The sequence below is a fragment of the Anas acuta genome, chromosome 3 (assembly GCF_963932015.1).
Source record: "Anas acuta chromosome 3, bAnaAcu1.1, whole genome shotgun sequence".
NCBI classification, from domain to species: Eukaryota; Metazoa; Chordata; class Aves; order Anseriformes; family Anatidae; genus Anas; species Anas acuta.
In genome coordinates, this window is record NC_088981.1 from 8,646,998 (window position 1) to 8,877,455 (window position 230,458).

General features: G+C 47.1%; 4 protein-coding genes and 1 long non-coding RNA gene across 26 annotated transcripts; 3 read left to right on the forward strand and 2 right to left on the reverse strand.

Annotated features, from left to right (window-relative positions):
• Window positions 1-19,213: 19,213 nt before the first annotated feature.
• Window positions 19,214-88,505, reverse strand: LOC137853344 (uncharacterized). Of its 19 annotated transcripts, none has more exons than XM_068675619.1 (24): window positions 88,278-88,505; window positions 87,666-87,984; window positions 86,290-86,365; window positions 54,376-58,269; window positions 53,091-53,317; window positions 49,797-50,832; window positions 48,329-48,518; window positions 47,936-48,054; window positions 46,382-46,533; window positions 43,541-43,850; window positions 39,928-40,007; window positions 36,575-36,660; window positions 35,707-35,936; window positions 35,009-35,198; window positions 32,851-32,920; window positions 30,755-30,844; window positions 30,379-30,495; window positions 28,524-28,635; window positions 27,732-27,876; window positions 26,574-26,687; window positions 25,818-25,962; window positions 24,397-24,545; window positions 23,682-23,821; window positions 20,712-22,182 (listed from the first exon to the last, which is right to left on the reverse strand). In XM_068675619.1, the coding sequence occupies exons 18-24, from the start codon at window positions 28,627-28,629 to the stop codon at window positions 22,061-22,063; spliced, it is 921 nt and encodes a 306-aa protein (XP_068531720.1). In that variant the 5' UTR covers window positions 28,630-28,635; window positions 30,379-30,495; window positions 30,755-30,844; window positions 32,851-32,920; window positions 35,009-35,198; window positions 35,707-35,936; window positions 36,575-36,660; window positions 39,928-40,007; window positions 43,541-43,850; window positions 46,382-46,533; window positions 47,936-48,054; window positions 48,329-48,518; window positions 49,797-50,832; window positions 53,091-53,317; window positions 54,376-58,269; window positions 86,290-86,365; window positions 87,666-87,984; window positions 88,278-88,505; the 3' UTR covers window positions 20,712-22,060. The 19 variants fall into 19 exon arrangements, with proteins under 19 accessions (XP_068531719.1, XP_068531720.1, XP_068531716.1 ...); XM_068675615.1 differs by having other exon boundaries at window positions 54,376-56,398; window positions 56,492-58,269; window positions 87,666-88,340; XM_068675614.1 differs by adding an exon at window positions 33,895-34,023 and having other exon boundaries at window positions 87,666-88,340.
• LGALSL (galectin like) lies at window positions 58,280-67,888 on the forward strand. The gene is made up of 5 exons (XM_068675635.1): window positions 58,280-58,882; window positions 59,079-59,150; window positions 59,284-59,372; window positions 59,802-59,979; window positions 62,686-67,888. Exons 1-5 carry the CDS (start codon window positions 58,850-58,852, stop codon window positions 62,827-62,829), a joined length of 516 nt encoding a protein of 171 aa, XP_068531736.1. The 5' UTR covers window positions 58,280-58,849; the 3' UTR covers window positions 62,830-67,888.
• A 35-nt stretch (window positions 88,506-88,540) lies between the features above and the next one.
• AFTPH (aftiphilin) lies at window positions 88,541-135,601 on the forward strand. 3 transcript variants are annotated; one of them, XM_068675595.1, is made up of 10 exons: window positions 88,541-88,698; window positions 100,314-102,123; window positions 112,741-112,892; window positions 113,400-113,526; window positions 113,853-113,909; window positions 116,191-116,313; window positions 122,933-122,993; window positions 124,708-124,791; window positions 128,807-128,930; window positions 134,388-135,601. In XM_068675595.1, the coding sequence occupies exons 2-10, from the start codon at window positions 100,345-100,347 to the stop codon at window positions 134,530-134,532; spliced, it is 2,652 nt and encodes an 883-aa protein (XP_068531696.1). In that variant the 5' UTR covers window positions 88,541-88,698; window positions 100,314-100,344; the 3' UTR covers window positions 134,533-135,601. The 3 variants fall into 3 exon arrangements, 2 of the variants coding, with proteins under 2 accessions (XP_068531696.1, XP_068531697.1); XM_068675596.1 differs by lacking the exon at window positions 124,708-124,791; XR_011094401.1 differs by lacking the exons at window positions 122,933-122,993; window positions 124,708-124,791 and having other exon boundaries at window positions 134,388-134,594.
• An 11,565-nt stretch (window positions 135,602-147,166) lies between these two features.
• LOC137853351 (uncharacterized) lies at window positions 147,167-155,223 on the forward strand. Its single transcript, XR_011094409.1, has 2 exons — window positions 147,167-149,544; window positions 152,545-155,223. It is a non-coding gene; the product is annotated as an uncharacterized lncRNA (long non-coding RNA).
• On the reverse strand, window positions 150,915-229,839 carry SERTAD2 (SERTA domain containing 2). Of its 2 annotated transcripts, none has more exons than XM_068675611.1 (2): window positions 229,358-229,839; window positions 150,915-156,209 (listed from the first exon to the last, which is right to left on the reverse strand). In XM_068675611.1, the coding sequence occupies exon 2, from the start codon at window positions 156,203-156,205 to the stop codon at window positions 155,255-155,257; it is 951 nt and encodes a 316-aa protein (XP_068531712.1). In that variant the 5' UTR covers window positions 156,206-156,209; window positions 229,358-229,839; the 3' UTR covers window positions 150,915-155,254. The 2 variants fall into 2 exon arrangements, with proteins under 2 accessions (XP_068531712.1, XP_068531711.1); XM_068675610.1 differs by lacking the exon at window positions 229,358-229,839 and adding an exon at window positions 171,106-171,401.
• Window positions 229,840-230,458: the final 619 nt, after the last annotated feature.

Genomic DNA, 230,458 nt, shown 5'->3' on the forward strand with positions numbered 1-230,458 from the left:
ATAATATAATATAATATAATATAATATAATATAATATAATATAATATTGTGTTATATTGTATTATGTTATTCTAACATTCAAATATTCTGATATTCTATTATTCTATTTTTTATTATTCTGTTATTATTTCTATTATACTCCTGCTTCTACTCTTACTATTACTACTATTATTATTATTGTTATGGACATGGTGCTTGGGGACATGGTTTAGCGGGTGACATTGGTCACAGGGGGATGCTTGGACCAAATGATCTGGGAGGGCTTTTCCAACCCTAATGATTCTGGGATTCTATTATTAATATTACTACTACTACTACTACTATTACCACTTCTAATATTACTACTAATACTATTAGTGTTGTTGTCATTATTTACATTATATATTTTACATGATTATTATATTACTACTAGCACTGCTTCTAATATTTCTACCAATACTATTATTGGTGGTGTTGTTATCTACGTTATATATTTTACATTTTATTTTTATTATATTACTACTATTACCACTTCTGATATTACTACTAATACTACGATTGGTGGTGTTATTGCCATATTGCTACGATTACCATTTCTATTATTACTACCAATACTATTACTGTTGCCATTACCACAGCACACAAATGGGCCCCCAAGGCTCCGGGCTGGGGGTGGTGGGGGCTCCATTTGGGGCCAAGCACATCCCGGTGTGACAAAGCAGCGAGCGCTGCCTCCGCCTCCCAGATCAGTGCCCGAATCCCACAGAAATCAGGAGGGTTTGAGCAGAATTACCCCTTTATCTACCCAAAGCTGGCTGTGCTGGGCTTGTATGGGGCAGAGCTGAAGGGTCGGGGTGACACCTGGGCATTACAAAGCAGAGAACATCCCAGCTCCCTCTCTGCTCCCTTCCCCGGGGGGAGGAAGAGGAGGGAGAGGCAGGAGATGCTGTGGTGGAGGGCGAGCACGAGGCAGCTCGTGGTGCTGCGTGCGGTGCATCGCTCACCCCATCGAGACGGCGTGGACAGGTCTCATTACATCCCATAATAGATCTCGTTACCGTCCGATAATAGGTCTCATCACCGTCCAATTTACTCGGGGAAACTGAGGCACGCAGCGGTGAATGCTGCACCTCGGGCAGAGGCTCAGCCGGGTTTCGGGTCCCGTGCTCGCCTTACTAAGCCACGTCGGCACTATTGGGGTGGAGCTGGCAGCAGCAGCACCCACGGGGGATGATGAAGAAAGCCCTGGGGGGAGAGGACGGGCTCAGAGCTGGGGAGCCAAAACGAGCAGATAGTGACCCAAAAACATGCGTACCTGGCTGGGGAACAGAGGGGTTCCCCCTTTCGTGCCCGCTCCCCCCCAGGCAGAGCATCCCCTCTGCCGACCCGCCTTGCCGCAGCCGATTTTTCCCCTCCCAGCCCTGAAACCTGGAGCAGCTCTGAGATCATCTCTGATCTTTAAACAACTGTTTTCTGTTTTCTGCCAGCCACGCGCTGTTCCAGCCTTCGTGTCGAACAGGTTTTCTGAGTCATGCGCAAACGACACCGACACATGGTCCCCTCCAATGTTCCCGTCAGAGCACGGATGGTCCTGTGATCCCTCTGCGGCGGTGGAGGAAGAAGCAGTAAAGGCTCTCGGCCAGGTTTTTGTGATGCTGCATATGGCTTCGACGGTGACAGCTCATCCTCACCACGCTGGGGAAGGGAGATGTTCCTGGAGCCACCTCTGCCATGCTCGGCATCTCCTTGTGCTCTTGCAACAAGGGGGCTGCGGTGAAAATGGGGGCAAAGAGACCTCGGTGGGCTTCCTTACAGCGGAGGGGAGATCCAGCTAACAGCTCAGGGATCCCTCATGGATCTCCTGATCCAGACTGGCTGTTCGAGGTGATTCAGAAGGACACCTGCACCACCTCTGTCAGCAGCCAGCGCTGCCGAGACCGTGGGCACGATGCGCTGCGGTACGTGCCCGCGGCTGTAATCACCACGGGGCCGCGGTCTGTCATTAAGTCCTGAGTCAGCCGCCAGCCACAGGAACATTTTCTCGATTGTGAGTCAAAGCCGAGTTCCTCGCGGGAAGGGTTAAGAGACTTGGTGCTGGCCGGCGGGTCGGAGTAGGTAAAATATAAGACGCAGCGACAAAACCACCCAACGCGGGGGTTTTAGAGCACAGCGTGCGCTTTCCTCTGCCTGGATGCAAACTCAGAGAGGACCCCACATCGAGTCCCAGCACAAACCCAAAACACCCCGAGGCTGGCAGCCGGTCCCCCCTTTGCCATGCCCAGCGATGGGGACGCTGCTCACGCCTGTGCCGTGGCGGTGCAAGCGCTGCCCATCCGTCAGGCCCGCCGTCTGCGCAGATTAAATTACGCCCTTCCACCAGTTCTTTAAAATTTCATTTTCTTTAAGTTAATAAGCCAACCCCCTCTAAGCACAACTGCTGAAATGTGAGGTCGTGGAGTGCTCCGTGCCGGGGAGAGGCGGAGAGGAGAGGAGGGATGGAGCCGAGGTGCGCAGCGGGTTGCCAGAGGGCGAGCATCACTTCAGCCCCACTGATGCAGGGTAATTAAAGGCTGGGGACAGGAGGATCCCCGGTCCCTACAAAGAGAGGGCTTCCCTCTGAGGATGACCACGAAAGAAGACCTCAAGCAGCATGTGGAGCCTCCTGCTGAGGGCCGATGGCACCCGATGGCACACTCTGGTGTGCACCTCGTTGCTTTTATCACACCTGGGTCCAGAAGGAAACTTTGTTCAGCGCTGGCACCGATGCCCCTGCCCCTTTCTTGTGCTTCCCCAAAACCCAACCTGCATCTGCCGGACAGACGGACACTGGCAGCTGGAAAACAGATATAAGGGGCAGAGGAAAAATTAAGCCTCTTTGCCCAGAACGTCTTCTGCAAGCACCAGGCTGTGGCACCACGGGGACAGATCCTCGCCCTCCGCAGCAAGCCAGTGCTGCTGATTTACCACGGACACATCGGCCCATGCCACGTGCAACCACGGGTTAGTCGAAGAAACAAAGCAGCTTTTGAGTCCTGTAATCCCATGAAAACACACAAAACCACAGATGTCTATATATTTTTGTTTGCTTTCAATATAAGCAGCCAGAGCTCGTTTTTCTTTCTTTCTTTTTTTTTTTTTTCTTTTCTTTTCTTTTTTTTTTTTTTCTCTGCATGTTATGGAAAAAATCCTGTGCTTTCTGTCCGGGAGCTCACGTGCCAGAAGGCTTGTTACAGCTATGATGTAAGCCACATGAGCTGAGCTGGCTGCGTGGTAACAGAGCACTAGCCCTTCCTTGGCTTTCCCCTTTGAAAAATACGCTTCATGTGGTGTCCTCTGGCCGGCAGACACACGGAGAGGATAAAGGCAAGGAGACCACTCTGGGCTCTGGCAAAACAAGGCTTGTTTGGTGGGTCCTCAAGGGAGATTTTCACCTAGCACCTGACCAAAAGCTCCCCAAATTGCATTGTCCCAGCACGGCCACCGCTCCCAGTGCTTCCACCCGCTTGGAGGATGCCAGCAGCGAGACCCCTGCTGGGGCTGGACCCACCAGGTCTCCCCTTCCGCAGCCCCTCACCATTTTATGGCTTTACTCCTCACCTGGTACTGAGCAAAGGGGAGGAGAAATTGAAGCACCACTCGGTTGTGTACCCCGTGAGTCACTCAGATACTGAGGTGTGGTATCACCGCCCGCCGCTGGGGCAGCTCCACCCTGGCTTCTCTGCCTCTGCAGTGGGAACCAGGCAGCTTTTTGGGGCTGGCTGCTGGAGCTGTGTCTGGGTAGGGATGATCACGCGAGGGAGAGGGGCTGCCCATCCAAAAATATCACTTGGGATGCTTTGGGATGGAGCACACGGAGCCACCTGATGGTGCGCATACAGAAGCTGCAGAAGTAACACGAGCAAAGTGTTGGAGAAGCCCAAACGAGGATTTTTTTTCTGGCTCCGTGCTCGTAGCACAGCCAGGCTGTGACCTCTGCGAGGGCAGGGAACGGAGGCGCGGCATCCACGCCTGGATCCGGATTTTCCCCACGTAGCAACAGTTGTTATGTAGTGATAATACTCGGCAATTTTCCAGGCACTTGAGAAGTATTAATTAATCCGCACAGCAGCCTGGTCAGGTAGGCAGCTAGAGAGCTTCACCTGTGCTTTACGGCTTGGGGAGACGAGACGAAGAACCGCAGCGACTCGTCCAAGGACTGGGAGGCAGAGGAGGGATGCGAGATAGGGACGGCAAGGCCAAATCGATGGAAACCTCTCTGGAGAGGAGGCGTGTGGCGATGTTTTTGCACTCCAGAAGCTGTACGGAGCTGGGAGGCTTTTCCTAGCTGGGGATTGAGTTTGGTGGTGCAGGCTGCAGGGCTGAAGATGGGCTTTATGCTTGCTCTTCTGCACCGTGCTGCTGCATCTTGCGGCTCGGTTTAATTAGGCTAATCACTTCAACGACGGCTCCTGACATTCACCTTCATTAGCCACCGACAGCCACGCTCAGCTGCCTTGACTTCAGAGCTATCGGTGTCTGCTTTAAATAACCCACGTGTAAAATCAGTGGGGAGACAGCGTGTCTGGGCTCTCCTCTGGCACAGCCTGCACGGGGCTGGCTGGGAATGCAGGGCCAACGCCAAAAATGCAGCTTAGCCCGGACAGAGGGTGGGCATGTCCTTCTTGGGGGCATCTCGGGGATGGGAGAGCTTCTCTTGGGTGCTGAAGGTGGGCAACTTGGAAGCAGGGTGCACGAGAGCTGGGAGGGAAAAGGGCAAGGCAGGAGGATGAGTGGTGCCACAGCCTGTTCCCAAAGCTGCGTGGCTGCAGTTTGTCCCTCTGCATCTCAGGCATCCCCGTTATGACCCCAGAGGAACTGGAGGCAGTGACGGTTTCAGACCCGTAGCGAGCAATTCTTGCCCCAGTGCTGACAGTGCTCCAAAAGCCTTTCTTTGCAATATTTCTTTACAAAGGCATCCGCTTGCAAATGAACGCCTGCAATAAGTCTGCCCCTGCGGATTGTATTAGTGACTTTTTACCAGTCCCTCATTAACCATTATGGCACGTGACGCTGATTTTAAAATAGAGGAAGACACGCGTTTATAACTAAGAGTAAATAAAAATAATCCGGGGGTTAGGTAACTCATTGCATCTTTTGGATGCTGCGATCCGATGATTGATTCTTTAACAAAGTGAACCTCAGGAAGAAGGGAAACATCCGACTCTTATGAATGATGTGACTGAAGTATTCCTGCGCTCCACTCAGTTTGCTGTTCAGCATTTTCCTGAATACTGAGCCATTCTGTGCCATTTTCCTGAATCCTGAGCCATTCTGTGCCATTTTCCTGAATCCTGAGCCATTCTGTGCCGGTGCATGGGAAAGCCTAGCACAGCTGTGTTCCTGGTGGCAGAGGTGGCCAGGAACAGGACCTGAGCACTTATCTCTGCCTTCAAACTCATGGCTTTGCATCGAGTTAAATTCTTCCACGTTGGCTCTGGCACGCTGTAGCTCTTGTTCTCGCTGGCTGTGCATCGAGAACACAGCTCCCTCTGCTCCAAAGCGACCTCGGGTTGCACCAGGATGCTGTTGGTGACCGCGAGGGAGGGCAAAAGCCACTCTAGAAAGGGAGACGGGACCCAGCATGGCAAACCAAGGAGGTGCTCTGGTCCTTCTTCAGAGCACAGCCAACCTCCTGGTAAATGCCAGCTCAACGGCAAGAGAAAACCCCCTCAAACCCTAAATGCTCCCTACAGCCCTATTGCCAGCGCCCTGCCCACCCCGCTGCAGTGATGGGCAGGGCTGCACCCACCCGTGCTGCGGGATGCGCCGTGTACCCCGTGTGCTCAAGCCTTTAGGGCAAAACCAGTAAAAACCAGCAGCCATACTGGTTTTGCAGCTGCAGAGGCGGTGGCGAGCAGCGGGCACGTGCAGCATTGCTCGCTCCTGGGCTCGGCTCCAGCACCCTCGTCCCCGTCCCCTTCCAGAAAGCGGGGAAAGGGGCAAAAAGGCGACAGATGCTGACAAACCCCTGGTTTCTGTACGTCTGCCCGAATATGTCTGCGGGTTTTGATACAACGGACACACTATTTTTAGTTTCCTTTGGGGTGTGTTTGGGAGCAAGCCCTTAACTGTTGCTGTGCTGCTATAGAAACCGTATCCATGTACACGGACGTGTTTACAATGGCTTTAAACGCCATAAACTTCCAAGGGCAAAGTCGAGCAGCTTATTTCCATTAAAGTCACTGCCCTGCTGTGGCTTTCTCTTACTATCGCGTTTATTAATTTGGGACCCTCCTCGGCTTTGAGCCGGTCCCATAAAGCTTTCATTGTGGGAAAGGCTCACCAGCAGCGGCCTAATTATAAAAATAAAATTAAAGAAAACAAACAAGAGATTTTAGTTTAGGTTTCAGGAAGGGAAAAGGCTTTTCTTTCTTTTTTTTTTCTTATTTTAAGACTTCCTAAAGTTAACCTTCCCCGTCCTTGTTTAGTGACCCGCCCCCAGAAGCACACAGGGGGGTGAGCTGGACCTTCTGGAGCACCAGCTCTATGCTGCTGCCTTTGCTGGAGCAGCACAAAGCTCTGCAAGTGCTTCATTAGCACTAAGCCAGGCTTCCCTGAATTAGCCCAAATCTATAGGAATGAGGCTGGCACAGAAGGGAAGGAAACAAACGGGGTTTCACGTTAGGAGCTTGCTCCTAACTTGATTTAATACCTCAAATGTAGGCACCGCCTACTTTCTCTCCTCCTTTTGCAAGTCTGCCTATGCTTACCTGGTTATTATTTGTAATTTTGCCCCTGCCAGCATCGCTTGTTTATGTTTACCAGGTCATGCAACGTGGAGCAAAGTTGACAACCAGATAAGCAGCATCTGCAGTTACACCCAAGCAGGTGAGCAGAGGCCAGCGCTGGGTGGCCGTGCTAGCAGGAGGCCCTGGATGCTGTCCTCACGGTGCTGTTCACGGGGCAGAGGCAGTCACGACTGTGATTCTCTGGTTGAAAAAAACAGAAGCCAAAATGCAGATCTCAGTGCCCACCAACACAGACTCCTCATCACCTACCCGGACACAGAACTATCCAGCTGCTGCGGCGTGAACGAGTTGGGTGCTCGTGCACAAAATGATTCGGTACTCATGCACAAATTAATCAGCTTACTCTAAGTATTGGCCCAGGAGTGGATGATTTGGGTGCTGATGCAGGTGCTGGCTGGGGCACCTGATTGAAGTAATTGGGTGCTTGTGCATGCTCTGACAGGGCGCTCATGCACCCACTGCTCACTTCCCTGTGTGTTATTGGGTGCTCACATGTGAAGCAGTCAGTGAGAGCTGCCATCCCTGAGGTTTGTGCCCAGTCCATGACTTTCCATGCCAAAGCTTGTCCTCATGAGCTGTTTGAACCCCCAGGCTGCAGGGGTTAATGTGATAATGATCTGAATGCAATACTTATGATGAACTTCATACCTTCTTCCTGCGAATCACACAGCCAGATGAACATATATTGCCTGTGACCATCCTACAATCAGCGCCTTAGGTCATGCTGCTGGTGTTTCTCCAGCTGCTTCTGGTCCCTGAAGCTCCTGTGACCCTCATGGGCAGGTGAGGGAGAGGCAAGAGGGGGTTGAGGCATCAGATCTCGAGGGATGTTTTCCATGGGCACATGACTTCAGTAAAAACCACCATACATTTATAGTCAAATACAGAGACTTGTCGATGCCAGGGCCAGCTCTGGATCCCTTTAGTCACGCTAGTTAGCACCTCGCTTGGCAGATACCAGTGCTGACACACGCAGAGTCACGCCGTGTTGCCTCATTGGAAAGGCGGAGGTGCTGAAGCAATGTCAAGAAGCTGGAAGGGGCCGGGCGCTGGGTACGTCCACTTTGGACCAGACAGCTCACGCGCCGCTTCCTTCTGGAGCTCGTCTTCCAGCCTGGACCTCGGCCAACACTTGGGTCTGAGGGGCTCGATACCCGAGCTGCCACCAGTGTGACCTGAGGACACCAACCCCGGGTGGCTCCTCAGCTGTCCCTGGCTGAGGGCAGACGCTGTGGTGGCACCCAGCAGCATTGGGGCATGGGGTGTGCCAGGCTCGAGTCGCTGCTGGCCTTCAAAGCCCCACAGCCCTAAGCTCAGAAACCATCCTACTGACCTAAAGACATCCCCAGTCGTCCAGACCTGGTCTAGGAGGTCGAGAGGCCTTGAGACTTGGCTGTTATGGAGAAGCTTCCAGAAGGTCGGGTGGGACGGCCTACAGCAAGCGGCCATCGGTGCCACGCAGAGTTAGGGTGTGAGGGTGGAAACCCCTCGAGGTTTCGTGGTGCCAAACAATGCAGCAGCCGATTCCCTTAAGCCCAGCGAGAGGAGCATGAGCTGAACCCTTCTCTGGGTAGTGCCTGGTCGTCGTCGTCGCAGGGGGAAGCAGCCACCTGTGTGATGCAGCCTAGGGGTTTGTGCATCCTGAGGAGAGGAACCGGCCTGCCCTACCACGGGCACGAACACGGGGCCTGCATCTGAAAAACAGAATTATTGCAAAGCCGGAATCACAGAGCACAGCAGGAACGTGAAATTATCACCATGGAGAAGTAGCCTTCGGCACAGAGCATCCCAAAATAACTTGCTCTGTGGCTCTGAAAGCAGTTTGGGGAAGCCGTAAACACGCCTCATACACACGCTCTCATGGCAGGGTTGCCCTACCGAGCGGTGAGCTCCTCGCTGCGTGGCTTCCTCAGGGTGCTGCATGTCCTCAGCTCTCAGCAGCATCTACAAAACATGCAGGAAGAGCATTCAGGTGTGCTCCTGAGAGACGCCACCGGGATCTTGTCCCCAATTTCACCCATTTCAGCACGGTGGGATTGAAATCTCCACTGGGTGTCTTGCACGAGCCACCCCATGACCCCGTGGAGCCATCAGCTGGAGCTGGGGGGCTGAGGACCACCCAGGTCCATGGCAGGATGCAGCTCATCCCACATCCTCGTCCCGTGCCGAATGTGAAGCTCAAGCTGCTGCAATGGGTGGAAACGGGCTTAAGTACTCCAAATACTCGCACAAAAATAAAGATTATCGCTCCCGGCTTCCTCGGCTCTACCCGTCATTTCTCTGTGGAGGGGCCATGGTTGGTTTTTGTCCTTTCCCTTAGAGACAGAATCCAAATGCACTTTGCAGTTGCTCTTAAACCTCGATTCATCCCATTAATTTATTTTGGTTTTGACCAACCTGGAGGCAGCAGGGGGAGGCGATGTGCCAGGCTCCTGCAGTGGGGAGAGCACCCACCACCCGCACTGGGGCAACAAATGGGAGCTCAAACACAGCAAAACGAGCAGAAAATCCTGCTGAGGCATTATGCCTTTCTCCCCCCTCCACACTCAGGACCTTGCCACAGAAGAGGCAAGCAGTCCGCGTGCACCCACTGACCCAAACCTGCTTTTCCTTGACTTGAGGGGCCGAAGCCACCCGAGCGATGCTGACGGAGGCGATGGAGGGAACATGGCTGGCAGGTGCCAACGCCATCCCTCTGCTCCCAGCACAATAACGTGCTGTCCTCGGGCTGCTTCAGGAATGCACTTAAGCACTTGTTAAACCTCCGGCGTATGCTTAAATCCCCGGGGTTTTCTTTCCTTAAGCCCCGTGCGCTTTCTCCACGTGCTGAGCCGGGTCGCTCGTGCGTGCAGCAAGATAACCTTGCTGCCACCACCATCCCTCACTGGAGATCGGGCTGCAGCAGGACGGATGCCATGCTATTTATTAGAGCAGGCTACGGATCTGAGGTGCAGGGTCAAGGAGAGGGGGAGCAGAAGGTAAAGAAGGTACAAATATCATATTTCCTAGCTACCGGAATAAAGGGGTGTGAGGAGCAGACAGACCTCGTGGAGAATACATGCCTACAGGGGAGTCATCAGCTCTTTTTTCTAAGTGCTTTCCTATTTCCTGATGAAGGATGGGAACCCTTTGGTATACTACATTATTCAGAAATTCATTTAGGGTGTCAGAGCACACCTAACCCACATTTCCCCACTGCCAGCCCCCAGCATCCCCTCAGACCAAGGCTCAGTGGCCGAGCTGTGGATGTACCCTAGGAAATTACCTATATCTTTTGGTGCTTCTTTTTTTCTGACCACGAAAGCCAATCCTAAAAGGCCACGGTCCAAGCAAGCCACCCACCTCATGCACCTATTTCCCCTGCCCCGAGATGCTGGGACTCATCTAAAGCCAAGCAAGCACTGAAGCACTGCTGGACCCAGGCCCAAATTTGCCAGGCACTGAGGTGAAATCAGGTAGCACATTTTTTAGAGTTTTTAGATGCAGTAGCAGGATGGGTGGTGTGAAAACCCTGCTAATGTGGTTCAAGAACAAGGGGAAAGCAGCTCCAGGGGCACGGCTGCTGTGGCCGTGGTTCACCTGGTGAGCTGGAGAAATAGGCCACTGGGTTGAGGTAGGGGAAAAAAAAAAGCAGCAATGCAGGGGAAAAGCAAAACTGGGAGGTCTTGGTGTAAGGTTTCAAACAGCAGCAGTAGCTTTATAGGACACATCTACGGTGGTAATGTGAATATTTTGGCTGTAAGGAGCTGAGCGGGGAAACACGGCTGTATCTTTAAAGCAATCTGTGTCTGTTTAAAGAGGGAGAGAAAAAAAAGGGCTTTGAAATCAGAGACTCGGAAAGTATAAGAAAAAAATAAAACAACTTCAAAACCACTGTGCTGTTTATGGGCATTGCGTTGAACCTGGATTAAGGATGCTTTGTGGAAACAAACTCATCCCCATACCTTCGTGTCCCCCCTTTACAGAGCAGGTACTGGGGGCTGAGCAGAGGCTGTCCCTCGGTGTCACCGCAGCCAGGATGCTGCAGAGTGCTCCCTGCTCGCCACGGGGAGGCTTTCATCCTTGTTTTGCTACCTTTTCAGGGCTGGGCTTTTTTTAGTGTAATAGCTCATTTATTCATGTGTTCCTCATACATTTATTAATGACTGAGGAATCGGTTGTGCCATCCGCCGTAATTAAACGTATCAAATCAAATCTTGGCTGTTATTACAGATGAGGCAGGCAAGCTTTTCCTTTTCCTTTTTTTTTTTTTTTTTTTTTTTTTGCATCGAGCGTCGAAGAAATAACTATATTAAGATCTACTCCCAGCGAGATGCAAGAGGAGCACTCCTGAAACCGAAAGTTGCACTGCAGAAATACTTGGGAGATCAAAGGTTTTCTACCTTCCTTGAAGCTGTGCTGAAAACAAGCAGCTTTTTTCTTCTTCTTCTTCTTTTTTTTTTTTTTTTTTTTTTACAAAATCCTGCATTTTATTTCAAGATCAGTGGGAGCTGATGCCTCGTGTGTCTGTTCTCATTTGCTGGAGACTCAAATGAGTTTTTCTTAACCCTTTCTCAGTCTCTTCTGGGAAAACCCTTGAGGGGTGGGAGCCGTGGGCTCATCCTGCCCGAGATGGCCCCGAGGTGCTGGTGGAAGCTGTGGTGATGTGACCCACGTGGATGCAATCCCTCCCCACACTGAGACCACGACAGTGGATGAGGGTTTTGGTGAGGAACCCCGTAAAGCACCATGACATCTGTTGTACCCATGGGCGACCCCAAATCTAACCTAGAACAAGTGAAATCAGGCATTCATTCACCATTACACACGGGCAGAGCTGGCATCGGGCACCCATTAAAGTCATAAAACCCAACACCCTCCAAGTCTCTGTCTGCCTCTCTACTTTCATTTGTCATTATTTCCTTCCAAACCAAGCTCTGGCTGTGTCAGAACCACGCCACAGCCTCCAGGTGGGTGCAATGAGGGAAAAAACATGTTAAAAGGGAGGGCCGTCCCCCGTCCCCATCCACCCAGGCTCCCCCTGGGACGGCTGCCCCCCAAAAACAGGCGGGGGGATTTGGTGTGTGGTGGTGGAACCCATTTTACATGAAGCAGGTGTAGGAGAGGGGATAAATAAATGAAAGTTTTGTCCCGTACAAGCAAGCAGGGTGAGTCACATCGTGCTGGTGCTTTCATCGAGGCAGCTACAAGAGAGGAGAAGCTGTAGGTGCAGGTCCCAGCCCTGTCTAGACTCCGTAACACCTCCACAAAAGGAGGAGAACAGGCAAAGGAAGTGAAAGGACAGGCTCCTCTCCCTCTGAGACAGGAATAGCGTCCCAGTAATTAAAACCTAATCAGGGACATCATTAAGTCGCAGTGCCCCAGCGCCTAAAAGCCGAGCCAGCACCTCCTGTTGACCTGCCTGGGTGGGAAGCAGCACTCCCCTTTGGTCTACATGGGGCACAGCCAAAAGGTTTTCTTGGGGCTCTGCTAAAAGCAGGAGGCACCAAACAACCCCACGGGAATGGTCCCAGGTGTCACCCAGGTCAGCACCAAGGTCCCACGAATTTCAGCGCAGGGGCTAAAGTGCCTGCGGGAACCTCCTGGAGAAGGTGGTGGTCTCAGACATGGCAGCGAGAAAAAGAAGACGAGAACTAGAAATGGGGTGAAAGTCCCTGTTTTAGCAACGCTGCCTAAAGTCAAGGAGAAAGCCAAGAACAACTCGGTGTGGTTTGGTAGGAGCAGCAGCTGTTCCTGCTTGCACCACCAGAGCATCCGTGTCACCCACACCCAGCCGGCTGCACCAGTACAGGTCCTCTGAACCGGGGCTGTCTCCTGGATTTTTTCTCCTCATCTGCCCTGAAATAAAGGGTTTCTTTGAAAAAAGTCAACCCAAGCTTCCACTCTGGGTTTTGTTGTACTGCATGCCCTGAGGATGGCCTGGGCACCATAGGGGTGCTGTGGCAGCCCCTTGTGGGGGTAAGGCAGAGAGGTAAGGTCCTGAAAATGTAGAGATACACATTGCTGCTTCAGATCATGACGCAGTGCAAAAATCAATCATTTTTCCTCCAGCCTCAGCATGGTGAGGCTCTGTCTCAGCAGGACTTCCTCTGCGTAAAGCAGGGAGCCACTTTGACCCGAGGGACTCGGCTTCCGACAGCGGAAACCAAGAAGGGGCAAAGTTCACCCAGGTCCAAACAAGCCTCTTGTCGAGCTTGCGTGGCTTCCCTGCAAAAGGCCACGAGTGCCTGAATAACAGGGGAACAAGTGGTGGTGTTTTTTTTTTCCTCCCAGAGGAGAGGGAGCTTGCAAGCTGAGCAAATTTGCACATCAAGGTGGGGATGCTGCGGCCCCGCCAGCCCGTGGCTGGGACGGAAAATGGGTGTTGTGGCGTGAAGGCACGAGCAGAGCTAGGAGAGGGCTGGCTTCCTAAAGTGCTGCGTCACTTTGGGTGACTTCTGCATCATCTGGGCTGCGTGCTCGGGAGTGACTCACCCGAGCGGGGCCGGAGGGATGCTGAGGAAAACAGCGGGGCAGCTCCGGTTCTGGTGAAGCTCCGGTTCTGGTGAAGCTCAGCTTCTAGTGAAGCTCAGTTTCCCTGGCTAAATGAATTTAGCACCCAAGGAGCAGCCAGCAGTACTTAATAACCACATCATGCTCTAAGGGACCAGACCCAGGGACGCAGTGCCATGGTGGATGACAGAGGAGATGCCAGCAGGCACTCGTGCTGGGTCCCCTTTGCTCCAACATGGGCACGACTTCTTCCCTCGTGGGTGCGGTGCCGGGACACAAAGGGAATTTCAGACTTGGGAAAGAAGTGACGAGGAGCCCTCACCGTTCCCTTCCTCTTCCCACGGGGAGGCGGCGGGTCAGGAGGAGGTGACAGCGGAGGCAGGGTGCAGGGACAGGCTGTCCCCCCCCCCCTGGAAGTGCTCCATCATCCCACCGCGTGCTCCGTGACGTGGGGACGTCGATGTGCCGGGAGCTGGTGGCGTTTTCCTTTGCTTCCTTCAGAGGGTGGGAAGAGGAGGGAGGGGGGAAGGGGACAGCTCGGTCTGTAGAAGAAAAAATAAAGAAAAGTGGAAGATGCGGAGCGCTTGGCAGAGACCCAAGGCGCGAGAGCACAGAGACCGTGAGAAAAATGTCTGCCTGCTGCCCAAGTGGATGGAAATCAGATGTCACGGCAGGGCTGGTGAGGGCAGGAAAGGAGGGAAGGCCCAGACAGGGCCTCGATCCTGATGGAGTTATCCATGGGGATTGCTCCCACCAGCACCACGAGCCTCCCACCACCGAGTAAATCAGGTGGGATTTGATGCCGTGGGCAGCTGAGGAGGAGAAGGGAGGTGTGGGGATGGGGAGGAAGCCATTCTGCGGCTTGCTGGAAGCAGATAAGGACAAGTGGCACCGAGTGACGTCTGCCGTGTCCCTGAGAGGCTGGGCGAGGTGCTCTTCAGCAGAAGGGCCAGCAGCAGCCCATCCCTGTGCCACACACACCTGCTGAGGGACGAGAGGCACAGGGTGGGAGCCAGGATCTCATCCCCTGACGGGCTTTAGGGCATCTCTGCTCCACATGAGGGTCCCGTAGGGAAATCCCCTACTGGCATACCTGAAGAAGGAGCTGGTGGCCCTCTCCAGAGGTGTGGATGCTCAGGACACGCAGGAGGAGCCAGCAAGCACGCCTGCATTCAGTGGGGACATTAAGGCAGGGAGGAACCTTAAAAAGAAAAAAGAAAAAAATTGAAAAAAAAAAAAAGAAAGCCACCCCACCAAAACACAATTCCTATATCTCTACGCCCACACAGCACCTCTGTCGCCTTGCAGGGCCTGAGCCGGGGATGTTTGGGATCAGGGCTCCCTCTAGAGGGTTTTGAACAGCTGGAGACTGTCCCCAACCCTACGGGGCAGCTCCTCACCGGCCTGTCTGCCCCCAGCTGGGGGTGGTGGCAGTGATTTACCACTCGCAACATGTCCCCAGCTAACAACTTTGTGACAGCACAGACTGCCCAAAACAATGAGAGACTTCAAACACGTCCATTAAGAAAAAAAAAAATAAAAATAAAAAAAGGAAAGAAATGGAGATGTTAACTCATCCTCAAGGCTTTAATTAGAGCGCTGGCAGGGGGCAGGTAGATGGCTCGGCAGCATCTCACGGGCTTTGCGAGGGGGATCGCAGCTCTCCAGCTGCTCGGGCTGAAGTTGCAGGTAGAGAGGTCACGCCTCAGAAGAGAAGAGAGAGGAAAAAAAAGGTTGTAATGTTGATTTAGCTGCCTGCTTCCCACCGGGGGGGGCGGGAGAAAGCTGGAAAAAAGCAGCCACGAAGCTGCGCTCCGCTCCGATTGCCATCAGCTTTGCAGCTGGGACCGAGTTTCTCCACACTGGAGGAGGAAGAGCAGGACACAGCAGGCACCAGCAGCTCCTCAGGGGGTTGCAGATGATGGTTTCCTCATGGACCTTCACTAGATGGTGCTCTACACCATCCCTTCAAAGCCCCTTTGCAGCCTGAGAAGGTTTCCGTGCTGCATTTTCAGCTGCAATCCCAAACGGGAGGAAAAAAAGGGCTCTTTGGGGAGGCGATTCCTGCAGGGGCAATGCTGCGGGGTGGTGGTGGTGGTGGGGCTTGGAGGAGAAACCATCCAGCAGCTCCCTGCTACGCCGAACCTCAGGGAAATGCTGAGAGGAAGAGGAGCTCAGCTGGAACAAAGGCTACATGTAGGGTCTGCAGCTCCTTCCCAAAGCGTCCCAGCACCTCCAGCACCTCCAGTCCTGGCAGGAGCCACGAGGCCGGACCTCGTGGTGCCTCCTCCTTCCTCCCTTCAAAGTCCCGGTGCTGCCTCTGCCGCAGGGCGCTGGGCTCGGGGGCTGAATTATGGCTCTGTGCTGCGGGGTGGATGCTCTCCAGCAGCCTCCTGAAGCCTGGCGAGCTCGCTGCGCCGAGGCAGAGCTCCTTCCAGCTTAGCAAATTGAGCTTTTAAGCCGAGCTCGTCAGCCAGGAGATAAACACACTTGAAGTGTGTTTATTGCCCTTTGATAGGGAATACGATGCGTGGTTTTATACAGCGTGGGAGAGGAGAGGCTCCAGGGTGGCTCTCTGGCTGTGCAGGAGCTTTCCAGCAATGGAGATGGGGCTGCTTCAGACAGAAAAAGGCTTTCAAGGCTTCAGCTCCATCCCCTTGCCTGCTTGCCATCTCCTCTGCCTCCTTTGCTTTCCTTTGGGGGTTCTTCACATTAGAGCCTCCGTGCCGTGGGTATTTTCAGCACGCACAGCATAAGATGTTTACCTTGAGAAGCCATCGAGAGCATTCGAGAGGCTCTTCAGAGCTTCCTGGGCCCTGGCAGAGCAGATCTGCCAGAGCCTGAGCAAGCAGATCGGCTCTGTGAGAATGAGGAGCCAGTCTCCTGCTCAGATGTTGGGGCTGGGGAACTGCCCCCCCCCCCCCAGCTTTCAATAAAATAATTGGGCCCAGCCTGAAGGCATCTCAAGAAGGATCTTTAGCAGGCATCGCTGCTACAGGCAATGAAGTTGTTTCTGCGTGGATTCAGGTAGGGCTTTCTTCCAAGGCAATAGATTTGATTATTATTTTTTTTCTGGGTTTGCCACAATCTTCTTCAAGTCTTCCTTCAGGCCTTGGCACCATCCAGGTCTCCTGAAAAGTCATTCCCTGCACAGCTCTAAGCAGTCCTCTTGCTGAGGAAAGGTGATGCTGGGGCTCCATCGCACGCTCTCCTCCCACTGCGCCCTCACCTGCTTTGTCTTCGGTGTCTCAGTCCTCTCCTGGTGGGCTCTGCCAACAAAACCATCCGTCCGGGATGCCCCTTCCAGCTCTGCACGGCTACACCTACCCCAGCTCTGCAGAAAGCAGATGGACATCTGCCACTTCTCCTGGTTTGAGTTTGCTGCAGGGTCAGGCAGAAACTGCTGCCTGCCTTTGCTGTCCCCATCGCCACGGCAGGCTGGAGCTGCTCCAGCATCAGGGACACCTCGCTCTGATGCCAGCTGCGAGTCCAAATTCCCCAGAGCTGCAGTGCAGAAGCACTGATGGAGCCCTTGCTATGACGCCGCGCGCATATGCTTTGTGGTAAGGCCGTGATAACTATCAAATGCTTCTTTTCCCACTTTCCCAGCAGGGCACCGGCGTTGTTGCCATCGCCCCGTCTCCTCGTCTCTTCAGGAGCGCCCTCGAGGACCGGCTTTGCATTTGGCTGAACGAGATGTTCTCGTTTGAGGAAGTGCAGCAGGGTTTCTCCTTGTTTTTTTCCACCCGTCCTCACAAACCACACCAGCCGGGTGAGGCAGGCAGCTTTTCCTCCTGCTGCTCTGAGCAGGGTGCATCCCAGAGCAGGTTGGGTGGTGTCCTCCTCCCGAGCAGACGTCTTGGGACGCCTCTTGGGTAGGGGGAGAAATTCCCACAGCGTCCCAGCACCGCCCCATGCAATGCCTCGTGTGGCCCTCAGCCAGTCTGGTCATCGTGGGTCGTACTGGGCACAAACAACGGGGTTTGCAGCGCTCACGTGGGAGCTCGATTAGTTCAGGTGTGATTGCCAAAATAGTCTGTGCACGGGCACCCAGTTAATTCATGCACGCGTGCCCCATTAATTTATGCACAGGAGCTCAAATCGTTCATGCATAAGCACCAAATTAATTCATGCGAGAATCCCCAATTAATTCGTGCATGAGGACCCAATTAGCTGATGCATGAGCGCCCAATTAATTTATGGATGAGCCCAATTACTTCATGCATGAGCACCCAAAATGCTCAAGCATGAGCAAGCAAAGAATTCACGCATGGGCTCTGGAGGAGTTGATGCGTTAGCATCAACTTTTTAGCATCAACCCAACCTTTGCTCGTGCATGAGCACCCAATTAATTCATGCACAGCGCCTGACCAGCTCGTGCACGAGCACACGGTTAATTTACATGTGTGTTCCTATTAGATTTACCTGTGTGCACTTCATCATTTCACAGCCAAGCACCCAATCCACGTGTGAGCACCCAATTCATGCAGGTGAGGTGCACGGGGCCCCTTCACTCTGACACCTGCAGCTACGCGGTGACCCCTTTCTGCCAGACCAGGAGGTGCCCACAAAATCCACTACGCCAACCCATCAGGAACATCTGTGGGGAGCAAGGTGTCCCCAAAAGAGCAGCGGGGTGGCTGAGAGGGTGCACTTGGCAGGGAGGGCAGCCCCAGAGTCCCACCAGTGGGCTTAAGCTTTCCCCGGTTTGATTTTAATGGGATTAAGATAGAGCCTGGGGGTGAGGGAGCCCAACCAGCTGTTTCGTAGCTCTTGGACATTTTTGCTCAGCCACCCTGCTCCTCTCAAAGCCCTGGGGGCTTACAATAGCAAGCTGTTCCTTCAGTCTGCTCCTGGAAAATACACGTTGATGCTGGGGAAGGCAGTAGCAGCGTTTTCCAGCTCTCAGCATGCCGATGTCGTGCTCACCAGCCCTGCCTGCGGAGCCAGGGGATGCTCTGCTCTCCAGTTCACACCCACGCACATGGGCACAGGCACAAACACTGGGGTTTTTGTCTCTTGGATGAAAATAATTCATGTTATGGGTCACTGAAGCCAAATTCTTTCCAGCACCGCCCAGTTTTTAAAGCTATTAGAACAACATCAAGACAAATCGAGTTACCAAGTAGTGTCACCACCACCTCCAATGCTCCCTGGCCCCTATCAGTCCCATCCCAAGCGAGCTGCGTCTTCTCTCAGTGCCTTAAACATAACCGAGGGCTTTTGAGCTCCTTTCTTCCCCAAGAGGCAAGAAAAAACACAGCTTTCTGGTGTGGACACTCAGGGTTTTGAGGCAAAGTTTCCAGCTCCCGAGGCTGATGTGTGCCCCTGCAGGCTCTGCTGGGAGCAGGGTCAGGATCTTGCGCTCATCCAGCATTTTTTCCCACGTGTTCATGCCCGATCCTGTGACTCCTCGCCGAGATGTCTTTGACAGAGGGAGCTGAGCTAATCTCCCAACACAGGGCTGTCCCGACTCCGTGCAGATAAAATAAATATTTAGCTTTAAAGCATCTAACAGCTTTCAAAGGGCCCGGGATGGCCCGTGCATGTTTAGACTGTGCGCACAGCAAAGGGTGCGCATCCCTTTAATCATCGCCGGTCGTCTTTGGCGCTTTTATCTGCAGATCTTCGCTGTCCTCTACGCAGAGGCTGCTCCTGTTCCTCTCGGCTTTGCAGATAAGGCAGTGGAGGCACAGCCAGGGTTTGCCCCAAGCCCAGAGGATGAGCTCCTCATGGGAGGAGCACCAAATAGCAGAGCAGGACCACCACAGGAGGAGCACCAAGCTCCACACACGGCCAGGACCATCACGGGAGGAGCACCATGCTCTGAGCTGTGGATTCCAGCAACTCCTCCGTTCTAGGGGTCACCAAAGAGGAACGAGATGAGTCCTAATCTGAGAAATGAGCCATGTTTTTCTCTGGAAGTCTCAGACTTTAATGAGAGCCTGACCCAGGACCTTACAGCCTTTTTATTATTATTTTTTTTAATTCCTTTTGAATTAACATATTTGCTCACTCGGTTCAAATGCATATTTCCCCTGACCCACAGCTACTTTGATGCAAAGTTCTTCCAAATCAGATTTCCCCAGGAATTTTTACTGAACACGACTGTCTCCCAGCTGTGGTAACATCCAGCCCTCAGGAGCAAACAGCGCTAAACTGATGGACAATCCCTTACCTTCCTCGGATAGAGGCTGCTGTGCACAGAGGATGAGGAAGGACGAGCTGGGGCCAGCCCCAGCCAGCAGAAGGAGGCACCCCAGGCTCAGCACTGGGTTGCCTACCTGGTGGTGGCTTGGCTGATCCTCATTTTTCCCTACAAGGAACCCCACGGTGTCCAGCTCCACCAGCTCCACACATCTTCCAGCTCCAGTCATCCTCCAGGTGGCTCCAACCTCCAGCCCCACGGGGAGGCAAGGCAATCGGGGGATTCAGGTTTCATCCTAGACTGGGCTAGGAGAGACATACAGGCAGTTAACAGGGCCCTGAATTACATTTTTCAGTTAAAAAGAAAAAAGAAAAAAGAAAAAAGAAAAAAGAAAAAAGAAAAAAAAGAGAGAGAGAGAAGAAACAACAACAAACTCTTTTTTTTTTTTTTTAAAGGTTTTGTACTCCTAATGCCACCAGCTTTCCAAGAAATTTTAAATCCAGTAAAATTCACCCAAATCCGATAATCGCTCATGAAAACAAAGGCTGGGCAGATTATTTTTGCAAAAATGTTGGCAGGCTCGGGGCTTCGTGAAACGCAGCTTTGTTGAATGATCCGCTGTGGGGAAAAACGCACATCATTGGTATTTCTGGTTTTGGAAAACAACTGGAAACGAGGCATTTCAGAAGGAACGGCCTTTAAAAATAGCATGCTGCGAACTAGAAGGGGAAGGTTCACACTGTTAGTTTTCAACCCTGTTTTCCCCCCAGCTAAAAGGAAAGGGGTGGGAGGGGGGGTGCTGATATTTTTAGGCTCCTGTTCGTGCCACTGATGCAAGGAAAGCTGCTTTTCCCAGAGCTGGCAGGGGCTCACTGTGGCAGGACGGCTGTGGGAACGTCTGCCTGCCCCAGCTCTGGGGAAACGAGGCTGGAAGGAGGTTTGGGGGCCAGGAGCTTAGTTGTGGGTGGCCAGGGTAGGGGCTCACCCAGCCCTAGCATTTTGGGGCCATTGCCAGGGGATTTCTTGCAGGGAGGTCTGCACAAGATGAACGTGGCGCTGCTGCAGCTCCTCAGCAGTGCTCAGAAACAGGCCTCTGAGGAGCTCTTTGCAGCTTGTTTTGGGGTGGTGAGGGTGGGATTAGGAGCAGCAATGCTCCTGCACAGCCCCACAAGGAGGGGAAGCTCCAGCAAGGCAGAGGGGTCCCTGCAGAAGACAGGGCATGAACAACGTAGGAGCCAGGAGCTCTGTTTTAGGCATGTGTAGGGTTTGCAGAAGTGATGTGCTTGCATATTAACACAGAACACTGGCATTAGCAACTTTATTTAAAAATAAAATGCAAGAGAGGGACAAGAATTGCATAACATAGGTTGTGTTTGTTAAATGTAAAAAAGAGCCTATTTTAGGAGAATTCACCTTCGTAATAACACTGCAAGGTATTCAGCATGTGAAAGCAGCAGCAATTTGGGAAAACTTTCCCAACACCACCCAGGAAAGAGAGGCAGTGGTCTGACAATGCAATCAATTTGTCCTCAGCCTTCCTAATACCAAGTCCACAGTGGCAGAGCCATGTGACCAAGCACTCAGCTAGGATGAACTCACTCTACCTTGTCCAAAAAAAAAAGAGTTTAATTTTTAAATGGGCACCCTTTGAAGGAACAGGCTTCAACTTAAATCAGGCATCATCTTGTTGTTATGGTCTGACGTGCCAGAGCAGCTACAAGCTGTTCTCCAGCAGGAGGCAGGCAGCCAGCACAAGTCGTGCACTGCACAGCTCAGGGAAAAGCAACCCACTGCTCCCACCTGACCCAGATCTCATTTGTCTTGCAGGTGGAGCAGGAGAGGCACAGATCCCTGTTATTGCAGGTCCACAGATGGAGTCACTGACACAGTAACAAACTTAGCTGAGAAAGTCAGGAAAAAACACGGCAGAGGCCCAGAGACCATAATACCTGCTGAAAAGTGAACGCATCTTCAATTTTTAGTCATCGGAGCTACAATAACCTGAAATACGTTGAAGACTTGCAGTTGTGCCACCCCTCCACCCTGCTCTTGCACATCATACATTAGAATTAACACCTCAAGAGTCAATCTCTAGATTTGCAGCATCTGTTCTCATTGTGACAAACAGAAGCAGGAAAGGGAGGGCTGAGGCTTGCAGATGCCCAGTGCTGGATGGCCGCTGGCCAAAGTCAGCAAGAAATGAAGCCTCCCACTGCCCACCACAGCTCCCAGGGACGGCTCACCCAGAGATGCACTTTAACATAACAAAATCTCAGGGAAAGAATGTGGGCAACTGTCTGTGCAAGCCTGCCAGGCATCTCTTGACAGCCTTCATCACACTGGAAGGAGCAGAGCCCCAGCTTAGTCATCAGGAAGGTTTTCAGAGCTGCTCAGCTGCAGGACCTCTTCCTCCACTGATGCAGAGTTGAAACAAATGAAGGAGGGTGCAGATTCAAGGTGGGGCTGTGCCTAGCTGATCTGAGAGAACATGGGAGGAGAGCCGATTTGTAGACACAAGCCATAATAATTCAGAACAAAGAAAGAGGAGAAAAAAAGGCAATTGATACTAGAAGGAAGGAGCAGTGGATACAGGATGCCCAATTCTCATTTCTCCCTCTGAAGTATCTGCCACAACATCACCATGTCAGAGATCTCAGGCCACTGTGCCTGATGGATGTGGGGTTCTTGGTGCTTCCAGTGGTCTCTTACAGTGCCTCCAGATGACTAATCCCAGGCGAACAGCAAAGATAAAACAAGTCACTGCCAGCAGTGTAACTGGAAGAGAAACACAAATACATTAGCAGAGGAGAGAAAGTCAGTGCTCCTTGTCACGCTCTAGCTCCCAATACAGCAGGCATTCAGGGAAAGTGGTTAGCACAAAAACAAAGAATGCTATAGAGGAGCCAATACCCCCATCAGAAACGTCCATGAGGGAGTTGCTGTGGGGCAAGGCACAGATTTCAAAGCTTCACTGCTCTCCAGTAAAGCTAGCCCAATGCTTCCCAGTCAAGGGATGTGTAAAAGGGGTAGATCTTACGGACACAGGCATAAAAATGCATTACATGAACCAAACAATCCAAGAATAGTTGAACTATATAAAGAAACATGCACTAGTTTGGGAAAAGCACATTCTTGTCCTACCAGCCAAACAAGCTGAACCACTAAGAATGAAGTTTTGCTGGTATAAAAGCAGTGGAAGCACCTCCTGCAGGAACACAGCTGTCTGCCAGAGATTACACACCTTCACATTCCTGCTGGCCATAACTATTAGGACAGGAGCCACCTGTGGCCTCGTGGCTTTAGCAGACAAGCTCTGCTAAATCCTGCTGTCTGCTTTTAGGCAAGGTCTGGCTCCCAGCTGCCCACCCTGCCCTTACTGCAGAAGGAGAACATGTATTGAAGTGGCTTTGATGATGGTAGTGGTGCAAGTCTAGGCTTTAACCACTGGTATGTGGCACTGGGAAGGCTGTAGGGTGGCACTACACTCCCTTCTGCTGATCCTGTGGTGGGAATAGGAATCCCAAATTGCTACAGCAGGGTTGAGAGTCTGTGCGTCTCAGTACCTTTCATGCCAGCATAAAACTACTCATGGTGGCATAGCTTTTACCAGGCTGTTGACTGTACAGGATTTATACAGCTTAAGCCCTTTTACAATGTATGACTACATCCAGCTCAGCTACAGTGGCCTGCAGCAACCAAATAATCCTGGCAAAACTTGTCAAGGCTAGCCTGGGCTCTATGTAGGAGGGGAACATGTGCAGGGCTCTGCATTGTGGAATTCAGATACAGCTTCTCCTTGGGTCAGAAATTAAAGCCCTGCCCTTTATCCCAGGTGATACAAGGCCAAGTCCACAGTCTCTATCCCAGCCCTGCTCTTCTGTTGGCCTGCCGTGGGTCAGAGGGCAGGGAGCTACCAGCAGAGGACCCAAAAGCTCCCAGAACTGGCAAACTTCTCTGAAACAGCACAGGTGGACAATTGTAGGGCAAATTTAATGCACCTGGAAGTGAATTGGAGGCAACATAAAGTTTGATTCCAAGCCTAAGGGCTCATGAGCAATAATTTCAATTGCAAAGGGAAGCACCCTGCTCCACTCTTTAGTTTGCAAAGTGAAATGCCTTCTAACAAATCTCTAGCTCTGTTTTTTATTTTTAAATTCTATTATTCAAAAGGAAAGTCTGTCTTTCTGCTCCTAATACACAGGAGAGAAGTAGATAAGAAGAAGGCCAGTAAACAGTTCTTTTATAAGAACTGGAAACAGTCCAAAAAGATTCACCTATAAAAATGCCGTTGGTGGTTGGGGATGAGAGTGAGAAGTTCTTGCACGCGCTGCCAGCCAGAGCCACTATGACCACTGGGTAGATAGTGAGGTTATAACGGACGTACTTGTCAAGAAAGAAGTTTTCTTGATAAAACCTGTGAAGAAAGAAGTGACATGTGTCCAAGCTATAAGTTTTATAGGGGGCGGGGGGGGGAAATGTAAGAAAAGAATCAGACTTGGAATGTTTTGCTACAGGTCAATGTGGAGCATAGAGCAGGGTCCAAGAATCTTTCATTTACTAAAATTGATAAGATTAAATGAAAAGTTATTGATGTTAAATTTAAGGACAAAATAAAATCCTATTTGATACAAATTTTCCACAACTGGAGGGTTGTTAAGGTGAAGGTTAAATTCAATACACCCAAAAACTTTCTTGCTTCATTCAAAGTAGGGGCAGCACCATGGAGAATGGGTGCTTACTGCTTGATGTAACACCCCATGGGGGGCATTACGTTGAGGTGACAAAATTGCTTTTGAGGGGAGGTTTTTATTCATTGAGAGGAGAAATAAATAGTGAAGAAGTGAGCTATGAATTGCAGAGGCCATCGTACTCAGTGTCAGTACAGGGACAGATATTATTAATGAATTGGGGCAGATGATCCAATCTGTTGGTGATGTTAGAGGTAGAAGGGCTCCTTCAAGCCAGGCGGGAAGCCAAGAGGTTGCTTACCATATTAGTAGGAGGAGAGTAAGGATGCTCAGAGAGGTAGTCGTTGCTATCTCGTTGGACACATTCCACTTGTAGATCAACACAACAGCAAAATTCAGCAGAGAGGCAATGGTGGTCCAGGTGGCATACAGCGCCAGCCCGTTCTGGACCTGCCACACAGCAAGAAGACAAACGGGGATAAAATAGCAATTAATGGTGTCATTTCTTTCTTGTTTTGCTGAGGCTTTGGAGTCGCCAAAATACCCACAAGATCCACCCCAGTGGCAACTGCAGGATTCCCCGTATGAAGCCCTGCAGCCTCAGTGGTTATGTCACACATACACCCCAAAGTACACAGTCTGCCTGGCTGCTCAGCCCTGTTGTTGCAGGCTGCCTTAAGTGGCAGAGAGAAAACAGGTTTTGAATCTCAAAAACCTCCCAGCAAGCACATTTGCTATGTGGAACCTGCCGCAGGCAATATTGAGAGCTGGAGTCACTCTGGAGCAAGGACAGGGAGCCCAGCTACTCCCAATTCCCCGTGTTACTCTTGTCTTGTGTCTCAGGAACCAAAATGCAAGGGTACACAAAAAAATGCCTGCTCCCAATTTGTGCCAAGAGACCTAGAAACATTCCAGCAGGGTGGATAGGAACCTTTACGTATGGACTCCCAGCTTTGGAGACTCCCCCTCTGCTGACAACCCTCCTGGCTCCTTGGATGTGCTTTTTCAGCTGACCCAGTTTCTCACTGAGCAACACCAACGTCAAGCGAAGGAACCAAAGGCAGTTAAAGCACACACAGCAGCCAGGAGAAGATCTGTAGTGTGAGGGCTCCTGGGTGGGGGAGGAAGGATTTGGGGTAGCAGATCTGAGGAGGGCACAGGGAGGGATCAAGGCGTGATGGTGTACGTTTATTTTATTCTTTCTGTGCAGTTTGCTGAATATGTACACCCACTCTCTTCAGGGATGGCAGAAAAGTCATTTTCCACCAGAATTTGGCAAAACTCGGGAAGGTTGAAACCCTAACCCCCTTATATAATACATTTTTTACTAGTCAGATGCTGAGGACATCTCTATCTGCCACAATAACAGAAGTCACCCTTAGGGATTGTGATTCCCCCACTTCTGCGAGAAGTGTTCCTCTCCCCACCAGATCTGGGCTAAAATGCTTCACTGAAAACTTCACTCTGCAGCAGCTAGAGAAGTGAGGGGGATATAACTGGCTCTGATTCATTCCCATCATGTCTGATCAGAAACTGAGCTACAATTAAGCCTATGTGCTCCTGCAAATTAAAGTCAGGGCAGAAATCCCCCCTTACCTATCTCCTGCCCTTGAATCTTTCATTCTCAATACCTTTAGCACTACACAGAGGTGTGGGTTGTTTTTTCCCTGTTTGTTTGTTTTGAGCACTTACTAACTGTGCAATTTCCTAAATGCCACCTACTAGGATCCGGATGAGCCAGAGTTCAGCTTTGTGACCCTTCACAAACCACGAGGAATGGATACTCAAGGCTCTGTGTGAGATGAAGAGAGCGGCATACGTGGTAAGAGTGAGGGCTACCAGGATCACCAGGGCTGGGAGGAGGTATCTAGGACAAAGAATACACACATACACATGGCATACAGTGCATTTTTAGTGGTGTCACAATACCTTAATTCGTAGTTTTACTGTTTGGCCTTTACTGACTTTAAGCTAATCAAGCCTTTATTAAAGGTAATCACTATGTGTAGCCCTCATTTTGACACGCTGTTTTACTCTTTATGATTAAGTCATTATTTTCCTGACTGCGGCTGATTTCTTCACCTCTTGACAGTGGTGCTATTATAAGCCCTTCGTGTGAGCATGATTATGAAAACAATCCAAGGCAAGGAGCTTAACTGCATTTATGAAGGGTGTCATATCTTGTCTTATCTGTGGGATAAAAAACACTGAAGAACTGCAGCTTTGAGGAGATGTTAGGCTTCAACAACCAATCCACTTCATGGACAAGATGAAAACATTGTGTAAAACCCTTAACATTTTTTTTATGAATGCTACTTTTCACTAAAGACCTGCCATAGTGTTTCATGCAGGTGTGATTAAGCATTCACACACAGGGGAAAATGGTTAAAATTAAGCACAAATGGTTAAAATTAAGCTCAAAATTAAGCAGTCCCATCATGAGGGTTAGAAAGCCTGTACAAAGAAAACATGACTTACTCTCGGTCCCACAGAAATAGCCATCCAACGTTGAGTCCATTATTTAGAATCCATGCCACGTAAAAAGGTATTGGCAACAAGTCTGGCTTTATGTATACACATCCAAGTTCATTCCTGTCAGGAAAAAGTGGGTATGGAAAAAGAAAAACAAGGCCTGCATTGAACAGCCAAGCACTCCTGGCCTCATTATCCTCATGCTAACAGGAAATTCATGTTTCAGTTGGGCACTTCAGCTCAAATCAGACTATTTTACTTCCATATCCTTTTCAGAGATAAAATATAATCCCTGTGGCTTTCTCCATCAAAACAATGTCTTGTGGTACAGAACTCCTTGCTGGTCTCTGCACCACCACTGCAGTTATCACAGATTTAGTGGGTGCTAGAGACTGACTGCTCCACAGGTGCTCCAAAGTTTATGCCATTGGTGGTGGCAGCAATGGTCATGGGGATTTTTGCCCAGTTCCTGGGGAAAAAAGGCTTACAGGATCATAGTGTGGGTGTATATCTGTGTATGTGTGTACACACATACATGGACTTGATCAATCTCAAACACTCCATTTTTCTTTCAGCATTGGCCACTGTCAACTAAGACTTCTTATATGCCATGTAAAAACAGTAAATACACAAGACTCAAACTAAGTAATCCATGGTCCCCCTTGAAAACCTATCAGGAATTACCACATAATGTTACAGATAACTCATGAGGCAGTTATTGAACTCATAGCCCCGGGAAAAGCTTCAAATCCAATTCAGTGACCTGAGAGACTTGTCAGTGTTGATTCTCTGACCTCTGCCAGAGAATAAACTCAAAGGATTAGCTTTGTCATTCAGAAATTTTGCCCCTGTGGATTTTCATTATCTAGTAGCCACTGAGCAGCTGTATCAGATCACGTGAATCAGCAGAAGCCAGGCATCACAGAACAGTTTAACAGAACAGTTTACTTTGTAACCTGCCCACATACTAGAGCATACACCTTCAAACTGCTTTCCAGCTTTGGATTGAGCCTAAAAGAAGCTCCAGAGCTTCAGCCTCTTAAGTCAAAAGGAATGGCAGTGATTTTACTCTACCTTTTTACCCCAGGAAAGTGGGGTAACAGGCCAAACCGCGGCAGGGAAGAGCCACCCCCCCATCATTTGCACCATGAGTGTGGAAAATACCTTCGACAGATCCCTGACAAGGCGTACAGGAGCCAGGCAAGCTGCCAGGCATAGATGACATTCCAGATGAGGAAAGTCCAGCCAGCTGGTGTGAAGTCAGTGTTGTACTTATCCGAGATGTTTCCAGGGGTTGTCCGGAACAGACCTACAGTGGTGAATGTTATTGCAGACTAATGTGTTACTACATACGGAGGATGGGGAAAGACTGTTGGTTTTCTCACCCTGCAATCTTCCTCAAGGCTTAGTCCACACCTCAATAGATCTGAGGGAGATGAGAGGATGCCCTTGTTGAAAACAAACCACATGCTGCAATTGCCTTGCCTTTAAAAACCCATTATGGGATCACTATCCCTTGTGGGGAACCCTGAGCATCTTCTTCTTGCACAGAACCAGAAAAGCCAGTTACATGTAAGAGCCAGAGAGAAGCACAGCATCCACTTGTGACACTCAGCTGGATAGTGTTCAAACCAAGAACCACTGCCCTCTATAAACAGGGCCTGAACAGCTTCAGCCAGGGATACAAGTGCAATATATGTCAAAATTGCTTTTCACCCACAGCTAGATCCAGGTTCACCAGGGACAAGACTACTTCAATTTAAAAGGACTGGAAAGGGCTCAGGCACCTGTCTGTAACACCTGGAGGATGCACTAACTGCTTCCTCCTTGCTCTGATAAGGGTGTATTTGGAGAAGGGAAATAGAGCGCACCTAAGGCACCATTATACCATAAAGTGATATGATACACAAGATCTACCTCTCTAAACAATGACTACTAAACAATTGCTTGCATTACCTTTGAATAATCCAGTGGCATTTCCAGCATTCAGTATCACCATGACTGTGAAAGTAGCAACAGATAAAAGCATCACAAAAATCTTCAGCTTGTATATAGAGTCCATTTTATCCTGCAACAGATTAGAAATATTGTTTGTCTATCCTAATTTATGCCTAGGTTTGTTTCACATCCCAGAGACCATTTTAGAAAAAAGAAATGTTGTAAATACTCCAGTTTTAGCTGCTATTAGCTGTATTTTATTTTATTTTTGATGAATCTGTTAACCATTTTAATTGCAGAGGAAAGCTTCACAACTCAAAGATGGAAAGGAGAGGGAAGAATCCCATATGTGCTTAAGAACAAGAGAGGCCTTACACTGACTAGGTGGATGTTTGAGCCAGCATCCTCTGGGAGCAGTCCAAAACAGGGCAAACAACTGATACTTCCCTGGGTTACTCACCAGACAACTCAGAGATTTCTAATAGTAGCATCTTAAATAGTCTCTCATGAGTTTAAAAAAAACAACAACAACAAACACAACTCTCTAGATCCATAAATTGATCTAATGGTCTGGTGAAAAAGCTGTCTCACAGCATCCATGAGAGGCTGTTAACTCCCTCTGCCACCCCCCAAACTGTAATGGCTGGAGACCCCATACTAGTTTCAGATGGAGAGCATGTGCTTACAAACACTTGGGAAGGAAGGCTGCCTTGTTTCTGGACAAACTTGAACCACAAAAGAAAAAACCCTTGCTAGATTTCAGAAGCCAAATAGCAATCCACGAGTACCCAGCAATTAGTCCACTGTCACCACCCATCCCTTACTGGTATAGTGCAGGGCAAATGCTATAGCTCAGGTTTGCCTGGGGATGTATTGCAGGGGGGTTGCAGTCTAAATAGTTAACAAGCAAGTGTAAAAGATGGGTCCCAGCTTATGCTATAGCACTGCTGCATTTATACCCAAGCCAACAGGCCTAGCACTTCCTCTACTTTTGAAAAGAAATATGAAATATTAAAGTCTGCCTTTGCAGCTGAATGCCTTTTAGTTCAGGATAGCTTTCCACATTTACGTCTCTAATCCCATAACTACTACAAAATAATCACTTCCTTTCATGGGGGTATTACCACCTCCTACTGACTGCAAATACGATTTAAATGCTTTAGCATGTCTTATGAACTCCATAGACTGTAAAAATCTATATACTACATTTTTCAAGGTTTCTAAGTAGTCACTTGAGCTCTCCACATGATCTCCACTAGTAAATCATTGTTATATCAAGAAAAAGTTCTGTTCCATCTGTAGAAGCAAGCATACATGCATCCACCCTATGGGCAATAACTATTTCCCTTCACAGCCCAGCACTTCAACTGTCGTTTCTATACAGAGACACTTCAGTGTCTTCTAGGGTCAGCAGGAACAATAGCAGTTGTTCCAAGCTGCTCAGCATTTAACTAATAAATTCCAGTTCCCACTTTAGTGGATAGTTTTTACAGTTCCGGGCTTTGTTCAGGGGTTTAGCTACATCCAGATACATCACAAGGAAGTGGGATAGGAAACTGTTTTGTGCTAAATTTGTGCAAGCCTTTTGTTTTCAGTTCCATTTAAAAGGAAAGCTATCCATTTATTTTCATGAAAATCTTGCGTAAAACTCAATTAACTAAAGATATCAAATTCTGATGAGACTTCCTGATGAGATTTGTCAGTCAATCCCCAAACAACTTGTGTCCTCAGAAATATACTGAGCCAGCGAATTCTGAAAAGAAAAATCCACAAGTACTACTAAAAATATGTTTTCTGACTCCAGAAAAAGACTGCTCTGCAGAATTCTGAAAACCAGGAAAACACGGTAGAAGAAATATCACTGTGTGCTTACCTTAGTCTTTAATTTTTTTCCTTGAATATAGATTGTTGGCCACTCTGAGCCAGTATACGTGGCTAGATGGTCCTTTGATCTCACTTGTCTGGCCAAATCTACGTTGTCCTGACAGTCCTGTAATTGAATTCAATACCACACTTTTTTTATTAGCATATTTGGAATAGACTTGATTACCCAGCTTCAGAGAAATGCATACTTGCTTACGGAAGTCTAGGAGGAAAGCATTACTTTAAGGCCAGTCAATAGTTTCACTGCCTGTCTCTCACCTCTGGTCTCCCTCTAATTTATTGCTGGCAATGAGAGCCTGCAATATTTCCCTGCCTGCAGTAATCAGCCACAAACACCCTTTAGAAGGATCAGAAATATTACTCACAACGATCCGCACAGTTCAGAGTTTTTTTGGCAGTCTTACAGCTGTAGTTCAGCTACCATCGGCGCTGACGTCTCCGCTGCTCAGGCTTATCTATAGAGATTTTACAGAACTTTCAGCAGATTAATACTTGTGCATTATTTAAAAACAAATCACTGTAGTTAGAACTGCTCTCTGTCCGTGAGCTGCAGCCTCTGATTGGCCAAAGCCTTCCGAAAGCAAACACTTATGCAAGAGAAATATGATTACTTAACAAGGGCCTTTTATAACAGCCCGAGCAATGCACGTTCCCAACTTGCTGACAGACAAAAGCTAATGAGAGCCTGCTCCCGGGCTCTCTCCTGCTTTGTATTTCCACCCTTCTGCCACCAGGAGGGAATAAGAATACCATAGGTCAAAAATCGCAGCCAAGGCAGCACTCCTGGGTGGGAGAAGGGATACTTGCAGGGGTGGCTGAAACAAAGGAAAGACAAAATAGCCTGCATTTGGGGTTTGGAAAGCTGGACATGTAGCAAGCTCTAGATCCTGGAGCTGAAAGTTGAGCTCCTGTCAGGACTTGGCACTCTGGGAACATTTTATAGCATTAAACACTGTATAAGTATGAATAACTTTTCTAATACAGCAAGCATGTGTAGTAGTCCTGTATTTTCATGCTTCACATCTATTCCTTGCAGAGCATTCCTACACAGACTGTTGAAAATCCCTACAAAGGGCCTTGATAGTGGTCTTTTTGAGGAGTAATTCCCAGATTTCATGGACTCTGGAAACCCCTGGGAGAGTCTTTCCAATGTCAGAAACAGAAAGAAATGAAAGGTCCAAATCCTGAAGTCCTAAATGGACTTTTCCTATTTTTTTTTTCTTAAGAGATTGGTTTCGAGTATATTCCACTTGTACATTTGTTTGCGAACATAGAAAAGGCTCCCACTACAAGTCAGTCCCACAGAAACAGAGCAAGCCATGTTGGTTGATCAGTCTCCACCTCCTACAGGACTGCAGTCACCTCACATCCACTTGTTCCCCTCAAATTTAAACTAGTATTGTCAATGGAAAAAGGTGCCTTGGCATTGAAATATCATTACTCTTGTGCAGCTACAGCATCTACCAGGCAGGCAGTCTACCCATGGGCTCCCCAGGGCCAGCTAATAAGAGCAGTGAATAAACCTGGGATCAAAGGACATTCCTACCCATTAGAAGCAACACCATGGGGTTGGGAATTAATTCTGTTTGGGATCACTTGGTTTTTTAGATGGCAGAGGAAAATAAAAATAAATGCATGAAGAAGGATTTTCATTGAGCCAGCTGTGGGGAAGGGCAGGGCATCCAGCCAGCACTGATGTTCCCTAACTTATCAGCATAGGTCTGAGGTCCACCCTTGGAAGGTATTCTGATGGGGAAACCAGTGGCTTAATTATGATTCGTGTCAGAATACATTACATTCTACACACTGGATCAGAAAACAACATTTTTCTGTATATATGTGCACTTTCACTCCTCATATAGTCCAAACTACCCCAGCACAATTTCAGACACTCCACTTTCTTCCAGTGGACAGGTGATCAGAAGTGCTTAATACAGACAACTTTCTTAAATGTGCCTGCTAAGGCACAGCTAGTCAGCCAAATCCATATTAATATAAAGCCAGGGCAACTTCCATGTGCAGAAAACATCAACCAATCAGGAGAACCAACAAAATTTGCTGTCCCATGTAATAACCAGCAAGAACATCATACAACTATTGTGTCTTAGTGACAACTGGAAATGATGCCATCATAGCAGTGGCCTTGTGCCTAGCTTAGTGTGGCAAAAGGACAAGTTTTAGACCTGCATTCCAGGTTTCAAAGAGTTATTTCTTCAGAAGAATTGCAACATAGGCCTTTGATAAAATATTCAGTTACTTAGCATACAGCTCTACAGCCATCCCCCAAAGTATGTTGTTAAAGTGCAGAGGAATGTGCTTAGTGCTTATAAGTGCATGTGATAAAACTGAACAACTCTTGCTTCACTGGGCTGCACAGCATTCCCCGAAGTGGGAATTCTCAATACAGCTCTAAGATACTCCATTGTCAAACTGAAAGGAAACCTTCATGGAAAGGCCCTACCTTTCTGGTGTATCTTCACTGGAAGGCCTGTTAGATTTCCATCATCCACAGGGGTTTCAGCTGATGAACCCTGTTGAGGAAGAATGATATCGCCAGATAAATGACAAAGTTACACACATTTCAGCTAAGAAATAGTTGCTTGTGTTCACATTCACAGACAAAAGGAAGCATGATACAACCAACGTATTTATAAGAAAATGTCTTTAAATACAGGTAGTCAGCAACAATTCAGAATAAGATCACTGGAACTAAACCCAGGACACGTCTATTGCTCGGTACTTTTCAATACAAACTATTCTGAAGCAGACTTAAGTTTGCAATTACTTGAATCACAACAGAGAAAAGCTGCTTCCAAGCTAACAGTTACTGTACTATCACAGCAGTTTACCCCTGGAAAACAAAAATATACATATTCCCTTCCTATATTACTAAAAATCTTTTACAAAATGAACCATCTTTAAGATCCTTCATCTGTAGCTTCCTGGAGGAAAAAAAAAATAAGGAAAAAAGAGGTGCTTTTCAACAAGGAAGGGGATCTATCATGCCCATCCTTCCCCCATGCAGCACCTTGGTGTATTGCACCAGTGTCAGTGCACCTCAGATGCCAGTTCACAGGGAATACTGGGAATGGTAATACTGGGACCACAGCTCAGCTGTCAGTCCCCCATGCACCTGGAAGTGGTGTAAGCATTTACAGGGTGCTGAGCTAGTATGAGCAGACTTTGCATTTGAACTAATACCTGCTGACAAGAGAAAGATCCTTTTTTAAAATGAATCCTCTTGCTAGTAGCTGAAATAAGACATTATGAGCACGGACAGCTTGAGTCCCAGTGCAGAGCACAGGAAGTAGAAGCAAAGCATTTTCTGACTAAGGGTACCACTGTGGAAACCCTGCCCTTAAAGTACATTCATATTGCATTGTGCAGGAACTGGGACAAGTTCATTTGTGGGCAGCTCACCCACTTAATGGTACAGTATCATTAGCAGGGAGCTCCAGAAAGCAAAGCACCTGAAAAAGGCAATTTAAGAGTCATTTTTCCTCACCATGGATGACTGTCGTTTAGGACAGTGATATTCATCTCTTACGTGGAGACCAGTACAACGGTCCAACAAAACTAGTGCCAAGGGAGCAGTTACATTTGATTCCAGCCAAGCAACTCAAAGTTGTCTAGCCTATGAAAAGGAGAAGCTCACACAGAAGAAGCACATGGGCAGGAAAGTGTTGGCCTGCAAAGCAGCTCTGGGCATTGATTTCCAAATGCAGATATGAGATGACATACAGGTCAGTGTCTCAATGCCACCAGAAGACACCTCTGGGTCAAGTCAGAAAATCTCCTTCCCCCATCCCATGCCAAATCACAAGACAGCTGTCGTTGCTACCCTGAACACCTCTGCAGCAAGGCAGCAGCTCGGTAGCACTGCACTGCCAAAGCCTTTTGGCTCTATCAGCAGTGATGAGCTTAAACCCAAAATGCATTCTGTGCACTCCCTGCTCCAGTTTAATCTTTACAGCTTCTTGCTTTAAATCCAGACTTTCCTGAACTGCCATGCTGACCCCAGAGTCAGCGACCTCGTTGGAAATCATTTTCAGGAAAAGTTCAGCAAATATTGAGAACCAAATATACTAATCTTCCTACAACAGCTCAAGCATCCTAATCCCGCAGTGGGTTAATCTGGGTGTCTTCACTGCCAGGGATTAGCCCTTCTGTACTGCTAGAAGGGATGGGATTTGACTGGGAGCAGTAGGATGGGCACACAGCGAAGAGGATCTGTGTTAGCAATCCCCTTTGGGTATTTTAAGAAGGAAAATCATCTGCTTTTTATTGTTGCAGAACAAAACAGATCCACCCTTTGGCAGCAGGGGATCTCAGAAGGCTTGAGGGAATACGAACAGTAACAGGAATCCACTGTCTACTTATTTTCAAACAGATTTTAAGACAGAGGCCATGCTAAAATTCATTGTCTGACCTCCATCAGATCCTTTGCTTGAACTCCAGTTTAAGAATGTTGCTGTAAACATTTAAGTAACTCAAAACTAACCCCTGACCCATTCTTGTGAGAGAAGGAGAGAGAAGAAAAAATGATGCACTACTGTCTTTAAGCTAAACTTCATGAAGACAAACAACAGAAAATATTTTCCCCAGATGTTTTCACTTACTGGGTAAGTGTTGGTAAGTTTGCCTACTTCAAGGCCAGCCCAAGAGTCTGCAGCAGCGTCTGGCAGGCAGCGTCTACAGCATCAGACTGGGAGTGCAGCAGCATGCACCTCTTTCTGGAGCTGGCAGGCAGAGCACAGGTATGAGAAACAAGAAACCTGCTTGTGTGACCCTCCTCTTGAAACAGCCCAGCTGTGAAGAGAAAATATACAGTGAAAAAAACATACAATGGAAAACAGCCAAATGAAGCAGGGATGAACAAGGGCACATTTATAATGCTGGATATCTTCCTTTTATGAACTTTTTATTTTGTTCAATCACACGGCTGCTCGCTGGATCCCCCACCCCCATGCCCTCTATGTCACTCACATGCAATAAACCATTCAATATTTTGCTTGGCCAGCAACAGTGCTGGACCCCTTGCTGATTTTAGGAACAAAATGCAGACGTTAGCCTCCTGGTTAGCTCTGCCTTCGCCACTGCCTTAACTGAAGGCTTCACAAGCATTTTGTTATTTCTTTTTTCCACAGCTCCATGACAAAGAGCATAAGGAACCCATGAAGCAAGTCCCTTGCATGAGCAGCAGCACAACAGATACAAATACATACCCAGTGATGGCTTACAGGCACTGCAGAGCCCATTTGCTATCCCAGCATGGTCAGGAGCAAGGAGGGATGGGATAGTAGGAGAGAAAACACACCTGGACTGCAGTTTTGTGTTGTTTAAACTTCTGTGCCTTCGTTTTATAGCTGCAGCATCCAGGTCATCAAGAACCTTTTATATGGAAAGCCTGCTTTGTCACTCTGGTGGCCTGATTTTTCTTATAGCATTTTTGTGGCACTTTATATGCTTCAACTCTGTAGAGTCAACGATAATCGGCAGCTTTCAATGCATTTCCCAATCAGGCAACAGGCATCTTAAGCTGAGCATCTAGAAAATGAGGAGCACAGCAAACATTTTGATTGAAGCAGCCTTCCTTACAAGAGGGCAGCGTGAAGCTTGAACAGACAACCTCAAATTGCAGCAGTTGAGTGTCTTGACTTTGGCATTAGTATTCCCTTCAAATAGCAATTCTGTAAGCTAATTATCTAGACTTTTTTTTAAAGGCAACTGAAATATATATATAAAATGCCATCACATGGATATATACCACCTCCTACGTGAATCATTAGCAGAACTGGAACATTCAGTTCCACCACCACAGGAAATTAAAGTAATAAAAATTCATTGAAAGACCTTACAGACAGGAAAGGCAATTTTTATTTACACTAAGTAAATAAAACCAGTACGTTGGTTCTACCCAATTCCGCCTTCCCATCAACATACTCACATGCACTGAGCTGTGTGCACCTAAGAGGTCTGGACAGGATCACTCGCGTGCAGCAAGAAGCACGTGGGGCAACACATTTGTGCCCTCACTGCTTTTCTTGATCTGACTGGTAACTACAAACTCATTTTTGATGCATCTTTTGAACCTTTCAACAGTGGATATTGTTATCTTGAGCCACCCTGTCTTGTCTCACCACTCTACAGTTTCAGGTAAAGTTCTTGGGTGGTGTTATCCTTACCTGGGTGTTTCATGACTCCAGCACTGCTCCTCCTCACTTTTGTCACCTTACCTCTAAGGCTTGTTTGTCCTTTGTCATCTGGTTATCTGCGTGAAACACAAATGGGGTGCTGTGTAGCAATTAATACGTGCCACTCCTCTAATCCTTCGTCTGCTGTTTTTCTTCTCTCGTGCATATCTATTCACACCCCTGTTAGCATTTCTGTTAAAAAAAAAAAACTTTACGTGAGGCAGGTATTAACCGTGTGAGATCCTGGCAGAGCTAAGGCAAGGTGAAAGCTGTTCACTTTCTGTTTATCAGGACAGGAGATAAAAGCCTTGTCCACAAATAACAGCTTCTGGCTGGCCGTACAGAATTACAGAGGGAGAAAAATTCTGCATCCTGTAGCAAATTTTAGACAGCAGTCCCTATGAAAAGTTTTCTTACTTACATGCTATCATGCAATTTCAATCCATCTTTCCCACATCCCTCATCCTTGCTTGTGCGTCCACTCCCCCATCTCACTTCTCATCATTCCACACCATTGCCCCATTCCTTTCCTCTTAAGGAAAACACCATTTCCAAAGGCTGTTTCTACCAGCCTCTACCCTCTCCTCTCCCACAACAAGAATGTGAACGGGGACTTTCACAGCCTGTAACTTCACAGAATTATCCGGCAGCTCTTCACAAAGGCAAAAAGAAGAACACACCCTTTGCTCCAGGTTGACCTCTCAGCCAAATTTCCAGGCTGCGTTTTAGAACATGAAAGTGTTAAAATAATAAAGCAGCTATTTCAGTCAGAAATTTAAGACATCGGTTTCCTCCTAAATTTTGTCAAATCCAGACCTTTTGTACTAGTGCTTCTCAGAAAAGGAACTAAGCCTGAGGTGAACAAGCAACGATGGAAAATGGCAGCAACAGGGGAAAACTGCAATCAAAGAAGAAAGTTTGGGTAAGTGAGAAGTGAAGAAGCAGAGCTCTAGCAGGAAGCACAGGGCAGCCTTAACTAAAGACAACATTGTTATTTTTGCCTACAGTTAATGCATTTGTTAATGAAGACACACAGATGCACACCCACGTATCTGTGTCCTCTGAGAGCACTTTGCAGCCTTTCCAGGGCCACACAACAGCCTGTTTTTCTCATTCAAATTCCAGACCAAGTATGCCCATGGGAAGCCAGCTGTACACAGGGGGTCTACATCTCAGGGGAGGTGAAATCCAGCTTCTCACAGAAGGTTTTTTCAGCCTGCAAAGGTCCCCGGCCCCACCACACATCACTTGAGACCTGCCCACTCCTGCAGGCACAGATGAGGCATTGATTTGGGGTACCTCCGTTTTGGACTAGAGATGCCTTAGAATAGGCTTGTCCTTTGGAGGGACTGGAATTTCCTCCGCAGTAACACTGGAAGATGCCTAAAGAACAGGCTCTAGAAAGGACAGCAGCAAGACCAGCAACCTTTTGAAAACTCCTACCAGCAGGCTGATGATGACTGAACTCCCATGGTGTCAGAAAACACACGTCACTTGTTCGTTAAGCACTGTGCAACTTGGCAAGGCAGCATTGAGCCTGCAACATCAGCTTCTCTATATATTTTTGCACTGAAGACCAAATCTATGTTGTCGTTGTCCAAATACCCTTTAGGGTTACCGTGATGTTACTTTTTGCAACTCAATCTTCAAAGCAGTGCCTGCCCTTCCTCCTTTTCTTCCTCCCTACTAATTAATTTTTAGTGAAACTTATGGTGTTAGCAGTTTTGATCAGGCCTCGTTTATTTTGTTGAGGCTTGTCTACAGTCAAACTCCACAGTGCCATCCCTGCAAGCTTTTTCTCACACCTGGGAAGCCAGCTGAGCTGTCAACTCTCTGGATAATCTGACAACGTCCTTTTCTTCCTTCATTGCAGCTTCCAAACATCTTCTGGCCCAACACGCCATCAGCACACAGCTGTGGTAGTCTCACAGCCTAAGCCATGTTACTGGCTTGTAATATAGGCCATGTATCATACAGGCTGGCCATTCAGTCCTGGCACCTCTTTTATCAGCTTTAGGAGCTCAGACTTCCACACAAGTTTAGATGTATTGTGACTTATTTGGTTTCAAAGCCCATGGAAATGATGGAGTCAAATCGTGTTGACCCACATGGGATCATTCCCACCTATTATATATTAAACAGGGACAGAAAGGTTATTACTGCAGAACAGATTATTTACAGGCTGCATAATCTGTCAACATACCACGTGGCCCCACAAAGCTCCCAGGTTAAAAACACCAGCAGATCTAGGACCCACGTTGAAATCTACCAGTAAGCAATTGAGAATCGTAGAGAACAGAATCTGGGTTAGTATTAATTATGAAAAGAGTTGCTCTGACCACAGGTGCTGTCTCTAAGAGATCTCACCAGCACCGTGAGAAGGAGAACACATGACTTTCCACCTTTAAATTTAGGAAATGCACACTGAAAAGTGTAAAGCCAACAGTTGTTTTTTTTTCCTGCAGTGTAAAATAGTCTGCACCTGACGTGCAAGACAGCTGTTCTTTCTCCTGAAGTGACTTTGAACCATTACAAGGCCAGTGCTTTCTTTCCAGCTTACCGTATTCATCCTTTGCAATAAACACAGGTCAGAATTAGCTGCTACAGTAATAAAACAAAACAGTAACAACTACATTCATCATTCATTATGATGAAAGGTATGTCTATCATGGCTGGATTACATTGTATCAATGCAGGCTATAAATCACCTCTGATTTTAGTCACCATAAAGAGAGAGCTCGCCCAGTCAGAAAGAGCTATTGAGCCAGAGCAACGCTCTCGAGCCATGTAAGCATTTTCCAAGAACACATTTCTCCACTTGGCAGGACTCATATGAAAGGAGAGCCCTGGGTGATATGGCATGGTAATGAAAACCTTCTTTTGCAACATACTGTACAAGAGAAAATGGAAGCGTTTGAAGGAAGAGAATTTCAGTTTTGCTGGAGGAATAGGCCTCTCTAATTAGGATTGTTTCACAAAACCCTTAATATTAAGTCATTACATTATGGGTTCACACCCTACACACACCAAACTGAACAAGCTCCGTTTCCAAAGGCTGTTCACCTGCCAGATACATCTTTTATCCCTCAAACTCTACAGTCAGCCAACAGAAAAGGAAGTTAATATTTAAACACAAGCACAATCCCTCAAAGCTTCAGCAGAACACTGCTACCTACCAGCAGGAGAACAGCCAGAGATGCCAGCATACCTCTGAAGGTACCGATAGCTTGCTGAGATGCTGCAGTATGTAAACTCCTGGATACACAGCACAAAAATAGCCCTGTTACATTTCGATCCTCTCAGCTACCAGTGGAAATCAAGTCTATGCTCAAAATGGCACTAACCTTGTAAAGAAAGAGCTTGGAGAAGAGCTCAGGTTATACCATAAGGGTCCTCCAGGTGTAAAACTGAAGGGTCTTTGTACCTTGGACAGAGAAAGAGTTTGTCAGTAAAAAAATCATGACAGTCACGAACAGCAAGACTTCATCATCAATCGATAGCTTCTCTGAAACATCTCTGTGAATTTTACCTCATTCAGAGAACTTTAAAAAAAAAAAAGAAAGAAAGATTTTTATAACAATTTCTGAGAACAGAATAGGAATACAGGCATTAAGAACTCATGGGCTTGATATTCCTCAACTGACTGAAAGCACATGTACTAACAGCCAGCAAGGATTGGAACTACCACAGGAACCCCCTTGTAAGCCATGGAGAGTCTCAAAAGGCCTTGGACAGATGGTGGAACGATAGGTGTCTATCTTCTTCTTAGGAGAACATAAATCAGTTTACAAGCTTGAATCTAGCCCTGTTCCTCAGAGGAAAATATTAAATGAGGTTGCTTCTGAGACAAATTCAAGCATGAAAGAGATGTACGTACATGTGACAGGAGGAACCTCTGTTGGAAAACCCTGGAGGAGATAATTACCTGAGGGACAAGAACTGGAAGAGCAGCAAGAGTTTTTGCCTACCTCAGAGAGCAAGGGAGACCCCAGCACAAGCAGCACCTTTGAGCACAATCCCACAGAACCCGAGCAGAGCTGGGTGCTGGTAGCAGGGCCCACCGGCAGCAAAGGGATCGACCAAGTCCAAAGTTCACCCAGGGGTTACAATCAGTGAAGCAGGGAGTAGAAATGAGCAACATCTACCCAAAGGGCCAAGCCAGGCAACAGAACTAAAGACAAAGGTGCCTGCAAGGTAGCCCAAGGCTGAGCTTAAATAGGGCTGCTGGGCAGGAGGTGTGGGTGGAGGCTGCTCAGAGCAATTATGGCCCACGGGTGCGCTGGGAGCCTCTCAGTGGGTTTTCTGCTGAAACACCAGAGCTGCAGCAGGCCCACACCGAGATGCTGGAGGATGGGCTGGGTTGTATTCTTTAAGCAGTTGTAACTGGGAGGTTTCTTCTCATTACATACAGCAAAGCCACGCAGAGGTCCAGTGTGGCCCTTGCTGTCTTCTCTCAGTGCCCAAGCTGTGTCAGTGAGGACAACTGCCTGCTCCTTTGTTCTTTTTTTTTTTTTTTCTGTCTGTCATGACTGTCAGGAATTATAACCATCAGTACTACAGTTTTTGGTGTCGGTGCCAAAAGACAAAGCATTTGGAAGCTGGGCCTCCTCCTCCCTTCTGATTTAAAATGCTGCATCCCCAAAGGAAAGCTTTTTCTTTATGCCACGTAGAGCCCAGTGCATACTGAAAAAGAAGAAATCGTGGGCTTAAATGCTCTGTCTCTTGAAAGGCTTTTTGAAGTGGTGCTTGATGGGTATAAAATGCCCTTTCTGCCTAAACTGTAGTAGGGAAGACCTTCAGCTTGTTCCTCACCAGTGCCTGAAGACATTTTCTCCTTTTTTTTTTTTCCTCTTCTTTCTTTCATCCGCCTCCTTTTCACAGCACTTCTTTTGGTATCCCCTTTCCCAACTGCAAGGAAAAATCCCTCCCTTACATAACGGGGTTTCTCACAGAGCCCCAGGGCAGCTTCCCTCTCAGAAAAACAAAACAAAACAAAAACAAATAAACAAACAAAAAACCAGGCAGGACATTCACCAAAAAGGACTGGGAAAGCCAAGCTTGTCTCTTCACTTCCAGGCTTGGGATGCCCTCGACACGCTGCCAAACTGCTCATCTTGAAGAGTTAATAAGGAAAATGCCAGTAGGTGGTGTCCAAGAATAGCTGCTGGATTCTGCAGTGCCAGTGAAACCTGTGCTGCACCACGGAGTGCTCTGTACAGCTGCTGGCACCTGCTCTGCATGGTGGGTGTGGGTATGAGGGAGCTGTGGCAGCATCTCCATTTACAGCTGCTGCTTCCCTCCAGTCTTCAGGCTCTTTGCAGTCTCCTTTCCACAAATCAGCACCCTCACGGGACGTTATTCCTAAAGCACCTCCCTTCTGAGATTCCTCCTTGACAGAAGGTAGCTGGGGTTGATCAGGCTACCGCTGAGACAAGGAGCCAGAGTCTCCATGTGCACCCAGCCCACACCTCTCCTGGGACAGGGATCCACGCGGTGCATCTCCCCACGCACGTGGCTCAGAGGGGCTGGCAGCAGCCCGCAGGAAGGAGTTAATCAGATCAAAGCAAGGGAAACCACAGCACAGCCCAGGTAAGGACTGTGGCTGTGCAAGCAGGGCCAACACCAGGCCTGGGTGCTGAAATGCAGGCATCAGGACTATCCCTGGCAGGTTTCTGGGTATGGTCTGGGAAGGAGCAAAAGCCAGAGAGAGCTCCCAGGAGGCAGTGTGGAGGCAGCCACCACCTTCTGACAGCAAAAGAGTTTAATATTATGCACATGAGCTCTGCCAGCTGGCATCAGCACCAAGGAAGGGGCCTGGCTGTGCTAACTTACCAGTAAAGATGTGGCCTCAGAGAACTTCCTTTCTAACCCGAGCCTCAGCTCCAGACTTCCTCTGTCTTTTTTCTAACTTGCTACAGGCAGCCAATTCCCCTTTTTTATACCATGTCTCCTAAAGACATCTGTCTGTCCTCCATGACAGCACGTCTTTATTTTCTGCCCTCATGTTATTGTGCTCCTGACGGTCCCTTTCTCCCATCCTGTGTTTCTCCCATGGAAGCCTTTCCACAGAACAGTGCCTGGCACTCTGGAGCCCCATCCCCACTTGCTCTTCAGCTTTAGTGGGGTAAAAAAAGATGACTACATTGTCCTACAGTGAGCTGAGCAAACGATAAACTGGTCATCAGCTTGTGGCTGGAAACAAAACCCATGGTTCATATTTACTCTGCCATCGGTCACCCCTTGCCACAGCTGTAACTGCTTCATTCTCAGCAAAAGCAGGTACTGACCAGGGTGTGAGCAGCAAACTACCTGCTGACTGTGCTGAAACGTGTTATTTCAGCCAGGGGTAGAAATGCCTTCGTGTTTTGAAAGCCTCACTTTGCTGCAATGTGATGAGCCGTCAGTAAACGCGAGAAAAATCTCATCCTGAGAATCCTAACTTGATTTGCTTCCTCAAGGTAGATAAATGACTGCAGACATATGCTACTGTGCTCGGGGAAACACAGGGAGAGGAGTCTGTCTGCTGCAAAAGCTCAAGGTTACTTTTTGACCCCAAACAGGAAAAGGATGTCACCCATTCGGCAATGAATTCTCCTGATTTGCTGAGACAATTTCTATCACAGCTGTACAAAAAGAGATGGTAAGTAAGATGGGTGGAGAGACCTCCAGAGAGCCCGTGGAGATGCCAGGAGCACCTTGATTGCCAGAGCTTTTATGTTAGCTGGTAAGTGCACAGGAAGGAAACAGCTCAGGGTAGCTCTGCACCCAGGCTGTGTAAGCACTGAGAAAACAGAGTTTGAATATACCTGGCCCGGAGTCAGTGAGAGGGGTGAAAAAAATATCCTTTCCTCCACCTTGACACCATTTATTCAGAACAGCACATTTGAAGGCCATCCTTCTCTGCTCTCAGCCTTTTGAGAGAACAGCAGCTAAACGCTGCCTTTGAAGGATCAGTACCTTGCTTATCTCATCTCTGCACCTCTTCACACAGCCTCTTCTCTCAGGCGCGTGGCGCTGCTTCCAGGAACGAGGAATTGCTCTGTGCAGGTCTTGATGGCCACAAGTGCTGTGCAGTGGGTTCCTGTGGCAAGGCTTTGGTAGCGGGGAGGCCATCGGGGTGGGTTCTGCGAGAAGAATCCCGAAGCTGCCCCATGTTAGGGAAGGGCCTTGCTGCTGGCCAGAGCTGGGCCAAGAAGCGCTGTCGTCTGTGCCTCTGGGAGAGCAGGCTGAAGAAAGGAAAAACAAAACAACTGCTGTGGAACAGCAGCTGGGAGAGAGAGAGGAGTGAGAAACAGCTTTGCAGACGCCAAGGTCAGTACAGAAGGAAGGGGAGAGGTGCTCCAGGTGCCAGAGCAGAAGTCCCCTTGGGCCTGTGGTGAGGAGCACGGTGAAGCAGGATGTCCCCCTGCTGCCCATGGCGTACCACGGGGGAGAGGGGATCCACGCTGCAGAGCACGGTGGAGCAGGGGCAGAGAGGGACCGAGAAAGAGCAGCGGAGCCAAAGTGCTCCAGAGCAGCTGGACAGGCGGTACGGTGCCAGCAGTCCTTTTGGCAAGCAAACTTCAGCATTAACACAAAGACAAAGTATGAGGAACAAACTGGTGTCTAGCACATACAGCATGCAAGTTCCCAGTGCCAGTCCAGGCTCATTAAATGCCAGACAGAAGGCTACAGGTGTACCTCAGAGCCATTTTAGCTGGGCATGGGGCTGTCTCAGTATTTTTAGGGCTAACCGAGCTTTGCCCCACTGGGACTTTTTGTCTCGTTAACCCCACTGCGGTGGCTGCCTGATAGAGATGGCACCAGGATCCGGTGACTAGGGCACAAAGAGGAGTTGGGAAAACTGGTTTGTGTTCCCATCTCTGCTACTGATTTGCTGTATATCCATGAGCAGTTAATTAAGTTCAGTATGCCTAAGCTTTCCCCACTTTAGAACTGTGATAATTACATTTATCTCTCTTTGTGAAGAACAAGGGCTTGGAGACATTTGGATAAAAGCCCTCAAAGAGCCAAGTGTTGTTATAGTTAGTTATAATAAAACTCATGGCCCTCCCTGAATTTATACAAGTTGTCCTGTTCCAGTGGCTGTTTCATAGACAAGGCAGAAAAACCAGGAGGGTAATTACGGAGTGACTCCATACCCTGCTGCAGGCTCCTCGCATTGCATTTATTTAGGTAAACCCAGCTCACCTACAGCCTCCTAGTTCCTTTGCTCAGGTTCTAAGGGAGCTGTGGGTATTGCAATGATATGAGTGTCACTGCAAAGCAACTATGTTTTTGTCACAGTGTGCTGTGATTAAAAAGCACCGGAATAGCTTTTAATTTCTGAAATAACAGTGCAAAGTGCTAAGTTACAGGGAATTCTGGTGTTGCATAAATGATGTTTTTCAGAACAAGGAAAAAACATAACATATTGCTCTTCAAAGGTGTTTAGCCCCCTGATTCCTCCTTAGGTGCATAAATTTTGAGTGAGAGCTCTACAAAGCAAATAGTTCAAGTACGACTGATGTTGACGGTGATGAGCCACTCTAAGTTTCATGGCAGACTTCACTTACAGGGCCAGCAGGGAAATGCTACCCCTTATACTATGTATGAGCTTGTATCACAGACTGCAAGGACCATGCTTAATTTTCTATGTAAGTAATGGTCCCGAGGGCTTAAAGTTTGAGGCAGAACTCACTGCTTTTGCTGCTAATAGATATTCAAATGTGAGCAAGCTATAACCTCTATATCAACAACAATACTTGCACCTACGCTAATAAATTAAACAATGCTGGGGAACAATCCTGGCCCCTGGGAACAGCTCTGTACTGTTTTATTCTTTTGAGAAGTGCCTGATCTGGTTTGGCTCAGGCCAGCCAGCATTCTCCAAGGCCAAGCCTTTTCAAACTGTAGGAGTTAGCACAGGGCACAGGCCTTCTTCAGAGTACTGCGTGTCCCTGCTCTGCGTTGAAAGCTTAGGGAGACCAATCAACCAACCAAAAAAGTCACTGGGGCAACAGGACGGGTCCTGCAGATCTCAAAAGCTGTGTTGTGTTTTTGGGCACAAATAAAGGAGACACGTAGCAGAAAGGGTTGATTGCACAGGTCAGATGGGTCTTGCTCCAGAAACAGGGAGCAACTTAAAAGCTCCAAAGGAAGAAGAGGGAAGTGTCTGCATTTGCAAATGATGTGTGTGAGTCTCTGTGGGTGTGAGTGCATACATGCACATGCAGGGGAAAAAACCTTCCAAGAAAATCACAGAATATCCACCACCAGATTACAAGGAAAAGAGATGCCAAGATCTTTGAATTAATTATTCTCAGTGAATCATTCGTACAGTTAAAAGCCATACCAGCATTTCCAGAAAAACTTTCAGTTCTGTATACGTAAACAAATGTAAAGAAAACAAACAAACAGCCAAGAAAATTTGAAGATAAAAGACTTGAGATAATAAGATTAAAGATGTTAATTGGAACCATTTGCAGAAGCTGCACCTCTACCGACTTTGACATTCGTGGCTGAGTTGCTACAAAATACTTTAGCTCTGACCTGATGGCTTCAGTCAGTTTAAGCCTAGAGACCAGAAATATTCTTACCTGAACCCATTTAGTTGTGCAGACTCTATGTGAGGAAAGCACAGAGGTACAGGTTTAGGTGACTCTGTGTTTTACTTTTTTTGCAGGTATTTCACTGCTTTGGGTCTCGGTTTAAATACATAATTAGAGGCAAGTACCTGCATAAGTACTTTGAACTCGGGCAGCGATTCCCAAACTGTGTTTCCCCCCAGCTTACTTTCCAGCTCACTTCATTCCTCACCAAGGACATGAACATCTCCTTTCCCACCCCTGCTTCTTATCAAGACCTCAATCTCCTCTGTGTGCAAAAGATCACAGCATGCCATATTTGCTCCTCATTCGTAGACAGTGATTTTGAAGTCTTGAACAAGCTTTCCAAAATAGATGAATAGCCTGAAGAATAGGTGGGAAGAAACAGGGAAAAAAAAAAAATGTCTTGTTTATTTTACTTTACACCCTAGATTTACAGCTGATAAACACTATTGTCCTTACTATGGCTGAATGAATAGCTTTACCTGAGAAGGTAACTAATGGATTAAAGCACTTGATCTTAATTATCCCATAGTTCTCAGTGTTATTCAGGTGGTGACAGAAAATGCCCATCAGTTTTAAGCCTCTGTTTTCCCGGAAACCTCATTGCAAGTGTGTCTACAAGACAAGCACACTCACAGGACAGGCAATTAACACATCAGGGCACTGCTCAGCCTGTCAGAGGGATTCTTCCTACTAAAAGCAATCCTGATTTTCTACTTTCCTACTGCTATTGCAATACTGCCTCTGTAAAAGATTGTCAGCCAGAATACTAAGCCAAGAAGCACATTAAATCACTAAGATTTCCTCTAACAAGTTTTTATTCAGACCCACTCCAAATGCTGACAAAGATTAAAGATTCTTCGAAAAGAGTTCACAGCTTCAGATATGGCCAAAACAGATGAGGGGAAAAGGAAAAGTGTGTGCAATAATAGACACAGGCTAATGCATTTCAAGAAAAACATTTCAGCCTGAGAAGTTGCTACTAAGATCGTTGGCTGCCAGAGGGGCAAGGTGCCAAAACACTTCTGAAATGCAACTGCGGTTGTTGATGACCAGTAAGAAAATATCTTGCATGTCAGTGCAAACTTCTGTTATCCCAAGACAAAACAAAGAGGGGAATGCAAATGAAAGCCTTGCGTAGCTAGCTGGAAGATGAACCCTCATTCCCTGACCCTGGCTGCAACCTAGTGAAGTGTGAGACGGAAATACACTCATTCTCCAACTTAAAAATAGCAAAAATCCTGTGTTTGAGTTCTTCTGAAACTGTTGCAACAAAACCAAAACTCTGGCTGCGTTACATAAGACTCTGCTGTGTCAGACCAGCCTCAGATGAAGCAGGACATGCCAGTGCCTCTGGCTGGGATGCCAGGGGTTTAAATACCGGCTTTGCCGCTGACGTCCTGGGCAACCTCGTTCAAGTCATGATGTCAGCTGCTAGATCTGTTTCAAGGCTGTAAAAGTAAGCCGAGTGCTTCCTGTCCTCCACCCCTTTTCCTGCCCATGTGGACTCTACGCCTCCCTGGGCAGAGCTGCTCTCCCACCAGATGTATATGTACAATGCTAAGCACAAAGGGAAAGGGCTGAAATAAAATCCCCACTAGAGAATGCTAAATGCTTGTTGTTCTTTTTTCCCTCCTCCCTTGGTTTCACATTTTTCCCTCGTACTTCCCACACTGCCTTATCCTTGAAGACATCTGTAACTGGAGCCCACATCAGCCCACACTGATGCTTTGTCCGAAGGGGAAAGGAATCACACACCTACCAAGGCAGAGTTTTTCTGGCTTTCCTGGCCCATTTTCTGCTTGCCATCTGTTTACAGGAAAATGTCTTCAGGGCAGAAGCCTTCTGCGTTGCCGGTTATATTGTGCATTCTGTTGGTATCTATCAAACAATAAAGTTGTTTTTAATTAAGACAGGCTGAGCAGGGACTGGTGCCTTTACCTCCAGTGGGAACTGTGCCCAGGTGAGTGGGAGGTGAGACTGGCAGTCTGGAGACATCCTGAGGATCTCAGGGGTCAAATGGGGAATTTATCTAACCTATACTGGAAGTTTATACTCTGACAGAGCTCCTCCCCAGTGCTCCTTTTGCACTCAGCAGAAACAGATTTTTCCAGTGCATGGTTCTCATCCCCTCCGAAATAGGTGGTGAAAATACCTGCGATTCTCGACTTTGTAGCAATTTTTATCTTTACAAAGGGAGTCTCCACTATCGACCTGTTGGTGCCTGAGCTGGACAGATGAGATGAGATATCTTGAGATGAGTCTGACTCTGATTCACTTGGCCCCTTACAGCTGCTATTTCTGTGTCGGTACGGCAGTGGTGACAATGAATGTGAACTGGGGGCCTGTGGATGAAAAACAGTGCCAGGGTGGTTTTATTTACAGTTATATTCAATTACAGCACCAGCTTTCCCAACATGTAAAGAAAAAAAACATGTTCTTTTTAGCATATTTTACACTGGTTCCCAGAACCACACAAACACAAGCGTTTTTACGCCAGTATAACCACATGTACCTCTGCAATGCAGGGACTTTAACATGTAAACATCACAGAAGGGTCATTAGAGACAACTCTTTCCCTGTGCAGCACTGCTCTACAAAGCATTTCCAAAGGAGCTGCACCCTAGGCAAAGAGGACAAGATATACATCCCTATCAGACCACATGGAAGAAACACGCACCAGCATTTTGCTGCTGCTTTCATGCTGTAGGACGCCTGCCAGGTTAGGAAATGGATTTACACATTTAAAAAAAACAAAAAAAAAACAAAAAAACAACTATCTAGCTATTCTGTGGCACAATGTTGTGCAGATCAATGTGATAGAGCTGCTCTGATGGAAAAAAAGCTTAGTGCAGCACCGCCGTTATTGTATATTGACCCAGCGTCCACGGGGTCAGTCCATTTCACACATTCTGCTGCTTTCAGAACGGGTTTTGGTGTGTCCCATCACGAGGCATTTCTGCCTCTGGAAAGCCCTGATGGATTGACTGAATTGTTTTTCGCGAGGGTGCTGATATCACCGCAGCCGCTGAAAGAAGGGAAAGGAAACAGGGCCATTCCAGGACCAGACACTCTCACAGGACACCAACTTGCTATTTAGGTCACAGACTCCGGGGAAAATGTGGCAACCTTGGCTTTGAAGGGGAAATGGAAAGATCAGCTCTCCAGCAGAAGGTTTGGTCAGTAAATTGGGAACAGTTTCCCTTGCCCTCCAGCACAGCTAGGTTAAAAGGCACAGTGTTTCCTTAGGAATGGGGCATGCCAGCAAGGAGTGGCTGGCGACCTCGATATTTAACTAACTATTAAATACAATCATTGCAAAACAGGGCAAAAACATCACTTTTTGACATGGATGGCTCTGGGAAGGATGTTGTACTGCTCAGGACATTGAAGTCGTCTTGAGGAAAGCCCTCTTCAGCTGAACATAATGCTGGGAGCTGCCCGCCAGAACTGAAACTGCAGGAGGAAGCCACAGAGAAAAGATGGGGAGATTAGGAAAAGGGAGTGATGTGGGGAAGCTGGAAGGAGCTGGAAGAGACTTGGAGGAAGGAACAGCTGGAAAGTCTGCTTTATTTATTCAGTGGACAAACAAAGCAGCTCCTCCATCAATAACAATTACTCACCTTTGACGCTCAGGCCCCAGATTGGCAAAGGGCTCAGGTGTGGTAACAGCAACTCCCACACGTCCCTTCAAGGTGCCTGGCTCCAGAAGTGGAATTCCCAAATCCCATCTACCCACCTACACCTCCAGCATGAGCCACTGGCAGAAACAGTCACTCAGAACATTTGTTTGGTGCTTCAACCAAGGGGACAAGGACACACATCAAAGGCAAAGGAGATGTGGAAGTGCCATCTGCAGCCTAACAGAGATCAAGACAACGTCTCCTTTCAAAGCACTCATGTCGGCTGGAGAGAGGGAAGTATTCCCCAACTCGTCTTGACACCAGGCCACTGGGCAGCAAGGAATGTGAAGTTCATGAATCAGAAAGGATGTGGCACCATGAGTACATAGCCCAGCAGAAGGATATTCTCCTGGTAAAGTGTGAAGAAGAGGGACCTTCAAGCAGTTGTCCCTCCTCCACCACCATTTGTGATGAGGATTCTGTGATTCTACGATTTATGTATTTTTTCAAAATAGCTGGTTTTGAACAGCAGTCTACAAAGCCTTGCAAGTCGGAGGAACATACTGGTAACCTGCAGAAAGACTTGGTGTTAAGAGAAGAATATTAGCGAGGCACTTGGGGTTGTAAAACCTTAAGTAGCCAATCAGTAGAACAGAAGTCATTGCTAATGAGTGAGGGCTTTCTCCTCCAGTTAAAACATCTCTTCAGCAGTAACCAGACACACAGGGAACGCACCCACTGCAGTGCTTAGTGGAAGTGTCACTCGTAGCACACAGGAGGAGAAAAAAAAAATCTGTTTAGCAAACTCACTTTCACTTGCAAACTCTGTGTTGAGGTCCTGTAATTTACAGCCTTTGGTTCTTTTGAAAACAGTTTCCCAGTGCTTGGAGAGATGGCATGTGAGAGGTAGGAGACCCAGTTTCTACACCACTGGCTCAGAGTTTCTTGCTTGGAAAATGGGCCTCGGTTTTCCTATCTGGAAAACTGAAGTGCTACCAGGTCTTTGAGGTCTCCCCATAAATAATGCCTCTGGGCCCTGTAACAACAAAAATATGAAGAGATGTTCTAATAACAGAGATGCTGAGCAGTATTATCATAGGTTGCATGATACAGTGTGCCGTGATATTTAAAATATAAAGAAAGAAAGTCTGTTCAGCTGATGTATTACATCTGAGATTAGTAATCTGAGCCGCAAATGTATTCAGGTCTGCCGGTAGACACCACAGAGGAGACACATAAAGTAAAGAACCTGCGGGCTTTCTAGTAACATTAATCTGCATTTATATAGCGCATTTCACTCGACAATCTTGAGAAGTTTATTATGAAAACTCTCACAACACTCCTGTGGGCTAAGAACACAACGCAGCCTCTCTTTAATTGATGGGTAACTTGGACTTCATCAAGAAAAAAGGAGCTGAAGGTCAAAGAGGGTGAATGACAAAGCCAGACAACCTCCCCCTCCTACCCAGCTTTTGTAGCACTCATCTGAAGAAGCAGAAAGCAGGCAGGGATGCACTGCTCATCAGAAGATGAACTCAGAAGGTTACACTGCAAGCCATCTCAAAGAAGCTATCATGAACTGCTTAGAGATGGATAATCCCTCAAATTATGTCTGCTTTTCCTAGGCAGACCCCTCCGTGAAAAACACTGCAAGATCTTCAGTTAACTGAGGGCCACATCGCTCCATGAAATTCCATGCGGGGAAGACCTGCAGCATCCTGCAGCATCCATGGCCTACTTGCAATGGATCCATCAAAGCTAAGAAAACCAACCTCGCATCAGTAGGCTTCAGTTTACAGACAAGGAGGTTGAGCAGCCACCTAAGGTGTTTTCAGAGCTCACAGAGAAGGAAGGCTTGAAAATCTCTACTTCAGAATTTCCTACCAAAATGCTCATTCAAGCTCTCCCTCTCCGGGTTACAAGATGTGACAGGACCATGCCTCAAGGCAGCATGGCTGCAGGCGTAAAAGAAGTCTTCTCACCAGGAGGTATGGTTCATCAGATGAATGACTTAAATGAGTCTGACTTCACAGAGAGCCTCTGAGGGCTCAAAGAGGATGCGTCTCGAGTTGGAAGTCCAATTTGGAGGCTTTTTGTTTCTTCCCTTGAAAAGCATTTTCTAGTAAGACAGAACAACAGTGGCTACTGAATCAACATAACGAACGTCCTTGCTCTACCACCTCTTATCTTTCAGACCTCTTCAGAGAAAACATATTTAAAACCATGGATCCACCACATAAAAATGCTGACTGATCACACAGTTCCATAAGGTAAAACGTCCCCTACGCTGCAATGCCCAGACATCTGCCTGTGTGCCCGCGCGTGGGTGTGTGCATGCGAACACGTGTTAGATGTGACTCACTGGCTGACGGTGCTCACGCCTGACAGAAAGGCACAAAAATTCTCCAGTACCTAAAACTTTCGGGAAAAGAGACAGCCAAGCTGGGGAGCCAGACTCCGTCAGTGCCCTTGGTGATGGAAAGGCTGCAGTGGCACCTCATGATTGCACCATCAAAGGGCAACATCAGAGAACCCCCGGCCTGCTCTTAAGACACAAAACAGCAGGAAACCAGGCTTCACTGGCTCCACGGCTTGTGGCATGATTTGCTGCTCTCCCTGCAGTGTCACCGTGCCTTCATTGCACCTGGGACCTGAGCCGTCCTGATTAAGCGAGGACAGGTTTGTTCTCCTGTGTGCCCTCCTCTCCGCCTGCACTACAGGCTCGGGAGACTCTCGCCCCGCTTTGCCACTGACCTGCTAAGCCAGCCACTTTCCCTCTCAGCACCTCTGCTTCCTCATCTTTGAAATGAGAATTATGACCTCTGCAAGGCACTTTGATGTCCACAGATTAAGTGCTCTGTGGCACACATACATCTTCTCTCTATTTTAAATGCCAGGTAATATGTTGTCATGCTTTTTTTTTTCTTCTTCTTCTTCTTTTGTTTATTCACCTTTATTATTAAAAATGGAAATCATTGAACCAACTTGAAAAAAAATAATAAAAAAACCCAACACTTTGGATCAGCCTCCTCTTGTGAAGGTAATTATGGGAGAGAAAACAATTTTGAAACAATGGATGGCAAAATGCAACACTTAGAAACTACAGAGCATGGTGTATTTGTCCAAGCCTACCACGGAAATCTACCCTGCAGTTGGCTGTTGCAATATTCCTTGTTCTCTTCCATTTTCTAAGCCATGTACGAAACTTGCTTCCAAAATAAATTATTTAGCTTCTAACTGCTGCAATGCACAGCAGGACGCCTGTCAGAGCAAAGTGTTACTAATGGAGGATACCTCACATGATCCAAAAGGGAAGATGAGTTCAGACCGCAGAAGAGCCTTGGTGAGAACACAGCTCCTGAAGCTGATGTGCAAAGGCAGCGAAACCCTTACTCGATCCAGAGACACAGCAAAGCGGCGCTGCTCCAAAGCAGAGTGTCCGTCTGTCCGTGCCTCCACACGAATGGCCTCGTTGCCTGCCTGGGCAGATGTGTCAGCTGAACCGGGGTTGTTCGAAGGCTCTGTTGGAGGAGGGACAGTCATCAGGCTTGTGTATTCATTCAGTGATGCAGGTTTAAGACTCAGGTGCTAACTCTGCTCGTAATGTGCCAAAAGCAGCAGCCTGGTTTGGACCACGCAGTTATCCCCAGCAAAGCCACGGGGGCACCGCATTGCCCAACGTAATCTAGTGCTGAATTTGCTCTGCGTAACATTTCAACTGCTGGGGTTAGCAGTTAAAATGTAAAGATGTGATTCTCGCATTCCAGGTTTCATTTGCAGAAAGTATCATAAAAACAGGAATAAGGAGATGGGTCTTTTAACTTATAAATGAAGAATATTTTCTGGGGAGCTTCTAAAAATAGTAAACAGCTCCCACCCTGTCCTGCAGACCGTGCAAAGTAACAGGAAGCCTATTCTAGATAGAGCAGTCACTAAAATTTTTAAATGTACACAGAAAGACCTCTTGACATGCTGATAGCTGTGGGTAAAAGCCCTTTAGCAGTCTTATTCTGCATCCTCTGGCAGATGTGATGCACACATGATGCATAATGCATCATGACCATGACCCCCCTCCCATTTAAATTCATGAGTTGGCCTGAAAATCACAACATTTTTAAATACATATAGAACAGTCCTTTTTCCCACTAGATTTCCGTTCTTCAGAAAGTAGACACATTCCCAAATTGCTCTCCATGTTCAAAAGCTAGAAACTGCCTCATAAAAAAAAAAAAAAAGAAATGTATGAATAATACAAAACGTTTGTGAAACGACAAAGAACTCAAAACTGAAACTAAAAGAAAAAAGAGCCAACGTCATGAGATTCCTGATAAAATTGTTGTCCACGGATAATAGGAAGGAAGCTCCAAATAAGCCACAGTAGGGAAGACCAGCCTCCGAGCCATAAAAACACAGTCTGCCCCTGGGGATGCCTCCAGCTCCTGCCATGACTTCGCAGTTTGCGCCATGCGTTTGGACATTTATTCCCCGTGGAAGGGACTGGAAGAGATGAAAACTCCTGAACGCGAACAACCTTCAACCCACAACCAATGTCTTATCTGACATTGTTTTATGTACATACCCTTGGTTCCCAGTGCAGACTCCAGTAAACAACCTGCAAGACAAATACTGCTGATGGACGCACGCGCTGCACCAGGCGTGCAGCAGTGGTGTGCGATCAAATGACTCACTCGGGCCAATCTCCTTAAACACCGGTTTACCCAATCTGTTACTGAGGGCCCCAGAAAAAATGAGTTCCCCACCGGACTCGTGCACAGTAAGAGGCTTGAAACCCTTAGGGCAAGACTCCGACCAGAATAAATCAGGAAGCAATGAGATGCGAGGAAGCCACTTTAAATAAATGTCAAGTTTGAACTTGAAGCTCTGATCTGTATAAAACTCAGACACTACGGAAAGCCTTCGGAAGAGGGGGTGCTGCTTCTGGTCCTGGATTCCTTCTTCTGTCGATGAAGATGAGGCAGCATTAACTTGTGAAAACGCACGGGCACGTTGGACACCCTCCCTGCGCTGTCCGTACTGCTAACTGTCATCTCTGATTCCCGTGGGTGGGTGTGGGAGGGCAGGGCCGTGAATATTTCTGCGGGTACGTGGTACCTTGCCCTTTAGTCTCGGTACACAGTGCCAAGGGAATCTCCTTCTTCGGGCTCTTTGAAGCCGCATGGCAAGAGAAGTCCATGTCTCTGACTTGGTTCTTCAGCCCGTTGCTGACTTCCACCCAGCCCTACATGCCGCCAGCACTACCCTCTCCAAACCTCTGCCTTGGGCCCCTGTGCAGGGCAAATTTACATGAGGTCGGGTCTGCTCTCCTAGACGTTTGCCCAATGATTTGCAGTGGCAAAGCCAACAAAGTCTAAGAAAAGAAGCCGGTTGTTTATCAGCACCTCAGTAATTCTGATAGGAGAAACTCCTCTGAACTATTTTGCGCTTGGCTCTAGCCACTGAATTGAATTTATTGCCAGACTTTCTCCTTTATCATATTATTCAACTCTTTCAGTCCTACGGGAATGAGGACTTGAGTGCCATACCACCCAGAAACCAAAGGAAGCTTCCACGAAACCAGCAAACACCTCCCATCTTCTCACCAACGTCATTAAAAAAGCAAAACAAACCCGAGAGGTTGTACAAGTCAGCCTATAAAGCCAGGCGTGAGGAGAGCAGTGTCAGTGGTAATGGGGCAAGAAAGGCAGGGTAATTATACCACACCAAAATTGCGATCGTGCTGCATTCCTTCTCGGTGAAGGCCAGCTACGAATTAGATACACCTCTTTAAATCATCAAAGGGAGTGGCTGCAAGATACAAGGTGCTGGGATTAAGATGAAGTTCTGGGTTTGCCAGTTCTCAGCAATGGCTTTGGTGGCTGGGCTGGGCACATCATTAACTGTTCCCAAATGGTGTTCACACCGGGCCACTTCTTTTTAATCTTTTTCCAATTCTCAGTATTTCAGGAGTCCCAGGCTCCACCAAGCAAAGAGCTGTACGAGCCCAGAACTGGATGAGGGTACCGATCCACAAGGGGCTTTGTGCTTGGCCAACCAGTCAAGTTCAGAGACGTAGATATTGGCATTATTTCAGTGGAGTGCAAATATTTGTCATGTTGCTCCAGCTTCCACCACCAGACCTACAAGCTCAGACCCTCAAGCATGAAACAAGACCTTCCCCATTGAGAAGGTTGGTGCAAATATTGCATGGGACCCATGCTGTGCAGATGGTTTAACAGGACTGCACAGGTGAGGGAACAGATTTGGCTCAGACCTCTCCTTTTGGAAAAGAATGAGTGCAGTAGCTTAGATGGTGGCACGCACCCCACGGCCCTTTGCAGAGGAAAACCTGTGGGCAAAGTGGGTTTCAAGGAAGCTCCCCCATGGATGGGAGGCACAGTGCTGCCCAGAAACGTAGCCCTACTCCCCTGACTGCTGATCTATGCAGAGGTAGGCAGTCCTCTTCTGCTGGAGAACACCTCCCTAGAAGAAACCACAGGAGCAGCCGTCACACAGGCAGGACAGTGGCACAAGGGGGCAAAGCTGCTCTGGCTGCCTCGCCTTGCCCGTGGTGCAAACAGGATTTTCAGTGTCTTCCTGGGTTGCTGTAGGGTGAGAAGAGAACATTGCATAGAAGCAGAAATGCACAGACCAGCCTCAAAAACATGGGAACATCCTCCCCCATCATAGCTTCATACCACAGGTTGTTCCAGTCACTCCTGCCACGGCCAACAGAACAAACGTTGTATTTGTGCTCGTTTTTGGAAAACACGCCAAAGAAGACAAACACAAGGCAAAGCAGCTGGCCAAATGGCCGAGTCTTGCTATTTAATTATTCCAAAATGAGAAAGTTCAATTAAAAACAGCTACAGAACAGAGCCATAATAATGACCTCTCTCCTCACAGGAACTCCAGCTTTGGCACAAAGTACTGGCTGGCCTGATTTTATGTCCAATAAATTTAATCTGATTCAATAAAGCAGCTCCCCGTGCAGCAGAGGAAAAGATGATGTGTTATGAAAAGAGCTCTCTGGGCATCCTGTAACACTGTACCTCCAAATAAAAATGCAAAACCTTCGGGTGACTCCCCTTCTCTCTTAGGCCAGCACAAAAAAGCACAATGGCATCAGCATCGGTGAGGGCAGAGGTGAGCAGCGCACCAGAGCTGAACGAACCATCAGACTCCCTCCGGATCCTCTTTGTGGTGAAGTTGTGAGGGCACTCGGCTCACCGCTCGCAAGCCGGCCATTTCCCATGCACAACAGTTTCATGTTACCACGCTGTTTATGGATTCAGTATTCGAGGAAGGTGCTTTTCCATGTGGTGAGGGCTGACACCCAATGTTTTGGCACGATGAAAACAGTCCAGTGGTTTTTCAAGACCAAAATCAGGGCCACAGGGATCCCCACTGCCTTCGTGCCTAATTGTGCTGGTACAGCTGCAGAAGACACGGCTTCTGTACGTGACTTCCAGCAGAGCTATACGCACTAACGTGAGCTTTGATGAGCCATTTCCACTGGGCATCCAACGATGAAAACATCGCCAAATTAGTGGACGCTACTGAAAAAGTAGCCAAGCATCTAAACACTTGCACAATCTTTCCTTGCTCTCAGTAGCTCTTGATTTCTCGAATGGCATCACCTAGTGATTGGGAAGCGTTTCCCAACAGACGTGCACCGTCATATTGAAAGCCTAAACACTGCAATGACTTAGCTTCTTCCACACCACTTTACACAGCGTGAGTAATTAATCCTCAGAGCGCCGTGGCGGAGGAAGGCGACGTTCATCCACCCAGCCCAACGCATGGGTTAAGTGGAGGCACAGGGAAGCCAGCTGACACGTGCAAGGTCCCGTGTCACGTTGCTGGAGGGATGTTTATGCCACCACATCGTAGTTGTGAGGAAGTGACAACTCTCCAAATCCCCCCCTGGACCCTAAATTCATCAACTGCATCATTACAGCATGCTTGCTGGGACAGGTCACTTGTGCTATGGTGAAGGCAGGGGATTCCTAGCATCCCAAGCAGAGCTGGTGGCCTCGGCCCGAGGCAGCTTTGCAGGTCTGTCCGTGAGGATTTGGGGAGTCCTTGGGAGCCCCCTGCTCACACAGTTGGGAGCAGGGACATCCCGGTACGCCATCACGTTGTGCAACCACGGGACGTGCATGTCAATAGGAGCTCCCCCCTCCGTAATGAGCAATCGATAGCCGGCCGACTTATACAATTAGCTTATGTCATTAAGAAGTTTGCGGCGAGGATTTCAAAGCAGCCGCGCCGCATGACTTGGCCGAGAGGCTGCAATTCGCCCAACAACACGCAGCCCTAAACACAGCCTCGCTGCCTGATGCCACGGGCCACGCTGCCACCCACAGCGGCCCCACCAACGCTGGGCTTCCTTTGGGACTCGGCCTCGGCCAGCTCACGAGGGACAGTTACCCAAATCGCCTGCTCCAGCCTCCTGCGGGGGGGTACTCGGGATCTGAGGAAAAGGAAAATACAAAGAATTGAGCTCATCAAAACGCAGGGCCCTCTCTCAGCCTCCCCCAGCCCTTCTCCCGGCCCCACAGCCCCCTTTCCCCGGGGGACCCCATCCCCTCCCTGCCTCCTCGGAGGGGTCGAGCCCTCCCTAGGGCCGGGGTCCCCGCGTCCCCCCTGCTGCCGGGGGGAGCCCGGGGCAGAGCTGCGGAGCCGAGGAAGCCGCCGCAGCCCCCGCCCTGCCCGGCTCCCCCCAGGCCAAGGGGCTGGGCTCTCCTCGCTCCCCGCCGGGCGAGGCAGCGCCGGCCACCTCCCCTTCTGCTCTTCCTCCTCCTCCTCCTCCTCCTCCTCCTCCTCCTCCTCCTCCTCCTCCTCCTCCTCCTCGCCTTCCTACTTCTGTCACCGGCTCCTCTCCGGCTCTGCCGCTGCCCCCCCCGGAGCCGCCGGGGCTGCGGATCCCGGATCCCCCCCGCTCCCCCCCGATCCTCCCCGCTCCCCCCCGCTCCCCTCCCTTTACCCCGTTGCCCCCTCCCCGTCCCCGTCCCCGTCCCCGTCCCCGTCCCCGTCGCCGCCGCTCGCACAAGATGGCGGGGACCGTGGCCGAGCGGGACGCGCTGGTGAGTGCCACCGGCACCGGGATGGGGACGGGCAGCGGGGCTCCGGGAGGGGGGACCCGGGGGGGGGAGCCGCAGCCTCAGCCCCTCCCGGCCGCCACCTGCGGCGGGGGAGCCCCGGGGGGAGCCGCCCCGGTGCCGCCGGGGGGTGAGCACCTGCGGCCGGGAGGGGCCTCAGCGCTCTCCTTTCTACCTGCAGAAAATCGAGGACGGGCATTTAAACAACTCGCTGGGATCCCCGGTGCAAGCTGATGTGTACTTCCCTCGCCTGGTAAATCGCTTTTTTTATTTTCCGTTTGATTTTGAGCCTTCTTCACCCCCCCACCCCCCCTAAAAATCCCCCCCCCCCCCGGGTTTTGGCCACTCGATGCCGAGTGACCCCGCCGCCCCCTTGTCCTTTGCAGATCGTCCCCTTCTGCGGGCACATCAAGGGAGGCATGAGGCCGGGAAAGAAGATCTTGGTCATGGGCATCGTGGACCTCAACCCCGAAAGGTAAAAACCCAGCGAGAGCCCGGGCAGGGGGCGAGGAGGGTCCCCCAACCCCGGTCCCCCAACCCCGGTCCCCCCCCTTTTTTTCTTATTTTTATCATCTTAAATACAGCGTGCTGGTTTCTCCCTTGACCCATAGAGGGGGCATTTCTGTATGGGATCCTGTTTCCCACGATTTCACTGGGGGTAGAGGACTGGCCTGGGATCAGATCTGTGCTTATCGATGCAGCACACGCACCTCTACGTGTGCCATGGCCGTGTCCTTGTCCCCGCCGCGCTTTCAAGGCATTCCCCGGATGAGCTGAGCTGTCCCCCCCCCCCCGTGCTGCGATGCTGATGGTTTTAATATGCCGAGCAATCAGCCCGGCTGTGTTTTTGGGGTTCGTGTGCTTGGTTTCTGGCCGAATGCGAGCAGCTCTGTGTGTCTTGCAGCTTTGGCATCAGCCTGACCTGCGGGGAGTCGGAAGATCCTCCCGCGGACGTAGCCATCGAGCTGAAGGCTGTGTTCACTGACAGGCAGTTTGTCAGGAACTCGTGCGTGGCTGGAGAATGGGGGGAAGAGCAGTCATCGATTCCCTACTTTCCCTTTATCCCGGACCAGCCTTTTAGGGTGAGTACTCCGGTCGCAGCACCCGGGCACGCACCGTCTCCCATCCGCTGTAATTTGAGCGGCGTTGCGGCAGGACGCGGCTTGCCTCTCGTGAAATCTCGGGGGAGGTTTTGGCTCGTCTCTGGCCGGCTTGCTGGGATCAATCAGGAGTTGTGCAGGGCCCGCTCCTGCGGCCGCTCGCGTCCGCAGGCGGATCCGACGGGGCTATAAACACGTCGCGGGGTGCTGTGACAAGGCGGAGGTTGTAACGCCGGGTGATGAAGCGCGCTTCCTGAGCTTAGTTTTATAGCTATAAATTAAAAAGTGCCTCTATGTTATTACTGCAGCTCAAGTTATTACTGGAGAATGTAAATACTCCGTGGGACTGCCGCGTGTTTTGATGGTTTCCGTAATGGACGTAGTGTTTGCAGTTTAGCGCTGCTAATGAGGCTCGTGTTCATCCTTTTTCTCCGGGGATGTTACACCGAGGTTGGCTCTAGCCCTTTGTGTTAGCAGATTAAATAGCTAAGCAACGGAGGTATTCTTTTCTGGACCTTGGGATTAAATCTCCTGGCAAATTTAAGCTGGTAGTCACTTGAACACGGTGCGTGTGGCAATCCTGCGCCGCGAGGATGGACTGGGTTGACCTAGAAGCAGATTCCCATCTGTAGTGTTTGTGGTTATGTGGAGCTGTCTGTGCAAATCAGCACTAACAAAGTGTGCAGCTGCAGAGGGCTTCTTCTCTCGCAGCGGTTTGGCTACGTTGAGGAAAAAGGCTGCTCGCCTTCTCCGTGCGGCTGACCCAGAAAAGCCCTCCTCCTCCCCGCCCCTCTTATGAAACCTTGCCGCCCCTCTGCTGAATGCCAGCGCTCTGACCAGCTGCCCAACTCTCTTAATCCACCTCGCCCCCAAGATAATCTCCCCCAGCCCCAAAAGCTCACTGTCTCCCCAGACGCTTGGGTTTCGCGAGGGTGTCGCTGCCTGGCTTTGCTGTGGATGGGTTGCGTTCCACTTCCCTCTGCAAACTCTCCTCTCCGAGCTGGCAACACCCTTTGGCGCACGTGGGAAACGCACTTGAAAGGGCTTGGAGGCTGGGTCTCGCTCTGGCTGCGAGGGTTACGCTACCTGCTGCCACGGGTGGTGGCTGGGCCCTCCGACAAGCAGGACAAACGATCCAGAGCTTGTTTTGTGGCTGTCCCACTAATGACAGCTAACGTCAGAGGGCAGCGATATTTAGTGTGAGATACTGCAGGAGGGGAGTTGTTTTTGTGTTTTTTCTTCTTTTTTCCCCAAATGCACAAGCAGAATTTAGACTCCTGGATGACTTTGCACCTTTGACGGTCTCCCTCACAATGACTAAATTAAGCAGGACCATTAAGTGTTCTTGACAATTACTTGTCATCCAGTTCAATTATCGTTCTGGCGTGGCCCAGGGTGATCTGTAAAAATGGATCGTAAGCAGTGTTGAGGCTAACCATATCTTTTACATAACGAGGCCTAAGGCTGGATGCACCTGCTGCAGTGACACAAGAGCTACGCGGCAGCGCGGGCTCTTCCCTGTTAGGTGGCGTGCTACCAGCTCCCCATGGGGCAGTGTTTTTTTGGGCAGTCCACCGCCACTTCTTCCAGCGTGATGTGCCCTCAATCAGTCGGGCTAATTAGGCTTGGTCAGTTTATCATTAGCCCTCATTCTCGTTTTTATTTGTTGTAATATTTCTGCCTGAAAGCTGCGCTTCATTCCAGGCTAGCGGCCTCTAGAAACGACTGAGGATTTACACATGACTTCCCTGCAGATTTTCTTCTCAGCCTGTCCAGAGCTGGAGGTCTCCAAGGGCCTGTACAACAAATGCACATTTTGTGCCTTCACATCTCAGCTTCCTGGCAGGGCAGCTCCAGCAAAGCTTAAGTGTAAGACATCCTCTCAAGCCGCCCCCAATATCAGGAATCTCCGGATCTGTCCGAAATGGGTGGTCCAGCACCAGTCTTTGTGGCTTTTCCAGAGCATTTCTCCAGGGCTGTAGGAGGAGAGCTGAGCTGTGTCCTTCCCTGGTCTGGTTTGTGCCTCGTGTGAACTCTCTGGCTGAATTCAAGCCGTCCTGCATCTCCCTGGCTGCAGCCCCTAGTCCAACAGGCAGTCCTAGGCTGTGTGCAGCCACCATGGTGCAGGCTTTTTAGTTTTGCAGCAGCTGTGTGAGTATGTGCAGTTCTAGCGTGTGGGAGGGGAGGGCAAACTGAGCCCTCCTCTCATGTTCGCTCCCTTCCAGTGAATTAACTGAAGTGTGGAAGGCATTGCAGAGGGAACTGCCCCCTCATTCTGTAGCAAAAAAAAAAATAAATCTGTAGCAAGGAGTGCAAGATTTGGGTTGGAGATACAGTTTCTTCCCCCCGTAATTAGCAGTTTGGATTTGTTTCTGGCATTCTTCTGAGAGGCAAAACCTCCCTGGTGGGACTGAAATCTGCAGAGTGGTGGGACTGGGCTCCAGGGTCCTCCCTTCTGGGACAGTGTGAGACTGGCTTAACGCTCCTGTGAGGTGTGAGCAGATCCATCCTAGTGTGACTGGGGTCAGGGGGGCAAGTTGGTCTCAGGCCTCTCATTGCACAGCATGTAAGCAGCAAGATATGTAACCGTACCAACACTACTTAAAGGCTAATCCGCAGCTTTTTGAGTCCTGTGAAATAACTTCCCAGTTACGTTGTGAACACGGTTCATTATTTTATTTTTTCCAGGTTGAGATACTTTGTGAGCATCCCCGTTTTAGGATATTTGTGGATGGACATCAGCTCTTTGATTTTTACCACCGTATTGAAACACTGTCAGCAATTGACACAATAAAGATAAACGGAGACCTTCAGCTTACAAAACTTGGCTGAACTTGTTAGGACTGTAGATTCCAAACCGGCTCAGGTGCCATCGTCCATTCGGAGAAGTGACAGCCGGCTCTGGACACAACTATAGTAGGAAGGCTGCCCCGTTCCTTTTCCATGTGCAGTTCTTCACTCCCGTGCTGACGAACTGGGCTGTTGTTTATCCTAACGAAGAACTCTGTTGGTTAATAGACATTGAGCCATTTTTTCTTGGATCAAAATAGCCCACCTGTGCTGGATAATCAAATCGGAATGGCTTCAGAAAGACTTGCAGTCTCCTTTCAAATCTCCCAGAAAGGCAATTTCTGAAACGCTGTACTAAAAGCGGTTACTGAACAGCAGTGACAACACCGACGAAAAGTTTTTCTTTTGCAAATATTGTTTCTGCACTGAAGTGGAGTAGTGTAGCACAACGTAGGGCCACATGCTGACGTCCTCACCCAGGGCCTGAGCCTGGTTCCACGGAAATCAATGGCAGCTCTCCTATCCACTTTCCTGGGGTACAATCAAACTGCTTAGTCCTTAGTCAAGCACAACTCCCATTGATTTCTGTGGGATTTTTGCACACCCCTGGGGGTGAGATCTTCTGCTGGTGTTAATCAGCTAACCTCCATGGCCTGGGATGGAATCCCGCTGATTGCTGCCAGCTGCTGATTTGGTCCAAGGACTGTGCAAAAACTGAATGAGGGTGTCAGGACACAAGCCTGTATATTTTAGTCAGGGTATTTGCCTAGAATGTAGATTGTTACAAGTTTTTGCACAATGTACTGTTAATACAATTTTTAAAGCTTATCTGTAGTTTATTTATTTATAATCATTGTATGTATTGGTAAAAATGAACAATCTTACTGATCGTTAAGAACAGCAAAATGTAAACATTTTGAATGTACAAAATGTCTTAGGTTCTTTGGGCAAGCTCTACGTATTATTCTTGAAAAATCATGTTTCCTATTGAACGTTTAGTTACATTTTAATGGAGCCCTCTAGGCCCTGGGAAAATGCGGGCATGGTAGTTGGTGGGGGGAGCTCTGCATATTCACTAAAAACTGTTTTTCAGGGCTTACTAACTTTGCTGCACAGGATAGGTTTGAGTTAAAGTCAATCTGTTTTTAAAGTTTAAACAACCGATTTGTAGTTTTAGCCATGCTTTTATAACTTGAGAAGAAACATTTGGCAGTCTCTTAGCTCAGCAAGAGAACCAGCCTCTTTCCAGGGGAGATGGGAGATTTTTTTTGCACTCGTTTAAGAACATATTCGGCCTTTGATATGACAATTAAAACTTGTCTAGACAGCCAAGTTATTAATGCTTGAAAATCAGCTACTGCACATGAATAATAACTTTTCAAGTAGCTTTTTAAATAGTAGGTATAGCTGTATAAACACAGTCATTGCGCTACACTATAAATGAACACAACCACTTTTCTTGACGTCTTTAGGACTAAATACACTTTTTCCTTGGCTGCTCACAGTAGACTATAGCAGGTCTTTCTGAGTAGTTATAATCATGATATAAACATATATTTAGGCAGTTTTGAAAACATGTAATATAGGGACACAGAATACAAAAACATCCTTTGTAGCACTGTATTTAAAAAAAAAAAAATAAGAGAGATAAAAAAATATCTCACAAACAGAACTATATGAAACTTGCAATAAAGAAGGGTTTTAAGGCAACCAGAACTGGAATATCCAAAGTGAAGGGTAGAATGCCAGTTGCAAAGCCTCATTTTGCGCTAATTTGGCCTGCAGTTAAGAAGCCTTAGACTGCAAGCTGAAATTCCAACTGTGGCTCTAGTCCAAAGCCTGTTGAGGTCAATCAGAGTCCTCCGAGCACAAAGGCATAGAAGCCTGATTCTTACTTCATGCAAGTGCAAATCTCTTCGTAAAGCCAGGGGGATGGTGCTGGTGTGAGTGAGTTAAGAATCAGGCTGCCACCTACAAAACGAGGGGTAAAAATTAAAATTTTAGCCTTAACATGGAAGTCTCCTGACTTTTTTTCCAAATTAAGTGAGAATCTATTGTTTTCCAGATGATCTTTTTATCTGGTGTGTGACTTTTAAGTTGTGCATCAGATTCTGTTTGTACTCCAGACTGAACCTTGGTATGAAATGTTGTCTTGCTCTGTTTTTACTCTTTTACATGATTCATGATGACTGTGTCATTTTCCATTGTATAAAGAATGCTGACAGTGTTTTGGTACAAAATATATTCTTAAAAATGATGATAATAAAAATCCAAGGGAAAGGTGCTTCTACATGAGCTGTTTGGATTTTTCTCCAGCTGTGACATGGTTTGCAGTTTCCAAAGCAGACGCAGGCAGAAGATGAATTCTGTTTGGAGAGATGTTTAGTGCCGACCGTGCCTATTGCTGTCTCCAGCTGTATAGGTAACGCCAGGTTTCCTCATGCAGTGGCGCTGCCTGAGGCTGTCCTGCTAGTTCAGAGGGCCAAAAAATAAGAGGCTGGAGAGATTTGCACCCTGACCCTGCTGCAGCACAAAACCAAAAGAGACAGCACAAAGCCAAGAGAGATTCTGCCTCCGTGCCCTTACTGTAGCCCATAATAAGGGGGTTGGCAGACTTGAACTTTCAGCCACTGGGGATTCCTGGTAGCTGCGGTAGGTTAGTGCAGCCCGAGGACTAATCCTGTCCTGCGGGGGCTTGGCACAGGACAAAGCACAGGCCAGGGATGCTGAGATGAACTCTACACAGGTCCCTGTCAGCAGCAAGGGCCTGGTGGTACCACCGTGCCTGGGGTCCCACATGCTGTCCTGGTCCTGCGCCAGGAGCAGGAGAGGGCAGAAAGTCACAGTTAGGGTTTCCATGTCTATTTGTCTGTTTAACAGAAATTTGGAAGCCTTTTTCTTTTTCTCTTGGGCAGTACCAGGCTATGGCAGGAAGGAGGATGCCTGTGAAGCCAAGGGCTGTTCCACGCTTGGTTTACGCTGGCGAACTGCATTCAGAAGCTCCGGCTGAACGCTTCTGTGTGCAGTGTAAGTCAGAGAAAACTGGGGCCTTAAATTTTTTTGTTCGGTTAGACTTTAAGCCACATCAAAATGGCTAAGATGGGAGACTGTGCTGCAAAATTTGTGTCTGAATTCTTCTGTTTCCAGAATTTAGGGATTATTCAGATGTTCATGTTGCATATAAGCCCTACCAGACCTGAAATCAGACTGTTTTCAAACTGGGACAGGTTTTCAAAATGTTTTTCAGTAGACACAAATGTTTCACAGTAGACAACTTTTGAAAATCTTATGTTAGAATTTATTAGTTGAATACTTCCTTGGTTTCCTCAGAATAAGGAAATTAGTTCTGAAGTGAAACAAGTCTCAAATAGGTAAAACCTGTGGGGAGTAAAATCCTTCAATTTAGCATAGCTTTAAAAACCACCAAATTACTTAGTTATGTCTGTAATTGGCTGTGATTAAACTGATGTCATATTTTTTTAAGAAATATTGAGCTTCTTGCCTACTCAGAAAGAGCCTTGAATACTTCAGGGTGATGTGAGGTAGTCTGTGTCTAAACATATTCCACTTATATGCTTTTTCACAGCCAAGTTGTTGAAAATGTTACCAAATACCTTCTTTTTGTGTCACAACTAGAAATGTTTGCCCCACCTTGAAAGAACATTTTGTACTAAATATTCATGTGTTGTCTATGTGAACTTGCACTAACATACATTATATTCTCCTTCCCCTCCTTGCCTAGCTTGGGAAAAAATAGGCGTAATATTGCTAAACCGGTTGAATGTAACATCTGCTCGAGGCATAGCATCTTTCTCAAGGGCTGTTTTGAGTAAACAGCCTGAAAACCAAAGAGAGAGCCTGATTCACCATTCTGCTGTGCCAGCTTTCCACCCTTGTCACTCTCCTGAAGTGAGGCTGAGACCGAAGCCCTGAGATTTTCCTGTTCGAGAACAGCACCGAGATTTTATCTGCCGGGATTTAAAAACATGCAGCATGGAGGAAATGAGAGCAGAGTAGCCACAGCGCTCCCAGGTTTGCTAGTAGGGTTGTGGCAGTGTGATGTGCTGGAGTCCTAATGGAGCACGAGTTTAGAGAGAGGTCGTGGGCACTTCAGAGCCAGACAAGAGGAGCTGTGGAGCTGTGTGAGGGTTTCCCCAGGCTGAGTGTTGGACACATTGTTAGCCACAAGCTCCTGCAACCCCAGAGCGGGACACGCAGCAAAAGTCAGCATTGCTGACAGGTTTGGAAGGCAGGAGCAGGCTCATGTCCCTACCTGCCTTATTTGAAAGAGGCTCCTAAATAAGCTCTTTGTATGGCCACCCAAGTCTAGGAACAATTAGTGACCTGGTGAGATTTTTTTTGCCGGGTTTTGTTCTGATTTTCTCACAGGGACCGGGAAGTGAACAGGGAAGAAGTTGCTTTGCAATGAGTGGTGTGTGGGGTTAGAAGGAAGGCCAACCCAAACGGGGAGAAAAAAAATGAGCTGCTGACGCTTTTATCTGGCTTTGATACACCCTCCCAGCTCCTCCCAGCAATCACTGCTGTTACCAACATGCACAATTACTACAACGAGGAGATTCAGTAGCATGTGCAAGATCAAAATAATAAACTCACGCTTTGCCACAGGTCCTCCCCAGATTCTGTTGCTACGTCTTTCCATCTGCCTGTCAACAGATAGCTAAATCCTGCTGCCTTTAGAGTCCGTGGCAAAATGCCTTTTGACTTCCATGCAGAAAGGTCTGGCAAAAAGGGGTATTTCCAGCCTTCCCTCTCCAGTTATTTTCAGCTTGGGCATACTCTAAAAATCTGTTATTTTCATTCTCCTTAATTTATTTTTAAGTATGAATAGAGGACTATTTCTGCCTGCATTATCTCTTTGAGTAGAGTCAACAGAGAGCCCAGTCTCTCCCTGCTGCAGTCACACTGGTTTCACAGCTGATGAAATGTTTTATATTTATTACTGTCTGATTTTAAGAAGTGAGGGTGTGCACGAAATGACCTGGCAATAATAGTAACGTGTATCATTCACCACAGATCTATTTTTATGTGTTGTGCCAATTTCATAATTAACTTTTAATAACAATAAAATGTGAAATCTTCACCGTGTTTGTTTTTTGTCTTTTATATTAATTATTAATGCTCATTATGCACCCTACTTATTAATTTTCAGATTCTTTCACAGAATCACAGAATCACAGAATTTCTAGGTTGGAAGAGACCTCAAGATCATCGAGTCCAACCTCTAACCTAACACTAACAGTCCCCACTAAACCATATCCCTAAGCTCTACATCTAAACGTCTTTTGAAGACTTCCAGGGATGGTGACTCCACCACCTTCCTGGGCAGCCCGTTCCAATGCCTCACAACCCTTTCAGTAAAGAAATTCTTCCTAACATCTAACCTAAAACTCCCCTGGCGTAACTTTAGCCCATTCCCCCTCGTCCTGTCACCAGGCACATGGGAGAACAGGCCAACCCCCACCTCGCTACAGCCTCCTTTAATGTACTTATACAGAGCAATAAGGTCACCCCTGAGCCTCCTCTTCTCTAGGCTGAACAAGCCCAGCTCCCTCAGCCGCTCCTCGTAGGACTTGCTCTCCAGGCCCCTCACCAGCTTCGTCGCCCTTCTCTGGACCCGCTCAAGCACCTCGATGTCCTTCTTGTAGCGAGGGGCCCAAAACTGAACACAGTACTCGAGGTGCGGCCTCACCAGAGCCGAGTACAGGGGGACGATCACCTCTCTAGCCCTGCTGGTCACAGTGTTTCTGATACAAGCCAGGATGCCGTTGGCCTTCTTGGCCACCTGAGCACACTGCTGGCTCATATTCAGCCGACTGTCCACCATCACTCCCAGGTCCTTCTCTGCCTGGCAGCTCTCCAACCACTCATCTCCCAGCCTGTAGTTCTGCTTGGGGTTATTGCGCCCCAGGTGCAGGACCCGGCACTTGGCCTTGTTGAACTTCATACAGTTGACCTCAGCCCATCTTGCAGCCTATCCAGATCCTCCTGCAGAGCCTTCCTACCCTCGAGCAGATCGACACGCGCACCTAGCTTGGTGTCATCTGCAAACTTACTGAGGGTGCACTCAATGCCGTCATCCAGATCATTGATGAAGATGTTAAAGAGGACCGGCCCCAGCACCGAGCCCTGGGGGACGCCACTAGTGACTGGCCTCCAACTGGACTTGGCTCCATTCACCACAACTCTTTGGGCCCGGCTATCCAGCCAGTTTCTAACCCAACGAAGCGTGCGCCAGTCCAAGCCAAGAGCAGCCAGTTTCTTGAGGAGAATGCTGTGGGAGACGGTGTCAAAAGCCTTGCTGAAGTCAAGGTAGACCACATCCACAGCCTTTCCCTTGTCCACCCAGCGCGTCACTTTGTCGTAGAAGGAGATCAGGTTCGTCAAGCAGGACCTGCCTTCCATAAACCCATGCTGGCTGGGCCTGATCGCCTGCTTGCCCTTCAAGTGCCGCATGATGACTCCCAAGAGGATCTGCTCCATGAGCTTCCCTGGTACTGAGGTCAAACTGACCGGCCTGTAGTTCCCCGGGTCTGCCCTCCGGCCCTTCTTGTAGATGGGCGTCACATTTGCTAGCCGCCAGTCAGCTGGGACCTCCCCCGATAGCCAGGACTGCTGATAAATGATGGATAGGGGCTTGGCCAGCTCCTCTGCCAGTTCTCTCAGTACCCTTGGGTGGATCCCATCCGGCCCCATCGATTTGTGGACATCCAAGTGCCGTAGCAGGTCACCAACCAGTTCTTCGTGGATGGTGAGGGCCACTGTTTCTACTGTTTTTCAGACACAGCTAACTCTTTCCCTCATAAAACTGTAGTGTGAGATTTCAGAATGAAAAATATATCACAGCTTGTGTAAAACTCCTTGCAAACTGAAACGCTCTGTGCAGAACTGAACAGTCAACTTTTTAGAGGAAAGAATAACTTGCCAGCCTCCCACTGACATCACCGGGCAGTGTAAACCTCAAGAGTTTACAGGCACAACTCAGGCCTTACAGCCGGGACAGGAGATGCAGATGGCTGATGATTTTTGCATAGGATAAAAGAGTTCACTCTGGTGGGACTGGGTTCGTGGGTAGTGGTTATGTGGTAAGGGAAACCACGAGATCAGCTCCAGACATGATATTATGGGATCCAAGGTTTTACCTGTTGGCATGATCCTAGCTAAAGTTCACGTTGACCTGAGTAAGTGCAAGAGGAAGCTTCAAGGTCTCAGCTTCTTCCAGTCAAGGCTATTTGAAAAATTCTGTATGACCCTAACGGGAAAAGATGGTGCTCCCCATCCAGTTGTAAGAAATGAGCACGGTTTCTGAGTGAAACCTCAAAATCCAAACAGCACTGAAGTAGCAGATGAATGGGATTTGACTAGAGCCAGCTCTGCCTTTTTTCTTCCAATAAAATGAAAAAGAACCAGGTGCTCCCCACAAGCATGGATCTGTGGCCATCCCTGCTCACAGCCTAATATTTGGCCCTTTGCTTACTACACACAGTCCCAAAAGGGGATACGTGAAGACATCTAGAGATTCCAAGATAAAAACAGTATTAGGTGATGTCCATACAAACCAGAAATAGGGAGGACAGATAGGAATGCACCCAACAGCCAGAAATTTGTATCGCATCAAATGGAAACACCAACTTGGTCCTGAGTCAGCGGGAGTTTCCCAGTAACCATGATGGACTTTAGATGAGACTTCACGTTCACAGGTGCTTCCAAATGCCCCAGCACAGAGTCTGGGCAGAGGAGCCAAGTACAGCCTCTCAAGGAAGGAGCTTTGCCACTGTGCAGACAGCTGGCTCAGTCTCAATAGCTCCTTCAGAGGAGTGGAGGTAGTGAGGTCGCAGAGGTGCAAATTCACCTTGCCTTCCCTTGTGTCTGGAGCTTTGGCCGGATCTGTGCTCTGTGACCCCAGGAGTGCTCTGAATTTTCTTTCTGCACACAACTTCCAGCTGAACGGGAGAAAACCCGATCCACTATGGTCTTTTGATAATGCCTCCAGCAGCCAAAGAACTCCCTGGTAAAATTTACGTGTGTTACACTCACCGTGGACAAAGAAGTTGCATGTATGGATGCACACAAACCATCTGAGGGGTGCAGTTCTCCTTCGAATAAATCTTGGTTGCTGTTTCTGGGGGTCGGATTTTTACATTTGGCACTCAGTTGGAGCTGGAAGACATATAACATCATATCCCCGTTCAGAAATACTCTGAATTTTGTCCTGTTTCAGACGAGATCCAGTGCAAGTTTCCCTTACGAGGCATGTCTCAAAGGGCTCTGGCATACCTAGATAGGTTGAATGTGAGCCCCAAACCTCTCTCGGTGCATCAGTTCACGCCCATTTGATGTCTTCAGGCAAGGGCATGTTAGAAAGGCCTCTGCACAAGATTCAAAGCCTGGTTATACCTTGGCAGAGCATCCGCCTTGTGCAAAGGCAGCACCTAGTCCCCACCTGACAGCAGAACAGGAGCAGCTAAGTGCCTGGGGGGATTTTCAAAACAGGGAATACATACACCCAACTTCATTGCTGGCATGGACCAACTCTTACAGAGGCCCCTGAAAAGCTCTCCTCTTGACCTGTAATAGCAAGGAAACCACAGGGGTGAGCTTTGGGCACCTGTGTAACAAGTGCCACGTGCACTTCTCTCCCATTCAGATCGGCAGTGGGCACACGTCACAGCTGGGCCTTAGTCTGGTGAAGTGTTTCTGATCTTGAAGTCAAGCCAATCCGTGCTGAGGGATTTACTCACAGGAATACCACAAATACGACTCTTTGCTAGCACTGCAGTGGATCTTATTTTTAAACGATGACTTTCACCGCTCTTCTAAGAATAGAGGCTGGCTCTGAAACATCACGTCGGCTCCTGCATTCTCCAAGGGTTACGCATTTCTCATCCTGAGGCTTCAGTTTCCACGCTGGTGCCTTGCGAGACCAGGGCTGTTATGCCGAGGGGTCATTCTGTGAAAGACCCCGAGAAGGAGGTGTCTTTGAGCAGCTCCCTGCGCAGCTGAAGGAGATGTGCAAGTCACTCCTGGCACTCAGAAGTGACAGCGAAACAGAGCCACGTTGACTCCTGGGGCTTGCAGAACAGGGCTTCCTCCTGACTCTCAAGGATAGGAACAAAAGCCTGGTAAATTAGAAGCTGGACAGCAAATCTTGGTGGCTGAGAAAAGGAGGATTTTAGTACTAGACAAGCTGATATTAGCAGCAAAGAGATGCTCCCTTGATGCCCAGGGGCTGTGGGCAGGTGTTGCTCTAGCTGAGCTGAGGCTCTGCAGCAGAACAGGCTGTCACCGAGTGCTGGTGGAGACGCCGGAGGTTTTCAAGTCATGCTCAGTGGCAATGCTTTCGTCTGGTTCCTTGTGCAGGGAGAAAAGCCAACGCTGACATTGTTGTAATGTATGACAAGCTACAGTAGCAGCTCTGGCACCGCATGCTCCAAGAGGCAAAGAGGATTCTTTCCTAGCTGCTCTCTAAGAAATTTTCTGTGTAATGGGGAAGATAATCACTGCCTAGAAGAGATCCAGACCAGAAGTAAGGACAGAATAGGGCCATTGCTAGAAGAAACATTACTGAGAAAGTGATAGATTAATTGCAGTCTCCTAAGGAAAACAAAATATTTGAATTTGGAAGTACAATGGCCACATGGAGGCCACCCCAGCTTTGTAAGAGAGATACGGAGAACTTCAACAGCTAAAACACAGACCCCAAGAGGCAAGGCTGTGAGGAACTCTGTATTATTGAGTGGATACAGAACAGAGCTTCTACATCCATTCCTGGTCCTTCCCACTGCCTTTTCTCAGAGGTCCTCTCCATGAGAAAGAAATATTACCGCAAACCCCCCAGCCAGAGGATGGGGCTGTGGCTCCTGGCTGCAGAGCGTTACGTGTCCTTTACCGACATCAGCCAAGGGATACTCTACTTAGCACCACTCACTGAAGAACTTCAAAGCACTGACAAACCTTACAATTCGTGTTAATTCCCAAATGCTCCTTGCCTTCTCTAGTATTACTGCTCTTATTCTTTGGGCAGAGAGAGGGAAGCCCAGAGGCGTAACAAGAGCTTCTCAGAGATCGCTGCTGTAACTTGGAAGGCACTGATCTGCACACACCTCATGTCACAGTGCTAGGACTTTTGGCTACAACAGGGAAGTTCAGGCTTCCAGGTCCCCCCTTCACTCCTCAGGCAGACATTATTTGGGCCAGAATATCTGACAATAAGGTTGAGAAATGCCATGCACATCCTCTGAGCTAAGATGGACTATTCATATTTCAAAATCCTTACAAAATATGATTTTTTAAATGGCGAAACTTGAATGGCATTACATTATTTTTTGCAGCCTCCACTGCCTCACAGCGCTTTTGCCTGCAATTTAAATAATGCAGAAGAGAGGCTGCAACATGGAAGATCAGGTTTCTTAGCAGGGAGTTGTTTGCTGCACCTTGCACTCAAAAGATGGTCCCTAGACAAAACACAGCATCGTATCCTGAGCGATGCAAGCAGGTAGATCTCTACCAATTTTGGTGGAAGTACCGAATTGATAATTGATTGACAGCAACTGAGCACCTGCTACAGCATGAACTGGATTAGGGTGCCCATAATAAACCTGTCCTCTTCAAAAGCTGCTCTCAGGAAAACTAACAGGATTCTAATTAGCTCATGCAGGGAAAGCGCATGATCGTTTGAGTGCACTGTATGGCTGAAGCTGTGGTAACACAGGCTGGAAGATGATGCTTTTTAAGTGAAAGAGAAATCAGTGGTAATTACGAGTGTTGTTGGCTTGCTGTATTACCAACTGTATTGATTACCTTCATCCTGTGTGTCACCAGCAGCCAGGGAGCATGGTATGTTATCTCATGCATGCGTTGGAGGGCAGCAGGGATTGGCGTATTTTTAGAAGCAGATTCACACAGAGCAATGGTAGCAATCGGATGATCATACCTATGGATATTAAAATGCCAGCAGATGAATTACTGGGCAGTGCCAGCAATCCTTTCACTGTCTGGGGCAAGAGGAAAGGGCACAAATGAACAGCTCAGAAGCTCAGCAACTGACAAGGACAGCATGTGGGCCTCTAAGAGTATCCTGGGGGCTGTGTGGCTCACACTGGTAAGTGGGAAAGTGAAGCTGGTCAGACGCAAAATCACTTTCCAGGATGAAGAGATGATGCATTTGCAGGTCCAAGGGTGAATCTCTCCTGCCTTACTTGGTCCCATAAAGCACCAAATTACATTTCTGTCAGTAAAGAGAACTGACAGCCATCTACAGAGAGCCCTCAAGGATTTGGTCCTGGGTCTCTGCTGCTGGTGGGTGCTCACTAAACCTCAGCAGGACTGCAGAAGTGTAAGGCTGTGCAGATGTGGGCACGCAGCTGGTAGGGCTGAGCTGCCTCTAAGCAAAGTCAGCTGGAAGGTAGCCAGGAGCTGCCTGTGCGAAGCAGCTGTGCAACAACATCTGATGGGAACTTACGTGTCTTGTAAAGCATTTATACGTCTCATAAAACAGAAGAGTGCTTCAGACTGTCTGGAAATAATATTAGCCAGGTTAACAGTCCCGTCATCGGTCTGGTTTCGACAGGAGTTGTTCAGGACTGAGGAAGGTCGGAACTTTTCCAGCAAAAGCCAACCCAAGTGTCTCCATGTAGAGCACAATTTGGGTTCACTTGTAGACGAAATCACTAACGCACACTTGAAGCACTCAGCAGCCAATACAGGTAAGTGACAGAACGTCCCAAATCTTCTGCTTCTCCATTCCTTTATCTCCCTTTCGTTTTCAGCCACATTGTGACCTGTGCCCGTGGTCAGGCCAGTGGACTGTCACTGTATTCAACATAAATAAACTGATGATCAGATCACAGACCATCGCAGGAACATCCAGACCATCCAGTGACTGTCACGCACGATAAAGCCGGCAGCCCAAATAGTTCACAGTCTTTGGCTCTGCTAACTGGAATTCGGTTTGGAGGACAGCACGAGGGATGCTGCAGCAGAGAGCACTACTTTATTCATGTACAGTTGGTCTGAAACCTGGTCAGTACTCTTGAATTTTATGTGCTTGTTGTTGCAGTAGGACAGCTTGGTGTTGGAAGCTATTAGATGCCTGCTCTTTTTCACGATCCTGTTAAGTTCATGCCTGCTGATATTGTGAATTGTGTGCAAAGGAAACTCTCTGTCCACCTTCAACGCACCACTCTTGTGTTTCGTGTGCCCTTTTATCCTTTAATACGTGGGTGAGTAAAGAGAAGACCCTAAGCTATCTTCTCAGTATCATTTAGCTTTCTATACACTTTCATCATGTTTATTATCACCTTCTTCAAGGTACACCGTCCTTTTCAACCTAATGACCAAATACCAGACAGGAAACTTTTCTAATGTTTTAGCACATGGCTTCAACCTACCCGGTAAGAATTAACAGTCACCACAGTCAAAGTAAATTGTAGGTGGTGGCAGATTGCCTAACATCCTGATGTAAAGGTGAGATAAAGGCCTACTCCAGGGGGTGTAGCGCAACATGAAATCCAGCCGTACAGACTTTGCAGATCAAGTTTTATCTTCATTTCAGAAAAGCCTTTAATTATGCTGAAATGTGTGCTTTCAAGCTTTCCTACACCTGGCCTTCAGGAAACCCCTCAGTTAACTGCAGCCAGTGGCTCCCTCTGTGTCACTCGCTCCCCACAAGGGATTTTAGACACTCGATCTGTACAGCCACGGCATGAAACCAAACGGTACTCCATCTCCTCAGCCTGCTCCCATGCCTCTGGCCAGCCTCCAAATAAATTTTGTTACTTCCTCTGCGTTTGAGCTGTCTTATTCTACCTGCAGTGCTGGAAGGGAGTAGCCAGATTTGGCTTCTAAGAGCGTACCGCACCACAAGGAACGCCTTGTTCTAGGGAGGGCACGGCAGGAAGAAATGTCCTTCGTGGCTTTTGGGGTGATGTGAGCCAGGTTTCCAAGGGGAGGCCACGGTTTTCACTGCCAGAGACTGTCACCCGTCTCCTGCACGTAGGAGCTCCGCTTGTCCTCTTCTCAAGCAGCTCCAGAGGGAAATTATGAATATCTTCACAGGTGAACTTCCATATACGGCCACGAAGCCACGGGCTGTGATGGTTGGCATGCAGATACGTATCAGCATGCCAAAACTTCCACAGCAACATGTAACTAGTATACACAAACACAATTACACACGCGTTTATTGGGAGAAGGTGGTAGAGTGACTCAAACATGTGTCAACAGCTTCCCAGGGTGAGGATTTAAAAGAGCTATTTGGTGTAATAAAGACTGATGCTTAATACACAATTTTCCACAAAGGCTGCTTTTTTGCTTAGGCCAGCGGAGTGGCTACATCAGTGGGGAAATGGGAAGCCTTGGCATGGGTGAGTAGTAGCTGAAACTGGGGGGGGGATTCACGCCACCTTCTGCAGCGTCTAATTTCGGCCGCGGTAATTGAGTCTGGTCTCTGTGGGTTCCCTATATAGGCAGTGGAAAGAGAGACGCTCCTCCAGAGGATGATTTATCATGGCTGGTTTTGATGCCCTGAATGGCCTTCCAGAGGCCCTAGCTCCCGTGTCTAAAAAGGGTCCTTGAGGACGTTCACCTTGGACGGAGCAGCCAAATGTAGAGAGATGCCTGATGTCCCCTTCACGCCCGCACACACCCTCGGTGTTTGAAGTTTAGGGAAAAAAAGAAGAGCTGGAAACAACCACAGATACGTGACTTCAGACATTTCCTTAAGCACCTGCTAATAGGAAGGAAACTACCACCCTAAGAGAGCAGAAGCACAACAAAGGCTTTCAGTGCTGAAGGCAGAGGGTTATGCATCACTCACACAACAAAGCAGACACTTGCAATTCTGCTTCCACAGGGGTTCACCTGTCCTGCCACGCTTGGTAGGAGCTCTGAATAAAAAGCCCTGGAAGGAGTGGATGTGCACCTGTACCACATCCCTCCTGAGCATCCCACAGGGGATGCAAGCAGCTACTCCGTGTAGGAGGATGGAACACAATACACTTATCAACTAGGAATGCTAACTAAGGTGAAGAAGGCTCTACAAACACGTGACCCTTATTTATTTTACTAACTTTCCATATTGCTTAGAGCAGAGCTTCCTACTAGCCAGATCCAAAGTAATTATTGGGCGCAGGAGCTCTCAGTGGCTTTCAACCAGATGCTTCCTGGGTTGCCAGAAATAGGCAGCAAAAGGAAAACAGTGTGCCTCCCTTTACACAAAAAGTAAAACCAGATAAAGCAGAATTGTATTTGAAAAGAGCAGGTTAAGCCTTTTGCTCAGAGTGAACAGGGCTATTTTTTATTTTATTTTTATTTTTATCCCAGTTGTTTTTGAACTGTTTAGCACCTGCATGCGAAAGAAGACAGAACAGCACCTCCTCAGAAACCGAGCGACTGAACAGCTCTTGGCTGGCGGGTTGCAAACAGCACGAGGAATGCTAATAACACTGCGGCATTCAGCCTTCGTTCACTGGTGGTCTCCTACTCCTAAACGCAGAGAAAAAACGTAGAGATCCAGATTCATCTTTGCTGGTACTTCACGGATGTTACAGGAGCAGACAACTCTGAGCTCAGCTGTTTTGGGTCCCTGGTTTTATACACAGCTTTAATCCTATCCCTGCAAAATGGATGAACGCCAGAGCGGTGTGAATGATCGCTGGCCACACAGATTTATTTACAAGTCAGCCAGGCAGGCGTTTCAGGGTGCTTTACCAAGAGGTATAAATACCAGGTATTCATTACTGAGTGACCGCCTCCCTCTGGGGGAAGGAGACGGAAATAATTTGCTGGGCTCAGCCTCCGCTAGCACCAGTGCTATGATGTGTGCGAACGTGCTCACCCTCCCGTAAGGCTGCAGAGCGGAGGGAACGGGCAGACCGCCTGAAAACAGAAAGGGAACAGGCCCGTCTCTTTGCACAGAGATAACAGCCCTCCAGCTGCTTATTTAGCCTCAGTCAGACTGCATCCCATTCTGCCAATCTGCCAGCACCCAGGGAAAAAAACATGGGCATGAAACCCCTTGCTCAGCAGATGCAGGACACGGGCTTTTCATTTTCTAAGACAATATTATTTTTATATGCAGTCTTAGGCAAACTCAGGAGTCCTGATGTGTTCTTACTCTCTTCAAATGCCTCGTCTACTCTGCCCAGCTAAAGACTGAACAAAGATTTGGGGTAAAAGGCTACGATGGACTGCAGAAATAGGCAGTGTTACACTCATCTATTTTATTTTGTTAAACCTGACGACTTCAGAGATACAAGACAGCATTTACACAGATTCCTAACTCAGTTAGGACTAGGCTAAACCTTCTGAAGGCAAAGATTTAGGCAACTGTGGTCCTACTCTGACAGACTGACAGCACTATGGACATAGTTTAAAGAAAAAAGCAAGCCACAGGAGGTGTCAAAGAAGGACAGAGACACAGTTTTCTGGGTTTTAATTGCAGTTGGCTCCTGTGGAGTATCCTGTGAAGGGCTTTTACACGGGAGCAGCCCATTAGCTTTAAAAGATCACACACCAAAGCCTCAGAAAACAAAACAAAAAACCATCTTCATGCAGACAAACAACATTAATCACCAAAAAAGCAGGAATCACACTCAGGCTTTTTGTCCTTTGCAAGATAAGTGTAAATACACGCAGGCAGATGCACACAGCTTTATTCCTGACCTTCAAAATGTTTTAAATGCTAATGAGTCAGAAGCCTACCTATGTGCAAGAGGTAGCTATGACTAGAGTAGTGCAGTAGAGTTGCCAGTAGAGCAATTTACCCCCTATTCTCCCTTGGGAGTTTCCTCTCTTCTAGCAACCAGTGCCTTGGTAGAACAGTGGTTCTGGTTTTTTCCATACTTGAGCAACAGCAGTGCAATGGAAAATGCAAACGGCGCCTCTGTGCACTGGAGAAGGGCACGTGGTGGTCATGGTGAGGTTTGTTTTCCAGGATGTGAAATAGTTGAACTCAACACCGAGGTGTTAGATCAGCCAGAAGGAATGAGAGGAATAAAATGGGCACTCAAGAATTCATGCAAATGCTGTGTATTTTCCATACGCCAGCACTGCTACAACTGCAGAGATCGTTTCCTCTTCTCCACGGGATTCACATTCACCACCAATACTCACTCTAACGAAATTATGACTCCTAAAGGAAACTTGGAGGCTGATGTGGAGCCTGATCTAGGGCAGCACCAAGCTGGGGTCCTACACAGCTCTGACCTACAGCCATCTGCCCCCTTGCATCAGTTCTGTGCAGGAAAAGAAAAGGTCGTTTCAGCTCGGGATGTAACGGTCCAGCCTATCCCTGGAAAACCCAGGCCTGACACTTTTCACACGTGAAGCTTTCCCACAGGCAGAATGAGTCTTGAGAAACTCTAGAGATAAGTTTATAATGCTGTGATGGCTCCTTGTACACAATCAGGAGAGAAAAAACACACCGCAGACACTGCGCTGGGCCCTGGGGCACGCTGGTAGCTGTGCAATGCTACCACAACGCACATTAAGAAACAGAGCAATAAGGTAATAATTGTGAAGGGAGAAGAGCCCTATCTGATCCACTCCTAACCGAATTAAAGGCACTACAGCAGCTTGCACATAACAGAATCTGACTCAGAAGAAACTGGCCCAGCTCTGTAAAAGCAAACCAGCCCTAAGGCAAACGTGAGCACAGCGATTCTTTGTCGTGCTGTGCAGAGGGTGAGCGCCCTGAGCCAGCTCGGTAGCACAAAGCTGTAGCTCTGTCTGTCCTCATCTCTCTGTCAGACTGAGAAAAGGGGGCTCTCCGGAGGGGTGGCCTAGCTAGTAGCTGCATAGAAACAGTCACCAAGCCCAGAGCTGTGTAAGTAACACGGGGCTCCGAATTCACAGCCCGTAGGGGAATTTAAGCGTCTTGATGGAACTACGGAGTGGAAAAACCTTCCCAATGTAACCTGCTGTCCAACTGCATCTGGAGACATTTACACGCGGAGAAGTCATGTGCTAAAATGCCTACGTTAATTTGGAACGAAAGCTGGTTCGCATCCCACCATCTCTTTGAACAGGCAGAACGAGCATCTGACTAGCAGGAGAACTCTGCTGTGCTCCTGAAACTCCCTCCAGCTCTCCCACGTGACGGTACACACAGGAGTCTCTGCTCCTCAAAGAAGCTGGGCTATTGCCAACAGGTTTTCCATCAGGAATTCGCTGCTGCTCAGAGAAGCGTGAATCATCTCATAGGATGAAACGTTTGCTAAGTGAGATGGGCTGCTAGCAGACACTGGTTTGATTTTTGGAGATAGCTGTATCGCTAGCAAGGGTCCTGTGTCCTGGCTCCTCCACAGAGAAGGATTTGTTGGAAATTCCACCCAATATGGAGTAAACAGTGAGTAACTGAGATATGCTCTCTGCCCGGGGGATTTCTTGCCAGAGGAGACAAGCCCCTTTGCAGCAAAATATGGATAAATATGGATAAAATATGGATTTTAGCCAAATCTGGATATAATTATATCTGCGCTGCTCATATAACATTCCACAACTGGACAATTGGACCAACGCCATTGGCGTGCAAACTGATTGTGAGTCGCCATCAGTCTCTCTTTTAAATCCCCCAGACCGCTGACTTGCATCTGACAGAGCAGACAGCAAACACTGTGGCCTACATTATAAACAATTCCATACATGCAGAGAAATTGAGACAAGTTTGCCTCTTTGAAACATCTCACAGTCAGCTCCTGTTGGGAAGACATTTCCTGGCTGGTTTGGTGCTGTTCGGAGCTGTTTCCAACTCAGTAGCACTGTGTGTGCAGAACAGAGGCAGGAGAATTCAACAGCTAGGCTGGATCTGTCGGGTCCCAGTTTGGCCAGATGAAGGTACGGAGCCCAGTGTGGTGCTCTGAAAATAGCCCTCCCTCAGCTATAATGGGAATCTAGACTCCTTCCAATAAGGAAGGCCATATAAATTGATAGGCTTATGGTATTGTTAAACTTTTTTTTCACTTCAGTGCTTAAAAAATGAAAACCATGAGCCAAGCTCACCACTAACGCACACCCTTGACCAGTAAGGTTAGAGAAGGGGTGGCCGCAGCTCCTTGCTCTAAATACACACGTATTTCCTCTGCAATAACACAGGCTGTGCAGTAGTCTGCACTTTGACTGGCCCTGGCAAGGGCTCCTGCAGAGCACATCACTGACACCATTTAAGCCTGCTGGGATTGTATTTGTTTACTAGACTCAAGGAGCTGGCTCAGGGACAGCACCCTTTTCCCAGCACAGAAACACAGTTAAACACGACTTAAAGAGAGAGTCCCTGCTTTGAGCCTGGTGCGTTTACACAGATTGCTCAGGCACCTGGATTTACCTATTTTCATCTGCCCTAGCTCTCCTTGCAGCATGCTGATCCAGCCACTTTCAAGAGTCCTTCAGGTGATCCTGTATACTGGAGACTGAGGGGAGTTTGGTTTCTCATCTCCCCGCTGCTTTTGTGCTTGCTATTGACGCCCTGCTGTCCCTCTCACCCCCCAGCTCTCCGCACTCCCCTCTGCCTGCTCCTTCCCACATTCTGCCACCACCACTGAGCCTGTTTGTGCCCTGCATAAACGTCTGGGGTTCAGTTTTGCTTCTTTCTGCTTGTGAGGCAATGGCCGGGGACCACACGGAGGCCAACACATCCCTGTGGTGAACCTTGCTCTGCAATTTAAGGAGCTGCTTGACCCCAGCTGCCAAAGGCTACTTGTTCTGGAACAAGGGGTGTAGCTGAAAGGAACACCGGCCGCTTCCACACCTTGACACGTTAGTTTAAAGCACCAGCAAAGATGGCTTTCTGCAAACATGTGAGATTCTGCATCAGAGTGTGCGCATGCTGGGGTCTCAGCCTCAGAGTACGGGTCTCACTACGACTGTTGGAGCAGCCTTCATGGTGCTTTGCTTTCCAACTCCAGTGCAACTGGGACACACAGTCTTTCTGTTAGCACTCAAAACTAGTTTGGCTGTTTGGAACACGGTACATTCTGTTTACATTTTGTCTTGCCGTTCATAATTTACCTAAGACAACAACTCTGTCAAGTAACTTATAACCAGATTTGGCAAATTTCTCACAGAAGAGCATATTTCTCATGTAAGAGCCTTCCAGAAAACAATCCTGTTCTTCTGAGATCCACCCCTAAGTTATGCCTACCTCCCAGATGCTTTGGGTCTCAATGAACAGAGAGCAATGAACACTGCAGAAAAACATGGTGGAGGATGAAATTAACATGAGAAGAGGCATCAGCCTTCAGCTTGAAAGACAATATTGAAAAATCTTGTATTTTTTCAATATGAAAAAATAGCCACGCTCACAAGCTTTGCTCTGCCACAGAGAGCTAGAAATCTTGCTTTCCTGCTGACAGCTGATGTACTCACACAACACATCTTCTAGGAGATGGAAGCATTGTCAGACCTGGGATGAAACAAAGTGTGTTTTCTATACATCACTTTGGCTGTCCATAGCTTGCTGGGTTGCTACCAGTGTCAGCTGTTTTCTCCTCTCAGTTTGCCTGAGTAACACAGTTAAATTGTGGCTGAAGTCAGACTGATCTCAGCCCACACTTGCCTTAAAATTGATGTGCCCTTCACACGCAAGGAAGAGCCAGCATCACTAACAGCTCACTAGTTTTTGTCAGATACTTTGGTTTGTCTATTGCCCTCTCAAAAACCTTGCCTTTGTTAAAGTGTATACACTAAAACACATTTTGCACATGCTGCTGATGAGTTACGTACTTAAGTATGTAGAGGCCAGGTATATGGGTAGTATTACCTCACTGATGTCACTCACTTCTGCCACTTTGAGGATGTGGTCTAAGCCATGGCAGGAAAAACGAGGCTGTTTTGACATTCATGAGCTGGTTAATCCACTAGGTAGCCTTCACATGCCAAGAATGTAAGCCTGCATGTTCATTAGAGGCTCCAAACATGGTTGAGACTTGCAATGGAGTTCCTTAGAAGAAAACAAAAACAAACCCCACTCCCAAACACACGGTACTGAGTGTCAGCAATTCTACCCCTGCCCAAATAAGCCTGAGCCAAAAACCAAAGAACCATATGGATATAAGAGATTTCTAAGGCCCACCTAAAATAATTGTAATCTTTTTTTTTTTTTTCCCCTGGAACTACATAGCTTTCTTTGTAGTTCACGTATTTAGATTGCTTAAAGACAACTTTGGGATTTTTAATGGCTTGCAAGTCACAAGAAAGTGGGCTGCTGATGTAGTAATGCCTTGTGTTTTTGTAACTATGACTCCAGTAAAGATAGCTAGGGAGATTTGTATGAAAGAGTAACAAGCTTGCACTCTAAACAGAGGCTTTATATGCTGCATATAAATTAATGTTAACGTCATGCAACTAGAATAGATGGAGGTAGTCCCTTGAAGAACTGGAAAACTTCTGTGGGCTACCCATAACAAGAGAAACCATTGCCTGGTGATTTCCCTTGCCCAAAGGTCAATGCTAATGGAATTAGTGGTGATACAGAAGATGTGAGCAGCTGAGATGTTCAGAAGAGTATCTCTGTACCTCTGAATAGCTCTGAGAGGCACTACAGCCCTGGGAGGAAACACGGATCACCACACAGGAGTGGCCATAACAGCTAACACCAACTGTAGGGAGGCCAGGCTCAGCAATTTCCTTTCACTGTCAGCAGAATAAAGATGACACGGAGCAGGAATTAAGACACTCTGAACAGCGGGGAACATGGAGCCCCGGGATGCCTGCTCACAGACATCGAGGGGGTAAAGCTGCTGGTCTCTTCTCAAGGGGCTCCCCAGTGTGGCTGGAGGATGCCCAGGGACCAAAAGGCACTCCTGGCTCCCTGATCTCTAACTCTGACAAGAGCCAGGCAGCCTGCATTGATTAGGGACAGAGCTCAGGGCACTAACCACTGCATAAAGAAAAAAAACAATGACTGCTTCAGGTCTTTTAGCATCTTCCGACGCTCAAAGACTCATCAGCAGTGCAGTTCAGTAGCAGGCCACTTAGCTTATCCTCCTCTCACACAATGCTTTGTTTAACTTAGGTAACAGTAACTGCACAATTTTTCTTTCAATAACTTGCCTATTTAGAAGGCAGAGGAAAGGGCGTATTATCCATTCAGCCAGCTTTGATAATGCCCACCTTTTGAAACCACAGCCACAAACAATTTTCATGTAAAGCTTTCGAGGCTGATTGGTGAATTCAGTCAGACAAGCTCTTTCTGCCTGATAGCGCAGTAGCAGGGGTTATTTCAGCTATAATGGTCTAAGATAAATGCAGTTTTACTAAATTAAAAGCATTTCACAGAACTGTGCCAATTGAGTTGCATGTCAGGATGGGAAAAAATCAAAACATTCTGTGAAGATAAAATGCAAGAGCTTGGCTTCCTGTTTTCAATTTGCTTGATTTTCTACTTTTATATTTCATTTTCATGGAAAAAAATTTAAATTAGTTAGCATTGCATTGACAATAGCACAAATGAAGGGCTCTGGCATTAGTGAAATGAAATGATCTGGTAGGCCCAAAGAACATTTTAAACTCATTCTATGGATAATTTCAGATCTTCAACTGTCTGATTCAATTTTGAATTAAAAAAATAGAATCAAGCACCACAATTTCTCAGGAAACAGAACGTCTAGCTTCTGATATGCAGCACTGCCAGACTCTGCAGAGAGGAAAGCAAACTGCCTGAAGTATAAAAACTTATCTAGCTTTTGATTAAAGCTTATTCCATATATAAAGCTTGCACTGCCAGAAGACACATTGTACCATACATATTTTGCAAATAAACAACAACAACAAAACTTACTGTTACTTTTTTATTTGTTTTAAAAGAAAAACTACACTGTTAGCAATCCAATGTGTTTCAGAAGCTATTCTGCATTATACCATGCAGTAGTGGTGCAGCTTATAGCATAACCAAAAGCTCCAGTTAGGAACCATACTGTAAACTCCAAAATGAGAGATAAAAAGCTTCATGTTTTCCCTACAGGTACTCCACTTTCTTGAGAATTATGAATAACTGAGTTTATGAAGCACATGGATGCAGATCATAACAAGTGCTCCCTGTCATCCTCAGTTCCTAAACCAGGAGGAGTGAGCCTGCAGACCTTGTGGGTTTTTGAGACAGCCTTTCTGAATCATTTTGACACACCATGCCATCTTTTTCCATCTAAGACTTCTAAGAAGGCTGCGCCCTCTCCTGACAGTTCAGGACTTAGCAGTAGTGACTCATAAAGCTGGTTTGCTGTGGATAACCAGTTGAGACCTTGGAGTTATCAAGACCAAGCCCACTTCAACTAAAACCTTTACTGCACTACGTAAGAGGGGCTTCGCACTGAGATGGATATCTCAAGATTACAGCGTTTTTTCATAATGTTGTCAGAATAGAAATAACATGGAAGTATAAGACAAAAAAAGGAAACAAGTTCAAAATGTTTGAAGATTTTTAGAATGCTACTCTAGAACAGTCTTCAAATAACACAGTGTCTGTAATCCATGCAATTCTGCGAAGGAAACTTTCATGTGTTGAAAATATAACCTTGAATAGGGTTGTAACTCGTGGATTCCACTTCATAGAACAAATACATAACACGGCTAATGCTATTATAAAGAGTCAGTCTGCCTTCGTAAGCAAACGTAATCCCCTTCAACCAGCAAAGCTTACGCAGGAATGACTAAAAAAAAAAAAATCCCACACATCTTGTCAATCATTCATGCTACGCCTAAGTGAAGATCACCTTCACTTTTTCATGTAGGACACTTACCTCTCATCTGATCCTGCATTAAAGTTAAATGAATTTTACAGACTCACAACTGCATACTGATTAAAGCTTCTGATCCTAGAAACTACTGAACACCACCAAGAGAAGGAAATTTCCCTCTGGTCAAACTGGCAGGGACCATTTGGAAGGATTTTCTGCCTTTCTTTGTAACTTAGGATATGACTCACTTCCTCAAACCATCCGGGAATTTTACTTAACCATTTTCCTTCTATTCTAGGACCTAATTACTGACGCTGCTGATCTTTCTGGCTCTCTTCCTGTGGTACATGGTTGGGCTTGTGGCTCTTCCACACAAGAGCTTTGCATTTGTTTTAGGGTGCAGGGGCTCAGGTTGCTGCCTGGGTTGTTTAGAAGGCCGTGTGTTTATCCAATATGTTCATTCACATCATTGATGCCTCAGTTGTAGAAGATAATAATAAAATTAGCTCCTCTAATTATGTTATTTACAATATTGCCACAGGGGTGGGTAACACACACAGCCAATGACCATTATATAAACACGGCTGGTACAGGAAAAGATGCTCCATGGACTAAAAGCACACTCTGAATTATATTTTGGGGCTTTAGAACTTAATGGCTGTTGCCAGGTATGGGAAGAAATTACCTAATTTGTCTGGTGGTTTACAACTAAGTATTTCACTTCTTCTACAGATTTTTCTCTTCACCCATACAATTGTAAACCACATTTTACACTGGGTGAAGGTCAAAGTTGTTTGATAGCTAAATTGCCTACCTTCCAGTCCCCTCATTGCTTCTCCTCCTGTCCTGCCAGGTCAGCACAAGCTTTACACCGCATTTCTCACACTAAGCTGGAAAAAAAGAAAACAGCCACCAGGTGGCGAAATGTAACACTCACCCAGCCTCATTAATAGTCGCTTATGATTATCTTAAGCTATTGTAACAGGACTCCTAATGTAATTGAAATATTGTATTAACAATATAATTTTCCCATGCTTCCCAGAGGCCTTATATGTCTTATTAAATTAGTAGATTAATTATAATTACTCTTAAAAAGCATTTGAGGCATTTTTATTCACAAACCCATCTCAAACACGAAGAGTCATATGTACAACCCTGTTTTAAGCCTTCCTCAGAAAAATTACTGTTTCTAAATATATGCTTAAGCCTCCATAGGAACAAAGTTTTATTATTACGCTTTGATTGCTATTTTATTATTGTAATTTGTCAGCATGTTGTAACCACTGTAGTGTTCAGTTTGCTACTGTCAAGGGATGTATATCAGGCTTCGCACATTATTTAAAACCTTGTTTTGCATTTTAAAATACTTGGTGTTTGCAGTTTTGACAATACTTACCAATACAGTGTAAACAGGCATTAGGAAGGGAAAAAAAGCATTTAAAAAACAGAAGTATGCATGTGGTATTTCTCATGATTTTTATTAGTGGTTTTGCTGTTAATGTTCTTTCATCTATGAGGTCAAATCTACTTGTGCTCCTTGGGGAAAAGGGCACATAAAATCTAACAACCACAGTATCCCCGTGTGCTTTCTTGACAGTCTTTCTACCCCTTTTGAAGGAATTTGCACAGTAAACAAGTGAACTAAACCATAAAAATACAACCTTGAGAAACCCAGTTCAATTAAAGGAAGATTTGACCAGAGTTGCACTTGAAACTATCCAATGCACAGACCTTCTCTATGAAATGGAGACACTTATGAATCTCATTTCCCAGAAACAAATTTGTACCAAGCTACTCTTTGAAGGAGGCAACTCTGGCAGCCCCCAGTGCTTAGGAACTGAGGTTTCAGCTTGACGCAGGCAGGCCCTCAGGGACTCCACGAGGATTAAGTGGTTTGTAAGCTCTGAAGTTCAAGAAGTTTGCCCCCTGGTCACACAGAGACATAAAAGGTGGAATAGCGATCCTGCTGTCTGTTCCAGAGGTGGATTTGGAAACAGGATTGTGGGATCATATACATGGGATCAGACTACTTCCCCCTAAACTTCAAAGGGGCAAAATTTTGCAATCAACGATTTCCTATGCAGGAATGTTATCCTAACCCTCAAGAATTAGAAATGAAACCACCTCATAACACAGGCAAAACCAAAATCTCTTCAAGAGATTTTGAGAAGAGATGCTCTGAGCCCTCACCGAGTCCTCACACCAGGGGCACCCATCCTCTGCAGCGCTGCTCCCACTGCGAAGCACTGTCCTCTCTCAGCTCTCCTCCTGCCACTTTCCTCGCTGAAACACTCCGACAGATTCTCCCCGATTCCTCAGCTCTATTTTGGGGGTTCTTTTTTTATGTTCCCATCGGTTTGCCGGACCTCTCCGCGGAGAAACTCCCTCACGGCCCCGAGCCCCCTCACCGCGGCAGCCGTGAGGGCAGGGCACGGCTCCTGACAGGATTCCCGGCTCCGCACCCGAGCAGCCTCCCTCAGGCTCCACCTTGCGCAGCCACAGGGCACCTCTTAAAAAAAATAAGACTTAAATCCCTCACATTCACTAGGTGAGAGCACGGAAAGCACCGCAACACGGGGCTCGCAGCTGCAGACCCCAGCCCGCTCCCTGAGGCACCAGAGGGGCTGTGCAGACTGGGGGAGACCCGAGGGTCCGTGGAAGTTGTCGGGGAGCCGTTATGCGGAAATAACGGCCGCCAGGAGAGAAGAAAAAAAAAAAAAAAAAAAGGAAAAAAAAAACGCTGCCCTCACTCAACATGTCGGCCACGGCTTCACCTCCCTGCCAGCCGCTCCCCCGCCTCACCCCTCGTCCAAGATGGCCGCCCTGCCGCGGTAGGGGAGGCTTGCCAGCACTCAAGATGGCGGCCGCGCAGCAGCGCCGCCGTTTCCCTTAGCGGAGCAGCCGCCACCACCGCAGCATTGCTCGCCCGCTCGTTTATTTATCCGCCTCGCCCGCCCCGGCGCTGCCCGCCTCTCCGGCCGCCGCTGGGAGCGACGGGGGCGGCGGCTGTGCGGGGCCAAGTGGGCGGCGGCAGCGGGGCAGGAGGCGGTGGCCGCCGGGAGGGGGCCGGGCTGCCGCGACGCGGTTCCTGTCGCCGTGACATGGGTTCCCCCTCGATGGCGGCTGCCGCGGGAGGCCTCAGATAACCGGCCGCGTCCCCTCTCCCCTTACCCCACCGCAGCCATGCCCGCCCGGGCCCCGCCGCCCCCCGCGCAGCCCTCAGGTAAGAGGCGGCGCCGCCGCCGCAGCCGCGGTCCCCTCGCCCCGGCGGGTCGCCCAGCTGGGGGGCGGCCGGTTTCCTCCGGGCCTCGGCCGGGGAAGGGCACCCCATACCCCGCGGCAGCGAGCGGGGGATCCCCGGGGCTTGTCCTGCCTCGCCCGGGCCCTGCGAGGGGATCTCCTCTCCGCCCTTCCTCCCTCCCTTCCTCCCTCCCTCCCTCCAGCCGCGCCCGGCGGAGGCTGAGGTGAAAATCCCCGCAGCGGCCAGGGGTCGGACCTCAGCCCTCGGCTTTGTCCCTTGGAGAGCCCCCCGGGGACGTGGGGACAGCCCCAAGGGCCCCAAGGGCCGGGCACGATCGTGAGGTGGCGGCTGAGGGCCGAGGGCTGGGGCCGCCCTGGGAGAGGGGGGCTCGGGGCGTGTGGTGCGGAGCCACCGCTGGGGCTGGCCCCGGGGCTTGGTTTCTGCTGCTCTGCCTCGCCTCAGAGGGGCAGGAGCTGCGTTCAGGCGAAGATGACACTCCAAAAAAAAAGTTATGTGGTGGGTCGGGTGTTATTCCTCAATGTAACACCGTTCTGAATATCAGCAAAAACGTTAAAGCGCGTATTAAGTGCTGAAATGCATACTGAGCACTGACTGAGTTTGTTGTTGTACGTGGCGATCCAACAAACCCAAATATTCTTCTTAGAGAAGAACAGTTTCTTAAACGAAGGGTTAAGCCCTAGCATTCCTTCAGAGTGTCACTGAGTTGGTTTCTTGGTGGTGGCAGCCCCTTTCGTCCAGCTTCAGCGCCCTGCACAGAAATCGAAACTTTGGGAAGTTTGCTGCTCCATTTGAAGTAAACATCTGCTCGTAAATGAACTGAGGTACCACAAAAAACTTCATTAACAGGAGCTGTACCGCCTTGGTCACATAAGTTTTGTTCCCATGTGTGTTTTATAGCATGATGTGCTGCGTTAGAGCTGATTTCTTCAGCTGCTGAGTTCATGGCAAAGTGAGTTTGATGGAAGTTGGTTTTTTAACTGGGCTGGTCCTTAGAGGTTGAACGTAATTAAAAGTATTTCCTTCTTGTTTTATTCTCTGGACGTATGAACTAGACTCGGAAAACCAATTAGCCTACTTTAAGCCTAAAAACATTAGGTTGTATTGTCAGCGCAGACAGAAGTCTGTAGGCATGCTCATAATGCAGTTGGAGATGTATCTGGAGGAATAGCGTGTTAATTGGGAGAGCCAGGGGAAGAGCTGAAGTACCCATGACTGATAAGTTTATTTTGTTTTATTTTTTCAGGAAATCTCTCTATCACGTAGGTGAAAATTAATAGCATAAGCTTGAGGATATGAGAATTGAAACTTAAATACGAATTAGCTGCATAGGAAAGAGACTTCAGAGAACGTGATATGTTGTGGTGTTTCCTTTCCACATGATGTTTTGAATAAAATACGTGTTGTGTGACCTTCTAAGGTCATGTGAAAGCATGACCTCTTCTTTTGACTTCCTTAATTTGTTTATAAGTAAACAATTGAAGGATCTCAGCCTGAATATAGCAATTTGTGCTATCCAGTACTTCTGTTTATTTTTTTGCCATGATCATGGTTTCATTTAGCACAGGATTTCATAGATCTATAAAAATTTAGACTTATTTGCAGTCAATTGTATTTCTTACATATTTATTTTGATTGAGGCAGCATGTGATTTCATGTTTGTAAGTAACCATCAAGAAATGCTTTACTAACTTAAGTTAATGTCAGCATTTTAACACCCTAGTTGCATGAAAAACCCCTGAAACTCTTCAGCACTTTCAGAAGACTTGTCTTTCACAGTGGAAATAATAAACCAGCTTAGACAGACTTCAGCCAACTCTTTGCCCTTGCCTCTTGAAATATTCATAGAGCTCTCCGTGCAGAAATGTACTGGTATCAGTTGGAAAACCAGTGGTAAAGAAACCTGTGCTAGATCTGGTTGTTTGCACGATACTCAGCAGCATAATCATCTTTCAGATACTCATTATCTTTTTCTACAGACTGTTCATTCCTTTCTGTGCTATTGTAGTGTCTGACAACTTAAACTATGTCTTTGTGAATGTTTTACTGCAATGACATGCTAACCTTTTCATGGGGATTCAAAATACTCATTTATGATTTTTCTGGATAGTCCTCTTTGGAAAAGTACCTCTCTCAGATCCTACTCGTCGGTAGGTTTCACAGATTTTTACTTCAAGCTGCTCCTATGTACACACACACACAAAAGTCTTGAAATGTGCCGTGTTTGAAAACTGACAGTCTCATTTCCAGCAGACTTTGTTCTGTGCTAATGTCTGTAGCAATTAAAGTTTTGGATTGTCACTGCAAGGAATGTTTCTGTATGGGCACCAATTGCAAGGTGAGTTAATGAGTCTGTTTCTGTAAGGGAAGTAATTTGTGTTCGTGTTCTTTTTCTTTAAAAAATCCAAGAGTCATTTGGAAGAACCACAAGGAAGGGAAATCTTCACCTACCTTTAGTATGTTTGAAAGTAGGTACTGGGGAAAGGAAAGATGAAACCTCAGGGTCATATGTCTGTTGAAAGATGATGCAAAATAGATCCTATTCTTTGCAGTATTAGGTGTCCCTGGTTTATTGTGAATGTTTCTTAATATTCTTAGTACAGCAATATCTGTGGGTGGGATAAATGCTGAATAATGTGAGTGAGTTCTTGATAAGTGTGTTTAACTTCCTTTGGTCAGGTACATTTTTGCTTTGTTTTTCTCACCTGCTTCTTTGCACGTTGAAGAAAATACTGGTTCGCTTAAAAGCAAGCGAGAGTTTGCAGTAATGGAGGGAAAAACTAGAGTTGTTTTGCTTGTGCTAGCATATTTCCTCTGGCGAGCTTTGTGAGACCCTTTCCTTTAAGAATGCACCTCGAGGCAGTTGTAGGCTGCTCTTTACTTTAGTGTACGTGAGGTTTGAGTGCACTGGAGAACATATTGCTCTGTAAATAAACCTCTAAGAAGAGTTGACCTTAGGTAATTTAGTTCTAATACTTTCTAATCCAGCACCTTTTCATCTTACTTTAGAACAGGTTCCCAAATAACACGTTTCAGGGTAACACCCCCAAATGCATTTTCTCGCAGAGTTGAACGCTGCTGTAAAATGAACTGAAGAAATGTTAAGAATGAAAGCATCCTGGTTATGCATTCCTTACGCAATCTCTCGCTTCATGCATTGTTTGGATGTGTGCAGTAGGTTACGCACAAATGCAGTGTTCCCACAGAGCCAGATCTTAAACCTGGTTGACTTTCCCAGCCAAGCGTGTTTGCCTACATGAGTTTAAAACCGTGCTTGTTCTTATAACATCTTCCCCAATGTCTGTGCACAGATTTAGGTACGGTGTCTTTTTCTGCAGCTGTTGAAGCCAGTCAGTTGATTTGCAGTGAAAACATTACATTTGTTTTGCTCATAGCAATTTTGTAAAAATAACTGGGTCTTTTTGTTTTGGGGAAGTGTTGCCATTCTCGGTTAAGAGGAGAGTCATGAACAAACACAACGTTCAGGTTCGTGTTTTTCAGATGTTCCTTGCATTCCATGGCTGAGCATAAATGGAATATGGAGAAGCGAAACAGTGCAGCTAGTGAAAGCATGCATTTGACTGCTTCTGTATAATCTGACAAGTAAGATTTAAAGGAAGAGATCTCAGAGCTAGTTCCATTTCCCATTTGTGCCGCCTAACTTAGTCTTCTCGTATGCGATGAGAGGGAGAGAAGCAGTGGCAAAGAGGTTTGGATCTTATATAGGGTGAATTGTCTGAGGATGCCTTGTGTTTACTGCCAGCTTGGGGAGGACAGGAAGCCTGAGATAAGTGCCTGAATCCTGCTGGAAGGAAGCCTCCTGAGTTTTGTTACTTTAAAGTTGCTTTTACATTCGACACTTCCTCATAGAAGGTGTCTGGCGTATGCGGTGTTTGTTGAAACCGCCATAATGTACAATTGTATTGATTAATGCCAAATGTTGCGTAATGAGAAACAAGGCTTATATTTAGACACATGGGCTGTATCAGAGCTAGAGAACATTGCTTGGACGTACATAACTTGAGGAAAACAAAAACTGTGTCCTGAAACTCCTGCTTTGTGTAATGGACCTTCTGGCCCTAACACCATTAGATTCAAAATCGAAAGCATTGATTTCTGGAGGCTTTATGAAGTAAACATTTTCTTTCTGTATTTTGTTTGCTGGTAAGCTATTCCAAAAGGAAAAGTAAACTTAATAAACTAATTTAGGAACATATTGACTGCAGCTCGGACAATGACTCTTTTTGGATTGGATTTTAGTTGTAGGGATATTGTTTTAACAGGCAGACTTCTCACACTTACAATGGCCCTTCTGGAAATGAGTTTTCAGGTGCAGTACAGAAAAACCGTAAATCCATTTTCCATTGTTAATAAGCCAATGGAAAGGCAAAGTTATAATGGGGGACAGCTTTTCTTACTGGAAGCCAACATTTTGCTGTAACGAGGTGTCTAAATCTGGTCCTTACTAGGACATTTTGGATATTAGTTTGAGGAATTCCCTTGCAGTGAAGAGCTGAGTGTTCTTGGAAAGAACAGCTACTAGCAGCTAATGACTTGAATCCACCTCCTTGCCATTGCAAGCTTTTTGCTGCAAGGCATTTCAGTAACCTTGTAGTTCCTATCGGGGAGATCTTGATCATGCCATCCCTGGTTAGTTTAAGTTTCTTTATGGGTTGTGATGGGTTGCTTAACTCAGCTTTGCTTTCAGAATAATCTGTTACTGAGAAGTTACTCATTGTTTTGCTAATGTTCTCCTTAAAGGAAGCATTCTAACCCATAACATTTTGTTTGATTGATTTTGTATCTCAATTATTTCTTTACCTAGCAGTGTTCCTGGTGGCTTCCCAGTGTTTTAGGCCTTATATAAGAACCAAACATGCTATTTTAAGTTCTGCCTTAGAAGATGCGCAGACAAGGAGCTGCGTGTAACTGCTGTTGCTTGTTGTAATTACATTCTTCTCTTTGCTGCTGTGTCTTTGTTAGATTTGTTATGGCTCTGCAAAAAGGTAATGAACAAGGATGTGGTCCACGTATGAGGAAAGCAGATGCTGTTCCCTATTTACTACAAGCAAATAATGAGATACCCTGGTTTGATAGTCAGTGTTTTAGAAACCTAATTAGTGATGAGGTACATGTAAAAGTAGGGTATGAATTTTGTCCTTCTGAATCCTTGCACTATCAAAACCTGAATCAAGTACTACTCTAATATTTTCCATCATTACAGTTTTTTTTTTCTCTTCTATTGTATATTTCAAATTAACTCGTTATGTGCTTAAGTGCTTGTGACATTAGAAAAAAATGATTTAAAACCAAGAACGGCTGCAATAGGATTGAATTGGACCAAATTAAGCAGTATCGTTTTTTTCTTTAACATAAAATGGCGATATGCACCATAAGTGTACTGATGAATTACATTTATAGTGCGACTTTAACAGTAGTATAATGTCTACTGTAGTGGAATTTGTTTGTGAAATTCCTTCATAATGAATATCCAAATACGGATATAAAGAAACAGACAGAAGCAAGAACTAGTGCTTTTATCAGCTGTGTTTTTTTTGTTGTTGTTGTTTTTGTTTTTAATACCAAGCAAAGGGTTGCAGAAAATGGCATCTGAAAGAGAAAACAATTCTGTGATACATTTTTCAGAAAAAATGTTGGGCAAACTGCATGTCATGACAAATTGATGGCAATCCATTATCACTCTAATAATATAAACTATCTTTATTATGATTCAGAAAAACTTGCTGACACTTGTCAACATAAAGCTGTGATTGGGAATAAATTAATCCAGCCTAAACAGGAACGCTGAAACGCGCTCTGATTCTTCGCTTCAAGCTCTGCTGCCAGAAATCTGGGTTATTACAAACCGTATTAACATAGCCGCTCTATTATGTGCAGGTAAAAACTTATAATTTCCCTCAAAGAAGAATCCTGACTACATAGCATGCTGAGAACTTGGTGGTTTCCATTTGTTTAAAAATTATATTTTTTTTCCAGAGCATTTAAATGAGCAGATAGATGGTAAAGAGCATGTTAACCTCTTAGCAGGCTTTGAAATTTGGGAGCCAATTCCCTCTTAAATACAAGGAAGATAAGTAACATGCATCTCAGGCATGGATTTTTCTCAAATTCTACTTCCTGAGTACAATCACATTTTACAAGTGAAGGGGTTAATCGCTTGAAATACGGGTTTGTAAGATGATGGAGCCTCACAGCGTGACTGGCAGGGTATGTCTGAGCTGGGTGGAGAGTGCTGCATTACAAAAGATGAAGCCGCAGTTCCAGCTCGGAGCCCCGTTTGAGATGCCAGACAAAGCAGGGATTAACTAAAGGAATTAATGAACAAAGTTGTTGTTCTGTTAGCCCGGTGGCTTTTCACCAAGTTAATGTTCCAGTGAAGGATAATGAATTGGGTTCAATAGTTTGTGGTTGGCAGGTGGAGCGCTTTTGAAAGTCAAGAAAGGGGTTCATAATGAAATCCTTGCTGAAGGAAAGTGCATGAAGGCTCAAAATTCCCATGCTTTTTTATGTTTTAAGGTAAACTGGGAGTATGTTAAAAATTTATCAGTGATTAGTCCAAGGGCGGGGAAGGACTGATAAACGTTTAAACAATTTCCTTCCGATAACCACGTAGTATGACGGTCTTCTGAGTTCTGTAAACAACAATTAAATCATATTAACATATACACAGTACAGTTTCATACATTTTGGAGTTCTTTAACATGGACTTTTAAAATGCATCTGTAACATGGATTTGTAAAACGCAATGGTGCGTTTCCATCATTGGGAATAGATGACTTTCCAAAAAAAATTGATAAATGAGCCCATACAAATGATTATGCAATTAGATCATATGGGCTAAACTGATTAAACTAATTCAAGATGAGGATTTGAGAATCTGATCACAGCTTTGATAGTTAACTACAATTAATGTTCCTCGCAGATCCTGTTTTGGCAACTGTTCCTGAAACGTATCTGGAGCAGAGCATTGTGCTGTGGGACTGCTGTTGTGTAAATGATCCCTGGGATGTTTTAAAAGTGCTTTGAAATAAAAAATTGAAGGAAGTTTCTTCCCTATGGCAGAAGTTGCAGGGGAGAAAATGTTTAGATGATCGGAAGTCTTCGTGCAAATTTGATTGGGGTTTGGCAGTCCGGTTCAGCCCCAGGTTACCTTTGTTCTGTTCTTCCTCGCCTACATTTTTTATGGTAACTGAGGGGGGGGAAACAGTCTTGGAGGTAAATTCCCTGCAGCAGTGACGCTTGCTGCCCCCATGTTACTCATTTTGTTTTCTGAATGCTGCGTATTATTTTATTTTTTCAGTCATTCTGCCCCTGAGAAGTTTCTGAACTCTGTTTTATTTCTGGGTGAGATTAAGATAACTATAGCCTTCTGTCTGCTTCTTTATCATTTGCTGTATTATTTTTGTGATAATAGGTACCTTGTGGAAGTACATCCAGTGCAGGCTAAGAAATAATTTTCGTGGGCATTTTTCGCATGAGATCTTGTGATGTCAGGTGGCGGAGCAGTAACTAATGCAGAGTTGAATGTGATTTTTTTCAAATAACTCAAGTGAGAAGCAGCTTCTACATGCCTAGAAATGTAAAAAGATTTCTCTCTAAAAAAGCATGCTTGCAGTGAAACAAGTTCAGACAAACTTCCTTTTTAACGGGAAAGTGCAGAAGGACTTCTTCAAGGCCTCTGATTCATAGTTTTGGGACACATCTTTGAGTTACAGATTTAAAAAAAAAAGAAATTAAACTTCTGTTATTAGTTCAGGCCTCATTGTTAAGTCTGACTTCTTAATTTAAATAATATTGGTCTGTATCCTGCATAATTTAGGAGGTTCCTCAGCATTCTCCCTAATTGTGATCCACAAAGCCCCAGTAATGCAGGTGGGCCACCGAGCTCATAATGCTTCCTCGCCAAGTGCAAGAGATGCAGCTGACCAAAGTACCTGCTGAGATTTGGGAAATCATTAATTTTGATGTCACTGTCTAAGTGCAGAGCTGTAAGTTCTTGTATTTGCTAGATGGAAGCAAATCTGAGGTTGCTTTTACTGTGTGCTTCCCTTCTCAGGGCTTCTCATCAGTAAAAGTAAGGTCTTGGGATAGGGGCTGCTGCTCTGTCTAGATTTATCTCCTTTCTACTTGAATATATTTGCTTTTGTGATGTGATTATTCTAAAACTGCTTCAAAAGAAGAAAAACCTGATATGTATTCATTTGGGGTTTTTAATATATATGTTACTTCTGTGTTAAGCTTGGTCTTTAGTACTCATCCTGCACTGAGAACTTCAAGACTGGGTCTTGTGGACTTCAGAAATGGGTGTTTCACAATCAAACGTGTGAGCTTCCTAGATTGTGGCAGTGTACAAGAGTTACTTACTTTCTTAAGCATTTAATGTTTTCGAGGCTACCAGTTTGAGAGCAGCTGAAATACTTGGGGATTTTATTTGGGTTTCTGCTTCAAATTTTTCTGGAATTAGTTGCATACTTCTTTACTTTCCAGGCTGTGGAACACTCATTTTCTATTTTAAAATCCTTTCTGTCTTAAAAATAGCTTTAGAGATGTCTTTTGGAGTGCATCTCTGCCAAATAAAGAAGAAAACATCTAATGACATGATAAAATGCAGTGTTGAGGCTGCAGTGGCTTTAATGATAGTGTTTGGTTGTGGTGATGGAGCTGCTTATCCCACCCTCCAGCTTTGTTAGCTTTTTTTCCTGTTTGTTTGGGTAGTTTTTGGTAGGACTCTTGTCTTTATCTTCCTTCTTTCCAGCCATTTCCTAGCTTCTCTTCGAGCTCCTTTCTCTTTTTGGTTTATATCTAGCCAGTGCCATCCTTGAAATAGTGTTGAGGGTGGGTTTTTTTGTTCCAAAAAAGGGGTTTCTTGCCTTTACATCTCTTCAGCTTTTGTCACATGGTGTAAGATAATAAATACCGTGTCAACTGAATTTTCCAAAGAGGTGTAAACACTCCTGTTAAATTCCAGGAGGTTTAATAATAAATTTGTGCTGTTGCCTACTGAGATTAAACTGGAAATTCATGGACTCAGATTTAGTTACAAAGAGTTAACCAAATAAATAACCAAATATATTACTTTTTTGTTTGTTTGTTTTCCTTTCCCTTTTCCAGGGCCAGTAGCAGGAATTGGTGAGGGGGTGAATCCCATTTCAAAGGATGCTGCTTTCTCTGTCCTTTCCCATTAGTGTCTGTGTGTTACTGAAGAGCTACGGGTTTGTGACTCTGGGAGTCATGAAGTCCTGACCCAGGGCTGTGGGGTTTAACCACCTCCCCTGTAGCTTTGAAGAGTGCTTTCCCCAGGGTACGATGCCTTGGGATGAGCACAGCTCGTATATAGCAGATAAACATCTATCTACCTAACCAGTCTTTTTATTTTTATTTTTATTTTTCCTACAAAAGTACAACCAGCAGGACTGCTCTGAGAGTCACAAAGAAGAAATGCTGTTATCGTAGGTAGTGGATTGGAAGCCCAGAAGCCTGCAAAGTAAACAGGTTGGCGAAATGTCAATGTGAGCTCAAAGTCATACTCCACAGACACCTCAGACAGGATCTTTTACGTTCACGGATGACATTAAGCAGCAGTTGCTAGACCTTGATGTAAAATGGGGAGAGTGCTTTTGGCCGCTGAAGCCTCTGAGGCAGGAGAGTGAGGCTGCTCTCTGAAATACCTTGCTAAGCAGCTGGTGCTGAGTAAGCCTATGTGGGAGCTTGTTGACAACTTCATTCTAAACAACGTTTCTCTGCAGTCTTCAGTTTTCATGTGATGTTACAAATTACTTCTTGGTTTCACTTTGATAAGCAGCCTGTTCTTTTATAGCTGCAAAATATACCCTTTAAAAAAGTTGGAGATCTGTTAGTCACCTGAAAGATCTCAGACTTTCCTGGTAAATACGATGAGTTGTTTGGCTCAAGAGCTGTGGTATGTTGTGCTTGAAAAGAGCTGCAGAGCTTCATTTGTTGTTGTTGTACCCTCTGTGTGATACTGTTTAGGATCACGTACAAAGTCCTTTGCCAAGTGCTTTGGAGTTAAGGATCCTAGTTTTGGTTTCGTTTCAAAACTCAGAAAGTCTGCACTTATTGTAGTAATTAGAAATTCAACTATTTGCTAATGTATGTAGGTGGTTTCCAATTTTCTCTCTTTCTGCAGGTAACACTTAGTATGTTACAGGTTATTGACAGACAAATGACATTTCCAATGGAAAGAGCCCAGTTATAGCTCTCTGTTTAAGGATTGTAAGGTACCAACTGGTTAGGTGATGTGTACAGATGTGAATATATAAATAACACTAGCTAATGGTTCATTAATCACATGCAATAGTGGAAAAAAATAGACCACTTTTGGTGTTGGTGGGAATTCTCAATCCATACCTTGATTGTTGCTTTAATAGTTTGCAATGTTAAAATTGTGTCCTTAATCTGTTTCTATCTAGGCCATGGGAGCGCTTTTGTACTTTTTTTTTCTTTCCCCTGTGATTTAGTGATTTGTGTTTAAATATTTCATGGATAATCTTGCTCCGTTCTGCTTTTGAGAATAAGCTTTGACGGAGAAGTTTGTTTTGCTTCTAGGCTTTGAAGGTGCTTGTCGTGGCCTTTCCCAACTGGAGGCTTGCAGACCAGAAGCAGGCTGGCAGCAGCAGCTTTACAGGGAGACAGCATGCTTTGGCTTGGAGTTAGGAAATCCAATGAACAGGGAGTTGGGACAGAAACCCAGGAATTGGTAGAGACTTACATTGTAGGACAGCAGATCACAACTAGCAATTATAACTGTAACTTCTTCCACCACTCCTTTACCATTTCAAAGCATAAGGAAGCACCTTTACAAGTTTTTGGAGCTGCTGTCTTAACGTACATGACTGATTGTTCATCAAGTGGCTTAATTTCTGTGGCACAGTCAGGTGAGGGGCACAGCTGAGTGCGGGACAAGGCAGGCCTGGCTGTTTGTAAGGGTAACTGGCTATTTCATGAATTCCTGGTGACAGGATGCTGGGAACTGGTGGGTTAAAACTCGATTTAGTTGCGTCGGTGTGTTGCACGACAGCTCAAGACAATTGTGTTTTGTGTTCTGGCATTTCAGCACCGTCTGCTGAGAAATGTGATCGTGGAGCACTTGACAAGAGACTTGAACTGTCCCCAGTAGATTGTGACTTCTAAAACAGAAGAATTGGTTAGAAAATGGGTTTGGGAAACTCTTGGTGCTGCCTTTATAATCTGCCCTGTGTGCTACATCCAGTGCAACTGCTGCTGAATGTTACTTGTCACAGGCTTTATCTGAGACTGCTGTTTTGTGTTTTTGTTTTTGTTTTTTTTTTTTGCCAGGCTTCTGATGTAAACCTTGCCTGGTTTCCTGGTAGAGAAAGAAAAACAGTATTTCAGAGTATTGAAAGTTATGGGCAAACATTCTGCAGACATTTTATATGGTGGTGTTTTATGTTCCTTTTTCATCTAATATCGACATTGACCTATACATCCACTTCTAAAATGTGAAAGAGTGAAAAATAAAATGTGAAGGAAGGCAAGGTAGCCAAATTCTAATATACTTCTCTCTTTTGCCTTTATAGAAATATATTAACTTTGAAGTGGAACTAAACAATGGAACCAGACATCATTCGAATGTATTCCTCATCCCCTCCGCCACTAGACAATGGAGCTGATGACGACGATGAAGATGAATTTGGGGAATTTGGAGGCTTTTCTGGTGTAAGCACTGCTGGTGTAGCTTTTGCAGATTTTGATACTCCAGACTACGGTCATCCAAAGGAGGAGTTTATACCCACAAATCATTTTATCCCCCTTCATGATTACTCTGACAATGTAGCTAGCATTGCAACTTTCACATCTGTTAAAAATGTTAAAGACTGCATTGCAGAGCTTCCTACTCCTACTAAGGAACTTTCTGATATGTCAGCTACTAGTACCAGCAAAGAAAAATCTAAGTTTAGAACTTCAGGTCCCGCTTTTGATGTAAGTTTAGAAGATGTAAACAAAAGAGGGGAGCAAAGAGAGAGCGCTGGGAAATCAGAGAGTTTTTCTTCTGATGTCGTTAGAACTGATACAGCAGATGAAAGCCAGGATGAGCAAATAGATGCTTGTAATGGTGAGAAACTTCCATGTCTAGAGATTCTAACAAACGGATTTGCAGCATCGGACCCTGTAAATCCTCAGGGAACAGAAGATCTAGACGGCATCAGTGACACAAAGGGACTAAAAACTGTTAGCACCCATAGTACTGAGCTAAGTTTGAACTCGATGCCTAGCTCGGGTGAAGGCTTTGCAGATTTTGCTACGTTTTCAAACAAAAAACCAATCCATTTAGAGGGAACAGGGCCTACAATATGCAGTGTTCTTAATGAAAGAGACTCTCTGAGCATTCAGGAAAACAACAGAATAAACAGAGTAACTCATACTGCAGAAGAGACTTGCGTTGCAGAAGCTAGCTGTGAACAGGGTTCCTCAGCACTGGAAGATAATGAATTCACAATTTTTAGTACGTCTCAAACAACTGGAAGTTCAATATGCACTACTGAAAACGGAGAAAACAATGGGAGAAGAAAACAACACGACACAGAGAATGGCAGAGGTTTTTCTCAGCCCGATGACTTTTCAGGATCAGAGGACATCAAAGCTGATGAGATCCAAAGCCTAAGCAGTGATCTTGCAGGAGAAGACGTGGGTGATCCTGAAGATGTTAAGAATGGTGGAAGTGGTACTGAAGTTGTAGCTTGCCGTGACGCACATGACGACGACTTTGGTGACTTTGGTTCAGTCAGCAGTGCATCTCCCACTTTCCTTAATGCTCAAGAATCAGTAAATGCTCCGGCTTTAGAAGGAACTTCTGAGCAGCCTGCACATATTAGCAAACCTAATGATGCATTTGGTGAATTCAGGGACACAAGTACTGTTTCTCAGCTGCCAGCAACGTTGGATCAAGCTGAACGAAATCAGACTGCTGACACTTTAGAATGTAACGCTACCAGTAACATTTCTGGTGTAGACTCCCAGCATACTGTTGAGGTAGAAAATGGTGATGATAGTGAGTTTGGAGACTTTGATTCAGTGCCAAAACCTCAAGATGAGAGTGTTGCTTTTCAGGATTCCGATGACTTTGCGGACTTCAGTTCAGCAGGTTGTAACCAGGCTACTGATTGGAATGCTTTTGAAGATGAACAAAAAGACAGCTGTTCTTGGGCTGCCTTTGGAGAGGAGCAGGCTGGTGAATCTCATCACAGAAAAGAGACGTGGCAGTCACATAGGACAGATGCATCGGCGAGGATTGATGGCCCAGTATTACACAAGACTGACAGTTTTGCTTTAGCATCTTTCCAAGGACCTACCAGTAAGCAATCTCAAGAGCCAGCACCTTCAGCTCAGGTAAAGGTGTTCTTGATTTTGCTTGCTCAGTATTGTTCTGCTCTTGTGCATGCAGCTCTTCCTGGTTCCTGCTTCTGCATACGACAGATGTTTGGACAGTCCTTGTTTGACTTGTGGGAGAGATTTAATTTGGTGGGTGAGAAAGGCTGGTATGAGATACTATGCTGTATTTGCATCTTTTCTCTTTGGCGCTGTTATTTCCTGCAGAAAAATGAGCAGGGTATGTGGGAATTTGTATGCATTTGTTCTGAAAATTATATGTGGCACTTTACATAAACTGATCAAAGGAATGAGCCATCATAAGCATTTCAGAGCCTGTGATGGTTCTTCCTTTGCTTCATAGTTTACAGCCTTTTCGGGGGCACTCTGATGTTGCCTTTTCATTAAATAGGCATGAGGTAGGTGACTGGAAGCTGGAGCTACTGGTTCCCCAATTTTTTCTGCACCATTCTCCACCGTGTTATCAAAAATCTGATTACAAATGGTGACTCAGTTTGTAAATAGCTGCACTCATTCACTTAGAGTGCGATCAGGAGATGTCTGACATTGCAAGCAGGCACTGCTGCAGTTTGTTTCGAAACTGTCACTGACCTTATCATAAAATATGGCCTCTGGAGCTCCGTCCCTCCTATCCTAACTCCTGGTTAGTTCAAAATAAGTCTCTGTTAAACATCACTTATCGCAAGCTCCACGTTATAGCTGCATCGCAAATACTGGACTGATGATTTCTTGCTGCTGCTGCTGTCTCTAAATGGGAGCTTTCTGGAGGGTAAAGTAGACAAGATCATTTCTCACTCCCTCGGTTTTCTGCCTTCGTTGCTAAGTATGTATTAATTCCTAAATAATTCCTTCCTAGGCCTTTTTGCTAGTCATCTGTGAGATCTGTGGCTGTTCGTACATAGATACATTTTTTTAATAAGTATTCAATACTACTCAGAGCAATTTGGCTTTAAAATTCCCTTCAGTGCTGCTTTTCAATCATGTCATCCTGTGTGACTCGGTTAGAGCATGCTAAGGGCGTTAGTGGTGATATGTATCTAAAAGCTTTGGCTTTTCTCTTCCAAGAAAAGGAAATGAGGTAAGCCCTTTCTTCCAGGACCTGGTGCAGGCTCGGTGACAGCCATACCTCTTTCCGTTTCCTACCAGTGGCAGATGAAATGGGTTTCCAGAAGAAAGTTGTGCCAGTCAGAGCTTCGCAAGCACCAGCCAGTAGGAGGGAGCTTTTGAGGCTTAGCATTGACTTCTGGTCACATTAAAAGGCGTGAGCCTCAGCTCCTGATGCTTCCTGCATCCTGTTATGTTCAGCGACTAACACCCCAAATTTCAAATGGACTTTGAGAGACCAAAAAAGGATCTCAAGTGAACCTGCAGATGGATTTCTCTGCCTGTGCAAAACCTTACTCAGTTGCTGGGGGTTATCTCACTGTGCGGGTCCGTTTCTCAAGACGAAAGCACAAATCTCTTGTTACCTGTTCTATTGTCAATCCACCTGTGAAATCAGAGAGTACCTAGGTCATTAGTGCAATTAATCTAAATAGTTTCAGTTTCCCCTCGGAAGAGGCTGTCCAGAATCTGACAAAGAAATAGGGTGGGGAGATGATTCTAGTTAAATCATCCAGTTTTCCATTAAATCATGCTTTTTAGGGTGGTCAGAAAGTGCCAAATGTTTATTTTTGCTTTGAAATTTCATCAAAAAATATGGAAAATTCTACTGAAAACAATTTCTGAATGTTGATGTTTATAAAAGCAGAATTTTCAGAGGTTTGGTAACATTTTCTCCCCCTCCCCAAGCCTGTGTTAGGCAAAGATGAGCTCAGTTACGGTGGAAGTTCCCTGGTGTTCTGTGGGAAGGTCGTGCAGTAGATTGCTTGTATTGTAAGCCAAGTTGTAAAACCTAAAGATTTTTTTTTTTCATTCCTTCTCTTTAAACTACAGTCAGCTGTGACTGCAGACAGAGTGATTTTCTGCCTTTCCTGCCAGTGAGGAAGCACAACCCCGAGCTTGTTGTTCTGCACCAACAAGCTGCAGAGGAAGTTGAGCTGGCAAAGGTCTGTTTTGCAACAGTTCCTCAGCCTTGCAGTAAATGGTAGTTGCTACATTTTTTTTTTCAATTAACTCTTAAAAGCAACAGTTACACAGCCTGAAAACAAACTTTGTGTTCTGCAGGAATTCTTTAAGTGTTCAAAAGACTTCTCCAAACCCGTATTTCTATCTAACATCTTTCTATATTTAAAAATGGTTTGTTTTAATCTTAAATAGTAACTCTGGTTTGAATCCAGGGAGCCACAGTTTAGTATTTGCAACTAGAAATGCCGTCTTGTATGTTCTAGACATTGAGATTAGTCAGGTCATCACCAGCCTGCAAACAGCTCCAGTACTCGGAGTGCAGGATATTCGAGAAATGGAACAGATTTTCATCACTTTCCTTACTTTCAATTAAGAGATGCCATGGAGGTCAAGCCACAAAATGCAGCATGTTCAAGTATGTGCTGAGAGAGAGCGCTGCTGCATGTGCTAGACACCTGAGATAGACGTGGTAACTGAAACTTTGGTGTGGGCTAGAGGTGAACTGGGATCACTTACAAGATACAGCGTACACTTAATCTGCAGCGTTGAGGCTACAAGAGTCACCGTGGTGTGGTAGTACAATAATTTTGGATGGTGTGTAAACAGAATGACCCCGACATAATTCTTTACAAAAGCAGAAAACTGAGAAAGGATACCTAGCCAGCAGCATTGCTGTTTCAATGAGGAAATGATGTGTACAACAACTTTCATCTTTCCAGAATGTGGCACGACAGGAAAGTTATTTACCGGTAGTTCAAGTTCCCTCGCCACCAGTCTCTGCATATTTTCCTTTCTGTTTACCTGTTGCTGTTTTTCTGGATGTGAAGGAGACAGCAAAATGTTGTGTTTTCTGAATGTGGTCTTGAAAATGTATGTGTCAGGCAAGCTGCTTGAAAACCTGTTTGGTTTAATGTTTATTAAAATTAGACCTTGCTTGAATTCAAGCAATTAATCAATTTTACAAAATACAGAATATAGAAGATGAAGGTAAAGGGAAGAAGGTCATAAAACCAACCTCATGTAGCAGCAAAAAGATCATTTTGTCTTTTCTCCTTTGCCTTTGGTCTTAGGTGCTCAGACTCCTGCACGTGATCTGAAATGTGGGATTTGTAACAGAAACCTCTCGCTGACCTCTTCTCTTCAGTAGCAGTAGGCAGAGGGGGGAAAAAGGGAATGGTATTCAGTTTTCAGTTAAAATTACTGAAAGAATATGTAATCCATTAGAAAGAGCGTGTTCTTCAGCCTTTGAAGCTGGAAGATATACAAGCTATTGTTTGAACCCATTTCAGGACTACTGTGTACCTTAATCATGTAATGTTTTTCTTTAGCTGAAAATGTGGAGTAGTTTGTTTCGGTATAACTGCAGGCTTGCGTTTGATATAGCCGTGCCTTTGTGTTCAACAAAACTGATTTAGGATGTAGTATGGGGTGAATTGCTTCATCTAACAAGTTCTGAGCAAACCTGCGCCGTACCTTGCGCATTAATCCCCTTTATGTGACCACACAACACGTGTTTGTAAGGAGCATAAAGCTCACAGTGCAGCTGTTTCCATGAGATAGTGCTGAACATTAGTCAGCTGAGGGGGTTACTCTGCAGCATTGTGTGTTAACAATATGGAGAGGATTTAGCAGAGCACAAGAGCAGTTTTTACTTGCAGTAGGCACGGAGGTGGGTGGTACGGCCGTGTGTAGCTGTGTGCAAGGAGCACAAGCGTCTCTAGAGGAGGAGGAGATGAGCAGTGGTTTGGTTGGAAGGCCAAGACTCTTCCTTAGTTTAGCTGAGACTTAACAAATCTGGGAGCGGGAGCAAGGGAAATATAAATAACCCTTAAGCAGTTTTTCAGATCCTCCGCTTATCAGAGAGCCTGCGTGCCGAAGCTCGACCTCTTCAGATTAATCAGAGTGGGTGATGTACAGCTCCTGAGCCGCAAGTGTGCGTCAAGACAAAGAAAACCCTGCATCACTGTCATGTTGAGAGCACTTCTTGGGCAATGAATGAATAGTCATCCTCTTGGAAGAAAGTAGCTACGGCCATAAAGACTTCAGGCTCCCTGTTCACTGAGATAAATCAGGGTAGTGTTGGCTAAATTAAGTTCAGACAGTTGGCTAACAACTTGCAGTATAAACTTATCTGTCTGGAAAGGCTTTTTTATGTTCATAGCATAGTTTTTTAAGGATGTTCAGCTGAATAACAGACCAAAACAGGCCATTAAAAGTAGCCTGTAATTGCTGTAATTCAGAACAGGCTGGCTGAGGGGATCTTACAACAGAAAATAGCTTGGGAGGAAGAATTGGTGTATGATTTCTGTTCATATGCCTCAATCTCTTAAAAATTATTTTCCGTCTTGTACATTTAAGTTTTGTCTACCGTGCTTCCTCTCAGAGCCGGGCTGAAAAATCAGTACACCACCACTAGACAATAACAGCACCACTGAAATGGGAAGTAAGTTTAATAGTTACCTCCCTAAACCACATAAAACTTGATTTTACCTGCATGGAAGACACAAGATTTGATCCTCTCCAGCTGAGAGAGAATAAATGGATGAGCCTTCCAGCCGAAGAAGGGAGATGGCTTCACGTTTCTACACTTAACTTGCCTGTGGTTTATAACTCTTCTTGCATCAAGCAATAAAAGACACCACTTGATTGCATAACTAAATAGCATCTTCTTGCTGCCTTGTAAGTCTTGGTTCAGGCCCATTGTTTCCATTATAAAATATCCGCAGAAATAAATGCGGATAAATAAGAATGAAACAGTTTCCTTTTTTTTTTTTTTTCTCCTCAAGCTCTAAGAAATTTATGGCACCACGTTAAATTAAACTGCTCTTTAAGAGGAGAATGGGGAGAAGAAACACGCTGGGATCGTGAGAAGTGCAGCTGGTGTTCTGGGCGAGCTTTGCTTCTCCTCTTGGCTCGACTGTTGTGCCTGCAGCACTTCTCCCATTGCTCGGCGAAGGTGCTCTGCTAAGCACAGCCTGCACATTGGAGAAATAAACGTTGCCATGTGGAAGGCAGAGTGATTCTTAATTTAAGCAGTTGCAGCCCATAAACTTTTCCAAATTAAAGAACTGCCCCTATTTAACTGGGAACGTAGTGGTTTGCTTGTTCATGTGCTTAGTTAACTGTTCACGTTTGTTTCTTAGTGCTTGAGCCCAGAAGACCTCGAGACCCTCTGAAGTTGATGGCTTTGGATCCCTTGGTGATTTGTAGCTGTTAATGTGGTGGAGCTAAAAAATGGATTTTAACTGCGTGGTCCTGTAGGTTAGCTCTTAAAAAGGTGATGAAGTTACAGAAGTATCCAGTGAGTTAGTTACACAGAGGCAAACGTGTTGATGAAAATATTGTTTGGGTGTTAGAAAACACAGCAAAGGGAGTTTCTCAATGAATGCATAATATTGAAATGGTCATAAACTCTTGTAAGAGGCCCTCTCAGAACAGTGGGCGTGTAATATCAGATAAGATCTCTCTGGTTAATCAGTTTCTTTTCTTGGCTTCTGGCCCCTGATCTTTGATCTGCCTTTTTGAGAGCCTTCACTCAACTTCTGCATTCTGGAGGCTGGTCATGCCTCTATCACTTTAGTCCATCTGTAAATTATACATTTAGCATCTTAGTTCCTTCAAATGCTCGTTTCTGCCTCCTTTCTTATGTTCTTCTGCCAGATAAGTGTGGAATATCTAGTTCTTACTAATGTAGTGCATCTTTTACGCAGTTTTTATTTATTCTCAGGTCTCCTGGTTGTGTGTTCAGTAGACCCAAACAGCCCAGAGCCTGAGAGTTGCTTCCTCTCTATCCTCTCTTCCCCTGTAGCCAGAAAAGGGGGCTGCAGGGATGTTCCACTTCTCACTCTCCCCCTTCAGGGGACAGCAAGCTGCCCTGGACTGTGAGCAAGAACCAGGTGGGATAAATGAGGGGTTGCGCTGAGAAATGGGGCTGCCCCCTCCAGTGGAAAGAGGGGAGCTCTTCCAAGAGCTGCTCCACTCTGTAGCTGGATGGATGAGCTGTCCTGTGCTGATGTGTGACTGGGACCACAGAGAGAAGCAAGATGTCTTTTTTTATATTTTTTTATATTTTTTTTAACCCCCTGCACACAGAGTTCCCTGAAACTTCACCCAGGGAAGCGTTACAGTAGTTCAGTGGTGAAAGCTTCAATTCACATCAGCCATTTCTGCAGTGTAGCCCAAATATATTGTCTTTATGGCAAGCTTCAGCACCTCTTTTTCGCAGCTTTGAAGAGCAACAGTGACCTGGCACTGCTGAGCTCATGTGCAGACAGCTGGGGTGGATTTAGTGTGGCCAGTAGAGTCCAGCATAGTGCTGTTGAAGCAATGCAGTGATTCTGTAGTCTTGTGGTAAAGAATAAGAGGAAAGACAAATTTTATAAACCGAGAACTTTGGCCTTTCAGCTCGGAGGGCTGATCTTGTCCCCCTGTTCATACAGCCCAGGAGATAAATTCTAATCCTGTGGCTGTAATTCTCCTTGGGAAGTCTGTTGTGTCTGTGATACCTTGATTGCCTCACGTGATGGTTACCAAATCTCTTAACATATTTATCAAGAACTTTTGAGTGGTCACAGAAACTACAGGATTTTGAATTTGTCTCTGTTTGGAAAATCACAGTGAAGTGCAAGAATGGCAACTCTGGCCTTCATTCACATCCCCAGTAAGTGCCTGTGAGCATTACTCTTGTCAAACTGCAGTGCAGAACACCCAGCTATCAAATATTTCAGTGCCTCAAAGTGGAAGAAAGTTCTTGTGGTTCTTCTTGTGCTTTTTCTTTTTTCTTTTTTTTTTTTTTTTTTTTTTTTAAGAGTACAGTTATATAAACCGAGGAAGAGTGCTCTTTCCACAGTGGATAAGGCGTATTTTAGGAGTTATTGGGTGAGCTGTGGGTATTGGAAGTTAGACGTAACCCCAAAGTACATCGAATTCTTACAGGATTTTTCTTCCTGAAGGACTTGCTGTGTGACAGAAGCAGCATTTTCGTAGCCAGTTTTGTACAAACAATAGGCTGATGTTTGTGGAAGTTGGACTTGTAATTAATTTCAAAATCTTGGTAATCCCCTTTGTACCTGGGAGCTGTGAGCACCGTATTTCATTGCCAGTTAGAAGAAAACTTCTTCTGCTTCCTTTAGGGCCTTTGGCACTGCCTGAGAGCTGTGTGTGTGCACGTTCCTCCCCGTGTCCATTTGCACACGTAGAATTAATTATTCTGCTTTGCTATGGAAACTGTTCTTCTCTCCTATATATAAGTAAGGGCTAAGCACTTCTGGAGATGTAGAGAAGATGAAAGGAAGTGCAAAGACTGCTATAATTAAACCGTTCCGAAATTTTGGCACAATTCTTAGCTCAAATTTGAAATTGGGTGCTGAGGTGCTGCGTGGCTCATAGAGCCTCTCAATTCTTTCATTACCTAAGCGTATTCTTAGTCACTAGTATATTCTCAAATGTTCCTCCTTTTCAAGAAAGCTGATGCCTTGCTATTGTCATGATACAATGCCTTTCTTCTGCCTCTTCCCTGTCACGGGAAGATGTATTTTGTGCTGTATTAAAGCAAAGAGCTAAGATTCACCCGTTCACGTACCATAATAGCAGCTGACGCATTGTAGACAGAATTAATTTTTAAAACTTGGAAGCATTAGGGCAGAATCCAGAATGCTGCTTAGTTTTACTTCCTAAAAATATCAATTAGTGCCTTAGTTTTAATCAAGGAGCACAAAGCAGTCCACAGGTATCATGGCAGGTAATGCACCTCGTACGGTCTGGCCAAAGGGGTTGGCCATTAAGGGATGATTAAACTTAAGAGGAAAATGACACGCTATGAAACGTGACTCATTACAGTCAGAGCATACCAGTAAGGTAATGAAGGGGGCAGGGAGGGGGAGGGAAATGAATCAGGTATGCTGTGAAATTCAGGCAATATATTAATAATGGCATTTGGACATAACGCCTTGCAAATGCCATATAACTGAACCCGGTGGCTGTCCCTGTGTGCCAGGCTTTCTTTTTTTTTTTTATTTTTCAGGTAGGAGAACTGATGAGCTGATGCTGTAAGCAAGTAACTTCCCTGCTTTCTGCAGTTAGTAGCTGAACAGGGCGAGCAGGCTCCTTGCTCCTCACCTAGGCTCCAGCACAAAGGATCACGATATCCCGATCATTTGGCCTTTGCCTCTGTGTTATGTTTGCTGCTGTACGTGGTTGGTGGCTTGCCTAATTGAGACGGGAGATGAGGCAAACGTTCAAATTATTCTAATGAGAAATGGTGTAGCTGGTTACTGTGGAACAGATATTTCGTGTGCCTAAACGTGTGGCCCAGCAGTATCGGTTGGTCTGGTTAAATACATAACCTCCTCCCACAAGCCTCGCTTCTCTGAACCTTAAATCATTTCAGCTGGAACACAAAACCTCAGCCTGAGGTTTGCATTTGTACATTTAGTGCTGCTGCTGAAATATGCTGCATCTCCACAGGAGGGCTCTGCCGGCACAGCTATGCTAGCCCATGCTGCAGGATGCTCACGGGATTTTCACCTACTCAGTTTCTCTTCGTTTTCCACTGTAGAAAAGCAGGTATTGGAGCTGCTGGGTGCTGCCCAGTGTGCAGGGCAGCAGATTATCAGGAAAGTGCCCGTTGAGGAAGTCCAAACTAGAGAGAGAAATCGCCTTTTGTGCCAAGCTCGCATCCGAGCAAGAAGAGAGGTTAAGGTCCTTCTGTTAATTCTCTTCTTAAATGTACTTTTTTAGATTCAGTCTTAAGAGCATACCTTGCAATTGGCTCTTTTTAGTAAATAAGACATTGTTGATTACCTGTTTTTAACTGGTTGAACTTGGGTTGAAAAATGTGCTCCATTTGAGTGCTACTTCTGTTGTCTGAGACAGTTCGTAGAGCTGTAGTGAAGCTGAAGTTCTGTGGCTGTATGGAAATGCAGCTGGGAGGAGAGAGAAATTTAAGGGAAGAATGTGAAAAGGAAAAAACATGCTGTGCTTGCCAGAAAAGGTGTGTTTTGTTTTGCTTTTCTGTGCAGGTGGGAAGTAGTATTTTTTATTCTTAATGTAAAATCCAGCTGCCAAAACCCAGAGTGGCATGAATTTGAGCATTCTCCACTGTGGAATTAAAATGTTTGCCCAGCACTAGTATCAATTCATGCTTCTTATAATGCTGAGACCTTATCCTACTGAATTGTGGTGGTCGTGGTGCTGGTGGAGAGGAAAGCAGGAAAAACATTTCCTGTGTTGGGAACAGTTCTGCCTTTCCAGATCCTGATGCTCCCTCTCACCAAAGGGATGCCAAAGTGATGGTGACATCAGGACCTGGTTGTGACCACTTCGGCAAGCAGGAAAAGCTGCCTAGTCTCTCAAAACCCTGGAAGGTAGATCTGGAGCCCTTCCACAAAACTCCAGAGTATTTGTGCTGGATATTTTGTGTACACATCGTGAGTTTATAACATAAGATAGCAGGAAGAAGGTCAGATGAGAGAACCAATGATAAAGCTGTGGTTGTGCAAGCCATGCTGCTATCTAGCAGGCTTCTTACTCAGCTAAAATAAACCTCAGTGGGCTTTTTGGTGTTGTAAGTTATTTGGCTAGGATAGAAACCTTCCCAAGGCTGGCTTTTAAGCCCTGCATGGTCACAGCATCCAGCATCAACTGTCTGAGTTGTGAATGTGAGAGGCAAACTGCTGGGAGGAAAAGCGATTCTTCTTTTGATATTGAACAGCTTCAAATGTGTAGAAGCACATCAATAGGTTTGGGGGCAAGAAATTAAGGCATCAAGTAATTCTATTCCTTTCCTCGAGAATTTATCTCTGTTGTGAACCAACCAAATCTTACAAATACTTTTTGCCAGTGTTTAAATGTGTTATTCTTAGCTCTTCTGTGCTATACCTGACTGTTATACCAAACAGGATTGTTGTTCTACATCTGAGTTACTGATGCTAGTATTCTCTTTTAGGAAGCGTGCAGTCTTTGGACTAAAAATGTTTCTCTGTAGTATTCTCAAAGTCATGATCCCTACGTGAGCCTGTTGCACATCAGGCAGAGTTTTTTTTGAGGCCTTCAACTGTGTACATCTTACAAGTGAAGCTGTCTTCTGAACCAGTGTTCTGTATCAAGGTTGGATCGAAGTGCACCATTAAGTGGAACAAAAACTGTTTTCAGTTTGTACTTCAGATAACAGTCAGTAGCAAAAAGGTGTTCAGTAAAACCCTTAGGATGTGTAGAACTGGGGCCTTTAACATATCTTAAGTAAATACAGCTTAACCCTTCTTGCATATCTTTTATGCTAATGTGTAACAAAGAGTGACTCTAAGAAATGTTAAGAACTTCTGTAAGAACTCAGTTTGCAGAAGGTAAGATCCTTACTCTTTCCCAGTAGCTAACAGCCTTTATTTGGTGCTTATACAAAGTTTTGTGATCCTCTGACAGCTCTGTATCTTGAGGTAAGTGAAGCTTTGTATTAGCTACCTATTGCTTTCCATCTTAATTTTGTAATTTCAGACTCATTTTCTTTAGAACAGTTAGCAAAACTTGATGTAAATATCTTTCTCTTTGATATAGACAACGTTACTAGGTCGTCTGGAACGAATATTTGAAGTCTGTTTTCCTTCCATGCCTGTTCTTGAAATCGAAGAAGAAATAATTTCCTTGAATCATTTGCTGGAAGCAGGTGAAAAGCAGATGACAACTGAGGAGACCGTAGCAAGTACTGGGTAAGAAACCACTAACACAACTAACTTGAAACGAGGTAGAAACGTGTCGTCTTTGGGAAGTTAAAAGGAGTTGTTTGTGTCAAGTATTTCAAAAAGCTACCAAGTAAAAGTTAGCTGTCTAGCCAAATGGTTATTTTCAATGACTACATACACCAGGGGTATTTCACTTAGTCAGCAGCATCTCATCTGCTAAGTGATGTCTGAGTTAGTTAATCAGAATATGGCTTATTAGTTACACTTGCTGGAAATAGCTATATTTATTCGTGTGATGGTGTGAAGTCTAAGCAGCCCTTGTTCTGCCTGCTGTGGACATCATTTTCCTATTAGAAATCTGAAGTATAATTGTTCTGAGAACACTGTGCAATTTTGGTTCCCCTGAGTGTCGTGCTAGGGTGTAAGTTTAATTGGAATGTATAATAGGATGCTTATATTAAAAATTAGAATAAAAGTTCAAAGCTGCTAAGTTGTTATTCCTGCTGATGACTTGATTTATGATGGGTTGTATAGGGAACTGATGGACGTGTGGACGGAGCTGCAGGATATCCACGATGCATATGGACTGCGATACCAGTGGGGTGGCTCCCACAGCAACAAAAAGCTTTTGTGCTCCTTGGGAATCGACACCAGAAATATTGTGAGTCTGTCAATAAAACTCGCTTTCTAAATAATGGAGCTGCTTTGAACATGGAATTAGGTTGAAGTGTTTTTGTATGAATGCTTCTCTCTTAATTGCATAGCTGCACTAAACCTGGTTTTTCATGGCATGCTATCTTATAACTTAATGTTTTTCTAAGCCTTGTTAATATCAAAAGTTACATTATTTTTAACTGTTATGTTTAACGTAGTAGTTATTCTCTGACACAGTCTTACACAAGTTTTATAACATTGATGTTATGAAAGTAGTATCACTGAAACAGTATGACAGAACCTCTTAAGTAAATGTTTTTGTTGTTTTATCAGCTCTTTACAGGCAACAAGAAACAGCCTGTTATAGTACCCATGTATGCAGCAGGACTGGTAAGCTTTGTGTTTGTTTTTTTTTTATTATTATTATTATGGCTCCCACAAAATATAATGAAACACATGAAATGGCATTAAGCACCAAGTATAATGAAATATATCTTTCTAAGTTCAGCTAAGGTTTAGGCATGAATTGATACTGCACAAAAGAATCCTGAAATACACTATCTAGATGTCAGAAATTATGAAGGAACGTCAAAATGAATCAAAACATCAATTCGCAGCAGCAGTGGGAGACCCAGGCTCTAAGGCCAGATGCTTCAAAGGAAGGTTAAGAACAACTAGGTAGCTGTGGTATTCTATAACTTGTGTGTAGGAAATCTTCACAGATCTGTGGAGCCTTTCTCTCAGTGTAGCTATTTCTCTGACAGACTGTTTATTAATTACTTGATTGCATCTCAATATCCCCAGATCAAAAGAGAAGCTTAATCATGCTTTGCACTGTTCCTGGAATGTTAATAAATGACCCGTGTATGCGTATGTTTGGGTCTGTGTGTGGATACACATCTATACATAGAGGACAAAGTTCTGCAGGGATGAAGTCTGTTGTCCCTGAGAACCAAAATTCCTCTAAAAGAAGTTTTTCCCTTTGTCCTTTTGTACCTGCTCCACTCCTTCCATTTGCTCTTCCCTGCCTGCCTCCCCACTCTGCCCCCAAGCTGTTAGGCTGTTCATGCATACAAAAAGTATTTTATAGACAGTACTGTTTTATTGCCCCAAGAGCTAAATAAAAACAGCAAGCATAATTTAGATTTGTATAGACTGTGAAGGAAAGCCAAATAACCTAGTTTACACCTAAGTCAATATGCTGCAATTCCTGCATGGCATTTCAGTCTGTGCAATGTCTATAGTAGTAAAAATATTCAGAAGGTAAGATTTGCCTTTTTTTGCTAGTCTGAGCAGAACAGTCTATATATAGTAATTATATGTAATTTCTGGAATATATTATATTCCCAGAAAAGAGCGTATATGATTATGTACACACACACACACACACACTTTTTAGTATGGTCATTCACAAATAAAAGGCTTACCGTTTTCTTTGGTTTAATATAATTTAATCTGCAGGTTAATTTCATAGAGTGACTTCTGTAGTCAGTTTCTAGAGCAGTTGTTATCTGCTGTATCCAGGTCAGCTCATGCACTTCTTTGGATTTAGGCACGGCATTCTGATAAACAGGGAAATAACACATCTCATAGCAATGCTGTTTCCTTCCTGTAAGGTAGTTGTGACTGTGTTTGTATGTGACATGTGCAATTATTTTTTTTTGCAACAGATTGTTGTTGCTGATTAATTATCTCCTAATTTGTCTGTATGCTTAAGCACACAATAAGCTGGATGGAGATGATGTTACAAGTAAAGTGGCTTGATGCTTTCTGTTGCCACACTGCTTCAAGTGTTTCTCTGCTGTCTGAAAGAATTGGTTTAATTGGTGGTTAAATTCCAAGCTCCCCTAACGTGGTATAGGAACACTTGAGGGACAGCTGATCTTGCTAGCTGACTTCCTGAAATTGTTTTTAAAATACTCTGGTAACAAATCCAAATGGTTTTATTTGGGAATTTTATTTTCTCATACCTCATTGTTCAGGGTTTGTTTGCCTATCTTAGGGCAAACTTTTATCTATCTGCAGATCTTTATTCACCCTTAGTTTCATTCAGGGACGTCAGAGATTTCTGACATCTTTTGTATCACTGTTTTAGCTTTGAACAGTTTGTTTAAAATGAAAAATGTTGTTTTAATTATTGTCTCAATACTTTTTAATGCATTATTTCCATGTCAGTAATTGCTGTTCGTGATATCATTCTATTAACTGATAATTTGACATGTTTCTTCTGAATTACTTAATTGATGAAAGGGAATGAATGCATTTGCACCTATCCAATGGGCCATTTGATGTTTCTGGAATAGTCTGTACATGATGGGGAGAAGACATCACCTTACCAAGTAACTGTTCCTTCTAGCTGAAACTGTGTTATTGAAAGTTGAAAGCAAACTCCAGCTAAGCACTTGGGTTTCAGTTATTGGCTCAAATGTTTTTTAGGCTCTATGAAAACCTAAGGAACGAGCTGATTCTCTCTTCCCTGCCCCACCTCCTTCTGATCCCTCACTGAAAGTATTCCAGTGATGGATGGTTGCCTTCAAGGCCCTAGTTGGGGATAGCACTACCTGGTACTGAGTCTTCTCTCTTCTGGTGTCTGCAGTTCTTGGAATATATATATAAGTATGTTTGTACATGCATGCATGTGATTTTACTATTATTCATTATTATTTTTTAGGGTATGTTAGAACCTACCAAGGAACCTCTGAAACCGATATCTGCAGCAGAAAAAATAGCTTCCATAGGACAGACACCTCCTGTATCACCAGAGATGAACACGTGCACATCCGATCAGTTCCAGGTAAAAATTACAGAGGGAGAGAGAGAGAAAGAAAGAATGAGGGAAATAATGGGATGCCTTGCTTCTTCCTTCATTTTCCAAGTATCTGTATTCAACAGCACCTGTATGTAAAGGGCAGGTGTTCCTTTTGTCAGATTGAAGTCTTGTTGTTGGATCTACTCTTCATGTGTGACTGGAAGGGAGTCCTCATGATAAGACTGTAGCGGTTGGTGGCCAGCATTTAAGAGTCCTGATGATATCTACTGGTACATAGCAACTAGTCAGAGGAAGGACTTCTACACTACACGTTTTTTGTTTGATTTTTCTGACACTTATTGTAGGAAGTCACTCTACCTATTTGACAGTGCTTGTTTGGTTTTGGGTTTTGAGTTTGTTTTTTTTTGTTGTTGTTGTTTTAAACTATTATATTTACAGGTATACTGTTCATGCGCTTTTTGATTGTCCCTTTACTTTTTCTTCCAGAGTAATATAAAAAGCAGCCCAATTGCCTGGAAAGAGATTCTGGGTACAATCATTGCAAGCATAAATAACTGATTTTTTGATTTTCTGAGTTCTGCTGGCCTTTCGTGCCAGATTTTCATGAATGATTATCCTTTGGACAGCTCTAAGTTGCTTCTCTGGCTTCTGTCTTCTAAGCCTGATACAAAGTGAGTTCAGAGGAGCTTAGTAGTGGGCTTTTGAATTCTTTGTTTCTGTTTTTCTGGTGTTAGAAGGCCATTTATATGTCGTGTGTTGCAGTGTGTCTGGTTGGCAGCTAGCTAGGAGGATATGCAGAAACATTTAATTTTCAGTGTCACTACCATGGTACTTGGCATGTGTTCAGTCAGCTGTGTTCCTCCTTAGCACAGGTCTTGTTTAATTTGCCCAGCATTTGGTAACTGTCTGTATTTCTGACTGAAGGCATTCCAGAATGAATTATCCTTGTGCTTGCTATACCTAACAGAAATGCTGGGTACTTCTGAGTATAGCAATTATCTTGCACTATTTGCTCTGCTATAGTGCAGAGCTCTAACTGACATGCTTGTATCCAAGTTTTTTTTTCATTCTGGAAGAGCAGTATGTCAGTAGGCTCAGAACTGAGGCTGTTTGATATAGAGATGTACATGTTTGGTGACACTTCCTATATATACTGCCTCTCACAAATCCTGTAGTGGAACTGAGCTGCTGAACCGGATATTAGAAAAGGTAACAATGATTCCTGCAACCAGTCTGAGCTGAAGAAATCATTGTGTAACTTCTGTATATGAATAGAGCAGGAAAATTTCGCTGTCTTTCTGCAGAATTCAAGGGTCTGTCTGCCTACATCAGGAGACATATTAAATGCTGTGTTGTAGAGAGCTGCAAGAGCCTAAGCTAGCAGCATCTCTGACATGCTATTTTCTCAGTTGCCTGGCAGTCTAGTGCTGAGTGCTGAAAATAAGACCCTCTACTTATCAAAGTCTTTTTTCTTCTTCATCCCCTCTAGTTATGAGTGTTTTGTATTTCTGGGTACTCCTGGAGCAGACTATCCAATTCCTTGTCACACTTTGATTATCTGGTCCCCTTGCTTACTGTTCTGACAAGGCCAACTCAGTTCAGTACTTGCAGCCCTGTGAATACATGTAAGAAGCTTCCATGTCTGCATTGCTGGCTTGGATTTTTTTTGTGTGTATGTTTGTTTGTTTGTTTTTTATTATTATTTTATTTTTATTTTTTTGTTGTTGTATTTTTCCAGGAAGACAAATAGTTTAAAAAAAAAAAAGTTTGGGGAAAGAGATGAATTAGCATTCTTAAAGGTTAGAGCTCTAAGAGGCCACAGTTAAGTAACATTAAGCTTCTGGGCCACAGTTAAGTGACATTAAGCTTCTGGGCATGGACAATCAACTGTATGCCTCGGAGACCTTTTTTCTTTCTTGGCATTATCTTCTGTTAATGCTTGGTGGCTTCTGCATGCTTTTGGGAAAATCAGCTTTGCTTCACATTGTGCAGACTAGACTGCCTCTTAGGAATATCCTGGATTTTAGCAGTATTGAGAAGATACGCCCTCGCTTTCCTGAGCATTTTGTTACAAATTGTCCTTTAAACATTAATATGCAATGGAAATACAATAGGCAGTTTTAGTGGACCCTGAAACTTCTTATTCTAAACACAGGTAATTTAGGCACAACTATGTATCTTCAAGCTTAACAAAATAATCACACGTCAGTTGGGTGAAACTTCCAAATTCCTTCATTTTGATGGATTCCTTCAATGATGATGGGTCATTCTTGTATCCAGAAACTTTATAATATTGGCTGCCTTGTTGGAAGGAGAGGCCCTGGTTAAAATATTCCTATGCTTTGCCTAGGGAAGGAAAAGAGTTCTCCTTTGTTGAAAGCCTGGCATTTATGGGACTTGTGTACAGATCAGTGACTGTGTGTATGACTTCTGATGGAATAGGATTTTGGAAGAAAGATTGTCATGATGCAGAAGTGGGAGTGGGAAGAGCATTTGTAGCAGCACAGAAATACCTTCTTAGATCTTGGTTGTAGGCGAATGGAGGAAAGCATGCAGAGATTTGAAATGGAGAACATTATAAATCAAAAGATTGAGGGGAAAAAAGAAGCAAATCAGCTGCAATAATCTCTTGTAGTTATTATTATATAAATCCTGTATGTTTTGGACTCATTCCCTGCAGAGAATCTTACTGGGTTTGATAGGTTAAGGAAGTACAGTGGGCAAATTCCAGTCTGGGCAATTTAAGTTGCAAGGACAATGTTTTGTATTTTGGAAATGATTTGTCCTCTCAAGGAAGTTAAGCTACTGATTGATCTATCACCTTCTTTGGTATAAGGGTGACTTGCAGTCTTACTGGGTTTTGTATTTGAAGTTAGTGTCTTAATTTTTTGTTTGATCTCTTGTTTATCTTGACAGTTGGAGATTTTTATTTCTCTGTTTGCCTGTGCTCATAACTCTAAGGCAGCGAACAGAATATGAAATAATCCCCTGATTACTTCTACCTTTACATAAGAGCATGGCTTTATCAAGACACACGAGGAATAAGAGTGGCTGCTCCAATAGGCAACCATTGATTGAGAAACCCCAGAGACAGGTACCCTTCTTTTCTGTAGCGGGCCATGACCACCTTCAGGCAGTGCAACTAAAATATATTCGGATGTTTGTCAAAAAGGTTGCTGTCTGGCCTTAATGTTGCCTGATTTCTCTTAATTTGATACTGTTCTATGGTTAGTATAGTGTTGAAGTTTATTTATCTTCTTGCTGGCTTTCTAGCAAAGAGTTATTGAGATGTTTCTGCTTTTTTTGCTGTTGCTTCAAAGTATCCCCTTCTCCCTGTTTGGGACTCTTTGATAGAGACTAGTGGTAACTTTGTCCCAGCACACAGGATAACTTCGCAGTTTCTTATCTGTTTAGTTTTGCTTAAGCTTAATATTGGAATAGAAAACTGCAGTGACCCAGACCTTTCCAGAAAAGAATGACCAGCAATTCTTTTCTGCAGGTGCCTATTACAATACATCTGCACATGTGTAAGCTACTGAATTAGAGATCATGTTGTAACAGAATATGCATCTTATACTTGCTGGGTATTAGGGACTGAACCTTAATTAAACCCCATGGGGTGACAGTCTTTAAAAACACTTTTAATTACATAAGGGACCATCAGGACTTCTAACAATGACAGATGCAAACTACCATGTTATTGGCCACCAGCCAAAGGCTCCATCATGGAACTGCTCTCCAGTTATACATAGGAGAAAGATCCAAGAATATACGTAGTTTTGACAGAAAGAGAAACCTGCAGGTAAGAGATATTATAGGACGTACTATTCAAGTACTATAAAGTCACTTAAAGGTGGTGTCTGAGGAAAAGTGAATTTTAGAGCTCTCGTAATTTTGCCCGTGTCACACACAATGAAATGTATGAGTTACGTCTGTGTAAACCTTTTTCTGAAAGTCATGTTTATGGTGCTCATTTGTGGGATCTATTTAAACATTTGTAATATATGTGTATTACAAGCCTTCCTATTTTTTTTCCCTTAGCTTTAAGACAGCAAAATACTTACCTTTTTTTGGAGGGGAGGTAGAAATTAGTTTTCCTGGATAATAATTGGCATGGAGGCGAACGCTTACATTTTAATCTTTTGAATTAGGAAAAAAATCTTGCATAATACCATTCTAAAACTGCCATGTGAAAAACGTCTCTTGCTTTCATCAACTGAAATACGATGCAGTAAAGCCAGCAGGCTTTTTAGTATTCTCTTTCTTACTTCCTTAACATTCAGACTAATACCCTGGCAGTTGAGTATACTTTTTCATTTCTGTACCATGTCCCGTAATATAATATGGAGGGAGGAGTGAGAGCAGATTGCCTTGAATCTTAATATTCTTCTAGATTGGGTGCTTTTCTTCAAAACATATTATTAAAATAATGGCTGTAAATGCAGTAGTCTAGCAACCTTGCAGTCTCCAAAAGACAAAATGTTATATTCCTATTTGCAGGGCATGTTTCCATTATCTGAGATTTCAGTGCTGTGTTCAGGTGTATAGGTAGTTTTCTTAGGGCCAAGGACATTAGGAACTGAAGACTTTTCCTTTCTGTTTAATTGGCTTTTGTTTCTGCCCTCCCCTTTCACTTTGCTTGCTGATGAAAAGACCAGGGCGTGCCAACATCCTGTATGGATGAGGTCTGATTTCCTTGCCACCCCCTTTTTTTACAAGCAGTTGAAGTCAGCAGAATAGCCTCATCCCACGGAACAGAATGATGTATGTAGTATACCTGCTGATTTAGAGTCAGGTATCTTTTTTTTTTTTTTTTTCTTTTTTTCCCAGCATTTTAGGAAGAATTCATTGCATCTTTTGCCCTCTCCTCAGCAAGTCTGAGAATCATGTAATCATTTAAGGGAAAAGCCTAGCCAGCCATTGGTACCACCTTTTGCATACTACTTTGTTTCAGCCTCACCAGGACTCATCAGTCCTGACTCATCTTTTGACACAAAATGAAGTGGGTGTTCCTCAGTAAGTCAGGGTTGGTAGGGAGGAGCTTTGTTTCACTCTGATTTCATTTTGTTCCCTGCAGAAAACTTCTAGACCATCATACCAGCCTCCATTTTTCCCTTTTATTTTTATTTTTTTAAAACTCCTTTTAACGTTAATATATTTTTGGTGTGCCAAACTTTAAACAAGCTGCTGATCATAGTGATCATTATGTCATCAGGTTTAGCTTTCACACTGGTAACAGGATTTTTCCATCCAAGTCGTTTCAGTGCCAGTAATTTCATTACCAAAGCAAAGTAAAAAATGTAGCATCAGCTCCTTAAGCTCCACGGAGTGAATACTGTTCTAGTTGTGTTCCTCAGTACTGGAAATATTTCCAAGTCATTAAGTAGGAAAGATTTTTCTAGGCAAGGCTTTTACTATAAGTAAATACAGAAGTCTTCAGCTCCCTTTATTTTTCTTTCTGTAAATACCAATCCCCTAACAAAAGCCTTTTACAGTTAGCTTAGTTGTACAAAGCTAGCTCAGGTTGTTATGGTCTTGATTCATGAATCTGAATATTATTTCATGCTTTAAGGCTTTAAAAGTAAAATAAATAACCCAGCTTTCTCCAAAAGCAAACATAAGCTATGTCTCAGCCACTGAAAGCTCAACAACTAGTGATGCATCTTAAATAATGTTGTGGAGAACTTCAGTTGCTTTTCTTCCACAAGTGTTTGGTTTTGTTTTTTTTTTTTTTAAGTTGTATCAAACTTGTGAAACTGAAGGTGCATCTTTTTCCACCTTTTTTTGCACAAAAGTGCATTATTACTACTTATCTCAGACATTTCTGATACTGTCCTATCGGTTTGTCTTCTGAGAATACAGGAGGACAGCACTTGCAAGTTATGCTACCCCTGAACAGACTTTCCTTGTAAAACATGGTCCATGCTGCTTGTTTGATTCACATGTGTGTGTGTGTGCGCGTGCAGAAGACTGAACAAGAGGAAATGAAAAGGATGGACTCCCAGAAGGAGTCAGTGTTTCCATATTCCTCTTGTTCATCTTACCAGTGGTTTATTTAGATACCTGATATGATCATTAAAGGATAATGAATCACAGGATATTTTTTTCATGTGAGAATTTATTTTTGAATAGTTTGTTATTCATGTGTAGGGATTCTCTCTCTTAAAACCCCTCCAATAAAAGAAAGAAAAAGAATCATGGGGTATTTTTGTGGTAAATAACAGGCTTTGTCTATAATCAGGTCAAAGCATGGATGTATAGATGGCTTTCACTAATAACCCTATTCTAAAATTGCCCTCTAAATCGCATATACACAACTTTTTATGCAAAATGCCTCATCTTCCGTGAAACTAATATTACTTTCAACTATGCCTTAATGGTTTTATCCAATTCATATGTTTTAGTTAATTTGCAAATCCTTTCTGAGTTACCTAATCTGTACTGTTGAGAATTTAGTAGTAAAACAAATCTCCTTCAGATTGTTAGTGCATATTATGAAAATATGCCCCTCGCGAAAGTTGGGGCTTGCTCATTCATTTGTCTTTTTAGTATTTAGATGCTAAAGAATCTGTTGTTTGAACTGCTTTGCATTGTTGTAACCTGTACTGACTATAAAATCTGATTTCTGACTTTTCAACTCTAGGAATCTCTACCACCTGTCCAGTTTGACTGGAGTAGCAGTGGCCTTACTAACCCTTTAGATGGTACGTCTCTCCGTAGAGCCTCTAGCACCAGAGCTAGAGATAAGAAAGCTACAAAGTTCAGACAAACATCTATCTGCTGATTTATTTTTTTAAATATATATATATATATACACACACACATACATATATATACATATATAAATATATATAATATTTATTTCTTACTCCTAACTTTGGAAATTCAGGCTTTCTTTCTGATTAACTGTACCTCTATGTGAAATATCATGTTGTCTGAAAAATACCGAGTTAAGTATTATTTTAGAGTCATGCCATATTCTAATGACACAGTGGCAATATTAGCACTTCATTATAAATAACTGCAGGTTATAATGAAACTCTGAATAAATGAACGTTTTAGAGTGACGAGTTATACTTTGTAAAAGTATTTTTCACCAATGAAGTGTCTCTTTAGACATCCTTTGAATGAAAAACTTGTGTATAGTGGCTACTTCAAAGCACAATATTTTAACCACAAACTGTTTGCAAAAGATGTACTTCTTGACCTGGAAGTTTTCAGATTTACAGATAATTTTATATTTCAAAAATGTGACATCATCTGTTACCACTTTTGCTTACACTCAATAGTAGTTAATTAGAGCTAATTTATTGAAGAGGTAGCTACAAAGTTATTTGTATCTGCAAATGTATATAGTTATCACCTACAAGACCCTTCACCTAAGTCTATTTTAATAGCAAAGAGTTGTTCCATCACCTCCAGTCTCAGAAATGTAAGTTTATTCAAAGGAGATAAAACAAGTTTTGGAAACTTGTTTGAATGACAGGCTAGAGACCTGTAAAGAAAATGATACCTTTAAGAGGAGCCTGCTGACAACAGTTAATGCATAAGTTGTTCAAAAGCAGGCTAAAAGAAACTGCATCTCTACTGCTTTGGTGTTGCCTCATGGTGTTGTTTCAGAACATATAGGATATAACAGTTTGGATAGTGATATCATGGTGTTGAAGGAAAGCCTGGATGGACTCTTTTGCTGTTGTCTGGTGTCTTATTACTTCAGTCAAATCATCGTGCTTTCTTTTTAACAAGCAACTTCTTTAAAATGTATCTTGGTTTGATTTCTGTTTTAGTACTAAAGGGGAACAGTATAATTTACCAGTGAGGAACTGGATATAAGAATGGCATCTATTACCACGTATTCACATTGTTTTAAGATAATGATAATCGATTGCTTAAAGCTAATATATGAAACTTTAACGGTGTTTTTTGGTAGTTGGTTTTTTTTTTGGGGGGGGGGGGATGGGGAGGAAGAGGGATTCTTTGCTATCTGGGGACCTGCTAAGTCTTCCTGACGAAATAATGACTTTCCATTTCATTGAGGGGAGAAAAAGCCCACTCTATTCTAATTATCAATTGACATATATATTGTTTCCCTTTAATTGATTACATCTTTCTCTCTGGGTCTTGCTGGTTCTCTTTCATTTTTAGATTGAAATAAATATTTCTATTTTGAAGTTACTAGTGTTGATTTCCTTGCTGCATTGTACATGAGGAAATGTGCACTGAATTAAGTTGTTAACATTTTAGAAGGTACAAATTAATACTGTAAGCAATGTTTTCATGTCGATTTTTAAATTGTGTACTGAGTACTAATTATAACTTGCATGTTCAAGTGTGTGTCTTACCCCTTTTTACACATAAACCCCTCCCTTGGCTTACCTTCTATATGGCTGCCTACCAACACGGTCACTGAATTTCAAGCTAGTGGAGGTTCCACTCTTCTGAACCTTGATTTCTTTGGGCCCGTGGATGACAGTAGCTCTAGCAGCACCACCACAATCCCAGGTCAGCAGAGTGTTAAAACCACAACTATAATATTATAACAACTTACTAAAAGCATGAGCACATCACTTGACTTTCCTATAAACAAGGAGAAGTTTTACATTGTGTTTCTCTAAAATGTCTCTCTACTGCATTTTTCCTTTAATCTGTGTTCTGTTTTCTGATGTTTTGTATCAAGTGCGAAGTATTTAAAAGGTACTGTCAGCTCTGTATTGTCACGTTTAAGGAATGGCTCTTTTGCTCTTGCAATTAAGATGTTAAAACACTTTTTTCGAATGAGAGAGATTGGAAGTTAACTTTTCCAAGCACTTCACTGAAAAAGCTGCAGATGTGACTATTCCCCCCAAAATAAAAATAAAATACCAGGCTTGTTCCTTATAATGTGGAGACACTCATTTATATGATTGTGATTGTTATTTGGAAGGTGTGCCAATGTAAAGTTACAGGCCTTAACGTATCACAACCCAGCTGGTATTGCCTTCTACCAGTAGACTGTAAGTTTTTTCTTTGTGTGAATTGCTAATATTAATGATAAGGTGAAAAAAGTGTTTTAACTGCATTCATCATAGAAAATAAGGATAGTTGCATGTTTGGGGGGCGTTAGTTCATGAATGTTAATTATAAAACTAAAGCATTTTATCCGCAACTTAAAAAGGAGATGAAAATACCACTTTCTCCTTTGAAAAAAATGTGAAAGTAATTGAATTCATTTATCATATGGTTTTGACATGCTTTGAGTATTTTGTGGGAGCTTGTGAAAACCTACACTTCGAATAAATTTCTTCAGGAACTTGAGGGAACACTTTGGGGATTTATCCCAGTGCATAGTCTAAGCAGATAAGGCAAATATTCTTTCAATACAATGCCTGGCAGCAGTTGGGAAGCCACAATAATCACTTTCTTCATAAGAATGGTCTTTTTGCATCTTAATTACTTTAAGAAACCAAGTTTTCTTGGTTAAACCATTTTTTTTTAAGAGATTTGAAGCTCTCCTGTATTTTAAAGAAGTGCTTACAGTTAGAGTTGTATTTTTTTGTTGTTGTTAAAAACCTGCTTTTTCAGTTTTGCAATCTGATCATTGAGGGCAATTTTACCTCATCCCAATACAAATGTGTTTTTTTCTCCAATAGTGAGAAATATCCTTATAGAGCTGAAAGATAGCAGATCTGTAATGAAAGCGACAGGTAGCAAATTTGAGATTTTCAAGTCTTACAGATTCTTTGAGAAGTATGTGCAAGTCCATTGACATACTGGCATCAGTGCCCACTACATGCACTGCTTGTGCAGTCGGGTACGATCCTTTATCCTGCTGCTGTGCACACTTAAAGTGGTTACTGGAGGGATACTCCCTTAGCCTTTTATTGCACTTTCTCTTTCTTTTTTTTTTTCTCCTGTTGTTGTTTCATCAAGTACAGGTATCATCACCTTCCCCTCGTATCCCCTGTAGTGCCTGTTTTAAGTTTTTGCTTTTCTTTCCTCCTGACTTGTTTCTGGGAAAGTCATTTGTTTCTTGGCTTGCAGCTCATGTGTTTGTGTGTGTGTGTTTAGGAGCTTTGTGTGGGGTTTGGTTGGCTAACTTTCCCTTAATATCTCATTAAGGTTTTGCGGTGCTTTCCTTAGCTATTCTCTGATAATTTGAATAAAATGGAGAATATGCAACTCTTACTTAAAATGGAAAAGGGGAAAAAAAAAGAAGAAAAAAAGACCAATTGTTAAATCTTTTGGCTTAAAAATAAACCTTTTTATCAGTAGTAGAGGTTTGTTCTTTCCCTGAAGACCTTAGCTTTACTTACTGTAGGTCTATGGTTTATTCTTCTCAGTCTGATCTAATCAGTTGCCAAAATAACTTATAAAAATTTACCCTCTACATCATGAACAGGGAGTTACTCATTTCCAGTATGTTCCCACAGATTTACTCTGTTTTATTTGTCATGTTGGTAGCTTAACATAAACGTAGCTGAGTAAAAGGTGTCTAACGGAACAGTAAACTGAGCAGTGACATCACGTTACAGTGAAAACGAATTCAGGACCATAAATGTGAATATCTGAATGATGTAATCCACAAGGTTGCATTTAATGCCTGCTGCAGAGTTGCACGTCAAAGAACTCCTCGTTTCATTCAGTCTTACAATTTGTACCTTAATGGGATTTCGCGGGCTTCTGCAAGTCAAAGTGTATTTCTTCGAGTCTTCTTCTCCCTGTTTGAAAGTGGATATTTTATGGACTAGTTGGGCGTTTTCCTGTTTCCAAGTTCTGTAAACATCTGACAGTACTTAAAGTCATGGTATACTGGTCTCAGTGCAGCACATGTTTTGATGTTTTGCTTGAAACTGGATGAAATTTGTTTTGAAAATCCAGACTAAAACATGTAGGTTGAAAGGAGAGCTGATTAATTTCTAATAAACTCCATATTAAATGGAGCAAATCCTCCCCTCTGCCCCCACAGCTTAACCAGATTATTTTCTTAATTTTGCTTTTTGGTTGGCTTAGCTTCCTAACAATGAAGGAGTATTTAACTCTTGCAGAAATAACGAGTGGTCAAGACACTACTTGGGAAGAGCTCATGCAAAGCAGTCACGAGGATTATTAGCCTCACCTCTTAGTGCACACAGTACTACAATTACTGGTTGGAAAAGGAAGGACAGTAGGCACAGGATTTTTTCCAATTTAGTTACCGCTTGATATTTCAGGAGTACTTCTAAAAATGCCTTGAATCCAAGCAAGTAGACTGAGTACAGTCATCAACATACAAGGCTACAAATACAGTTTTTATGCTAGGTAGCTACAGGGGACTGTTGTGTCCAAGTGTTTGCAGAGGTTGTTCTGCAGTGGCGTACAAAATGTTTCTGTGTTGTCCAAACCAGCTGACATCAGCGTTACGCTTTTTTAGAATGCAGATGTCTAAAAAAACAAGATGTTTCTGCCCAAATTCTACACTATTTTCGAAAGTTAGTTATAACTGTGGATGATGCATATATGTGCACTTCATTTTCAAACCATGAAGCATGAAATAGCTGAAAACATACCTGAAGGAGTATCACCAATTTAAAATGCTTCTGAGCACCAAAATGTGCTATGTTAGTCCTGATAGATTTTAATAATTCTGATTTCTAGGCACTTCTTAAAAAGAAAGTGTTTGCTATCTGGAAGTTTTAGAGCCAGTATCCTTACTGAGATACATATCCCTACCGGGATACAATGCTCGATATTAAAGAGTTAGAATTTCACCTCTATCTAGGGAGGGCAGGGGTCAGGCAAGTTTCCATTGTTTTCAGAATGACCTCTGCTGATAAAACTTGAGATCGATTTGCAACACGTGTAATGTCAGAATTCAGTATCTGACCTATGGCATCTGAAGCTTTGAAATCAAGGCTGAAACCTCCAGATACTCGATGCTTTGTAGATAAAGGAGATAGAAAAGGAAGCACAGACTGAGGATTTTGGTAGCATTATAAATGTGATTGTCTAATTTTTTTTTTTAATGTTATTCCACTTGTATGCACTGGAAAAGCTGTTTTTCCTCACTCCAAAATATAAATAAATAAAATAAATAATGGAACCTCCTGTGAAAAGCAAGATATTAAACTTGCTATAATGCATGCCAATGTCGTGTATAATCTCAGAGCTGGCTGCTGTCAACCATCAGCACTCTTTTAATAGAAACAGTTGAGCTGAAGCAATTGAAACAATCCACTTTAACCAAACTGACCTTTTTAAAGGTATTTTGCTCTAAAAGGTAAAATCAAATTGTTTGTTTACTCTTAGACTGAGACCTTGTATGCCAGACTTGATCCAAGGTGTGTGCGCTTTGTAATGCAGCTAAAAAGCTACTGAAAAGGGTGGGGAGAGAGGACGCTGTTTTAGAAACACGGACATGTTCTGTCACGTTCTTTTCATGTATCTTGAAACTTTAAATGATTCAGATGTTTACAGAAAACAGTCTCTAGCAAGTTGGTCTGTGGCTAATTATGGCTGTGCTTGTCTCCAACCATCACTGATTATCATTTTATACTATAAGGTGTGGATCCTGAGTTGTATGAATTGACAACCTCAAAACTGGAAACTTCCAATGCAAGCAACAGAGTGACCGATGCATTTGCAAGACTCATGTCCACAGTGGAGAAGGCAAGCACGTCCACAAGGTAAATAAAGTTCATTGTGCTTTTACCCCCCTCCCTGAAAAAAGCGAGGCAAAACGAGAGGAGTGAGTGTGTGTGACATTTCAGGTCAGAAGTTCTTGAATGAGCAAAAGGTTTACATTTAAGATGCAACTGAAAGTTGCATGTTACAAATATGAAATTCTTACCACTATAGTTCATATTTTGAATTATCACAAAACTCTAAGGTAAGATGGGAAACATTTTTTCAGCCGACAGAAAAAAGTCACTTTAAAAGCAGGAACCAAATATTTGATTGAAAGATAAGACTTTCTGAAGAACAGAACTGATTTCTAAGAATGGAAGGGTGAGCTGAACCTCGTAATTCAAACTGTTAGGACTTTGACAGAAGGCACTGGTAGGTCCTCTACATAATTCATAGATGTGGATATAGTTCTAACATCCATCAAAACTTCAGTGACCAAACATCAGATTCATTTTGCTATTGCAAGTTCCTTTTTAAGGAGGTAAAATGTAGCTTGTTTAGGATGTCCTTTCTGTCTCATGGATCTCATGCAAGGTTCTTCTGCGTTTTGTTCTATAGGGACTCTATATACAGACTTTAGTTGTCAAATGTCTTCCTTGAAATCAGACCTGTTGAATTGGGTACAGAATATTCTTTCCCTGTTTACACTTTTATTCTTTGTGCTTATTTTCTGAACGTTCATCTTAACAGTAGGATTCTGGACTGTCTTAACATGGAATTAGTGGCTGTGCCCATTAAAGAATTGCTGAGTGATTCTCCCAGGGTGAAATGCTCCTATCGTTGAGGAAGTACATGCTTACTTCGTAGATATTTATAAATGTAGTTACTTCACAGCTAATAAACAGTAAGATGTCCTCACTCTGAGTGAGCTTCAGGGTTCATTCATAATTCTATAGCTAAATAAATGGATTTCCATGCATCATAGCACTTAAAACACGCACACACACAAAAATTGCATCATATGTAGGGATTTTTAATGTTTGAAGATAACAGGCTTTCTTAAAATAAGTAAAAATGGCTCTTTTAGACCATGTTCTTTCATTATGATTGTGTTAGTTTTCTTGCAGTGAAAATGTTAAAAGTGAACACAGCTTTTAAAAAAAGCTCAACACTCCGTGAAATTTCAGGAGAGAACCAGTAGAGGGAACTCCACTCCTCAGTGCTGATTTTTTCTCTCTGCTTTTGGATTGCCTGTTTTTCTATCCATGGAGGATGTATACTTCTGAAGATAAGCAACTGAGAAGGGAAAAAAAAAGTTAGTTTTACTAGCTAAATAGAAAACTTAGCAGCAGTTGAAATAACTTTGTCATATATTCCAAGTCTAGTTTAAAAGTAACCGCAAATTTGCAGCAGGGCATCCAAACTCCAAATGTATATTTATTATTTTCTTTATCTCCCTTTTAGATTTCTGCCTCCTTGCTTGCCAGACCTTTAAGATGTCTTAGCTTGCTTTTTCCTTACAAATGAGCAGGGTAGTCTGCTTTGCTTAAATGAATGTTGACCTTCATTTTCTGTATTGTTTTCTTGATGTGTGGGTGGGGATTTTTTTAGTTTTTTTTTTTTTTAAATGCTTCCACAGCACACTTGAAACTTTTATTTGCTATGTTGGAGCTGTTTAGATGTCAAAGTTCTTCGCCAGTTCTGGACAGTATCTCTTAGTGATATGAAGAGATTCTGGATCTGTGCTGTAGGAATATAGCTGCCTATAGGGAAAGGCTGGAGACCTCAGGCTTACCAGTTAAGTTCAGACGTGCACACAGATCAGCTGTTTTAAAGCAGCTGTTTTCAGTGTTAAACACATTTTGTAGGCTCTTTGTCAACTCTGATTTTTTTATATCAAGTTTTTCATCTATGCTGATTTTGTGCTCTGCGAACTAAAAGCAGTCTGCTTTTCAGTTTTTGAAGGCAGAACCCTTCAAAGAGATAAGGTCTTGTCTCAACAGTATACTAAATATGTTCCAGTGTCTTAGCTTTTTCCTAATGAAATTGTCTTTCTTTTGAAATTTTTATTTGTCATGAACTGAAATCTTTAAAATAGGAGTGGCTGAGTACAGACAGCTCAGCAAAGACGATCTGCGTGCTGTAGCTTGGAAACAGACTTAGCCATTCCTGACAAATAGGCAGGAGAAGATGTGGCCAGTGGCTTAACACCACTTTGATGGCTACTTCAGTTGTGCTAAAACTACCCCATGTCTGTCTGTAACTTGTCTGAACTCAAGAGCTTTGAGGTTAGGGTTTAGAGGGAAAGTACCATTATTCAACTGTAGGACAGCCATGTGAGCAGTCATCTCGGTTTGAAATACCTCCATCTTTTGCTTGCAGAGGAGAGGAAACTTCCCAGCTTGAATCTGAGACCTTGAAGGTAGCAGTATGGAAAGCCAGTGCTCCAGTGCAGCATTCCACTGACACTCTGCAGCCTTGCCCAATTCTGTAGAATTGGCAGAGATAAAAAGTTTATCTGCTGTCTTTCTGAAGAAAAGCAGAGCACTGATACTGTTCCAAGAACTGGCTGAAACCCTCATTTAAACTGGAAATGCTCCTTGTGGGCAGCATTGGATGGAGCAGGCTAACTCTTAATTACAGAGTAATTTTTAAAGCCCGTTTCTCTCATCACTGTTTCTAGTAGAGCCTGGCCTTTTTGGTGTTATCCTCAAAAACTGTTGCAAACATGAGAGGTCACTGAAGTCTTGAAAGGCTGAATGCTTCAGGAAGGGATTGAAATGTAAACCAGACCCCTAAGGTGTGAGCGACACATCTACAAAGCATTCCCTATTTCTTGCTAAATCTTCTTCCAGCGTCTTTCCTGCTTGTCAGTTTGGCTAAGTTCTTGCAGCTTGGTGTTAATGTGCCTTTAAAATGAAACATCATGCCAACAGGTAGAAGGACTGGCGTAATTGCTTGGGGAAAGGTATTCCCTCTGTTCTCTGTCTTGGGAGGAAATGTAACCTAGTGTAAGAGAAGAGGTGGATGGGGGTAAAGTGTTTTGTAGAAGATTGTTTTAAAACCTGAATGAATTTGATGCAAAACCAGTCTGCAGTGATGATGATACTTTGTCTTTTAGGTTTATAGAGAGCTAATGAGTAGTTGGTCAGGGTTGCCCTGGTGATACTTGCTACTGAAGGTGTTGACTGCTCTGTTACCCAGAAGGGGTACTCAAAATGTCTGGTTTTATTATTTTTTGGATAAGCCTACCCCTTTCTGTTGAGGAGTGGAGATGTAGCCAATCTCCTCCCCTCTCTGCACTGAGATGATTTAAAGAAAAAAAAAAGTTTTGAGCTTTGGCAAGGTGGTTGGATCCATAGCCGTGACTTGGTCATAGTTAAGTAACGTTTGGTATGTAAGTGTGTTGGCCCGTCCTTCATTGGTACTTTTTGCAGAGCACATGAAGCAGGTAAATTACTGCAAAGGGTCTCCAACCAGGAGGGGAGCATTCAGTAATCGAGCAAGATTCACATCTGACTGTGCTCGCTGGCATGCATATTCTGCAGCGGTGTTGCAGACACTGGTTAGGATAGCAAGAGCATCGCCCTGTGATAAAGGTCCTCCATATCAACACCAAATAAAGTGCAGCGCTGCCTCTGGGACCCAGCAGTGCCGTTTCTCCGCGTGACACAGTTGAGCAGAGGAGGAAGAGGCATATAAATAGCAAGGAGTGTGTGAGCTCCATCTCGGTGCCTGATTACAATTGCAGGAACTCCTTTTAATGCAGATCTCTGAGTCAGCCCTCTTCCTTTGGCTTCCTCTGTCAAATACTCCTTTGTTAGCTATAAGTCCTTGATCACCAGGAGTTTGTACCGTAAGAGGCTTGTGGTAAGTGATTACTAATAGTGCACCAGATACTGATAACACAGTGGTGGGTGACAACCACATTTCAACAGCTCAGAGATAGTCCTTCAAGTGCACACAGTGGTGACTGTGAAGCTGTTAGAGAAGGAGGCACATATTGGCTCTCTGCTTCTTCCTTCAGCAAATCCAGCACACAGCTTTGTTTATCCTCCAGAATTTGGTAATCTGCCTAGTCAGTGGCTCATGAAATTCCACTGCAGCAGAGAAAAGAAAATATTGCTATTCTAGCAAGGGAAAGTCAGATTTAGTATCTATACTGCCTCATCTAGAGATCTTTCATCAAGTGGAGATTTCAAGTAGCAAACAAAACTGATAGCTCAGTGTCAACACAATGATCACTGATGGCAAGGATGAGTTTAACTCGAGCGTTTTTTTTGTCCCCCGTAGCCAAGAAATTCTGAGACTGCTGCTGAAGCAACCATGTGGCTCCTTGCTTTCTCCTGGTCTCTCATTAGCTCAGGGAACAATCCTGATGTGTGCTGACAAAAAAGACATATACTTATATGCTGCTTCGTGACTGAAGTGGTGATTGCCCTCTCATGGGTACGGTTTAAAGTTTTATAGCTAAGATAAGGTGTAGAAAGAAAATTTCTGAAATGGTGTATGGAAAAGCCGTTTGTTCCTAGCCTTTTGTTTCAGCTTTTTGCCCCATAATGGGAGAGCTTATTTAGCTAGGATTTCTGCTGTTATTGCAGGGAGTAGCAGGTGCCTTTTTGGACCTGGAATAACATTTGATGGAGTATTCGTTTCTCTAGTAATAGCCAGGATTCTTCAAGATAAAGCACCAAGGAGGCAGGAGAGGGGCACTTCTGTAACAGGCTGAGCCAGCCTTCATTTTGCTTAGGAAATGTGAGTTTCTTGCATAACAGTGAGAACCAAGCAACGTGGGATTCAGACCTCTGTATTCATTTGTGCTCAGTAATTCTTGTGAATAATGCAAAAGGCGAAGTAAATACCCGTGGTTCCCAAACTGCTGTGTGCATCATTATGGCTACACAACCTCGTTCACTTCAAAGCGAGTTAGCTGCCAGCAGTGAACTACCTTCCGATGATGATGAGACCTTGGAGGGGAGAAAGGGGCTTGTGGATCATGATGTAGAGCAGTATGGTATATAATCCGAGCGCAGTTGTGTCGGAAATGCAGCATAAGTACCTGTATTTATTTATTAAAGGAGTAAGTTAGGAACTTCTTCACGTCCTTTCAAAATATTTCCATTTTAGATCGAAAGATTATACTGAACTTAGGTAGCTTAAAAGAAATGTTCCTATTGTCTTAACCCTAAAATATGAGTCTGGTTGTTTCTTCAAGTGAATAGTCCCAGAATGGCACACTGGAACTTGCTCCCCCCCCCATGGTAAATTAGCATCTGAATAGATATTTTTTTTCCTTATTGCAACAATATTCAGGAACGTTTTGCTGACTTCCCGTGTTAACATTTTGTTGTTAGGCAGGTAGGTATTATAACATTAGACTAGCTTCAAATAGCTTACAGAAGTGCTTGTCAGTGGGAGACGAAGTGACAGAACACTGCTTCAATCAGTGATTCTTTCAGTGATCCAAGGGATATCAGGTACTGGATTAATGCACTTTTTTCTTTTCTTCTCAACAGGAAGCCTAAAAAGGAAGAACATCTTAGTGAAGAGGCTGCCAAGGTGATTTCTAGCCTTCCTGACTTAACTTTCATGCATGCCAAGGTGTTGATGTTCCCAGCCACATTAACACCTTCGACAAGCTGCCAAGAAAAGGTAGACTAAAGTGATGTGAATTGGACGTTTTCTATTGATTTTTTTTTCCTTCCCTCTGGGGGTCATAAAAAGCAATCTTGCTTTAATTAAAAAAAAAAAATCAAGTTCAGATGATTTGTTGGTAAGCAGCACTAGAAAGGTATACATAGTTATGTATATTTATTTACATACTGGAGTCCTAAATTTATATTAGAGAAAAATGTAAATAATTGGGGGTAAATCTTTTTGAAGATCTATTCTTTTTGTTGTGCTGGGGTGTATACATTTATGTCTTTGTGAAATACACTGGTGGTGTCCTTCTTACAAAACTTTAAAAAGTTTAAAAAAAAAAAAAAAAGAATCCTAGAAACACATAATGAAGACGTCGATTTTCACAATATGTGAAGTCCCCTTCAAAGGTTTTCAGATTGCATTGAGCGTCTTTTTCTTTCCTGCATATATTAAAATACTTTTTGCTGGAAAAAAAAAAAAAGTTACATTGTGGGTTTTCAGTTATTGTTTTTTAAAACCCAATGATTTCTTTTCTGTTTTAACAAGCTTAAGATGTGTTTTTTCTTTCCTTCTCCCTTTCTCCCCTCCCCCTGGTTGATTGGTTGGCTGATCAATTTTTATGTTCTTAAACTTAAATAGTATGGCTCTGTCACTATATAGCCTTTTGAAAGGTATCCTGTCAGTAACTTCTTGTTCCAGTTATGGATCACTGTCTGAACACTTGATTTTTGGGTCATTAGAAGGTCATCTGCTTTTAATCGGTTTGATTTGGAAAAGAAGGACCAAAACTATATGAATGTCTTTACAATGAAATTTATCTGTTTAAAAATTTTTATGTTTTGTTGTACCACTATTCTTATGTTTGATTTTGCACAGTGTAAAATGACATAATCATAGATTGCTATGGTTTTAGGCTGTATATACAGTAAAAACTATGGGTTGTAAATGTTCGGGGAAATTCCTATGGAAAAAAGAGAGCTATGTAGAAGAACCTCTAAAAAGGTCAATGTGCATGCCCAAGGTCTTTTGAGATTTAAGTGTGTAAATTTCCTTTTAGCTTACACAAAATAAAATAATTTAAAAGATATATATGTATATAGTCTGCCATCTTTTTATACGGGATGTATAAATTATTCATATTTCTGTTGACAGCAAAATTGATGCACTGCATTAACAGTAGAACCTCCTAATCTGTGCTGCGTATTCTCACAAGACACACCTGTCAGGGTCCTGCAGAAGGAGAAGCAGACTCCTCTTTATTGTTCCATCTCCCTGAATCTGTTACAGTGCAGTCTTCTGGTTTGGCCTCCCATTTACAGGGCGCTGTGGCTCAAGACACGTTGATGTTTTGGTTTTGAGACTTCTTCAAAGTAACAGGCAATACTGAAGCGTAAGAAACACAAAGTCAGGTGAGGTGCAAAGGGCCAGTTGGTTTTACGTATTTCTTAGCTAGAATTAAAAAATGTAAACATAGCAAGTTTCCTAACGTGTTAGCTTGCCCTGTAGCTCTTTCAGCAACTTCTCATCAGAGGATATCCTGGACTATTCAGAGCAGAAAGTCTGCAGGTAAGGTATGCTTTGGGTGCTGATGCTCCTTAAGGGCACTTTGTGTGGGTATAGACTCTATCGATGTAGCTAACCCTCTGTACGTACTCAGCTCCTGAAGTGTTCCCTGGTCACCACCAGTTCCTCAGCTGACATCTAGTTCTGAGAAATCTCCACTGCATCTCTCACCTTTTCTTTGAATTCTTCATTGTCCGACAGCACTTGGGGCAGAAAAGTTAATCTGAGTTTGATGATAGTGGCTGAAAAGCTGAAAACTTTGTAAGGAACAAAGTCCTTGCAAACTTTTTCTTCCTAGGGAGCCCTGTCCAAATGTCCTCGAGAGGTTAGTGCAGGATGGAGTGCCACCTGTGTGAAGGCTGGAGGAGTCTCAGTGAGTGGCGGCCACTCAGAGCTGAGAGAGCAGCTCCTCTGCTTGTGATAAAGTTAATTTGTAAAGGCTAAACCAGCTCCTTTGCCCTCCAATTAGCGATGCTGTGTACAATGCACTTGTATAAAATACACCCTTTTATAGTTGAAAAGATTTATGCAAAAGCCAGCTGCTTTACCTCATATCTCCCCCCCCCCCAAAAAAAAAAAAAAAAACACCTTGCATTTGCTTCAGCAAATTTTTATTACAGCGCTGACTTCATGCTTGTTTCACCTCGAAATTTGCTTTGCTAATCTCCTGGGTTTTTAGCATCGTATTCTCTGGTGCATGCTTATTATATCGCTCAGTCCTGGTGCTCGTAGGTTAAAACCAGCCCTTTTGTTTGCGGAGCTGCCCCGCGTCCCTCGGAGCCGGAGCGGTGGTGTAGCTGCAGCACTCCGGAGCTAGAGCCATTGTTTCCAGGAGAATATGGTTAGGAGCTGACTCATGATCCCTGTCTGGCAGGGAGTGGACTGAAGTATTAAGGAGAGGTGGGGGTGGAAGTGCCAGCTGCAAGTTGATCTTTAGTCTCCTCACAATTGCCTCTAGAGGCAGCTGCCCATTTGTCTTCCCAGTCCCCGAGTGCCGTACTGGTGGCCCGCCGTAACTGGGGGAGGGGGGGAAGAGGCGATCTCGGGTGTGACTGATGGACCGATCTGACGCTGCGTGAAGCCTGGCGCTGCCTAGAGTGTGTTTATGGGGGGTTTTATGTTGTTTTCTGCCAAAAAAAAATGAAAAATAAAAGCTCCGTCCCACAGACCTTCCCCCTGCTGAAAGACATCGATCTTCCATCTCGATTCAGCCGTCCGAGATGGATGCCGCTTGCCTGAAAGAAGGTAGTGTTGATTTTTGTCTCCTAAATCCCCTTCCTTCCTTGTCAATTATGGGATGGACGGACAGACACTTCTACCTCTCCTGTCTCGTAAAGGCAGCTTTGTTCTTATGCAGAAAGCTTCGTCTAGCGGATCCAGCGGCACGGGGGTGCCCTTCGGTGCTGCTCACACTGAGGCACCGTGCCTTATCGGGTTGAATCTCGCCAGCACGCTCATGGGCAGGGTGGTAATTGGTCCTTCCTGCAGCTACACGGTGCTGTGCCTTGTCATCGGAGGCGTCGATGGGCACCTCATTCGCTCGAGAAACGGCGGCGTCGGAGAGCGAGGCGCTTCTGCGCTCGGCCGACAGCAGCAGCGAAGGACACTTGGTTAGGATGCAACCGCCAGGGCTGGAAGGTGGCCATAAAGCAAAGTCCAAAGCTCCCACTGTGAAGCGAGCCGCGGGAGCCTGAATGACTGCTAGGAAGAGCTGAGCTCTGCTTGTCTTAGCCAAAAGGCTGCGCTCTGACACTCGCCGGTTCGCCGCTGACTTATCGGGAGCGCTACCACCTGCTGCAGGTGCTCGCAGAGCCGCGCTGCCCGCGGCACTTGAAATGTTAAGCCCTCCTCAGAATACCATTAGCCTGACAGCTTCGTTTCGAGAGCCCCAGAAGAAAGCTGCCAAGAAATGCTCGGAGATGCCCTCGATCGCAATTAGCGCGCGCGGACGTTAACCCTTCGTCACGTCGGGTTCGGGTCGGTGGGCGTGATTTTACGTGGTGGTGGGATCCCCGTGTGACTGCTGGTGTGTCATTGTCTGCAGGACCGCTGCGCTTCGGCTGATCATCCAGTGATTTTGGCAGGATGCGAGGGAGACTTTGCTGTGTGTATAACAGGTGAATCGGCCTCGGCCCCACCGCTTCCCTCCAGGTGCAGCTCTTCTGCTCCAGTTCTGCCCCTCTGTATGTATTTCAGCAATCTTCAAACAGGATGGTTGCAAAATACTCTTGAGTGTAATTTATGGTAGTATACAGCATCTAGTAATTGTGTAGCAGTTTCTAGGAGTGTCTGCTCAAAAAGCAGGGGTGTTTTTAATAATCTGGCTTCTGTGCTGAAGAGCACAGATGTTAAAGGCAGCGAGCAGCCTGGTGTGCTCCCTTAGGTGAACCAGGAGCGTGAAAGGGAAGGGGGAGAAGCGCCTCATTCAGATTCAGAGGGCTGGAGGCAGGTTGAGGAGGAGCTGGAAGCAAATATAAGGCTCAAGAGAATTGCTGAGAAGGGGAAATCAGAAGGTGAAGCTCGATGCAGGCAGCTGAGACAGCTCTAGGAAGAGCAGGTGGTGGAGAAAGCTGGATACAAGCGTGAGGAGCGGGGCACTTGGAGAGGAGAGAAAGCCTGGGATGGATTACAGGCACACACTGTGCCCACTGGCTGCTTTTCTCCAGAAGCTGGAACTGAGCCTCGGAGGCCCGAGTCTCTGTATTACTGCTCCACTGCGGAGCAAATGTGTCAAACCCACGGGGTGAGTGTGCGTTACACGCGCTGCAGCAGCCTGCTGCTGCTATTCACTATTTTTTGTCGAGAGCTGCCCTGCAGACACGAGGGTTTAAATGCAGCTGCTTCTGCGTGTTTTAACACTGATACAAGTCCAGATGTTGAAGACCTTCTTTTAGAAATTCCTCTTAAATAAGGGCGTACATTAAAAATCCACACTCTAGGTATAAAAACCTCAGCCTCCCAAAACTGCAGCTCGGCTGCTGTGATTTGGAGCTGCAGCTTCTGTCCCGTCACGCACCTGCAACGTGACCGTCGCTGCTGGCTTGTTGTACTGTCCTCGCTGGGTCCCTGCCTCGTGCCCTGCACAGATTTATTTTCTGAATCAGCGTAGTGAAACTCTCCTCTGCAGGGCCCCTGCTTCGTGTAGCTTCAGAGGAAGGATGGCGTTGTGTGGAAACTATGGAGCAGGCACGGTGGAGTGGCGATGCTCTGGCTTGAAGAGGCTGCCCATGCCGGCTGGCTTTTGCAGGAGGTTTTTTTTCTTTCTTTTTTTTTTTTTCTTTCACTTAAACGTTTCTGTCATTTGGTGCCCAGCATGAGTTGCCTGATTGGGCTGTGCAGAAATGCTAATTGCTCCTGGAGGCAGCTGAAGCAGTTAACTCTGCTCGTTTTGTATACATTAAGGGCTCTGCCACGTCAGGAGTTAGGTGCATGTGCTAAGTACCTGAAACCGCTGGAGCTCTTGTTTTAATCTCGTCGTCCTGTTCCCAAACTTGTCAGATGTGTTATCCCTGCTTTACAGCAGGGCTGTGGAGATGCGCTCTGTTTGATATGCCACGCTCATCTTTGTAGCTTGCCAGGGATGTCTGGGAAGCACTTGGCTGATGAAGGTGTCAGGAGCGCCTCAAAGGCTCGTTGTCTGGCAGCAGGATTTGCTGTATGGTCACCAAAGAGAGAGATTTTCCTAGGTTAGGGGCTCTGAATCTTCCTTTGCAGATCCACTGATGTTGTGGGGACCCCGCTCACCTGATGTTAAGGCAAGTACCCCTGGAGGTTCCTAATCCTGTACTTCATGTAGGAATTGGGTTGTGTGCCTTAAATAAGGCTTGGGACTACTTGTAGAATGTGAAGGGGACCAAAAAAAATACTTCTCTTTCAAATGGCAGCGGTGTCTGAGCCTTACTTACCCTCGAGGTCTGCACCAGCAGGGGTTTGTGAGTACACATGCGCACAGTCCCACGCTGCAAGCATTTGCTTGGTTTGCTCCAGGTCTAGCAAGCAAATCCCCTCAGAATACACGCAGCCTTCTTACCAGGATTGTTGTTATCGTGTGAGCCTTGCCTCCTGAACTGAAAGCACTGAAGTTATCAAATGGGGAAGGAGGAGAGCAGGGGGGGGCAGTTTCAGCCCTGCTCAGCCACCCTGCCTTTGTCTCAGCTTTTCCAGTGAAATGTGTCCCCATTGTTTCTAAATCTTTAAGCGATAAAACACTCACTGTTTGTTTCCTTCAGAGAGTGGAGAACTGCAGCGAGCGCAGCTCCTGAAGCCAGGTGTGGTTCTCAAGACAGCCTTACCCTTATAAATGGCAGGAAGTGTTGTCTCATCTGAGCTGGTCTTCAGACTGGCCTTACACGAGGGGAGAAAAGCAAGTGCTTTGGATCAGACCTTAACCTGCTGACTGGCCTTCAGGAGGATGCCTTGTAGGAGCAGGACTTGTCCAGCCTACCTCAGGTAACCGTGGCCTTGTAATGCAGAGGGCACCACAAACCTTGCTGTGGTGCAAACCCCAAAGACCACTGTGGTGTTCAACTCCATCCTAAAGAACTGCACCATCAGAGCTGGCTTAGCTCTGCGGAGGGGTAAGCTTTGTGGACTCATATCTTGGTGAGAACAGGACCCTCCACACCTCAACCACCTTGGTGGCATTGCTGCAGCGCCTTCTTTGAGGGATTTACCTGTAAGCGAGGCCAGCTCTAGTGGTAAAGAGGCAAATTGGCTTCTCCAGCACTAGTCCCGGTCTGTGGAGCTTTGATACTGCCCGAATTGTAAGTTTTGCTGTGGTTGGAGCTGGTTTTTCAGGTCCCTTTTAGCTGGAGAAAAGAAGGGTGTGAGGAGACTGCCCTGGAAAGAGCAAGTGAACGCTGGCAGCGGTGCGCAGACACTCCCCAGGTAGCTGGGCTGACACTTCTCTTACTCCTGTATGTGCATCAGGCCAAGGAGTTGACAGAAAAGGAGTCAACAAGTTTTGCTGGATCTCTTCCGAAGGCCTTCCAGCTCTTCAGAGCAGTCTTGGAGAAGAGTGCGGGGAGATCACACGGGAGTTGAGCAGCATGGAAAGTATCTAACAGACTCCTTCAAAACATGTAAAGGTTGGCTCAGGGGTCCGTAAGGCATTTTCTGGTTGTGTTTGCTTCTTAAACCCAACAAATATAAAAGCTTCTCTGTTTTGGAGATAGGCTGAAAGACACAAAATATCCCCAACAAGCACCTCCAAACTCTCCCTCTCATCACCCTCCCCAGCCCCAAATCTCATCAAATGTTTTGTCCGAATCTCAGCAACTTGGCCTTGAAACCTGTTTGCACAAGAATTCTAGCAAGAAGGGCTTTTTTTTTTTTTTTTTTTTTTTATGGCCGCGTTGCTTTACTGAGTGCTGGGACTGCGTTTTCATTAGGAGCACTAAAGCCTTTTGTCACTTGGTTAATGCCGAAGCGAGTTAAAAATCACCATGCAGCTGGCAGCGGGTGTTCTGCAGCTGTTAGGACTATTGCAGGTTGCTCCGCTTGCTCTTGGACAAAGCTGCCTTGCTCTGACAATGGCAAAGTGAGCAGTTGTATGGATGCTTTGTGCTTTTAAGGGTACAATTTTCCCTCCTTTTCTGCTGTGGGTTGTTTTATGTGTGTGGTTTTTTGTGTTGTTTGTTTTTTTGTTGTTTTTTTTTTTTACCCTCTCCGTTGCCTTGTCCACCTATATGAAGCCTGTTCTGGCAATTTTCCTCCTCTTTTGGCCAGGGAGGAGGAAGCAGGGTGGAAAGGGAGGAACAAACAGCTGTCCTTTAGGTTTCAAATCAATGCAGCTCCTTAGCAGGCTGGCAGGGTGAGCTCAGTCCTTAGGAAAGCTGCTCTTTCATTCAGGAGGCAGCCGGAGCCAATTCTCCCCGGTCCAGGACCGAAGAGGTAGGGAGTTCAGGCCTTTCCAGCTTGTAGGACCACTGCAGCTGGCACGGGCTCCTTCTCCTAGTGTTTCATTCACGCTGCCCACGGGAGGAGCCTGCTGGCTCGGGAGGTTATCCTCTCGCAGGAAACCAGTGACGTTTTGCAGTGGGTGTACTGGAATTCCCTCCTCTTCGTGAAAGCCACCTCCACCTAAGATGGGAGTGGATGTAGGAAGGGGATCTGGGTTTTCCAATTTAACCCTTCTCGGGTTAAATTTCAGAGCTGAACAGGTTCTAAGAAGACGAGCAGGATGCTAAACATCTCCTCGGGTGCTGTTAGGACCACGGCTGCCTTGAGCTGCATGGGCAGTGCTGCATGGCTCTGGCCCTGCGCTGAGGGACCGATAGTTTTTTACTGTAAATTTCGTGTGGACGTTGGCTCTGTTAAGCTACCGTGTTTCCCCACAGATAAAACAGATCAGAACTGGACTGAGGCATGCTTAAACTAGATCTCTCTATCACCAGGTACTACTGGGTGCCATTTAGCGTGGCTCACGCCAGCCTGATGGCACTTCCAGCACCAGGGGAGATGGGTCAGGACTCGCTGTTGAGCTGTTTCGGAGCAGTCTGATGTCTGAAACGTGTTTTGATCTCAAAGACGTGAGTGGGGAGCATTGCAGCAGAAATCTCATCAGCAAATAATAGGCCTTGCGTGCAGAAATCTGCCTCTCTGGCATCTTATTCTGCTGCTTCTGATCAGAAAAGGTTAAAAAATTATTCTTGTTTTGCCAGTGTGAACACGATGTCACTGCCTGGGTTTACAAGTGGCAGTGGAAGAGCAGCGGGATGCAGTGGCAAGGAGGATCCGAGCATGTCTGCAGGAGGAATTGTGCACATTTCCCAGTGCTGCTGCCAGAGAATCTCATTTTTTTTGAGGGATACGGCAAGTATTGTCTGCAGCCATGGGATGTGGAAGATAAATATGTTGCTGGCAAGGCAGCAGATCTCATTTAGCTGCAGAAAGGTTGGTGAGTAGAAAAGTACTTCTCTCAGGTGTTCTGTTGTTTCCTAGTGAATTTGGGTGTCCAATACTCATCTGTAACCAGGCACACTGGCAAGTGGTCCCTAAATCAGTGTCAGTGCTCGGATCTGAGAGCTTGCAGGGTGATGCCATCACCAGTGGCGATAGGTGAAGGCTAAAGTAACGTTGTGCTCCCCTCTGCCACCCCAAATTAAATACCTCCACCTTCAAAATTCTCTGAATTTCAAAGAAATCTCTCAAAGTGCTGCTGTGCTGCGGGCAGGGATGTATTTGCAGGGTGTAGGAACAGCACCAGGCACATGAGGAACCCAAAACGTTTCCTTAGCCCCCGTGCCCCCACTGTAAAGCAGGGGGGAGGCTGCACAGGTGAGTTGTGGTGATGCTGAGATTAGCAGGGCAGTTCTGATTGCAAGGAACTCCAATTTCCAGCTTTCCAGAAGGTTTTTTTCTTTAAAATAAAAAAGAAAACCTGTTTTTTTCTCTGCTGATTTGGTTCTGCAATTGTCACTGCAGAACGTTGTGCACTAAGATACACCAAGAGGTTTCTCTCTCTGTTTCCTTACAGCGAGCCTAGCAGGGACTGGGAGCAGAAGCATTAGGGTAAAGCTGAAGTGTCGGGGGCCAGGGGGCGAAGAGGACTTAGATTTATGTACGAGTAGGGTCTGCTCAGCCTTTGGTCTGCCTTCTTCTCTAATTTTCTGTCTGCGCTGCGTATTTTTGCCTCCCCGGGTACTTCTCCCGGCGCTTCTTAGCTCGTTTGCGTTTAATCTTCCCGATTTGTCTCCAGCCCCGGCTGCTCTAATCTCTGCAGGTCACCGTGCAGCTTGCATGTTTGTTACTCCTCGGCTCTTTGCTGTGATCAGCATATTTGATCATGGTTGAATTTACATCAAAGAAGCACCTGACAAAGAAGCAGGCCTGATAATAGGCTCTGGTTTCTTCTCAGCAACCCAAACAGGTAGAGGCGGACAAGGGAACTCTGGCAGGATCACAAGGGAGTTCGTGCTCTACTTTCAGTGCAGCGTGCTTTGCTCTCCTGCCTGACAGAGCCCCGAAGACCCCACTGCCCTGTAGGCTCCCCAAAATACAGCTGCCGTTGGAAGAGAGGACAGCAAGGCAGAGGTAGGCCTTTTCTCCTGTCAAACAAACTCACACGTGGGAAATCCTGATTAACTAGAGAGCGGGGAGGAAAAGACACTGCTCTTGTAGCTGCAGAAGTGCAGCTCACAGACTACAGCTGCCCTTTCCCTGCGAGGAGACGGGTCTGAAATGCCACGGTCAAGACAGAAACGCTGCAGCCACCGTGTGATTGTTTCCTGCTTCTTCAGGGCAGCGCCAAGGAGAGGCTGATAAATTCAAGACTGGCTTTTCTAGCTGAGCACTTCAACCTCAGTGTCTAAATGGGGCTTTTGCATTTGCTTTTGTTGGTATAATTTATGCTTCCCAGACCCTTTTCCCTGTCTAGACTTTGTGAGGAGCTGATTTTTTTTTTTTTTTATAATGATCAGATATAGTTATATACGATTATAGGCAGACACAAATGATGGGCACAGAGAGCAGTATCTATGATTAGCACCGCTGGGGCTCTGCGAGGTTCCAGGTGCTCGTAGCTTGGTGTCAGAGTCTGGTACGAAGGCATCTCGCATGTGCCCTGCTCGGGGTTTTGCAGCACGTGGGAGATGGGCCTGTCCTGTGCTGAGACGTGCTTTGGGGCATGCGCAGAACCTCACGCCTTTGTCCTCCACCAGGAGGAAAAAAGTAAAAAAGCTCCTCCATCCGAGGGGCAGGCTGCTGGTAGCTGTGGCTACCCAGACCTGGAGCTTCCCCTCAGAGCTCCCTGGGTTTCCACCCTGGATGCTCAGAGTTACAGGCTGCCACCAGCTCCTTTCCAGCTCCATTTCCAGCTCCTTTCATGCAGAGCAGCAGCAGCCTTAGACTCAGAGGCGTGGTTGGAGACAGCTCCTCTCCCTGGCAGCCCTGCTGGAAGCTCCTCATTTTCCCCAACAGGCCAGAGGTGCCCTGCAGCCCCGCCACCTGCCTCTCGCCCAGCTGTGCCTCTGTAGGCTGGTAGCCAACTGCTTGGGGATGAAAGGTGCTATTTAAAAATAATAAGAGAAAAAAGAATTGCTAGCAGTGTTGTTCAGGGACTCCAGTATTCAGACGAACACATTCTCTCATGATAAATGAAGGAACTGGCTCCTTAAATATTACTTTGGAGGGCATGTTTTCACAGCACAGCGGTGATTTGAGATATTCCAAGTTCCTCTGTGGTGTTTGTTTTTTTTCTTCCAAGGATTTCTCTCCTTCTCTCCCATTTTATTTCCCTCAGGCTGAGGCCATGGCGTCATTTTTCCTTAGCAGTCTTTGCTGTTAAAATGATTCCCAGCAAACTGCTGCTGCCCATCCTTGTGTGTTTATAAAATAGGAAAAAGAAAAAAAAAAGAAAAAAAAACACATTATTTTTTTCTTACTGTTTTCAAACCTGGATTGGGTTTGAAATACCTGCCCTCTGCCCTGTCCTGAGGGGTTTGGTGGGACGCCTGGGCGCGGAGAGTTAGGCAGGCTGTGCTGAAGCCTGGGTTCATTTACAAGTCCAGCGGCTCGAAAAGCGCGTGGCCTTGCTCTCCCTGGCATGCAGAGCGATCGTATTTTGAATGAAAACACGGAGCAAGAACAAAGCTGTGGGTAAATCCAATCTATTGCCCTGGGCCCAAACGAAGAGCACCGCTCCCCGTCCCAGCCCATGTCCCCACTGAAGGGCTGAAAAGTTGGCTCAGAAAGGCAGCTGCTGCATCATAATCTCCTGGTTCCCTTCGTGCCTTGCTAATAAGAAGTAAGACTAATTTAACTTTTACAACGTCCCAAATCTGTGGCTATACGATTCAGAGGCTTAATAAGATTCCCCTGCCAAGCCAAGAAAAGCTTAGCGGTTTTTAGCTTGCTTTCTTCTTCTGGGTTTCAGTTTCGGGACATTTGTGCAGTGGCTGTGACATTTTATTTTATTTTTCTTTTTTTTGAAGCCCGCCTTTCATCAGAATTACTGATGTCTCTGTTTAAGTTATTATAGGTGTAAATTGGTTGGACTGGAGCTGGGTGAAATCTTCGTCTGGCGTTTTTCTAGTAAAAAAAAGAAAAAGGCAAATTTTGGCAAAACTAAAACATTTTATGAATTGTTTTGATTTGCCAAGCTTTTCTTCTGGAGAGAAGAGACAAAAAAATACATTTTCTTTCAGCATTTTCAAAACGAGAGGCTTTGAGCTTTTTCCCTTTGAAGCAATTCTTCATTCTGAGTGATCTGAGCAAACTTTTTGTCAAGGGCTGAAGTCAAAGCGAACCGTTTGTTTCAGCCAACCCTAAATGAATTATTTTTTTTTTTTCTCCCCCTAACTTTTTTTCAGAATCGCCAGCGAACCGAAAAATCAGTTATTCGCCCAGCTTTCTATACCATGTACCAACAGCAACCTCGGAGCACCCCGGTGACTGTTTACGGAGCGCAGCTGCCGCTGAGGCCCCCCTTTGGATGTGGGGGAATTATTGAGCTCTGAGGGTTGCGTGAGATGGGAAACCCTCAGTAAGCGCCTGGTTTTTCTCCCGTGGGTGAAGGAGGAGGCAGCGCTTTAGGAAACGTGTTTCTAACTTTCTCTTCTCGTTGCGTGGCAGGTATTAGCTCTGCTGGCTGCCCTGCAGGACCCGTGTTTGCAGAAGGCACACCAGAAGCTCTTTGGGGACGCCGGTGCGCTAGGAAAAGGCGGCGCGTCAGGAGCTGCGTGGACGGAGCGGGTCGCAGCTCAGCTGTGTTTCGAAAGATTGGCATAACAATCAAGAATAGATAAAGTCCTCAATTTCAGGGTTAACCACAGTCAGAAACCACACTTGAAAATGTGCTTTTCCTATGGTTACTCCGGGCGATAAATTGTATATAACGTGAAGCTATTGAAACAGATTGTTTTCACCCTTTTCGGCAGGGCGCGTTTTCCTCGTGTAGAAAGATGTCTGCAGGTGGCACAGGGCGTTCTGGAAGGACCAGGCCAGATGAACTGCTTTTACTGAAGCTGACAGGGGGGAAAAAACACAACCTTAGAGCAGTTCCTGCACAACAGAGACACCCAGGAACCAAAATTGTGCCTGGCACAGTCTGCGAGCCCTGGAGAGGAGGGAGTTGCACCAAAAGGTTGGTTGCTGCTGTTCATCAGCTTCAGTCTTTCTGCACCTCGGGGGAAGGCCTTCAGCGTTTAGAGCAGCACAACAAGTCCCACAAAACGAGCTCAGGGTGCTAAATACTCCTGAGGCTTTCCCTCCATACCGCTGTCCCACCCGGTGCGCACCGGGGTGCGTTTCCATGCCCAGCTGCAATGACAAACCCTTGCTGCATGCGAGCAGCAACCAGGATGTCTCTGGGTTCACCCTGGCTGCAGAGGGACATTTCTCCTTACTGTTCGTATTTTTTTATCCCTGCCGTTGGAGCACTGACCCTGGCTTAGGTCGAGGTGTGTAGAGTCAGAGCCACGCAGAGTCGCTACCCCTGTGGAGCAGCCCGCAGGCTGTAGACAGGTCGGTTTTTCCTCTCCAAGGACACATCAGTTCAGCAAGTCCTGCTCCCCTTGTGCCCTCCTCCTCCCCTGCTCTCTGTCCCTTCACCCCCGGTGCCTTCACGCCCTGCAGGGACCTGTTTTTGAGGCTCCCTCGGGTCCGTGGGTGCCAGCTCCTGCCTGGAGGCAGCAGCTGCTGGGCGGCTGCGCCGGCAGGGAGGTCGCAGCGGGAGCACGGGGCGTGGGAGGGGAGGCAGGAATAAGATCCTGGCAGCGAGCTGGGACTTGCTGCCTCTCCGAGCTCATCCCCAGGGCCACGCCAGAGAGCCGTCCCTCCTGCCTGGCACGTTTCTCTCCCTTTCTCCCCCACCCCTGTGCCTGGGATTACACAGTCCTGGGGTGGCTCTACTCTTGGGTGTGGGACTTGAAACTGGTCGAACCAACCCCCAGCAGGTGATTCACTGGACGTGCTCTGGCCTCTGCTTTGTTCCCGCAGAGTCTGTCAGCAGCTGGTGATTTTTTTCACCTCCTGCCAGAGCTGTTGCTCGCATCTGAGATGTCCAAAAGAGCAGACTCCGCTCATCCCCTGCCTCCCTGCCCCGGTGCTTCCCTTTTTCTCTGCAAGGTGTGGTGGCGCTGTACCACGGGCTTCATCTTCGCATGGTTTGAAAGCCTCGGGGTGCAGGAGAGCAGCTCCTGGTTGTGGAGGTAACCCCAGAAGGGGTTTGAGGTCCTGGAGCTGGGGTGCTAACGCCCACATCTCCCTGGATGGAAGCTCCGTGGTTGGTACCAAGCCTTGCTGCCAGAGCTGGGTTATCTCAGGGCTGCTGTGTGTTTGCAGGGAATTGCTGCTTCCATCTGTGTGCATCTCTGGGGACGTGGATCTGGGTCCAAACCCTGCTCTTGCTTTCACCCCGTAAAGGCTGAGGCCTGGCAGCTCGGCTCCCCTGACCTCCCCCAAGCCCTGGCACAGCCCCAAGCCGTGTCCTTGCAGCCTCCTTCGCAGGAGTTCGTGCCCTGCTTTGCCCGGGGGAAAGGAAGATGTTCTCCTGCGTGCACAGCAGAAGCAGCCTCCTCGTGTGGGCTGATGCCACCGCCCTCCCCAGCGAGCCCTGGCAGCCTCCAGCAGCCTCCTCCTGCCTCGCTCCCAGCCCCGCCGAGGGCTGTGCTTAAAAACGGCCGCCTGGGAACGGGCATTGTCCTCCAGCGAACTTCTAGGGTGTCGTGGCATTGATTATTTTTCCTCCCCTAATAAATGCAGGGCTTGGCTCCGGCACAAAATCCATCCCATCCCCGCTCACGCCGGCAAGGGAGAGGTGAAGGCAGCGGCGGCTGATGGCCAAGCTGCCGAGCGGAGAGAAGCGAGGGGAGGAGCACGGGGAGGGGAGGCAGCCCGGGGAGTGTGGGGGGAGAGGAAACACCAGGGGGGAAATGGTCAGGGGAGAGCAGCCTGAGGTGGACAGAGCAGGACCGTGGTGGCAGGGGAGAATGGAAGGAAAACCTCGCAGAAAGGGGCGATCTGGAAGCTGTTCTTTCTGCCGCAATTCGTGATGCGCCTTCCCCTGGCAGAAGCTGCAGACTGGAGGTGTCTGGGGAGGAATCGGCGGGGTTTTGGGGCCATGTGAGTGCTGGGGCGAGGGAAGAAATCCTCGCTGCCTGTGACCCTGAGCACCCGGCGTACCCCAGCGCCAGTCCCCGAGGACGTGGTTTGGAAGTGGCCGCTGTGCCCAGCCCTCTGTGACCACAGCCTGGAGGTCGCACCGGTCTTTCCCCTCCCCAGCCACGCTGTTATTTGGAGCAGGGGGGAAAACCCATGCTCCTGCTGCCAGTTGCCAAGGCAGTTTCTTGAAAAAGGGAGAGGAGCAGGGAAGGAGGGAGCTGCCTGGAGAGGAGGCAGACGATGCGCACGAGGACGAGGTGGCGAGGAGCCCGCAACCACCAGCGATGGAGGCAGAGGAGCTCTCCAAAGCGCTGCCCATGGCTGAGGGTTTTTCCCCGGTGTCTTTTCCCATCTGTGGTTTCTCTGGTGAGTACGAGCTGCGCGTGGTCCAGGCTGTGCCGCAGGGCAGCACACGCTTCCCTCCAGGCCCGGGGTTAGAGGCAGGAGCGGTCTCCCTCCTGGTGCAACCCCCAGGAGCCTGCAGGGACACGGGGTCCTCCTGGTGCCGCACTGCTGAAGGCGTTTCTGCCCCCTGTGGTGCCTACTTGGGCGAGGCTCGTGGGAGCCTGGCTGCAGCTCTCTGATCTTCCAGTTATTTGGGCCCAGAGAGGGGCTCATTGCTGCCATCAGGGATCTGCGTGGGCTCACGGAGTTACCGAGCAGCTCCAGGCCATCGCTTTTGGAGGTTCAAACACAGCACAGGCCTATGAGGAGCCGCCGTGGTGGGTCCTCCGCCTGGAAACCCGGCTCCTGAGGCTCAGGCACGTGGGTGAAAGGACCTGAATGCGGCCAGCAGCCACCGTGTGTCTGTGTGCCAAACCCCGGTCCTGCTTTCTCCTGCGGGGAGTTCTGTAGGGCAGGTGGGAAACCACTCGGTAAGGAAGGGGTAAGGGGGGGGCTGCACGCAGCCCTGGTGTTTTGTGCCGGAGGCATCTCCTCGCTCTGCCTCGGGCGTGTTTCACCCCTTCGAGCGCAGTGCTTGCTGAGCAGGCAGAAATTCAATCCCCGGGCTGACTTTAATTCCTACACTTCTCCTTTCTGTGCGCTTCACGTGCTCTGTGTCCCCGCAGCCATTTGTCCCCGAGCAGCAGCTGGTGCGCAGCGCGGTGGCTGCGTGCGCCCCGTGCTGCTGCTGCTGGCGGCCGCCCCGGTAACGCGAGCCAGCTCGCTGCAGTGGAGCCGCTACGCGCGGCACGTCGGGCCGGGGGAAACTCGGCTGCTTTTCTGTCTGGTTTTGGTTCTCTGTGCTGTCCAAAATGGAGCAGCGACGTTTCCCGTGGGTGGTGGAGGCCACGCGGTGCGTGCAGCGGGGGCGGGTGGGGGGTGACTCACTCGCTGCGCCCTGGGGCCAGCCCCAACCCTGCTCCTGGGCTGCGCTCGCTGCCTCCTGGCCTCAAAACGCCTGAGCCAAAGCCAGGGCCAGGCCTCCCCGCTGCCGCTGCTGCTGCTGCCCCTGGAACCAAACACCAGCACCTGCGGGGGGAAGAGGGCACCGCTGGTGAAGAAGCACTGCACGAAGGTATTGGATGCTTCCTGATGGGGTTTAATGCTCTGAACAGAAGTGCGTTCCGTGCACTAAAAGGGTCCCGGCCCTGCTCCCTCGCTGCACAGTCACACACGGTGACTTTTGTCCAGTCCTGAAAGAGGGCACGGGGCCGGTCCCACCCGTGTTCCCATCACCTCCCCTCTCCCCCACGCCCTGCCCTGTCCGCAGAGGGAAAGAAAGAAGCCAGAACTTATTTTAATCGTTTATTGTATAATATAAAACTACAAAAGTAAGACTGCTCATTTCCATGTACATTTGTCCAATTGGTTTTGATTACAGCCCATACCTACATGTGAATACAGTAATCTGGTTTCAGATGTATATGTCTGTAATATTGCATAGAAAAGGCACAGCTCTAAGGTCTGTGGGAGGGGGAAGGGGAAATACAGCCTTTTTTCTTTTTTTTTTCTTTTTTTTTTTTCTTTTTTTGACAATAACAAGCCCTGTTCAAACAACCATGCACTGAACATGTCACACTATTTACACCTTTTCCGGAATCTCGGCCTTTACAGGCGCTAGTATGGATTACGCTCAGAACTAGATCGGAGTTGAGGTTGGGATTTTTGTCTGCAATTTGTATTTTTAAAGAGGTTCCAGAACTTGCATTAGGCTTATTTTCAGGAAAAGAAAAAGTGCTTAAAAAGAACTAATTTCTTGAAAAATGTTCAGTCTCGTTAATTAATAGAAGCACTGAAAGCAACTTGCACAGAAGCAGGATATTGAAACCTGAGGGGTGGGGGAAAAACAAAACAACCAAATAAACCCTGTAACAACAACGCAAAGTTCACAATACGCCGGAGTCGATTAAACCGTTTGTCAGACAGGACCCATTACAATTTACTCAATTTAATTGTGATAAAAGTGTAAACTTTGGATTCATAACATTGGTTTGAAACAATCCAGGCTATAACCACGCAGCAGTGAGGGGAGGGGAAAAAAAAAAAAAAAAAAAAAACACACGTTACCTCTCGCAAAGTCCAAATTTATTCTTACAGTGATTGCTTCAGCCAGTGGCTTCACGGTCTTCTCTCGGTGGCTGCAAGGAAGGTGCCGGGTTGATGCTTTTACGCTGCTCAGCCGCAGTTTCTTGCCCCGTCCCACGGGGGCTGGCTGGGGACCGGTGCTGCTGGAGCCCTGAACTGGGACCAGTCCGCCAGGACGGGCTGGCTGGGGCGCAGCACTGCGGGCAGCTGGGCTCGGCCTACTGCCTTCGCTGTCCTTACCTCAAGGCAAGAGGCTCGGCTGCGTCTCCTGGGGCTGGAGGGAAGGTCCCGCAGCCGCCGTCACCCAGCGGGGAGGTGCTGAACCCCTGTGAATGTCTCCGGACCAGCAGGCTGGAGGTGACTGCGCTCGCTGCTGGCTCCCCTCGCAGACCGAGAGGCTGACAGGGTAGGAGGCTGGCCGGGACTGGTTTTGAACATAAAACTGTCCCCCACCCCGACCCCTTTTGCATATTTCAAACAACCAGACCCATATTAGAAAAAGAGCGGTGGTGGGGGGGAAAAAAATGTCATGTGAACCATGCATATCCTGACTGGAACGCAATTCATTTTCTCTGAATCTGGCTCCCATACCCTTTTTCATACAGATTTACATTCCTACAAGAGAATACATTCCTACCATACATTCTGTACATGTTACAATCCAGATGTTGTTAGCTTCACAATAAAATAAATATATTTACAGAAGGAAAAAAAAAAAAAGAATAAATAATTTATGAAAAACAAAAAAAAAAATCACTTCAAATCCAAAGCTCTTTTATTCTGCTCCCATCTTGTCACTTCATTGCACATTAATGTCGAAATCCATCCCTGGTGTAGGTCTCGGAGAAGCCCCGTGCGTGGCTGCGGTGAGGACCCTGGGGCGAGCGGCACCGCTGAGCCCTCCCCTCCGTCCCTCTGTGGCTTTTCGTGGCTGCCAGCAGGACCAGAGCCTCTCCCTAGCCCCGTGTCAGCTGCTGGTGTCCCAGCAGATCGCCGCCAGGCCCCTGTGGCAGGGCCTGTGCTTCAGCACCAAGGGCACACAGACGTCTTCTGAGTGGGAAATGGACTTAAGAGCTCGCCTCGTCCCTCCTGCGGCTACACCACCTGCACCCAGCCACCTCTGTCGAAGCGTGGCTCCAGAAATGGCATTTACGTGGACTTTTGCCTAACATGCGGTAGTTGTTTGACTGCATAAATAACCCTCCCCTCCAAAAAATACAAAAATAAAAAGGGCAGCTCCAGCTATCGGTGTCTAACCATGGCAATGCAAGCGCTGACCAAGTTACCGTGTGAAATCGCCTGCGGGTTTGTGCAAGCAGACCCCGTGCCGCACGGCCGATGTTTTCCCAGTTTCTCCAGTTAGAAGCGGTGCAGAACCCGGTGGGGCTGCTTCCCTACAGGCCACCACGTGCGGGGTGGGGGGGATCCCCAGCCCTGGGCCCTGAGCTGTGCTCAGTCTGAGGGGTTTCTGTTGGAAGGGATAACTTATTTTTTTTAGCCCGTGTAAGGAAATGACTGCAGCGCCATCAGCATCGCTGAGTTTGGCTTGGAAAAGAAAGCAAACCCACCCCCAGCCCTGGTGTCCCCCAGCCCCACGCTCACCCTGGCGGAGGAGCCGGGCTCCAGAAGCGTTTCGTAATTGTACGCGGCGCGTTTCGTTCCAATTAGGAGTTCCTTCATTGCAAAATGCGTTTGCTTTTATACTCTGTCTGTGTGCATATCTATGTCATATCTACCTATCTATACACTAATAAATATATATGGCCTGTTTTAAAGTGCCAATTTATAAAAAGCTGCCTCCTTCCGAGGCAGACAAGACCCAATTTCATCCATGACAAGAAGGGAGCAGAATTGACTGAATATTGCCAAATGACGTAAAACATAATTTAAAATTTCTTAAATAAATATAAAAGTTATTCCTAAAGAAGCCATAGGCATGTCAACAATATAGGTTGTAACCGGCGCTCAACAGCTAAAGTACCATTGAAAAACTAAAATGCCATAGCAACTTCAGCAATAGGCATGATACATTGCAAACGTTTTGTTTTTAAATTAAATGTACACCACAAGGAACTTAAAAAATGCTATTGGTGCAGTAATGAGAAGACTTCTCGGGTGTTACGGGGAAGGGGACCATGCATAGAAAGCTGTGTCTGTATATTCGTTGTAAAACAGGTCTATAAAGTGTAAAGCAGGTAACGCAGTTGATACAAGAAACCAACCCTATACGAGATGCCAAGTGATGTAACGCGACTGGCTCCAGTTTCGACAGCAATGGATATTAAAGCAAGTCCATCCAGTGCAGGTAAGAGATGAGCTTCACTGCAGTAATACTGAAGTTGCCTTTTTCAGCACTTAGCACAGTGAGGTGGGGCGAGGGGAGGAGAAATGCTCCAAGAAAGGGCGCGGGGACGCGGCGACGCCGGTCTTCTGCCCGCCGGTCAGGACGGTGGCCGCGGGAGGGCTGCTCCTGGCGAGCAGCAGGCGTGGGCCCCCTCGAAATTGCTCCCGGGGCTGCCACCGCGTTCAGCTCCTCCGGGCTGGAGTTCCACAACTGCTTCCTGCCGGCTGCTTCGCGTACGTGTTGGAGAAGGACATGGCTCTGAGTTTCGGGAATCACAGTAGTGCGCAGTGGGTACAGCAGGGAGCAAACACTTGTGAAACTCCCACAGGAGCAGCTCCCAGCCCTTTCTTAAAGCACTTTTTTTTGTTTTTGTTTGTTTGTTTGTTTGTTTGCATTCAGGGAAACCAACTGCAGGCTTATTTGATCCAATTTTCTCTTTGCACCATACACATATAAAACATTACAACTCTGTATAAAAGTACAAGTGGTTCTTGTACATCTGAATTATGCAGGAACTATGTGAGCAAATCCTATCAAAATAGCTATTTTTTGTGTGTATAAACAGCATTTGTTTTTAGAAAAAACAATATCATAAACTGCAGAATCTGTACAAAAATATAAAATAAATTTGGGCAGCAGTTTCTAAACAGCCATGTAAATGCAACACTTAAAGAGGAGCAGGTTAATGCCTCCAAAAGGCTGAATTGCTAAGTCAACCTATACAGGGCTAAAATGGTATTGAGATTATCTAAATAATAAATTTTTTTACCTCTTGCAATAAAACTTATAGAAAAAATAGACAAATATGCACATGCAATTTACAGCTTTCCCAAACATAATCCTTGTGCTTAGCTTTTACAATTTTTTTTTTTTTTTGTAATAACATAACATTGTCTACAATACATATTCTTTCGTATACCAGGATATTCGGTCTTCCTTGAGGAACCACTTTAAAAAAAATACATTAGAAGTGGTCATACATGGATGAAGGCACTCCAACTCTGCTTGAAGCAAAAACTAGTGTGATCCTTTTCTTTTCAAAAAAGGCAAGCAAGGACGCATGCACAGTGCTGTGAATCGGGGGCGGGAGGGACTATGGAAATACTACCAAGTGTATATACTGGTACTTAAAATTAAAATAAAATTAAAAAAAAAAAAAAAAAGAAGAAGAAGAGAGAGAGAGAGTTGCTATATTTCTATATTTTAAGACCCAACAAGCACCTCCATGATGTGATCCAGTTCTGTGAGGTCCATTTTGAAAGGCTGATTTGGAGTTACTGGCTGACTGCTGTATGGCGCGAGCGTTTTTAGGAGCTCATCTGCTGAGACGGGAGCCATTTTGGAGGCAGCCCCCGTGGCAGACGTGCAGGGGTCAAAATCATACATGGACGTGTCAATGTCAGCGAACAGAATGTCATCCAGGGTCAAGTCTGTGAGGAAACCTGTGGAAGTCGTGATCTCGAAGTTGCCGGGCAGCGAGTCCATGAGTTTGGATTCGGCCGCTCTGCTCTCCGCGACGCCCTCGGGCTTTTGCGCGCTGGACTCGCTGGGGTGGGCTTTGGAGTCGGCGGCAGCTGCGTCGGCTGCTACTGCTACTGCCTCTGCGGAGGTAGGTGCGGGACAAAGCTCCTCGATTTCGTCCAAGGCTGAGGAGAAGCTGTCCTTGACTGGTTGGAGAGCAGGAGGTGGTAGTTTCGTCGGACCATCGTGCTGGACAGCCGGGGAAGTGCAAAAAGTGTCGTCCTCGAGCAACGAGGCCGGGGTGAGGCAAGACTCCAGGGGCGTAGTGCTTACGAAGTCAGTGGGGAGCAGGGGCTGGGAGGCGAGATGGCTGAACGCCGGCTGGGCCTCGCGGAAGTTGTCGCTGAGAGGGTCGGTGGGCTGCGAAGCCGTCACAAACACGGGCCTCAAGCTGCCTTCTTGTTTGAGTTCTTCCTGGATTCGCCTCAACATGTTGTTAATTAAAACTGTCTTTTGCAAGCTCGGCTCGGTTAATGGCCTGTGGTTATAAAGTTTCATAAGGGAAATGTTGAAGATAGTCTGACGCTGTAAGGTGTAAGACACCTTAGAGGGACCGTCAGTAGGAGACACCACTTTGCCTTCCAACCCATCTTCATGCTCGTCAAACTTCCGCTTTCCTCCTTTCCCCAACATATATCTGCAAGGAAGCAGAAGGCACCGATGAAGCCAGCAAAGCTCAAAGCTCTTTGCTCCCCCAGCCCCCTCCCTGGCCACCCCATCCCCTCCTCGCTTACCCCACAGCACATTTCCCTCGGGCACGTGCTGAGCGTACGGCCCCTCCTATCCGCACCGATGGACAAGCTCCAGATCCTGCGTAAAGCTCTCAAATTCTGAGCTTCCTGGCCAATGCAGTGCCGGGGCTGGGAATACAAACCTAGCACGCCAAGGTTCTTACAACAGATTTCCCTTTTTTATTTGAAAGCACGTTTACGGAGGGAAGGGGAGCGAGGCTCAGCAATCCTGTACCGACAGAAACCTTCACGGCGAAGCCTGGAGTGTCAGCGCGGCCCTGACCTGGTGGGTTTATTTAAATGATTGCATATGGACTGAACTACTGGAGCAGGAAATGCAGTTCTTACACTCGTCTCATCTCAGAATTAGATGAATTACAGACAAAGAAGCCCCGCCAGGTCATTTAGCCTGATGGCCAGGATAATTCTCTGCAGGACATTCTGCTGCCGCAGCGGGGGGGCTCGACTCCCGCTAGCGACGGGCCCTGGCTTTGGGGACGCTTTTGGGGACAGGGCCACCAGAGAGCCTTAAAGGCTGTCCCCAGGCGGGCACCACCTGCCTGCAGCACCAGCAGCCTCTGCCACCTCTGGCAAGGCTTTCGGCGTGCGAGGCAGCTCCCTCGCCACGCACAGGGCTCTGGATGACCCATTCGTCTCTGCTTCACCCGAACCAGACCGCGCTCCTCGCCCAGGACTACCTCCATGTCAAGTTTCCTTTGAGGCTTGCTGAGAACAAAAGAACGCCGCAGGGCTTTTTAAGAGAACAAAAATCAGCATAAGTGCATGCGCTTGTCTCCTGGTCAGAGAGCAGATTTTGAAGGTAACCAAGGCAATTTTACCACATCTCCCCAGCATCGCAAGTCATCGCTGAGCTAGCGGTAAGTAGGGCACTTCAATCCTCGCTGCCGTCTCTTCCAGGATGTTTCAGAGCGCCGAGAAAAGCCTGCAAAGGCTCCTCTACGCAGCCCAGCCCCAGCCTCGTTTTGTCCCCGTTATTTTTGTCACCTAAAGCTCCCCCCAGACGCAAAGGAACAAAGGCACCGCCGTGCTGCCACGGGCACAACACCTCACGTTGTGCCTTGAGCAGGGAGGGCTGGAGGGCCAGGAGCCCTCTGCCCTGTGCCCCCATCTATCTTTGGGGAGCAGCCAGGGCTGGGTTTGCCAAAATACCAGCGGCTGCGGGGTCAGCAAGCGTGGTGCCCACGCCAGCACCTCCTTGGAGGCTTACAGGACAGCAAGTTCCCTCCAGCTCTCTCCCTCACGACCTGCATGGAATGAAGTTGCAAGAAATGTAAGTAGAAACCCATTTTTAACCCCAAATGACTTCTCCCGTACGCAGCTGGCTCCTGGCTATGGTGCAGGAGGCAAAACTCTCCTTCCTTATTTGAGTCCAGTCCCCAGCTCCCTGCATGGGATCCCTGCCTGCGAAAGGACTGTGCCAGGCAGGTCCCAGACAATCCGATGGCTGGACGCTGGTGGCAGACAGACTCAGGGCGTGCAAATGCCCCCAGGAACGCCTGCGAAACATTCAGAAGCAAAGAGCCCTCACGATGTCGTCGGGGTTTTGATAAAAGAAAAAAAAGAAAAAAGAAAAAAAAAAAGCAATGAGGTTCAGAAGGCATTTGCTGGATGTTAAATCCCAAATCAGATTGGGTGAAGTGAGCCTTTTCTGGTTAAAAATAAGTCCCAAATCCAGATCATTTTCTAGCATATTATGCAATTAAAAAAAGAAAGGCGGGGGGGGGGAGGGAGGGAGCTAAGAGGAGCTGAGGAACGGGCAGGCTGCGATCCAAGCGCCTTGGCCAGCTCCCAGCGATCCCCGCGCCTGGAATCTCGGGTGAGCAAAACCTCTGAAATTTCGCACTGCCGCCGAGCTCTGGTTTTTCTCTGCTCCCTGGTGTCGCTTCCATGGGCTACTCCAGAGCCGCGCACGTGGGTTCAGGGTGCTGGTGGGGCTAAATGTTGAAGACCGACAGGCATTTCCTTCGACTTTGAGCACCGACAGCGAGAAGGGGAGCTCGAGGCCAGCAGGAATCGAAAATCCTACCTGAGTTCAGCGCATGCTAAAGAAGCTGTGGGTTAGGAGGAGAGCGAGCAGCTTTCCGCCCCTTCCGACTCTCTCCTCCCCCTGAAAAAAGACAGACTCTGTCCTAAAGACATACCAGCGCTCCTTCCGCAGTGCTCTATTTAAAGCAGAAATTTGTAAATGGCTCGGGGACTAGGAGAGTTTTGAAGTTTGTCAGGCTCTGCGAGGAATGTAGAAAAATACTGGCCGCACAAAGCCAACCTTTCTCCCCGTGATAAAGGCAACACCGCTGGGGTGGCTGTGCTCAGCTCCCCGCGCTTGGTTATTAATTATTATTGTCAGGGGACGTCGGCACGGGTTTCTAATGAACCCGATTGGGCTGGTTCCTCTCATCTGCATCCGAGATCGAGGTGCTGGTAGCTGGACATTTTCTAGGCTGGGCAGTAAGAGCTATGGGATCATCGTTAGTAAGCACCATGATAAGCTGGCTGCGTCGTTTTCCAGGAAGCACAGAAATGATTCAAGGTTTCCTGTAGGTATGACTGTCAAGCTTTCACATCTCACTCGATCTTCATGCAGCTCGGTTCAGAGCCGGTCCTTTTAAAGGACAAAACAGATCAGGAAACTCATCACAATTTCTCCTCTGAGCTTCTCAGCGCAGCTTTCAGTTTTCTTTTCCCCAGAAATGCTCTCTGAAAGCATTTAACTGTTAAAGCCACAAAGCAGGGCTGCAGCCTAAGCTGCTCCCCAAACAGGGAGCTGGAATCAACACCGCAAGACTCCCAGCTTTGCAGAGTTTTATTTTATCTCCTTCTCCTCTGATATGCAAACGGGAACTGTAAAAACATTTTCCTCCAGTTTCCATAAATCACCTCACTCGTTCTAAGCCAGGAGGCGGCATCTTTTAGGACCAGCTGATACAGAGGGTAAAAGCACACGTGCCTGCAAGCCTTCCTCGGCATCTCCCTAAACCAAACGTGTTGTTTCTGACCGCCACGGCTGAAGACAAGGCTGCCTGCCTGTTCTGTACCCTTCACACCATCTCCTCCAACCAGCAGCTTCACGCCTACATTAGCGAGATCAGCTTTGCACGTCTCAAGGTAGCGAACAGCACGAGGCCAAACTGCAAGCTCGAACATCTCAAAGATGGAGACGCCAATCTTCCAGATCTGGTGGGGCAAAGCTTAGCAGGGGATGCGATCTGCTCGCACCCTCCGAAACAGACGGGAAGCAGCCCGAGGGGTCGTGCCCACGGCGGGGTTTTCGTGCGTCTGTTTTGGCCGAGAGGTGATCCCGGCCAGACGAGGCTCTGCCGCGCTTCCAGCGGGCTGCCAGCAGCTGTCATTCTGCGTCCAGGCGCTGGAGTCGGGACGGGATGTCGCTTTGTTGTTGTTGTTTTAATAAGGGGTGTTGCAGGGGTTTGGTATGCAAGTTAGTTTTCAGCGTTACTTAGGTACGTGGGATTAGAGAGTTGAAGGAAGGCTGTGGAAAAACTGAATTTATCCGGGCAAAGGGGGGGGTGGGGAGTTACGCGGAGATTTCCCCCGCTATTCCCCACCCGTTGGCTCCAAAGCTGGAAGACCCGGACCCAAAAGCTGAAGCATTGTTGTTGAGAAGGCTTCAGCTTGCTTTTTTGCCCATTTAGGGTGATTGCACGCGCCTCAGCGCCAGAGAAATGCTAGCATTGTTTGGGAGTTGGCTTCTCTTAATTGAAAAACAAAAGTAATATATATTTTTTTCATTTGCATGTCATTTAGCCTCCTTTTATTGGTGCTGCATGCTCTTCAGCCGGAGCTGGGGAAAAAAAAATAAATGCAGTTGGGGCTGAGCAGAAGAGATAATCAGCCCGGAGCGGGTGGTGCTCTGGAGTCAACCATAATCGATTACACACAAAAAGCTTGTGCAATGCCTGGCTGGGTCTGAGCCTACTCAGCGACGAGTCCTTCGCTCTGCAGAGGGGAGGGAGAGGCATGTGCCTAGCGTGAGAGTGCTGCACGCATCAATTGTGCGTACGGTGCTGCACCTCGTCACTGCCGGGCTGTTTCAGGGACACAAAAAGTCCCTGAAACTGCACAGAAAGTCGAGGAGGTGCACACTCAACTCCCAAATCCAAGTTTCCCAAATCTCAGGTAGAGATGAACCTCACCAGGGCTTCTCGGAGGCTCTCCCCAGTACCTCACGCAAGCGCTGTCTCGCTGCTGGAACACGAAACGTTATTTTCCTCTCCTCCATCCCTCCTCGCTCCTCATCCTGGAGGGCTGCGTTGGCTGTATCCTGGCCCAACGGTAGTCAATGAGTGTTTTGTTACTGCCTTCAGCAGGATGGGGAGTTGGCACCGATAGCTGCAGGACCAAAATAAAAAGGTCTTTTGTGCCAACTGGGTTCAACTGGCAAGGCGAGGGCCAGGTCCTCCGAGCTACAAGATGCACGTGCCGCCGGGTCCAGCCCGAGGGACCACCTGAGCTGACAACCAGAGCGGGGGCATCCTCCTCCCGGCGCCTTTCCAGAGCTGGAAAGGAAGGGAAAGAGCAGAGGGGGACGCCACTGGAAGTCTGGCAGCCCCTCCCAGCCTCGCTGAAGCCAGCGGAGCAAGCCCGGGTGTTGAGGTTTAACAGCAGGGCTGGAGCGAGCCCTCGGAGAGGTGAGGGCCATGAGAACCAGCCCTCCTCGGAGCTTTCATCTGTTGACCCCGGGGTCTTCAAACCCTGGCATGGCAGCATCCCTGGGAGGCAAAGCAGCTCGTACCACGCAGTAACGCACGGCTACGTTCAATGCGCTGCAGCTGGCTCGCAGTTCGTACACTGACAGGGCTGGGGGTTTCTTTCTTTTTCCTTTTTTTTTTTTTTTTTTGCAAGGCTGCTCCTCAGGATCTGCTGCAGATTTTACTCGTTCAAGTTTAATGCGTCCATGCTGCCTGGCAAGAGGGAGGGCTCCTGACAAGCGCTGCTGGGTAAGAATTTGGTTTTAATGGCAGAGAGCAGCAAAAAACAAAAAGCCCAACACCAGACGTGGGGCCGGGGAGCAGAACTGTGCTGGGCTTTCTGTCCTCTCCAGAACCATGCCCTCCTATTTACAAGGTTTGTTTTCCCTGACACTTGCACTTCACCTTAATGCTGGCTGCTTTTTTGTTTTGCCTTTTTTTTTTTAAAAAAAAAAGGAGAAAGAAAAAAAAAGCGAGGTTTAATAAGCACTTACAAAACCCTCCTTTAGAGCTCTATCAAAAAATTGGCCTCCTGGGTAGCTCTGTGCTTCCAGAGAGCACAGGGAATTGTTTTTTTTTTTCTGTTTGCAAGCCTTCACTGCGAGGCTGTCGTCGCCAGCAGCAACCGTAAGCGGCAGGTATTTCGCACGCACTTTTTTAGGGGCTGACTTTTCTCACCTCCTGCAGCGGATGGGTGCACCTCGGCTGCCGTGGAAGCTGTGGAGAGGCGGGCAGAGCTGCTCAGTGCTCAGGCTGGAAGCACCCCAAGGGCAAATTTGGCGAGCGAGGCAGCTCCTGCTGTCGGCACCCACTGCTGAAGGCTGTGGCAGGTAGCAGGGGGAGTGAGAGTGGTCTTTTCCAGCTCGGGCTAGTGTCGAAATAAGAAGGGAAGCCACAGGAGGTGACTTTCAGAGGCTGATCTAAGGATTTAGCTCAGGTCGGCGCGAGGAAACCTCCTGGTAGAGGGGCGAGGAGAAGTTCCCATGGGGTTTGGTGTTGGTGCCCGCAGCCTGAAGCCCCCCGTCCCTGCGGAGCAGCAAGTAAGGTGAAGCCTCCCCTAGCAAATCAGCGAGGCAATTATAAAGGCAGTCAATAGCCTAACGCCAGCCAACGTGTTCCAGCGATATTTTGAAACTGTAATCTGATCCTACTGTTTCCATCCTCGTGCCTTGCCTGCTCTCCCTTGTTGCATACTGTACTATTTGAGGCCCAGAGGGCAAAGCAAGCTCTTGCTGTTTGTTAATGATCAGAAACTGCGTTTCGAGCGAGAGCTCTCCGCGCGCCGCCCACACGACTTTCTTGATAGTTTCTTCAACTCGCAGCCCGCCGAAGCCCCATTAGAAGGCTGTGCGAAAAACAAAAGGCAGCAAAAACAACCAGAAACGCCACTTCGGCACTCCGCTTCTGTCTCCGGTTTCCAGCTCCTTTTCTACCAGGCTAAAAAAAGGCAAAGCCGCAGTCGAAGGCAATCTCCGACTCTGCAGTGTGTTAAGTCTTGCAGGAAACATATGCTCCTATTAAATTGGAAACAGTTTCTAATGCTGTCAGTTTGCTAAATGTAAGGCGCTCCCTTGGAAGAAGCGGAGCAGTTTTAATGTTTTTGACTAACTGCACACACCAAACAGAGTACGTCTGATAAAGCCGGAATGGGCTCCAATAAATATAGCTTGGGATAAATTACTGCCTCATTAAGTAATTGTTTGGGAAAAGCAGAGCAGGTTTTCTAGATTATAGCCGTGTTATTAAGGGTGTTTATAATATTAGGAATTCTATCGGGGTAGCAGACCTTAATACAAGTTTAAATCAGACGAGCACTTGTTAGCTCGTTAAGCCATTAAAAACTACCCTGGCAGAACGAGGAGGTGAACAAGACTGCACAGGTTGGGCGCTGCGGAGGAAGGGGGCGGCCAGGCAAGAGCCCCGAGTACCAGCAGCTCCTGTCAGCGCAGGGGAGGAGAGGGCATAGCTGGAGAGCGCGCCGAGGCCAGAAAACGTTGAGTCAAACCGGGCTTTATTCGTGTACAGGAAGGCAGCCGCGTTTACTGGAACAAGAGCAGGTTTGGATTGCCCGGCAGCAGCGATTTCTCTCTGAAAAGGTCTCAGAGTGGCAATTCTCACGTGTTCGGCCTCGCACGCAGCCTCCCCTCAGCATCCTCACGGCGGCGCCCACCAGGTGCCACAAAGACCCCGGCCTGCCCTTTTTTGGTCTCGTCCCGAACTGGAAACTTCACCGAACGCCCTCCCCAGGGCTGCTAACACCATCTCACCACCAACACCAGCTTCGACGCAGACCTCGGTGGGTGACTGCCGCTAGTGGCTGCGGCGCTCGGGGTGGTCACGGGGCGAAGCCGCCTTCTCCTCGCGCCATATCCACACAGACCCCTCTTTATAACCTCCCCCAGCACAGCTGCACGCACCATCTACTTAACCCAGTGCCCGTGCCACCATGCAGGGACACCGAGGAGCCTCCTCGCCGGGCACGGGCTGTGCCGAGGCTCCCCCCGTGCTTCGAAGAGCCACCCCGATGAGCCGGGCCAAGGTTATTCTCCAATTCAGCCTCCACGTGGCGGCATGAAGGAAGCTGCCAGGCCTGCCAAGCGTGAATCAAATTATACCGCGCTGCGTGCACGCGGCCCGGGACGGCTCTGCTGCCAGTAGCCAAAGCTCAAGGAGTAGGATCTGCGTTACGCACCTGGGCACCGGCAGCAGGAAACCGGAGCTGCAGGAAATAAAACCGGGCGCTGCACTAGGCCAGCTCCTCGGACTTTACTACGCGATTAGCTGATGATTCAGGAGACTCTGCTTGCTGTCACCTGAAAAACACGCGAGGGCTTCTACGCACAAGTCTCCCCGGGAGCAGCCAGGCTGCTCTGCCTGCTCCGCGCTGCTGTTTCTTTGCTGGCACCCGGGGCCTCCTCGCCCAGCAGCCGCCAGCCCTGCCAGGGGGAGCAGGGCACGAGGAGGGCTCTGTGCGGGGAGGAGCAGGGCCAGCATCTCTTCCAGCAGTGGAGCAGCAGCAATTAAGGTGGCCGTGTAGCGCTTCGGGGCCCAATTGGGCCGAGAGCCGACCGCCTGCCTTTTCTTCCCACTTCAGAGCCCGCAGGCACCGGCAGAGCGAAAAGCACTGGCTGAGAGGAGGCTCCTTGCTTGGAAATTGCGTTCGAGACGATCTGAAAGGGGCTGGTGCAGCCACAAGAAAGTGCCTGCTCAAATGCCACGCCTGCAACGCCAAGATGCTACTGGTCAGTCTCTACGGGAGGGTGACGAAACAGCAGGGCCGGCTGTACATCCTTCCTCCCTCCCAACAATAGATCGGGGCAGCGCGGCGTTTCAGCGCACAAGACGTCTCGACAGGCACGTGCATGTCACGATCGGGCTGATATTTTTAGTGTATGCAGGGACCAAGCTCTACGGGATGTGTGCGATTCCTATAAAGGTTAATGAGAGCGGTGTGTGCACCCAAGAGGGACCAGACCCCTTCGTGGGTAATAAGAGAGAGTTTTTCCTCGCGTCTTTATAATGACTTGGTAAGAGCCCTTGCTTGCGAGAGGATCGCAGCGCCTTCTCCCCAAAGATAGCTTGTTTTTCCCCCTCCTTGCAGACCCTTAATAAACACTTGGGGGAAAAAAAAATACCCACACTGCTGTGGAAAGAACTGAATGGTTTGCCAAAAAGTAGGTTATTGCTCTGAAAACAGTGCTGAATAAATTATCACAGTCAAACTGAAAAGCAGCAAACTGAGGGGGGGGGGGAAGGGAGGGGAAGAGAAAAAACTCCAAAGAAACGTATACAGCAAAATGCAAAACACATCCCAGCAATGACAAGTCATTTTAGTTTCTGGCCTGCAGGTTTTATTTGTTAACCAGTTTCTTGCTATTGAAAGTTAAAAGAGGAGAAAAACAAAGATTGTAACAGAAGGCATTTCCCTGGCACTTTTTAAAGGAGTTACGCTGCACATGGGTTGTTTTCAACATCTTCACTTAAATAAAATGAACACAGCCCTGCAAACAAGAAAAGCCTGTGAGAAAAGCACCCGCCCGCCCTCAGGTTTCTTTTAGGGACGTGGAAAAGCTGCGAGGCATTTCTCCACCAGCAAGACCCCCCCCCCCCCAAAAAAAAAAGTAGTTAAAGTTTGACATGAGAGTTTGCCGAGATGGTGTTAAGTGATGTTAGGCAACACGATGACTGCTGGCCTCTCAGCCCGCTGCACTGCAGCTCTCACATCTGTAGAAACACAGCGTGTGCTTCCCCGGCCAGCGAAGGAGCCTTCGGAGAGCTGATAAAGGGAACTTTGGCCAGCCTTGAGCTACTCTCAGCGATTACCAGCCACGAGTCGGAGAGGAAAGAGATTTAATTTTTCCCAGCACCTGTTTGATTGCACAATAAAACTACTCCAGCGAAGCAGTCCCCTTTGAAATCGTCACCGTACGGTCCACGTAAATTTTATGTGTAGTGGTTTAAACATTCTCAAATAAACCACTTTGACTTATACAGGGACACCCCTTTAACAGCATATTTTAGCAATTCAATACGTACTCTGAAGCTCGCTCACTGCAGGTCAATTAACGTGGAACAAAAACTCGATCAGAAAGTAAGTCCCTGGGAATTAGGAGGGGAAAATACAGACGGAGAAGAGACCGGGAAACTGAAACTAAACCTCCTAAACCTCATTTTGTTTTCAGTCAGACACAAGCCATTCACCTCACCCAGGACGTTGTTACGCTAGTTTTCCCCACAATTAAACAAAAAGCAAAAACAAACGAAAAGAAAAGGGGAGAAAAAAAAAAAAAAAGAGCCAGCAAGCCTTCTGACAGCACATATGTCCAATGTACGTTCCGCTGACAGCCCCGAGAAGCACGGCAGCAACAGGAAGCTTTCTGCTGTATGCTACATGCATACAGAAAATATGATCTCACTTCTCACTCGCGAGGCGTTTGTGTAATACTTCAGTTAGGGGAGGAAAGGGGAAGGGTTGCTTCGGTGGCCGGCTTTGCCAAACAGATGGAGAGGGAGGGGAGGAGAGCCTAGGCCGTGTGCTCCGTCACCGGAGGGTAACCTAAGCGAGTCACGGCCCCCCTGGGACAGCTGGCACCGAAGTCACCCCGGTCAAAACCCCTCCGACGGCAGCACAGCGCAATAAAGTGTAAGTCACTCCTCCTGCACGGGGCCAGGCGGCAACAAATCATGCTCCCAGAAAAGGCACCAACGGAGAGGGCTCCCTCACGAGCTCACGTACAGAGATAAGGAAGCAGAAGGTTACCACTAGCCGTAAAAACGCCGCGGTTTGCGCACGAACGCCGGGCTCCTATCTTGATGAAGCGTGTATTTTAAAAATATGCAAATCCTATGCACGCACGTGTACCTGCTAACCACTTCTTCCAAGGGTGAAAGGCTGCCTGTAAAAACACATGAAAAGGAAAGGGTTTGTGGAGGCACCGGAAGATGACGGCGTATTTCTGAATTAGGTTTTCAAACTTCGTTTTGCAGCTACCTGAAGTTAAGACAAAGCTGCCTGTAGGCATCTGAAACTAGTCAGACCTGCTGTAGCAGTTGCGCACAGTCTGCTTCAAATATGCCCTCCACGCTCCTTCCAACCTCCACCCCAACATATATCCGCATAGTTTGCCTCCGACCATGGGTGGTTCTTTCTATAGCGCAGCTCGCTCAGCCTTGCTGCCTGCCTGGCACGCCAGGAGCTTGTCAGAGGCTGATGGTGCAGGCCTCGGTACCAAAAAGCTTGGCAACTGTGAAAGGAGGAGTCGGTAATTGTCACGTTTCCACCGAAGGCTCAAACAGCACGAGGGGTTCTGGGGAGGTCGAAGATCTGGGATCAAGAGAGTTGTTTGTTTTTTTCATTAGAGATCATCTGAGCAAGTTTTCGGGCGAGTTTAGATCTTTCCACCAAGTCAGGGTTCCTTTGAAAAAGGAACTTCTTTCTTCTGCTACTTCCATATACCGCCCAGTGTTAAAAATAACATTGAAGAAAACAACCCACTTTTGCACTTTTCTCTTTTGTAACACACTAGAACACAACTTTATTCAAACTTGCCTGGGAGCAGGAGCTGCCAGATGAAATCAAATACATCTTACTGGTGCGAAAGCAAGGGAAACAAGCTTTGGCTCCCAGTAATTACTCGGACTGAGATTCGTGTCATTCAATGCCACTTAAAACTCAATTCCGATGTGTTATTAATGAGAAGTTCCTCGTTAAGCCCACTGCTCATCAAAACACCGACCAGGTCATACAGACTGGGAACCTGGGGCGTTGTAGGGCAACCCTACAGTTATGTGCCATGCAGGGCAGAGGACTGAATCCGGCCCCATGTTTGGGCAAGTGATGGCTCGAACTCGCACACGCAGGACACTGAGCACGGCTGTGACACACAGCAGCACCTTGGCCCCTCTGATGTGGCGGTGGCCACTGTCTCGCTTGCCCCAGCTGAGGCCTGGTCCCAGCAAAGCGAGGTGTGAAAGGCTCAAACTTGCTTTCTGGTGGCTTTTGGGCTCTGTAAGTCTTTTCCTCGCTCCTCACTAGGACTTCACACCTTTCCTGAAGCCCATCTGCGCCGTACCCTCCCGCTGCGCTGTGCCCCCAGAGACGGTCCCGGCTCTCCCTCACGAACGCCCCTCGAAGCAACTCTTCCCCGGCCAGGAATTCCCCTTCGAGCTGGAGGAATCTCCCAGCTGCTCGAGCATGGAGCCTTCACGGCTCCTCCCGGTCGCTCTGCGATGACACAGAGCATCTGACACGCTCGGCCAGGCCCACGGCGCCGCACGGTTTCTGTTCTGCACGGTGACACACCGCCTGGTCCCCGCCTGGGTAGCAGCGAGGGCACGGAGCCCGCTGCGCTCGGTGCGGCACCAAGGCGGGACGGGACGAGCAGCCTTATTTCTTCCACGCAGCCGCTGCGCTCTCCCAGCCACATGTTTGCTTTGAACTTTGTTTTTGCTCGACTTCAGCGCACCCAACGGCAAAGTTAGCGCCGCGTTTACAGGGCTGCCTTTCCCCGCTTGCGTTGAACAGTCAGCATTGTTATTTTATTTCTTTTTTTTTTTTGAGTGTTTGCGCTGGTAATGCTGAACAAACCGAAAAACCTGCAGCCTCCGCTACAGCAAACACAAAAATTGACTTTGTTTATAGAAGAATTAAAGAACTAACACGTGTTGGAGGGTCCCTTTCCACTTACAGAAAGCAGGCACTTCTTCATGACAGCACAGCTTTTCTGACTGGCAGGAGCTTGGACACAAAACAAGCGGCAGAAAACGTGCAACGCTGGGCCCCCGGAGAAAGTCGGCACTGTTCTGGGATTGGCAAATTCGACTTCCTTCAAACCATTAATTAGCAAGAGCTTCATCCACACTCCAGGCCCGTGCGCACTGCCAACCTGCTTCCATTTAAACTGGACCTTGCTCCCTCCTTGGGCACACTCGTGATCTTTGGACTCAGTAGCTGAGCGCTGCCGTTTCTGGCACTGATTTGTGCGTGTGCGCCTGCTCCGGCGCTGCTGCAACTGGAGCTGCCTCCTCCTGCGCCGCTCGCACGTAGGGAGCTGGCTCGGAAGAAGGTGTATCCCTGCAATCCAGACCTTATAAAAAGTAGATTACCAGAAAACTACTTACACTTTCAGAGCGCTGCCTTCTCCCCGCCTGACAGATTACACTTTAAGATGTTACATAAAAGCAAAAATAGTCACAAGTATTTTGGATCACCTGTCTGGCGTTAGCGCTCTCGGAGATGAACTGTGCCAGGAGTGTTTTACATCAGCGTGAAAAAAGTCAGAGTTCCTGAAAGGATTTTTTTTTTTTTCCCCTATGAATTATTTATTGGAAAAATAAAAGCAGCTTGTGTAAATGATGGCAAAATCCTTCAAACTAGATACCGCATAAGATCTGCTGTACTTCACGGAAGCTAAAAAAAAAAATTTGGAATATGAAATTTGAGGGTTTCCTTGATAGTAGAACATTATCTCAAACTCCTCGGTGCCTCTCAGGCAGACAGTTCGAGTGCCTGGGTTATTTATATCATTATTTCTACCAAAACACTGAGAGAAACAGTGGCATTACTTCATCTTTCCCATTAAAAAAAAAATAGCAGGTGTACAAAGGAATACAATTACATTTCTTAATAAATCAGCACCTACAGACGTATTTAATGTTCTTAAAGACTGCTTCATCTACAGACAAAACCTGAAGTACCTACGGCTAGCAAGTTTCTTTTTGTTTGTTTTTAATCAGCTTCAGAGAGAAAGAAATCAGCTCGGCACGAAAAATCAAAGCGCTGCTTTAACATGCACAAAGTCTAGCTTCGTTCGTTAGCAGTCCAATCCAGTTCCTGCCCAAAAGGAGTGGGCGGTTTTTGCCACCAACTTAAATGGAAGTAGGATCAGTCACGGAAGGAGGAAAGCCTACAGCTGTGCTGTTAGGTGCTGCACTGTGTGCCTGGACAATGAAGTGTCCCCTAGGACCAGCTCTCGGATACCTGCCTGGCAGCACGAAGTGACAGCCTCCTGCTATCTCCACCACCACCGCTGGCCTGCTGTTAAATCACACCCCAAAGATACCACCTTAAAAAAAAAAAAAAAAAAGTGTGCGTTTTAACTTCAGGCAGGAAAGGCTACTTCAGGCTCACCCTGCCTAATCCACTGCTCCATTTCTAAGGCAGTACGTGTAGAAAGCTACAGCAACTTCACAGCTCGTCTCCACAGTTTGCTTTACCAAGTGACAGCTTCCCGTGCACTTCAGTAGGAACCGAGGAGCCTTCAAAAAAATTCAGTACCCCGTGAGAAGCCCACGAGACTTAGCACCGACACATCTGGATGGAGCATTTTACGCAGGTGAATCCCTACAAACCTGACTAAAAAGGCAGGAGCTGCCTCTTCGACTCAAACCGTGAGCCGCGCTTCAGACACACAGGCATACAACCGATGTTAGGGGGCAGCCAAGCCCTCTCCCACCATTGTTTGAGCAATAACACGCTCCACGGCGGCCAAATCCAGCACCCACTGACGGCAGCGAGAGCCACCCTGCTGACTTCACCGGGCACCGGCTGAAAAAGCCTGCACTTCCCTGAGCCCCAGAGCTTTGGGCTGGCCTGAACGCAGGCGACAGCTCTGATGTGCCGCGCTGCTGGCTGGTGAAGGGGCGAGTGGCCCCCTGAGAGGGGGCAAAACGGGCAGATTTGGTTAATTTTACACACGCGGCTGACCGGCAACTGCGAGTTTGCCACCGACGGTCCCTGAGGGATGGCACACGAACCTCTCCGCGGATTTCCAGCTAAAGCGTCCCAGCGTTTTCCAGCTGCGCTTGACTTAGTGCAAGCCATGACAGCGGGTAACCGCACGCCGATTTTCGTGCTCAAAGCAAGCTTCTCTCCCCAGATCCTGACACATCCTGCCGGCTCCCCACGCACCGAGGCGAGCGAGGCAGCGCACGCCCTGCACGGGGAGAGAGGGGCACTGCCAAAGAAGATTTGCTGCCCGGGGCTGGAGTCCCACTCGAGGCACAGCGTCTCCACCACCGCTTCCCGAAGACGAACAACCCCTGCCCACTGAAGTTCCCCCCCCACAGCCCCCGTTTCTCCTCCCTGGCTCAAGGAGAAGCCCCGCTAATCCCCAGCCAGCCCCGGGAGGGGTCCAGGCAGCGGGCTGGTTGTGCCCAGCCATATGTCAGCCCTGCTCCTGGGCACCCCAAATCCCCCCCAGGCCCTCGGGCTCGCCTTGCCACCGCACCGCCAACTTCAGGGGAACCCCAAAACCCTTCTCTCTTCTCAGGAAACCGGAGGGCGGCTGGCTCCTGAGGGCTCGAACGGCTCCCCCAGTGCTCGCAGTGGGGTTTCCTCCACTGGGGGGACTTTTGGGGGGCCAGCCCCGACCCAAAGCAAGCCCACCACCAGCACCTGCTCGTGCTGGGGGCGCCGCGCATCGCCCAGGGGAAAGAGGAGGGGGGAGGCAGCTTTTAAGGACAACTCCAGCCCTTTGGGGCTCACCTGCCCCCCCTCTTTCAGGCCGTGGGGCCCCCCAGCAGGGGGAATAGGGCGATTTGAGCAGCCCCCCCCCCCCCCCCCGGCCCCACTCACCACATGCAGCTCCCCCTGGGAACTCAAGCCTGGGGGGGTCGGCACCTCTCGCCCTCAGAGCAGCTCCATCTGTCGCTCCCGCGCCGGCTGCGAGGAGGAGGAGGAGGAGGAGGAGGAGGAGGAGGAGGAGGAGGAGGAGGAGGGAGGAGGAGGAGGAGGAGGCAGTGTGAGGATTTAAGCCTCCGCTCCGGCCCGGCGGCTGCGCTCACGCAGCATTATACAATGGAGGAGGAGGAGGAGGAGGCGGGAGCAGCCCCGGCTCCAGCACCCGCCGCCAGCACTGACGCCAGGGGCGGCTCTGGCGAGCTCCTCGCCCTCCGGCAAAGCCCCGCCTCAGCCCGGCCTTCCTCCCCTTGCCTCCTCCTCCTCCTCCTCCTCCTCCTCTCCGGGCTCGGCGGCCCCGGGCGGCAGCGGGCCCCGCTCCGGGACAAAGGCGGTCGCCAAGCGCCGACCGCAAAAATCCCAAATATCCCGGGCAGCCCCGGGGGTGGGGGGGGCTGCTGCCTGTGTCCCCCCCGCTCCCCGTCCCCCCTTTGCCTCAGCCGGGGGCTTTACCTGAGGGGACCGCGGTGTCCCCCCTCTCCCCGGTGTCCCCCCTCTTCCCCTGAGGGAAAGCTGGGCCCTCAGAGAGGTTGGTTCCCTCAAATGTGGGGGGGTTCCCTCAAATTTGGGTGAGTTTCCCCAAATTTGGGTGTTTTTCCCCAAATGTGTGTGGATTCCCTCAAATTTGAGTGGGCTCCCTCAAATTTGGGTGCGTTCCCTCAGATTTAGGTGGGATCCCCACACCCAAGCGGGCTGCAGCGCCTCAGGGTCCTGGCGCCATCCGGGGCGGTCGCGTCCCGGTGCGGCGCCTGTACTCGGGGCCAATAAAGCTTTAAGAGCAGCCATAAAGGTGATTATTAGTCATTAAGAGCACGACGTGTGTAGGTATTACGCTCCGAACGGCCTGTAATGATTTGTGATCCGTCACGCTGACGGGCTGCTTGGAAATCCAAGTTCCCTTTCCAACCTGAAAACCAAAAAGAAGAATGGTACCTGGAAACCCTACGTCAAAAACCCACAGAGGACAGGGAAAAAAATAAAAATGGAGTGAACCCGCCAAAAGAGAAGGGCGATTTTATGGATTCTTGAAATTAGAACTGAAATTAGAACATCTAATTGGGGCTTAAAACAAAAAGACTGGAGACACCTTTCCTCCTCCGTCTGAGGAAATCCAGGCTCTGTCATCCTCTGACTGCCGGGCAGAGGTGGCCCTGAGGCAGGTTCGTGAAGCCATCCCGAGCCCTTTACTGAATTTTGTCCCTGATAAGTGACTTTTGAACGGATCGCAAGGCGGCAGAAATTAAAACCTGGACCTCCCCTGGCTGGATGCTTCCTTGCAGACAGAAAATTTGGTGCTCGGGCTCAGGAAAACAAGGCTCTTCTTGATTTAACAGCCGTCATAATAAAAATCACTCAATGAAAGGAAAAGCTTCATTTGCTTTAGGGCCTGACTGGTACCTGTCTGGTGAGCTTCAGTCCTCTCAAATGCCAGCCAGAATATTTGGACATTTTCAACTTTGTTGGCTTTTAAAAGCCAAATCCACCAAATTTCAGAGCCCTCCTTTACACTGGCGCAGAAGGGAAACAACCCCAGTGATGTCTCTGAGTCTCCCCCAGCATATTCAAGAGCAGAATAAAGCCTTCTGTAGCTACAGCACCGCAAATCCCAACCCCTTTGCTTCCTAATTGAAGCACAGATTTTTTCTTCTCCACCCTCACATTCAAGAAGGCCACGACGCGTGTCGCCAGCAGGTCACACAACAGCTGCTGTCACCCCTCCAGCACCCAGTGGGCAACTCCTTTCACGCGGGCACAGCAAGTTCAGAAACAGGCTGCAGATTTTTATCTATTTATATTATTTTAGAGCGGTTCTGGCAGCCCAATTTCCTAGCTCCACCAGTGGAAACCTTTGCTTCAGGGGGGTTGGTGTGGACTCGGAGCACGGCAGGATCTGGCCCCGTGTAATCGCGCCGGGGATGCATCCAGCCAAGCAGTGCCTGGCTTCTGGAGCTCAAAGTCCACGGCAGGCTTACAGTCCCTGTTCCTGGGTGTGTGCACGCTATCGCCAGGAGTATGGGCAGAACCACAAACATTCTCTAAATAAGAGCTGGGCTTCACTCTGATACCCAAGGCCCCAGTCTTGCCTTTTTATACTCGGCAGTAAAAGGCCTGAGCCTCTAGTGTATGAGTTTTGACCGCTCCTGACTTTGTTAGGTTGCTCCAATTTTACACTAGCATAAGAGAAAACTCACTGCCCCTCCTGTTTCCTACTGTAACTCCCCTGGGCCTTTCTTGGCAGGAGTTTATAGTCACGCTGTAACTCAGATTGTTCCTCTGAACACAACGAGCACAGCCTGCATCCACGCTCAGAAACACTCTCAGATGAGCATAGGTCATGACACGAATCGATACGAGTGGAGTTCCTGCCCACACTTCGCAGTGCTCAGGCCCCGCCATGCCAGGACGAGGTTAGGCGACACAGAGCGAACGATCCCACTGCCGATCCTGTCTCACATTGCCTGAAGTGTGATTTAATGAGGCCCTGCAGGCCAGGCAGCTCGGCCCCACAGCCCTGGAGCGATCTGACCAGGAGGTGTCTGAGAGGCCCCAGCACAGTTTGCCCAAACATGTTGGTAAGCGCAGGAACAGCCTGCGACCGAGCCACGAACGCTGGGCAGGGAAGGGAGTCGGCAGAGGCTTCCAGAAACCACAAGAGCAGGGGGAAAAGTCCCTGTACTCCTGAGGAGCAGGCCATCGAGCTGCTCGCACAAGAGGATGACACGCTAAAAGAGAAGGAACTGTGTTTTTCGATAGTTACTGACCTGAAGCGGGCCACAGGCACAGCATAAATGCAGCCCTGTCTTTGTGCAGGGATGGACAAAGTTTGCCTGAGTGAGGCCAGGTCTTCCTTAGATCATTCAAAAACCCTCCTGTATCAAAAAGAAATCCATTAACAAACAGAAATCAAAGACTGGGAGGGGGGAACAGACACCAGGCTTCTTAGGGCGGTTCATTAGAAGTATTAGAGACTGCCAGGTAAGCTCTGGCTATCGACGTCTGTGCCAGTTGGGAAACAGTGGCAACCTTTGGTGTGCTGGAACATCAGCACAAAAAAAAAAAAAACACTCAGTGAATTGTTTCCTTTGTTCCTAAGCACATCCTTGGCCCTTTTAGTTGCTATACGTGCTAATGCTGAGACTTCACCAGGTAAATGTAAGAACAAAACACCTTCTTCATTCTCTCCCTGGATGTCTTTGCATTAGCGCACACCGGAGCTGACAGACAAACACGTAATGTTGCCCTGAGAGCAGACAACTTTTTGCAAAGTCAGACCCTGCCAGCACCAATAACCTGGGAAAAGCTAACCCAAGGGCCTGCCTGTAGCCAAGGATGCTCATCCTACCAGAGCAGCGCTCCCCACCAAGCGACGCAGGTCTCACGGGTAAGAAGCAAGCATGCCACAAGCAAAGGCACGAATTAAATGTGATTAAATGCCACTAAGCCTCGAGACATCTCCCTTCAGGCAGCTCAGGGGTCAATACTGGCCTTCTGGAGGGGGCTGTGGGCAGGCGACGACAACAGCAGCAGCCCTGGAGCAGCAGGGAGCGACACAGCAGCAGCCCCTCGACCGAAGCACTGCCAGTTTCCTCAGGCAAGGTTCAGATACAAATAAAAGCAAGCACCTCAAAATAAAAAAGAAAAAATAATAATAATAAAAAAAACAACAAACCCACAAAATTTGGGGTGCTGCATTACTGCAGCCTGCATCTGTGCATTACCAGGCAGCCACACCTGTGAAAAGCTGGGCTGCCCTGCTTTAGATTTCATTTGGCTTTTATTTTTTCCTGCTGGTGCAACTCATCCGCTGTGACGAGGCTGCCGTGCACGTCCCAAGGCACAGAGGAATCAGCTGAAACAGAAGGAAGGAACGCTCCCCCTTCTCACTCCCATTTTAGCTTTTCTTTTCTTTTTTTTTTTATTTTTTTTTATTTTTCTGCTTTAGTTCATGTTCTTCATCTCTAATGTTTCTGTGGCAGTAGGAGAAACGTCATTCCCTAGAATGCATAATATGCTTAATTATCATTCTCTGTTAGTTCTCTAGGAAAAAAAAACTACAGGGGAAATCAGTTTAATTAATGAGTATGACCAAACGCAGCCTCAGTTCTAATGCAGTATCATATATTATATGTCCAATTGGGCAGTTGGTCTTACTTAGGTAAAATGAGCAGAGATGCAAAAACCACGGAGCTCGTGAATCAATATTCTGAGCGCAGCTAACCTCCTTCGTGTACTTATTCTGAGCCTTTCTGCAGACTTCGATGCCAACGTCTGTTCCCAAACACGCCTTTTGGCTTCAAGTGCTGCAGGATCGGGCCCACGGAATCCAGTAACGTACAGCTGTTGCTTGGCAGTGCCAAGGGTTGTGCCACATGGTAAATTTGTTAAGCAATAATTAAAAAAAACCCTTAACTGAGGTAGTCATACCTGGTAGAAATCCCCCGTCTGTGTCAAGGACAAGGGTGGCAAGGTTTCGTCTGAAAGTGAGACTTGGTGATCGAGATGCTTTTCAGAAGGGCTACTCTTCACATATGAAATTATTAAGGAAATACTACGGAACAGGATTATCAGGAAAGAAAAAAAAAAAAAAGCAGCGTGCATTAGCTGGCTTAGTCAGAGGAGGTTTTGCTGCATTCCTCATGCACTGAGATGACTCCCTCCCTCTGTAATTCCCTGTGCACTCCCAGTGCTCTGGAGACTGCTGGTGTGCATCATCCTCGCTCCGGCTGAAACACGCTGTCCTCTGACGGAAGTTCGCGCTGCCTACCGCTGCTGGGTCCACGCACGGCTTTCTGCTTTTCATAAACATCCTCGTTCCTTCCCAAATCCCATTCAGGCTGCATCACCTGCGAGATGTGCTTCGTTTTCGACCCAGGCCAGACTGTTCGCACCAAAGCTGACTGTGCTGCACAAAGGCTCCTAACGGGGGCTCGGCTTTTCACTCATTCTTCTCAAGACACAGTGGTCTGTGCTTCACATTGAGATAAGTTTTAAACAATCCGGGGCTGTGAAATGCTGCATTTACTTTTCTTTTCCTTTTAGTGCTCGCTCTGCAGCCTCTATCAAAAGCACAAGCCATTCTTTTCTGGAACACTTGGTTGTTTTTTTTTTTTGAAGAGAGGCTACGCTGATATTCTGATGCTCCTCTAGTACCGGGGCCAGTGTGGTAAGAGAAAAAAATCTGCCGAGAGAACTGAAGGCTCTGTTTTACAGCCGAAGAGGGAATACTTTAAATAAAGGGAAAAAAGAAAAGCAGAAACAGTGGGGAAGAATACAGAGAGATGGCCAGTCCTCAGGCCTAATTAACCACTGGTGTAAACAGATGTCACTGCAATCAAGCCAGAAGTCTCAGGCCACCCACTAGTCCTGAGCACAATCCTGACCCGATCCTGAAAACCTTAACGAGCTGCGGCTGCCGAACACGGGAGCCACACGGGTGCTTCAGAACAAAGGTTGCCACCGTCTCGCTTCTGCTGACGGACAACCTGCTCCGTCGGCAGCTCCTGCATAGGCGCGTTGGAATATGTTTAGCACTGCTCCAGCCTGCTGAAATGCCGAAGGCTTGGTAGACCACACGGGGCCACCAGCAGGGCGCTGAGCGGCTCGGAGACGTTGGAGGTTCCTGCTCAGATGTGTGGTGTTAAGGAATCGTACGGCAGTATCGGGGTGTTTGAGGCTGGGGTGGCACACACAAAATGGTGTCGTGGCTACGAGGTTGGTGTAGGATTGCAATGTTATATAGTATTTAAAACTATGTCACCGTAATATGATGTGTTCATGCTCAGATGCATTACTGGGGGGAAATAAACTATTTCAGCCCTTATTTACATGAAAACATGAGTTAGTACACTGACACCCAAATGAATGCGCCCACCTCTAGCTGCTTCTGCTGGCATGAGTACAACCTGTGCAGCATATGAAGCTCCTACACCATTCAGGGGGCTTGGGCGGTTCGTTTCAGACTCGTTTCTGCAGCTCCTTAGAGCCACTAGATTCAGGCAGTACCTACCAAGTGAGACGAAGGGATTCTTGAGGTAATCCAAACTTGCAACAGTCAATCCTTCCTCCAGCCATTCCAGGTGCAAACCTCTCTACAGACGATGTTAATCTGAAGTCCCTTCAGGCAGACTGTTTGCTGGGGGGCTAATTTTAGGCAAGCAGTGAGTGACCTGCACAACTTCTTTAAGAAAAAAACCCCAAGCCCCGATAAAACAGAAGTTGAATCTGCAGGGCCAAATTTAGAAGAGCAAGAGAGGAGCTGACAAAAAAACCTAGCACAAGAACATCAAATGTAGCATAAACTCCCACTGCCGTTCTGTTCCACTACAAATAAACGAAGATCATATAGAACTGAACTCATTGAGGCTGTGCACTGAACGTACAAGCCTTTCCGTTTTAACCCTTCACAAAATGTGTGAATTTGTTAATTATGTGCAAAGGAAGGATTTTAAAAAAAGAGTGAATGAGCATATCGGATGCTTTTACTGCTGACGACTGCGGTAATGATTCATTTTCCCTCTCTACATTCCCTCGTGCTAAGAGTCAGCAGAAGCCCGTACTGTATGTGCAGGTAAACAGACCGTGGGTGAAGCACTCATTGCTCAGCCTTACCCTAAAACCACCCCTATAACGGTGAGAGATGTATTTTGGCTTACCGAAGAAAAAGGGAACTGTACACGTTCATTTACATTCTCCCCTCAGCTTTTTTATGCTCTCGCTTTGAAGGAAGCTGGTCGTTTACAGCGGCCATTAGACAAAGGCTATGAGGGGCTTACACCTAATTAGTATTCCCAAACAAAGCTACATTAAAGCCTTGCAAACCCACCCGCCATTTAGGATCTACCACCAGGACAAAGCAAGAAGCTGAGGAGCTACGGTTTATCACCACGGGCCACCTTGCCCACCCTTTCACACCTCTCTCTCCCTTCCACAGTGACTTTGGGGAGGTAATGTCCCTACAATCTGCCTCTGGTTTTTGGGGGATGAGGCAGCTCTCCCGCCTGGTCACCCCCATCTAGGGGTGAGGAATATCACCGAGGTTCTCCCTGCTTCTTCTCCCAAGCAGGACCCTGCCCAGCACACAGGGATGGGCAGCAGGCTCCCAAACCTCTCTCCATTACAGAGAGGTTCCCTGCAGGCCCCCTGCTTTACCCCCCAGCCTCTTAGCAGTTTTGTTTGCAGGAGGAAAGCTGTGCAGTGCTGTCAGGGCGCAGGCCAGCCATCGCTCCTGTCCCACAGCCTGCCCACAAGAGCGGGCGGCGGGCAGGCACTTCGCGGAAAGGGGCCAGCCTCCTTGCGAGAGCTGAGCAGAAATCGCCACCCTTGGTGAGAGACTTTGTGAGCAGCCAGCTCCAGGAGGGATGAATGTCCAGCTGCTCTCATGCCCCAGGGCGTTTGCTAATCACCCACACCCAGGGGACATTCCTAGCCTGATTCCTGCTAAGACAAAGTCAGTAACCTCAGCTCCTTTCTTGCCTACCTACACTTATAATCCAGTGTTGGTAACCTTCAGGTTAAGTCTTCTCTTTATTATTTTTTTTCAGCCTCTTCTGCTAACTTTCCTCAGCTGGATGTTCAGCCCATGCCACAAGAGCAAGAGAAGTTAAGCACATGTCGAAGCGCTGATAATTTGACTCAACACACGTCCACAAATACTGTTCCCATGCAGGTCAGCAGCCAGAAACCTCTTTTTGCTGGCAGCAGTCTTCAAAGGAAACCCTTCCTCATCTGAGCAGCTGGGAAAGTGCAAGTGCTGCACTCCTACCTCAGTTGTGGGGTCCAACAAAAAGAGTGGCCCCCCCAAAAAATGCATTACTCTTACCTGGGAGAAAGGAGACCGGGCATTTGCTGGGTTTGTTTGGGTTTTAAAACCTAAAACAAGGCAGGTTTGTTAACAAAACATCGTCTTCCATGAGATGTTCAGGTGAAAGACCTCAGACTCCCAGCATATTTTTGCTCGCTGTCACGGCTGATGTGGGCGAAATAAGGAGGAGAAAATGCATTGGTGGCTTTGAACCTCTTCTTTTATTTAGCAAAGATTCACCTTAAATTAATGGAAGCGGGGAGATCTTGAAATAAGCCTTAGCAAGTTTTAATCACACTTTTTCTTTTCGCGAGCTAGCCGTCATTCAGTAGCTAGGTGGTTCTAAATAAAGAACTCTAGTCAACAACAGGAAATAACTCCCACAGAAAAAAAAAAAAAAAGGGCAGAATACAAACTCTCAGCAACTCTTGTACATAGCTCACAACGGCCTTTTGTTCCTTGCACATTAAGTCTAAAATCTTTACTTTTCAGAACATGTTCTTGCTCTAAGTAATTAAAAGCTTGCTCTTGTTGCAAGTATGGATCCCTTCCTTGCCTTTCTCCCAGAAGGGTCACATCTAAGAGTCAGAAAATCACAAGCTATTCCCGTTTCATTTAGGAAGGACGTTCTAGGAAAGCCACACGATGACCAGGATTTTCAAAAGTTACTGGTGGTAGTTTTTTTTTCTTTTTTTCTTCTATTTTTCTTTTTATTTTTTTGGTGCAGGGGGAGGTGCAGTGCTGTGTCCTCAGCTGGAGACAGTTTACATGCCTCTTAACGTTCAGAAACCACTTTCTGTTCAGAAACTGCAGAGCACCTGGTCTGTGGGGAGGGGGATAAAGAAGAAGCCACGCAGCTCTAGCCGCTCTTTTAAAACTCAAGCCAGCGTCTAGAACCATCAGCTTTTAAATTACACAAGATGTCATGGGCCAGTGCCTGCAGACACCACTGGCAGCGATCACCTGCCTCCTCCTGCACGCAGCCTTCCCAAATTCAGCAGAAGAGCCTGGCACCAGGGGCTGAGCCTGCTGTAAAACCAGAGCCACAGACGGCAGCACGCAGGAAGCACAGGCTGAGCTTTGTGGAGGAAGCATTTTCAAGCACGACCCCAGAATTTCTGGAGTTTCTACGCTTCGGATTAACCCACCTGGGCTTCCAGCTGCCTTCACTGCACGCGTTAGGACAACAGCTTTCCCTCTGAAACCCTATCCAGGATGGGTTCAGGCAGAAGGGTGACTAAGACGAAAAGCTTTTAGGAGATACAGGAAAGCAGGCTGGGGACAAAAGCCTGGAAGAGAGCATAAACCTCCAGTCACCAAGAGACTTAGCCATGCCAGCACTGGCTGGATGAGAAACTAAGGGAACATACACAGGAGGGGAAAAAGAAATAAAACAACACAACACAAGTTTGTTCTGGTTCAACTTCAGGCTATGGAGTAGGATCTCAAGCTGCTCTCAAAGGAGCCCGCCCAGCTTGCAGTGCCCACGATACCTACACACGCAGCTCTGTTTTCTTGTGACGGGGTACTCAGGGAAACCAGCTTTAACAATCTGTTGCTTGATGGTTTGTTTTTCTAATTCCTTAAAAGTTTTCATTTGTGGTCTGGTGCTGTCAACAGCCAAGCTCTTCCATCAGGTGTCATTCGGGAACACATCGCGCTCCTCCCGTGGCTTCCAGTGTATCAATCAATCTCTGGCTTCATGAAGGGGGATACATTCCCACATTCCCCTCTCCATCCTCCAAATGCTTCTTGGAGAGGTGAGACTGTCCCCCTGGCAGAGGAGTACAGCTCCACATCATGCATAGTGCTTACTGCAGGCCAGGGCCGGATCCTGCCACCTGTGTGAGTGCTCAGCAGACACACTTCAAAAGCAGAAGAAACGGGAGGAGGCTGTCCACACAGACCTGGTAATATCAGACCCAAGACAGAAGCACCTGGCAACCTGATCTGCAGTCCATTTGCTTCCTGGAGAAGTAAGAGGGATTGTGGAAGCAGACTGCAGGGCTAAGCACAACTTACAGAAATGCACAAATGAAATGTGAGAAAGAATACATCGCTTTACTCCATCTGGCTTTAAAAAAATTGTGGTATTTGGGTGGCAGGCTGGGGGATTTTAAGATGGTTGCTGTTTGCTAGCTGGCATGGACAGGCTCCTGCCAAAGGTGGAAGAGCTTCTTGAGAAATATCACTATCATTTGCAGTGTCTTCTGGAGTACGAACACATACATACCGGATTTTGGAGGCCAGTTTATTCCAGCAAGTCTCCATCAAACCACCTGCCATGGCTGTGTCCCATCAGAACCTGACTGCAAAACCAATTCCCAGGTTAGAGACGGGCCCTGTTCAAATCACACAGCTGCAAGCACCGAGGTTACAGCTCCAGGCTGGCTTTTTGTGACTGGAATGTGGGAAACGAGCTTGGTGTGCACATGGGTGTGCCACTGCATTCATGTGAGTGTGCACCAAAAGGCTACAGGAAGAGCAAATCAAATTTGCTTCCTAATGCAAAATGAACACGCAGGCTGAAGCGACTCCACATTCAAATCTCACCCAAAATAAGTCTTGGTGGTTGTATTATAAACTCCTCGAAAGTGGGTTCAAACCTGAACTTGCAATTACAGCCTTGTCTGGTTTAGAAAAGACTTCAGATGTCACTGCTGAGAGGACCAGCCTCCTCTTGAACCTTCAGAAAGGAAGAAAAAACGACGTGGCAAAGTATCCTACAGAAGCTGCCCCCTTCTTTCCCCGCTCTCACCCATTAGATTAAATACTACAACTGCTTCAGTGGGACCAGCACGCTTTAAAAGATGCAGTCTCTTTCTCTCTGTCTTTTTCCCTCTCTCACTGAATGATATTTCTGCCCACATGCACTGACACATACAGTGTCTAACAAGGCTGTGATTCATTTTCAGTTCTAGTCATGCTCACAAGTGATGTAGCACACTCGCTGTGCCTTCGGGATCTGCGTAATTTAGCTTCATTTTCTCTGCCCCCACCCTGCATTAAGTGAAGTTCCAACAAAGCCAAGTCATCTCCCACCAACTCGCCCTCCCACCTGCTTGGGGGATGCATGCAGCAGGAGCCTGAATAATAATAATAATAATAATAATTAAAATAAAACAAAAAGAGAGAAGGGGATGAGAGCTGGAGAGATACCATGAATTGTTAGAAAGCTTTCTAACGCCAACAAGGAGTGAATAACAACCACCACGGGCTGCATACTACCTGACCACCCAAGGAGCTGGATCAGTCCTGAATCATCTCACCCAACCTGTTGAAAGCAGCCGTGCGTCTTGCATCGTGAGCATCACGCACGTTCATGCTGCAGGAATGATTGCCGTGCTAAATTGCAGCCGGCGATTCGTAAAGGCGAACGCCACCACGGCAGCCTCGTGGTGACCACTCGCTCACCCCGTGTCCTGCAGCAGAAGCGTTGGGGGCGTCCCTGCCACGTCCCAGCTCGGAAGCTCTCGTGTCCAGCGGCCGCCATCCCTCAGAGCTGCACGCGGTGGGTTGGGGCTACGACCGACAAGCTGCTTCCGAGCTAAACTCCACGTATGTGAGGCACGAGGCCAAACGTGAACAAAGTGAAAGACGGGCTTGTTGTTTGATAGATCTCAGTATCTCACTGGCATTCCAAATTCATCTCAGACACCGCAATACATTACACGAGCAGTTCTCCGGTTACTTCCAAGAGCCAAGATGCTTTAACGTGCGAGTTAGAAAGCGCTCACACCCCCATCACGCTGACTTTTCTAGCTCTCCCCCACCTTCAACCTGGAAGTCTGTTTTGATGGAACAGAAATCTTGATTTTCGAGCGAAAAACAAGTCAACTGAGTTTCTTCGGCAGAAGTCCCCAGACAGAAGTGAGTCACTGCAGACTCCTTCAAGCAGATCTTGGTTATCTGCATGACTTCCCTAATCCCTCACCAATGGCACCAGGAAAGAAGAATTAGCAGCAAAAGCTAGAAGGCACTTCAGCATCAGAGACACGATTACCGAGAGGGTCGCTGTCACCGCAGAGGCGCAGCGAGCTGAGGGGACACGTTCAGCCCTTCTCCGTTTAGGTGAAAGACGTGTGTGAGGCTCCCCAGCACGCGGGGACCACCCGCTAGGCAGACTCACCTTGCTGCCCCCCTCTCACGACCCACAAGAGCAAGGGGGAGCAGGGATTCAGTTCCCTGCCTGCTGTAGGGGCCCATTGCCCCCTCGTTCACCAAATGCTCGCTGGGTTGGTCCGTGCACTGTATAGGATGGGAGAGGAAGGGGATCAGCTCAGGGGGCTCCGGGAGCCCCGAGACAGGAGGAGGAGGGCAGGGCAGGCCTGGGGGTGGCCACTCGCTGCGAGTAACGGCCGGGCAAAGCGAGCAGCGGGCTGTCATTTCGGCAGGCAGGCCACTGCCTCATTTGGCAAATTGAAGAAATGAAGCACGGGGAAACTACTGGACAGCTAGTAGAAGCTTATTGTGGAAATGAAAGTCAAACCCATGTGTTTTGATTTCCTGAGTGCTCAAGACAAGTCCGGCCTCCTCCATCCACGAGTCACACTGTAAACGTCCTCAGGGCAGGGCCTACACCTCTCATTTGCTTTACGTCTGTGGCTTTCAATCTTTCCTGGTTTGCAGATCCCTTCGTGCTCTCTACCAGGGCCGTGCATTTCAATCTGCTGACAACAGGCTTGCTTTCCCCGGCTTTCCGGCACATCTTACACGTAGCCCGTGGATCCGAGCGAGCCAACAAGCACGGTCTGCTCCTCTTGGCCTTGCTGTGGGTCCCCGCGAGTCCCCCTCTTCCCAACTGAGCCTGCACACTGCAAGAGTCGGATCAGGCACTTGCAAAGTAGCCCCAACTCGGTCTAGCTGCCCTAATTCGAGACGAAAGCTCAGAGCTTCCCTGTCATTTCAGCGTTTCCCGTCTCAAGGTATGGGAGCTGTTGATCTCCCACATGAAAATGCATGATGCTGTCAGCCCAGCCTAAGGGCTGTTATTTAATTTACTTGAGGAGGTAAGTGAAAGCCCCTTCATGCAAATGCTTACAATGTGATCTGGAAAACAGCAGGCGTAATTAGATAAAATGGCAGCAAAGCCCACCAGGGAAATAATGTTAATTCATGAGGATTTTCCTCTCCACCTCCCTCTCAGCAAAATTTGAAGCTGGGGTGGGTGGGGGGGATCAGATCGGGATGCACCTCACCGACGCATCTGGTGGCGAAGCGGAAAAGCAGGACGGCGAGAGAGGGGGTCACCTAAAAGCTGCCTCACTGGGGCACCTCCGCGGCAGGATTAGCAGTCCACACTCCTAAGCGAGGAAGCACTGAAAGCAGAAATCGTTCTGTCGCTGTCATAAGCTGTTCCTCGTAGAGACACAATAAGCAGCATCTCTCAACTTCGCACCGTCTCCTGGCCGTGGCCTAACCAGGCAACGCAGCGGACTCGGCACATGACAAAGCCCTCGGCGCGTGCCCCCGCCTCCAGTAACAAAAAAAAAATAAAAAAATTAGAGCTATTTCGCAATGCTCCAGAGCAGGTCTGGCATTTCCAACCCACTCAAATTCCTCCCCTCAAAAACATCCAGGAATGGGTTTTGGCCAAACTCTGTCGACGGCATCGCTGGTGAAGGAGAGCGCCGGGGCGCCGTGGGGGCGCTCCCGCAGGGCCGCGGTGCCCTCGTGGCGGGCTCAGGGAGCTGTGGCTCTGCCCCCCAGCTCCTGACGGCCTCTTCCTCCCAGCCAGGAGCCAGCCAGGAAAGTCACCTCCTGCTTGCCGACCTGCCGCTACCAAAATGGATCCCAATTAGCCAACTCCCTCCCAGCTCTTAGGAAAGAGAGGCATTTTTTGTTGTTGAGTAATTACGCCTCACGAAATGGCTTACATCCCTGGTTGATTAGGTCACAACACACTGTGAACAAACTGATGTAACAGAGATATCTTTAACCTGCTAAATTAAGGCATACTTTCTCAATATAGAAAGCTTAATTGAAGCCATGCATGGGGTACTCACTGAAGGCATCTAGACACAGACTTGGAACGCTCGCGAGCAAACAGCGGTGCAGAGCGAAAGGCAACCTGCGTGCATCCAACTGGCATGTTAACTGGGAAAAAAATGTTTTGTTTGCTTGCCGTGAGGACAGCACAGGACTCCAAGTGATTGCAGCAGTGTGATACCAGCAGTTGAACGCGTAACGGCGATATTCAGGTGGCACGGAAGGAAGGGAAGAAGAGGCTTTCTGTTTCCTTGTTGCTTTATCTGCTTTCCCCTGCCTAACAGAGGGAGCACCTCCTCCTCTCCTCAGGGGTACGCTTGTTGCAGCACCAGGAGCACACCAAGCTGTTTTATGCCAGGGGTCCCCAAACGCAGCCCCCGAGCACCTGTTACCCCAGTCAGCTTGTACAGCACAGCCACTAAGTGTGACCCCATTTTCTCTCCCTCCACAAAACCCCAAACTTTAGCCTGCACCCCCCAGAACAAACCTCCAGCTGCCCGGGGAACAGCAGCTCGCCACCATCTCTATCCAGCTGCCCATCCTAGCACACCGGTTTACTTAAACCCAAGCCAAATTCCCCAGGCCTGTAAATACCAGTGACTTCCTGATTTGGGGACGTGCCCTTCGATGAAAAAGGAAGCCGTTTGCTTTACAGGCCATGGCCCTGAGCCCTCAAAATGCTGCGCCTGTGCGTAGCGGGAGCACACGAGCGCTTCAATCCAAGGTAAGCATTTGTCGAAGCGAGGCCAATGCTTCCTGTTGCAGTTAAAAACACATTACACGGCTCCGATGGAAAAATAGGACTGCAACACCAAATCTACCCTTCTCTCCCCATTTCGGGGGGCGGGGAAGCACACGCAATGTAAATACCCGCGGCGAGGGCCTGGAGAGAGCGAGTGCCATTACCAGCTTTATACCACGGTGGCTTTTTAAATCGGGAAGCCGTCTGGGTGTCATTTAATCTCCTAGATTAAAATCACTTAGCGAATATTGTATTGTTTCCCTGTTCTCCCCGTCGTTTCGGCGTGCGGGGCCTCGCCGGTGCTCTGCTGCTGGCTAACTCGCCGCTAATGAAACCTCGCGCGGGAGCAGCTGCCGGAATCTGTGTCAAACTGCATCTGGCACCCATCTATCTTCCAGCCATCTAAATTCACCTCTGAAATCATACAAAAGCAGCCGCAGAGCTCCCTGCAGCCACTCCGACACACCAGTCTTTGTCTCATCAAGCCTGTTAAGCAATTTAAAGCAATTTATTTTTTTTAATTCGCCTTGTGTTTTCCAGTGGCAGCTTTTTCAAAAGAAGCGAAGAAGTTGTGAAAAAAATAGGGGGAGTGGGGGGGGGGGAGAAAAAAAAAGTGTCTTTTTTTTTCTTTCCCTTTTTTTTTTTTTTTTTTTTTTTTTAAAGCCTGTCAAGCTCACAGTAGACTATCATTAAACCAGTTTTGGCTGAAACGGTATGTTTAGGGGTTTTCCAATGGAGACACTCTGGTGCCTGCAACATTCAGACAGGGAGGGGAGGCTGCTATACAATTGTTGAATTGTTGTCATGGCTATTAAATATGCTGTAGCACAAATACCCAACAGGGCTGAAGGTTTGCAGTGTATTGGCTCTGGAGAGGTATCAAAAATACTGGTATTAACTAGCAGATAACTGAGTTATACAAACACTGAATAAAAGATTAAGTCAAAAGTTGTAAAAGGTTTTATTAACTCCACTCCAATCCCTTCCCCCCTCGCTCCCTACTTGGGGCTTAAAGTGCCCTGTAAATTTAAAATATTTGACATTTACTGGAGTGTTAATTTGACCGAGTCTCCTCTAACGTTTGGGGCAGAGCTGCCTCTTCTCTGCATTTTCTGCAGAGGACAGGAGTTTTGCTCCACCATCTCGTTAGGCTGACGAGCGGCTGCTGGAGCGAGTGGCACAGTAAAGCCACGACTTGCTGACTAAAACAGGTTAATGAAAAACAGGCTGGTGACTGAAATTGAAACTTCTCATTTCTCTCAAGAAAAGGGTGTACTGTCAAGGCAGAGCCGAGCGTGTCTGTTTAGCAGCTTTCAGAGAAGCGCTGCTCAACGCAGCGGCACCGCAAGCTTCGCCAGGCGAGAGGAAGGGACCCGGCCCCGGCGTGGGCACAGCCCTGGCACGCACGGGGCCCGGCCAGGAGAGAGGAGATCCGCTCCTGGAGGATGTCTGCAAGAAGCTGGGGTGCTCAGAGCGTGGGCTCAGCGCTGCCCATCCACCCAGGGCATGCAGGGTGATAGGGGAGGGTGCCAGGCATGGCACAAGGGCACTGCTGGAGGTGGTTCCCAGACGAAGCTTGAGCGCTGCAGGAGCCGGAGAAACAGGCTGCAGCACCCCGTCTCCTTACAGGGCCTTTTCCCCACGCAGGCTCTCAAGGCTGTAGGGCCCTCGTTGCTTGCCTCAGCCCAAAACAGACTGAATGTATTTTACATTTCCATGACAATTTGTTCTCAGCACTTCTTGGGAAGGAGAAAGCACACCGCACATGTCCCACTGCAGTCCGCACGCTCAGACACCTCTGTCTCAGCTCTTAAACCCGCTGCGTCCATCCCCTTTGCAGCGCATGTTTCAGCAGCCAGCCCTGTTTTTCCATGCTCCGTGCTAACCCCATTTAAAAAAATAATCATAATGGAAGCATGCTGCTCTCCTGCAAGCTTCCCAAAGCAACCACGTAGGTGAGAGATCCCAGTCTCACAAAGGCTACAGGTCTGGCTGCTGGTGTTGCTGCCCTTCTCCCCGCTAAGTGGAAGAGATGTGTTTAGGGTCGCGTTATGGGGATCTCCACAATGAAATAAGCAGGGCAGAGAGGCTGAGGGAACGTCCCAGGTGGGCCCCTTCAGCCCACGGGTGAGCCCTGCAACGAGACGGAGAGCAGGGAGGGCAGCTCTGGCAGCGTGGCCGCGAGGAGCAGCAACCTAGATCAACAACTCATTTTTCACAGGCCAGCGGGCCGACCTCTGGGCGGCATCGGAACGAGTCAGCATAAAGGTGACAAAGCTCCGCACACCACTATAAATCACCCAAACCAGCCAGCAGAAAAACCTGCAGCTGCTGGAGAGAGCTTATAACTTTATTTTTTTCCTCCCTGCCCTTTTTTTTTCCCTTTATGAGGAGTTTTCCCTGTCCTCTGTAAGGCAGGTATGATGCACAGGCGATGCCTGTTGTCCAGGGAGCGGGTGCAGGTGGTGGTGTGAGACCTATTTCTGGCCTGCATGGGTTTGGTTTGCGAGGAACGTGCAATCTGGTGATGGAGGGAGGAGGAGTGAATCATTATAAGAAAGTCAGGAATTAATCTGAGTTACTGGCTCCGTGTTTTCAGAGGGAAATAAGAGGCCAAAACAACAGCACGGTGGCTCTGCTTCGGGGTCCCAGGGTGCCTCGAGCAGGTAGAGGAATGTAAATTGGGAATTTGTGAAGCTGGAGGAAGAAAAAGGAGACCCAAATGCAACAGAGGGCCAAAGATCAGCTGCGTAAGTCACAAAGAAAGGAGAAAAAATTCAAGATGCATAGCCTAAGTTCGTCATGGGATTAAATACGGCAAAGCCCAAATAAAGGAAGAAACCTCCCCACTTAGAAATGCACCGCATCGGGGCACACAGCCACCTTGCTACTGCACCCTCAACTCGGTCTGAAGGCGATTTGGGATGGAGATGTCCCACTAGCCCTTCCCCTGCCACAACGCATCGCCCCTGGGTGCGGGGAGGAGGAGGCGCAAGCTCCTGGCACAGCTTCGGGCCCTTGCCACCGACCTGTAGTGGAAATCCAGAGAAAGCATCCCTGCAGTGGGAAATGGAAAGCTTTGCTGCTTACAGAGCCAACGCTCTCCAAATCTGGTTTCCTTAACAGCGCGGGAGAAATACTTGAAAGACAAATAGGAATTTCCCCTCCTCCCCTGCCTTCCAAGAACCCATTCATCCCTCTAACAAAAAATCTGCTTCCCCACCTGGCCCTTAGCAGCCTGTACCTGCTGAGCGCTGCTGCCAGGTGTCTCAGGTTTAGTGCACGTGTAGCTGTCCTGTAAGTGGGGCAAACAGATCGGCTGCTCGTTTGCCAGGTGGAGTATTTCTTTAATTATTCCTCCTGCACATGATACACGCAACAAAACGAGCTCCGTAGCAACAGGGTAAATTTTCCCAGCTGACTCTCCCTCTTGCAGGATTTTCTTTGGCATGGGCTGACACAGCCTTGGGTTTCTTGTCATTTGATGATTTTGCCATATTTTAGAGTAACTCCTCCATCCCGAAAGGAGGCCAGCGCTGTCCTAGCACATACAAATGGTACTTCAAAATTTACACCACTGCCCTCAAGTCAAAATCCAGGGGGCATTCCACAGAGGTGTAAAGGACAGGGAAGCAGAAGTTGTTGATTTGCACGAGATGTAGCACCCCTTTCATTAAAGGCAACTCTCAGCTGGTTTCATGTGCTTCCTTGAGATCTTTGGGGTCTTCTGTTGCTCCCCACCTGCTGATCTCTCCAGCCATAGGGACATCTCTGCGGATCCCCGAGGACACGCTGTCCTGGCACTCCAGTCTGCACACAGAAGCCCTGCAGAGCTGCAGCTGGTTTGAGCTATATGACATTTACACGCTGCCTATCCAGAGAGAAATATTAAAAAAAAAAATAACTAAAATATCCCAGTCCCTCTGTTAATTGTGGAAATCCCAGTCTGAATTTCCAGGAGCTCCTGGAAAAGCCTCTCTACCTGCATCCCCTGCAGTATGAGTTGAGGGGAATTATTGTATAGATAATTAAGGGAAGTTTTTCTTTTTCCTCCCCTTGATGGGGAAAACTGAACGGAGCTGGTTCTGCATCAAGCGTTGTGTTTGTTTCACCACTTTTAGCACGGCGTAATAGTTTTCAAAACAGGGCAGCCCAGAATTCCCTTCCCCAGCTATCTATAAATCAGGGCTGGAGAGAGAAGAAACAGTCCCGGAGCGTGGTATGCATCAGTCCGAGCAGCTGCTCAAGCACGTCCTGCAGGTAACCAGCTACACAGCCCCGATTCACAAAGCAAAAGGGCCATCTACAAACCCAGCCCGGAGGAAAGGTTCCAGCTCTGCCAAGCAGCCATGCTCATGTGTGTACACGGGGAAGGAGGGGAGAAGGCTCCCACCCCCTGCAGACACTGCCCAAGACAAACAGGACAGAATGGAGGGGGAAAGAAGGGCTGGAGAGTGGGCAAATAGGGGGTGAGATACAAATGTACACCCACAGGGCACACCGGTGCAGGAAGAGCAGGCTGAGGTTGGAGTCTGGTAAGTGAAGGCTGGGGACATTGGCTAAACCAGAAGCAGGAGGTGATCCAGTGCGGACAAGAGGCTTCTACAGAGAAGCCTCTCAAGGGGAGAGAAGGAAGTTGGGAAGCTTGCGTGGAGCAGGTAACAGCGGGATTTAGCAACCATAAGGAACGGCAAAGGGGGTGGGTAAGGAGAGGGGAGCTAAAAACAACCGAGTTGTAAGCTGTGTTTCAGGGTACTAATTCAGCAGTGAAACAGGCCGTGATGGATGTAAACAATGGGCTCTTCAGTAGGGGTTTCGTTCCCTGCTGCCCAGCAAACCATTGTCTAGAAGTTTTACATACTCCGCACACACGCTCGCACTGAAAGACAGACAGACGTGCAGCGCCAGATAGCTCCAACAACTCGCTCACATCGCTGCCCTCACGCAGCCCCCGTGCTTGGTAGGCCCTTCAGCCCAGCTGGCAACACGTGCAGGAAAATAAACGATCAGGACCCCACCACGGCAGTTCGGTCGGGGTCTGGAAGTGCAAACCACTCTACAAACATCCCAACAATGCACAGAACGCTTGGGAGGCTTCAAATGCGCTTCTGCTCTTGACTGCTCCTGCCCATCCCTCCCTCATGTTTTGAAGCACGAGGTGGCTGCTCCGTGCGTGCTGCCCGATGGCCGCGCCGCCACCGGTGATCTTTGTGGGACCGGAGGCGTTCAGCCTGCCAGGGCTGTGCCCAACCAACCCTCACGCCATCTCCGGCCCTGCTCATCGGTCTCCTCAGCGCTGTTTTTCCCTTTCCCGAGGCACTGGGGCTGAGGGAGAGCAGGAGCTGGCTGCAGAGCCTGCCCTGCTGGGGCTGCCGAGGGCCAGGAGCCAGGCTGCGGGTGAGGGAAAGACGCGGCTCTGCTTCGGCGGCTGGCGGCTGCGCACGGCGGCTGACACTCGAGAAGCTGGGATCAGGCTTTCAGCTCCTAAGCCAAGCGCTGCTGGTGCAGAAATCAAGAGGGAGCACGGAGGAAATCCGATGGTGCTATTCCCTTTTGGCTCCTACGAGGCAAACCTCGTGCATCCAGGGTCGGCGTGAGCGGCAGCAGCTAGACTGAGTTTCACACAGAGCTTTGCTGCCCTCGATGCAGTGCGGTAGGTAGGTGAGCTCTGCTCTGAGGCTTTTTTGGATGTCTCCCCCCAAGTGTCCTTTCTACCTCGCAACAGGAGCTTTCCACACCGACAGAAGACGTGCTTGTGTCTCACACCGTGCATCTGGCACAGCAGCCGAACCAGCGGCTCGGAGTTTGGAACTACGTTTTCAACAGCAGAAGGTGCAGATGCACGTTGCTTTTGACACCTCTTGGGGTAAGGAGAGGCATAGAGAGCTGGACAGCTTGTTTGATGTCCACATTTGCTCGTCTGAACTTTGCTAGAGCAAAGTAATACCCTTCCATAAGCACCAGGGTGCTCAACAGGGTGTACTGGTGCTGTCCATATCTCCTCCTCGTGTCCTCAGGGGTGAACTGGTTCTTTGGGCTGCCCTAGCGTGAGCACTCCCACCTCTGATCCACAGCTCCTTGAAGTGAAGGGCCTTGTGCTTCCCAGGAAAGGGCCAACAACCGTGGGGGGCATTTGTAGGGCAAGATGGAAGAATAGGGAGGTCACTCAGGCTTCTCTCTTCTCCACCTACCTGAAGACACCTGTATAAAGGACCTTTTGCAGCCTGTCCTTCCTGTATTCACAGGCCAAGACTCAAAAAGGGCCTATGTGGTCTGCGGTCCTGCGGAGCACAGGCTGCACAACCTCACCCGGTGCCTCGTGCCTGGCAGGATGTGACCTGTCTTTCAGGAACACAGCCAGCCTGGCGGGCTGCAGGGAAAAGCTGCCGACAAGAAGCTGTCTCACAGCCTTTCTTCCTCTTGCCCAGGCCCAAAGTTACCCAAGCACGGTGCCTCGGCTCGGCGTCACATCGTGTTGCTCCCACCACGAATTACAGACAGAGAAAGAACCTGGACTCCCTTTGAGGTTTTCCCTCAGCTTCTGGCTCCTTGCGCTGAAGGTCTGTGGAGAGGAGGGAGGGAAGAGATAACAAGGCTTTTCTTATCCCTAGTCTTGGGCATATGGATAACAACAAAGCACCTAATTCTGTTTTGTCTGTTATCCAGAAGCGCTGCATGTTTCGTTGAGCCCTGGAAGCACACAAGCAACACAGCCCACACAGGGGAAGAAAAAAAAAACTGGCCTAGAAAAGAGACAGGAGGAGGGGAAGATCTCAACAGTTTTAATTTAATTTGGGTCTTTAATATTGCATGGATGCTCTTTGTTCGTGTTACGTAGTGCACAAGCAGCACACACAACAAATCACTGTCTGCTACGCTGGGAGAAATATAAACGGATAAGCCAAAAAATATGCAGATGCATTTATGTTCCCCCCACTCCTCCCTGGGTGCTTTTATATATTTGGTTCGCATCTAGGGTTCATGTAGTTCATGGTATCTCAATATAGCAATCATGCACTGATGACTACTACGGTTTAGGGACACCTTCACGACTGCCACATGAGCTGCAGGAAGCCAAAAGCTCGTGTACAACACTAAAATTCCCCTTTTCGGCTCTCTGAAAAGCCCCTGAGTTGGGTAGAAGGAGGTCTTTGGGGCTGTAGGAGATGAGCCCCAGAGCTTCTGCAGTTCTGAGTGTTTTCCTTTTAACCCGAGTTTCCAACGTGAAAGGAGATGATTTCTGCCTCTTGCCATGATGAAGGCAGCCACCCGAATGTGAACTGAAGGGCAGAAAAAGCGAGGGAGCGCAGAGAGAGAGAGAGAGGGAGTTGTAAGTCACACGTGGTCTCCGCCATCTGGGTAACAGTCACACTTAAATAAGGAAATCAAATGTCAGTCCACTACTGCCCTTTCCAAAACGGATCTCTACCGAGTCCCAAGCATACCCCGCTCTGGAGGCAGAGCGCCTGCTCGCAGGAACAGGCAACCAGCAGGAAATACACACAGGGAAATAAGCGGAGCCTGCCCCCTCCTCTCTCCAAGTCCTCTCCAGTTGGTATTTTGCACGGAGCTGTACAAGAGGGAGCAGGAGAGGAAGGGGGCGGTGGGAGGAGAGAAGGGGGAAATGCGGCATTTCCCATCAGCTCGAGGGGAGGAAAGGCATGGGGGGAAGTGGCGGAGGAGCCGGTCGCAGACCTCTTCCACCCAGGCAAGTGCAGCTCAGGAATGAGCAATGCACGGAGAGCAGGGGAAGAAACAACAGCAGGCAGGGGAAAGACAAAGAGAGTGCAGGAGGCAGGAGAAGAGGGGTGGCCGAAGCCTACGGGATGAAGCTCCTTGGGAAGGCTCCGTGTTTTGGTGGGACAGACTGTGAAGGAAACAGCCAGATGCACGTTCCAGGTTAACAACCAAAAAGAAAGCAAAATGGTTGAAGAGTGCGTCTAAATACAGAAGAGAACAGGCCCTGTCTACGGAAGAACCGTGGTCTGGAAAATACCAGCAAAAAAATGGATGATGGGAGGGGTGGGGGAAGAATGAGAAGGGACAAAACAGACTACAGGAGTAGGATACAGGGTTTGGGTCTGCGTTTGCACATTAAAGTCCTCATTCATGTTCACGTCTAACCTCATGACGAGTTAAATCTCAATTTCAGCAGAAACATCCCACTTTGAGTTAGCGACCCAGCAAAGGATATTCTGCCACCACTGCTAGCCAGCCTTCTCTCCGAACCAAGGACGCACCAAATATCTGAAGTTGACTCCATCTGAAAGCTAAAACAGTACCAGTAATAGTAACAACTCCTGGCTGAGTCACGTCTTCATTTTAGGCTACACACATTACCCATTCAAAGGATTTCATTTGGAAATTGTTATTGTTGAAGCTTTTTTTCTTTCCTTTTTTTTTTTTTTTAGGAACTCAGATGAGTAGGAACAACATTTCCTGCTCTATGGATGAGAAGCTTTTTAGAGCATTACAAGGTTTTTCCTTCCTCCTCTTCCCAGCCCTCACACACCTCTGTTGGTGAGAGCTTTCCTTCCAGATGCTGTGCTTCCCGAGGACGGCACCAGAGAAAAGAGGAACGATTTCCTTGCATCATTTTAATGCTGACTTGGGGGCTGACGAGAAGGGTTGCATGGGTGCAGTACGCGAGCAGATGAAGCTGCAACCAAATGTCTTCACTCTTTCTCTTGTAACTTGATACCTGGCTTTAGCGATCCCTCCAGCTCTTGAATTAGGAATGGAAAATATGAGAGCTCTGTTTCGCAGCAAAGGTTTAGACACACGCACACACACACACAGAAAAAAAAAAAAAAGAAAAAAAAAAGACAGCTCTGGGCTACTTGCAAATGGTATTTGCTTTACGCTGGACTTTAACACCTGACAGGAACAGCACATGCAGGCTGTGTGTACGCACACATTCCCACTCCTGTGCTACGCAGCGCTGCTCAGACTTGTCAGAGCTGGGAGCTGGAAGCCTGGACCTGAAGCGGGCCCGAAGCCTGGATTTTAAAGCCATTCCCTTGATTCTGTACCTCGCAGCTCCGGCTGCTGCGGGTGCAAATAGTGACATTGAAAAGGAACCAGCTTCCACCAGCTGCAGGAGGAGTGAGACCTTAGAAACGCCACTAGCTGCTGTCTGCAGACCTGCAGGTCATTGCAAGAGTAAGACAGGATGCTGGCCTGAAGCCTTCATAGAAACATTGTCCCTAATCATCGCACACATCTTCCAAGTCCCTCGAAAAATATTTTTCAAGCATTCCCCTCGCTATTTATCCCCTTACATGCTCTCTGCCGCACAACAAGTAAACTTTGGATCCCCAAACTGCAGACAAACACTCGTGGCAGCTGGCAGCGGGACCGGTGGGCCCAGGCTGCGGCGCGTTCGCGTGCTCACAAGGCAGAACCTCCTCGCCCAGCGATGCCTCAGCCATTTCAGTGACACAATTACAGCGTTTGCCAAGTCGCTTGCATCATGTAACACGCTGCGAGGCTTTTCACGGCAGCACGGCTCGCAAGCTTCCCTTCGGGGGCCCGTTCCCAAAAGCCCCGCTGCAGCCTCCTGCCACCCGTGCGTTTCCTCACCTCTGCGCGAGCAGCAGCGGGGATCTGCGCCTCTTGTGCTCCTCGTGGAAGGGGGCTGCCCTGCCGAGCTCGGTGTAACACCGAGCAAGGTGACTGTCACCTCTCAGAGCGTCGCCCAGCTCGTTTACACACACAGGTTTTGATGCAAGACAAGGAATCAGTGAAAAGAAATCTGCTCCAATCTGAGGGATACGAGTTTGTGGTGGCACCGAGTGAGAGAGGCCCATTTTTAGCTAAGGCAGGATTTCATCCTGTCCTTCGAGCCAGACAGCAATACTGACAGGTACCGTCGAAGACACAGGTGGAAACCAAGCTTAACTGTGCCTTCTGCCACGAGAGCATAAGAGCACTCATTTTATTTTATTTTATTTTTCTTTACAGACCAGCTACAAGATTCCCAAAGCAGCGTGCTGCTGCTGTGAGGTGGCACGTACCAACAAAGGAATCCCTTCTTCAGGACGGTAAGAACCGAGCAGTGTGCAGTGCAAACTAAGCAGCGTAAAAACACACTGAATTAAGCAGTGCTCTGTACGAGGCTGCTGGTTCCTGAGCTGAGGTTTGTAGAGATCTGGTGAGCTGCAGGATATTGGCTCTCCATCTTGCTTCCAGCTGCTTCTACAGATGTCCGGGCTCCTCATTGCCAAGAAGAGCTAGGAGGCTAGTGAAAGCAGCTGGAAGAGAAGGAGGTGGAGGAGGAGTCAGGCTCGCTGGCTCTGGGAAGGGCACGAAGAGGAGGAGAGGGAAGCAGGCACTGCCCACGTGTGCTCCACAACTTTGGCTGAAGGTGCTGACCACTACGAAAAAGCATCGTGTACCAGCACAGGGAATAAGGCACGGGACGGTTTAAGGGTTTTCCCCCCTCCACCCCCATTTTTTATTTTTATTTTTTGATTGAAGGGAGTTAGGGGAGCAAATCAGGACACTGAGCAGCATCTCTGCAAGAAGCTGGGAGTGCAGGGGGCCGAGACTCAAAGAACCAACAAGGAGGGGGCGAGAGGAAGAGAGAAAAATAAGGTGATCAGATATTAGCGGTGTATGCAAGAGCAAGAGAATCGGCGAGCAGATGGGAGGAGGGAAGAAGAAATGATTAATAGAGAGTGCGAGGCCCTTCCCCCTCCCTCAAGCAGGACTAATCACGTGGAAGACAGCTAAAATGTTACTTCCTAATATTGCTTTGCTGCGGTAGCTGCCACATGACAAGGAGAAGGAGCCTGTCCCCAAGACAAAAGTCTCCCTGGGGCGTGGGGACACCCCCCCTGCAGCAAGGCGGCCGCCACCTTTTGACTGCCGGCGCTGCAGGTCCGGCTGTCGGGACACATCTGTCATATCCCGACAGCTCGGATCTGTGTGCTCTTGCCCCCGAGCCTAAAGCAGCCTTCCTGCTTTCAGCCCGCTCGCCTCCCGCGGAAAACCGACTGGCCTTCTTGCGCAAGCTGAGCCTGAACGCCCAACTTCCCCGAATCAGCAGCCAAAAATCTGCTCACCTGATGTCAGAGCATACCTCTGACCGAGCATTTGCGGAGCCACACCTGGATACTAATCCCCCGCCTTCTCAGCACGAAGGCACGGCGCTTTGCTACCAGACACGTTGACCAAAGGCCCGGGGCAGCTCTGCGGCCGCCTCTCCTCGGCCTCCTCTGCTGCCTCGGGAAGCACGGGGTCCCCTTGTGCTGCACGCTTCTCGGGCGGGCTGCTGTGAACTGGGGGAGAAAGAAGGGATGTGACCATGGTAAGAAATGGGTCAGCTGGAAAGGTAGGGGCTCCTGGGGATTTCTGGTGGAAATTTGCCACCGGGACTGCCCCGCGCTCAGCTCCCAGGGGACAACCAAGGTGGAGCCCTGCTCCCGAGGAACGTGCTACACAGCCTCCGTCCGATGCTTCGCAGGTGCGATCACGTCCATCCATCTCCTCAGGTTCCTCTTCTTAGGATTAAACAACGCCACTACCTTCATTTTCTCCTCACAGGCCACATCTGCCAAATCACCCGTTGCTATTTTCCCCTAGGGTTTTTTCCCTCGACTGTGCGAGTTTTGCTGGTCTGGAAGGCTGCGAGCAGGACTGGCTCAGGGCTCCAGCTGAGAGCTCCCCACGCTGCGCCCTCCCGCTCACAAAGCCCAGCCTGCCTTCTTCCCAACTGTCCGAGCCCGGTGACTCACGTTCAGCCTGGAATCCACCCCTCCCACATCTGTATAATTTGCAAGTGCAATTAGCACGCGGAGCAGAAAAAGCCCCGGTGTCCCTCCCGGGGAGGACAGGCAGGAACTGACAGCTGTGGACAGAGCGGTGCCGGGGTGCTCGTGACACTGCCCCACGGCAGCCAGAGCCGGGAATTTCCCCTGGAAGTAACCGGCAGCTACACGAAAGGCCGGAGGGTGAGGGTGGCAAGGGTATCGTACAAAGGGGCTCTGCTCACGATGGAGCGCGGCGCTCCGCCACGACATGGAATAAAAATAAGTGCTGGGAGGGAGATAACCACATCTGATAAAAAAAAGTGCAAAAGCCTCAGCAAGACGCAAAGACAAAGGAGCATTTGCCTGATCACGACCGTGGAGCATCCAGAAGAAGCCATGGTGGTATCTCCTGCCCCTCTTCTGCAGGATCCCACGTCCTCAGAGCTTTCAGCTTCTTTCCAGGGAGCAGCTCTCCTTCGGCAGCGAGCAGCAAAGCCGGCTAACCCCACAGCAGACACCTTTTCCACCAGACCCTTCCCCTTTGGAAATTGCAAACTGCGCTGTGATGGCAGCTACCCCCAGACAGGTACAAGGCGAGCAAAGTTACGCTGTGGCTGAAGGCGAGGAGGCAGAGGTAGCCGGCGTTTTGCCTACATTTCCCTCAGACAACTGAGCTAGAAGGCCCTGAAGGCATTTCACGTACAAGTTCCCCCCCCCTCAGCCTCCTTTCCCCTGTGAAGGAGCAGCAAACATGCCCTGGGCTGCAGCAGTGCCTGGTCACCATCCATAGCTCGTGGGCAATATGGCAGAAGGGCTCTTTGATCCCAAGCAGGGTTTCAGGGCAGCAAATTGTAGGTGTCCTACAGGGCGATGTTTATTAAACCTGTCCCACATGGTACTGGGCTATAAATTCCATCAGTTGCCCACTGTTTAAATAAATTAGTTTTCTTAGGAGGAGGAGCGCGCTGGGACTGGTTATAAACACATTTGACTAAAATTCATCCGATCCCTCCCCCAGTTAGGCAGCTGGAAGGACTTTGCCTTTATGCTGGGGAAAAAACAACGCTCAAAATTTACTCTTTTCCCTTATTCCCAGCGTCCATGCTTAAGAGCAAAGCAAAAACCCAAAACCCAGCCTGTGCCTACCCCTATGGCTTGTATCAGCACGCATATGGCACAAGCTCAAGTGCCAGAAAAGGAAGGAGATCTGAAGGTCACTGGCTTGTTGCGACCTCCAGCAGCAACGTAGCTGCTCACAACACCAGTGGAGACCTCAACCTTTGCTTTAGGAGTAAGAAAGCTCAGCAGAGGGCACGGTACATGCCAACAAGATTGCCATGAGATTATCGCATTCACTAGCATCACAAACCCAGTCCTGGATAGTTTCAGCCCCGCAATAACCAGCTCCTACAGCTGAGGTCAGATGGCGTCAAACTGAACGCTGTCCGTGGCAGCTGAAGATGATGATGGTTGTCTAACAGCGAGTGGACCACCTCAAGCAACAAGAATGTGGTTTATCTACTCCTTTATACCAGATTATTTATAATAAAAAAGTCACTGCAGGAGATTGTGGAAGATAAACTAAGATTTTGGCTTCTATTTAGTGAGGAGTAGCCTCACCAAATTAAGTTGGCACGGTATGGGAAGGGAAAAAAAAAGTTTGATGCTCTTCATCATCGTATTAGGATTTCTCTTCTAAGTATGGCAAAGCTTTGTAGTTTTCCTAGCTCCGTACACCATATAAATCCCCCAATCAGCAAGATTTACTGCATTCGGAAGTACTGGGTGGAGTGCTCCAGCAGAACTGGACCACTGCTAGAGAAGGATTTAAAATAAAAGTGATGTCAGGAAATGGGTGGGGGCAGGGAAGGGGAGAATAGCAAATGACATAGCCCACGACCAGGAAACTCACTTGGCAAGACGTGTGGAAAACCGGAGGTCTACAGGAGCGAAGCCCCAGAAAGCAGTGCTCGGGCTGCTCCCCACGTTAATCTGTTCCCGTTATCGGAGCTCAAAGAAAAGAGGACAGTTGCCAGCTCTGGAGAAATGGGAGCGGTGCCAGCTGACGACAACTGCGATAGGCAGCCGCCCGGGCCTGGGTGAGGCCTGCTAGCGTGTGATGTGAGCTGGGAACAGGAGAGGGAAACACCAACTGCAAAAAGCACCCCCTGGCTGGGTAAGGAAGGTTAGGGAAGAAAGAGGCAGCATCCTGCATCTGTGCATCGGATTGTTATCAGGGAGGAAGTTTTCCCAGAGCAGGATAAAACCAGGAGGCCTCCCAGCAGCCAGCAGAGTAGGCACCGCCATCCTTAGCCAGATGCAGCACTACGTTGCTTTCAGGGGAGATCTGCTGAGACAGATGTGAAGCAGCAGAATGTTTTCACACCTGCAGACAGAGCAGCAAACCCCTAAAAGCTCCCCAGAAAAGGGGCAACAGCAGAGTCACCCCCCTGGGTCTGGTTAATGGAGCCTGGGGCTCCCAGGTAACCCCGATGGCCGTGTTAGGGTGCCCCTGGATGTGTGCGCTGCTGCAACTTGCAGGGGAGCGTGGTTTTCTGGTTCCTAGGCTGAGGAGTTACCTAGTGACGAGCCACCTCGAACGCAGGAGCTCCCAAGATGGGAATAAGATCGCAGCAGCCGCAGGATGGTAACGTTGTCACTGCTGTCCTCTCCCTGAGCTGGGAGATTTGCTGGGTCCTGCTGTGCATGTGTCCGTGTGTGGACACACAGCTCTGTGCCGCACACCACAGAAGCTAAAGAGGAATGTTGGAGGGATTGGAAAAGGAAATATTAACATCAGGAACTCAACAGAGCAAAGGGGATCACAAATACACTACAGCAAAGGGAATGTTTGAGGGCTGGGCTCAGAGCCCAGCCCTCCCGAGTCCTGCCACCCCATCCTGAACATCCCCTGCTCTCCTCCCCCTTTTTCCAGCCTGGGGATTAGGAGTTCCCCCAGGCAGACACCTGTTTTGGAGGATTTTTTGGAAAATTATTCTGCAAAGCACCTACACTCCTGGATAGTTTGAGCAGTAACCAAAAAAAAATCCCCCTCCAAAGAAACCATGAAACCTAAATAAAAAACAACACGAGCCAGCTTCGAAAGCCAAAAAATGTATTAACATAGCATATTAATGACAAATTTGGGACGGCAGAGAAAAGCTACAAGTATGCACAACATGGGAGAGAGTTAAAGTGAAGACATCTGCCAAGAGGATAATTCAAAGGGATGGAAGTCTCTGAAGTCATCGATAGCCTCACAACAGTCCGTAGCAGTAAAACATCAGGTACCAAAGCAATAAAAAATTAGGTGTTTCATTTAAGAGCGCCTCAGCCTGGAAAGATATTTCTGTTGGCACCGACTACTTTCTGATGAGCAAGCAGGAATGCAAGACACACAAACGGCTCTGCACCACAGAAACTCAAAGCTGCAAGTTAGCAGATCTAAGAGCTCAACCAGGTTAGAAGCAAGAGAATCACAGGCAGAGGGTTTAACTACTAGGTCTGGCTTTTCACCAAAAAAAAAAAAGCACGGAGACTACGCATCCCTTGGAGCACCCTGCTCCGCGTGCCAAAATGTTGCACTTCACATGTGCAGTCCCCTTGAAAAATGAGCATTTTTCATTCCTTCATTTTACTGCTAAGTAATTGTTCACAGAGAAGGCAGGGTCGAGCCTCCGTGCTTTATTCTCCTGCACTAAAAACACTTTGCTGCTTCTTTGCTCTGCTATACTCGCGCTGAGAACTGAAAACTTCACTTTCTGTGCATGTTTTTCCTCGTAGGCTCTCACACACGTGCCCATCTCAGCAGCAAGGGCCCAAGTAACACTTAGCTGTGGGTACTTTTGATAAGGCCGAGAAGTCTCCACTTGCAGGGCGGCCGAGCTCGGCAGCCGTCCAGCGCGCTCGCTCGTGGTAGATAGCGCTTGGCTTTCGGCAATCTGATGTCAGGACGGCCGATGATTTACCACCACTTTTCTGACTTTCCAAGAGACAGAAAACACTGGGATACGCTGCGTGAGAACACAGCTACCACTGGGATGGTGTTCTTTAAGGCTGTTTAATTAGGCCATGAGTCACACATGATACAACAGCGCGCAATGCAGTTTGGGGAGAAGCAGGCTTTAGCCGCGACTGTGAGATAGTGGGGTTTGGCCCCTTGGCCTAGAGGAATCTCTTTTTCCCACTGATCAAAAGGAGTTAAAATTAGAGGAGCAAAATCAATCAATTGTGGCTGTCTGAGCGGTGCTTGGAAAGCTCCTGCTGGCACTGTAACATAGCACTCCCTGCGTACACCCTCTCTGCCATGCGAAACCAGTAGAGTCACTACCCGAAACTAGAATCACCAGTTTGTTTTAATTTTGTGTGCCTAGTTATTGGCAATTCTCTCTTTATGTGTCTGTGCTCCTGCTTAATTACCCCAAGTCTCTGCCTCTGGGCAGTGGCAACTCGTACAGTCACACACCTGTATCTCCGGCTACGCGAAGGAAAGCACCTTCTGTCCCCTTCACACAGAGTCCAAACCCTTTAAAAAGGGTCTGCAGGTGACACTGACCCCATTGCAGCCAGCCACAGCTGACTTTCCAGGGCCTGAGCTTCACACAAACTGTCCAGTCCACTTCCCAAAACACCATCATCTCACTGGGGGTAATAAGCATGTTTTAAAGGCCAGCAGCTTCAAGAGCAGCACTCACTTTGATAGCATTGGAAATACAATTTTTTTTATTTTTTTGCTTTGCTTCAATTTGATATGTCTGCAGATCTGAAAGCAAAGCTCCTCCAATTTTGTTTTGTTTAGTTTTGAAATCTCGCAAGGATACTGAATTTAGTGGCATTTATACCCAACTTCTATTCCAGGCTTGTGTAAATCACTGCCCAACTTTACCCAATTTGCCCCAGGAAAAGTTAAGGAAAATTTATGAAAAAGAAAACCTGAAGTGAAAAAGATCTTGTCCAGTTTCTGGAACAGAATGTGTTCTCCAGTACTTTTTTTTTTTTTTTTTTAATATACAATGACACAAAACCACTGCTGTAAGAAGAACATGCACTTCAAGTGGGAACAAATGTCACTAAAAATATTTCGGTGCTCATGTATACCTGCACACAAAGGACCACATTATACCTTGAATTACACCCAAAAACCAGCATTATCTGATGATAACTAAGGAAAAAAAAATGAGCTGTTACGTGAAGTTAAATAAACTGCAAAAAGCTGCAACGTTAACGCACTGTCGGAGTGGTAGGTGAAGGGACCAGACTGAAATTACACACCAAAGCCCAAACTGAAATAACCAAAATCCAAAGAACTTCTCTCTCCCTCAGAGCCAATGCTCCCAGTTTCTCTTTGGTGAGTTCGTGGATATTTTTCTCCCTGCTAGCTTTTTGGTGCATCGTTCACCAGCAGTCTTGCTAGCAGCATTAACATCACCATGGCAAGAACAAATTCAGAGACCGAGCCCCTTGCATCCCGCCAGAATGAGGTCACTTCAGCTTAAGGTTGAATGACACTGTCAGAAAACCACCAGGGTATTCTGCCCGTGATCGTGCCCATCCTGAATACGGAGACTGCTTTGGAAACTGGTTAATTACAGGAGGGGTGGTTGGCCTTTTTTTTTCTTCCTTATCATGGTTAGTTTTCCAGACATCTGTTAAATATGCTTCACTGATAATAGATGAAAAGAGAAATGCATGAGTGTTTTGGCTTCAGCACTCATTAGGCGCACAGAGCAGTACGAGCCTTCCTGCTCATTGATAGGATCAGTGTCAGACCTTGCCCTTTCGTGCCTCTAGCCATACCACCTTTAGCTGTGATCTCGGCAGCTCCTGCGAGCCAAGCAGGGTCAGGTTGGGTCAACAGGCAAAGGAGAGGCCCCCGAGGAAAAATCCAAGCGCTGCAGATACCAGAAGTGGTAGTGATGTGGCAGCGCTGCTCTTCTCTCTCAGGGCTTGTCTACCCGCAGGGACGCTGCTGTATGGTCAGCCAGCTGCCGATGTGCAGCCCCGTATCTCGCAGCCTAACAGCTCCCCGCGTAGATAGCGAAGGAGAGATGCCCTTATGCGAGGCAGATAAGGCCCCTTTCAAGCCAGATATCGCGCTATCCATCGAGGAGAGGTTAAGGCAGAGCACCTCAGACACACTGCCTTGCACAGCCCACACCTCGGCTCGCTGCCCTGTAAGCAAGCCTGGAGCCAGTAAGGTTGATCCAAGGATCGAGCAGGTTTTCATACCCCAGGAAAAAAAGCAGGCTCTTTGCAGAGAAGTGAAACATCTCAATCAGCCAGCTGTAAAAACCCCGATCAGCTTCCATTTGGGTTACCTTAAATTCTTTAGTTTGCCGCTGTACACCGCAGATTCTCCCCCTTCCTGTCCCACTATCCTGCTGCCAAGCAGTTGCTGCGTTCCACCCAGCGCCGGGCTGCCTACCAGGAGAGAGGAACAGTTCCTTCATGCAAGTGCATATTGTTTGCAAAGTGCATTAGGATCTTTTGTGATTAACCCTTAGGAGTGTGACCTGCTGACTTAGTTTTTGTTAGCGTTATGAGTGCAATTCACAATGTGGTCGGATACTTCAGCATTTTTTTGTGAGCAAGCTCTAAAACCCTTTGGAAAAGGTTTACAGGAACATGACTGGCTTTGCATGCCTATAGAGTATATACGGTAAGTGTAGCTCCTGCCACCACCGTAACTTGGCCCTGACTGGAGATGGCATCGACTCCAAGGGATGTTGTTTGCAAGAACTTTGTAATCGTTGCAATGGAGACCATGGAGAGAAAGCTGTAAGAGTCAGATGAGGAAAATCCCCAGAACTCTCAAATATCTACTCTTCAGAGCCGAAATGATTTCATAGTCACACAGCTTTAATAATGGGACTTCCTCAGGGACACGGTATTAAACATTCAGAAGCAGCATTTGAGGAGAAACTGTATTAGCGACTTGATTTCTGAACTTTTCACTTTCAGCTACCTAGAGGTATTCAGAGCTGCTCCTAAAAATGACACAAAGCGACTGCGTTTGGCATTCTGCTGGGGGCAGGGCGGGACACACTCAGCTTCTCTTTCATTAATATTTCCTGCAGATAAAGTTCAGATTTCCATTTTATCAATTTATCAATTGACATTTTTAATTTCTCAGTCCAGTGAGTTGTTTTTAAGAACAGTGCCTGCAATAAGAGCGCTATATGAAACCCAAAAGAATTTACCGAAGTCCCAAAACACTCTAGTTTCACTTTCCACTGATCTCGCAATGAGCAGTCCATCAGAAACTCAGCCTGATAAAAACCTTATATGAAAAATGGAGGGGACAGGAAGAGAAAGCAAAAGCAAACCACGAAAGTCCTTTTCTGCTGTGGCTGCCTGCAGCCTCCAGAACCATCCCTGCACACACTGTGTATTTAGAAGGAAGAAACAACTGGATTATTGTATAAGGCTGGTTTGAGTGAAGTACAGGGTAGTACAATTTCAGGCTGCCTCTTGATGTTAATAGAAGAAAAACTCCAGATAAATTGCCACAAGAGTCTTTAAAATTTCTCACATCAGGAAATGGCACATAAAATAACCAGGAACTCCTCCTACCTCCTCCCCCAAAAAACCTGAATCTGCAGCACAGCGTTGCCTTACTGCTTTTTTTCCTTAGTACATCATAGGCGCTGTACAACCTGAGAGCAAGCAGCAAGATCACTCCTACAATTTTACTTAAGTAAATTTTTACCTAGGTGCACGTCAGTTTTTCCTGTCGACTTCACGTGTGTGACATGACAAAGCCTCTGCATCTCCGTTTTTTCTTTTATTTGATGAAAAAAAGTAAAGAGCAAACCAGCCTTAGGAGACAGCTGAGAAACCTATGCCTTACTTCAATAAAGCAAAACAAAACGCTTTTTGTCTCTTCCGTCCAAAGGGAAGCCTACCAATTCTGGAGCAAACAAGTGCAAAATAAAGCAGGGTTTGCATAAGCCTGTACATACTGCTCATTTTTTGGTGTGATTTTACAGATGCCATGTCCCTATTAAAATACATACAGCTACGCTTTCTCTCCCAGTTACTGCCACCATCAAGGAAACCTGTCAGAGCAAAGGAAAAAAAAATCTTGTGGCTCACAAAATGTTGTCGAAATGCAGAAAGGAGTTAGAGAACGGATTGTGAAAGAGAAGTGCTCTGTAACATCTGTCATTTATAGTAACTTTCTAAGCTAAAGCTAATAGAAAATGTTTTCAGATCCACATGTTGATCTGTTTATCCCCCCTGGCTGTTTTGTTTAAAGTAACATTCATTATTCAAAAAGAGAAAACAAATACAAACTAACAGAAAAAAAAAACCTACTGCTAGTGAGAGCTGGGGCCTAAGACAGCACGAAGAGATAAGGAGACCCTAACAGTCGTGTGGAGCCCGTGCTGATGCCGCTATCGCAGACCGCAGCTCTGCTGAGAGCTTTGGTTGGCGAAGCCACAGCGGGTGCTTGGCACGGGGCGCCAGCGGCTCCTGGCTCCTCCACGCAGCCCTGCCAGAGCCCAGTGCTGCTGGAGGAAGCGAGGCTGGGCCAGCAGATGTTACTAACACTTACTCCTGTCACCAGCAGAAAGGCCGAGAAAAATCTTGAAGAGGCAGCAACTTGTTTTCTTCGTCAAGAATTGGGAGATGGGGCTGGGGGAAGGGAGCGGGATGGCACCCCTCGGAACTGCTGCTCATTCAAAGCGGTCTTTGTTGGCGTGCCACTGCCTGAGAGTTACTGCTACCAAAAAGAGAAATAAAATCAGCATAATTAAAGGAGGTTTCCAGCCATTTTAATTCAACACGCTATTGTGTTACAGAGAAAATTAAGTCAATTTTTAGTGGTAGAAGCAGGCAGTTCAGTTGCAAGACGGTTTTTGTTCGCTTTTAAGCATTCTGTTTTATGCAGGGTGGAAAATAAAATCAACGAGGTATTTGTAAGGGTAAAACCAGGGGGCCTCGACAGGTAGCAGCTTTACCCTCAGTTGAACAGAGGGCTGAGTACTTTTTACTAGGTTGTCAAAATAGCTCAGAACCCCCTGTTTTGCTCTGTGTAGGACCTGTGTAGATAAGTCTGCTTCTTCCAGCTCATGAGTTTCCCCCACTTTGCTGCATTTCTTCCTCCCTATTGGGCTTCCAAGGCATTGCCAACTATGGGAAATCAGTAAGTTCCCAGTGCTTAATGTTACCCTTAACATGAAACGAGGAGAAACAAGGTGGAACAAAGAAACAAAGAGAGGCTTTCCAGGCTGAGAAAAAGGCCACGGGGAACTCTGGAATGAGCCCTCTGTTGGGTGAGACATGAGACAGGGAGCAGACACACAGGTATCATGTGCTCCAGAATGATGCTGAGCCCACTGGGGACAAATAATAAAAACAAGGAAGGAGCAGGCTATGGTGGCTCTGAAACAGAGAGGAGCACTGTGGCTCCCTTCCTTTTTGATCGTGCTGGTTTCCTTCAGCTGGAATCCCACCTTCATGCCAAGAGCCGTGAGCACCCAGCCAAGTGTGAAACCAGACCTGCGAAGCGTGCTTGGGTTTTTAAGTTTAAATGGAGCTGATGCGAGTTGCAGAGTTGTTATTCTGCTCCTTCCCTCCACAGGAGCACCTCAGCGCAAACAAAAAGTCCCCAACAGCTACGGGGGACTGTCCTCCACCTCATTAAACTCGCTGATGTTCCTGCTGGAGCAGACACCGAACAGGTCAGGGAGCAGCTCCTGCTTTCTAAAGCAGCACAGCTCCTGGGGTAACAGCGGGTAAGACATCTTCCTTCAGCTCTCAGCCTTGCCCAGAGCTGTTTGTGCAGCCTGCTCCCATCTCGCCTTGCTACCAAGCACAGGGAGAGGCCATTCTTATGATGATGCTTTGCTATTCAGGAAAGCGGTAACCATTTTAGAAGCACCCAAGGGTGCAAAGGCAGGAGCACGCAGCAGTGTCACTTACCCAGACTTCACCGGGCTTCATGCAGAAAGGGGAAAAGTGGCTTTTCCGTGGGTACTGCCAGAGCCAAGTGATTAACTAAGAACTGCAGCTTCACTCTTGTTTGGTTGGCTGTTTTTAAAGCCCTTTGTTCCACGGAAATCTTGAAAAATACCACCCAGCAAGGATCTAAAAAGCAATTAGAGTGCAAACAGAACCATCCAGCAACATTTCATCACAAGTCTTGCAACATTACCTTGAAGGGACTGACCATAAGACTTCAAGACTTTTCTGAAACTTTGAGGGAGAACAATTAAGATGTACAGCCAAATCACACCAAAATTACACCCTGATAACAGACCAGCCTCTTTATGAACCTTTTTAGAACTCTCTAACCAAAAGCAAATTCAAGATTTTTTTTTTCTCCCCACCACTGGTTATGTTTCCATATTATTGGACCTCTGGCCACATTAAAGCAAAACTTAAGACACTGCTTGACACAAAGTGACCTGTGTCCTTCACAGCCATCCAGTGAGCTTTGTTACATGCAGAAAAGAGCAGAGGAGCACTGGCTATCCAAAGCAAAGCACTGGCAGCAAATGCAAATGTCACACACTTGGAGGTAGGAGCAAAACACACAGGCCTTTCCCACCAGCTCATCTCCCTGCTTCGGGCAGTAGCAGAGGCTGGTTGGATGAGAGATGGTAAAGGATGGCAAAAAAAAAAAAACAGACAACAAAACAAAATAGAGTTTTTCTCCTGCGTGTCTCCTCCCACTTGTGGCATAACAGATCTCCAGCAGGGCTGCAGCGGAGAGATTAACCGTCTTCGCTAGCTGCTGCTGCAGTTTTTGGAAGGGGAAGTTCCGCCGGGGCTTGTGGCAAGCCCCACACGACAGAGTGCTGCTGGAGCAACCCAGGAGGAGCTCCTCGCTCAGCTACGCCTGCTCTAAGCACCGTAGCCCTACAAGTCATGATTTCACCCTCCACAGGCACAAGCCTGGCCCCAGAAAGGAAGCACGCTGGAGGGAAGGTGCTAGCAGCCTGCCACAGGAGCTAGCAAAGGGCGATAAACAGACCTAGGGCAGCCTGCTCCAAGCACTGTACGCAGGTAACGCTGCCCACGCCCGGTGGGGACAATCCAAGCAGCCTTTCTCCTGCAAGGTCACATCCGCACGGGGCTGCAGCCGTGATGCTGGAGTTGCCACTGGCCCTCGAGCCTAAGAAGCGTGGCTATTTAGCCTGAGATTTCAGAAAGTTTTGCTTCAGCCAATTCCTCTTGATCAAATTCTTAACCTGAGCAGGCAACCCCTGTGCTACCGCAAGCTCTCAAGCACGAAGTATCCGAAGGCTTGGCTCCTGGTGTCCTCTAGACCAGCCCTGGGCTTTCCTCGTAAATCACAAACGGTCAGGCCCTGCCACACGCCAGCCCCTCTGGGGAGCAGGATGTCAAGCAGCCACGCCAGCCTCCAAGGACTGTCAGGACTTCCCGGGTTTTGAAAGAGCAGCAGCTATTCATTCACCCTTTCCTTCCCCGCTGTGAGATCAGCAGCCCCAGCCGGACCACTCTTTTCGAACAAGATGTGCAGATCTCTTCCACTCTTGCTTTTGATCTCTTTGAATCCTCTGAGAAGTGTGGGCTCACACAGATGCTTGCTTTCCTGCCCGCTTTCAAAGAAGTTGCAATCTGTAAGACTTGTGCATTGCCATCAGATTTGCTCACAAGCAGGACAAACCCCACGCTGGAGCAGGGCCAATTTTTCTTTCTCTCTCTCATTCTTGTCCCTCCCTACTTTGACAGATTTTGTTATTAACCTAGGCTGGATATACCCTAAAAGCAGACGTAAAAGTTTGGACATTAGAAAATGTTAATATTGGCAGTTATTCACATTCTCTTCCAGGATTTCACAAACTCTGCAAATCCCTGGTGACGGGACCTAGATGGAATATGAACTTTTTGCTATCTCTGCAGCAGCACAAGAAACAAAGCAGAAACTGATGCACTGTTCTTCATAGACTTGAAATATTTGCTTAGAAGCGTTCTTGAGTCCAGAACAGCCCATCAAATAGCTTTTCTGGTTGGGTTATCAGCTGTGTTACTTTAATATTCCGATTTTCTGTCACACAACACAACGATTTTCATGTTTGTTTTGTCCTGTTACCAGAGCAAACCATTCATTTTTAACTGTTGGTTTTGGCATAGGAGCACTCTAAGTTCATAATGGAAATGTGTTTTCAGTGGTAGTGCTGAACAATAGAGAAGTCTCTTTCAACTGTTGGGTTATGAGGAGAACCATCTGTTATTAAATTTAAGTCACAGTGGCTCTGTTTCAGAAACGCAATGGAGGCTCCGCTAACTTTGCAGTCAACACATCTGTAGCATTACAGGAAAACAGCCACTTTGCTAAAGACGTTATCTGAAACCAGCACCACAAAGCGGTGTCTTCATTCCAGCCTTATTTAATAACAAAGAAGGACTCAACACCTTTAAAGTAAACCTTTTCTGGGTGTTGCGGTCGAGATTTGGGGCTTCAATGATTTATGTGCTTATATCCTAGCAAAAGGAACAGAAATGTATGGAAACTAGGGAACCTAGTGAAAAGCTCAGTATCACCAGGCCCAGTTCTTTGAACTATATCTACACCACATAAAGCAAACATCGGGAATTAAAATCATAATGAAAGTGCTTTATTCAACACAATAGGAAAGTCAAATTTCATCATCTGCTTGATTGACTGTTACACGGCACTTTAATTGTTCTCCAACTTCCAATACAGCGCGAACACTACCGAGCACTCGGGATTTCAGGAGCTGGAAATAACAATGGGGAGAAGGACTGCAGCTGCCAAGATGGGAATCAGAATACCCTTCGGTGCAAGCCTTAAAAATCACCTCTCCACCTCAGGGAAGTTATCAGGAATTGCTCTATTATTTCTGTCATTAAGCAGCCATTCCTCCCCCCACCTTCGCACTGCTTCCTCTCAAGTGCGGCCAGAGATTATCAAACCCAGCGATAGCCTTTCAACAGCTTGGCCAGTTGAAAAATCTCTCAAGTTATACTGCTATCACCGCTGCGCGAGCTGACGTCAGGCTGTTGTTTGCTGGAGATGGGTCGGTGCCAACTTCCACTGAGCTGAAGACAGCAGTGTCCGGCCTCTTTTGGCTGTGCACAAGCAAGAACAAACTCCTTGTGTGTGTTTGCATGCATGTGCACATGCTGGGGGGAGAGAGTGCACGTGTGTCTATTTGCAGGCACTCACAGACGTGGGAGGGGGGAGCTACTTTTGTTTTCCAGTCTAATACCAGAAGTAAAAGAGCAACAGAAAAAGCAATAGTCTTCTGAGAAACAGCAAAGGAGAGAAAAGCAAACGCTGCCTGTGCAGCGTATGCTATCAGTGTATGGAGAAAATAGTTAAAACACAATGGAGTGAAAGAAGGCTCAGGATACTCACAAAAATCTAAACAAAAAAACTTACAGAATTAAAAAAGATGCTTGTCAAGAAAAGAACTGAGGTGAAAACTGGAGTACTTCAGAATAGATGAAATGTGTACGTTTTACTGGGACCGTTTATGTTTTCAGAGTAACTGCATTGCCTTCCTCTGCTAGAACTCAGAAAGCCCCAACTTCGGGTTAAGTAAAATTACATAATTAAGGTTTGCTAAACAAAAAGACACTAAAATATATTAGAGATGCATGAAGGAAAAAAAAAAATCCTATGAAGTTTGATGTTTTCCATAATGCTTGTTCATTTATGTCAGCCCCTGCAAGGGACCAAACTACTTGTGAATAAGTGGTGTAGAGGGGAAGGGACAGAAGATGCAGGCCGACGCCAAGTTCTATTTTCAAGCACAACTTTCATCCATTACAATCATCTCAATAGCTGCAAGGATCTGCTTGAAGTGAAGAGTTCCACCAGCAACTCTGCTGGGAAAAAGCCTTCACTGTCTGTGAACACTAGATGCAATTATTCGCACCTCAAGGGAGGTTTCCAGCGTTGACATCCAAGCGCAGTCCACCCCTGTAACCTGAGTGAAAGAAGTCCCTGGCCCCACTCGATGACTTCTCCCCTCAGCACCCAAATTCACACTTCTCTGCCTTCTTCCTTCCCACAAGCGTATCACGAAAGCATCCTCAGATGCGCATCAACTCATTCTCCTGGTAATTTTGACTGTCTTACCCCATCTCCTCACGGAACTCCTCTTTCACATCTAAAGAGCTTCTCAAAAGTTTCTATTGAGCCATCTCTCCAAAGAGGTTTCACAGACCATTAATACTGCTCTGCAGGTTAACCACAGACAACATAAATAATTGTTTTCCTCCTTGTTTAGGGAAGTACCAAGTTTGAGATCCCCCCCCCCTCAACACCAGCAGCACAGTGCACACAGAAAATATGTAAAACTGCGGGAACTTGGTTTCAACTAGCAAAATTGGTGAACTTTTCTTCTCCTCAGGTCCAATGTTTTATGCTTAAGTTTATGAAGACACCTAAAAAAGCTGGCAAGTGGTATTAAATTGATACTCTGTCAAACAAAATACATGCTGCCTTCCTAATCTGAGATGAATTTTGAGGGCTGGTGATAACATTCACTGTGGGGGTTTGGGAACCTGTACTCTGAACCAATGTGTTGTCTCCTTATGGTACTGTTTGCTCCTCTCAGTCAATTTCTCCTCAGTGCTGGCTCAAAGATACCAGACAGGTCACGACCACCTAAAACAAAACTGAGAACTGGCATTTTGAAGTCTAGACGTGATTTCCTCTTTTGGAAGTCTTCTCATCTCTGTACCTTCCTCATGTAACCACACTGTGGTAAATAGTTCTCAAGGTGGCCTCATTTAGACCTTCTGCATGCAGACAATAGTTCAAAATAGCATTTATATCTTTAAAGCAGGAACCATACGCTAATAACTTGGTTGATAGCTGCATTGAATCAGCGACGCTTATTTTTAACGCTTTCACCTTTTGCTTCACGTCTCGGGGACGAAGGGGGCACAGCAGAGATGATACATTGGTACACCAGGACCTGCATCAGCATCTCCTATGACTTCTGCAACCCCCTCTCCCTTGGAGGGCCTCCTGGTATTCTGTGAAAACCCCGCTCTGCACATTGTATATCTGTAAAACTGCGTTAACAGAGGATTTCCAGTCACGCTCATGAGACTTCGGTCCACTAAAGCTAGGGTGAATAGTATCAAACTTCACATCGGTGTGCCAACGGGGACTTTGCCACATGGACAGGTGAATCTGAGGGGGAGTGTTTGCTTTTGTAAGGCTGGCACCAATCCTTTCGGGCACCTATGTGGAAATTCAGTGTGTTGCAGAGCCTTAATGGGTGGCTTTACACAAAGCGACCCCTAAGGAGCACCGTTCTGTGGTCACCTTGGTTTATGTTCTCCAGCTGCAGCTTTTTGAACCTCTCCATGTTCTGCACTTCGCAATTTGTTCTGATGACAGGCTTTCAGAACGTATGACCACAGATTACCTACATTTTATTTATGCATATGCATATATCCATAACGCAAATATATACCCTACGCATGGTAATATTCCTTGGGCTGGCTGCCTTCATTTTACACTGAGCTGGCCTCTGTATATATTGCAAATAAGTTTAGCCTCTGTCTGCATTCCGACGACACAGTTTGACCTTTGTTTTGCTGCGCTCTTCAGCTCTTTTACTGCTTTTTCATTAGGGAATCATTTTCACTCACCCTGCACTTACACACTGCTCTGTGGAATAAACAGCTCTATTTCTCACTCTGAATGACTTTCAGTTTTATCTGTCTGTTAAAGGTGCCGGGAAGTTTTTGGTCTGGAGAATTATGTCAGTGGTGCACTCAGCACTGCTCTGGGTAAGGGAGCTGAGCGCAGTCGTGACTGCACCCCCCCGAGAGAGGTGAATTTCTAGTTGCTAAAGCTCCTAGTGGGGGACTGGAGCTCCCTTCTGCTCTGCAGGTGAATCCATCCCATGTAACGTTCAGAGTGTGGGTTCAAGAAGGCCAGAAAAAAATTTGAACTCCAACAGCCCTTTAAAATTCCAGCTTCTCTAAAACTAGAAGTTGTTTTCAATCTTAATCTTTAACCTAAAGGAGTTGAAACAATCCAAAAAGAAAAAGCTTTGATTTTAGGATTACCTAAAATCTTATTTTCTTCACGTTAACAAGAGATATTTTTCTTGTTTCAGTTCAAGCCAACCCACATTTCTGGTTCAGCCACAAAATCAAAAGCAACACAGATAATCACGGCTCTAATCACTTATATCATTACTGCCCAGTTTGCTAACTATTCAAAAATAAAAACCCCATGACTGAGTTTTACACAACTGTGTAATGCTGTATCAAATGGCCTCAGCTGATCTCTAGTACCTTCTAAGGGAGGAATACCCTTTTCCCTCACGTGAGCATGCACAGCATCCAAACTCTCCGGGAGGTGCAGTGCTCTCCCTTTCTCCCGCTGGAGCCCACAGTAAATCTTTGTCACCAAGTTTGCCAGACGCAGAACTGACACAGGATTTCAGCCTCCCCAGTTCCCTGGTGCAGCATCGCTCAGGCCAGGAAGATGTGCAGTGCTGCAGCCAGCGTCTTCTCTGCCAGGCTCTGTTCCACGCTGAACAACTCGAGTGGCTCCATTTGCTCAGTTTATTTTTTCCTGGTCTAAGATATGGCTTACTCCCAACTCCAGGCACTGAACAGTCAATCACTTTGATGCACGAGTGTTTCCTGCCTTGTCACCTGATGCTATTCCCTCCTCTTTGTGCAGACAAAACTAAAAAGAAAGCCAGCAGCAAACAAAAAGCCTGCCCCGGTACTGTGTGTGGACATTACAGTAGATCAGAGCCAGCTATTGCAAGAGTTTCAATCATAAGATCAAGTCAGTTCAGTTACAGGTTTTCAGCATCGTCTGTTTTTTCTTTTTCCAATGAAACCAACTTGCATTTTTCCTCTTTTCTTTTTTTGTCAGAGGCAGGCAACCTTTGGTGTAAGAGGAGAAATCCAGCCCCTGATCCCCAGAGTCTCAGGAGACGTGGAGCACTGATCTCTGTGTCAGAGGGCCTAGGGGCTGCCAGAGATACAGTTTCCCTCCTTGGGCTTCTTCACAAGTTCTTGAGACTCAGAGGTTTCCTTTTATTTTGTCTGGCAAAACACACTTGACAATGGCTTCTGGCAATACCAGTGAAACAAAAACCCTTTTGGTGGGCAAGCATACCAGCTGTATCCACTGATAGAGTCAGCAGACAAAAGCATGGAGCCCTTAGTGGTGGGTGAGAACATAACACAAAGGCTTTACTACTGCCCTGAGCAGAGAGAGAAAAAAAAATTGATAGTGAAGTAAACCAGAGGAAGAGGCAGGCCTCAGACCTCAGCTATGGCTCTCTGAATTCAACCAAATCCGAGGGAAGACAAGGGTCTATTCTGATGTCAAGGAAATCTCCTTTGAATGTCCTGAGACATGAGGGAAAGACCACTGCCCTGCTGCACTCTGCAGCCTGCACGCAGCTTCAGTGTTGTTTCAGGTCAAGAAAGCTGATTTTCTTTGGCACAGTTAGCAACACAAGCCAGAAAATGACTCCCACTGCCAACTTCTCTTTCCACAGGCATCAAAACACCAGTGACTCCGCGGACTTGTTGACTGTTTAGCCAGAGGCCCGTCAGGGCTTCCTGGAACAGGGAGGACACGAAGGGGCTTTGCACCTTCAGTGGTTCTTGGTTAAGTCAGAAACACACGTCACGAGCTCACCGCGGTGGAGTTACACAATCAAATTAAACGCTGTGCTAAGTACCCAGTCTCCTTACTGTGCCCCCTTCTCAAACACACAGCATAGGAAACCCCGATCCAACCTGTCCCATAGATCCCCCGCTAATCCAGGTGTTCAGCTCTCCATTAAAAAGAAAGGCTTTTATTCACGCTGCTCCCTGCTATCTGCAGGGACAAGATGCTCAAGACCTCGAGCCAGAGAAGAGCACAGCTCGGCTTCCAGAGGGCCAGCCCACTTTGTGCTCTCTGGTCACCTCACAAGGGGACATGGCTGTCAGCAGCAGTGTGCTTGGCACATACATGATGCCGGCCCCATACACAGCTTCTGCTGTCTGTGCTTGTAAAGGTGCCAGGGCTGAATACAGTTAAATACCCCACGGCGAGGGAAAAGCCCCAGTGATTTTCGAGCCACAGCTGCTACACCATTTGTATGGTGCAGAAAAGCCTTACTGGGTAGAGAAGCACAGAAAGCTGGCAAAGGATTGCAAGTTTTCCTTCACCCTCCCTTTTCTAAGCAGTAGCAGATGATTTTGCTGCGGAGTCTCAGGTGTCCCAGACAATAGCAGTGGAGCCGGTCACTGTTTTGGTGGTAAAGACGACGCTGGCTTTCTGGGGAGACACAGAGACAAGTCAAGCCAGTTCCAGAACGTCATTTGCCCTGCTGGCTCATCCTGCCCAAATCACAAGCTGGAAGAACTGGAAAGGTAAGTAGTCCAAATTAATGGGAGCATCAAGCGAACTGGTTTACGTATTGGTTTAACTGGAAAAAGAAGCAGAATTCCAGCTTTGGGCACTGGCTTTGCAGCCATTCCCCTCAGTTTACCTTCTACCTGAGAAAGCCCTGTGCTGGCCTGGCTCATTGCTGGCCTTTCCTTCGGACACATCCCAGTCCCTCGCAGCCTCTTACTTGCATGCCATCCATGACCACAACTCCTATTAACAAGATAGCAACACTCATATCCTACCAGCTCATTCCTCCAACTCCATATAATTAGGAAGAAAAAAAAAAAGCAACAAATAAATCAGAAACACCACAGAGCAGGAAGCTGTCTTTTTCCTCACACTGCTCCTCCTGTGTTATTGCTTCTACATCTTACCCATAGCATAGCATTTGCCCACTGCGCTGGTGTTTTTCTCGTGGAGGTAGAAAAAGCAGCTTTTTTTTTTAAAGGAGTCCTACAAGTGGTAGAAAATAACCAATTTAGGTGTAATGACTAAAAAATCCCCCGTTATGTATTTATAGTTCATTTCCACTATAGAACAGATTTCTCCAGATGCTCAATTGCATTTTATCCTAAAGAGCAAACAAGGGCTCCTGCAGACTAGACCTTTCCAGCAGAGCTGCTGCAGATGGGCAGATCGTGGTGTCCTGCTAACTATCCCCGAGACCACAGCAGTACAGTGATTATACTTGCTAAAAGCAATAAGTTAGAGTAAATGCCACAAAGGGAGGAAAAGCGGTGTCAGCCTTGCACATCATTCCTCTTAAAACTTTCCATATATTGCAGGACGGACCCAAATTCAGGGGACAGGGAAACCTGAACGCAGTGGCTTTGGTACAGAGCTCTCTGAAAGCGAGTGCCCAATACCCCTGTATCTGGCCATCCCCACACCTAGCCCATAGGATCAGCCACCTCAGCAAGCAGCTGATTCTGCGTGCACTTTAACAACCTGAGTGAGAGTAAACGAGTCACACCCCCTCGCACAGTTTAAAAAATTATGACATGACATAACTGCAAGTCATTTCCATTAAAAGCAGAAAAAGAGCTAATGCCTGCCACACGCAGCTCCCTTGTCCACTGGTGACTTAATGACAGCTCCGGTGTCTTGGAAAGCTGCTCAATAATAAGGCTTTAGTTTCCCCCTCCAGGACCAGAAATCAGGTACCATCACTTATCTGCATAAAAGGCACACAGAGGAAAATATCCCACAGCTATGTGGCTCATGCAGCAATCAAAGCCTTGGACACCCTCTGCACACAGAAATTTGTTCTTATTATGATATACTCCAGTTGGCCAGGATGCTAGAAATCTCCACTCGAGCTTTCTGGCTTTTCCAATTAAGCTTATAGACAAAAAGTCTTTTTTCCTTTAACGACATTGCCATTTCTCGCAACGCTATGATGAGTCCTTATCTCACTGCAGTGCCCCACGATAAGTCATTATTCACTGAACTTCACTTTTTGATGTATGAGGAACAGCAACATACACTTAAATAGCTCTATTTAAACCGGCCCTATAGTTAAAACAAATCATTCCAAGAGTGGCACTGCATTACGGTTGGCCCTCCTCAGAAGCTTAGGATATAATATTCTTCAGTGTTCACACAGCTTAATATCTTCAAACAGAAATTACTCAAGCTGATGTATCTCTCATTATTATTAAGTCAAAAGTTCTTCCAAACGGGGAGAGGATGATTGATAGTCAGAGATTAGCAGGGCCAACGCAGCGAGGGATCAGACTCTTCGTGGCCATAAGCAAGCCCCGAAGGGCTCCGTTCCCGCACAGCTGAGCGCCTTGGGAACACCGCAAAGCGCCCTCAGAGCTTGGGCACCTCCCTCAGCCAGCACCCACTGCGTGTGCTGCTGACAGGTGGCAGAGCATTGTCCAGTCCTTCCAGGATGCAAGCTCTCAAACTTTAGAGGATAACACAAAAGAAACCACAAAAAAAAAAAAATAGCTTCCAAAATCAGATGTTTATGGCATGCTGGTATCACAGGAGAGGAGGAGCCAGAGTCACACACCCTAAATTGCATCCAAGGCCCCATATCTTTTTTTTTCCCCTTCCAGCTGACTCCTGGCCTTCAAGCACAGAGCCTTAGGAGGAATTCAGGCCACGAGAATCTGCTCTTCAGCCTTTCAGCAAGTGGCAATACCCACAGCTGACTCAGGCTAAAACTCCGAGCACAACCCAGAAGAAAAAAAAAAAATAATATACACCTGCTCAGCATATACAAACACACAGCAAACCCAATTCTTCTGTCTTGGGGGTCCCCAGATTCTGGGTCTGGGCTTGTCCCAGAGTCAAATCCACGTACATGAGCATGCTGCAGTCAGACACCGCACGTGAAGTGTGCGGCAGGAGCAGCCTTCACCTTCTGACTCTGCTCTGAGGATCTGGAAACCAGTTCTCAAAGAGACACAGTATTATTCCCCCTCAATCCCTCTTACTGAAGTACTGCTTACCAAAGCCAAGCTACTGAAATGTTTCCAAGAGCCCAGACAGTGTTATTTCCTTTCCATAGCTGTTGTGTATGAGGAAAGATAGTAAGCAGATAGTATCTCAGACACAGGTAAGAAAGGCAGCAGAATTAATGTATCCAAATCTTTTTCACACGCAAGCACACACCCTGAAATAAGCCAGAAATGCTAATTGTGTTTATTACACCGTAGTATAAACAGCAATCATGAAGCTAAAGAAAGTAACAAAGCATCTCTGCCTGAAGGGTCTTCTGCAGGCTATAATGTATCGGGGAAGATAAAACAGAAGCTGGGGATGTGGCAAGAAGAAAGCTCTCCACAGCCACCAGGTCTAGAAGAGCGCAGCATGCGGGAGTGTTCCACTCTTCAGGGCAGAGTGGCTTTCCAGGGCGCTGTTTCACACCCCAGCTCCAGAGTGTCCTCCCAAAAGCATTTTGGGAGGAAGCAGACATTATCTGACAACTTCAGTCCCCGCTGAGTTGTCACAACAGCTCTGATGGAAGCGGGCTCAGCAGTCCCCAGCTCAGAGCAGGAACTCTGCCACAGAACGCCTGCAGGTCCCAGCAGCCATCCCCCTTCTCCCCCACACCCAAAATATGGTGGGGAAGAGGCCAGTACCCCTCTGAGCTCAGTGCATCACTGTCCAGAGTCAGCTAAGAGACACTAGGAACACCCACCCAAAGGAGGTGCCTTCACCCACACGCTGAGATAGGAACCCACCTCACAAGAAGAGAAGTTGCTCACTTCGCATCCAAGGCAGTCACAGCAGTGACCACAGGTCTGCACCCTCCACGCAGCACACCAGGACTCAGCTCCCTCAGGTAAGGCAGAGCGGTGACTTCCTCCCTGCCATTCCCTTCCCACCCCATCCCAACGGGGTGGAAGTTTCTGCAAGAGCAGTGCCCTAAACCCCCCGACCATCCCGTGCGAGACGCCTATCAGCTCCCGCAGCAGAGTTCTGCCTACCTCACAGAGGAGAATCAGATTTGTTACGCAGAAAGGAGGAGCAGATACTGGTTAAAAAGCAGAGAGGGGAAGGGAAGCGGGGGCTCTCCCTGTTCACACAGCTCCTGGGGAGGAACAGGCACAGGTCCCAGCTCTGAGAATAAGTGGTCCAAACGCCAGCTCATTAAATGCACCCGAGGTCCCAGGGGCAGGCAGCATATCCTGGACTCTCCTCTATCTCATCTCCAACCATCCTTCAAAAGGAGGAAGCAGTGAATACATATCCAGTCCCATGGGCACACATTTTGGTGCGTTGCAGGAGTGCCTCAAGGAGCTTCAGCAAGAAAACATCTAGCTTTTACACGGCGGTTTGAGCTGCATCGTGAAGCTGGTCACTGCTGTAAGCTGAGGTCATTGCCAGTCAGGCTCAGCAAAAGCAAAAGATAACAAGAGCTTTGTTAGAGCAAAGGGCTGAGGTTAAGGGGATCTCTTTTCTCCCGCTCGTTCTGACAACATGTCATACACCTATCTAAAAAAAAGGTGGGCAATAAAATTATTTCTTGACACCACAGGAACACTGGAAACTAAAGTTAACCGAGTCAGGGCCTTGGTCTTCTTGTAATTCAAGTGGAAAATAGAACATGTACAATGTGGTCAGATTACATGAACAAAGTCTGTAACTTTTTTAATACAAGAACACTTTTTTTTTTTTTAACCCAGATGCACTCCATACTACTAAACTTCACCTTGCCCTGCACCAAGCATAGAGGGTAGGAAGCAAAACAAGCTCTTCTGCCACATTTATGTTACGCTGACCATGCTAAATGCCTTGCTGCTCACCTTCCCGCACCTGGGGACGTTCCTCAAGTACCTCACTGCTCCCCATCCACTCCATGTCACACTAAAGAAAACCAATCCATCGCTTTTACTCCCACTTCCCAGTCCTTGTGCCGCTAAGGAGGCGCCACAAACAAAAGCAAGCGACATGCAACTGCTCTGTGACATGTCCCAGGGACCGGCTCTGCATGGCGGCGCCTGAAGAACAAGCACATTGCAAAGGCATTATGTTTCCAGTGGCAAGATGGATGGGAAGGGTGCCAGCCACTAGCTGTAACCCTTTTGTCATGCCAATTGCTGGCTGCTATGAGGATGTATGTTAGATACCTCCTTAGAAAAAGAGCTCTGCATCTCATCCTTCCAGATGGAGGAGGAATGATTCATACGCACATAAGCCATGCTAGAATGACGACTGAAGAGAAAACATTTTCTTTTTGTTTTCTGTTTTGCGTTACAGACATGTTCGGGGGGCCTTAATGGACAACACCTCCAGCCCCAAGGAATGCAGGCACAAAATCCCAATGCTGCTTCCTTCTGGCTTGTCAAGCCTCACGCTGCACATGCACCTCACGCCTCAGACCCTTTCTCATTTTCCCAGCATTTCTGCATGCAGAACACGACAGGAGAACTCCGCTTACACGGCCGCCACACTGCACATTGACAAACACAGGGGAAAGCATCCAAGAGACGGATCAGGTGTCAGGAGTTCTGAACTGACCAGGGACTGACTTGTAATGCAGAAGCAAAGCAAAGGATCTCTTTTCTTTCCAGACACGCCAGGGACCAAATGCACACATTTACTAGGCCTAGGTGGCTGATAAACTCAGACTAGGCTGAAAGCTCAGCGGCCAGAGTGCTTGTTTGCGTGGTGCCCCTTTCTTTTCTGGAGTCCCCTGTACTCCACTCCTCATTTCATTTGCACAACACCTTTACCACACACTCGCACTCCTCTCAAAGGTCCTCCTGTGAATCTTGTTCTGTTTCTCAGCAGCAATCTGTAAATCCCCACCTATACACCTTCCTCTGGCCTGGCTCTGCTTTGTCAAGTCCCTTGAAGCAGAGATTATCCATCAGCATCTGGAAAGTACCTGGAATATCCTGAGTCCTGCTGCAAGTAAATAAACAACAAGCGATACGCACGCCATACATTAAGCTGAGCACACAGCAGTCATCTCTGACAACATAAGTGAGGGTGGTAGTTGCTTCCAACAGACGGAGGTAGAAAATCTGAGCTTCAGGGGTACATCCATAAACCACGAAAAAAAGAAAAAATCAGATTCGGCCTCCCTGCCTCCACTTCCCTCCTTCCCCTCTCACATTATCCCTTTCTGAAATCCATGCCCCCTTTTTATTATAAATTATTCTAATCAGTTTTGTGGCATGGCAGAAATCCAGCACAACCATCAGAAATCCACACGCACTCGCAGAGCGTATAGCCTTCTTCATTTCACAGGGGCCTTTGATGACAGACTGGTGCAGAGGCTGGGAGGATCTGGCAACCTTTCTGAACAGCTCTCCTGTGGCGCTGACCCTTTCCTAAAGATACACTACTTCACCTACACTACTTCTTTGTAAAAGAAGAATTGTTCCCTAATCTCTCGTTAAAGTCGGGGGGAAGAAAAAAAGTGTTCAAACAGGATTTTTTTTTTCCTCTGCTGTTGCAGCTTGAAGAAATTTGACAAAGGGGCTAGAGAGAACACGTGTAGTCCAGTGCAAACCTTCTCCCTTTTCCTGAATGGGGAGATGCAAAACAGATTGGGTAATTGCTCCAGGACCTTTAGAGTACAAGTGGTGAAGAAAGGAGAAAAAGGAAATGAAACAAAATGAAGAAAACAGATAAGTGTTCTTAACTTTTCTTGTGTGAAGAACATAGGCTACTTTGATAGTCCCTGAAAGAAGCCCTACACACTTTGCTCATTCGTGCTGCAACAGCTCTAGAAGGAAACGGGAACTGCGGCTTTCCCATAAAACAAACGGGGAGGTCTGAACCCTAAACTGGGGCTGGAGAAGATAAATAAAACCAGAAAAAAGCAACAAGTAATTCAAACTCAGAATGCTACCATCTTGTTAAATAACGTGTTAAGAGCTCATCTGCAAGTCTGTCTCGGCCAATGAGGGACATAACTCAGAAGGATGCACTAATATGCACTAGCATGCAATTAGTCACTGCTCTAAGCACTTTAGCTTTGGATTTCTTGGATTATAAGATTTCAAATGCTGTTGTTTTATAAGAGTGATATGATAGCTGTCTAAGCGCCACGATCAAATTATACTGTCAGGACATTTGGGCAATGGATCATCATAGCAAAGGAAATGAATTATCACAGCTTTTATTCTGAACAAGGGAAGACTCGTTTTGAACGTGGCGGGGGAAGAGTAGAAGACTATCCCCACAGAGTGGTTTTCTCCTTTTTAACTTCGCAAGGTGGAAAAGCCATAAAGATCTGCAAGTCTGAAAAAAAAAAAAACAAAAACAGAAACTGCCTTTCCCTAAAATTTGTACTGAAAATATCTGAAGATAGGTAATGAATACAAAATATTCTAAAATCAAAGGACAGTTTAGGCAGCCTCCTAGTTCTGGCTGAATGCTGGAAGGATGCCTTATTACTGGGTATTTTCCCATCACACATGGGGCTGCTCTCTCTTCCATCATGTCTCTTGATATCAGAGAACAACCACTACCACCGCCAGGCCTAGAGGCTTCAGCCCTGATTAGAAACTTTACTGTCAAGGATGTTCCCTCTCCCAGGAAGGAGGGCCTTCCAAAACCTCCAAGTCAGCAGCTTCAGCAGAAGACTGGTGCAATCCTTTAAAAAGATTGAAGAGTTTAAAGATTCTTTTGAGAAGGCTTCACCTTTTACCTTTACACCATCACGAAAAACCTACCCCACTTTATAACCTAGCTCTCACATTGCATCACAAACCAAATATTACCTTTAACTTCACAAGTCTTGTTTGTTTGTTTGTTCTAGGAGTACTTTGCTACCTCCAACACATACATATTTTTTGGTGCATGATACTCAAGAGGCCATGATTCTGACCTCAATTCCTTTGGCAAGAGCCAAATATTCCAGCATGAGGTGAGAGAAAACCCACCGATGCTTAATAACATCCCTGACGTGCAGTCTGAGAGGTCTGTAGTATCTATAACATATTAAAGATGAGAAGAGACTACAGCAGAGAAGACTGCCAACTAAATAGAAGCAGAACCACCAAAAGATAAATACAACTGAGCTCCACGAAGCATAGAATCAAAAAACCTGCTTTGGTACAGCACAGGACACATGGCTGCAGTTGATGACACCTGGGTATTATTCCTGGCTCTCGTCCTGATTCCTTCTGGCTGACTGCACCAACTCGTGTCACACCTTCAGCAGGCTCTCCCTTCGCATTTTCCTTTCTGGACACGGGTCAGCAGTGGCGAATCTTTTCCTTGCCAAGGGCAGAGGACACGAAACATTACTGGTGTCCCACACTTCAACACACACCTTAACGCTGCATGACAGCAGTGCAACAACTCTCCACACCAAAAATCAAGAAGCGTGGGATGCAAAACATGAGAACCAGTCCCCCAGATTTCACATTCCCACTGTAAGCTTTTTAGAGGAGGAACTGTTGCTATTTATTTGTAATCTGCATAGAGCGGTGTTATTCAGAGCTGCTAAAGTGGTTCTATAAGCAAACAGCAATACCGTGCAAAAAGAATGACAACTGGAAAAAATGGCTAGAAAGAAGCAGAGAGAATCAAAAACAATGGAAAAGTAATTTGACAGGACGCAGAAAGAAAGCACTTGAAGAAAAGATACTTAAAATGAAACCAGAAAAGCTAACCAAAAGTGAAAAAGCCATCAACATGAATATCTGACTTTAAATCAACAAAAAACACTGCGTGCATTTTTTATGAGAATGTTGAATTTGGATAACCAAGCAACCCATGTTTTATTTTCCCCTCAGAGCAAATATATGAATATAGAAATTTAAATTTTAAAGAGGATGAATTGGAGTCCTCAACACACTTGTTCTCAGAACTAATGCTTTAACTGCATTAGCAACAGCTTAGGAAAAGACAAAGTGACTGCAATTCCGTCTCTATCTAGAAGCTACTTTTGGAGTTACTGTTACCACTGCAGTTTTTCAGTTATAGAAAGCTGTATCCTTGGTATTGCTTGGATCCCTAGTTGACATGGTAGGAGCTAAGAAGGTATGATTCAAGTTCTACCAAGATCCATCCCCATTTTTCCATTTCTGTGTTCTAAAGCCGTCCTTAAGCGGGCACCCATAGCGATGTCAAGGGCAGAAAGTACCACTGGTCACAACCCAGGCAAACATTTTAGAGAATCGGGAATTTACTGTGTTACTCCAGCTCCCTCAGCCCTCCTGTGCCTTCACCTGCTCACAGTCACCAGGAAGCACAGTGCCATTTCCAAACCGTAGCTGAGCACTACAAGCCCCGTGCTGGCTCCATTTGGCTAGAGATTAGCAGAAACAGTAAAGCACAGGGAGACTATAAACATAATTTTGCCAGTTTGTCAGTAAAAAAAAAAGGTTCAGGCTGGCAAAGAGATAAGGGAAAGGCTGTCTATTTTATCTGTATGGCTGGACCCACAAGTTTGCATTCACTGGAACCACACCCCCATCAGAATTCCCTCTGAAATGTCAATACAGAGCATAGTGTTAATTTTTCAAGTTGCTGACCTTTACTGTTGCCTGCCTCATAAATCTGGCATTTGAACTGTTTCTGTTCATACGAGGACATGCTTTGCACGCCTCAGAATGCCTTAACTCTGTACATATGCTACTCACATGTCACAAAACAGATTCTCACTGTTGTGTTCCCAAAGAAGCTGCTGAGTTGGACCTTCTTAGGTCCGCGAAGCCCACGGTTACCATCAGTCATGCTATCCACCGCTAAGGCAGCCAGCTTTCCCAGGTTCCCCCCAAAGCCCACAGTGTATCTTACTACAAATAAACCATTTCAGACTATTTTAAAGGTCACAGCACACAGATATTTTTTAATAAAATCATTTGATTATGAACTTACATTTAATTTTCACCAGGAAGAAAAAAAAGAGCCACAAAGCCCTTGGACTAGGGCTGCTCCTCCATTTACCGTTCCTCCCAATTAAAGCGTTTTATATAGATCATCAGAACTTAATGCATCATACATGCTACCCAGTGCTCGACATAAGGCTGTCGATCTGTCACTTCTCTCTCTGTAAGTGCTTAGTGTGATGAATGATCTGGTTACTTGTCTTTCTAGAATAAAAGCAGGAGAAGCTTTGAGACAAAGAAATAAAGGCCAATGCATATTACAGATCTTACAGTGATTAATATCAGCCCTCCTGACTCACATCTCTGAAAACATTTAAGGTCGCTATTTCTCTTTTATTTTCACCGTGGATTACAGTGTATCTCCGCAGAACCCTCCCAACACCTGAGCTAACTTGCAGCAGAAACAGAAAGGTAAGGAACACATAGCATTTGGCTACAACGTCACACCAGCATGTCAGAAGAAAGATAAGTGACCTTCACTCTTGCTTCTGCCGACAGACACACTCGAAGGCACCTGCAGGCTGGGATGTCAGTGTGATTTCTACGTGACAATCTAATAAATCAAGATTTAAAGAAGTTAAAAAAATATACGTATATCTGCTACTTATTGTCTGAACCGAAAAACCTGCCTTTCCAAATCAGCTAATGGTTTGGCAAGCCTACACGAAAGGCAGACAAACAAACAGCATCTTTTCCTTTTAGCGTGGAATCTGCAATAAGAAAAAGAAATCAGCATTTTATTGATTTCCATAATACCATCTCTACAGCTTAACAAACTCACTCAGCTGCTAATGCTAATTCACTGATGCTATGGAGCCTTCCCATATAATTATAAACCCTCCACTTTGCTGAGCCCCAGGGCACTGTTTCTAACTTTCCAGAGGACCACTGCACCAAAAGTAGAAACAGAAAAAAAAAGCCACCCTCTTTCATTACCCAAAGCAAACTGCAAACCAAATTTTTGCTTATTTAAATGGGAAATTAGAGAGACTTAATTTTTAAGACAGGGAATAATCTGCCAGTCTGCATATATTTTCAGACTTGATATCGTGACGACAAGTTCTCATTTAAACTCTTCTCCCCACCCCTCATTCTTTTTTCTTCCTGAGAGCAGACAACAATACAACATATAAATATTGGAACAATTATGATTTCTAGGGAGAGATTTTACAGTTCTTCTCAGCTCTGAAGTGTTTCAAAGGGGTGATTCAGAATCAGACAAAGACTCTTGTGAATGTCATTATAATTAACATAGAAAAAATTATTTTTAAAACATTACCATTGCTACAGGGAATAGTTTATTACTGGATATAATTCAAAGTTTTTTTTCTTAAAAAAGAAAAAAAAGGTTTTTCTTTACAAAAAACTCAAACCCTTTCTAAATTAAAAGAAATAAGGGAAGATATCTACTCCAAGCCTAAGATCCAAAATGTCCTAAATAATTAATGAAGTAAACTCTGCCATTTTTCTCTGTTTCTTGAACAAATTCAGCAGTCCATAACCAAGCAGACAGCTCCAGGATATTTCGGTGAGAGTTTTGCTCAATGAGGGACTGCAGAATTTGGCCCAATTAATCCAGTACCATCTCTGTGGAAAGAACGTGGTGGGACTCTGCGGTGTAAACACCCTCCCAAATGGCTGTACCTAGGTCCCCTCTCTTGCTCCCCCTGGTCAGCCTGCCTTGATATTTCAGACCCAACCGTAACACATTCACCACCTCTCTCAAGATTCAATGTGACGTTTCAGCTAAAGCAGCTTCATCCTGCCATCGTTTCCCATGTGCGCGTTAATTTGGAACCGGCTGATCAATTTCCTCTGAGAACGGTGAAATGTGTGGATTTTTGTTTAACAAACAAACAAGTTGACAGTATCAATACGGAGTTGGAGAGCCTCTAAAAACAATCTAGTTTGCATAATTAATGTTAATTACAATAACATCTCAATCAGTGACACAAAAGCTTAGCAATGAACGCAGTCACACAAGGAAATGAAAACATGAAACAAACACGAAAGAATTGTCTCTTGTTCTGAAGGAGTATCAACAGATCTTTCAGGAGATATTTATAAATAAGAGAGTAAAGGCAGAAGAGAGCCCTGCTTTGTTAGAACTATTTTCTTGTTAGCGGCGCTTTCTTCTGAGATTGTAACAAGACAGTGGATCTGAGCTGTGGACACTCCAGATAATACTATCCCCACTATCTCTCTACAACATCACATACAAGCCACCACCAACTGCTTTAAAGAAAAACAACCGAGGGCCTGATCCTGCCGCCAATGATTTCAAGAGCAAACATTTAAACAACAGAACATGAATTTGGGTGATTTTTTTTTGTCTCAAGAAAAACCACAGACAAACACCACAGCTTGAACACCGCATGTAGGTATGGATTCCCCCAGGCACAGAGGAATTTCAGGACAAGATAACGACTTCTGCAACAATCTTTTTTCCACTTTCCATAGCAACAAGGGAAAGCTAAACATGCAGAAAATGTAAAACTTGCTCATCTCACCAGCAGCACAGAGATCTTCAATGGTTATTTTTGGTATGGTCACTTAACAGAGCAGCTTCACCTAAAGTCCTCCAAAATTTTCTTCCCAATCCAAGAAAAAGTCAGCTAATGCATTCTTATTTCAGGGGGAGAAAAAAAAAAAAGCTGTAAAACCAGCTGCTGTCCTCACTCAGCCAGGCTGGTGCCGTGGTGCACACGCAGTCACACAAGCATCATCAGAGGGAGGACTCGTGCGGCAAAGTACCACTCCTGTGAGTAAGGGTGGCAGAACTGGGTCTGGGGAGAGAGGAAGTCAGAGCTCATCACGTCACCATTCTCAGAGGCTCTCTGAAAACACGGGGTTCTTCATTACTTTTCACATCTATGCAAATCCACTCCCCTGAAGTTAATGAAGTCACACTGGTGCTAAACTAGTACCAGAGGAGAGGCAGGCCTGCTTCACGCTGACTGAAGAGAGCGCAGCTCAAGGACCCCACGTAAAGGGGAAAGCGACAAATATTTAGGAAGGTTTGGGATATACTGGGCAAGTTACTCCCACTGATACTGCTGAGGGCTGATTCTGTATTTAGGGTTCTTACCACCTCAGAGTGGATTCTTGTTTGTTTGCTCCCCTCCCCTCTTTACAGATACAAGCCAAGATTTGTTAAAGACTTCATTTTCTCTAGAAATTTACTGACCTGTCACTTCAGTACTTACTGACTGAGGCCATACTTTACTTCACCTTACAAGAGTGTTTGCGTTAAAAAAAAAAACAAAACAAAAACTTCATGTGGAAGACTCTGAGAACCATGCTGGCCTTTTAACAGAAGTTCAGTACACATCTCCTTAATTTTCATGTTTCTGAGAGAGACGATTTGGGAGTGCTGTGAGATCCGGTAAGCCTCCAAGTCAGCAATCAGTTTCCGTATGATATGAGTTACAAAATACAAGCAGCCAACACCAACAGCTAAGCCCGGCAGAGCGCTACAGCTTCGGAAGCTCTGCGTGTGGAAAGCGCGCTCTGTTTGCTGGGGTTTTCCATGTATCTGTTTTATTTTAGCTACCCCTGCCTGCACGCCACACCAGAACGTACGCCACATTCGCATTGCTAAAAATACCTCGAGAAAAATCAATGGCAGTGAAATAGAGACATGACAACTCCACGGCGAGCTCCCCCAGCTCGCCTCAGCCCCAGCCGCCCGCAGGGCTCTCCCCCTGCTCAGCACCAGGGCAGGGAGCTACCTCACGCTCCCTTCCCCACACCCAAACACCTGGGCTCGGCGGGGCGAGAAGATTGGGGCTATTTGGGGAAAAAAAAGGGCTGTTTGGGGTCACTTCCCCGTGCCCACAGGGCAGCGGGGCTGAGCCCTCCCCCCCTTGACCCCCAGCAACTTTGAGGCGCTCCTCGCACCTCAGCGCTCGCCTCACGGAGCCCAAACGCGTCGCGGGCAACACAGCGCGATTTTTACCCTTTTTTTTCCCTCATATTCTTTTACTTTCGCCACCAAATCAGCCCGAAGCACCCCCAAAAAATAAATGAATAAATAAAAACTTCCACACAGCTCTCGCTGCGCACCCACCCCCCCCCAAAAAAAAACCAAAACACCTCCAGGCTCCGGGGGGGCTCCCCCTGAGGCTCCCCCTGACCCCCCCGACCCCTTCCCGGCCCTGAGGCGAGCCCGGCACTCACCCGCTCCGGGGGGCTCCGCGGCGAGGACCGTTGGGGACCGTTGGGGACCGTTGGGGGGGGGGGGGGGGCGCGCTGAGGGGAAACGGGCGGCACAACGGGGCGGGGGGCGCCCGCACGGCACGGGGAGGGCGAGAGGGGGCGGAGAGAAGGTGCGTGTTTGGGGATGAAACGAGGGGTTTTTAAAGGCAAAATAAAACGGGGGTCGAAAGGAGCGAGGAGCTGGCAGCCGGGCGCTGAGGCAGCGCTGCTCTATCCCATGCCGCTGCGGGGGCTCGGCAGGCGGCGGGCGAGCTGCGGGGGGACGGGGGGCCGCGGGGGGGGATGTGACAGGGTGACAGGCGCGGCCCGCCGGCCGGGTACCGGAGCTGGGGGAGGAGGAGGAGGAGGAGGAAGAGGAGGAGGAGGCGGCGGCAGCCCAGGCAGCGCCGCCCGCCCGCCCGCACACGGCATTTAACGGCGCTGCCGGGCCGCGCCGTGACTCACACACGGGAGTTAGTCACAGGGCGGGCCCGCCCGGCACCGCCCCGCCCCGCCCCCGCCGCCCCCGCCGGCCAATGGGGAGCGGCGGTTGGGCGGATTGACGCGGGGTCTGGCCAATGGGAAGCGAGGCTCGCCCCCCCTCTGCCTCCAGCGCCGCTCGGCCCAATGAGTCTTCTGAGGACACTGCCGCGAAGTGCCGGGGAGGGCCGGGGGGACCCCCCGCGGGGGCGGGCGCTGCGGCTTGGCCTGCCGCCTCCGCCAATCAGCGTCGCGGGAAGGCTTGACGGACGGACGGCGCGGGCCAATCGGGAGGGGCTCGCCGGGAGAGCTGGTCACGCAGGGCGGGGGCGGGAGCGTGACTGGAGGCGGCGGGCGGGCGGGCTCCGGGCGGGGTCACCTCAGCCGGCGGCGTGCGGGCGGGCGCCGGGCGGGCGGGAATTACCTCAGCGAGGCGGGGCTGGGCTGAGGGGGCGGCCGCGGCTTTTTGGGGGTCCGAGAGGTGTCCCGCTGCTCGTACCCCGTTTTTTTTTCATCTTTTTTTGGTCAGGTTTTGAGAGAACAAAGCGTTTTGCGGCGTTCCGTCAGATATCGAAGGGGAAAAATGAAAATAAAAAGGCTAAA

Excerpts from the sequence above, each read along its gene's own strand:
- AFTPH (XM_068675595.1), top strand. The coding sequence starts at position 100,345 with ATGGAACCAGACATCATTCGAATGTATTCCTCATCCCCTCCGCCACTA. Across the intron at positions 113,527-113,852 it reads GAATCGACACCAGAAATATT|CTCTTTACAGGCAACAAGAA; the intron begins GTGAGTCTGTCA and ends TTGTTTTATCAG. Across the intron at positions 116,314-122,932 it reads GCACATCCGATCAGTTCCAG|GAATCTCTACCACCTGTCCA; the intron begins GTAAAAATTACA and ends TTTCAACTCTAG.
- SERTAD2 (XM_068675611.1), bottom strand. The coding sequence starts at position 156,205 with ATGTTGGGGAAAGGAGGAAAGCGGAAGTTTGACGAGCATGAAGATGGG.
- LGALSL (XM_068675635.1), top strand. The coding sequence starts at position 58,850 with ATGGCGGGGACCGTGGCCGAGCGGGACGCGCTG. Across the intron at positions 59,373-59,801 it reads GTGGACCTCAACCCCGAAAG|CTTTGGCATCAGCCTGACCT; the intron begins GTAAAAACCCAG and ends TGTGTCTTGCAG. Across the intron at positions 59,980-62,685 it reads TCCCGGACCAGCCTTTTAGG|GTTGAGATACTTTGTGAGCA; the intron begins GTGAGTACTCCG and ends TATTTTTTCCAG.
- LOC137853344 (XM_068675618.1), bottom strand. The coding sequence starts at position 28,629 with ATGGACTCTATATACAAGCTGAAGATTTTTGTGATGCTTTTATCTGTT. Across the intron at positions 25,963-26,573 it reads CTATTTCTGTGGGACCGAGA|ATACCTCCTCCCAGCCCTGG; the intron begins GTAAGTCATGTT and ends TCTTTGTCCTAG. Across the intron at positions 24,546-25,817 it reads TCTGGCTCATCCGGATCCTA|GTCCAGAACGGGCTGGCGCT; the intron begins GTAGGTGGCATT and ends GCTGTGTGGCAG.